The sequence below is a fragment of the Delphinus delphis genome, chromosome 9, assembly GCF_949987515.2.
Source record: "Delphinus delphis chromosome 9, mDelDel1.2, whole genome shotgun sequence".
In the NCBI taxonomy this organism is placed as follows: Eukaryota; Metazoa; Chordata; class Mammalia; order Artiodactyla; family Delphinidae; genus Delphinus; species Delphinus delphis.
Window position 1 is genome coordinate 10,998,300 of NC_082691.1, and position 279,565 is coordinate 11,277,864.

Consider the following 279,565-nt stretch of genomic DNA (forward strand, 5'->3'; position numbering starts at 1 on the left):
CCGCTCCGGACATAACAGGTGTGTGACACATCCCCTTCCTCAGTCACATGGCAGCCTCTCCAGAGCCCCCCCGCCCGTTCCCCCATTCCAGGGGCCATGCTCAGTGGGCAGGACCTGGTGAGCATTTCTTCATAAGCATTTCTTGAATGAGTGAAGAATGTGCAAAGGGCTCAGCAGTGGAATTACCAAGCGAACTGCAAACTCCCAGGGCAGAAAAAATCTGCCAGGAGGGAGAGGCACCATCTCTCAACAGTTTGCCTCCAAAGTGTGCGGGAGGGAGAAGAGTCAGGAGTAGTCTATGTGCCAGTGTGTCCAGGAGGTGGCAGCTGCCTTACAAAGACCTGACCACCCAGAACACAGTCTGGGGAACAGACCCAAACCCCCCTCCGTTCTGCTCCCCAGACGGCCAGCTGGCAGCAGGCTCAGCCCAGGTTGGACGACTTGTTTCCGTGAATAAAGAATGGTGTGTGGACTCGCAATCGTCAGTCCTCGGTAAGCGCTCTCTCCCTCTTCATCAGAGGGCAGGCTCCAGAGCAGAGCTCCTGCCCTCGACAGTGGCGCACACGTGGGACTGGTCCCCCCTGGTCTGGGAGTCGGGTGGTTGCAGCCTGGCCGCTGCTGGGCATACCTTTCCTGGACACCAGGTTGGCACGCTCTCTCTCAGCTCCCTGATGCCCCCGTGGGCGTGGTTAGGAATCCCGAGGCCCCTCCTTCAGGTCCCTGTCACAACATCAGGGGCAAGGAAAAATTCATATATTCTGTAGTCTCAGACTCAGCTCACCCCTCAGCCAGTCCACACGAGCATGGTTTTATCTGGTCTATTCTGTCTTACGTCCTTGGTTTTATTCTTTACAACTGAAGGTTGGGTCACCGGCTTCCCTTCAGAGGGAAGAAAGGACCGTCGGGTGCCAGCTGGGGGTCCTAGATCCTCCCCTTTTAACCCGGAGCCCTCAGCTGGACGCCACTCTGCTGTCCTAGCCCCACTCTGCAGGCTCGGGCACCTGCTGCTGCTGGCGTGGGGAGGGCGGGGCTGGGGTCACGCACTGCAGCCCACCCTGGGAGAATCTGGGGACTGACTTGGACTTGGTGGTGCGGAGAGGGGCCAGCCTGGTAGAACAAGCGTCACGCCAGCTGTGGACAGAGAGCCAGTGGGCCTGACGCGGCCATCCTCCTGCAGGGCAGGCCCGAGCCTGTCCCCTGGAGATGGAGGCCGTCGCGAGAGAGGTGCCTGGACCCCAGAGTGAGTCAGGGCTTCTCCAGGGAGCTCGAGCCAGGCCTTCTACCACCTCTGTCCTGGTTCCTCCTGGGAGGGATCCTAGGCTTTTTGGCCAGCGCTGGATGGGGCATTAGGGACATTTTGGTTCAAACCCCCACTGTGCAGTGGTCACAGAGGAAGTGTCACCCCCGAGGCGTGAGCTGGGCCCCCGCTCCTGCCCACATTCCCAGCGTCACCCCGGAGATGGCCTGGCCCTGGCTGATGCTCTGCAGGTGGATGATGGAAGGAGGGGGGAAGGCCCCCAGCATTCGCCTACTGAAACCCTATCAGCCCAGACGTTGCAGAGGAGGACCCTGAGGGGTGGCTAACTCTGGACGGGACCACTGGAGGTCACGGTGAAGCAATGGCGCCGCAGGGGTTTGGGGGAGGTCCCTCCTGCAGGGATGGGGAGCCTGCTCCTTGAGGGGCCGCGTAATTGGGAAGCTGCCCAGGTTATGACCTTGCAGGGACTGGGGTCAGGAGCATCGTGTTACGGTTAGGGTTAGAGCAGTGTCCCCTGGTGGGCCTGGACTTGGGAAGATCACCGAGCTGCAGCACGGGAAGTCAGAGGCCCCAAAGATGGTGTGCCTGGCCCACACAGCGTCTCACAGGGGGTTTGGGGTTAACAAGAGGCCAGGGAAGGGCTGCAGAGCGGGGGCTTCAGGTGGGGAAGCTGCCAGCAGCCTCAGTGACCACCTGTCAGGGCTGGGCCGGTGCAGAGGGCGCAGGGGCAGGAGACCACGGGCCAGGGTGCAGGGTGCCGGCAGAGGGTGGAGGATAGCAAAGGGAAGTGGAAGCAGGGGCAGGAAGGAGGGGAGAGGACGTGCCCTGCTGGGCCCCGTACATCCTGTGTGTCCTCAAGGTGAACAGCCCCATCGGTGTCTGGGAGGGCAAAGCATCAACGCGGGCCACCCCTAGTCTCCCAGGTGCAAGGTTTGTGCCAACTCCTCGGGGGAGCCCTTAACCCTTGGTCAAGGGGGAGGCAGGCGGTGTTTCTGGAGCATTCCGTCGCAGTGTGTTGGACTGGACAGCATCAGGACATCCTGGGTGCCCCCTCGGACTGTGGATCAGCGCCTCCCAGCGCCAGTCACAAGATGGCGCACCCTGTGTTTACGCTGGATGGAGACAGCACGGCCTCTGGAACCCCCGGCTTCCTGGCTTAGTGACCCATATAAAGCACAGAGATCTGGGGCGGGCGGGCAGGCCAGGTGGAGCCCACAGCACGCCCACATACCCCAGGGCCTGGGGCCAGGGATGGGGGAGTGGGCGTCCAAGGAGTCCAGGTCTTGAAGGCCAGGGTCATGCCTTGGATTTCACCCCAAATTCCTGAGGATTCGAGCAGGGAGAAGCTTCTGATGTGTGCTGAAGAGGAGCAGGCTTGGGGAAGGGGAGTGGGGTGGGGGTGGGTGGCGGCCAGGCCCCTTAGAGCCCCCATCAGCTTCTGCGTCCTATCTGCTTCCCTTTCTCCCTCCTTTACTACCCCCCCTCCCAGTCCTCCCTCCTTATTTCCCCGCCTGACCCAGCTGGTCCCAGCTCACCTCGCATGGTCCCAGGATCCTGGCCCACGACCTGCTCCACTAGGAAACTTGAAACCCTGTGCTGGCGGAAGGTGCAGGCCCGGGCCCAGGTGTGCAGGGTGACAGGTCCTGAAAAGGCACCTGTTGACCCCTCCAGGGGCGTCGTAACCCCATGGATCCCCCTAGCCTGCCCCCTCTCACCCCCACCTCCATGGCTGGAGGTGCACCTGTGAGTCTCCCCAACCTTGCCTCAGGCTGGAGGCCACCACTGGGAGGTGGAGGGTGCCTGGCTCCTCGTGCCTCAGTTTCCTCAGCTGCAGAATGACCCATGCTTGCGAAGGGCCTTTGGTGCCTGCAGCTCCTCTGGGGTACCACCCCATGGCAGGTCAGCAGTGGGGCAGGGGAGGAGCACCGCCTGCCAGCCCCGGCCTCCTAGAGCCGGGCCTCCTGCCCACCCTGCACCTGCAGATCCTCCCGCTTCTCCTGGCCTTGGCTGGCCCCTCACGATTGCCTCCAGAGACCCCGACAGAGGTCACCACCCTGCCCTCCTTCAAGGAGCCCCAGCTCTGGGGGGACAGTCCCTGGCCAGGCCCCCTCGGCTCCCCTCTTAACTCTTCCATTTTTCTCCCCACCCCTCCCCACTCTGCTCCCCTCCCCCCCTTCCTCCATCCCACTCCCCCACCTCCAATTTTCTCTCCTCTCTCCCCTCTGCTTTCATCTCCCCTGTTCCCATCCCTCTTTCCCTCCTCCCTCTGTTCTCCTCCCCACTTCCTCAGGCCTCCCTCCCTCTCCTGACCTCAAGGTGGGAAGGTGACCTGGTCGCCAGGGCAGCCAGGAGGTCCACATCCTTCAACATGTTTGTTGTGGTAAATACGCATAACACAGAATTTACCATCTTAACGATTCTGAAGCGGCGTTGGGTGCATTCACCTTGGTGTGCAATCGTCACCACCGTCCGTGTCCAGAACTTTTTCATCTTCCCAGAGTGAAACTTCATACCCGTTAAAATATTTTTCAAGGACTTCCCTGGTGTTCTAGTGGTTAAGACTCCGTGCTTCCACTGCAGGGGGCGCGGGTTCAGTCCCTGGTTGGGGAACTAAGATCCTGGATGCTAAGATCCCCGATGCTGCATGGCGTGGCCAAAAAAAAAAAATTTTTTTTTTTTAACTCATTGCTGGTATTGGAAATGAGATTTTACAGAAGTCTCAGTTTCCAGGCTCTCCTGAAAGCTTGGGAGCCCAGGCAGATGGGATCCGGGCAATGGCTGTAGCAGGTGGGCAGTCAGATACTGCAACCCCAGCACTCTGCACTGCCCACCACGGACTCCCTCTGCATCCAGACATTGGAAGTGGGGGGCAGAAGAGTTTGTGTCAGAGTGCTGTAATGATGGAAGGACTTGACCAGCAATTGCAGGTCGGGGGGACCGTGGGCCAAGGAATGCAGGTTGGGTCTGCGAGCTGGAAAAGGCAAGGAAGAGGATTCTCTCCCAGAGCCTCCACAAAGATACAGCCCTGCCAACATTGATTCTCGCCCCACGAGACCCATCTGGGGCTTCTGACTCCCAGGACTCTGAGAAAGTAACTGTGTTTTTTTAAGCTACTGAATTTGTGGTAATTTGTTAAAGCAGAAGTAGGAAATTAATACAGGCACTGCCAATATTTTGTACTTTAACCAGTTTAATAGGTGGGTGCTGGTATCTTGTGATTTAATTCGCATTTTTCGGCTGGCTAACTATGGTAGACATCTTTTCGTGTGCCTTTTGCCATCTATATATCTTTGGTGAAATGTCTGTCAAGTGTGTTGCTCATTTCCTAATTGGATTGATTGTTTTAATGTTAAGGTTTAAGTTTTTAAAATGTATTCTAGGTAAAAGTCCTTTGTTTGATACGTGATTTGCAAATATTTTCTCCCAGTCTGTGATTAATCTTTTTATCCTTTTAGCATAGACTTCCCAAGAGCAAAAGTTTTTAATGTTGATGAGGTTCAATTTATTAAAAAATTTTTTATGAATCATGCTTTTGGTATCAAGTCTAAAAAATCTTAATGTAGTCCTAGATCTCAAGGATTTTCTATTTTTTTCTAGAAGTTTTATAGTTTATGTTTTACATTTAAGTCCATGATCCATTTTGAGTTAGTTTTTGTATGCAGTGTGAGGTATAGGCTGAGATTCTTATTTTTACCCCCTGGTGGCTCCAGCACCATTTATTGAAAGGGCTATCATTCCTCCACTGAATTGCTTTTGCTCCTTCATCAAAAATTAATTGGACATATTTCAGTGGATCTATTCTGGGTTCTCAGTTCTATTCCATTGAGTTATGTGTCTACCCCTCCGTCAATACCACACTGTCTTGAGTTCTGTAGCTATATGGTCAGCTTTGACATTGTGAATCTTTTTCTCTTTTATACTTGTTTTGGTTATTCTAGGATCTTTCCCTTTTCATACAAATTTTAGAATAAGCCTGTCTAGACTACAAAAAATCTCATTCGGATTTTGGTAAGAATTGCACTAAACCTGTAAATCAATTTAAGAAGAATTGACATCTTTACTGTGCTAAATCTTCCAATCCATGAATGTGGTATGTCTCTCCAAGTATTTACATCGTTGATCTCTCCATCAGCATTTTGTAATTTTCTTCATATAGATTCTGCATGTGTTTTATTAGATTTGTACCTAAGTATTTTTTAAAACATCTTTATTTTAGAGTATAATTGCTTTACAATGGTGTGTTCGTTTCTGCTGTATAACAAAGTGAATCAGCTATATGTATACATATATCCCCATATCCCCTCCCTCCTGCGTCTCCCTCCCACCCTCCCTATCCCACCTCTCTAGGTGGTCACAAAGCACCGAGCTGATCTCCCAGTGCTATGCAGCTGCTTCCCACTAGCTATTTTACATTTGGTAGTGTATATATGTCAATGACATATGTACTTAAACACTTTGTATTCTTTGGGTCCATTGTAAATGGTATTGCATCTTTTATTTTCCTTTCCTCTTATTCATTTTCAGTATATAGAAATGAAATTGGCTTTTTTTTTTAACATCTTTACTGGAGTATAATTGCTTTACAATGTTGTGTTAGTTTCTGCTGTATAGCAAAGTGAATCAGCTATATGTATACATATATCCCCATATTCCCTCCCTCTTGTGTCTCCCTCCCACCCTCCCTATCCCACCCCCTCTAGGTGGTCACAAAGCACTGAGCTGATCTCCCTGTGCTATGCGGCTGCTTCCCACTAGCTATCTGTTTTACATTCGGTAGTGTATATATTCCATGCCACTCTCTCACTTCATCCCAGCTTACTCTTCCCCCTCCCTGTGTCCTCAAGTCCATTCTCTATGTCTACGTCTTTATTCCTGTCCTGCTCCTAGGTTTTTCAGAACCATTTTTTTTTTTTTAGATTCCATATATATGTGTTAGCATATGGTATTTGTTTTTCTCTACAACTCAATTTCTTTAATGGTTATGGGACTATTCAGGTTATTATTTCATCTTGTCTGAGTTTTGGTAGTTTGTAATTTTTGAGAAATTGGTCCATTTCTTCTAAGTTGTCAAATTTATGTGTATAAAAGTGTTCATAGCATCCTCTCATGATCCTTTTAATGGTTGTAGGATCTGTTATGATATCCTCTGTTTCATTTTCAATATTGGTAATGTGTGTCTTTTCTCTTTTTATCTTGTCAATCTTAGTAGAGTTTTATTAATTTTATTGATTTTTTTTTAAGAATCAGCTTTTTACTTCATTTATTTTCTCTGTAGTCTTTGTGTTTTTTATTTTGTTTATTTCTGCTCTTATCCTTTGTATTTTCTTCCCCTTCCTTTGGGTTTATTTTTCTCTTCTTTTTACTGGTTTCTTGAGGTAGGAGCTTAGGTAATTAATTTGCAGTTTTTCCTCTTTCCCAATGTACGCATAATGCTATAAATTTCCCTCTCAGCACTGCTTTAGCTGCATCCAACAACTGTTTTTTAAATTCAGTTTTCTATCTCTTACTTTTCTTTGAGACTTCCTCTTTCAGATATGTTGTTAAAATTTCCAAGCAAGTTTTGTAGAGTTTCCTACAAACTCTTGTCTTTCTACTGATTTCTACTTTAAATCCATTATTGTCAGAGGACATACTCTGTGTGATTCAATTCCTTTAAGTTTGTTAAAGTTTGTTTTATGACCCAGGATATGGTCTATCTTGGTGGGTGTCAGTGGGCACTTGAAAAGAATGTGTATTCTGCTGTTGTTGGGTGTAGAGTGTGTTCTGTAAGTATTAATTCCTGTTGGTTGATGGTGTTGTTCACTTCTTATATCCTTGTCCGTTTGGTAGTTTTATCAATTGCTGAGAGTCCTCCACTTTTTTTTTTTTTTTCCAGCTGTGCCATGTGGCTTGTGGGATCCTAGTTCCCCGACCAGGGATTGAATGTGTGCCCTTGGCAGTGAAAGTGTAGAGTCCTAACCACTGGACTGCCAGGAAATTCCCTGAGAGTCCCCAACTTTAATTCTGGATTTTTCAATTTCTCCTTTCAGCTCTACCAGTTTTGCTTCATGCATTTTGAAGCTCTGTTGTTTGATACATACACACTTAAGATTGCTATACCTATTTGGTAGATCTTTTTATCATTAGGTAAAGTCCATCTCTGTCCCTAGTAATTTTCTATGCTCTGAATACTGTTTTATCTCAACTTAATATAGCCACTCCTGCTATATTAATATAAATCATAAAAATAATAAAAAGTATATGTTTTGATTAATGTTTACATGGTATACTTTTCCCATCCATTTATTTTCATTCTATTTTGAACTGAGTTCCTTGTAGACAGAATGTAGTTGGGGCATGTTTTTTGTATCCATTCTACCAATCTCTGTCTCTTAATTGGTGTAGCTAGACCATATATAGTTAATTATTGGTATGTTAGGCTTTTATTTGTTATTTAAATTTTCTGTTTTTTCCCTTTGTTTCTCATTCCTCTGTTTCTTTTTCCTTGGCTTTCTTTGGATTTCTTGAACCTTTTTAAATAATTCCACTCTGATTTATTTGTAACATTTTTTAGTATATTGCCTTGCATACTTTTATTTAGTGATTGCACTAGGTATTTCCATATACATATATAACTGATCACAGTCCATTGGTGTTGACATTTTATCACTTTGAGTTGAGTGTAGACACTTTTGTTAATGTCTCTTTATCCTTCCAAATTTTAAAATACAACTGTCTTCAGTATTTCCTCTACGTTGAGGAACCACATTAGATGGTATTAGGATTTTTGCTTTAGCCATAAAATGTGATTAAAGAAATTATGAAGTGAAGTAGTCTATTGTGTTCATCTTTATTTACTTTTTGGCCACACCACGTGGCTTGTAGGATCTTAGTTCCCTGACCAGGGATCTAACCTGGCCCCTGGCAGTGGAAGCACAGAGTCCTAACCAGTGGACCACCAGGGAATTCCCTGTTTATCTTTATATTTGTCCTTCCATTGTTCTTTTCTTGAAGAAGTTTCCAGCCCTCTTTTGTTATTATTTTCTATTTGGAGAGCTTCCTTTAGCCATTCTTTAAAGATAAGTCTGATAGCAACAAATTCTCTTAGTTTTTCTTCATCTAGGAATATCTTTATTTCCCCTGCCTTCCTAAAGGATAATTTCACTGGATTTTGCAATTGACTATTCTTTTCTTTCTGCACTTGAAAAATGTTGTGCCACTCACCTCTGACCACCAGGGTTTCAGGTGAGAAATCTGCTATCATTTGAATGGTATTCCTCTATTATAAATATATTGTTTCTGTCTGGCTATTATTAAGATTTTCTTCTTTGCTTTTAGCTTTCAGAAGTTTAATCATGATGTGTCTTGGTGTGGGTCTCTTTAGGTTTTTCCTATTTAGGGTTTTCTCAGCTTCTTGAATCTGTACATTTATGTCTTTTGTAAGAATTGGGATTTTTTAAAAGACCTTATTTAATTACTTTTTCACTCCCTCATTCTTTCTCCCTGCCTTCTGAGATGATATGAATGATATGATATGAATGTTGGATCTTGTGTCGTTGTCCCATAGATCTGTGAGGCTCTGTTCATTTTATTTTTCAGTCTGTTTTCCTCCTGTTGTTCAGAATGAGTAAATTCTATTGATCTTTCTTCAAGTTTACTGATTCTATATCCTCTGTCATCTCCAGTCTACTAGAGAGTTCATCCAGCAAAGTTTTTAATTTGGTTAGTATATTTTTCAGTTCTATCATTTTTTTGTTTTTTAATAAGTTTATTTATTTTATTTGTTTATTTCTGCTTCGTTGCCACGTGTGGGCTTTCTCTAGTTGCGGTGAATGGGGGCTACTCTTCATTGCAGTGCATGGGCTTCTCATTGTGGTGGCTTCTCTTGCTGCAGAGCATGGGCTCTAGGTGCGCGTCCTTCAGTATTTGTGGTGCCTGGGCTCAGGAGTTGTGGCACGTGGGCTCTAGAGCGCAGGCTCAGTAGTTGTGGTGCATGGGCTTAGTTGCTCCGCGACATGTGGGATCTTCCTGGACCAGGGCTCGAACCCGTGTCCCCTGCATTAGCAGGCGGATTCTTAACCACTCCACCACCAGGGAAGTCACCTATACTTTTTACTTTATAGAAAATATTTATTTTTAAAACATTTATTTTATTTAAATTAAAAAAAATTTCTCCAACCCCTAACCCCACCTCTGGCAACCAACAATCTGTTCTCTGTATCTATGAGCTTTTTTTTTTTTTAAAAAACTTTCCACTTATAAGAGACATTATATGGTATTTGTCTTCCTCTGTCTGACTTATTTCACTTAGCATAATGCCCTTGAGGTCCATCCATGTTGTCACAAATGGCAAGATGTCATTCGTTTTTATGGCTGAATAAAACTGTATGTGTATGGCTGTATGTGTATACCACAATTTCTTTATCCATTCATCCAGCAGTGGGTATTTAGGTTGTTTCCATGTCTTGGCTACTGTAAATAATGCTGCAATGAATATGAGGGAACATATATCTTTTTGAGTTAGTGTTTTCATTTTCTTTGGATAAATACCTAGAAGTGGAATTGCTGGATCGTATGGTACTTCTATTTTTAATTTTTTGAGAAGTTTTCATACTGTTTTCAATAGTAGCTGTACCAATTTACATTCCTACCAACAGTGCACAGGAGTTCCCCTTTCTCCACATTCTTGCCAACACTTGTGTTTCTCCTCTTTTTGATAGTAGCCTTTCTAACGGGTGTGAGGTGATAGCTCATTATGGTTTTGATATACATTTCCCTGCTGATTAGTGATGTTGAGCACCTTTTCATGTACCTATTGGCCATCTGTATGTCTTCTTTGAAAAATGTCTATTCAGATCTGCCCATTTTTAAATTGAATTTTTAAATTTTTATTGTTTATTTATTTTTTATTGCTGTTGAGTTGTATGAGTTCTATATGTATTTTGGTTATTAACCCCTTATCAGACATTTGACTAGCAGATATTTTCTGCCATTCAGTAGGTTGCCTTTTCATTTTGTTGGTGGCTTCCTTTGCTTTGCAGAAGCTTTTTAGTTTGATGTAGTCCTGGTTCCAGTTCCAGACTGTGACTTAGGAAGATCCTAAACTCCCCTCCTCCCACAGAAATGCTGACTCTACAACTATATATGGAACAATTTCCCCTTAGAGAAACCTAAGGGCTGGCTGAGTGATAACTGTACTCAGCAAATGAGAAGAAAACCACATCGAAGTGGGTAGGAGCGGCTGGGAAGGAATTCAAAATCTGGAGCTTCTCTCTGATGAGAGGTGCCCACATCAGGCATCCCAACTTTTAAGACATGCACTTGAAAGACGAGCCCCTAAAACATTTAACTTTGAAGACCAATGGGACTCACACCCCTAGACCCACAAGACTGTAACGATATGAGTGGAGACTCTTATAAAGGGCTGGTGCACTTGGACCCACACACTCTAGGGTCCAGCTCACAGGCAGCCGATCACACCCAGACTTAGAGTGAAGAAGGCTCGTCTGCTTATATTAAAGCACTGGCCTGCGAGGCAGGCATCTAATTTAACACACACCTCTAAGAGCCTGCTAGAACACGTTCTGGGGATGGAGACTGGTGGTGCTTTGTGCTTTCCCTTTGCCATGCTCCAGAGCACCAGTATCTCCTGGAAGGGAACTTCTACACACATCTGATTTTTGTGGCTGCTGCCGAGGGGATGCCTCTTGATCACTTGGCTCTGGAGGTCAGAAGAGCTTGCATTCCTCGTCCCATAGGACTGTAATAACTGGCGTCACCCAGAAAGGAGCTCATACCCTTGTCTGGTGCCCTGATTTTTGTGACTGCTTCCAGGGGACACATCTATTGATACATTGCCTGGCCTTGGTGGCCAGTGGGGCGTACACTCGTGGGTCTCACAGGACTGTAAGCAATGGAGAAAGAGTTCTTAAACAGCCATCCTCAGGTACAGCAAGAAGTAACAGACCCAGGAGCTTTGTCTTTCTATGAAGAAGACCTGTTGGCTAATCATCATGACTGAGGCCTGAGGGGCAGGCTTCTAATTAGGTATGCATTTAGGGGCTAATTATAATCTTTTCTAGAGATCTCGGAGGGTGGATGTTATCTTTCTGCTTATCCTCTGCCATGCTACAGAGTGCCATGTCTTCTGGAGGGTATCTTTACCTGCATTAGTGCTCTGTTATTTTTGTGTGGTGCCCATTTTTCGGTGGCGGCCACCCAGGAAACACCCCTTGATCACCTGGTTCTGAGGACCAGGAGGGCTTGCATTCCTGAGTCGCACAGCACTGTGGCAATTGGAGAGATGGTCCTTGGCAGGCTGCCACCCCCGAGGCACAGTGGACTGAGGCATACCCTCCAGTCTTTCTGTGAAGAAGCCTTCTTTGCTTATCTTAGAGCATCAGCTTGAGGGACAGACTTCAGGTTTGGCCCACAGTTAGTGGCTTATAGAGCCACTCTCAAGGCGTGTAGGCTGTTGACACCATCTTGGCACTCTCCACCTGCCTTGCTCCAGCTCACTGGTATCACCAAGAAAAGAGCTATGCTCATCAGGAGCCCTGATTTTTGTAACTGTGGCCCAGGGGATAACTCCAGATCACCTGGCTCTGGTGGCTAGCAGGGCTTACGCTTACAGTTCCACAGGACTGTGTGTATTTGCATACTTTAAAAGCTGCTGCCTGAAGGTCAGACTTCCAGTCAGCATGAGCATGAATCTAGGTACTGAGATCCTCTTCTTTGGGACATTGACAGGTCTTGGCACATTCTTAACTACTGGGAGCTATTAAAAATAGAATAGGCTGTTTGGACAAGTACAAAATTTGAGGGAAAATCAAGAGTTGGGGCAGGGTTGAACAAGTTTTATCTTCTAGACAAGGTTACTCCTTCAAGACTGGGAGAGGTGGTTGTTTCATCTACTGAATAGAAAGCTACACAAAGTCAAACAAAATGAAGAAACAGAGGAATAGTTTCCAAATGAAAGAACAAAATAAAAACCCCAGAAAAAAACTTCAGTGAAATAATTAAATGATATTTAATTATTTACCTGATAAATAATTTTCCTGGTAAAGAGTTCAAAGTAATTGTCATAAAGATGCTCACTGAACTAGAGAGAAGAATGGATAGACACAGTGAGAACTTCAACAAAGAGATGGAAAATATAAGGAAGTACCAAATAGAAGTAACAGAGCTGAAGAATACAATAACTGAACTGAAAAATACACCAGAGGGTTCAACAGCAGACTAGATGAAGCAGAAAAAATAATCCGTCAACTTGAGGACAGGGCAGTGGAACTCACCCAATTACAGCAGGAAAAAGGAAAAAGAATGAAAAGAGTGAAGGTAGCTTGAGGGAATTATGGGATAACACCAAATGGACTAACATTTGCATTATAGGAGTCCCAGAAGTTGAAGAGAGAGAGAAAGGGGCAGAAATCTTATTGGAAGAAGTAATGATGAAAACTTCCTTAACTTGGGTAAGGAAACAAACATCTGGAGCCAGGAAGCCAAAGAGTACCAAAAGAGAGGAATCCAAAGAGACCCACACCAAGCACACTATAATTAAAGTGTCAAAAGTTAAAGACGAGAGAATTTTAAAAGCAGCAAGAGAAAAACAACTTGTTGCATACAAGGGAACCCCCATAAAACCATCATCAGATTTTTTTTCTTAGCATACACTTTGCAGGCCAGAAGGGAGTGGCATGATATATTCAAAGTGATGAAAGAAAAAAAAACTTCCTACCAGAAATACTGTACCCAGCAAAGTTACCATTCAGAATTGAAGGAGAGATAAAAGAGTTTTATGGACAAGCAAAGCTAAAGGGATTTATCACCACTAAACTACCCTTACAAGAAATGTTAAAGAACCTTCTTTAAGCTGAAAGAAAGGCTGCTAAGTAGTAACAAGGGCACATATGAAAGTATAAATCTCATTTGTAAAGGTAAATATACAGTAAAGGTAGTGGTTTGATTACTTATAAAGCTAGTGTGATGATTAAAAGACAAAAGTGGTAATAACGAGTATAGTAATTAGCTAAGGGATACATAAGATAAATATATGTAAAATGTGACATCAAAACCATTAAGCAGTGGGAGGAGAGGAGTAAAAATGTTGAGTTTTAGAATGGGCTCAAACATAAGTTGTTATCAACTTAAAGTAGACTGTTATATTTACAAGTTGTTATATGTAAGCCTCATATAACCAGAAAGCAAAAACCTACAGTAAATATACAAAAGATAAAGAGAGAGGAATATAAGCATACCACAAAAGAAATCAAGTCACAGAGGAAGAGAAAGAAGAAGAAGGAGGAAAAGAAGAGGAAGGAGAAGAAAGGAAGAGAGAGGAACTGTAAAAATAACCAGAAAACAACTAACAAACTGGCAGTAAGCATATTCCTATCAATAATTACCCTAAATGTAAGTGGGCTAAATTCTTCAATCAAAAGATTTAGAGTGGGGCTTCCCTGGTGGCGCAGTGGTTGAGAGTCCGCCTGCTGATGCAGGGGACACGGGTTCGTGCCCCGGTCCGGGAGGGTCCCACATGCCGTGGAGCGGCTGGGCCCATGAGCCATGGCCACTGAGCCTGCACGTCCAGAGCCTGTGCTACGCAAGGGGGGAGGCCACGGCAGTGAGGGGCCCGCGTACCGCAAAAAAAAAAAAAAAAGATTTAGAGTGGCTGAATGGATTAAAAAAACAAGACCCATCTATAGGCTACCTACAAGAGACTCACTTTAAATGTAAGGACACACAGACTGAAAGTGAAGAGATGAAAAAAGATATCCCATGCAAATGGAAACCAAAGGAAAGCTGGAATAGCTATACTTATATCAGACAAAACAGACAATAAAAGACTGTAATGAGAGATAAAGAAGGGTGTTACATAATGATAAAGGGGTCAGTCCAACAAGGGGCTATAACATTTATGTATGCACTGAATGTGGAAGCACCTAAATATGTAAAGTAAATATTAACAGGCCTAAAGGGGGGAATAGACAGCAACACAATAGTTGTAGGGGACTTTAATACCCCACTTACATCCAGACAGAAAATCAATAAAGAAACATTGGTCTCAAACAACATGTTAGAGCAGATGGACTTAACAGATATTTATAGAACAATCCATCCAAAAGCAACAGAATACACATTCTTCTTAGGTGCATGTGGAACATTTTACAAGATAGCTTGTATGTTAGACTGCAAAGAAAGACTTAATAGATTTAAGAGAATTGAAATCATATAAGCATCTTTTCTGACCACAGTGGTATGAAACTAGAAATTAATTACACGAAGAAAACTGGAAAATTCATAAATATGTGGAGATTAAACAACATGCTACTGAACAACCAATGGGTTGAAGAAGAAATCAAAAAATACCTTGAGACAAATGGAAACAAAAATGTAACATACCAAAATTGATGGGATGCCGTAAAAACAGTTCTAAGAGGGAAGTGTTTTTTTTAAAGTACATTTAATTAAACAAATATTTATTAAGCACCTACTTTGTGCCAGGCACTGTGTTATGCACCCTCACTGCATGCTGTCCACACAGCATGGTAATCTCAGAAATTAAAACCAAGAAAAGGAAAGTTGTCACAACCCTACAAACTGGGGGCGGGTGGAAGCAGGCAGAGTGCATATAGGCGATTCCCGTGCCAGAAAACACACCCACCAGAAACTTGTTTTCTTTCTCGGGACAAGTTTCTGCTAAGTGGTTGTTTTAAAGCATGTCTGTATATACTGAGAGGGAAGTTGCTGTCACCACACCCCCATACGCTGAGGCTTGATGGACATTCGAATACTATGAATGCTACTCAAAAACAGGAGGTGGAAAGGGTATTTATATTTGGATTAGAAAATACTCTTCCAGTTCATATGGTTGCAACAGCCCTTAAGAAAGATATAAACATCCCTGCCCTGACTGCATAAACGTTTAAGGTAGACCTAGTTCTGGATTCCTGAGTCAGAATTGTCCAGTTGTCTGCAAACTTGCAAGGCCAGAGAAGCGAGGGGAGATTTCTGTTCTGGAGAGGAGAGAGTGGACGGCATCCCTGGTTTGGAAACAGCCAACCTGCACCTGCATTTACAGAAGCAACGCGAATGGGAGGACATCCTAGTGCTACTCTGTCTCACGCACACACTGGGGACTCAGAAATGGTCCTAGTGGTTGGCGCCCAGCATGGAGAGGCCCCTGCGGAAGTTGTGCAGGTCGTCAGTCTTCCCATCCAGCACCTCCAAGAAGCTCTTCAGCTCCACCTTCAGGTGGCGCTGTCGGTACTTACTCTTCTCAATGTCCGTCTTCAGAGAACACACGTTGTCTTCTAGGTTCTGACTGTCTGCTGCCTCTAGTTTCTCAGCGATGTATTCACACTCTGACCTGAGTTGTGGAATGATTTCACTTTGTTTTTGGAGGTCTTTCAACTTCGTCTCCTTTTCTCAGAGTTCTGATTCCAGCTCCTCAACTCTTCTCTTCAACTGGATAGTCTTCTCGTTCTCTCTGTTTATCTCACTGCATTGCTCTTCCAGCTCATCAAATCTTGTTCCAGAGCTGGTCGTTCTCATCGTGGCAGAGGGAGAACTGCCTCTTCCACTGCTCCACGCTGGCTGCTGAGTCCTGTAGTGCCGTGGTCAGCTGGGTGTTGCTAGGAGGGAAGTTTATAGCAATAGATGTCTATCTCAAGAAACAAAAAAAAGTCTCGAACAACCTAACTTTATACCTCAAGGAACAAGAAAAACAAGAACAAAGTTGAAAGTTTGTAGAAGGAAGGAAATAACAAAGATTAGAGTAGAAGTAAGTGAAATAGAGACTAAAGAGGCAATAGAAAAGATCGATGAAACTAAGATCTGGTTCTTTGAAAAGATAAAATTGACAAACCTTTAGCTAGACTTACCAAGATAAGCAGAATACATAAAATAAATAAATAAAATCAGAAATGAAAGAGGAATGAACAATTATACACCAAAAAATTGGACAACCTAGAAAAAATGGATAAATTCCTAGCAACGTACAACCTACCAAGACTTACTCATGATGAAATAGAAAATTTTAACAGACTGATTACTAGTAAGGAGATTGAATCCATAATCAAAAATCTCCTAACAAACAAAAGTCCAGAACCAGATGGCTTCACTGGTGAATTCTACCAAACATTCAAAGAAGAATTGATACCAGTCCTCTTCAAACTCTTCCAAAAAACAGAAGAGGATCGAACTCTCCCAAACTCATCTTATGAGGCTAGCAATATCCTGATACCAGAACCAGCTAGGGATGCCACAAGAAAAGAAAATTCCAGGCCAATATCCTTGATGAACATAGATGCAAAAATTCTTAACAAAATATTAACAAATTGAATTCAACAATCCATTAAAATGATCATATACCATGGTCCAGTGGGGTTTATTCCAGGGATGCAAAGGTGGTTCAACAGCTGCAAATCAGTCAATGTAATACATTAACAAAAGGAAGGATAAAAACCATATGATCATCTCAATAGATTCAGAAAAAGCATTTAACAAGATTCAACATCCATTTCTGATAAAAACTCAACAACTGTAGGTACAATTTTTACTTTGTAGAAAATATTTTTCTTTATAGAGAAATTTTTTATAAAAAAACATAAAACTTCTTTGCTGAGACTTTCCATTTCTTCATGTTTTTCAAGAAAGTTTGTAATTGCTTATTGAAGCATTTTTATGATGGCTGCTCTAAAATTCTTGCCCCATACTTCCAACTGCCAGTTGAGCTTGGCATTGCCCTCGGTTGTCTTTTCTCATTCAAATTGTGGTTTTCCTTGTTCTTGGTACGACGAAGGATTTTCAACTGTATCCTGGATATTTTGGTTATTATGTTATGAGTCTTAATCTTATTTAACTCCTCTATTTTTGCAGGAAGTCACCCTTTTCAGGTTTAATGTATACTTTCAGGCCTACTTTTATGGGCTAGGGTTCCAAGGTTTAGTTTTTGGAGTTCTTGCATGGCAGCGAGGTCGGCGTGCTTCCACTGGGCCTGGGGCTCTGCATGGCACTGGCTGGAGGTGGAGAGACTCAGGGCTCCATGACGCTTTCTCCCTTAGGTGTCTGGTGGGGGAGCCCACAGCACCAGCTCTGTTGGGCCTCCCCTCTCCCATCCTTGGGCCCGAGGGCAGCCTTTCCTGTTGTCTGCCTGTTTTGTCGATGCCTAGTGGCGATTCAGATTGCAGGCCCCTGCGCCAGCCCTGATGTGGGAGATAAAAAGCAATGCCGGGACATACAACATGTTCTCAAGTCCCGTGGCCCCAGGCTGCCTGACTTCTTTCCAGCTTTCAGGATCCTTTAATGAGTGTCTGCTGGATTATGTCCAGGGAGGAGGAACTGGAAAAGGGAGTCCACGCCATCCATCCTGTTCTGGAACTGGAAGTCCATTTCCAGGAGGTTTTCCCATCACGATATTTTCTCTCTAAAACAAGGAGCCATGATGGCTCCTAGATGACAGCTTGGCAGATGGCAACCCACACAAATGGCACTGGGGCTTGAGGCTGCCGGAAGGTTCCCATCATTGTGAGGGGAGGAGAGAAGGCAGGCAGAGAGGAGCTGGGAGAGGGGTGCGAGGAAGTGGTCCAGAGCATCGTGCAGCTACCCAGCCTGCTGTGACCCCGGCCCCACAGACACCCCCCCACCCCCGCGTCTGCTGGGGCACGAAGCACAGCACAGTGTGGAAAGTGCAAATGATCTGGGATGGGGGGACAGAGGGATGAGGAAAAGGAAGAGGGAGACAGTGAGTGAGGACAGGAAGACAGGCTGCTTAGGGAGCCTCAGCGTCCATCCAGAGTCTCCTCACGGACCTGGGGGCTGACATTGCTCGCGGGAGGCTCTCGCGATCCCCGTCCCCACCCCCCGGGCTCAGGGACCCCTGCAAGCAAGAAGGGAAGGCAGAGCCGGGCCTGGGGCCAGGAGGAGCGTGTGGGGACGTGGGGTCCCCAGGTGGCGCAGGAGGAGGCCACTTTTCTCAGCCGTTCCAGTCCCAGAGATAAAAATACCAGTTTGCAAAATCAGCTGCTAATCTTGTTGCTAGGTAGAGTTCAACCCCAGAATTGCCATTTTGTGCTAAGTTTGGCTGAACAGCTTTTCCTGGGAATTAGACTCAGACACAGGCCCAGGGCTTAGAGGGGGCACAAGGAGACGGGTGCTTTGCTCATAGCCTTGCGAGGGGACAGACCAACAGACAGGGTGTGTGTCACACCCAGACTGTGGAGGGACAGTGGCCCCGTGGAGGAGTCCCCACTCCACGGGGAGCCTGTGTGGAGGCAGCACACGGGGCTGGGGGCTCCCAACGGGGAGGGGCTGGGGGCAGGGGATACTGCAGTGAGCACACTTGGGCACCTTGGGGGCGGGGTTCCTGAGGTGCAGCCTAGAACCCAGCCCCTCCAGCTGAGGACCCGGGGACCGGAAGCCCTAGGGGACTGTGAGCCCTGGAGGGGCAGGGGAGAGGGTTAGGAGCCAGGTGGAGGGGATGAGGCTGAGGTGCTCTGCACAGAAAGGCCTGGAAGATACATGGCCACAGCAAAAGGAGGCATCTTAATGACTGTAATTAAAATGCCAAGGCGGGTCTGCAGCGGCCAGGTGGTTGCTGAATCCTGCTGAAGAGCTGCAAGTGCCTGAGACCAGGGGCCGCAGGCCAGCCAGGCCTCTAGGGCCTCTGAGCCAGGAGGTGGAGGGCCATGCCCTCCTGGGAGCTTACGCTCTGGTCCTTCTCCTTCCTGGCCTCATGGACCTCACGGGGACAATTGTAGGACCCTCTCCCCAGGCTGCTTTGTTCGTCTGTTGGTTTGCTGGTTTTGGCTACATTGCGTGACCTGGCCCCCAGCAGGGAAAGCGCTGAGTCCTAGCCACTGGACCCCAGGGAGCTGCCTTCCCCAGCCTGCATTCGCACCCAGCTGCATTCTGCTTCCTCTGGGCCCCTGCTCTGCTGGGAGGCACGAAGTCAGAGACGGCTCAGGGCCCCTGGGGCCTGGTGGGGAACCCGAGCTTCCCGGGCAGAGGCCCACTGGGGGCCACACAGCAGCGGCACCAACCAGACTGGCTCCCGCCCTCTGCTCCCAGCCTAGAGCCTGGGTCATACGGAGGGGGCCGGGGGTGGCCCAGGGACCCATACACAGTCTGTCAGGCACAGTCCTCACCCCGTGTCTGCCGCCTTCTCCTTTCTGGACCCGTTGTCAACAGCCTCTGCCTAGGAAGGCCACTAAGGTTGCCTCTCCAGGGCCCCTGGGAGGATGCTGACACCCGTGCCCCTCCAAGTGCAGGAAGGGCTCCCTAAAATGTGACATTGCAGAGGAGAAAGAATCCTGGGCTTGGGCCACGTGTTTGATTTAGAACACAGCCCTGGCAGTGCAAGAGTCTGGCCGGCAGCCACTGGAGGCCACGGGAGGGCAGCATGTTTTCTCTCCTAGAAGCAGGAGGCGGGGCTGCCAGGCCTGTCCCCCTCCTAAGGGGCAACCAGCTGTTCTTTTTGTTTGTTTGTTTTAATAACAGCTTTATTGAGATATAATTCACATAGCATAAAATTCACCCTTTTAAAGTGTACGATTCAGTGGTTGTTAATGTATTCACAGAGTTATGCAACAATCACCACTGTCTAAATGTAGACTATTTTCATCACCCCAGAGAGAAACCTCCTACCCATTAGCAGTCACTACTAATCCCACCCCCCCATCCCCAGGCCTAATCACCCACTAATCTGTCTGTATGAATTTGCCTGTTTCATAGGATGAAGTTGGACCCCTACCTCACACCATACACAAAAATTAACTCAAAATGGATTAACAACCCAAATATAAGAGTTAAAAGCATAACACTCTTGGAAGAAAAAACATAAATCTTCAGAACTTTGGATTTTGTATTGGCTTCTTAAATATTACACCAAAAGCACCACCAACCAAAGAAAATTAGATAAAGTGGACTTCATTAAAATTAAAGTTTTTTTTTGTTTTGTTTTGTTTTTTTGCGGTACGTGGGCCTCTCACTGTTGTGGCCTCTCCCATTGTGGAGCACAGGCTCCGGATGCGCAGGCTCAGTGGCCATGGCTCATGGGCCTAGCGCTCCGCAGCACGTGGGATCTTCCCGGACTGGGGTACGAACCCGTGTCCCCTGCATTGGCAGGCAGGCTCTCAACCACTGCGCCACCAGGGAAGCCTGAAAATAAGGTTTTAATATCCAGAATGTAGAAAGAACTCCTACAACTCAACAACAAAAAGACAAATCAACTAAAATATGGGCAAAGGACTTCAATAGACATTTCTTCAAAATAAATATACAAATAATTAATAAACAGATGAAAAGATCCTCCATGTCAATACTCAATAGGGAAGTGCAAAAACTACAATGAGATACACTTCACCCATACTAGGATGGTTATAATGTTTTTTAGAAAGGCAAATAACAAGTGTTGGTGAGCATGTGGAGAAATTAGAACACTTGCATATTCCTGGTGGGAACGTAAAATGGTGCAGGTTCTGTAGAAAACAATTTGGTGGCTCCTTAGAAACTTAAACATAGGATTGCCATATGACCAAGCAATTCCACTCCTAGATATATGCCCAAATGAATTGAAAACAGGGACTCAAACAGATACTTGTGCACCATTGTTCACTGCAGCATTCCTCACAATAGCCAAAAGGTGGAAAGAACAGAAATGTCCATCCACTGATGATTGGATAAACAAAATATAGTATATCCGTACAACGAAATAGAAATGAATGAATTTCTGATATAGCAGTTCACCCTTATCCATGGCTTCACTTTCCAAGGTTTCAGTTACCCATGGTCAACTGTGATCCAAAAATACTAAATGGAAAAATTTTAGACAATTCGTAAGTCTTAAATTTCTGCCATTCTGTGTAGTGTGATGAAATCTTGTGCCATTCTGCCCGAGATCCCCAATCACTGACATTGTCTGCTCCTGACATTCAACCACTGACATCATCATGGCTCGATGTTCCAGGATCACTCCAGTCAGATGATCCTCCTTCTCACATATGGTCAGAAGGTCAATAGTAGCCTGATGCTACATCACACACACAATGCCTACTTTGTTCACCTCATTTCATCTCAGCATGTAGGCATTTTCTTATGTCACATCATCACAAGAAGAAGAAGAGTTACTACAGTACGATAAAATATTTTGAGAGACCACAGTGACATAATTTTTATTACAGTATACTGTTATAATTATTTTATTTTATTATTGTTGTCATTCTCTTATTGTGCCTAATTTATAAATTAAACTTGATCATGGGTATGTCTGTATAGGAAAAAACACAATATACATAGTGTTCAGTACTATCTACAGTTTCGGGCATCCACTGGGGGGCTTGGAATGTTTCCCCTGTGGATAAGGAGGGACTACTGTACATGCCACACCATGAATGAAACTTGAAAACGCTATGCTATGGGAAGTAAGCCAGATGAAAAAAATGGCAAATTGTGTATGATTCCATTTATCTGAAATATCTAGAATAGGCAAATTCATAGAGCTAGAAAGTAGATTAGAGGTTACCAGCAGCTGGATGGTGGTGGGATGGGGAGTTACTGGTTAATGGCTACAGAGTTTCTGTTTGGAGTGATGAAAAAGTTTGGAAAGCGATAGTAGTGATGGTTGCACAACATTGTGAATGTACTTAAATATCACTGAACTGTACACTTAAAAATGGTTGAAGTAACTTTTATATTACATATATATTATAATAAAAACAACTTAAATTTTTTTCTATGTATTTCGGTTCCAGGGGATAGACAGATTGCCTGGACAAGTTAGTTTGCCTCTCTAAGCCTCAGTTTCCTCATCTGTAAAATGGGACTGGACATAATACCTATCCTATGAGGTTGCTGTAAAAATCGAATGACATAACACATGTAAGTACATAGCACCAAGTTTGGCACGTGATAAGGGCTCCTTAGGGGGCAGCGGTCATCATTAGTTTGTGTGTGTGTGTGCGCGCGAGAGAGACAGAGACAGAGAGAGAGAGAGAGAGAGAGAGAGAAACCTGTTCAGTTTCCAGTTTGATGCCATCCCTTCCTCGAGTTACTACTTCCAGCTGTGGTGGAGGACTTGGCTGGACCACTGCCTTCACTGAGAACAAGTAGAAAATCCAGATGAAAAAATTGGTTTGAAGGCATCAGACAGCTGCAGACAACCATGAATTGAGGAGCCAAGTTTCCAAAGAAAAGAGAATTGGAGAGATGTGAGCTCGTATTCTGCACACCACTTACATCTCCAGGTGTGAACCAGTTCTTGGCTTAGAGTGGCTAGGAATCTGAGCATGGGGCTACTACCTGAGAGGCAGGGAAGCCAGCAGAGTTCTCAGCAAGTTCCTGGAGAAGCAGAGAAAATTTTAATTATAGTGCTGACAAAATAGCCAGCACTCAAGAGGCTGGAAGCCCCAAACTCACATGTTGCCCCTGAAGCATTTGCCTATATATTTAATGCACATGATGAGAGACTAAGAAGCTAAGAGTGGAATTTTCAACAATCTAATGGTTATGAAGAGACAAAAATTGGAATTTAGGATCTGGGTTGGGGCCTGGGGAGGGCTCCACCCTAGGAATGGCCATGAACCAAAGATAGAAGGAGGCCTAAAGACTGAAATCCTGCTTCCTGTTACTTTGGATTAAGATAGTCTGCCCACACTCTAGCTGCCTCCAGAGGATAAGATGAACACTCTATGGAGAAAGGTAAAAGAACCCAGAACCTCAATCAATTGTCATGGACTGTGTCCAACATTCAATTATAAATTATAGACATACCAAGGAAACCTCAGATGACTCAGATCTTGGGGTTATCAGACAGACTTTAAAATAACTTTTTAATATTTTAAAGAAAATAGATGATTAGATGAAGAATTTCACTAGAGGAAAAATAAATAAATAAATAAATATACATTTTAGAGCTGAAAACACAATAATTGATATTTACAGTACAATCCGTGTGTTTATGATAGGACACGAGAGAACAGAGGATTAATGAAAGTTGACTGATAGGATTAGTAGAAGATAGGACAGTAGAAAATATCAAGGCTGATGCACAAAGATGGAAAATACAGAAAATAATGCAAGAGATACATGGAACCTGTTGAAAAGTTCTAAAATGTGTACACTGGAGTCCTAGAAAGAGAAAGATATTGGAGCAGAAGAAATATTAGTGGACATAATGGCTGATAATTAAAAAAAATAAATGAATGCTATCAGTCCACAGATTCAAGATACTCAATGAACCCCCAAGCAGGATAAATACAATGATAATCTTAAAAGGAACCAGAGTAAAAATAAATAACCATAAAGTAACTTCAAAGGAGTAACAATCAGACATAGCAGAGTTTTCAACACAAATGAATAATCAGAAGGCATTAAATAACATTTTTAAGTGCTGGAAAAAATAACTACCAGCCTAGAATACTATAGAATTTGATAGGAAAAATATTCTTCAAAAGTGAGGGTGAAATGAAGACACTTGAGGAAAAATAAAAAACTTAAAAATGAGAGTCTTCATTGGCAGATTATCTACACTTAAAAAAAAAAAAGTACAGGGAGTTCTTTGGGCAAAAAGATAATCCCAGATAGAAAGATGGAAACTGAGGAGGGAATAAAGAGTAATGGATGGAAAGGGTAAATCTAAATGAATAGTGACTCTATAAAACAACAACAATAAGGCCTTCTGAGGTTCAAAATGTACATAAACCCATGGGAGTACAAGTTAACAATTCTGATAGTACTATAATAAGCAAATAGATGGTGGATGGTGGTAAAAAAGGAAAGAGAAAAAATTTTAAATAGAAATAAGTATACCTTGAGCCCTTTGTTTGTGCTGTGCCAAAGACAAAAAGGGGAAACACAATGTAGCTCTTCCCATATGATTGCATTCTGCTATGTTTTTTTGCTTTTGTATTTGATCTTCCCTTTCTGCATTTAGTATTCCCTACTCAACCTACTGAGTTAATTTGTACTCCTCTAAAAAAGGAAGGAAGGAAGGAAGGAAGAAAAGAAAGAAAGAGAAAGAAAGAAAGAAAGAAAGAGAAAGGAAGGAAGGAAGGAGAAAGAAAAAAAGAAAGAGAAAAAGAAAGAAAGGAAGAAAGAATAAGAAAGAAAGAAAGAAAGAAAGAAAAGAAAAAGAAACCTATTCTCTACCCCAAAGCTTGGCTCTTATCATGGAAAGCCAGGCTTTCAATAATATTGCTTCAGCTAAAGTTTATAAATTAATTCAGGTAGTAATGTATTTCTTGGTTCTCCACTATAATTACCTTTTCCATGAAGCAGTGACTATCACTGAATAAATGAGAGAAGGACCCAGGCAACAAAAATTTTAGGGAAAGAAAAGGACTATGTAAATATGTAAAAATAAAATGCATGACAATAAAAACAAAAGAACTAGGAAGGTTGGAAATGGAAATAGAGAGTTTTAAGGTCTGGGAAGAGGTTAAAAAAAAGAGTGCTAATTTATGGTAGACCCTAATACCCTAATAAGTAAAGGATGCATATTGTCATCAGGGGTAACCACGAAAAGAATAATAAAGGCATGTAAATAGTAAATAGTAAAATAATAGTAAAGGAATGCTTACAACACAGGGAATATAGTCAATGTATATAATAACTATAAATGAAGTATAACCTTTAATAAGCGTGAATCACTATGTTGTACACCTGAAACCTAAATAATACTGTACATCAACTATACCTTGATACATTTTTTTTTAAAGTAAAGGGATGCGTAATTAACAGGCTAATAGATGGGAGACTGGAATAATAAAAAAAAAATCAAAAAAAAAAAAGAGGCAAGAAAGGAGAGGATTGAAAGAATATAAAACAGGTGGGATAAATAGAAAACAAGGATTCACATAGTAGGTATAAACTCAAATATATCAGGAAGTACATTAAAGGTAAAGGGACTAATTACTCCAAGATAAATACTAAGACAGACTGGATCAAAACAAATTAAACTGGTAACTGCCTGATCGGGTGCCGCCTAGACTCGGAAAGGGCCGCAGAGAGAAGTCTGACGTGGCCTCCAGCCCCTGGGAAATCAGAATCCAGCTGGAAATGGAGCTCCTGGTGAAACAGGAGCTGGAGGACTTGTACCAGCAGCATCATCACTCACTGCAAAGCTACAGTAATTACCCAGGGTGGCCTTAGTCAAGGATAGACAAATAGACCAGTGGGGGCTTCCCTGGTGGCGCAGTGGTTGAGAATCTGCCTGCTAATGCAGGGGACACGGGTTCAAGCCCTGGTCTGGGAGGATCCCGCATGCCGCGGAGCAACTAGGCCCGTGAGCCACAACTACTGAGCCTGCGCGTCTGGAGCCTGTGCTCCACAACAAGAAAGGCTGCAATAGTGAGAGGCCTGTGCACCGCGATGAAGAGTGGCCCCCGCTTGCCACAACTAGGGAAAGCCCTCGCACAGAAACGAAGACCCAACACAGCAAAATAAATTAATTAATTAATAAACTCCTACCCCCAACATCTTCTTAAAAAAAAAAAAATAGACCAATGGAACTGAACTGAGTCCAGAAACAGGCCCACACATGTATGACAACATTAACACTTGCTTATAAATTGGGGGAAGAAGAGTCTTTTCCAGAATTACTGCTGGGTGAATTGAATGCACGTATGGAAAAAAATTACACACACACACACACACATGACACACGTGCACATGCACATACACCCTCTTAATTCATAAGGATTGTAGAACTAATTCAGAGGGAGAAACGATAAAGTTGTAGGAAAAAGACATAGGAGAATATCTTTATGACCTTGGGGGTACGCAATAACTTCTTAAATAGGATATAAAAAGCATAATGCCATGGAGGAAAAAATTGATACATTTAATCATACTGAAATTAAGAACTTACATTTATCAAAAGATACTATTAATAATGTGCGAGAAGGTGAAAAGCCGAGCCACAGAGTGGCAAAAGATATTTCCAATGCATATATCTGACAAAGGATTCTGATCCAGAATATTCAAGAATTTCTACAAATCAATAAGAAAAAGACAAGCAACCAATAGAAAAATTGGGGAAAACCTGAACTGCACTTCACAAAAAGGGATATCCAAATGGCCCAAAAACATATGAGAAGGTGCTCACCCTCAGGTTATCAGGGAAATGAAAGTTAAGATCACAGTGTCACACGCACCCACCTGAACGGCCCCAAATCTTACAACACCAGTTCTTACTAGCTAGACTGTAGAGCAGCCAAAATTCGTATATTGTGTTGGTGGGAATGTAACTTGGTACAACCACTGTGGGAAGAATTGGCAGTGTCCATTAAAGGTGAGCATACTCATCCCCAATGACCCAGAAATTCACTCCTAGGTATTTGCCAAAAGAAATGCACACACTTTCACCGAGACATGAGCAAGGATGTTCATAGCAGCATAATGGATGCAGGAACAGTGGTATAGTTGCATGGTTGGAGATAGTGTGGCAATGAAAATGTTTCTAGTCCTAGACACAGAAACATGTTTGGACATCACATGGTATTGAGGGGGAAAACCTGGACACAAATGAGAAAATGCTTCACAGCTCCAATTGTTGAAACCTCACAAACAGTCCATACTAATTTGTGTTGGCAAAGGTTGCTATAGCGGCTGTCACAGTGGGGGTGGGGTCGTAACTGGGAGAGGATAGGAAGCATGCAGCCATTGTTTTGTTTCCTAACCTGGGTGCTGGGTGAAGGTGGAAGTTTTTTGTGGGTACATACTTGTGATTTGTGCACTTTTCTGTATATATGTGATACCTCAAAAAAAATAATTATTTAAAATAATTATCTTTCTTGAACTTTGACCCATTCTGTTGCCGTCTCTTCCTCCTTTTTGCCCCAATGAAGATGCTTCTTATTTAAATGTTTTTTAAAAATAATCTCGAATTTACAGAAAAGTTGCAAAATAGTACAAAGAGCACCTATATGCTCTTCAACCAAATGCCCCAATTGTTAACACTTCACTGCATTTGCCTTATAAATCTGTTTCTCTATGTATTTTTTCTGACTCATGTGATAATAAGCCATAGGTATGATTCTTCATTATCCCTCCATGCCCCTGTGCAAAACAAGAGTCCTCTCCTACATCAACCCAGTACAACTGTTGAAATCAGGAAATTATTCTTGCTCCAATATCACCATCTAATCCCATGCAAATGTTGCCTGTGGCCTTAATAATGTCCTTTATAGGCTCAGCATTCAGCCCAGGACCCCGAGTTGCATTTAGCTGTTGTGTGTGTTCAGTTTCTTTCTGCCTAGAGCAGTTCTCCAGTCTTTCCTTCCTTTTGGGCCTTGAAATTTTTGGAGAGTTCAGGTCTGCTGCTTTGTAGAATGTCTCGTTTGTTTTACTTCCCCTGTGTTCCTCATAAATGATGCAGAGGTAATGCTGCAATGTCGATTTGTTCCACTCTGGTGATGCTCACTTCTGTTGTGTGGGTAAGATCGTGTCTGCCAGGTTTCTCCACCTGTGCTCTTCATTCCTTCCTGTAGATCTGAGTTTCCACCTGGTGTCATTTACCTTAACTGTAGTGTGTGTTTTCTGTCAGTGGACTCTCTTAGTTTTGTTTATGTGAATTTATTTCAACCTTTTTTTTTTTAAGGACATTTTTACTGGGTAAGAATTTGGGGGGCTGATAGCTTTTTTCTTACAGCACTTTGATGATGTCATTTCATTGTTGTCTGGCTTCCATTGTTTCTGGTGAGAAGTCTGTTATAATTCTTATAATCGTTCCCATGTAAGCAACGTGTCTTTTTTCTCTGGCTGCTTTCAGAATTCTCTTTGGTTTTCAGAACTTTGTCTGTCTGAGTGTGGTTCTTATTATATTTATCCTGATTGGGGTTTGTTGAGATTATTCGATATGTAAATTGATGTTTTTCATCAAATTTGGGAAGTTTTTGATCATTGTGCTTTCATTCATTCTGCCTCAATTTCACACTCTTTCCTTTGAGACTCCAATTATACGTGTGTGGGATCATTTTATATTGTTCCACAAGTCTCTGAGGCACTATTCATTTTCCTTCAGCCTTTTTACTCTCTAATCTTCAGATTAGATCATTTCCATTGATCTATCTGTATATACATTTTCCACTTGGGGACTGAAATTTCCAATCCATTCACTGATTAAGACCATATCTTTCTTTAATTCTTTGAACACAGTTATAATAGCTGCCTTAAAGTCTCTAAGTTCAACATCTGGGTCATTTTGTGTCCAGTTTTTCAGCTTTTGTAGATTGCTTTTTTCTTTCCTGGGGATCATATTTCCTTTTCCTTTGTATACATAGTGATTATTTTTTAATTGACTATGGACATTATGACTAATATGTTGTAAAACTCAACATTCTGTTAATTTCCTCTGAAGAATTTTGACTCCTGCTTTGTAGGCAGTTCAGTCACTGGCTGATGACCTTGGTTTTGTGCTTTGTTGTTGCAGATCCTGGAAAATCTGAGGTGTTTCCCAAGGCCCTCTAATTTAGCATGACCCGATCCTGCCCAGCCTATATGCACAGACTGGCTCTTGGCCAAGGACTTGCAGGTACGCACGTGGAGTTCTGGGGACCTGCACACAGCTCCCTCGTCTCCGGCATCCTGTCCCACATACTCCCACTGCTTCTCTGCCCAATCTGATCTTTACCTCAGCAGGTCCATGTGACCTCTGTGCCACAGAGCTGAGTGATTGTAAGTTGTCCTTCTCTCAGGGATTCAAGTCTGGCCTGTCTGTCACCTATGGCCTGAAAACAGTTGTCTCATACATTTCATCCAGTTTTATGGTTATCTCTGGTGGAAAGGTTATTCTGGTCCCAGCTTATCCACAATGTCTAGGCATGGAAGTCACAAGTAAGCTTTCTGATGGAGAAGGTGGCACTTATCTCCACCCGCTGCCCCCACACCCTCCTTGAGACATTGTGCCCCAGCCACTGGACCCACCACCAGTGTTCTCTGCCTGGACACTTCTCAACTCTGGCTTCCAGGACTCTTTCCTCTCCTAGTTCTCTCACCCTCAGCTTTCTCCATCTGATCTCTTTGATCAACCCTTCCTCAGACCGTCTGCTCAATGCAGGCTTCCCCCGGAGACCCATAATTGGCCTTTTACTCTCTTCCTGGCGACGTTCACTATGGCTCCCACCCTCCTCCTTCTGATGATTCCCTGGTCTGTACCTTCAGTTTCCATCTTTGCTCTGACCTGCAGGTCCATCTTCACCTGATGCTGCAGGTGGTGGTGCCAGGAGGCCCTGAGTGGAACTTAATGCCTTTACCCCAAAGCTGCTCCTCTCTCGTGTCTTCCCCCAACCCTGCCCCCTCAGAAGGAGTGGTCATGCAGCCCTGCCCCCACCCCCAGCCCTACTCATTTCTCCCTTGCAATGGCCACCAAGTCCTGATTCCAAATGGGTACCTTCTAGACCCCTGCCAATAATGGTAGCTATTATTAATATTGTTAACATTAACACCATGAAGAAGGTGAGATGTGCAGTTTCCACGGTGTGGCCCCTAGCAGCTTCTCTTGGGAGTTGAGAGAAAGGGGAAGCTGTGGAGGGTTCAGGAGACCCTGGGTCCTAGGATAGGACCAGAATCAACATGGCCCCCTGCAGAACCCTGGGCAGAAAGCCCTGGGCACCAGCCACTTTGATAGAGACTCAGCCAGGTAGGAGCAAGGGAGCTGTGGTGGTGTGAGGGGCAACCTGCCTGGGGACCGGCCGCAGTCGGGGCTGCTCTGGAGCCTGTGCACACTGACTGCTGTGAGGGTCCAGGCCCACCAGCCAGCCTGCCGAGACCCCAGCTGAGGTCCTGCCCTCCAGCTGTATGGAGAGGGTTTCTGTAGTCACCTTCCTGAAGGAGAAGGAGCCTCCTCCTCTTGTGACTGTCCTATATGAGAGCCCGCAAACCCTAGTGGCCTGCCAGGCTTGGGGGGATGCCGTGCAGGAGGGTCAGGGACCGGGGAAAGGGGCAGGAGGGCTGTGTCCATGGTGTGAAGCTTCTGACCCACCAGGAAGGCCAGGTGCAGGCAGCAGCTGGTGGAGGCCAAGGCACCCTGGGCTGGGGCCTGGGCAGGAGTGAGCCCACTACACTCTGCCGGCCTCCCGGCAGAGTCCACCCGCCCCGTCTTCCACCCACTGTCCTCAGGACCCCTGGGTAGAGGGAGCCCAGAAACCTGGGAGACCCCCATGTGATGACTGCCAGAGCAGGAGACCCTGCACACGGGGTGGGGGGCACCTCAGAAGAGGGCCGGGGGGCGAGTCCTGGCAGGATGAGGGAACGTGGCCCTCTGGGGAGAGTTTAAAGTGTTACCTCCCCTCCGCTACCCGAGACCCACGTTTCCGGGGTGTGCGAGGAGGCAGCATGCTCAGAGGTAGGCGTTGCTTCCCTGGGGCTAAGGCCTGTGATCTTAAAGTTCTATTTCCATCATTTGGACCCTTTCCGGGTGGCGCTGCACGACCGGCTGGATCACTTGCCCCTACGCCTTGGGAGGGCTGGGGTGCCCCCAACCCTTACCGCTGTTGGCCCTACAGCTCAGAGCCCAGTGTCCTCATTCGCAAAGAGGTGACCACGTGCCCGCATACGGAGGGCCACGGCTACACTAGCACTTGAGTCACCCTGGCTGTTGGCCGCCTGGCCGTGGCCTGACACCTCTGAGGGAGCGCATGCCTGCAGTGCCCCATAATTACGGTGGCTGTGTGCAAACTGCATTATATTTGGCTCCCCCCACGCACGAGGCTCTTGTCTCCACGGAGCTCTCCCTCCCCACGTGTCACGTGGCCCGGCATCTCCATCCCCTCCTCCGCGTATCTGCCAGGCCAGTCCCAGCGGGGGGTGATTTGGGTTGCTTCCAGTTTTCTGGGTTATAAATAGCACTGCTATGCATGTCTTTATTACAAATCCTTCTTTCCTCCCAAACCCTGAATAACCGGTGCCCTGCGAGCGCATCCTTCCAAACCCTCCTTGCTTCCCGGCGCGTCCCACCTGCGCCACGTAGACCCTCACTATGGACGGTCGCCTGGCAAGTGGACAAAAAGGCACCAGGGGCAGGAATGCAGCCCCTTCCAGGTTCATGGGCATAAACAAACCAAACAAAAACTAAAGGAAGGAGCACCCAGTATTTCCTGATGTTTTAGTCCTTTAAATTTAGAACAAGCTCCTCGTGCACCTGGGCAGAGGCTGTCAGGTGCCCTGGGCCCTGGTCATTTCCTGGTCAGGGCTGTTGGGTTTGTTTACTTACCTTTTTGTTTTCATATTCTCATTGACTTTTAAAAATAGTACAAATATAATAAGTGAAAACATTCTTATTGTGCAAAGTTCACCGTAGTTTTTGCATTTCTTCTATGGTATTTTACTTTTGAGTCTCTATGAGTCATTTGTATTTTCGTAGAAAATTTTCCATTTCAACTACGTTTTTCCAATTTATTGGTGAAGTTCTGTGCATAGTGTTCTTTTGTAACCTTTATCTCTTTATTTCATTTTTGTCCCCCATTTTAACCTTTTTGGACTTATTTTTGTTATTGACCAGACATCAAAAATTTGTCTATTTTACTATGAAAAATGTTTTCAAAGATCCAGCTTTGGGTATTACTGGTTAGTTTTACTACTGGTTGTTTTTTATTTCACTAGTTTCTGTTTGGCATTATCAAACTCCTCCCTTTACCTTTCTTGAGGTTGTCATTCTTTTCCAGTGTCTTCGGCTGTAAATCTTAGTTTATTCTCAATCTCGCTTGTTTTCTAGTAAGTCAAGTTGGCTTATCTCCCCTGAACACTGCTTGGCTGCATCTCACAGCGTGTGAGGCATGGTGGTCACTTGTGTCCGTTTATAAGTTTCATTTTTGTAGTTTCTGTAGTTTCTAATTTAAATTTCCTGCTGAGTGGATGTAATTGTCTTCCTGTAGTTATTTATTTTTAATGTTATTGCACTGTTGTCACTGATTCCTGCTTTTGTAGAATTTTTTGAGACCCTCCTTTGTCTGCTACTTGGCCAATCGCTGGGACTGTTCCATGTGACTAGAAGAACATGGTTCTCCACACGTGATACCAACATTTTGTGTAATTTTATGGTGACCAAAGAGGAAAGTGGGGAGAGATAAATTAGGAGTTTGGGATTAACATAAACACCCTATTGTATATATAACAGATAACCAACAAGGACCTATACTGTATAGCACAGAGAACTATGCTCAATATTTTGTAATAAGCTATAAGGGAAAAAAATCTGAAAAAATACATACATACATATACATAATATATATCTCTGTGTGTGTGTGTATATATATATATATATATATATATATATAAATCATTTTGCTGTACACCTGAAACTAACACAATATTGTAAATCAACTATACTTCAATAAAAATAATCAATCAATACTATTATAAAGCTAAAAAAATTTTAGGGGTAATTTACATACATAATGACATGTCACGCATATAAATTACATTCACATAAAAATGCACTGATTTTAAGTGTTCAGTTTGCTACATTTTTGACAATGTATACACTTGTGTAATCACAAAGAAATACAGACCAGTTCTACCACCCCAGGGACTTCCCTCGGGCTGCTGGGAGTCAATCCCCACATTGCCTGAGCAGTGCAGCTGCTTTTCTGATTTTTATAACCATGGATTAGTTCTAGAATTTTGTAGAAATTGTGTCCTGCAGTATGTGTTCTTTGTGTCTGGCTTCTTTTGTTCAACTTTAGTTCCAAGAGATTCACCCATGTTGTCAAGTGTATCCGTAGTTGTTCTTATTTACATACACTGATTTGTTTACCCTGCCCTCCCGTGTGTGGACATTTACGTTGCTTCCAGTTTCAGCTACTATGAATAGAGCTGCTATAAACATTGCTGTACAAATTCCTTTTGTTTTCTTTTGACATACAATTTTTTCCTTTTGCGTAAATACCTACGAGTGGAATTAGTGGGTCATAGGGAAGGTATTTGTTTAGCTTTGTAAGAAACCGCCAAGCAGTTCTCCAAAGTGGCTGTCTCTAATTTCTGCACATTTTCGTTTATAGTGCTTTGCGTCTGTTAACAACAGTAAATCCTAACAGCTATTAGGTGTCAGCTCCTGTCACAAAGCAGAGACTCCCAACTGGGATCAGAATTAGATCCCCGAGCTGGTGTGTACTCAAGCCCTTGCTCTTTCTGTAGCAGTGGGCTCTGCAGACATTGGCTCCTTAGGACTGACACCTGGAGAACTGGTGGGCTGTGCTCACGGGTAAGGTGGCAGAGACCACCGCTTGTCCCCCCTCCAAGATGCCTTCTCCCCTCTTCTTCAGTGACGGATCCCCACATTTTAGCTGGGTCAAGACCTTTTCCCCAGCATCCTTTGCAGCTAAGTGAAGTCATGTGATAGATTCTGGCCAACGGGTCATCATGGGGAGGGTCATGTGGCCAAAGCTGACAAGGGCACTCTGTCCATCCTCCCTTTTGCTATCTGGCCACTAGGAACACGGATTTGATGGTTGGGTCTCCATGTTGGGGTCCCGGGAAGAGGACCTGCCCCTAGTGGTGGAGCAGAGCTGTAGGCAGCTGGGTCCCTGAAGGCTACATGGAGCCGAGCAGCCATGACCGTGACCACCAGGGGTGCCACCTCTGGGTGCCTGGGGAGAAGGGAACAAACGTCTGTTTCCAGGCAGCCCCTAGCTGTTGTACCCAGGTTCTCTGTATTAGTGCTGGGGATCCCAGGCCTGCAGCCACTTCAGCATACCCTTCAAGCATGTGGGGGGAGGGCAAGCAGGTGAGCACAGGAGGGACCCGAGTGCAGGGTCTCCTGACTCACGTCAGGAGGCAGTTTCCACATGACAAGTCCCTAGTGTCCATGGCGAGGGAAATACGAGCTGGGCATGGCTCCCTGGCCCCTCCTGGCCATGTGGGACCCTGGTGTCATGCTGCCTGCCCCGCCGGCCTGAGCAGCCCTGGTTGATGGAGACGCCTGTGTGAGCATGTGGGAGGGAGCGTCGCCTCAGCAGGGGTCCCTGCACCCTGAGTGTGAATCTCCCAGACAGACCGTGCTGTCTACCTTGTGCTTGGATGTCTGGAGAGAAAGGAGGAGGCCTGGAGGGTTTGCGCCCTCATGTCCGTGGGCTGAGCCCTTGGAAAGGCCAGGGGACGCTGCCCATGTCCTACGGTTAGCTTTATTACTCTGTCTGTTAGTCATTCAGGTGGCTTAGACTCCCTTGGAGGACTCAGGTACCAAGCAGAATATGCAGATGAACAAATGGCAGATGTGGTGGTGCCTTTGCAGGCACTCTCTCCTCCGTCCTCTTCATTCCTTAAACACACCAGCTGGTTCTGGCCACAGGGCCGTTGCACAGCTGTTTTTTTCTGCCTGAGATGCCCTTTCCCCCTATACTAGTGTCTCTCTGCCATTCAGATCTCAGCTTAAATGATGTCACCTCCTCAGAGAGGACTTTCCTGGACACCCACTCTGAAGTTGTCACCCTGTCACCCTCTTTGCTTTAAATCTGTGTAGAGCAAATATCACTACCCAATGTTTTCTTGTTTGTTCCTTGTTGGTATTGGGTGTAAGCCCTGTGAAGGTGGCAACCTTGCCCATCTTGTTCCCTGGTGTGACACAGTGCCTGGGCAGAGCTGGACACAGTCGGCACACACTCACTTCATGCACAAGGCCAGTAGTCACCCTTGAGCAGAGTGTAGTGATTAAAGGCACCAACTATAAAGTCAGGCGACTTTGGAAGCTAGTACTGATTTTTGCCATAGATTAGCTGTGTGATCTGAGCCCAGTTACAGGTCTGTGCCTTGGTTTCCTCATTTGTAAAAGGAGGCTAATGATAGTCCCTATCTTGCAAGGTTGCTATAAGTTTATATGAAGTGGTGGGTGTTGGACCTTTAGAAGAGTTTCCATAGTGTAGTGGGTACATTGTAACTTGTAGCTATGGCCTTCATCATCATCATCACCACCACCATCACCACCACCATCGCCAAATCACCACCACCATCACCACCGTCATTACTACCATCACTATCATCACCATCATCACCACCACCATCAATCACTATCATTACCATCACCACCATCATTACCACCATCACCACCACCATTGCCGTAATCACCACCACCATCACCACCATCACTACCATCACCATCATCACCATCATTACCACCACAATTACCACCATCACCACCATGATCACCATCATCACCACCACCATCATCACCATCATCAATCACTAACATTACCACCACCATCACCACCATCATTACCATCACCACCATCATTACCACCACCATCACCATCACCAGTCACTATCATTACCACCACCATCACCACCATCACCATCATTACCACAATTACCACCATCATCACCATCATTACTGCCATCACCACCATCACCATCATTACCATCACCACCACCACCATCACCACCATCATTCATCATCACTACTATTGCCTCCATCACCATCACCACCATCCTCACCATCACCAACATCACCACCATCATTGTCACCATCTCCACCATCACTGCTGCTATCACCATCCCCACAACTATCATCATCATCATCACCATCACCGTCATCACCATCCCCACCACTACTACCATCATCTCCCCACATGCCTGCCATAGTGTCCTGCATGGACTGCCATGTCAGGGCCAGGTGATTGGAGATTGATGAACCCCTGCTCTGGGGTACGGCAGCCTGCTCTTCCAGGCAGATGGCTAGGACTGGGAGAGGTGGTGGCAGTGACATCCCTCCCATGACAGCAACCCCTGGAGGCAAGGGGCATAGGGGAGGCCATGGCTTTCCTGCGAGAATGAGCCCCATGTGCAGCACTTTTGGCTCTGCAGATGTGATGCTTGCTGCCATGGTGACCGTCCTAACAATAACCTCCCAGAACTGATATTCCCCACATCCATCCCAGCTGCCACCTGGGAGAGAGAGCCCTCCTCACTGACGAAAACCAGCTAGAAAGGATAAGGTGGGAGGTGGACATGACGTGGAGGTGCGGGTAGAAGAGGGCCCTTCCTGCAAGAGGGGTGAGAGGCCAAAGCCAGATGAGAGGGCTTCTGGGGTCTGGAACTCCAGAAAGCATCATGGCTGGTAGCCCTTCTCCCTTCCAGCTTTTCCACTGTTCTGGGGAGGAACCCTCTGGGTCTGGAGGTGGGGAGTGGGTTGTCCTGTGAGTGGAGTTGAGGGGTTGGGCTGTATAGGCAGGGACCCTCTGGGTCCCTTTGGTAGCTCAGTCATTCCTCACTGTGGTGCCCTGATCACCCTGCCCTCCCTGCTCTCCTCAGGGTCACTCGGTGTCATGCCTTTAATGTTCCAGCCCAGAGGAGGGGCTGCCCTGTTGACCTCAGGAGCTAACAGGAGTAGAAGGGCGGCCTCAGATCACGCCCTTTTAGTGACCCTGACCTCACGTAAACTTGATCCTGGGCAGTCTCCCCACCCGGGGGAAGGGACCTCAAAACAGACACCCAGAGTGCTGTGTCCTTGCCCAGGCCTGTAGGACGCCGTGCATGTGTGTGAGTGTGCATTGAGTGTATATATGTGTGTGTATGTGAGAGTGTATGTTTGAGTGTGTGTGCATATGTGTATGGTATATGAGTGTATGTGAGTGTGGGTTGTGTATGTGTGTGTATTGTGTGAGTGTGTATGTGTGTGAGCGTGTATTTGTGTTTGTATGTGTGTGTGTGAAAATAAAAGAGAAAAGAGGCTTAATGGGGCAGTAAGGTTTGAGTCCCAGCCACTTCTTGGCTGTGTGACATTGGGCAAGTTGTTTCACCTCTCTGTCTCTCTGCTGTCCCCCCTACTAATGTGGGGATCATAATACTATATGTCTCCTAGGACTGAGAATTAAATGAGATAATACATGTAGAATGCATATAAGCAAATCAGTGTCTGCTGTCATGGTGATTTTAATGCCACTTGATCATTGCGTGGCCTCACACTGGAAGGAGCACGTGTGACGCTGTCAGCGCACAGGGTCTGCTTGTAGCCTGGACAGAGCCTGGTTTACTGAGGGGTGCAAATTTGTTTTGTTTGCTTGCCAATTGTATTCTACTGTGTGGGACTGTCTCCTTCTCCTGCCGCTGCAGATGGCCCAGCATGTGTGGGGAGAGGCTCCTGTGGGGCAGAACACAACTGTAAGAGCAAGCCTCTGTTGGTGGGTGAGGGGCCTCCAGTGCTCCCCTGGCTGCCCCAGGAGAGGTGGGCGCCTGCCCACGAGGAGGCACCTGTGGTGCTCTGGTTCCAGCACTGAGCCCTGAAGGTGGTCTCCCCCTCTGCCCGGCCCTGCAGAGGTCAAGGCCACATCCTCCACAGGGCCCCCTCTGCCCCCAGTCCGGGTCCGGCCTTTACCCCAAGTGTTCCTTGGCCTCCAGCTGTCTCTTGGGTGCAGGCTGGGTCTGCAGAACCACCCAGTACAGGGACTGGTCACCACCTGGTCTACTCACCTGCCTGACAGCCGTGTGCCAAAGGCATCCTGGTCGGGGGGGGCCCTGGGTCCATCCCCACTGCCCACTCCTGCCTTGGAATCCCTGCATTAGATCTGTTATCCAGGAAATATTTATTGTGGCTTCTGGGACCAGCCCCGGGCTGGCCACCAAGGTGAGCGAGATGAGCAGGACAGGCCCAGACCCTCTGCCTGGGGAGCCCACGGTGCAGCAAGTGGTTCCTGTCAGGGCCTGCTGAACCGCCCAAATCCGGAGCTGGCTGCTAGAAACTGCATTTCCCCAGGGCCTCCGCAGGACGGACCCGGCCCTTTCCCCTCTGAGGAGCATGGGGCTGCTGAACCAGTGGGTTGTCTTCACTGGATCTGAAGCCCCGGCTCTGGATGGCAGCCTAGGTGTGGCCCTGGGAGGGGCTCTTCTGTGGGGCATGGGGTCAGCCCAGCCTCGCCTGCCCCTCCCCCCCGCTCGCCCCTCCTCCTCTCCTGGGCCACTTTCAAGATGGACCCGCTTCTTCCAGGCCCGAGCTGGAAGCAGGCAAGTGGACCAGGCCTGGGATAGGGAAAATGTGTGCCCCTACCTGGGCAGGGGGGCTGAGAGCTCTCAGGACCCCAAGATGCAGACGGAGCAGCCACTGTTTCCCTGATTCGACACTCTGCCTGAACTGGCAATGTCTGTTCCTGGGACCTCTGTTCCAGACACCCCAGTGTCCAGTGCTAGGAGGAGGGAGGGAGGGAGGGAGGGAGGGGCTCGGACCATGGGGGAGGGAGTAGCCTTCACCCTTTCATCTCCCACTCCCAGTGTCCCCAGGGTGCAGGCCTGGTCTGGGAGGCTCCTGGGCAGCTCTGCCAGGGGTCTGCACTGTGCGGTGTAGAGTGGTGGAGACCCGGTCAGGAGGGGTCCTGTAGCATCTCCTCCTGGGGGTGTGAGGAATGAGTCTGTGGAGGGAGGACTCCCCCCTCCCCCATGTGCACCTGAGGCCCCTCCTGAGGTCCAGGTCAAGGCTGGCCTTCAGGGGAGAGAGGGGGGCTGGGTTCACTGTGTGCAGTGTGTGTGTGTGTGTGTGTGTGTGTGTGTGTGCAGTGTATGTGTGTGTGTGTGTGTGTGTGTCTCGTGCAGGGAGTCGCCAGGAGGCAGCGGAGAAGCAGGCTCAGGGAGCCAGCGGTTCCCTGTGTGCTTCGCCCCAGGCGCATGGCCGCGGGTGCTGGTGCCAGCGCAGCATGTGCAGGGCCAGGGCGCGAGTGCGAATTCTGGGAGCAGGAGTGGGTGCGAGAGCGTGTGCAGGGCGCGGGCGCTGCTGTAGGTGCAGGGCTCAGGTGCGTGTGCGGGTGCGAGTGTAGGGCGCGATTGCGGGCGCGGGGAGCGTGCAGGGGGCGGCGGGCGGGGCGGGCGCGGCGGCGGCAGTGACAGCGTCGCCCGCGCTCCCCGCGCGTAGGTGTGCGGCGCGCTCCTGTCGGGCACGGAGCGCGCAGATCTCGCGTGCGCTCGCCGCCCGGCGCAGCCCAGCCCGGCCCCCGCTCGGCGCCGCGAGCCGAGGTGTCGCCCGCGCCCGCTCCCGTGTCGCCGCCGTGCCCGCGAGCGGGAGCCGGAGTCGCCGCCGCCCGAGCGCAGCAGAGCGCACGCCAAGCCCGTCCGTCGCCGCCATGGCCACCACGGTGACTTGCACCCGCTTCACCGACGAGTACCAGCTCTACGAGGATATTGGCAAGTAAGAGCCGCGGCGCGTGCGGGCTGGGCCGGGGACCCCGGAGGGCGCCGCGCTCCGAGGGCCGGGACCCTGGAGACCCAGATCCTCTGCGCCGCCGGCTCCGGGTGCACTGCGGCCCCGCGCGACCCCGGCTCCTCCCGGCTCCGAGCCCGGAGCGCACGGTCCCGCGCGGCCCCGACCCCCGGGCCCCCGGGGCCCAGCCGCCGGACCTCGGCGCGCGCGGCCCTGCCGGGCCCTGTCCAGCGCGACCGCCCGGCCGGAGGCCCCGGCTCGAGGCGCGGGGCTCGGTGCAGCGGGGGCGGCAGCAGGTGTCCCCGGAGCGCCCGGCAGACGTGACGCATTTGGCGGCCGGAGGTCGGAGAGGAGCGGCGCGCGGGGGCGGCCGCGGGGCCTGGAGCGCGGGGGAGGGGGCGGACCTAGCCGAGAGGGTCGTTCCCGGCGCGAGCCGCGCTGTCCCCACCCCCAACAAGCGGCTGGGCGCGGGGGCGGCGGGACTTGCTCTGCGCCTGCTTCTCCGCGTGGCTCCATCCGCGCGGGGGGTGCCAGCTGCGCTCCGCGCCGCGTGGGAACAGCCTCTGCTGTGGGTGCCCAGGGGAATCGGGGTTCTGGAGGATTTTCCCCCAGATCCTTCTGGAAAGAGGAGTCTGGAGTGCTGGGGGCTGAGGTCAGGGAGCTTGGATCAGGTCACCGGGGTGAAGATGAGGGGGTGAGGTGGGAGCCTGATGAGCTTCAGGGTCATGGAGGCAGGTGGGGGCTGGATTCTGGAGAGTTGTTTGCGGGGAGGTGATGGGAGGGACTTTGAAAGCTCGTTTCAGGTAGGGCCTCACCGGGGAACAGGTGGCTCCTGGGCTTTGCTCGCCAGCAGGAGCCGTGTAGGGCCCTAGACCTGCCTCTGCCTCCGGGCTCTACCCCGAAGCGGGTCGGCGGCTCCTCTCTGGACTGCGGGTCTCCACTCTGTGCATCAGGGTGGCTGCACCTGGCATCTCCACGTCTGGCTCCAGAACTCCTGAAGCCCTGGCTCCAGCCCGGCGCGGCCAGAGCCCCGTCCTCCTCCAGCCCACCCCGTGGAAGGGGCGCTGGCGAGGTTTCCTCTTACTCATCCAGCGGCAGATCTTTTTTTTTCCTTTTATTAAGAAACGTCTGTGGTGATACCTTGTGTTGGCGAGGGAAGCTGATCACTGATAATTGTGGGCGCGAGCTGGGAGGAGTGCGGGGGGTGTGAATTCCCCAAGCCTCCCTGCACGTGGGGGACGATGCCAGTTAGGCCTGGGGGGTGCTGAGGGAGTGGGGTGGAGTGGAGAAAACCCGCGGCAGGGTGCGGGCAAGGCTGGGCCCTGGGGACCCCAAAATTCCCTTCCCTCAGGTAGGGGCTGGTTGAGTGCCTGTCCCCAAGGCAGGGGGACCTGGAGAGCAGAGAAGGGATCCAGCACACAAACTGTGTGCATCCCGGAGGCCCTGAGGAAGCTTCCGGGGCATGTCTGGGAGCAGGCCTGTGAGGACAGGGCGACAGGCTGGTGGTCCTCAGGTGGGAGCAGGTGGTTGTCCGAGGCAGAGGGCGGCAGTGGGGGGAAGGTTACCCCATTCTAGGGGACCTTCTTGTCGTTTCTCTGCTTGTACCCAGGCCCTCCCACGAGGCACCCCCGGGCCCTTTGGCAGAAATGCCTCTTCCCGTTCACCCCGTCTCCTCAACCTGAAGCTGGCTCTGCTGACCTCTCCTTCACTTTTCTGTGAATCTCCCTGGGCCAGCGGCCCTGTAGGGTGGTCAGACCAACCTCGGGCCTCTGGTTGCAGCAGCAGCGACTGGGTATTCTCATCGCTGCCGTCCACACCCACACTGGGGGATGGAGGTCCTTGGGGCTGCCCTCGGGGAGGCCGGGAGGGGTGGCGGACCCTGCAGTGGAGGCCAGGCTCCTCGGGAAGGGAGCTGGGGGCCTGGGGTGGGAGTGGGTGAGGAAGCCTAGCTGTCTAGGGGGCCCAGGGGCCTGGGAGAGGAGGGGAAGACACCCCACCAGCTGGGCCAGCCCAGCACCCCTTGGCGGGGCCCCCAGGCACCAGGCCCAGTGCGGGATGCCCAGGGGCCTGTCACAGCCCTGCTGGAGCGTCCCGGGGCGGGGAGGAGGCTGGGCCAGTGCAGGGTGAGCTGCAGCGGGGCAGGTGGTCAGGAGGGAGGGTCGGGCACTGAGGCCAGCATCTCCGCCCGGGGCTGGGGTCCTCAGTGGCCATGTCGGTGGTTGTTGACAGTGCCTGGCCGGCCTGAGGCACAGTTGGTGTTGCTTCCCGGCCCAGGTGGATGCGTCCAAGTTTATTTAAAGCTGCAGCCCCTGGCACCAGTCAAGCAACACTAAACTCCCTGCCTGGGAAGGGCCGGGCCACAGGCCCACAGCTGCTCTCATGATGCGGTCACCAGCCTCACCCTTCCCTGCCCTGTCCCCTTCTCCACCTGTCCCACCCTCGCCACTGCTGCCTCTGCGCGGGATCGTTCCCTGGGGACCCGGGCATTGGGTCCGAGGGCCAGGAGAAGCTCATTTCTGGGGCTCTGCCCTTCCTTGCCCGGCCAGGGCAGGGCTCCCTGACACCAGCCTGGAGGCCTAAGTCCTGGGTCAAGAGTCACCTTGAGCCCTGGACAGTCACAGGTCAGGGCGATGAAGCCCTCGGCCCAACACGGACCGGCCAGCAATATGGCTTAAAATGTTTCCATATTGGATAGATTTTTTTAAATGGAAAAAATCTTCCAGGGGTAATAAAACAAACACTTGTGTCTCTTCTACCCGGAATTGGAAACTGTTCCCCTTTGTCATTTTGGCTTTAAGTCCTTTATTTTAAATTGTAAGAAATAAAGCATTACAAAGAAATGTTAAGTAACCATTCTCCAAACCGACTGTCATGCATTTGGAATTTATCCTGCCAGACTCTTTTTACTTCATTTACGCACAGATAGAAGGATCGCCAACTAATATATAGGATTCTTTGGTGTTTTTTCTTTAAACTTTACATAAAAAATTGGGAACGTGCTTCTTCACTCAGCTTAGGCCTCTGGGCATCTGTGCATGGGGACACATTCTGACCTTTTGCTGCTGCTTGTGTGTAGTGACCGTAGTATCTGTAGTACGTCACGCTCCCTTCCTCATGGCAGTCTCGGTGTTCCCAGAGTTTCTCTCTTCCACTCCTGCAGCGGGTTTGCTGGCGCGCAGGTGTGAGGGTTTCTCTAGGGTTTGTCCCCCCTGGTGGGGTTGCCAGCAGGGGTCCGGGTGTTCTCTGTGGCCGCCCTGGGCCCACTCCCTCCGGCCCCCTCCCCGGGCTCGGTGCCAACCTGATTTGTCGGGCTGTTTGTTGGGTAGGAAGCAGTCTTGCATTTTGTGTTCAGGCTCCCGAAGCTTCCACTTTGGATATAATTCAGGCGTTCATGGACCCCTCCCCTTGGGGGAAGGTTGTAACAACCCCTAAGGGGCGCATCACTTCCAACATTTGATTTTATTTGATTCGAGTTGCCGGGGAATACCTCCTCCCCTCTCCCCCCATTTTATAGGCATAGAACTGCAGCTCAGGGTGGGTGGGCAACTTGCCCTGGCAGCCGGGAAGGCCCCCACCTCCAGCCCAGGGCACCCCTGTCCCTCCCAGCTTCCCCCGAAGCTCAGCTAGGCCCCGAGCTGACCTTGGTATGTCCTTGGTTCCATCCAGCGTGCCCCAGTCGGGGGACAGCAGGTCCTGTCCCGGGCTGTGACCCCTCGCCGGGAGGATAGCCATCGGCTTTCTCGGCGTCCTCTCAACTAGCAAGCGGCCTGCTAAGTAGTTAATAGATAAACTCAGGAAATTCAGAGCAAATCAACTGTGAGCCTCCTGAGCTCCGAAGCCTGGTTGCCAGGAAAGACAGGACTCAGGTGGGGGAGGAATCACCGTGTTTGCTTTCTCCGCTCTCGGGCACACTGGGTGCTTCCTGCCCCAGGGCCTTTGCCAGCGCTGTTCCCTCCTCCTCCGATGGCCACACAGGTCATCCCCCTGGCGGCTCAGCGAGGTCCCCGTGCCCTCTTCCCGCCTCCTGCCCCACTCAACCTCTCCCCACTTCTGTCTTCCCCTGTCACTTGGCACCATCTGACACCAAGGTGTGGGGCAGGTCCTGCCCACAGTGGGGTCTCCTGCATGTGCGAGGAAGGGGTGAGTGAACCCGGTGGCCTCTGTCTCCTAGGCTGGCCCCCAGCGCTGGAGTCTGGGTGCCTAATGTAGGGTATTTAGAGAAGAAGTCGCACATGTTGAGGCTGCTGTGAGATGCACATGAAGGTGAGGCTAGTTTAGTTACTATTGAACGGTATTTTTATACCATAACCTACTTTGCTGAGAGCTAAGAATATATCTTGCGCTTGCGACTTGCACTCTTTCTCTGCTGGTAACAGTTAAATGGTGCTTATTACATTAAGCTGCTTGATCTGTGAAATAGGTACCGTGATCACTCCCAGTTTGCAGAAGAGGTGCCTGAAGCTCAGAGAAGCTCCACACGGGGCCAGGGTTTGAATCCAGGCAGTTGACTCTGGAATCCATCTTCTGCTTCTCTCAGAAGCTCATGACCCTACCCCATTCTGTGTTTTTAAAATACTGTTATTCCACTGGCCGACTCATGGCCCGCTTGTGGTCTCCTCTGACCCTGGGCTCCTCAGGGCCTCACCTGTCCTTAACAGGCTGCTCACCAAGCCTTCTTTGTGCTTTTCCAGCGCAAAGGCACTGCCCTACGGTTCCTTTTTGTAAAAACGTCATTTCCTTTGGTCGTCCCTCTGTGACAACCAACACGGCCCCCATTTGAGGCCGGCAAGGCTTAAAATTTTATTTTATTGATTAAACAGGCAACAAGGATAGTATCTTATAAAGAAAAACCAATACATAAGTATGTGCAGGAAATGTGACTCTTCCACACTCAAGTTTCCTCATCCCCCAGAGGAACCTGGCCTGTCTATTTTAATGTCAGTATAAGGATCTATGTGTGTGTATATAGACGCAGGTATGTATACTCACACATATGTATGGTTTTAAAAACACGGATGCAGTCGCCATATATGTGATTCTTCAATTCGTTTGCCTCTAACACTTTTTCATGATGATCCCTCCATGTCAGGGGGACTTTTCTTACAGTTAAGTGCCTGCCAGTTCTCTTAGAAGCAGAGATGGGTGTATAGGTGGTGGCCATATTTTTAAAACCAAAAACGGGTCCCCCTTCTCTGACAAGCACGACAGAGGGAAGAGAGGATGCTGTGTTTGAAATTGGGGCTCCCAGGGTTATCAGGAATGCATGATCGTAGTGGATGAAGGAACACTTTTGTTCTTGGTGGGGCCTGGGTGTGGGACACAGGGGTCTTGTTCAAAAAGAAGCCAAGAACGTATTCCTCTCCTTTTTTTAAAAAAAAATTGGGGGGATCCCCCAAGAGCCTAGGGGAGAGAGACGCCATGTCGGATTTTCTTTCTTCTACTTAAAATGAAATTCTAGCAGAGATGGTTCCCTTAGAGAGCCCATACTGAGCTGCCTGGAATTTACCAAATGCTTTAATAAGAAAGACCAAGGGGGAAAATAAAAGGAAAAAAAAAGAAAAAGAAAGACCAAGGGGAGGTGACATGAACGGCGTCTGCTCCTTGGAAACATTTTGTCCCTCCCACTGCTCTCTGTGGCCACCTGGTCCAAGGCAAGAGATGTGGCCTTTCTGGAGATTTCAAATATATTTTTGACATGTTTAATTCCCCCTCTCTCCCTCCCCTCAAAATGGAATCTGATTTGGTTATTTTTAAAGCATCTTTCACAGCTGCAAGTCACTTTGTTAGTGTAGAAACGTAAAAATGCATTATGTATAACTTGGTTTTCCAAAAATTATCATATTGGCATGTTACATAGAAATGTATATTTTATTCATATAAGGATCTGAATCTATTTAAAATCTGTTTAAAATGAAAACATCCTCGTGGTGCTCCTAGGTGCCTAACTTTCTGGTGGCCTTTATCTCCTAGGTTAGAGGGTCACCAGCTCGTTCAGTGGCCGCAGTTCCTGGTGGACATAGTTCTTTTTGCATTGACATAATGATCCTAAAATAACTGAAGTTATGATTCTTTGTTAAGCCAGATACAAGCATTTGTTGAATTCTGGAACAGATTGGCAATAGCCGGGCATAGATTTAAGAACATTTTTTTGGAGGACACATAACCCACGCTGTTCTACGGGCCTAATTTGAGAACTACCACCTTTCCCCACTTTATGAGCAGCCGGTGGGCACTGGGGGGAAGAGATGCTGTGACTGTTACCATGAAACGGGAAGAGTGTCCTGTCCTCGGATGTAACAGGACGCCATGGCGTCGGGCACATCCAAGTTGGTGCCCGTTTGCAGCAAGGAGCGGGGGGCAGCCCCTGCCTTCCTGTCACTCAGCCCATGCTGAATTCCAGGGCTTAGAACCATGCCCAGCGCACAGTAGGTGCCCAACAGAGTGGCTTCATGTCACCCTCTAAAAGATGGGAGCCTTGTAGGTGGCTGGGGGCAGAAGGTGCTGGTGGTCTCGGAGGTCCTCGGAGATGCCCGGCCTGAGTGGCCATCTGTCTTGTCACCTGATGAAGGGTGGCATGACTTAGGTGCTGGCCACGGAGCTTGATGCCAAAGGGTTTGCAGCGTTCTGCCCGTCTCTTAATAAAGTTCTTCACGTGGCTTTTGATCTTGTACATTGAGGTGCAGCCTGATTTTCAAAGCCGTTGGTTCAATCCAGGCCGTCTGTTAAGGGCTTTCTGGGTGAAGAACTCCGGTCTAGGAGCTGCACCTGCTGAAGAAGGCGATCAGGGCGGTGGATCCCAGCCCCCGGCTACACCTGGCAGACCCCACCTCAGACCAGCTGTATCAGACACGAGGAGGACACTGGTGATCCAGTGGGCAGCGCGGACACAGATCCTGCAGGGGCCTCTGTGCCCCAGGCCAGGCCCCCATGCCTGCTCCCTCTCTGGGCTCTGTGAGAGCCTCACCTGACCACATGTTTGGAATTTGCCTTCCTTTTTCTGAACACTCCACAAAATTACCCCCGACCCTATCCAAGTCACCTGGAGCAGGCCTGTCCAGAAGAAACAAAACTTGAGCCACAGATGTCAGGCACAAGTGCAATTCAGACTTTTCTTGTACTTACAAAAAAACTAAACAAAGAAACGGGTGAAAAGAACTTTAATAGTATATGTATTTAAGTCAGTTTATCCAAAATATTATTTCAGCATGTAATCAATACAAAAATAATTGTTCAGCTATTTTATATTTTAAGAAGTGTTATGTTTTTGAAATCTGTTGTGTGTTTTACACATACGGCACATCTCAGTGTGGACCAGCCATGTTTCAGGTTCTTAGGGCTGCACGTAGGCAGTGGTTTCTGTATTGGACAGCGCACAACTAGAGTTTCAAGGTCATTTCTATTATTATTATTACCATTTGCAACTTTTCTGGTTTCTTTTGCTCTTCACACATTCAGCAAGTCTGCCTGCACACTGGTCATTTGCCAGGCATTTTCTAGGTGCTTAGGAAACAGTTAGTGAACAAAATCGAGGGTGCCTACCCTCATGGAGCTTATACTGGTGGGAGAGGCAGGTAATAAACATTAAACAAATTATACGATCAGGTTCTTAGGTGATTAGTACTTCTGCTCTGGGAATAATTAAGGAAACTCACAAGTGCCAGTTAAGAAGGTTGTAGTTATGAAAAGGGTGGTCAGGCCCAGGAAAAGGAGAGAAGCCTCAAATTGCTAAAATCAGGAATAAAAGGGGACATTACAACTAATCTTATAGAAATAAAAGACAATAAGGGAATTCTATGAACAATTGTGTGCCAAGTTAGAGATAACCTAGGTGAAACAGACCAATTCTTAGAAAGACACAAACAACTGAAATTGACTCAAGAAGAAATAGAAAATCTGAATAGACTTATAACAACTAAAGAGATGAATTAATAAATTAAAAGTTTTTAAATGTCCTACAAAGAAAAGTCCGTCAGGCCCAGATAACTTCACTGGTAAAGTCTATCAGACATTTAAAGAAGAATTAATACCAGTCCTTCAAAAACTTTTCCAAACAATAGAAGAGGAGGGAATTCCCAGCTCATTCTGTGAAGCCAAGAACTACCCTGATACCAAAACCAGACAAAGACATCTGAAGAAAACTACAGACCGGTATTCCTTATGAATATAGATGTAACATCCTCAACAGAATACTAGCAAAACAAAACTAGCAGCACGTAAAAAGGGGTCATTATGAGCAGGTAAGATTTATCCCAGGAATAAAAAGTTGTTTCAAGACACAAAATTCAATCAACGTGATACGCCGTATTAACAGAATAAACAAAGAAACTATATGATCATTTCAATAGATGCAGGCAAAGCATTTGACAAAATCTAGTACTCTTTGCTGCTAGAAACACTCAACAGACTAGGATTAGAAAGGAACTTCCTCAACTTGATAAAGTGCCTCTATGGAAACCCCACAGCTAACATATTTAATGGTGAAAAACTGAACGCTTTCTCCCTAAGACCAGGAGCAATCAAGTGTGTCAGCTCTGTCCACTTCTATTCAACGTTATACAGGAGGTTCTAGCCAGGACACTTAGGCAAGAAAAAGAAATAAAAGGCACCCAGATAGGAGAGGAATAGGTAAAACTACCTCCATTTACAGATATCATGATCTTGTATAGAAAATGTCCTAAGGAATCCCTGTAAAAGCTGTTAGAACTGAAAAATGAATTTAGCAGAATTGCAAGATACAAGATCAAAATACAAACATCCATTATATTTCATTATACTAGCAATGCTCAATCCCAAAATAAAGTTAGGAAATGCAATTTCATACAGTAGTCTAAAAGAATAAAATACATGGTAAGAAATTAACAAAAGGTAATACAAGAGTTGAATGTTGAAAGCTACAAACTACTGTTGAAAAAAATGAAAGAAGATCTAGATAAATGGAAAGACATTTTATGTTCATGGATCTTAAGACTTAATATTGTTAAAATGGCAGTACACTCCAAGTTGATCTACAAGTTCAGTGTAATACCTATCAAAATTTCAGCTGCTATCATTTATTTATTTATTTAGGCCGCACCAGGTCTTAGTTGTGGCATGTGGGGTCTTTTAGTTGCAGCATGCGGGCATTTAGTTCCTTGACCAGGGATCAGACCTGGGCCCCCTGCATTGGGAGTGTGGAGTCTTACCGACTGGACTACCAGGGAAGTCCCTCAGCTGCCTTTCAAAAAAATAAATAAAAATAAAATTCATATGGAAATGCAAGGGACCCAGAAGAGCCAGACGGTCTTGAAAAAGAACAAAGTTGGAGGACTCAGACTTCCCAATTTCAAAACTAACTCTACAGCTACAGCAGTCAAGACAGAGTGGGTATTGTCCGGCATAAAGGTGGGCATAGTGTGGCAAGAGGATAAACACATAGATCAATGGAATAGGATTGAGAGTCTAGAATAAACCCATACATCAGTGGTCTGTTGATTTTTTTTGAAAAGGATGGCAAGACAATTCAATGGGGAAAGAATAAGGGGCCGTTCAACCAGTGGACAATTGCGTATCCGCCTGCAAAAGAATGAAGTTGGAACCCTACCTAACACCAGATACAAAAGTAGATATACTAGTGAACAGTAAGCACACAAGATGCTCAACATCATTATCTCAAAATGGGTCATAGACCTAATTCTAGGAGCTAAAACCATAGAATTCTTAGAAGAAAACTTAGGAGTCTATCTTTGTGACCTTGGGTTTGGCAATGGTTTCTTAGGCACAACACCATAAAGCACAAGCAACACAAGAAAAGTAAATACATTGGACTTAATTAACATTAAAAAACTTTTGTGCTTTAATGGACACCATCGGGAAGGTGAAAAGACAACCCACGGAATGGGAGAAAATATTTGCAAAGCATATATCTGATAAGGCACTTACATTTAGAATATTTTAAGAACTCACTACCTAACAGTAAAAAGACAAATGGCCCAATTAAAAAATGGGCAAAGGACCTGAAGAGACATTTCTCCAATAAAGATATGCTAATGGACGATAAGCACATGAAAGGATGCTCAACATCTTTGGAAAATGCAAATCAAAATCGCAATGACATCCCACCTCACTTCCACTCGAAAGGGTAGAATCAAAAAGACAGACAATGCCAAGGGTTGGTGAGGATGCAGAGTTGGAACCCTCATGTACTGCTGGTGGGAATGTAAAATGGTGCAGCTGTTACGGAAAACAATTTGACAGTTCCTCAAAATGTTCCCTTCCTAGGTATGTACCCAAGGGATATGGAAACAAATATCCAAAGAAGACATACAGATGGCCAATAGGCACATGAAAAGATGCTCAACGTTGCTAATTATTAGAGAAACGCAAACCAAAACTACAATGAGGTATCACCTCACACCGGTCAGAATGGCCATCATCAAAAAGTCTATAAACAATAAATGCTGGAGGGGGCGTGAAGAAAAGGGAACCCTCCTACACTGTTGGTGGGAATGTAAATGGATACAGACACTATGGAGAACAGTATGGAGGTTCCTTAAAAAACTACAAATAGAGCTACCGCATGATCCAGCAATACCACTCCAGGGCACATACCCGGAAAAGATGAAAACTCTAATTTGAAAAGATACATGCACCCCAATGTTCATAGCAGCATTTACAATAGCCAAGACATGGAAGCAACCTAAATGTCCATCAACAGATGAATGGATAAAGAAGATGTGGCACATATATACAATGGAATACTACTCAGCCATAAGAAGGAATGAAATAAGGCCATTTGCAGCAACACGTGTGGACCTAGAGATTGTCATACTGAGTGAAGTCAGTAAGACAGAGAAAGACAAATATATGATATTACGTATGTGGAATCTTAAAAAAGGATACAAATGAACTTATTTATAAAACACAAAGAAAATTAACAGACACAGAAAACAAACTTATGGTTACCTAAGGAGAAAGGAGTGGGGGAGGGATATATTAGGAGTTTGGGATTGACAGATACACAACACTATATATAAAATAGGTAAACAACAGGGACCTACTGTATAGCATAGGGAACTATATTCAGTATCTTGTGAAAAAAACCCATATATCCACACAGAAACTTGTTCATAGCAGCCTTATCCACAGTAGCCAAAAGGCAGAAACAACCGAAATGTCCATCAACTGATGAACGGATAAAGAAAGTGTGTTATATCCACACACTGGAGTACTATTCGTGCATAAAAAGAAATGGAGTACATTATGGCTTGTGGTGCCTGAGGGCAGGGTCCAAAGCGCCGAGGCCAAGCCGCAGTGAGCCATCCCCCGTGTTCCTTAGCCCCAGCCTTCGCTCCGTCTCACACCAGGGCACCTGTCACTGTGCCCAGAAGCCGCTGAGAGCCACCTGGGAGCCGGAGGCTGGAGACTGGCGTGGGACAGACAGCAGGGGGTGAGAGGTCGGGAGGGGACACCCACAAACCTCTCCTGTCGCTTCCCCAAGTTCTGGTGTTCCATTTACCATGGTCTGGACTGGCTTTGGGTCCAGAGTGGTCTCAGAGTGGACACAAGGCCATGGCGGGACACAAGAGGCCGCATCCCCACCCTGTCCCCCAACCCGGATCGTGCTCCTGGCCCTGACTGGGGGAGGGGTTTGTGCCAGCATGGGTGCTGGAGGGTGAGGCCCCTCTTGGAGCAGGAGTGGTGAGTCCCAGCGGGTGTGGTGATGGGCGTGCCTGGCAGGAGGGGACAGGCTATCAGCGCGACTGGCAGTGACGGGAAGGGCTGGAGTGGGGATGGAAGCCAAACCCCAAACCCTGGGCTCCGTGATTCTGGGACGTCTGGTCTCCTCCTTCCCGGGCCCGCACGCCTCCATCACCGCCTCGGCTGGGTGCTCGCCCTTCTTTCTCCCTTCCTCCCTTCACCTCTCCTTACCTCCGCTTCTCCTTAGGCCCCTTCCCCAGGCTCCCGTGTCTCCCACTCCTTCTGTCCCCTGGGGCACCCTCCAGGCTGGGCTGTGACCCCCCCTCTGGCCTCGTCCCCAGCTCTCTGGCCGAGGCAGATCCAGGAACCCGTGAGCGCCTAGGAGCAGGGCCTGGCCGGGAACCCAGCAGACAAGTGCCACACGGGGTGAGGGTCCTCCAGCCCCTCGTGAAGACCGGTGTCGGGGAGGACACCGCCGTAACGCCTCAAACTCGCGGTCCCACTTCTGGGGACCAGTAGGTGCCTTGGCTTCTGAGCTCTGCCCCTGGCGTTGCCCCACATGCCGGGGATCCACTTGCTTCTGTCCTGAGTGAGCCCCTTGGGACTGTCCCATCCAAGACTCCTGGGCCAGAGCCTGGGCGCTGAAGCCAGGGCTCTGGTGTCCCCGTCGTTCCAGTATGGGGTGGGCCCTGGCGTCTCCTCATCTGTGCTGTTTCCTTCCTCGAGGGTCTGTGGCCCTCAAGTCTGGGGGGGGGCCTCGGAGCAGCAGTGAGACTTCTGGGGTGCAGACCGTGGTCCCTGAAAGGCGGTGCTTTTCGCGGTTCCTCTGCAGGCCTGAGCGTGGGCGCGTTCGTATTCTTCCATTTTTATTTTCTGATCCGTGAACAAATGCTCATCTTGACCACTTGCCTGCGGGGCAGGCTGCCGAGGACGGCCTGTCCTGGGGCAGGTTAACCTCTCTCTTCCACTTCAAGCTCAGACTTTTCTTTCCTTCCTCCTTCAGCTGCGCCCGGGCTCTTCCTGGTGTGGTGACCGACGGGCCTTCTCCTCATTGGGCTGGCGGGACCCTGTGGAGCAGAGGCTGGGGGGCTGGCTTGGTCCCTCTGTTCCCCGTCTCCTCTCCTTTCTCCCCTCACTTAAAGGATGCTTAGGGGTCTCTCCTGATGCCGTCCTGGGGACGCCTTCTCCTACCTCCCCATCCTCAGGCTCCTCCGCGCTGAAATGCAGGTGATTCCTCCCTGTGGATTGAGCTGTCGTCTGAGCTCCAGTCCTCTCTGCTTTCCCACGACCTGTGTCCCTCCGCCCCGAGGGACAGTTGGTGCTGGCACTGGGTGGGGGGCCGGGGCTCGGCTTTGCTGGGGACTTCTGTGCTGTCACCTCTCAGGGTGCGTGGGGTCTTCAGCCTCGGTCCCCACTGGGGCGCAGTCTGCGTGGACTGCAGAGTGGCGACCCTGCCTGTGCCTGGGCCCTGACTGGGCCCATCACAGCTGCTCGTCCCTTTCAGTTCATGGCTTTCTGTCTGGGATTCTTATGCTTTTTTCTCCTCTAAATTTTTCTTGTTCGTCAGCAGAGGTTAAGGTTTGATTTGTCATGGGGTTCCAAAGGCGCTCTTTTTAAAAACCTGATTTTAAAGTCAGCATGACAAGTTACCAATTTCTTCCATTTTTTCTTAATGATTTCTTAGAGATACGGCTGCCTATCCTGCCAGGAGATTTTTTTTTGTGGTAAAACATATATAACATAAAACTTACCGTCTTAACCATTATAAAGTGCGCAGTTCAGTGGCATTAAGTACATTCACGTTGTTGTGTTATTATCACCACCATCATGCATCTCCAGAATGTTTTCATCCTGCAAAACTGAAACTCTGTCCCCATTAAATGCTAACTCCCCATCCCCTCCCCCCAGCCCCTGGCACCTACCATCCTACCTTCTGTCTCTGAATTTGACTACTCTGAGTACCTCATGTAAGTGGAAGCATACGACAGTTGTCCCTTTGTGTCTGGCTTATTTCACTGAGCATAATGTCCTCAAGTTTTATCCATATTGTAGCATGTGTCAGAATTCCCTTCTTTATTAAGGCTGAATAATAGTTGATGGTATGGGTGGACCACATTTTGCTTATCCCATTCACCTGTCGATGGACTTTGGCTCTCGTGGTTATTTTCTTTATTTTTAAAATTTTCTTTATTGTTTTGTTAAAGACTTTTTTGGCGTCGACGATTTTTAAAGTCTTTATTGAATTTGTTACAGTATCGCTCCTGTTTTATGTTTTGTTTTTTTTGGCCGCGAGGCATGTGGGATCTTAGCTCCCCGACCAGGGATCGAACCCGCACCCCCTACATTGGAAGGCGAAGTCTTAACCACTGGACCGCCAGGGAAGTCCCTCTTGTGGCTGTTTTAAAGAACAGAATACATGGTCTCCTCCTGCTGGCCACGACTTCTCAACACTGGGCTGTGTGGCCTTGGGCCACCATGTAACCTCTCTGGTTTCAGTTTCCCCCTCTATAAACCAGGAGGGTTGGTCAAATGACTTTGCGGGGTCCCTCATGTCTCCACGAATTGGCTCTGTGGAAACCCCACTTCCTTCCTCTGAGACTCGCCACAAAGCTCACCTGTCAGATGCTTGGGTGTCCACAGGCCCATCACACAGGTGTTTGCATTCCTGGAGAATAAAACTTAAGAGGGATGAAGTCGAATTGACCTGAAACGCAAAACAAAAACAAACCCCTAGAGCTTTAATGGATACACACCTCGTAGGAAAAAAGAATCAAAAGGCCAGGAAGCCCATTGTTCTAAGCTCCAGATCCCCTCGGGTCGGGGCCACTGTGGGTAGATCGCCGCCCACGTGCCCTGCCTCCTGCCAGGGCCGCGGAACCTTCCATTCGGTGTCCCTCCTCCCCGTCTGTCTACTCCTGCTTGTCCTCTGTGAGCTGCGCGGCCTCAGCAGTAATTTCAGGCCCCCGGGGGGTTGACTCAGTTCTGTCCCTGTCGGTGACTGCCTGGCACTGTGACGAGGGGGACGGATGTGGCTTTGAAGAGCTGCCTTTGAAGGTCGCTCTGCGGGCCCCTCGCTCACAGACCCGGGCTGGGAGGACAGTCCCCGGCCGCTGCGGTTGGGTGTGCATCCCGCTGTCCGTTAACCCGAATCGGCCCTCAGGTCCATCCACGGTCGCACTGGGAGGGCAGCCACTGGGCTGCTTTCCGGAGCGCACTGGCCCTTCCAGCTGTGCTGCGTGTGTCCCAGATGTGGAGACTGGAGCTGGGCTCCGTCCCCATCCAGGGTGGTCCCTGAGTGTGAAGGTGGCAGATGGGGGTGCAGCTGGGGCGGGCCCTGGGCTCAGGTTCTGGGGGGCCATATTAAGAGCACGGTGACCTGGAAGGGATGTCAGTGTCCCCAGATCAGGACAGTCAGCCTGAGCCCAAGGTAGGCGAGTGGGCTGACCTGGACCCCAGCACCCGGCCCAGCTCAGCAAGTGTGAGCTGCTCCTTGCCGGAACCTCCTGTACCAGTTCCTTCGGTGCCTCTGCTGGACCTCCCTGGGCCCTTCTGGCCTGGCCGTCAGTGGCGGGCAGCTGACCATGGACCGATGCCCGGGGGAGGGGGCGCATGTGTCCTTGGCCTGTGGCCTTGGGGGGTTCTCTCTGACACTCCCAACTGCAGTTTTCCTTTTGGAACAGAAATCTCAGGGTTCACATGCACGACTTCTCAACAGCGCCCCCCAGCACCCCTGTGGAGAGGCATCAGGTCTCTGCGTCTCTGGGGTGAGGTGGGCGGGCAGGCAGCTCCCAGAATCCCCCAGCTGAGCACCTCTATCACCACACAGTTCTGTCATCTTTATAATCGAGGTGAATTCACTTCCTTCCCATAACATGTTCATGCTTGTGAAAATATCAAAGTGTTTGCAGACATTTGTTGGTGAAATGGCTTGGTGCTCTCTAAGTGTCAGTAGAAGGGAGGCCCATGATGTGACACCCCGGCTTTGTCCGTGGCTGGAGCAAGGATGGTTGTGGGTATCCAGGACGGTCCAGGGCCCTCTCTCTGAGCTGGCTCTTCACGATGGAAAACAGAGGAAAAGTCAATAACGGTTCCGGCATCCTCTGTGGTCCCTGGTCTCTGATAATTCAGGGTGAGTTGATTTTTGCCTGGTGGACACTCGAGGGGGACGTGCATGCACCCCAGGCAGGGCATGGGGCCGGGGGCAAGAGATTCAGGACGAGGGCCCCAAGTGAGGTGCCACCTGCACACAGGGTAGTGGGAACCCTGGGCCCCTCCAGGCCTGGTTGGACCTTCCTGTCCAACCCAACGTCATCCCCGGCCCCCAGATCATTGCCAGCTTCCCTTGACAAGCTGGAATCCCGTGCTGTTAGGATTCTGGGGGCAAGCAGGTGCAGATACAAGCGCTGCCCTTGAAGGCTCCAAGTTCATCTTAGGGGGCAAACAAAAACGTGCCTTGTTCCCTCTCTCCCGAGCATGTAACACACAGGGCCACAGGGGCTACAGGTGGCGAAGGGGTGGGGGTTGCCTTCACATATAAAGAGCTTCTACAGGTCAATAAGAAAAGAGCCAAAATTCCAACTGAAATACGGGTGAAGGGTGTAAGCAGGCAGTTCACAGAAAACGAAATGGAAGTTCTTTCAACCCGTGAAAACATGAAGAATAGAAATTAAACCAGAGCCAGTGCTCGCTTGTTCCTGAGTTCACCTCGGGCTTCAGGTACGAGACGGTTCTTCCAGGTGGCCCATGGGCTGGTGAGGCTGCCTCGATCAGTCTCCGGGCTCAGCTCTCCTGAAGTGGATGAACAGAGGCCCTGGGTGTTGTGAGTGGGCCTGGGATGGGCTGAGGCCCCACAGCGTAGGCAGGAGAGGAATTCCAGAGATCCTCCAGTCCAGGCTGAGCTGTCCAGCTGCGGGAGGCCCTGCTCACCCCCCTCCCCCCTCCTCCTCCGGTTGTCCTCCCAGCGAGTGCCCCGCCCCAGGGGCCAAGCAGGGCCAGAGCGTTTCTGTTAGCTGCCCCCCAGCCTCTGCAGAGGCCACTGCAGGCCGCACCGCCGGCTCTGACCTGCAGGCGTGCCCCGGCCTGGTGGGAGGAAGGGGCACCGGGCACTGAGGGGTCCAGGGTGGTGCTGGGGCTTTCCTGCCCTCCTGTCCCACCTCTGTCCTAATTTTGGCCTTTGCTTAATGCAAACCCAGTACTCGGGTCATCTCCATGGCTTCTGGGGGGGCGGGCAGGGCCCAGTGTAGTTGCTACTGAAGAGTGTACTGGAGAGAAAGGTGGAGAAGGAGAGAAGACAGACACCTACACGGAATGGGGGAGGGAGGGGTGGGCGAGAGTGAGGGGCACACAGACGTGAGCCTGGCCCCACGAGAAGCCCAGGAATGGCGTGCCCATGGAGGCTGCACGCGACAGGCTGGATTTGAGGCGGGTCCTCAGCGGACACCAGCTCTTGCCCAGGGGCCTCTCTCTTGTCCCCTGGGACAGCCTGCAGCACCCGCCCCCAGCAAGCCTCTGGCCTGGCCAGGATCTCATCCACCCCACCCCTTCCTCCACACTCCACCCCATGCACAGAGGGGGAAGGGAGTGGTGGCATTCCCCGTTGTAGTCCCCTTTCTAGAGGCGCCTGATAGATGTTAACACCTGGGCTGGTGGGTGGCAGGGACCCTGATCCATAGTGCTTGCCCATCCCTGTGGTGTAAATACCCCCATCATGTCTAACGTCAAGCTACCAGCATGACGTCAACCACAACGTTTGGTTTTCTGTAGCCAGTAAGAGGCAGCCTGTGAGCCAGAACCGGAAGGAGCCCTGGCAGCTGAGCCCCTGCTCTCCGTGCTGGGATGGCGCTGCTAGACTTCTGCTCAGCTCAGGTTCCCAGACTCAGCGGCTCCTGCCCCGCCCCCACTGGAATATTCCATCTATTCCCACCCAGCCCCCTACTCTTTCTGAGCCAACAGAGGGCACCTGATAGGCGAATGTGCAGGAAGGGTGCGGAGGGGTGTCTGCGTTTAGGTCTTGCCTGTGCCACCCACAGTGCCGTGAGCAAGGCATTGGGTGCCCTCACCCTTCCCATCTTCCACAGGGGTCCTGAGAGCCCAGGGGCAGACACTTTGGAAGCTGTAGAGGGTGGTCCCGGGTGCTATCAGGTCTGGAGAGTCTGTGACACCCCCAGCACCCTCCTCACCCTGTGCACGTCCTCGGTCGCGCTGGGGTGTCAAGGTTTCAGTGTGACTCAGATATACCGGAATTTTCCTTATGCTTTTCTTTCTTTCTTTTGGCTGCGTCGGCTCTTAGTTGCGGCACGCAGGATCTTTTGTTGTCGTGGGCTTCTCTCTAGTTGTGGCTCGCGGGCTCTAGAGTGCGCGGGCTCAATAGTTGTGGTGCGCGGGCTTACTTGCCCCGCAGCATGTGGGATCTTAGTTCCCCTGACCACCTGCGTCCCCTGCATTGGAAGGCGGATTCTTAACCACTGGACCACCAGAGAAGTCCCTTCTTATGCTTTTCTGCATGTGGTTAAAAAAATGCCCCAACTCCCACCCCTGTCATAAAAAGATACTTTGTTTTCTCTTTATACTTAAAAAAAAAACCTGATGGACTTTATTTTTTAGGGCAGTTTTATGTTTACAGAAATATTGGATGGAAAGTAGAGAGTTTCCATATTTACCTCACAGCCAGGCCCCAGTTCCCTTTCCTGTAACCATCTCACTTGCGTTCAGACGTGATACACTTGTCACACTTGATGACCAATATTCCTACATTAATATTAACTGAAGCCCATAGTTTGCATAGGGTTCACTCTGTGTTGCACAGTTCTATAGGATTGACAAAGGTATAATGTCATGCATCCATCATTACAGTATTTCAGATCCTCTGTGCTCCTCTATTCATCCCCTCCCATCCTCCAGAGCCCCAGACAACCACTTTTCACTGTCTCTATAATTTTGCCTTTTCCAGAATGTCATGGAGTTGTGAATCATACAGTGTGTAGCCTTTTCAGATTGGCTTCTTTCACTTAGTACCATGCATTTAAGTTTCCTTCCTGTCTTTTTGTGACTTGATAGCTCATTTCTTTTTAGTGCTGAATAATATTCCCTTGTCTGGAGGTTCCGCAGCTTAATTATCCATTCAGTCTACTGAAGGATGTCTTGGTTGCTTTTAAGTTCTGGCGATTATGAATACACCTACTATAACCATTTGTGTGCAAGCTTTTGTATGGACATAAGTTTTCAACTCCGTTGGGTAAATACCAAGGAGCACGATGGCTGGATCACATGATAACAGTATGTTTAGTTTTGTTAGGAACTGCCAAGCTGTCTTCCAGAGCAGCTGCCCCATTGTGCATTCCCACCAGCAACGAGTGAGAGTTCCCGTTGCTCCACAGCCTCACCAGCATGTGGTGGTGTCTGTGTTCTGGATTTTGTCCGTTCTAATAGGTTTGCGGTGGTATCTCGTTGTTTTAATTTGGATTTGATGACATATGATAAGGAGCATCTTGTCATATGATTATTTGCCATCTGTATACCTTCCGTGGTGAGGTGTCTGTTAAGGTCTTTGGCCTATTTTTTTTTTTTTTTTTTGCGGTACGCGGGCCTCTCCCTGTTGTGGCCTCTCCCGTTGCGGAGCACAGGCCCCGGATGCGCAGGCTCAGCAGCCACGGCCCACGGGCCCAGCCGCTCCGCAGCATGTGGGATCTTCCCGGACCAGGGCACGAACCCGTGTCCCCTGCATCGGCAGGCGGACTCTCAACCACTGCACCACCAGGGAAGCCCGGTCTTTGGCCTATTTTTAATCAGGTTGTTTGGTTGTGCTTTTTATTATTGTTGCTTTTTTTTTTTTTTTTTTGTGGTACGCGGGCCTCTCACTGCTGTGGCCTCTCCCGTTGCGGAGCACAGGCTCCGGACGCGCAGGCTCAGCGGCCATGGCTCACGGGCCCAGCCGCTCCGCGGCATGTGGGATCTTCCCGGACCGGGGCACGAACCCCTGTCCCCTGCATTGGCAGGCAGACTCTCAACCACTGCGCCACCAGGGAAGCCCCAATTGTTGCATTTTAAGAGTTCTTTGTATATTTTGGCTACAAGTCCTTAATCAGATATGTGTTTTGCAAATATTTTCTCCCATCTGTGGCCTGTCTTCTCATTTGCTTACCCCATCTTTCACAGAGCAGAAGTTTTTTATTCTAATGAAGCCCAGCTTATCAATTCTTTCTTTCATGGATCATATTTTTGGTGTTGTATCTGAAAAAGTCATTGCCAAACCCAAGGTCACCTAAATTTTCTCCTGTGATACCTTCTGGGACTTTCATAGTTTTGCATCTTACATTTAGGTCTATGATCCATTCTGAGTTAATTTTTGTGAAAGGTGTAAGGTCTGTGTCTAGATTCATTTTTTGGCATCTGAATGTCCAGTAGTTCCAATACTGTCTTAGACTGTTCAGGCTGCTATAGCCAAAATACCGTAAACTGGGTGACTTATACACAACAAAGATTTGTTTCTCACAGTTCTAGGAACTTCAAATCCAAGATCATGGCTCTGGCAGATTCAGGGTCTGGTGAGACCTGCTTCCTAGACGGTCATCTTTCCCCTGTGTCCTCACATGGCAGAAGGGCTGGAAAGATTTATCTGGGGTCTTTTTTATAAAGCATTAGTCTTGTTAATGAGGGCTCTGCTCTCATGACCTAATCACCTCCCAAAGGCCTCACCTCTTAATTCTGTCCAGTTGGGGTTAGGATTTCAACATATGAATTTGGTGGTCGGGGCCTGGGGGTGGGCATGGACACAAACGTTCAGTCCATAGCAAGCACCATTTTTTGAAAAGACAATCTTTTCTTCCTTGAATTGCCTTTATTCCTTTGTCAAAAATTGGTTGACTGGGCTTCCCTGGTGGCGCAGTGGTTGAGAGTCCACCTGCCGGTGCAGGGGACGCGGGTTTGTGCCCTGGTCCGGGAAGATCCCACATGCCGCAGAGCGGCTGGGCCTGTGAGCCATGGCCGCTGAGCCTGCGTGTCTGGAGCCTGTGCTCCGCAACGGGAGAGGCCACAGCAGTGAGAGGCCCGTGTACCACACACACACAAAAAAAATTGGTTGACTATTTGTGTGGGCCTATTTCTGGGCTTTCTATTCTCTTCCATTGATCTATTATCTATTCTTTTACCAAACCACACTGTCTTGATTACCGTAGCTTTATAGTCTTGAAGTCGGGTAGTGTCAATCCTCTAACTTTGTTCTTCTCAACAATATTGTGTTGGCCATTATGGGTCTTTTGCTTCTCTATCTGCTACATTTGATCTTAGCCAAAAAGCCGAGAAGCAATTTTTGCCTCTCCGTATAAACTTTAGAATCAGTTGGTCTATAGCCGTAAAATATCTTGCTGGGATTCTGATTAGGATTACATTGAATGTATAGATCAACTTGGAAAGAACAGATATTGTGACAATTTCGAGTCTTCCTATTCACGCATGGGATATCTCTCCGTTTATTTAGTTCTTCTTTGATTTCATTCATCAGTACAGACCTTGTACATATTTTGTTGATTTATACCTAAGTGTTTCATCTTTTGGTGCTAATGTAAATAGTATTGTGTTTTTACTTTCAAATTCCACTCGCTCATTGCTGATATATAGAAAAGAAATTGACTTTTGTATATTAATCTTGTATCCTTCAACCTTGCTATAATCATTTATTAGTTCTAGGATTTCTTTGGTCAATTCTTTGGGGATTTTCTACATAGATAATCATATCATCTGGGAAGAAAGACAGTTTTATATTTTCCTTTCCAGTCTGTATACCTTTTATTTCCTTTTCTTGCCTTACTGCATTAGCTGAGACTTCCAGTATGATGTTGAAAAAGAGTGGTGAGAAGGGACATTCTTGCCTTGTTTCTGAACTTAGAGGAAAAGCACCTACTTTCTCACCAAAAATATGATGTTAGTTGTAGGTTTTTTGTAAATGCTTGCTGCGGACTGAATTGTGTGCCCCCCAAATTCATAGGTTGAAGCCCTAACCCCCCCCCCATGTGACTGTATTTAGAGATTGGTTATTTAGGAGGTAATTAAGGTTAAAAGAGGTCATAATGGTGGGGCTCTGATCTGATAGGATTAGCGTCCTTATAGGAAGAGACACCAGACACTTTGCTCTTTCTCCATACGTACCCACTGAGGAAAGGCCAGGTTAGCACACAGCAAGATGGTGGCCACCTACAAGTCAAGAGAAGAGAGCTCACATAAGAAACCAAATCCTGCCGGACCTTGATCTTGGACTTCCAACCTCCAGAACTATGAGAAAATAAATAAATTTCTCTTGTTTAAGCCACCTGGTCTATAATATTTTGTTATCAGCCTGAGTTGACTAATACAATGTTCTTTATCAAGTTGAGAAAGTTCCCCTCTATTCCTAGTTTGCTGAGAGTTTTTTTTTTTTTTTTTTTTGCGGTACGCGGGCCTCTCACTGTTGTGGCCTCTCCTGTTGCGGAGCACAGGCTCTGGACGCGCAGGCTCAGCGGCCATGGCTCACGGGCCCAGCTGCTCCGCGGCATGTGGGATCTTCCCGGACCGGGGTGCGAACCCGCGTCCCCTGCATCAGCAGGCGTACTCTCAACCACTGCGCCACCAGGGAAGCCCTGAGAGTTTTTATTATGAATGGGTGTTGGATTTTGTCAGATGCTTTTTCTGCATCTATTAATATGATCATGTGATTTTCTTTTTAAGCCAGTTGATGTGATGCATTACATTAATTGGTTTTCAAATGTTGAACCAGCCAGGCTTGCACAACTGGGATAAATCCTACTTGGTCATGATGTATAATTCTATTTATACATTAGTGGATTCAATTTGCTAATATTTTGTTGAGGGTTTTTGCATCTATGTTTGTGAGAAATATTGATCTGTAGTTTTCTTGTAATGTTATTATTGATTCAACTTCTTTAATAGATATAGGTCTATTCAAATTGTCTATTTCTTTTATTTTTTTTTACTGTTTAAAATTGAGGTATAGTTAATCTCCAATATTATATTAGTTCTAGGTGTACAATATAGTGATTCAAAATTTTTACAGATTATAGTCCATTTAAAGTTCTTATAAAATATTGGCTGTTTTCCCTGAATTCCCTGTGCTGTACAGTATATCCTTGTAACTTATCCATTTTGTAAACAGTAGTTTGTTATCCCCTACCCTTATCTTGCCCCTCCCCCTTCCTTCTCCCCACTGGTAACCACTAGCTTGTTCTCTATATCTGTGAATCTGTGTTTTGTTATATTCATTTGTTTGTTTTAATTTTTAGATTCCACACATAAATGATATAATACAGTATTTGTTGTTCTGGTCTATTTCTTGTGAGAGTTTTGGCTAATTGTGTCTTTCAAGGAATGGGTCCATTTCATCTAGGTTTCATCAAGTTTGTGGACATAGAGTTGTTCACAGTATTTCTTTATTATCCTTTTAATTTCCAAGGGATCAGTAGTGATGGCCCCTCTTTCATTTCTGACGTCTGTGTCTTCTCTCTTGTTATCTTAGCCTGGCTGAAGGCTTGTCAACTTTATGAATCTTTTCAAAGAACAGCTTTTGGTTTCATTGATTTTTCTCTGCTGATTTCCTGTTTTCAGTGTCATTTATTTCTGCTCTGACTTTTATTATGTCTTTTCTTCTGCTTACTTTGAATTTAATTTGCTCTTCTTATTTCTAGTCGCCTAAGGTGGAAACGTAGATTATTGATTTTAAATCTTCTTTCCTAATATATGCAATCAATGGTATAATTTTTTTCTAAGCACTTTTTTTATACTGCATTCCACAATTTTGATAAGTTTTATTTTCATTTTCACTTTGTTAAAATGTTTAAAATTTTCTTTCGAGATTTCTTCTTCTTTTTTTATTTTACTGTGTAATTTATTCCATAGTTTTTATTTTTAAATGTTTGTAAAATATTACACGTAGACGATTTTCCATTTAAAAAATAATGTGGGGCTTCCCTGGTGGCGCAGTGGTTGAGAGTCTGCCTGTCAATGCAGGCGACACGGGTTCGCGCCCCGGTCCGGGAAGATCTCACATGCCGCGGAGCGGCTGGGTCCATGAGCCATGGCTGCTGAGCCTGCGGGTCCGGAGCCTGTGCTCTGCAAAGGGAGAGGCCACAACAGGGAGAGGCCCGCGTACCGCAAAAAAAAAAAAAAAAAAAAAGTGAAACACCCCTGCACCTAAAAACCCAGGACAAGAAGGTAAACTTGGGCTTCCCTGGTGGCGCAGTGGTTGAGAGTCCGCCTGCCAATGCAGGGGACATGGGTTCATGTCCCGGTCCGGGAAGATCCCACCTGCCGCAGAGCGGCTGAGCCTGCGTGTCCAGAGCCTGTGCTCCGCAACGGGAGAGGCCACAACAGTGACAGGCCCGCGTACCGCAAAAAAAAAAAAAAAGAAGTAAAAAAAAAAAAAAAGGTAAACTTGACCCACTGACCTTTTCCCTGATTCATATCCTCTATCATTAGCCTCCTTACCCAAGAGGTGATGCTGTTGAGATTTCTTCTTTGACTCTTGTGTTATTTGGAAGTCTGTTGTTTAATCCCCATGTATTTTGGGGTTTTCCAGCCATCTCTTTGTTTTTCATTTCCAATTTAATTCCATTGTGACCTGAGAGCATACTTTGTATTATTTCTTTTCTTATAAATTCGTTAAGAGTGTTTTATGGCCCAGAATGTGCTCTATCTTAGTGAAAGTTCATGTGAGCTTGAGAAGAATATGTGTTCTGCTGTTGTTGGATGAAGTTGTCTCTAGATGTTAATTACATCCAGTTGATAGATGGTGCTTTTCAGTTCAGCTGTGTCCTTCCCAAATTTCTGCCTGCTGGGTCTGTGCATTTCTGATAGAGGGGTGCTGGAGTTTCCAAGTGTACTAGTGGATTCACCTACTTTTCCTTACAGGTCTTTCAGTTTTGCCTCATATAGTTTGTCCTGCTGCTGCTGGGGGTATACATGCTAAGGGTTATGTCTTAGAGAAATGACCACCTTATCATGATGGGAAATCTCTCTTTGTCCCTGGTAACTTTCCGTACTCAAGTCTGCTCTGTCTGAGATCAATATGGTATATCTTTCTCCATCCTTTGACTTTTTTTCGTTGTGGTAAAATATACATAACATAAAATTTACCATTTTAACGATTGTTAAATGTAGAGTTTAGTCCCGTCAAGTATATTCACAGTGTTGTGTAACCGTCACCACTACCCATTTTCAGAACTTTTTCATCACCCCAAACAATAACTCTGTACCCACTCAGTAATCCCATTGAGTCCCGCTTCCTTCAGATCCCACTGTGTCCCCTGGGCTGGTGCCCACCCTCTTGTTCCTGTTGGCTTTGCTGCCTTGAGCCCTCCAGGAAGCTTCTCAAGGATGTCTGTACCCGGTGGAATGGGGACTCAGGGGACCCCGCTATGGCGGGGAGGGGTGGTGGATCTGGGCGGTACTGAGAGTGACCGTGTGAGGTATGAGGCCCGAGAGGTTTAAGAGCAACACGGTGTCATGGACAAGCGTCAGAGTCGGGCTGTTCTCATCTGTGTAGGACTCACAGACTTGACATGACTGTATAAAGTAACAATGATGACATGAGTGCATGAGAAATGTGAAAGGATTCCCCTTTGTGGTCATTTATATCTAAATCTCATTAGGATGTAGGGTGCATTTTGTCATAAGCCTTACGTGGTCAGGACATGGCTCCCCAGTCTGCTCACGGAGCGTTCCGTCTGCTCTCAGCACTGTCAGAAATGTAAGAAAACGTTCTCTCTGAGTTGACGTTCCTGGCTCTTCCAGATGAAGCCCTGCTCCCCGGGGTGTCTGGGAGGAGGGCAGTGGGGGAACCTTGATGCCCGCATGGGTGGGGAGGGGGCTTCCGATGGGAGGAGCGGCTGCCATGGCCTGGGTGCCCTGTTCCAAGGGGCAGGCAGGGAGAAGAGGGGGCCACGCTGGGGTTTTCTCCATCTGGGATGCACCCACAGACTCCATGGGCAGCGCTGCTGTTCTTGTGTTTGGGTGGGTGTCCTCAGATGGCATTTCTGTCCCACCCAGGCCATTTGTTTCTTTGTTGAGGGTTGCATTCGGTGTTGAGCCCTTAGACTAGAACCCCTCCCTGTCCCCCGCTCTTGGACCAATTGAGACTTCTTTGGGTAAAGATTTCTCTGGACTTGAGGACATGGCGGGGGGAAGGGTAAGCTGGGACGTAGTGAGAGAGTGGCATGGACATATATACACTACCAAATGTGAAATAGATAGCTAGTGGGAAGCAGCCGCATAGCACAGGGAGATCAGCTCGGTGCTCTGTGACCACCTAGAGGGGTGGGACAGGGAGGGTGGGAGGGAGACGCAAGAAGGAGGAGATATGGGGATATATATATATGTAGAGCTGATTCGCTTTGTTATACAACAGAAACTAACACACTATTGTAAAGCAATTATACTCCAATAAAGCTGTCAAAAAAAAAAAAAAGTGAAACAGTGAAGACCAAAAAAAAAAAAAAAAAATTTCTCTGGCCCAAGAAGTTAGGGAAAGGCTGTACCTCATACTCACTGGTTGGAAATTCACAGTACAGATGACCACGTTAAAGGCCCTGGGAAGTCCTGCAGCAAGAAAGGAAGGAAAGAAGGAGGGAAGGAAGGAAGGAAGGAAAACAGTTTAACTTACTGGTTTCTAAACCTTTTTGCCCACAGAACCCTTTTCGTACCTAACATCTGGGAACATCCTGTGGAGCTAATATGTGATGATGGTCATTTGGGAAATGTTTGACTGGTACACGCAGTGGCAGATTCCATAAGGCAGAGTTGGGGGCCAGCATGTGCTATGGGTTGAATTGGGTCTCCTCCAAATTCAGATGTGGGCTCCTAACCCCCGTACCTCAGAATGCGACCTCATCTGGAAATAAGGTTGTCATAGACGTAATTAGTTAAGCTGAGGTGGAGGGTGGGCCCTCATCCAGTAGGACTGTGTCCTTATGAAAAGGGGAAACTTGGGCAGAGACACACAGGGAGGATGCCATGTGAACATGAAGGCAGAGATGGGGGTGATGCTTCTACAAGCCACGGAGGCCCAGGGATCACCAGCAAAACCCCAGAAGCTGGAGAGAGGCCTGGGACAGTGTCTCCCTCACAGCCTCAGAAGGAACCGACCCCGCCAACATGTTGGTCTTGGACTTCCGGCCTCCAGAACTGTGGGACGATCTCTGTTGTTTCAGCTGCCCAGCCCATGTACTGTGTTGTGGTGGCCCCAGTACCCTAGCACAGCATGGATGACTTAAGACTTGCATTTCTGGCCCAGGCTCAGAGGTCGGGGCCAGGGAGCTGCCAGGATTCCAAGGAAGGACCTTGGAAAGCCCAGGGTCGGACTTTGGGGAAGTGGCAAGAGGTGGCGTTTTCATCGCTGGCGTGGGTTGTAAATCACCCAGCGACTGTGCCTTTGGAAATAAACCCTACAGAAATAACCGAGATGTTTACGGCAGGCATTTACAAGCAGGGAAATTGGAAACACCCCAAATGCCTGCCAATCAAGGAAGCACTCGGCTACCCATGGAAGGAACGTTCTCTATGGTGAAGATGACAAGTATATGCGATCTAGGTCAGAGAGTGGGAATTGCGTGATGTTAAATATATAAATTGTGATGTTAAATATAAAAGCAGGAACTCACGCGCTGATAAAAGGCATGCCAGGATGCTGCAGAGACCACAGGGATTACATGTTGTCCAGTGTCGGTCTCTAGTGTGTCTACTTCAGGCCCTGTCCTGGAACCCAGGACGTTCTGGGTCCTGGGCAGGAGTGGGACACGGTCCCCCGAGCTCTGTGTGCCGTCCTGTTGGTGGATGCTGGGCAACCCTCATGGGCCTGCGCTCTGGACGTCGCTCTTGTGCTGGGACCCCGTGCTCCTGCCCAGCATGGCACGCGCTTGCCCAGATCCCCTCGGAGCCAGCACACTCTCCTCACCGGCTCTGACCCCGAGGCCGGGGAGCCTGGGGAGGGTCCCATACCCTCCTGGTGTCCCTGGACGGCGTCCACCAGTGAAGCGGTATGTAGCTGCCGGATCGTGCCGTGGAAGAGTCGTTCACAGGGTGGGGAAGTAGTGAGAGGGAAAAGCAGAACAGAAACAGCAAGAGTCTCCTGAGTGTTGAAGAGGAAAGCCTTCCTGTGGTGCAGACCTCACTGGAGACACATCAGAACATCATGGGACATCGTGGGACGCCAGACAACGGGTTACGGAGATGGAGGCGGCTTCGACTCGCTCTATTGAAACCACTTGTTTACTCCATTTTCTGCTGCGAGCAGGGATTCTGTTTTCAAAATTGTTATTATAAGCAGGAAAAAACCCCCACAACAACCTCATGTAGAAGTTCCTATTTTCTACCAAATTGCTTAGGTCCAGATTAAAAATATAAAGGGACCTCCCCCGTCATTTTAATCAAAGGTAGAAAAAAAAATTTTTGCTAACACACACATAAGCAGCAGCTTGATGTAGTTTAAATCCACAAATCCAAGCAAGCAAGGGCCTGGCGTGGTGAGTGAGCGTGTCTGCTGGGCTGTCCTCCCCGCTACCCGCTCTCCCCGCCCCCGAGTGCTGGCCCAGACCCTCCTCAGCCAGACTTGGGGCGGCCCAGACCGGGCAGAATGGACGTACCCGGCCTCAGGCTGGTTCAGGTCATCCATGTGTTAATTAACGCGGTAAATAAAACCGTTGGACCAGCCAAGTGCCTCTGCTGCCTGTTAAGCCTATTCCAGAAAGCTCTTCTTGTGTGGATCTGCCTGGGGAGTCGGGGGCCAGGAGGGCTGTTTTCACTGAGCGGGCACCCCTGCGCTCACCCTGTGTGGGAGCCTTTACAAAGCAGATAAACAAGGCTTTGGTCCTTTCCTTTCCCTCGGGACTCCTGGCTGCTTTGGGCTGTGAAAGTTAAGAAGGCCGTGGACGGGTCGGAGCGTGGGCCCTTGTCTCTGGTTGGCTGTCAGGATTCCTGCTTCCCGAGCACCTGAGTTAGCAGAGTATGGATGGGATGTCCCGGGTTGTTGGGCCACCGGGTGTGTCTGCCGCCGGGCTGTGCAAACAGCTCGCAGCCCTGGTGGCAGGCAGGCAGGTGCCTGCGAGGCCGGGACTGGGTGGAGAGAGCCGGAGTCGGGTGCAGGGTGGAGCCAGGGATGGGGGCGGTGGAGACAGGAGCCGCCACGTCCCTGGAATGTCTACTGGGAGGGATGCAGTGGAAGCGCGGAGCGGCCGCTGAGCAGCACAAGTAGGGGCTCCCCGGGCTGCAAGGTTCTGACGCCCGCTCCGTGCCGGGACCTCTGCACGTGCTGCCTGTGACCGTCATGAGGAAGCCCTGCAGCCCCAGGCCCCGGACGCAGGGTCCCGAGAGCAGCATCCGTGGTCAGCGCTTCTGTGTCCCTGCCGTGGGGACAGGGCAAGACCGGACCCTCCCGCCCCAGCAGCCTCTCCCACCAACACCAGCTCGGCTCAGCGGGCAGCGGGCAGAGGGCAGGCGGGGCAGCTGGGCTCGGCCAACAGAGCAGGGAGCGGACAGGTCCCCAAAGCAGGCGTAGTGGGGGCCTCCATGGGGGCTGCAAGTAATCAGTGTCAGGGGCAAGTTCCAGGTGGCAGCGGGCAGGCGGTCACGGGGGCAGCTCAGAGGCATGGCCACAGGTTGGACGGGGAGCAAAGAGAGAGTAAAGGGGATGGGGAGCCGCTGGCTGGCTCACTGCGTCTGCCTGGTGTGCAGGGGCCAGTCACCCCCTTCGCTGGCGAGAGACTGACCCTCGGGTGCCACCGTGGGTCCACGCGGCCACAGCAGTGCTGGGCGCCCACCTGCAGCAAACCAGACCCCAGGCAGCTCTGGCGTTAACGTCCCCCTCTCTCTGGCCGGCCTCTCTGGTGTTGTGGTCCCACAGCAGACAGGAGAGCACTTTCTGATCCACCAGCTGGCAAGGACTGAAAGAGTGTTTTCTTCCTTTCATTAGCTTTACCTGATTTTTAAAAGCCCCATGACATGCTTGGTGCCCGGGAGCCTCCTCCTCTGAGCACGTTATTCAGATCACTTGAAACCCAAGCGCAGCAGTACGTGCCACACCGGGCATTGTGTGGCGACCTCGAGGTTCAGGGGGTCCCCCCACCAGGCGCACCCTCTTCCCAGGCAACTTCACCCGCACCCAGACCTTCACCCTCACCCTCCCTGACCTTCACCCTCACCCAGACCCCCACCTTCCTGGCTTCTCCCCCACAAGCTGTGGCTGGGTGACCTTGCTGACCCTGCAGCCGGCCACCACCCGCCACGCCGTTCGTGGACGGTCGGAGTGTCAGGCAGCGCAGGCAGGTCCCACCCGGATGCAGTCCACTGTCCGCCCTGTCTGTGTGTGCTTCTGCATCTTCATCTCAGCCTATCTGTGGGTACGGTGGGGAGCCTCCTGCTTCGATCAGGGGCTCCGTGACCTCCGCTCCACAGGAGACATCCCCCCACCTACACTCATCCAGGGAAGCCTCGGGAGGTGACCCTCTCCTGCTGGCCTGCGGTCCAGAGTCTGCCCCATCCCGGGCTCTCCCTGTCCTTCTAGAAGGCTGCCCATTCTTGTCCCGCTGGCCTGACACATGCTGAGGTCCAGCATCTCCACTCTCCACAGTCGACCTGTGGTGCTCTTACTCTCTTATCACAGTCTGGACACTGGGCCTGACCCCAGCATCCCGATTGCATGTGGAGAGCCACAGCGTAGGGCCAGAACTGGACAGATGAGTAATTATAATGAAGTGGGCAAAGTGAGCCGAGACACGTGCAGCATCGGCGTCCGGAGGAGACCAGGCTGACTTCCTGTGGGTGCTGGGAAAGACTTCCGAGAGGAGGTACTGAATTGAGTCTTGAAGGATGCAAAGGAGTTTGCCTGGGGGCAGCGGGGATGCGCTTAGGATGCAGACCCGGGCCCTTCGTCCGTGGTGTTGTCTCAGTGACTGTAAGTTTCTGGGAGGCAGATGCTGTGAGCACTGAGGGAGGGTGGTTGCTGGCCTCACTGTTGTCTGTGATGTTCAAGGTGTCGGGGCCCCCAGCCCATGGCCCGCACGGCACTGGCGCTTCTGGGGGGCTTCCTTGTGATGGGCCTCGACTAACTAGCAGAGCGACCAGGAAGGGGGCGGATGCCTGGGGTGGGGGTGGGAGGAGACTGGGGGATGGTGGTGACTGGGAGGCTGGCTTCAAGGATGGAAGAGGGGAGCTGAGGGGCTGCCCGAGGGGCGGTGGTCATCGGGGGCAGAGCCTCTTCCCTGCACTCTCCCTCTGGGTAGTTAAGTCACCGAGAGCCCTCTAAGTCGTGAGCTTCCGCAGGCGCCTGGCCAAGCTTTCCTGGCGACTTCCACGTGTCTTCAGCTGGGAGACTGAGCTCTGAGGGCTCCCCAGGGGCCCGGCACAGCCTCACCCCAGGCCGGCCCAGGTTCCCCCTTATAGCTGACAGGCATTGGAGTGCAGGTGCCCCGTGGCAGACCAGGGAGGGGTGGCCAGGCCCGGGGGTCGGGCAGCTGTTTCTAGAACTTCTCTTCAGGCCGGGCAGCAGGGGCAGGAGAAGCCCTACACCAGAGGGGCCTCCAGAGGTGCCCTCCCCCGCACCCGGCAGGCAGGACTCCAGGAGAGGAAGGCTTGTGTCCAGGAGCAGGTCCTGTGCCAGCCTGAGTGCAGCCTGTGAGCACCATTATTGAGCGCTTGCTGGATGCCGGGAGCTGTGCCTGCCGCCTTCCTGGTTTCCTCCAGCGTCTGGCTCCTGCCCGCTTGGCACTGCCCTCATCACCAACCCAGAGCCTTCTACGGAGGAGAGAGCAGGGTCTGAGCTGGAAGATGTGGGGCAGTGGGGCAGCCTGTCCAGGATCGTCCATCTGGCTGCCGGCTCTCGTTCACTTTATTTATGCGCATCCTGCCGTGCGCCAGGGAGGATTCCCGGCTCCCTGTCACTTAGTCCCGTACTTACCCTGGCTGGGCAGCAGCCGGTGGACAGGCTGCGTGGGTCCCTTCCCCCTCCAGGGATGAGCTCACCCTAGGGCCCCTTGGTGCCTCGCCTGGCGCCCACCATGCTGAAAGCAGCCCTCTGGCTGTTGGGAACTTCCAGCATCGTGGGGTCGGATTCTGGCATAGGAAGCTCTGTCCCAAGGAGGCTTGTGAGCCAGTGCTTGGTTGTCCGTGCGCTTTGGGGGCCAGAACGTGAAGGGTGGCGGCTCAGCCCTGTACGTGTGATACCCTCCGCCCTCCTGGGCAGGAAGCGGATTCGAAGACCAGGGATGGGCTGGGCTGGTGAGGGTGAGGCCAACGCAGCCTCGGGCGGCCCTCGCAGTGGCTCTGTGAGCCTTTCCCGCTCCTTAGATGGATGGGGAAACTGAGGCTCAGAGGGTGCAACCCGGTGCAGAGCAGGCCTTGAACCCAGACCTGCTCGAAGCCTGTGGCCTTTCCCCCTCACCACGCTCTCTCCCAAGCTAGTCTCACCGGTCAAAAAAAAAAAAATCCTTTCTTTATGTTATTTTTCTTAAAATAATAATAAAAAAAGAATATTTTGAGAATGTAACCCATGCACGTAGTGAGAAAATCACACAGGACAGAGAATGTAGAGTGAATTTTGTGCCCCCCGGCTCCCCGTCCCGCAGAGGCAGCCGCTGCCCAGTTCCCTGGCTGACTTTGGAAAAGCAAAGCTACGGCTCTGAGCACAGCTAGCGATCGTAAAGACCCGGGTCGTTAAGAAAATGTTCAAATAGATTTAGCGTAATATTTATTTATTTTCCAAGGAAGTGAATAGTCTGTCTTAATGACGTTTTGATCTCAAACAGGATTAGAGCGAAAAAGCGTTCCCTGTTTAAGACACTGCTTTCCTGGGGCCCAGAGTCCGGGTTTGGGCAGCTGGTGGGCTTCTCAGGCTGCGTGGGCAGCAGGGCTCCGGGGTGGGGTTATGACGGGGGTCAGGGGGAGGCTGTGTTCCGATGGAGGCTGTGCCTGCAGGGCCTCTGGGGAGGGGAGGCGGGGGAGGGGCCTGCGGTCAGGGGTGTCCCCAGCCCCCCGGCCCCACGTGCTCAGCCACCTGTGGCCTTTGTGCCCACCTCTCCCTGGCGGCCTCCAGTCTGGACCCTTCCCAAGACATTTCCCGTTCCGGCTGTGTCTCATACGTGCTGGGTCTAATGTTCTTCGAAGATGATCTCAAATCAAATTAAACCGACGGTGGTGACAAGTTGAATACCGCGGAGGGCCTTCTGACGGGCCCCAGGCTCCCTCCGGCCTGTGCCCCACGCCTGCCCTGGACCCACACGGGCCTGTTCTCTGGCCTCTGGCTTGCCGTGCCGCCTCCTGCAAAACTTCCTCCTCTCAAGGGTCACTGTTTCGGGGCCACGTGCAGGACGTCTTGATGGCCTTGGCAGTGGTCACCCACTCTCCTGGGTTCCCTTCTCTTGGCTCTCCAGGCTGGTCCCCTCTCCTCTCAGGAGCACTAATGCTGTGGGCGTGTACACGTCTCCTCTGCTATGGGCCTCTGCAGCCTCTGCTGTAACTTGGGGCAGTGTTGGTGGAGGATCCGGGGGAGGGGGCCCTGGCCTCCAGCTTTGCAGCTTAATTATGCGATGCTTCTCCCTCCCTCCAGAACCTTCACAGAGTCCCCGCAGGCTGCACCAATCTATTCCGCTGTCTGGAGCTGGGCCAGGGTTCATTGCTCTGGGAGGACTCACTGGGTCTCACGTCCTGGGCATAGAGTGAGGGAGGATGCTCGCTTAGAGGCCCTCGGTCCAGCTGGCCCATGAGGATGCCCAGGCGGGGTGTCTCGCAGGAGCTGGGTGTGCCAGTCGGCTGGGCTCTGCCAGCTGCCGGGAAAGGGGCCCCTGCCGGGCTGGCACTGGGCGGGGTGGGCTGGGAGTCGTTTTGGGGGAGGGGCGCCCCTTCCTCGCACAGAGGCTGGGCCTTATGACCGGGTGCTGGGTGTTCACCAGGGGATTAATCGGCTCCCTGCCTCTATTTCCCATTTCTCCCCCAGGGGGGCTTTCTCTGTGGTCCGACGCTGTGTCAAGCTCTGCACCGGCCATGAGTATGCAGCGAAGATCATCAACACCAAGAAGCTATCCGCCAGAGGTAGGGAATGGCTGTGCTGGCTGGCGAGGGCCGGGGGCCGGGGCTGGAGCCTGTCCTGAGGGATCGGGCTCGGCCCGTGGCTCACGGGGGCACAGTTGGAGCGGGGGCAGTGGGACGTGAACGGTGCCCGTGACCGAGTGGGGCCGGGAGAGGCACCCGCACACCCTCACATCTGGAATTGCACTCTTGCTCTGGTTTGGAGGCTCGTGGAGCCCCTGCCTCACCTCCCCAGGGCTGGACGGGGAGAGGCGTGCGGCCAGGTGGCTGAAGTGCTCAGGTAAGGTCGTCTGCCCACGAACTGTGGGCCAGAGGGGGCCTCGGGGACCTGAAGACTTTGGGTGACAGGGCAGTGCTTGAGGGGCGGCACAAACGGCGCGTTTCCTAACTCAGCCCCCGCCGGTCTTCCGGACGCAGGGATGCACGTGGGGACTCATCTGCCTATGCTGGGGAGGGCTCGGGGTCTGCAGGGGTGGGCTTGGTGCTGGCCCCGGGCGTGTGGCCTCACCCCATCCAGCACTGTCGAGAGCCCTTGCTGGGGGACGGCCCGTTCTGGGCAGACGGACAGACCCCTGCCCTCGGGGGATCCAGTGGAGTTCCACGTGGCGGGGATGAGGCGGGACGTCGGGGCAGGGGATGACATGGGGCGACAAGGCCAAGGCGGAGGTGCCGCCCTGAGCAGGTGATGTCAGAGCACAGAACCGAGGGGACAGGGGGCCGGGAGCCAGGCAGGGGGTCTGGTGGGGCCTCCAGCGTGGGTGTGGAGGCATGGGCCGTCCCAGTGAGGTAGCAGCACCACTGCCGCCCCCTGTGCTGTGGGGAGCCCACGGATCTCCAGCCCCAGGGTCAGACAGGAGGGGCTGGGTGACCCCTTTGGCAGAGGGAGCTAAGCCCCTGGCCTGACGGTCTCCCACCTCCAGGCACACACATGACCCCACTTAACACCCAGACACAAATCTGAGCCAACAGAGAGGCTCCTTCTCCACAGAGAGGCCCTGACTGTAGGCAGTCCTGGCCCGAGTCCCTCCCCGAGGCGGGTGCTGAGAACGCCTCCGTCTGTAGGGTCTGCAGTTTCCAGCCCGGCGGCCTGTGTGGGCAGGCGGCTGAGCCCGCTGTGCGGTTCGCTGAGCTGCGTGTAGGTGTTGTTTGGGCGCCTGCTGCGTCCCAGGCCTTCAGGGTTGAGTGTTTCCAGGGGCGGGCGCTGCTGTCCCAGCCTGGCCAAGGGGCTGGTTGTGCTCGGGTGATGAGGATGACACAGGGCCCCGCAGAGACAGGAGTCTGCGAGCCAGACAGCCCTGGGGTGTTCGTGTCGGGAAAGCTCAGATCCCGCAGCTAAACTGCGATCGTAATCATAATGCACAAGCTAATATTTACCGAGCGTTTGCTGTGTGCGTGGTGCCGCCAGATGCAGGGCAGCTTCCGTGTTTACTGACACTGGGTGTGCGGCAGTGGTGAGCCACCAGTGTCAGATGTTTTCGGGGGGATGTGTCCGCACAGTGTGTCCGTGGAGTTTCTAAAGCAGGAGGAACATTCCGCTTCATTCCATAGGCTTGTGCCAGGCCACAGGAGGAGAGAGAGCCCACCTTCAGAGGTCCCATGGACTCATGAGGGACACCCTCACTCATCCACCAGCTTTACCTAGCCTCTCCCAGTCAGTGCCCAGCACTGAGGATGGGGTGATGAGCAAACAGACCCAAACAAGCCACTACAGCCCCATTCGAGGGGTGGGAGCACAGGGGACAGAACAGGGAGGTTGGATGGGTCTTGAAGGATGAATAGGAGTTTGTGGAACTCAGGCAGAAAACCACCTGTGTATGTTTCCGTGGAATCACGCAGCTCCTTTCAAGGAACCTCATGCTCCCCTGTTTATATCCTCAAAGTGTTCTATAAATCGGGAGGATCAAAAGCAGTGGAAGGGCTTCCCTGGTGGCGCAGTGGTTGAGAGTCCGCCTGCCGATGCAGGGGACACGGGTTCGTGCCCCGGTCCGGGAAGATCCCACGTGCTGCAGAGCGGCTGGGCCCGTGAGCCATGGCCGCTGAGCCTGCGCGTCCGGAGCCTGTGCTCCACAACGGGAGAGGCCGCAACAGTGAGAGGCCCTTGTACCGCAAAAAAAAAAAAAAAGCAGTGGAAGTCTGAAATTCCTTTCGTGCTCCACAATTACAACCTGCTCTTTCTTCCACCCCTGCAGTAGCAGGCCTGCTGCCCACTTCCTGAGAGCCAGCCTGCTTTCCATTGAGTCCCGGAGGCTGGGCCCCCGGAGACCCCTGCTAAGGGCACCGCTGTGGAGCTGTGCAGACCTGGGGCTCCGTCAGCCCTGCGCCTGGCCTCAGTCTCCTTCCTGGCTGGGCGTAGCCTGGGTTGGATGGTGGCAGGCAGCGCCGCCAGCCCGGACTGGTCTGGAATCGAAGCAGCCAGCCCTTGTCTGTTGTCACCTTCCCTCGGGACCACTTTCCGGGCCAGGGAAGCCAGGACACCCCCTGCTTTGCCTCTACTCTTGGGCCCCTGCATTGCCCAGGTCTGTGGAGGTCTTGGACATTTGTTCCCCCCGTTTACCTCGTCATTATGGAAAATTTCAAACATCCCCAAATATAGAAAAAATGATAGAAGGAGCCCCCAGCTTTGACACAACAGTTTCCAGCTCCCAGGCAATTTAGTTTTCATCTCTAACCCTCCCCATCTCCCACCCCTGCCCATGTATCTTGCAGCAGATCCCAGGCCGGCCACCATTTCACCCATAGTGTTCAGCATGTTTCTGTAACGGAAAAGGATTCGAGAAACAACTGACACCTCCCTGTGCAGGGACCCAGGGATCTTCTGACCCTCTCCAGCCCCTTTCGGGGCTTTCCGAGCTGAGTGGGCAGCAGAAGGGGTGAGGGGAGAGGGTCTTGGGCCCCCGACCCTCATCTTTACGCTGAGTGTGGACCAGCAATGGGGCAGCCAGGCTGCTGGGTTTGGTCTCGTCGCCGCACGGCCCTGACCACCTTACTGTATGACCCTGGCCATGTTACTTAGCCACCCTGTACCTTAGTTTCCCCAGCCATAAAATTGGGATAAATCTGATATCTACCTCAGAGGGGCATTGTGAGGGTGAGAGAAGGACTAAGGTGCTTGGAAGGAGCTGGCTGAGTGTGGTGCTGCCAGGGCACCTGCTGCCTTCTTCCCCCTTTCTTGCCAGACTATCCTGCCCAGCCTGCAGGCTCCAGGACTCCTCCTCCAGGAAGCCTCCCTGGGCCCTCACATCCAGCTTGGAACCCCCCAGGTCCCGAAGCAGTCACCTTAGACATTTCTTCATTGATCACTTGCTCCTTGAGGGCAAATGCAGTGGGTTCGTCTCTGGGCCTTCCCAGCTCCCGGCCCAGAGCCTGGGAAAACACACGTAGGAACATCCCACCCTCTCCTTACCAGCCTTTGGGGGCTGGCTCCATAAAACCCAAAGTTCTCACCTGGCCTGACACTCAGCCTTTGGCTCTGTCTTCTCCTTACCTCCCAGCAGCTCTGCTCAGGCACTTGGTCTTTTCTGGTTCTGTACACCCCAGGGCCTTTGCACCTGCCTTCTCTCTGGAAATGCTTTTCCTAAACTTTGTATCTGCTTAACTCCTGTTGATGACACTTCCTCAGAGGGGTTTCCCCTGAGCGTCCAGTGGGAATCTGGGACCTAAGCACCCTGTTTTTATTTTTTGGCTGTCTCTCCCACGAGACTGCCAGGACCTCATCTGTTTCATTCACCACTGTGTCTTCCACACCCTGCTCAGGCCCTGACAGGTGCTGAGCTCTCCATGTTTTTGAATGAATGAATGAATGTTTTGAGTGAGTGGATTTTTTTTTTTTTTTTTTTTTTTTTTTGTGGTATGCGGACCTTTCACTGTTGTGGCCTCTCCCGTTGCGGAGCACAGGCTCCGGACGTGCAGGCTCAGCGGCCACGGCTCACGGGCCCAGCCGCTCTGTGGCATGTGGGATCTTCCCGGACCGGGGCACGAACCCACATCCCCTGCATTGGCAGGCGGACTCTAAACCACTGCGCCACCAGGGAAGCCCGAGTGAATGGATTTTGAAAGAGCAGATGTGTAGTCTGTGCTGGAGTGAGGTTAGTCTCCCAGGTGTGAAGTTGGGATAGGGACTGGGTGGAGTGAGGTCTAGAAGAGGGTTTGCTGCAGGGTGGGGTTTGCAGGGGAGGCCCCTGGTCCCTGAGCGCCTGAGCATTTGGGAGGTCCAAGTTCAGGAGAAGTTCCATGGTGAAGACTGAGGGTGGTGGGGAAGCAGGGAGGGGAGGCCTGGAGCCCACTGCTCCTCCCTGAATCCTGGTGACCACCATGCAGCCTGCACCTGTGTTCTGCAGGGTCCAACATGCTCCCAGCAGAGGGTCCTGATGCCAGACCGGTCCCCTTCCCACAAAGGCCATTTCAGAGATGCTTGCCCCACCTGTTGTCCTGGAAGGCGCGAGTGGAGGGGAGCGGCCCATGGGTGGGGAGGAGGACGCCAGGCAAGCGCCCTAGAAAGAGGGAGAGTGGGGAAGTGGAGACTGGACCCAGAGGCCAGAGGGGAGGCCCCACTTGTGCCGGCTTCATATTCAGTGCAGTGTGGAGCGGGCTCACTCAGCACTGCAGGGAGGGTGTCCACTCCTGGGCTGAGGAGACAGGCTTAGTCCTTCAAGGCTTCCAGGGATAAGGAGAGCAGCAGGAGGACGACGCTGGTGCTGGACACACAAACACTGTCCCACCCGGTAGCTGGCAGTCCTTGAGGCCACGAGGACACTGCAGGTTATACCCAGCTTGGGCCCAAGGCAGGAGGAGTTAGATTTTTTTAATTTAATAATTAAATAGAGGACTGTGAGGCATTCAGAGGCTGTGAATGTACTGAATAATGGGAGATTATTAAACTGTTAACAAAAGCAGTCAGAGGAAAATTAATTGACGGGGTGGGGGGATAAGGAGAGCATGGGCCCATGAGGCTTACAAAGGTTTCCTGTTGCTCCTGCGTCCCCTCCCCCTCCCCCTCCCCTCGCTCACTGCCAGCACTAAGGGGCTGGTCTGTTGGCCTTTGGAGGGAGCACCATGGACTGAGCTCCATTAGTACTTACTGGCCCCCAGTGTCCAGGGAGCAGGTGTCCCAGAAATGACCCCGGCCTGCAGCTGAACTCGGGGGAAGGACCCTGCACAGGAACGAGGGCTTAGGCGTTTATTGTGTCCTGACCCTCAGCAGCAGTTTTCACGAGGTCGGTGGTGGGCGCCCCATTCCACAGACGAGGAAACTGAGTCCCACAGAAGCAGAGACGTGCTCAGGATCCCACAGCCGTAATGAGCAGAGCCTGGGACACGGGCGGCTCTAGATTTCACCCAGCTGCGGAGGACCCAGGGTGGATCAGGTGTGGGGCTGACCTCACAGGTGGGGGGCTGACCTCACGGGTGGGGGACTGATTTCAAAGGTGGGGGGCTGACCTCACAGGTGGGAGGCTGACCTCACAGGTAGGGGCCTGATCTCACAGGTGGGGGTCTGATTTCAAAGGTGGGGGGCTGACCTCACAGGCATGGGGCTGATCTCACAGGTGGGGGGCTGATCTCAAAGGTGGGAGGCTGACCTCACAGGTGGGGGGCTGACCTCACAGGTAGGGGCCTGATCTCACAGGTGGGAGTCTGATTTCAAAGGTGGGGGGCTGACCTCACAGGTGGGAGGCTGACCTCACAGGTAGGGGCCTGATCTCACAGGTGGGGGTCTGATTTCAAAGGTGGGGGGCTGACCTCACAGGCATGGGGCTGATCTCAAAGGTGGGAGGCTGACCTCACAGGTGGGGGGCTGACCTCACAGGTGGGGAGCTGACCTCACAGGTGGTGCTGACCTCACAGGTGGGAGGCTGATTGCATAGGTGGGGCTCACGGCCCGGGTGAGGGAGTCACCGCACAGGTGAGGGACTCAGTGCACAGGTGAGACAGGCCACAGACGTTGAGATCTGGGGCTCACTTCTGAGCCTCCTCCCGCCCCCAGGCTGATGCCCAGTTTACCCCCAGCTACCTTCACCTGGGGCCACCCCCTCCGCAGGGCCTGTGTGGCCCCTTCTGCCTTGGGGGGCACCCCTGCCGGAGCTGTGACAGGGCGGAGCTGTCTGGCCCCTAGGGGCTCTGGGGCTGAGCCTGCACCCCGGCCAAACCTGCCCGGAAGCCTTCGCCCAGCAGGAACCGGGGGCTTTCCTGCTGCAGCCGGCGCTGCCGCTTTGCTGTCGGCCCCCCGCGACCCACAAACGGGAAGACGACCGAGTCAGAGGATAACGGGCGCGGGGGAATCCGCGGAACTGGGTTACCGGAGGACGCGGCGCCGCATTGCAGGGTCGGCTGAGCATGCGCCGCGGGCGCTGGGCTCCCCTCCCCTCCCCTCCCCTCCCCTCCCCCCTCCCCCCTCGGGCACCCCTCCCCAGCCTGGGCACCCCTCCCGCCTATTCCGCGGCCCCGCCCCTGCCCCTCCCTGGCAGCTCCTAGCGTCCCAGGGGCGGAGTCAGGGCCTCACCGTATAATGTCCCAATTTCAGATAAACAATATTTTTTTAGAATAAGTATGTCCCAAACCCCCAGCCAGCTTTTGATCGACCCTGCTCTCGAATCGGGGCTCCAGGGGACCCTGGGTAGTGGGAGGGGTCTTCCTAGGGACCCGGAAGGTGGGTGGAGTAGGAGGGTCCCTTCCTTGGCCCCAGGCTCAGTCTTTAACTGGACAGACCCATCCCTCCCGGGTTCTGTTGCCAGGACTTGGGTTTTTGCGGAGTTGGGGGTGCCCATCTGCAGGTGGGGAGGGAGGAAGAGGGAAAGTTGGGGGCCCCTGTGGGCGGGGGGGACCCTCCCCCAGTCCCATGCCAGGGAGAGGATGGGGGAGCAATGAGGGAACCGGCTGCGGTGGCCAGATTTAGAAGTAATTTGAATTTCAGATAGGCTGTGAAAAATCTTTGAAGACAAATACGTCCCAAACTGCACGGGACATACTTGTATTAGAAAATTATTTATCTGAACTTGGGACATATGTATATGAAAAAAAACTTGTTGCTTACCTGAAATTCAGATTTAACTGGTCATTTTGTGTTTTATCAGGCAATGCCAAACAGAGTTGTTGAGAGAAGAGGTCTTTGCCGTTAATTCATTATTCAAACAGGCTAAGTCAGAACTTCCCCAAACTGGAGTGAAGGCAGGAGAGGAGAAGAAAGGGGGGGTGGAGGCCAGGCTGTGTGGGCAGGGGTCCTGGTGGACACCCCCTCCGTGTGCTTGGTGGCCTCACCTGTGAGGAGGAGAATGTGGCAGCTCCGTGGCCCTGTTCCCTGGTTCTGGGGTGTGTCTGTTTCTGAGGCATGGCTGCCTCTGTGAACCCTGAGTCCCAGGGGCTGGGGGGGCCTGATAGCGATGCTCTGTGAACTCAGGCCACAGCGGTGCCCACCCCATTGAGCTGTAGAGGGTCAAGAGAGGGTGGGGAGGTGGCAGCGCCTAAAAGGGGGACTGGTTCAGGGTTACTGGGAGGAAATCTCCACGAACTCCTGGGCCCCTGTGGGGTTGTTTTATCAGCCATTCCTGTCATTCCCCAAATCTGGGGGGGTCCTTACCGGCAGCCCTGTGCACCCCACATGCACCAAGGGCCCCCCTGGAGGTGAGCGTAGGGTCAGAGGGGCAGCCACAGGCTTGAGGACCCGCCGTCTTGGTCAGCACGGCAGCCCCCGGCTCCCAGCAGGCTGGCTCTCTGTCTCCGCACAGCCTGTCTCCCAGCTCCGGGGGCGGGGGGGGGCGGGGCGCAGGGGCCTCTTGGTCTCCCTCCCTGAGCCCAAGGCTGTGCTTTGCGCACAGTAAGTCCCTAATGAACATGATGAAGGGGTAGGGGGAGCAGAGCGCTTCCAACTCAAGAACTGAGCTGGAGGAGGGGGTCTGTTGGGAGGTGGTGGTCTGGGCCACCAGTAACTACAGATGGAAGGAGGAGGCTGGTGGGAGGGAGGCGTCCCAGAGGCCTTGCTGAGTCTGAGTAGGACCCTGACAGAATAAGCCCTGCACCCTCTGGGGGCCATGCCCTAGCCTGGAAAGCACGCCGTGCTGTGGCAGTGTCACGGGTGCTATCTTGGGGTGGGCTGTGATGAGACCCCAGCCCCGGCATAGGACGTACTGCACTGGGGCTGGGGAAGGAAGCAGGAAAGGAGGAGGCCACTGGTGGGCTCCTGCTGTCACCATGCCCTACTGTACTGGAGGGTGCTACTGTCCCATTTTACAGTTGACAAAACTGAGGACTCGAGAGGTAGTCATTTTTATTCACATCACCTCCTTTTTGCCTATTAGTCAGCGTGGGAGCCCGCCCTAGGGTCGTGGGCATGACCAAACACAGGATGGGGACCCCAGACAGCTGAGATGGACAGCAGTCTGTGTCACACAGGCTCAGAGCCCGGGGAGGACACTGCACGTCACGCAGGCCACTTCGGGTGCACTTGGGGCAGAATGAGCAGGTGACCAGAGAGTGGGGTGCCCCTGGCTGCCCCAGGGGAATGTGGTTGCTTGTTTGAATAATTCCTTGCTGGCAGGGGACCGAGGCCACCAGTTGGGGATGGGTCTGCTCTGCTCCTGGTCTGCCTGGGAGGAGGGCCGCTTGGCTGGGTGAGCGGGCTGGGGAAGCCTACAGCTAGGCCATTCGGGCCCTCCCGGTTTCACCAGACATCAGGGCAGCACATCACACGGGGCCTCAGTGCCAGGCCTTACATCATGAAATGCCACGTCTGTTTCAGAGCTGAGCTGTGCCCCGTGTTGGGTGATGACGGCTCTGAGCCTGAAGAGGGCGAATCTGTTCCCATGGAGGAGCAGCTGAAGGGCCACGGGGACCGCAGAGGGAGGGCTCTGGGGACCACGTGGCCAGCTAACAGCTCAGAGGCCTCAGCGCTGCGGTGTGGGGAGCGGCAGGTCGCTGGCCCAGCTCCCATACACCTGGCAGCTTGTCCTTGCCCCTCGAGGGCCCTTTCTTTGTCCCAACGAGGCAGTGGCAGCTGCAGGACCCACACAGGTGCCCTCCCTGGGCTGTGTGGCTGCCAGGTGACGCTGGTGTCATCATGGCTGGTTGCGTGCTGCCTTTTAAAAAGAAAACACACACAGGAAACTATGGGAGCTGCTCTTTTCATAATCATGGCTTTGCCAGTGCCCGCCAGGGCCTGAAGCGTGACTAGGCCTTCCTGGGGACCCCAGTGCTGGATGCAGAGCAGGATGGGATGCCCCCAGGGCCCTAGATGCTCCCTGGGTGAGGAGGCTGGGGTCAAGCATGTTAGCCCGTTGAAGGCTTGAGAAGCCCCAGGAGAAAGACCATAGGATGGCTGAGGTCTCCACGCCAGCCCCCCTGGCTGGTGGCCCAGCTCCGATGCCCCACCCCACAGCCTTCCTGTGCCGCATCCTACAACTGAAAGTTGGAGGTGATGTTAATAACAGCCCTATGTCGCGGGGAGCCCTGGAGAGCCGAAGAGCAGACAGCAGAGGCTAATCCGAGGCCACCCGCAGACGCTCTCGTGCTCTGGAGCAGAGGAGCGACCAGGGTCCCGGGGCAACGCTCCCCTGTGACCTTCTTCCAGCTCCGGAACCAGCTTGTACCCCTTGACGGTGACCGGATGGTCAGACCCCGCTGCAGGACCCTGCGCTGCCCCTGGGGTCGCTCCCACATGTGCCAGCCCCCGAGCCCTGTCAGGAGGCGAGAGCCCCCGAGGCCCTGGCTTGGGGACGTCCTTCCCGAAAGCCTTGTCTTCTCCTGCAGTCTGTCCCTGCTGCACCCAGAAAGGGGCTGAAGCTGAGGCGGGAGCCTCCAGGGTCAGCAGGTGCCGGTGCTTACACTTGAACTGGCCTCTGTCTGCCCTGGTCCACCCACCCCCGGGCCTGCTTATCCCCTTCCTGGGACCCTGAGGGCAGGACTGTAGGTGGGAGGGCGAGGTGCACAGGCTGGAGGGTGCCGTGGGCGCTGCTGTGGACCCCGCTGGCTGCTGTGAATGTCCAGGATGTCCTATCAGAGTCTGACTCAGCAGCTTGGAACCACAAGAGCTTCCGGCCCGTGTTCCCGCGCTCTGTTCCCCTGGAGCCTGACAGCTTTGGGACACGTTGAGTGAAGGAGTTGATGCTGGGCAGTGATTACCGTGAGCCCGCATGAAGTGGGATGTGGATATCCGTGAGCGTCTGAAGAGTCTAGAAAGCTCTCTGTGCCATCCGATGGCGTAGGTGGTGGAGACGGGTGGGAAGGAGAGGAGGGAACCCCGGATGACGCATCCCGGGGCCCAGTGACGCGGGTCACCTGGGGACAATGGGTCCTTGCCCTTGTCCAATGCAGCCGCGGACCCCCACCTCCCTTTGGAAGAATAGAAGCCCCTGGAGAGGAGACAACTGCTGGGGTCCTGAGTGTCGTGTTGGACGGAGGCTGGAGGAGGGAAGCGAGAACAGCAGCGAGGATGACAGGCCAGGTGCCCAGCTCTGTGGGCAGGCAGCGGGGAGGGGCCAGCAGCTGGGGTTTCCTCTCTTCCATGACCTATCCCTGGGAACACCCCCCAACCCTTTTCACACATGGGAAACAGACTCAGAGAACAAGACTTGGTCCCGTTCAGGGCCCTGTGTCCCGTGTCCCAGTGGCCACCCGAGCCCGGCCCATAGGCGAGCCTGCCACACCCCAGCTTGACGACGTTTGTTTGGGTTCACTGCTGGGTTAGCCTGGAAGGAACAGGAGCCTGGGCAGCCCCCGACCCTGTGGAGCCAACAGCTGGACAGCCAGGATGGGACGTGGGAGCTGCCCCTAGCCCTGCAGGCTACGGCTGTCCTCGGACCTCCTGAGGTAGGCAACGTGGGCATCTGACCTCCCCCCCCGGGGAGGGGAGGCACTGTCTCTGGCTGGCGCAGGATGCCTGGCCTTTGGTCACACCCACCCGGGTGAGGACAGGCGAGGCAGCCAAGGGCAGGGGCTGCTGCCTGGACTCCCCGCAGCTGCCGTCCTCCAGCCACACCCGCACCCCCATGCTGCGTGTTCAGGAAGGTGATTCTGTAGACATGTCACCCTCTGGGGCCTGGCCACACGCACACTCCCACAGCCCGCAGCCTGTCCACCCCTTCGCCGTGGGCATCCTTCTCCCCTGGGGCCTTGGCCACAAGGGGTGGGCGTCTATGCTTCAGTGCAGAAGTGGATGGTGAACCCGGGGCGGGGGCCTGACCCCAACCTGAAGCTCAGATCCCTGCTGACTGGTGTCCAGGAGCTGCTGAGTTTGGCGGAGTGTCCTGGGCAGCAGCCACGGTGGCCCACGATCTCCAGCCGGTTCCCTGACGTGTCCCAGCCTCCCATGTCCCAGGCCAGGACCCCAGCAGAGCCCTCTGCCATCCCCTCGTCCCCAGCTCTCCCTGGCCAGGTCATCCTCCAGCCAGGGTGGGCAGGGGGGGGAAATGCAGAAGCCCGCAGAGACCCTTGTGCAGGTGGGGTGTCCCCAGTGAACAGCCCGCCCGGCCCCAGGGCCTAGGGGGGTCCAGTAGGCATCGGGGAGGAGAGAGCATTCCTGAACCCCTCCACGTGCCAGGTGGTGTGGGCTTTCCACGCGGGGTTTCATGTTCGGTCCAGCCTGACCTGTCCTTACTCCTGACTTCCCGGGACGTGGCCGCACTTGTCCTAGGCCGAGCCCCGGGGAGAGCGTGGCAGCCCCTCCTCACGGCTGGGCCTCCTGTCTTCCCCCCACCGCCCCGTCCTTCCTCTGCCCGTGCCCGGCGCCTCGCGGGTGTCCTTCTGCCGGTGACGGCACTGCTGCCGCTCGTGGCAGCTGGCGAGGGGCCAGGCACCCACCCACGTCCCTCCGTTGCCCTTCTCCTGACTCCTCTCACCCTCCAACCGCCCCGCTCTGCTGTGAGTCACCCACAGCCAGGGAGCAGGTGGCGGCTGGGAAGGCGGCCGTCACTGGGGGGCTGTGAGGGAGGCCACCAGCCTCGGGGGCTCTGAGCTCCTCTGGGTGCCTGTTTCTCGACCCTGCGGTGCGCCCCACCCTGCAGGGTGCAGCAGGGCCCACGGACATCCTCTCCCACCTCCAAGGGTGGCATCTCCCGCCCTGCCCTCAGCTGCTACCTCTTCATTCTTGACTCAGCTCCGGCTGCCCCCACCTGGGGGTCCCTGCCTGGGAGGACTCGCCCTGTTGATGAGTTAGTTTGTGGCGGGGAAGAACCGGTTTGAGTCTCTCTGCCATTCCACGGGGAGTTATTGAAGTCAAAGTTAACGCTTAGAGTGGGTGGACAGCGCCCCCCTGTGGTCACGTGTGGCAGCGCCTGTCTCTTCCTGTCCCTTGGGGTCCCCTGACCCATCCCCTTCGCAGCGGTGGGTGCCAGCCAGGGCACAGTGACAACCCCAAGCGGGCCCCTCCCCGCCTCCTGGGGGCTCCTGGGGTCTGGGAGCTGCCATCCTGTGTGGGGTGTGCACCCAGCGTGAGGCGTGCAGGGCTGCACGGGGCCACCTCCTTTCCCGGGTCACCCGGCGCCACACCTCGGGGACCCCCAGAGTGCAGGGTGGGCCTGCACAGAGATCAAGGCAGAATCACCCAGAAGCTTCCAGGTCCCGCGTTGCTGGGGCACGGGCCACAGAGCTGAGGGTCTGGAGCCTCAGGGGCTGCGACAGGAGCTCAGGCGGGTGACAGCTGGTGATGGCAGGTCCAGTGTCGCTGGTGTCTTTGAGTAAAGTGCTTTTTGTTTTGTTTGATAAGCGCTTTTATAGAGTATAAGTGAATGCCGTGTTTTATCGATGGGGTGTTTCTCTGCTAGGAGAAATAAGTAGCTTGTTTCTGCCTCTGCCGGCCCCCTCGCGGGAGCAAGTGTAAGTGTCGCGTGCACGTCAGGTTGCCCCAGACGCAAGACGGTCGCTTTTTGGCTACAGGCCCACAGGCATTTAGGCTGGTCTCCATGTGGGGTGTGGATCTGTCAGGCACCCGAGCATTTAAGAGATGGCTGAACTCAGGGGTTCCCTAGAGCTTCACATCAGAGGGGGTGTGAGAACCGAGTCTGTGCCCGCATGAATGGCACGCTCCTCCAAAGCCCCACTCCGGCGCCCCACCCTTGAGTCTCCTTCAGGCAGCACCAGCCCCCGCACCCCGACTCCGCTGTCCTCAGGGATCACAACACTGCTGCACCTGCTCCTTGGGACCCAGGACCAGTGTCCCATGGGTCCCCGGGACACAGTCAGTGCTGGCCTTGGGTCTGTGGCGGGGAGGAGGGCGGAGAGGTCTCGCCTTGACAGGGTGGGGTTCTGGAGGCTGGCGGGGAGCTTAGCTTGTGCCCTCATTCCCTGGCTCCCCATTTTTCCATGTCCTATTTCAGAGGTCGCCCTCAGACCCCAGAGACAGGGCACGTGAGGGGTGATGCAGGGACCGACCCTGGAAAGGGGGCCCAACGCCCTCTGGGGACAGGATGCACGGGGGTGTCAGTGGGGTGGGTGGGTTCTCGGGGCTCACTCGTCCTTGCGTTCAAAACTGCACAGGTGTGGCTCACGTTCCGAGACACGTCCCAATGTTCCGTAACAAAACGCCAGCCGACGTGGTAGCAGGGCCACGAGCAACAGGTGCCTGGGCCTCAGGGCAGCTCCGGGCACCCGGACCCTCAGGGCACCAGGCCACAGCCCTGGGAGGGCCCTTTCGAGCCTCTTGGCACCGTGGCCTCCACAGCTCTGGCAGGTGCCTGGTTGACCCCTCCTGGGGTCACCCGCTGCCTGCCCATCACTGCGGTGGGCAGGGCAGGGTCTGGCTGCGCAGGAGGACTCTTGGGACCTCCCTCAGGAGGGGGTACTGGGCTGGGGTACCCGGGGTGCTGATGGGTCCTGGGTGGGATGGGCAGCCTTTTGACTGCCTTCTCTCCACGGGCCTGCTTGGTGGTCACTGCCGTGGTCTTCTGAGTCCAGGCAGGTCCCTGGGGCCAGGGCCCCGGAAAGGAGGGAGGCTGGCAGGGATGAGTAGGTGCGGCAGTTCTGAGAGGTCACAGGGCTTGCCCGGGGTTGCTGGCCGGTCCCACGTCCTGCTGTCCGCTGGGGGACGGCGGTGGGGTGGAGGTGTCCTCCCAGGTTCCCACTGGTGGTTTAGAGCCAAGACACACTTCCTGCCAACCAGACTGGGTTAAATTAAACCCACCATGTCTATGGTGGGTTTTACGATGTTCATTTGGACATTCAGAAATGATGCCTCAACTTTGTAGAAAGAAAATCATAGGATGCAGGCAGAGTTAGGATGCTGGATTCTTCCTCACATGGCCACTTGTTGGGCCCGTGATGGGCCTCCTGGGCCGGAGAGGGACAGCCTCCTCCTCCAGCCCCTTCTTGTGGCTTCTGGTTCCCATCTGAGATCATGGAATATCAGCTTAGATTTTTAATTCCAGGGCAAATGTTACCATAGTGGGTTTTATGGCACACCCTCATCATATTTAACTAGTGGCTTTGTGCTCCCTGGAGACAGGATCAAACTTCTAAAAAAACCCAATATTTTTCCCTATGATAAAAGTAACACAAGATTGTTGTCCAAGTTGGGGAAAAAATATAAAGAATAAAAATTACCCGTAATTCTGCCACCCAGAGTGAAGCAATTACTATCTTGATGTGATGTACACACTTGGACTCCTACCAGCTCGGACCACGTGTTGTGATGCAGAGTTTCAGAGCTGCTCTCTGGCTGAGTGCTGCTGGGCCCAATATGGAAAGGGGACAGCCGGGAGTGTCAGTGACCTGCGTGGCCGTGGGGTGGACACCAGCACCTGGGCTGGGCAGCCTGGTGTCTCTTCTTTTTTTTTTTTTTTTAACATCTTTATTGGAGTAGAATTGCTTTACAATGGTGTGTTAGTTTCTGCTTTATAACAAAGCGAATCAGCTATACGTATACATATATCCCCATATCCCCTCCCTATCCTACCCCTCTAGGTGGTCACAAAGCACAGAGCTGATCTCCCTGTGCCGTGCGGCAGCTTCCCACTAGCTAGCTATTTCACATTTGGTAGTGTGTATATGTCCGTGCCACTCTCTCACTTTGTCCCAGCTTCTCCTTCCCCCTCCCCGTGTCCTCAAGTCCATTCTCTACATCTGCATCTTTATTCCTGTCCTGCCCCTAGGTTCATCGGAAACTTTTTTTTTTTTAGTATGTGTTATACTAAAATATATATATGTGTTAGCTTACGGTATTTATTTTTCTCTTTCTGACTTACTTCACTCTGTATGACAGACTCTAGGTCCATCCACCTCACTACAAATAGTTCAATTTCGTTTCTTTTTATGGCTGAGTAATGGTGTCTCTTCTCGACCCCAAACAAATAATTTATCCCCCCGAACATGCCTCGGAGTAGGTCCGGATTTTTTGGATGAGGCTCTCTGACCTTGGTGACAAGATTCAGTAAAAACATATAGTTGTTTGTTATCTGCTTTCCAAAGATGGAGTCCCACATGGATTTTTCTCCCGCTTTTTATCTATGACTGCAGTCAGGCAGTTTTTCCACAGAAAACTACCCCTGCTCCCACCGCCTCATAGCCTCCTGTCTCTCTCTGACCTCAGCCTTCCTCTGGCCCCATCTGCATGAGGGTAAGCTGCTCAGGTGCCGTCCGCATCAGGAGGAATCTGCTGTGACATTATGGGGACAGGAACAAAATTGGAACGTAGACTGTGGGTTAGATTGAGTATCGTATCTGCACTGGATTTAGTGAGTGGGGTAACTGCCCTGAGATTATGTAAGAGACCGTCCTTGTTCTTATGAAACACACCGAGTGTTACCTGGTAGAAGGACACCGAATGCGGGGCTTACTTTCACATGCTTCAGAGGAGCTAAGTGTATGTATAGGAAGGACAGAGATACAGAAGTGCGGTCCAATAGTACTTTGTACTATTCTTGCAACTTTAAGTTTGAAAAATGTTCAGAATGATAAGTGTAAAAAGAAACACTGTGAAAGAACAAAGCAACCCACAAACCCACAACCGTGCACATCCAGCCCTTGTAATTCCACCCTGCGGGCGAGCAGTGGTCCTGGATGTTGCGAGAACCATTCCCCTGCTCTTCTCTAGAGTGGGCCTCACATCTGTGGAAAGCCATCCGCCCCCCACCTGGTTATGCTGACTGTTGCCTGTTTTGGAGCTTCATACAGATGGAAAAGTGAAAGCCACCCCGCTTGTGTTCTTTTGCGGCCACTTTCCACTTATCCCTCCTAATGGTGACTCTTGGGCTGCATCTCGCCTGCTGATGCTGTAGCTGCCCCGCCCACCCTCCCACCCCCCCGCCCCCCGCAGGATGGGCCACAAGAGTGCTTGCTGCGTTGGATGTGGAGGTGAAGGTGTGAGGGAGGGAGCAAGGGAGGGTGCGAGGGTCTGTCCCGAACGCCCGGCCCCTGCCCTGCGGTTCTGCCAGAGCCCTCCCAGGGCCAAGGGGCCTGGCAAGACAGATGGGAGCCGGATGGGCAGCTCAGGGAGGTGTTACCATCTCCGGGAGGCTTGAGTGCTCATCCTGAGAGGAGGGAGAGCCAGCTGGATGCCCCAGGTGTTCCCAGAGAGATTCCTGTCTGCAGGCATGACTTTCCCGTTCAGGAGAGGCACATGTGTGTTTCCAGGTATGTCCGTGTTCAGGACTGTCCTGATTCTCCCAGCCTCTGTCACATGGCCCAGGGAGAGCTGACCACACACTAGCCAGCGGGCTCCCTTCCTGCAGGAGGACCTGTTGGTGGCTGGGTCCTTTCCCCCCAGGCAGAGGCAGGGATGGGCTGGCAGGTCTGAGGAGCCCTGCCGAGTGGCTTTACTGCTTCTGAGGACATTCTGTAATTAGCACATTGTGTCCCGCTAGTGAGGGCTGTCAGGCGTTCCCTGGTGAATCAGGCGGTCCTGTGGTCTTGTCTGGTGTATTAATGTCCTCCCCAGGCCCCTGTAGTGAAGGGCTCAGTGCAAGCAGTGGCGGGGTGGGGGGGTCCCAGGCCCCGAGCACCCCCTCCCCAGTCACTTTCCGCCCTGGAGCAGCTGCCATCCTGAATCCCCACCTTTCTTCACTGTCCGGCCACCCGTGTGCCCGGTGCCGTGCGTGTCGGCCTCCATGTGAACGACGCGCGGTTTGGGTCCTCCTCCGTGAGTGGCTTTTTCCACTTGGCCTCACGTTGGGAGGTTGGGGTGATGTGCACACGTTGATGGGTATATTCTGTTGTGTGATTTATTTCTGCCTTCTCCTCTCAGTGGAAATGTGTTTTTTTTAGTTTTTTACTGTGACAATCTCCATCAGCTTTTAAAATCCTCCTGGCACCTCTGTTTGAAAGATAAAATTTCTGGCTGATAAGTTGCTTGGTCCTTGTGGGGGGGTGGCCTCTGGAACTGAGGTCCTGTGCCTCTTGGGGATGGGTGCAGGGACACAGGGCTGGAGGGGGGAAGGGACCAGCAACAGTCTTACCCGGGGTGACTTCTCTCTGAGGCTTTGACTCTCCTTCCTGCTGACGTTGCAATGAACACCAGGGCCCGTCAAAATTCAGGCCTGTGTTTTGTAGGTTTGTGCGTAGGGGTGGGGGTCAGGTCGAGCATCCTTTGCCCAGATGTCCAGCCAGAGGCCGGCCCAGGCCCATGCTGACCCGCAGCGCTGGTTGGACGCCCCCAGCGGGCCGACAGCCCTGCTCTGCCAGCCCCTCAGCCGCTTCTGAAGAGCAAATTAGGCCTCAGCAGAAAGCTCTGCAGAGTCTGGAATTAGGACAAATTAGTGAAGATTGAATTGGTGCTGTCCGTTCTGTTGCTGAGAGATGGCATTTTCTCTTCCTGAATCACCTGGGGAAACTTTTGGCCCCGAGTGAGCACCGCTCCCATCTCCCATGGGCCTCTCACCCCAGGCACTGGGCAGCCTCTTCCAGCTCAACACTGCCAGCCAGGGATCGGGATGGGGGTGGGGGGCACAACGTGACGTGTCCCCTGGGCAGGCAGCGGTCACCCGGGTGGGCACTGAGGGAGGTGGTGGCTAGGTCCTCCTGGCCGTGAGTCTCGTGGTTGGCAGTCTGTCCAGCATGCAGTCGAGGGGCACAGGGTGTCACTGGCTGCAGGGCCACAAGGTGATACCGTGTCCCTTTTTGTCCCCAGATCACCAGAAGCTGGAGAGAGAGGCTCGAATCTGCCGTCTTCTGAAGCATTCCAACATCGGTGAGTAGCCCTCGGGGTAGGGGTCCCAGCTCTCCCATACAGCCAGCAGGAGGACCCCAAAGGCGTCCGTCCCTTTCCTTCTCCATTGAAGTATCCCACCCTCAGGCCCCTGGAAACATCTCCTCCTGACCCGGAGGGATTCCTGCAGGAACTTTGGGGCAACCCTCTGGGGGAGGTCAAGGCTGGACTCCTCCTGGACGGGTCCCTGCCCACCACTCTGTAAGTCTGATCCATGATTCTGGTGAAAACACACAGGGGCCTCACGTTCCATGGCTTCAGAAAAGCCACAAGACGACCTGATACAGAGAAAAAAGTTTGGAAACCGAAGACCACATGAGGCACAGCCCCAGCCTGAGGTCTGAGGCCTGAGGCCTGAGGCCTGAGGTCTGAGGTCTGATTCTGGAGAACCTCTGCCGTCCCCCCAGCCCGGGGCCCCTGGAACTGCCATCTGGGGCGGGGATCAGCTGCCCCTTGGGGGCACGTGGAGCCCCAGGAGCCCAGGTCTTGGCCTCAGGGAGTGTGGGTGCCCTGCCCACGGTAGGCCCCTTCCTTCTGAAACCCCAGACTGAGTAGGGACTCAGTCCAGACACAAGCGTAGGAGCTGCTGGGACCCCAGACCCCGGAAGCTGGTGCAGATCTCCCGGGGCCTGTCAGCCTCCGCCTGCCCGCCTCAGCCGTGAGCGGCCCCTGTCCGCGCGGCACAGCTGCCTGTCCTTCTGCACCTCTGGTCCCTTTAGGGACTCCTGAGGAACCCAGGACCCAGCCCTTGACCACACCGGGAAGCAGCCGGGTGGCACGGGGGGAGGGCGGGCCCACGTTCTCAGAGGCACCCAGGGAGCTCATCAGGGAGGATTCCTGGGCACTCTTGCCCGTGCGCTGACTCAGTTGTGCTGGGATGGCGCCCAGGACTCTGTCTAAAAGGGACGCCAGGCTGTGCTCAGCAGTCATGTCTGTGCCACTCCCAGGGCAGGGCCTCGGCCGCGGGGCCAGGAGGGCCGCAGTGGGGCTTGGGGTCCTCGGAGCTGGTTGTGGGAGCTGCTGCCTCCCTGGCTGTGGCCCCTCCAGGCCGCTGGCTCTTCTGCAGCTGGCCCAGCCCGGGCGCAAAGCAGATCTCCCGTTTCTGGGGGGGTCCCTTGGTGTCGGCCCCAGGGCTGCTGCCGCCCCTTGTGCCTGGGCCCACGGACTCTCAAGGCTGAGACTGTTGGAACCACGGTGCACAGATTCCCGACCTGCCCCCGGGAAAGCCTGGCTCGGAGGCCTAGAGAGGGCCCAGGAATCGGAATCTGAGCCAGCCTGATGGGTGATTCTGAGGTGGGAGTCCACAGGGACCCCAGCCCCCTCTTCACTGGGCTGGGGTTCGTTTGGCAAAAGGGCTGTTGCCCCTCTGCCCGTCCAGGTCCAGGCGCCCGAGGACCCTCTCTCTTGGTGCTCCTGGCTGGTGCCACCGCACCGCCAGCTCTACCCACACCCCTTCCCATGCCAGCTCCCTCCCCTGTGTCCGCTGAGCGCCCATCAAGTGTGGGTCCCCCATTCTGAGTGATTTTCAGGAATCCTCTTACTAGAGAGAAGACCCAGGTGTTCTTGGGTTGGTGTTCGGGGCCAATTCTTCAACAAGAAGCCCCCCTGCCCTGCCTGCATACCCCGTGTGGCTCTGGGTACGTTCCGAGTGGTCCCTGGAGTCCGCCTAGGGGGCTTATTCTAGAACACAGGGGAGGCAGAGCTGAGATTGTGGGGTTCAGCTGAACATTCTCTGTAGACTCAGGAGGGGCTCTCTGAGGAGTGAGTAGTGGGGGAGACTTTTGGGGGAGGTGAGGGGAGCCCCTTGCTCCGTGGCCTGTGTCTACCCAGCCCCATCTCTGAACAGAAGTGTTCCCAGCCCCTCACCCCCGGGAGAGGAAGCAGGACCACGTTCAGTTAGAGGCGGGGTAGGGGCTCTGGGAGGGGCTCCCCTTCCTGTCCTGGCTCACTCAGGAAGCATTTGTGCTTAGGGCGTGGGCAGGGGAGGAGCTTCAGTTTGCCCATCTGGAAAGTGGAGATGCTGCTACCTTACTCACAGGGACCCCCCTGAGAGGACCCGAGAGGGTTCCCCTGGCGAGCTGGGCGTGAGCTGTGAAAGCCCTCCTTTCCGAGGCAGTGTGCTGAGGTTCAGAGCTCAGAGATCTGGACTCGGGCCCCACCTTTCCCCTCAAAAGCCACAGCAGCCACTGAACTGCTTTGAGGCACAGTCTCCTTGTTTGTGGACTAGGCGTGTTTCACAAGTGTGTCAGCCGTCCAGGCTTGGCAACTAAGTACCCCAAACGCAACCAACAAGCGTTGATTCTCTCTGTTTCTGTGGATTCAAGAGCAGTTCAGCTGGGTGATTGCGGCGGCCACCTAATTTGTGGGATCGGTGCAAAATGAAAATGTGGGGACTTTTTTCAAAAATTATTATGAATTTCAAAACAGCAACAGCAGGGCAGGGCCCTCTTGAGCCTGGGGCCTGGGGCAGCTACACAGGTGGCTTGGCCATAAGCTGGCCCTGCCCAGGGCTCCAGAGACAGAGACAGAGACAGACAGAAAGAAAAAGAGAGACAGAGAGAGGCCGAGACAGAGATTGAGACAGACAGACAGAGACAGACAGACAGACAGAGATGGAGAGGGAAGGAGAACAAGGAGCACAGTGCCTTTTCTTCCCCAAATTGTGGTAAAACATACGTAACAATATTTATCAGTTTAACTGTTTTTAAGTGTACAGTTCAGTGGTATTAAGTACATTCACAATGTTGTGTAACCATCGCCCTCATCTGTACTCAAAACTTTTTCATCACCCCCAGGGGAAACTCTGCATTCATTAAACACTACCCCGCCCCCACTGCTCCCAGCACCTGGCACCCACCATTCTACTTTCTGTCTCTATGAATTTGACACCCTGGGAACCTCATCGATGTGGGGACCATACAGCATTTGTCTTTTGGGAACGGGCTTATTTCACTGAGCCTAATGTCCTCAAGGGTCATCCGTGTTGTAGCAGGTGTCAGAATTTCCTTCCTTTTTAAGGCTGAATAATATTCCACTGTATGTGTATTCCACATTGTGTTTATCTCTTCATCCATCAATGGAACTTGGCCTGTTAGCTATCGTGACTAATGCCGCCATGAACATGGGTGTCCAAGTCTCTGCTTTCAGTCCTTTGCGGGTATACCTCGCAGTGGATTCTTGGACCATATGGCGGTTCTGTGTTTAATTTTTGAAGTTATGATCCAGTCTGGGAGGGGTCAGGCTGTCACCCTGCCTTATTCTGTTTGTTTGGTGGAGGAGCCAAGCTCCCCTCTTAAAGGAGGCCCAGCAGAGGGTGTGAGTGCTTCTCCCCATCAGCACGACGGCAGTGGGGGCTGCTGGTTGGGCTGTAGCATTAGGAGCTGGTACCCGGAGTCAGGCCCCCGGGTAGAAGTTCCCCTCCCAGGGGCTTTAGTTTCTGTTCAGAGACCAGGGGACACCTGGGCAGAGGAGACAGGTGTGGGCCGGCCTTGGCAGTGTGGGCCCGTCCCGGGAAGCAGGCCCGGGCGTCTGGGGACGGGCATGACCCGCAAGGGCCCTGCTGTGGGCCATGCCCTCCACAGACACGTCTGCGCTGTACTCGACTGTCCATGAGGTTGGCTCCCTCCACCCGGGGCCTCAGGAATCCCCTCGTCAGCGCATGTTTACGGACACCTACCCCGTGCCAACGGGAGACTCGGCCGAGGGCAAGGCTACCTCCACCCTCACCTCACTGGTGGGCTGTAGCCACCTCACGAGGTTGCTGCTCAGCACGTGAGGGTGTCCCAGACTTCCCACGCTGCCCCCAGGGACTGTGGGTGACAGAGATTAAGCAGTGCCCGTGGCAGGCAGAATCTTCCACAGCCTTGTTAGAATGGGTCCCATCGGGCAGTGAGCAGAGCCCGTCAGCCTTGACTCAGAAGGCAGCCCCCAGCCGACCTCCAGCCTCCCTTCAGCCTCCCTCAGCCTCCCTCAGCCTCCTTCCAGCCTCCCCTCAGCCTCCCTCAGCCTCTCTCCAGCCTTCCCTCAGCCTCCTTCCAGTCTCCCCTCAGCCTCCTTCCAGCCTCCCTCAGCCTCTCTCCAGCCTCCCCTCAGCCTCCCTCAGCCTCCTTCCAGCCTCCCCTCAGCCTCCCTCAGCCTACTTCCAGCCTCCCCTCAGCCTCCCTCAGCCTCCTTCCAGCCTCCTTCCAGGCTCCCCTCAGCCTCCCTCAGCCTCCTTCCAGCCTCCCTCAGCCTCTCTCCAGCCTCCCCTCAGCCTCCCTCAGCCTCCCCTCAGCCTCCCTCAGCCTCCTTCCAGCCTCCCCTCAGCCTCCCTTTAGCCTCTCTCTGGCTTCCCCCCAGCTTCCCCTTAGTCCCCCGTCAGCCTCCTCTCTGCACGCTGACCCTTTCTCTCCTGGGCCCGGCTCATTGGTGGCAAATTCCCAGCTCCTGGTTTCTGGGGCTGGAACTGCCTTCCCTTGCAGGATGGTCCAGCCAGGAGCTGGGCGGGTGGGCACCACGGGGGACAATGGCCCTGCAAGGACTTCCTGCTGAGATGAGGAGGCCAGTGCAGGAGGGGAAGGTGAAAGGTTTCCAGTCTCCAAACGCTCAGGGCCCATGCTGTCACTCCTCAGCTCTTCCTTCCCAAAGCCCATCATATGATAGGTCGCAGGGCCCTGCCCTCCCTCACAGCACAAGGGACCAGGGAGGGGTTCAGGGACAGCTTTGGAAGGGCAGAAGGACCCCCCACCGAGAGGCCCCTGGCCTGGGACTCGGGGTCCTGTCCCTGGAGGAGCTGCGGCCCCAGCAGCAGGAGGCGCATCCTTGGGCTCCCCCGACCCCCTCGTCCCCGTGACCCAGTGCTCCCAGGCCAGACTCTTTCAGGTATTACTGGGACTTCATCTGCCGCCTCTGTATGCCACCCGCAGTGTTATTTACTTACTGTTATTTAAGTAAAATAGATTCTATGACAATTCCTTTCCTGACTTAGTACTGCCTGTGAAATCACGGGTCTGATGTGCTAGGTAGGTTTTCTTCTAAACCATTAAAGTAACGCATAACTATTTTTTAAATGTTAAAACTGTTTAACTAAAAAAAGTGTCTATGCCCACGTGGCCTTGACTCCCATGCAGAACCCCCAGTGTCTCCCAGGGCGAGGCCCAGGGCCCTGCCAGCAGGACCTGGGAACCTGAGCCCCTCTCACCTGCTCGGGGGGCGGGGTGGCCTCCACCAGGAGGAAGGCCCAGCAGCACCCCAGACTTATGGACCCCTGAGGCTCCCCTGGGGAAGGGGGATTCCTCTGCATGGGAGGAGAGAAAGGCCCCACGGTGGGGGGGGGGGTTCCTCTGGGTCGCTGTCTGCAGGGCTGGCGGGGTGGTGGAGGGTGGACCTCTCCCCTCCATGCCGCCCCTCCACCCCAGGCCTTTCTTTGCTTGGAGTTCCAGGGGAGGCTGCTCGGAGGGGCCGATGTGCTGGGCCCCCCGCAGAAAGGAGTCAGCAGGGGGAGGGCTTTTGGTCCCTCAGGGATTTTGCAAGAGGGGCCTCGAGGAGGTCGCAGTGAGCCGGGGGTCTGCTGTGTGTTAGGGAGTTGCAGACCCGCCCGGATGGAGTCGGGGTCCGGGCGCACCTGGGTGGGGTGAGGCTGGACGCCGGGCCCTTGAGCAGAGATCACAGTGAGCGATGGGAGGGGGGGATGGTGAGAGAAGCAGATGTGTGAGCCGAGGCGCCCCTGGAGCCACCCATGCCCCTTCTCCTTGGCGACCAGATGCCCTGACTGCTTGCGTCAGGGGCCTGCCCCCCGGGCGCCAGGCCGTGGCCAAGGTCACATTGGGGTTCCTGGTGTGAGGACGCTGCTGGCGGGGCCCTTGGGAAGCCCGGAGTTGGGAGAGGGGGGATGCTGGCCGCGAAGCTGGGAGCTAGGGCAGCTTCGAGGGCGTGAGTGAGGGGCTGTGGGCCCCGGGAGAAGCTCTGCTCTTCACCCTTTTGGTGCTGGTGGCCCCATCCCTCGTGGTGGTGGGGAGTGAGGCCTAAGGAGCTGAGGGGCGGAGCGGGCCGAGGCTGGCGGAGCAGCAGCTCGGTGGGGGCTCCGAGCCCCCGTCCACACTACTGCTTTGGCCTTGTGTGAGCTGTGTGACCCTCAGCCAGTAACTTACCCTCTCTGTGCACCTGTAACTTCTCGGGATGAGCACACTGCGGGCTCCTGACACAGGAGGCAGGATCCGTCACGTGGGGGGCAGTGTCCAAATGAGCCGTTCCTAGAAATACCTGCTGTTGAGTGCCGGGCGCGTCTTCACCTCGAGGAAAAGGAGGCACCGGGCTTGTGTTCTTTGTGCTGACATCCACTTCGCTGTTCACTCATTCATTCATTCCCTCATTCATTCATTCATCAACTCCTAACCAGCACGGCTCTGGCCGGGCCCTTGTTCCAGGCTCAGGGAGTGAAGAAAACGCACTAAAGCAGAGAGCGCGTGCGTGGCCTGGCACCATCCTACCGACCATGCCGCTTCTGGAATGGGAGCTCAGGGTCTGACCTTTGGAAGTGATGCCGCACGGGGCCCTGGGCAGGTGGTCCTCCGCCCGGGGGTCCCTGCCTCCTCAGCCTGGCCCGAGAGGCTGGCAATGGCGCCCTCCGCACTCCTCTCCCATGAAGCCCCTGGACGGCTCCTTTCCAGACCTGGTGGTGTGGGCCTTCGTCCCTGCACCGCTAGCCCTATCCCTGCTGCGTCTGGGAGCAGGGGACCCGGCGGGGGCTGAGAAGGGTCAGGGTCTCCCTCCGGCAGAGGAAAGGAAAGGCAAGACCACACCCCTGAGGCCCTTGGATACTGGCCTGGGGCCGGCCGGCCTGCAGGGCCCACGCTCACCCCTCGGGCTCTGCCTGCAGCATCCCCCGGGCCCTGCCCAGCCCGGGCTGTGGGAAGCCCCAGGCCTCGGCCCTCCTCCTTGGAGCGCTTGTGCTACTGGCCATGGGACTGGACGGGTCGGAGGCAGGCTGGGAGGCGTGGGTAGGCCCCGGGCTGCTTCCCACGCTCACAGCCTCTCCCATCCCCACAGTGCGTCTCCACGACAGCATCTCTGAGGAAGGCTTCCACTACCTGGTCTTCGATCTGTAAGTGCCGGAGCCTAGGGACTTGTGCTCTCATCTGCTCCCAGCATTGGGCCGGGCTGGGACCCTTGGTCTCCCCAGCCCCTGCGGGCAGTCCTCCGCCTCCCGGGTAGCCTCGCCCCCAGCCGCGTGGGCCAGCCTCCCTCGGCTCTGCTCTTAGCCTGTTGGCTTTGCGCTGGCTGGCGCACGGAGTCCCAGGGGGATGGGGCTGCCCGGCTGGTCCCCTCCCCCACACAGAAGGGCCTCCTGGAGGCTGGGGCGGAGGGGAGGGAGGGAGGGGAGGACCCCCGGAGGAACGGGCCCTCGGTCTTCCTTCCCCTTCCTTCCCCTGGCTGGGGCCCACCGGCTGGCGTGAGCATTTGCGTGTGTGCATGTGTGTGCAAGAGTGCCTCTGGGTTTATGATTGCGTGGATGCATTTGTGTATGTTGATGAATGGGCACGTGTGTGTGTGATTTGTGGGGGCGTGTACGTGTGTACACATGTGCACGTGATTTGTGGAAGGGTGTGCACAAGAGTGCCTGTGTGTTATGAGTGCATGTGTGCGTGTGTGTTTATGAGTGTGCACGTGTGTTTCAGTGTGTGCACGTATGTGTGATTACACGAACACGTGTGTGGTTTGTGTGTGTGTGAGAACATGTGTATGAGTTGGGGTGTGGACATGCACATGTGTGTGTGCATGTCCATGGGTGCATGTGTGCACACATGTGGCTTGTGGGTGTGCATGTGCACCCACATGTGCGTGTCTGTGTACACGCGCATGTGGTTTATGGGGTGTGCGCATGCATGTGTGTACACATGTACACGTGACTTGTGGGAGTGGATACACATGGGTATGTTGTGCATGTGTGTGCACGCATGCATGCGTGTGTGGCGCTAAGTGAGAGCGTCTGGGGCCTCTGCTGCCGCTCACTTCCTGCTGGATTTAGAAGCGGTGATCTCATCCCCTCACTTCCCGACAGCTCCGGCTGAGTGCTGCTATATTTAGCTGTCCGTGAGTCAGCACAGCTCGGGACCCTGGGGTGGGCAGGGGCTGTAGCTTTGGGGTGGCTCTGTGTGGCCTCCACGAAGCCCAGCCTGGGGTCTGTGGCCATGGGGGCAGGGCGTGTCTCCATGGGAGAGCTTCCCATCTCTCTCAAACGACAGATGCCTCGGCCGTGGGGGCGTGGAGGCCTGAACCCCTGGCCCACGCGGGGTCCTTTGGCCAGGAGAGGCCTGCAGGGGCTGGGCCACCTCTCGGTCCCCCTGTGTCCCACAAGACACCACTTCAAGTCTCCAGCCGGGTGACCAGGGCCGACCTGTGACACAGCTGCCGCTGCTGGGCGGAGGCTGTGCCCTGAAACGTCTGTCGCCTGGCCCCTGTGGAGGTGGCAAGCTTGCTGTCACCCCCGTGGGCCCCCAGACCCACCCAGTTCCACCAGCCTCTTTTCCAGGAAATACAGAGGCCCCCGGGCTGGAGGGTGGCCATGTACGGGCCCCTGGTGGCCGACAGGTGGGTGGGTATGTGTGATTCAGGAGTGGACAAGATGGGAGAGAATGGTGTGCGCGTGCGTGTGTGTGTACGTGTGTGCACACTCGTGCATGTGAGTGCGTGCACGTGTGTGAGAGGGTCTTGAATCTGCTGCTCCACACAACAGGCAGGTGTGGGGAGAGGCTCTGAGCAGAGCTGGAGAGAGGAAACTGGCTGGTGTTTTTGGAGAGGGTGACGAGGAGGGGGGACCTGGGCCTCGCACATCCTCCCCCCAAACCTCTGTGGCCCCCAGGCCTGTTGAAACTCCCACTCTGCAGCATCCAGGACAGCCCTAGGCCTCAGGCAGCTGTTTGGGGGGGCAGGGAAGGCCTGCGCGGGGGGCTGCTGAGGGAGGGGTAGGACTGGAGGCGTGGAGATGCCCCCCACCCTGCGCACAGCCCTCCTGTGCCACTCTGCATCCCCTCTGCCACTCTGTAGCCCCAGAATTGGGGAGACGTTTCTGGCCTGGGTTGGCCTCACCTTCAGGAAGCCCCAGGCCCTTTGGCAGTTTGGGGGCTCTGTGGATTTGGAGATTGACAGGTTTCCCCACTCCCCATGCCTCAGAATGTCACTCGGCTTTGGGGACCAGGCCTGGGAACAGAGGAGAGGGCTCTCCCAGGGGCTGTGGCTGCAGCCCAGAACTAGCCATGCTGTCTGGCTGGAGCCTGAGGAAAGGGAGAGCACTGGCCTCCAGACCAGGCCCTTCCCGGCCAGCTCGAGACGCCAGCCCCCTGCAGCCAACTGCCTGACCTACAGCTCTGGACCACAAGGCCCCAGATGCACAGACTGAAGCCTCCTGTGGATGCGAGGACCCAGAGGGCCTGTCCCCGGCCCCAGGTGGAGCCTCCTGCGGGGGCTCCCTGTGCCCCTGCTACAGCCCCGAGCAATACCTGTGGCCTTTCCACCTCCGCCCTATGCTTGGACTCAGGGTCTGCAGAGCCTGACCTGTGAGCTGTGTGTGCAGAGAGAGAGGCAGTGAGTCCCACTCCCTTGGGCTGGACGTAGAACCTCATCCTCCCGCTTCACACACACACGTGTGCACACAGACGCATGAGGCTCTGCTCCCTCGGGCGGTCACCTGCTCTGAGCCTGAACCTCCGCGGGTGGCAGAGGGGGACCCTAAAAGCTCCCCCAAGTCCCAGACTCGTTGGGAGCCTGACAGGATCTGAGGGCCAGCATCTAGCCTCGAGTGGGAGCACGCCAACACCCAGTGCATCCTCGTTTTTGTGTTTCTCTAACACTAAGAGGGAGCCCACCCACGCCGGGGCCAGTGTCCAGCAGGGCCCATGCCCGTGGTCGCTGAGTGCTGGGCACAAAATGGAGCCAACCCAAGCCCCAACTTCGAGAACTAATGGGAACTGAGATGCAAATGGAGAGATCACAGTGCATGAGGCCAGCGCAGCTGCAGGTGGAGAGAGGGTGTGGCTGCGGAGGGAGTGTCCCTCGGTGTCCCCACAGGACACAGGAGGGAGACTCTGGACCACACAGGGGTACAAAAGCCCTAGATGGAGACTTCCGGTGGACTCAGGGCTTGCCCGGTGGAGTGAAGGGCTTGGGCGGACCCAGGGGTGGCTCCTCCCTGCTCCCCGTGCATCCATCCCTCAGCCCTGCTTTTCACCTTGCTGTCCACGCCCACATTTCCCAGCCCAGGGGATCTAGTCATTCTGGCAAGCGACACATGGCAAGAGAGTGTGTGGACAGAGGTCCCACTCTCCTTCTGGAAGTGGGGCTTTGAACACGTCGTGCCCTCGCCCACCAGCGAGGCCAGCTCCAGGCACCGTCTCTTCTGCCGCTGTGCCCTGTGTGTGGGCCGCATCCCTGGCCTCGGGGGGTTTGACAAGGGAGAACCGGAATTAGTCACAGGGCCTGGGTAACAGTGAAGAGGCCTGGCTCAGACTCCGGGGCTGCCTGAGCGCAAACTCTGGGAAAGTCCCTGAGATCATCGAGACTCAGTTTTCTGAGCTTAAGAGTGCCAGTGTCATGGAGGGGGCGTGAAGGCTAAAATGTGAAGTACCGCCCTATGTGAGTAAGCGTTCGGTAAGCTGTCAGTCCCGGGTGACGCTGGAGAAGGGGCGGAGGCGGTGGTGGTGAGGACGGTGGGACTGATGGCTGTGGAGGTGAAGACGGCGGTGCTGCCGGCGGTGGTGACGAGCAGGTGGCGATGGAGGTGACAGGGCGACCTCTGTGTGCTTTTCCCACAGGGTCACTGGTGGGGAGCTCTTTGAGGACATCGTGGCGAGAGAGTACTACAGTGAGGCAGACGCCAGGTGGGTGCAGAGCCCTCACACCATCCTGGCCCCTCTTCTCCTGCCCGGCCTTCCCTCTCTAAGCCTGGCTCCTGCCCCTCTGGCCCACATCTGCTCTCGTGAACGTTGTCCCTGACATGGCCCAGGCCGACGGTCCACTGGGCAGAAGTGTCAGGCGGCCCGCCTGGCGGACGCCTGCCCCGTCTCCCCTGGGGTGGGTGGGAACTGGCCCACAGAGGGGCTCTCCTTGGGGTAGCTGGTGGGGGGAGAGCAGACAGAGCATGGCGGTGGGCATCCTCCTGCCCTTCCCTTGGACTTGGTCAGCCCTCATGGTGGTCGAAGGGGACCGACCTTCTCAGAGATACCATCTGCAGTGCAGCTGCTGGGAGATAGCAGGGCCCTTCCCCCCAGAAGGGCAGGCCCCCCGTGACCTGCTCTGGCCCGTGCTGTGGGCCAGATGCCACCCCGAGCCGTGACAGGTGTGTCACTCCTGACAGCGCATCTCAGCTTGGAGATGGCTGCGGGCCACCAATCCCGGCCTGCCCAGCCCGGCCCGCCCAGCTCCCAAGGACACACGCGTTTAAAAGAAAAAGAAAAGAGGCCGACAGTGGCCCTCTCTAGGCGGCGGAGTTACGGATGCTTTTAAATTTTTTAATCTTCTTCGTCTATTTTAAAATTTTTCTTTAACGAATATGTATTCCTTTTCTAATCAAGAAAATGAACGTTATTTTAACAAGTAGCTTTTTGTGACTTGCTTCTGCACCCCCAGGCAACCTTGCCCGTCGGTGACAGCCTGGGTCCCCGTGAGAATATGTGAGTGGGTCCCTGGTGTCACCCGGGCACCCACAGAGCTGGGCGGCAGGAGGCTGGGGGCCTGGCGGGCGCTGGCGTGGGGTGCTGGAGCCGGGGTGAGCTGGGGTGTCAGGGCACTGGCTGCTTTTCTGAGGCTCCTTGAGGAAGGGCTTTCATTTTGCACAGCAGCCTGGGAGCGACCCGTTCCCTCCGAGAGCAGGAAGACTCCATTTTTATTTCCTACTTACAAGAAAAGTAGAACAGAGGCACCTCCTGCTGCTCTGGGATGCTTGGGCGAGAATGTCCCAAGTATGCGTGCCTGCCTGCTGGGTGGAGCCAGAGCCCCAGACCCGGGGTCCTGACATCTGTCAGGGCAGGACAGGAGAGGAGGTCCCCAGCGGCTGCCCCCAGGTCGGGCCCCAGGGCCCGCAGCCAGGGCAGCGCTGGGGCCAGGAGGGCTGCCTTCCAGCGGTACCGGGGCGCCTCGGGGGGCGCTTGCCTTCACCGTCCTCGTCCCACCCCCACCTGGAGCGTCCTGCCAGGGCTCCTCGGTTCTCAGCACCCACCGCTGGGCACGGCCCAGGGCCTGGCAGCCTCCTGCGCTCTGTGGTTGGTGGTCTCGCTGGAGGGGGACGTGGCCCACAGCAGAGCCCCCAGTGCCCGCCTCTTCCCCATATGCCCGACGGCCACACTCCCTCCCCTGCCACGTCCCCCACGCATGCCCCGTCCCTCCAACACCTGTGTCCTCGGAGCTCCTCCCTTGCCCACTCTCACCTGCCTCCAACCTCGTCTTCTCCGATGACCGCCTCTGCCCCCGCCCCCGCTCCCCAATTCTGCAGCTCCCTCCTGCCTGCCCGGATGGCTGGCATCCTGACCTTCCTGCCTGGGCCTCCCCTATGGAGGCTTTCCTGGCGTTTGGGGCCCCACCCACAAATGCCTAGTTTCCTCTCACAGACTCCACCTTGCTCATAGCCAGGCTACCAGGGGGGCGAGAGGGAGCGAGGGACACTCTCGGGGATCCCTTCCAGCTGGCCTCACTCGTTAAACCCGCACCACAGGCTGCCCCTTTTCCCAGGAGTCCTGGACCCTGGAAGTGTGCTTTTGACCTTTGTGTCGGTGCTTAGCCTTCGGACAGGACGGCCTGAGAGTGACGTGGATGCCCACGTGGGTGGGTCTCCCACGGGCATCGTCAGGAACTGTGGCAGATGGGGTGAACGCTTTCTCCCGCCCTGAGAGGGTATTCCCCCAGGACCCCCAGTGAAAGGGGCCTGGGCTCTGCTGAGGCTGGAGCCCTAGACGCCCAGCCGTGGTGGTGGGCACCTTCCCGGCCAGCGTGCAGGCCTGGCCCCCACCAAATGCGTCAGCCACCCTTCTGGTGGCCTGCCCGGGGCCGTGCTGCTCAAAGCTGAGCGAGTGATGAATTTCCAACGTGGCACGTCTCTAGAGGAAGAGGAAGCAGGGCAGGAGTTGCTTTTCTGAACCTTTTTCTAAGCGAGAAGGCTGGAGATTCCTCTGAGGAAGAAGTGGGATCTTTATTTTGGAGTTTGTGGGGAAAAGGAGGGGTCTTTTTCAAACCTGGGAAAGCAAAAAGTTCAAAATATTTAGAGCCCACTTTTAAAAACCCTGAAAAGCAATATGGCTCATGAGGGATGCTTATGGGGGCCCGTGAGAAGGCTGGCTGTCCCAGGGAGGGGGCGAGGGGGGAGGGGAGGAGGGGGGAGGGGCACATCTGAGGTGACAGCAGAGCCCAGAACCATGAGAATAACGTCCAGGACCGGCCAGCGTCTGGAATGCCGCTTGGGAACAATTCTGACCACAAAAGTGACTTTCTGAGTTGTTCAGAATATGAAAAAAAGGCCCCACGAGGAAGACGGTACGATGTAAATGGCAGGCAGAAGGGAGGCAGGACCTCATGACTGGCCAGGCGGCCTCATGTCCTCCAAGGCCGTGGTCTCAGCCGGGAGACCAGGGCGAGAGCAGGGTGATGAGAGCCCCGGGAGCGGCCCCCCAGAGGTCCCTGGAGGGTGGGCTAGCTGGAATGGGCCGCTCTCCAGGCAGGTGGTGTCCACCTGCAGGCCGCAGAGGCCACTGCCACGTCGGTCCCAGAGATGCTGTGAAGAGTAGGCCCGGGAGACAGGCGAGCAGCGTTGCCGCACTGGCTGTGGGGAGGGGGTGAGCAGACCTGCACCGTTTTCTCTTGGGGAACGTGGTTTGCTTGACCAGCTCATTTGTGAGTACTGGGGGCTAAGCCAGCACATCTCTCCATCAGGGCGGCCACGAAGCGACCTGAGCAGGGCCTGCGGGCTGGGTGGACAGGGGCTGCATCAGAGCTGTAGGGCTGGATTTCAGCCAACGGGCTGAGTTCTGTGATGCTCGGGGAGACATGCTGGCTCAGCAGGAGCAGTCACCCCATCTCTGGCGCTGGTTTGGGGCCCTGCATCCCCAAGAGGAGACGCGGGGGAGGGCACAGGGCACAGCCCACCCCCATCTGAGCCGACGTATCAATCGGTGCTGCGGCCGATGGATCCCTGGGTCCGAGCGACGTTTGGGGAACACATTCCTACAAGGCTGGGCCTGAGGACACAATCGAGAGGAAAGAACCGACATGTCCCTGTGGTCGTGGAGGCCACAGTCCGGAGCAGAGACGGACGCTGCCCAGACGCCCACACAGAGCGCAGGGCCACCGCGTGACTGCAGTGTGGACGACGGGGGTGCCTCACGCTCGCTCGACACGGAGGAGAGTGCAGAGAGCATCCTGGGGTTGAGAGCGGGGCAAGCTCACGAGGGTGGAGGAAGAAGAGGGGCTCGACCCGAAGCTGAAGACTCGCAGGGCTCTCGGCAGGCCTGAGCTTGGGGCCGGACCGTTCCAGGGCTTTCGGGGAGTGGCCAGGGGCCCAGGAGATGCCGGCCCGTGGGCTGCGAGGGCTGCTGATGCGCTGGTGGGAGGAGCGGGGTACCACGGGGATGGCAGGGCACACGGCACACGGCTGGGACGGGTGTCCCCCGGGGCAGAACCAGGGTCCGGCTGCAGCGGCACAGGCGGGGGCTGGTCTGCCCCAGGGTCCCCGAGGCCCTGTATGGGGTCGGGTGCTGCAGCGTGTGGGTGATCCAGGGACTCGAGGCTGAGCTCCGGGAGGATGCATTGGTGCCCCCAGCATGCCTCCCCAGGGCTCTGGGTTTGCCAGGGAGCCGCAGATTCCCGGGGACTGGGAAAGCCAGAGTCCGCTGCCCAGGGCCCTGGCTCAGTGGCCTCAGCTACAAGTGCTGGGCCTTTATCTGGCCTCTGTCTCCACCCAGCAGCCTGTCCTGACCTCAAAAGAGCTTCCCCGACCTCATGGCTGAGCTCTGCCCATGAGGAGGGAAGCCCCTGAGTGGGTCAGCCTGGGCGACAGGAGGGGTGCTGAGCCCGTGTCTGCAGTCACGGGAGGGCTGGTGGTGGCTGGGTGTGGAGCTGGGGATGCAAGGATGGGCGTGAGGACCACAAAGGATTGTTCCTGGCAGATGAGGACGTTGTGGGAGGGGCAGGAGTGGGGAGGGAGGCACTGGGAGCAGGTCGGGCAGGAGAGCTCAGGGCGTGGGGCGGGGATGGGCTTTCCAGCCCCTAGAGGCACCTAAGGGCAGGGGGTGCTGGGGGACTGTCGCCCACAGGTTTGGGCCCGGCTCCTCTTGACCCCTGCAAACCTCAGGAATCCATCATCAGGATTCTGAGGTCTAGGTTTCCGCAGCAGGGAACTCAGGTTTACTTTTCTATGCAGCAGGTGGGCTCCAGATGTGGCCATAGGTATTTGAGGAAGAGGCCTGGTCCCCTGTCCCTTCTCTGAGTTTGCTGTTAGGAAAACGAAGCCCACCCCTCCAGCTGACCTTCAGTCACCCCACAGGGTCCAGCCATGGCAGGAAGGGTCCTGAGGGAGTCTGCCTGTGCATCCCTCGTCCCCACCCAGAGGGGCTGTGGCTGAGACCCCAGGGGGTGAGCTCCAGGGAGCCTGTGGCCCTCCTGTCCCCCGTGGCTGGTAACGCTGCAGGGCTGCTATGGGAGCCCAGGGTCTGTGCCTGGCTTTGGGGACAGCTGGAAACTTTCCAGTCCCCTGGGGCCACCTGGGGGAGGCAGGCTCAGGCCACAGGGGCTGGGGGCATCTAGGTCTGATGTTCAGGGCACGTTGCTGAAGCACCGGTGTTGGAGGCGCCTGAGGAGAGCTGGGTCTCTCCCTCCAGCCAGTAATACCCTGGAGGGCTCGGGACTTCTCCCGGCTCTGGAAGGAAGCCCCTGGCTTGGGGCCCTGGGCCGTGCCAGGCTGCCTCTTCGCCAGGAGCGCATCCGGGACCCCAGGGCTGCTAAGGAGCTGAGCTGTCTAGCACGGCAGCCAGCAGCCAGCGTGGATGTTCAAGTTTATTCAAATGAAATGACTCCTGCCCTAGCACATGAGTGACTGGAGGCTGCAGCATTAGCGCTGCCCCAGAACAGAGGGGGGCCCTAGTGGCCAGGGCGTCACCCCACACTGCGGCACCCCACTCTCGCCCTCTCACCTCTGCCCTTTCCTGCCCGGGTTCCCCCATCTCCAGCCTGCCTTGCAGGGTGTGGGCTCAGGCCGGGCCTCCCTCCTGCAGGGCGCCCAGCTCAGGTCCAGGCTTGGCCAGCATGAGCCTGGGGAGGAGGGCCCTGGGGCCAGGCGTGTCTCCTCTGAGCAGCACTTCCAAGGGCCTGGCCCGAGGGGAAGGCAGGGTGGGGGGCGCAGGGGGCCTGGCTGGGCCTTGTGCTGACCTTTGGGGGTGAGGAAGGCTCCTCAGAGGTCCCCTCCTGGCCAGTGTCTCCTCTCCCATGTGGCAGGCCGCACCTTGATTCCCTGCTTCCCCGCGGCCCCCTGCCAGGCTGGGGACCCCCCCCAGTGCCACACAGCACCCTGCTCCTGCGCCCCCGCCCACTCTTCGGGGGCCACCCGCACTAACGCGCCTGCTGTTTGCTTCAGTCACTGCATCCAGCAGATCCTGGAGGCGGTTCTCCATTGCCACCAAATGGGGGTCGTCCACAGGGACCTCAAGGTGAGTCCCCCACCGCGCTCTGTGCCAGGTGTTTGTTGTCTGTAACTGCATGTTGCGTTTACCAGGAGGCTCTGGGCTGGGGCAGTGCAAGCGCCAGGAGACACTGTGTGTGTGGGACGTGTGCACGTGCGTGTGTGTCTGCGTGTGAAAGTGCATGCATGTGAGAGTGTGTGTGCGTGTGCATCAGCACGTGTATGAGCACCTGTGTGTGTGCATGTGTGTTTGTGTTGGAAGGTACGTGCATGCGAGAATGTGGGTCTGTGTGCACACGTGTATGTGTGTGTGCCTGTGTGGGCACAGGTGTATATGTGCTCACATGCACACGTGTGTATACGTGTGTGCACATGCATGTGCGTTCCTGCACGTGTGAGAGAGTATGTGCATGTGTGCACATCTGTGTGCGTGGTGTCTGTGTGTGTGCACACATGCGTGTATTTGCACACGTCCCTCCCAACACCTCTAGGCTCCGGGGCTGAGAGGGGACAGTTGTCAAAAATCAGCCTATTAACACGTGTCCACTCGGGGTCTCGCTTTCTGGGCTCCGGTTGAGATTCGGACCTGGCAGGTGGGACACCTGGCAGGTGATGTGCGTGCAGGTGGGGCTGATGCCTCGGGAGCAGGGGCTGAGGGACCAGCCTGGATGGTCTCTGCAAACTTCCAGCCCTTTCTTCTAGTAGCTCTTGGCTCAGCTCTGGGCAAAGTGACCATAGAGCATTTAAAGCAAGGTTTGTCACCCACAGGGCTCAGTGCGGTGGGAGGGTCTTCAGGAGGACTACACCCCATCCTCCTGCCTCCCTCCCTCCTTTCCCCCTCCCTCCTCCTCCGCCCTCCTCCTCCTCTCAATTTCTCCTCCTTTCTTTGATTTTAGCTTTCTTCAAGTCTGGGTTTGGGTCAGTTTCTTCTGTTGGGGGGTGGGGGGACCCCTGGGCCTGTCATCCCTGCTAAGAGACCTGCTGGTGGCGTTTGAGACCAACTTTCCCATGCGTGCTCGGGCTGAACGGGGTCACGCCCTTCCTCGGGCCACCGAGGGGTGTGTGTCTGTGAGCTAATCTTTGTGGGGCTGCTCTTGGAATGTTGTCCTGCCAGGAGCAGGCCCAGGACCCTCTCCTGTGCCCTTCACGTTCCCGCTCTCTCTCTGCATGTGCCGTGTGGTCCCCTGTCCTTTCACATGCCCACCCAGGCCCGCCGTGTCTGCCTGTCCTGTGGGTCCCCCTCTGTCGCTGTGTCTTGTCTGAATCGGCCTCATTGGGGGCCTCAAGGAGGAGGGGCCGCAGGGGAGTGGGCGCGCATCCCCCCTTGACTGTGGACCCCGTGATGCATAAGTAACTTAGAGGCCAAAGCAGGCAAATGGAGATGGATGCTCCCCCCAGGCCAGGTGTGCCCTGGGGGCAAACAGAATCCTTGCCCAAAAGAGGAAAAGGGGGCAGGAGTCTGCCAGGTGTCGGGGGAGCAGACTGCCCCTCCTCCTCTAGAGAGGCCTCCACCATCATGACTGAGACAGCCCCCCAGAAGCGGTGCTGTGGTGGGTGTCCTCTCAGCCAAGGTGTGGAGGGTGGAGAGAGTGGAGGGGGCTGATGCCATCCCAGGGTGCTGCGAGGGAGCCAGGGTGGAGCCCGGGGCCAGGGCACCACTGCTCGGACCCAGCTGGCTCCCCTGCCTCTCGCCCCGCCCGGCCCCGACCCTTCTTGTCCAGCTCTTCCCAGGGACCAAGTTCACTTAGCTCCTTCTTCCTGGGGAGGAGAGCTGGTTTGTTTCCTCGGGGTGGGGGTATCTGAGCTGTAGAAGTCAGGTCAAGCCCCCAGCTGCAGTCCCTGACCCCTACGATTTCAGACTTCTTTTTTAAATTTAATTTTAAAAAATTGAAATATAGTTGATTTACAATGTTGTGTTTATTTCAGACTTCTTGATGTGGAGTGTGTGGAGAGGTTGGGGTCCCCTTGCCCCACGCACATTTGCAAAATCAAGGTGTTCAGAGGCGGGCTTCCCTGGTGGTCCAGTGGTTAAGATTCCGTGCTTCTAATGCAGGGGGCGCGGGTTCGATCCCTGGTCGGGGAAGTTCCACATGGCGTGCGCTGTGGCCAAAAGAGTTGATGGGACATGCATTAAGAAATAAACTTTAAAAAAGGAAGAAAAGGGGAGTATTAAAAACAAGAAAGACCAATAATCCGAAAAAAAAAAAAAAAAAAAGATGTTCAGAGGCCTCCAGGCCGTGCTGGGCAGACAGGGCTGAGTGTCCCCAGCGCACATCACCTGCAGGGACAGCACCTCGTCCAGCCAGCTGTGTGTGGGCCTGGAAGAACTGGTTTCTGCCGGGTGGGACTGGCATACTTCATCTCTTCCACGTGTGTCGTCCTAACACCCCAGGTGTACAAGCGGGGTTAACTCAGTTCGGTTCGTGGTGTTTGTCTTTCTTGGTAGCACCAAAGTGGCAGCGTGGTCTCAGCGGGCCTTCCCGTCGGGAGGGTGGCCTGGCGAGGGAGCCGAGGGCCCAGAGAGGCATGAGGAAGTCCAGCGGCTTTGAGCTCTGAGCGCTGGCCGCTGGGAGGTGGTGAGGCTGGTGGGATAGGCTGGGATGGGAGGGGCCCAGCGCACAGGGCCCAGCACACAGGGACCCCCTCGGGCCTTCGGGGCCAAGTGTCCCCAATCAGGGGGCAGCAGCCTCGGCGCTCCAGTGGGACAGGGATGAATGTCCTTCCAGCTTGAGCAAGGGCGCTGCTGCCCGACTCAGGGAGGTCTGCATGGGACCTTTCCCACCTGCGGTCGAGGCAGGCCCCCTCCAGCCAGCATGGGGCCGGTGGGACTTGGTGGACAGATGTCCTGCACTGCCAGGCTCTCGGGGCCCTCGGTTGTTCCTTCTTGCCCTTTGAGGGCTGCCATCCTGCCAGCAGCACCTGAGCGCTCCGGCAGGCAGTTGTCTGTGCAGCCAGCCGTGGTGAAGGGAGGGAAGCCCCTCTGCCGGTGGACGTCCCGGGCCCCTGCACAGCCTGCCAGGGCCTGTAGGCTGCGCTCAGTTTTTGGTCCCAGCGCCCTGAGTTCACAAGCTTGCGCTTTGAAAGCCAGCTTCCCTCAGCTCTGGGGCGCCTGTCCCTGCCCCCCGGGGGTGCGGGGCAGGGACAGACTGCGGGGTGCAGGCCCGGCGGGGCCCAGAGCTCTGGGATACGCCCAAGCCAAGGGTGTCAGCTGCGCTGGGGGGACACCCACGTGGTGACAGGTCAGGCCTGTGTGCCCCTGTCTGCAAAGCACTATTTTGTCCCCCTCCCTCCCGTGACACCCCCGGGTGTAAACCACACGCTCTCGGGCTGGTCGCCTTCCCCGCAGCCCGAGAACCTGCTCCTGGCCAGCAAGTGCAAAGGGGCCGCAGTGAAGCTGGCGGACTTCGGCCTGGCTATCGAGGTGCAGGGGGACCAGCAGGCCTGGTTTGGTGAGTAGCCGGCTGGCCGACCGGGGGCCAGGCTGGGGGCGTCAGCTGCCCCCGGGGCCCCTCACACGGCCCTTTCCCCTCCCGCTAGGGTTCGCTGGCACGCCAGGCTACCTGTCCCCAGAGGTGCTGCGCAAGGAGGCGTACGGCAAGCCGGTGGACATCTGGGCGTGCGGTGAGGCTGGTGTGCGGGGCGGGGTAGGGCCGCAGGGCCACTGTGAGGGACCCGCCGCTGGGCTGACTCACAGGGCTACCCCCCGCTAGGAGCGCCCTCTCCACCCAGACTGGAGTCGCTAATGCGATCCTGGCGGTTGCTGAGAAGCCCACCGCCCCAGCACCTGCCCCGCGCTCTGCAGAGCGGTCTGGAGGAGGAGCGGCAGGAGCCCAGGTGGTGGATGGATGCTGGAGGGCTGGAGACCGTGCACACCACCCTGGCGGGGCCTGTCCTCTGCGCGGCGGAGGGGGCCGACCTCGGGCCTCTCCTGTGAAGTAGGATGAGGGTAGAGCAGAGGTGAAGGAGATGTATATGCCATTCCGCCGTCAGGGTCTCCAAACAGTGACACTTGCTGACGCTGGCTGCGGGGGCCGGGGGGGGGGGTCCCACTGGACCTTGAGGGTCCCAGTGTTCTCATGGGGCTTGCTGGCTTCGGGCAGTGACCCCCACCCTAGCTGATGCTGAGAAACTGGCTGAGGGTCCCCTAGCTGTCAGGCGGCAGAGCTGGGCATATGACCCCCACGCCGGGGGTCACACAGCTGACCCCACGCAGCAGCGCCCCACTGGCTTGTGGCCGCGCTGTGGGCTCTGTGGGCTGGGGCTGAGCCGCTGGGCGCAGGCGGTGAGGGCGGCAGTGCGAGGCCCTGCGCTTGCGGTTCCCCGCAGGGGTGATCCTGTACATCTTGCTGGTGGGCTACCCACCCTTCTGGGACGAGGACCAGCACAAGCTGTACCAGCAGATCAAGGCCGGGGCCTACGACGTGAGTGCCGGGACCCCCCCGACCCTCCCCATCTGGGGGAGGCAGAGGCAGGGAGCGGGGTGACGCCGCCCGTGTCCAGATGAGGCCCCCCCCGGAGAATTCCGTCTTCTGCCTGGGAAGGGGGCTTTAGGCTCCCTTGTGCGTGGTTTCCCTTCGTAGTTCCCATCCCCGGAGTGGGACACGGTCACTCCTGAAGCCAAAAACCTCATCAACCAGATGTTGACCATCAACCCTGCCAAGCGCATCACGGCGCACGAGGCGCTGAAGCACCCATGGGTCTGCGTAAGTCGCCCCAGCCTCGGACCACCCCCCGGCGCGTTGACCCTGGCGCGCTCTCCTCGCATCCGGTGGGTCCCCTGGTTTCCCGGGGGCTGCGTGGCCTGTGGCTTTGAGGCTGGTGGGTTTAAAGACCTTAGTCCCTGGGAGACTAAGGAGCTCTGTGGGAAGAGGAGGCCCAGTCCAGGGCGTGAGGGGATAGAGTAGTGAGGTGGGTGAGGGACAGGTAGGGGGGCGGACGGGCCATGAGGGGTGACGGGCTGGGGGGTTAGGCAAGCAGCGGGAACAGGTGGCCTCTGGCTGCAGTGGGCGGCCGGCAGCTCTTGGCACAAGGGCCCTGGGGGTGCTGCTGCCCTGAGCCTTGCTCCGAGCCCCCTCTTTAGAGCCCCGCCTTGGGGACAGAGCTGATGCCCCTCAGGGCTCCTTGCAGCGGGTGACCCCCTCCTCCCTCCCCCCTCCCCACAGCAACGCTCCACTGTGGCCTCCATGATGCACAGGCAGGAGACCGTGGAGTGCCTGAAAAAGTTCAATGCCCGGCGGAAGCTCAAGGTGAGATGCCGACCCCAGTGAGGGCCAGGGTGCCACGCCAGGCACACGTGCTCACCCACCCAGAGGGGCCGAGGGCCCTGCCCTGGGAGCAGCTGGAGGGGCTCGGGCAGGCCTGTGGGGGTCCCAGTCACCTAGGATGGGCTGCTCGTCAGTGCCGTCCCAGACTAGCCCCCCCATGGCAACAACACCAGAGGTGCCCAGACGTGAGCCTGGCCCCCAGGTGCACAGCTGGTCCCTCCTCAGCCGCCCACGCCGCCCATGAGGCATTCCTGGGGCTCCCTGGGGGGAAAGGCGCCCTGTGGTCGGTCATACTTTCTGAGCGGGAGAAGGCTGAGAAGCTTCTGACCTGGGGCAGGTTTGGTCAGGAGATCAGCTGAGCTCTGCTGCTTGCGTGGGCAGGGGGAGGGCGGGAGGGAGGGTGGAGGGCCCTGGGCAGGGAGGCCGTTGGGAGCCAGGCCCGCCCTCCCGACAGGCTGCTCTGTGCTGAGAGTGAGTGTCCAGGCCTGGCGGCTGGCGTGCACGTGCCTGTCAGGGAGAGGAGGTGGCGTGGGGAGAGGCAGACCCCCAGCTGCAGCCCCGGGGGGTCTTGACACCTTTAAGAGCTGGGCTCAGTGGGCAGTTTAGGACCTGGGGTGCGTCCCTGTTTTAATGCTGGACGTGGGTGGCATGTCTGGGTGCAGCTGCCTCTCTGCGAGGCCGTGACTCGAGGTGCGGGCGGGGGTCTCCGCCTGGCCTCAGCCGTGTGTCTCTCCCCAGGGCGCGATCCTCACCACCATGCTGGCCACGCGGAATTTCTCAGGTGAGTAGAGCCTTCTCCAGGAGGAGCAGGCCTACGGCGGGAAGGCTGGGGAACGACCCGCCACCAGCTGCCTGCCGTGTCCTCACCCCACTGTCCCCTCCTCTGCTGCTGGCCCGGCCCGACCTTCGGTCCTCTGAGACCCTCGGGCCACAGAGGAGGCCTGGGCTACGGCCGGGCCCCGCGAGGGCCCGTCCCTGAGTGTTGGGTCTGTGTCTGAGCTGCCCGCCGGCCGGGCCGCAGCTCCGTGTGTCTGTGCAGGCGTTGGTCGGCACCTCTGTGGCCTCGTTGTTGTCCTGAATCCTCTGAGCACCCGTTCTGTGTGTGGGTTGGGGGGCGGCTAGAGGAGGCTCCGATGCTCTGGCTGGCGGCCGCCCACCCGGGCGCCGAGGGTGGGCAGGGCTGGGGGTGTGCGGCCGCTCTGGGGGGCTGTCGGCGCCCCTGAGGCCATGGGCCCAGGCAGGCCCAGCGGGGACAGTGTCACCCGAGGAGGGCCGCTGCCCCCGGCGCTCCTGTGGCTTGTCTGTGGCCCGCGATGCTGGTGCGGGTGCGTCTGTGGTCCGTCCTCGTTGTCCGTTTGCATCAGCACGCGCCCCATCCTGTTACTTTTGCTGTGGTGCTGTGCTGCCGGGCGGGGGGGCATGCCGTCACACCAGTACTAACAGGACGTGTCCTGTCCGCACGCCCAGCCCGGCACCCGGAAGGCCCCGCTGGGGTTTTCCAAGGAGAAAGGAGGCAAACGCTTTTCCGGTGTCCGTCGGTCTCCATCTTGTTTTCACGCTCCTGTGAAGGGATTCTGGAACCATCTGTCACCTAAACTTTGACTCTAATCTTCTTCTGCTTCCTTTGTCTCTTCTCTTCCCTCACCTCGCCCACCCCTCGTCTGTGTCCGCCCCTCCCCTCGTCTCTAACCCGGTGCTAACAGTGGGCAGACAGACCACCGCTCCAGCCACAATGTCCACCGCGGCCTCCGGCACCACCATGGGGCTGGTGGAACAAGGTAGATGTCCCGCCTGTCGGCATGCAGGTCCCTTCGCTGCACGCAGCCGCCGGCTGGGCCTTGAGAGCCTCCCCAGAGGCCCCGGGAGCCCCTGCTCCCGCCGTGGACACGCCCACAGAGCCCCCGTGGGCAGGGAGGCAGCCCCAACTGTCCCAGCGGCCTCAGACCCCACCTATTTCAGGAGGGGCCAGGCTAGCTGACCCCTGAGCCGAGTTGCCCTCCATGCCCTTGACCGAATTCCCCAGTCCTGGTTCCTGAGTCTGGGGGTCAGGAGACCCCTCTGGTCAGAGCCCTTTGCTGTCTCAGTCTCACGCCCCGCTTGTCCATCATGACCCCCGCTCAGAATGACCTTGACACCAACCCCAGGAAGCCTCGGGGCTGCTGCTGGGAGTTTAAATCCCGAGTGGGGGCCCTGGGGAGAAGGGCGTGGGCAGAGACCCTGCCCCGTGAGAGCCCACTGGCCACCCTGGCCACCCCCGACCTGTCCCGCACACGCGCCCAGGGCTCTGCCCTGTGCTTCCAGCCGCTCGCACGGAGCCGGTGGTCTGTGCTGGGTCCCAAACACGCACGTCTGCCCCGTGAGCCCCAAGACGGGGCCCTCGGCCACCCAGAGAATGACTCTGAAGGCCTCCTCTTGGTTTCTTTCTACGAGGCCCCCATTACCTCGTCCCCACCCTGTGAGGGGAGAGGCTCATTCTGCTAACCTGTGCCCCAGTCTGTGAGGGGCAGACCTCCCAGAAGGCCCATGCCAGCTCCCACTCATCCAGCCGTGACCTTGGCCGCATCACATGAGGCTAGTGGACCCCAAGACTTCCTAGTGGGCCCATGGCCCCAGCCTGAGCTGAGGGTGGCACAAGTGTAGGGCGGGCAGAGCCAGCTGCAGCTGAGGGGCCTAGAAGAAGCCCGGCATTTCCTGCCGGTGCCGTGAGTGTCGGCCGGGACAGGGCAGACGCCCAGCCCCTCCCAGGCCCAGGCCCTTTCTTTTTTCTTTTTTTATTTTGGTGGGGGTTACGCGGGGCTCTCACTGCTGTGGCCTCTCCCGTTGCGGAGCACAGGCTCCAGACGTGCAGGCTCAGCGGCCATGGCTCACGGGCCCAGCCGCTCCGCGGCATGTGGGATCCTCCCAGACCGGGGCACGAACCCGTGTCCCCTGCATCGGCAGGCGGACTCCCAGCCACTGCGCCACCAGGGAAGCCCCCGGGCCCTTTCTTTACTGCACATCCAGCCCAGCTCTTACCCCGTGACCCCACAGGGTGTGCAGGCCCGCCTGCCCACCCAGAGGACCCTGGCTGCTGCCTCCTGGGGCTTTCAGGGCAGGGCTGTCCTCAGCAGGAGGGCCTGTGCTCCTCCCGTGAGCCCAGTGACGGGTCCAGCAGGCAGGCCCCCGGGGTCGTCCTGAGTCAGCTTCATTTTCTGGGCCTTTCCGGAGCACCTGAGAGGGAGGGAGGGGCAGTGGGATACGGGACAGTGAGACTAGGGGCTCCTGGTGAAGCCGGGGGTGGGGCAGCGGTGAGCGAGGCAGGCGCCTCTGAGCCGCTATCTGCCCGGGGCTCCCACCTGCAATGCCCGCTGCCTGCAAGGGGATGTGGAGCGTCCGTGCATGAGGCCGCGAGCATGTGCGGCTCTGCCCCCGGCGCCCAGGGCTGCTCTGTCCTGGGGGTGGTCCGTGCATGTGGACAGAGCCCAGCATGGCTGTCCCTGAGTGATGAGCTAGGGGACGAGGTAAAGGCTGGGCCCTGTGGGTTGAGCCCCCATCCCCGCTAGGTCAGCCCACCTCAGCCAGTGCGTTGGACCCAGCAGACACGGCAAGCAGGGGGCTCAGTCCCAAGGCCATTGCTTCTCTGTGGATGACGGCCTCTGGGGTGACGTAGTGCCCTCGGCCAGCGGAAGACCGGGTGTCTTTGTAGATCTCTTGCAGTTCATCAAGGCGGCCTGGTCAGTCCCACTTGGCCTTCACCAAGAGGAGACTCAGGCAAACTGCTGGGGTGGCAATGATGGCCTGGCCCCAAGGACCCGGGCCGGGGTGGGGCAGAGGGTCTCTGCTTGTCTCTGGGGGTCTAGGGTGCCTGGTTGGTCCACCTTGGCTCCTGCTGTGTAGTAATGAATTCGACTTGAATTCGACTTGAGGAAACACAAAGGAAACTCCCTATGCCTTTGACCGCTAGTGTAGACAGGAGTCAACAGGATTCTGGAATTATTCTCAGCCAGAGATGTGAATTTCCAGGAAACGCGGCGGCCAGGAGCTGAGCTCAGGAAGACGGCAGCTGAGTGTCCAGACACCCTGTACCCAGACACGCAGGTGTAGGTTACAGGGGTTCGCAAGGAGCAGTGTTTGGGAATCGATTACAAGGACAGGTGTCTGCTGCAGGGCATCCTGGAGCCTGGGCCGTGGTGGCGGACTGAGTCACCTGAGGGGTGGCTTGTTAGGGAGGGGAACTGGTACCGTCCCGTGTAGCACGGTCTGGAATGTGGGTTTTGATAGAATCAGGGACTGAAGGGAACCCTCTTAAGACCCAGGACTGTCCCAGGGGCCCCCCTTTCCTGCCCAAGGGGAAGACCAGGCAGAGCTGACTCTGCCCCCACCAGGGCACTGGGCTGGCCCTGACCGGACTTCTCAGACCAGCACTGGCGTGCACTGGCCCTAACTCAGCTGGCCGGGAATGCCGCTGGCCAAGGCTGTGTGGCACTGGGAGATGACTCTCCCCAGACTGCCCACCTTAAATTGGGGGGGCGGGGGTCAGCTTGCTCGTCTGCTCAGCTCTCACGACGAGTGCCTTCAAGATGGGCTGGACCCCACTTTCCTCCAGCTGTGTCCAGCCAGCTGGTCGGCCAGCATAGACAGGGTCCCCGGGCTCTGTGACCACAGCACGACCCCCACTTCTGGGTCAGTAGGGAGGCTAGGGCCATGCTGGTCAGGAGTGAGGCTGCAGGCCCTGGAGGCCTGGGAGTTCCCATGTCTGCAGGACTCGATTGTTCCTCCGTGGTGAGTTACAGGCATGCGGACGTAGCTGCCACCTGGGAGGTTTTCACAGTCCCCGCAGTGGGAAGTCGGTTGTGGCCCTGAGCAGGCGGCATTTCTGGTCCTGGATGCCTGCGGAGGCCGGCCTCACCAGGTGAGGCCTCGCCCTTGCGAGGATGAACTGGGGGACGAGGAAAGGGACGACCTGTGGTCCCGTCACTCGCTGGGGTACTGTGGTGCTTCTCACGGGGTGAAGCCCACTGGGCGACAGGGTTGGGCCAGGAGTCAGGTTTCTCGTTAAACTTTGGCCCGTGGATCCTGGGAGGGAAACTTGAGGGAATTGATGGGTCCGTTGGGGAGGAAGGCTGGGAACTGAGGCTGCGCCCAGTGTAGCAGGTCTCCGATAACCCCGCGGGGCCCTCTGGCTGGGGGCAGCCACCTGTGTGCCAAAGCAAAGCCCGGAGGGCGGCGATGGCCACCTGGACAGGGTAAGGCGATCAGCAGGGGGTGGCCCAGCGGCCTGGTCGCTGCACTGGGGACCTTGACCAGTGGTTCTCGAACTGAAGCAGGATCCCCCAGAGCAGATGAACAGTTAAACTGATGCCGAGCCCACCCCCGAGTTTCTGCCTCAGGAGGTCTGGGGCAGCCCAGGCAATGAGATGCTGACGTTGCTGGCGGGGGCGGGGGTGGGGTCCAGGGGGACCGCACTTTGAGAATCGCTGCATCTCTCTGGGTCTTTCTGATGTGCCGGCCGAGTCAACGGCCTCCAGGGGTGTTTCCAGCAGGAAAGGTCCCCCCCGCACAGGCCTGCTGGGGGCCACCCTCCTCCCTCTGGGCAGGCGGCCTCCCCTTCAGGGCTGGCCAGCCAGAGCTTTTGGAGCCGGTGGTGGGGACTGTACCACCTTCCTTCCAAGGCGAGGGACCCCACCCTCTGGCATCCGACTCCAGGGCTGCTTCTCTAACCCGCACCGGCTGTCCTGGGGCACTGCTTGGTGTGAGCGTGGGCAGGGCGGGTGAGGCAGGAGCCGCTGAGCCCTGGGCTGCAGACTTGCACTCCCTGCCTGAACGTCCACAAACCTTGTTTTCTCTCTCTTCTTTCTTCCTCACTCCCTCTCCTCCCCTTCTCACCTTTCCTTTTCCGTAAGGTAAGCTGACTTCCTTTGTTTTCTTTTTTTTTTTTTTCGAGTTCTGTAATTAAAACTAACCTCTGCAGAGGGTGCAGATGCTGGGGGGCTAAGGGCCTGTGGGGTGTGGCAGGTCAGGGCCCCTGAAGCTGGCTCACAGAGAGGCAGAGGCAGAGCTGCCCCCGACCTCCTCCCCGGGGGTACGGGGAAGGCTGGGATGAGACGGGCCGTCTGCTGGGCCTGGGCTTCTGAGGGGTGGTGGGAACCTGGGATGCAGGTGGCTCTTCGGACCCTCCCCCAGGTGTGTCATCCTGTTGATGTCACTCAGAGCTTAAGGTCCTTGGTGGGTGGGCACAGAGGCCCGAGTTGGCCCAGTCAGTGCTGCCAGAGCAAGGCCGAGCGGTGGCCCCAAGGCTCGGGCTGCGGGGTGGTTTAAGAGGGAGAGTGAGGCTGCCCCCCGGGGCTCTGAGCTGAGAGGCGCGGCCTGAGGCCTGGCCGTGGGACCAGAGCTCCGAGTCCTGTCTGCCAGGGGAGGGGGGCCAGGAGGCTGAGAGCAGGCACCTGGGGTTGGGGCAAGCCCCTCCCTTTGTGGGTGGCCAGCGGCAGCCCACCCACCCCTGCCTGAGGACATGGGGGTGCCTACCACTCCAACCTGCTGTCCTGCCCTGTGTTCCCATCTCGGGTGAGGGGCAGAGCCCTGCCTTCCTTTTCGGGGAACCTGCATGCTGCCCTCCCGGAAGCCGCTGGTCACAGGTGGGAGGAGAAACCTTGGTGTCCTCCCAGGTCATGGCGGATGGCCGGGGGAAAGGCCCTGTCCCGGGGACGAGGGTCCTCGGGCAGCGCTGGCCAGGCCTTCCCCAGGGCGGCCCTGCTCGGCACAGGGCACAGGCCCGCTCTGTCCCCAGCTGGGCGCAGAAGCTACCTCTGCCTTGGGACCTTGGGTCGCCTGCTCGCTCAATCTTGGGGAGCCCAGGCTCCTCGCAGGCCCCCGAGGCTGCCTCACGCCGAGGGGGTGGGCTGTCCTGGGACCCGGGCCCCTCACTCATCACGTCTGTTTCCTCCAATGCAGCAGCCAAGAGTTTACTCAACAAGAAAGCAGATGGAGTCAAGGTGAGGCGCTGGCTTGGCCCTGGGGGGTCTGGGCCCCCCGCCCCCATCTCGAGCCTACAGCTTTGCCCAATCCCTGAAGCTCCCTCTGGGCCTCCTCCCCTCCCAAGGAAGGGGCATGACCCCCTCATTCTCTCCCTAATGGCTTCTCTTCCTCTCTCTGCAGCCCCAGACGAATAGCACCAAAAACAGTGCAGCTGCCACCAGCCCCAAGGGGACGCTTCCTCCAGCTGCCCTGGTACTGAACCCCTCGTCCCCCGCTTCTCGGCCCTCCTGTACCCCGGCTGTGTGCTAGCCACCTGTCGGGAGGCCTGGGGTAAAGCTGGGGTGTGTGCCAGCCTGTCTCTGACAGATGACACTTAGCCCTTCCAGCCCCACCGCCGCTCGGGTGTGGGAGTGAGGGTGGACTCCAGTTCAGGCCGTGCCGGAGAGCCGCTCTGGGTGCAGCGGACAGGCCCCTGCTGACTTGTGGGTCAGCAGTGAGAGCCCGTCAGGGAGCCGGTGAGGCTGAGAGCCAGGATCCAGGGCACCAACCTTGCTCGGCCTCTCTGCTCGCAACGGGCTGAACCCCCGTTGATGGGCCCAGGCAGGCTCTGCAGGGAGAGTGGCCCGGGGGTCGGGGGTGAGGACAGGTTAGGCAGTGGGGACTCCCCTGCCAACCCCTCTCCTGGGTGCTGCAGGGGTGTGCTGTCTGGGAGGTGGGAGCCTTTGGTTTCTCCCCGGGAAGAATGGGTGGGCCTGACCTTAGCTTCAGAGCCCGGTGATCTGGAGGGAGTCAGAGACCCCTCGGTGGTTTCCCTGGTGATGGCCCAGCAGCAGCTGTCGGGTCTAGGGCAGCAGCAGCCATGGCATTTCCCATCAGAGTCTGTGTCCTGCAGGCCCCGAGGCAGGTGTGGGGAGGTACACTTCTATGGCTGTGCGGGCCTGTGGCTGCCTGGAGGGTTCAGGGGGCTCCTGCTGGGGAGGGCTGGGCAGACGTGAGGTCAGACGGACCCGCCAGCACCAGCCCTCACCTGGAGGGTCCTGTCCAGGGGATGGAGCTGGTGGTGCAGGGTTGTGGCCAGCGGGTACCGGCCCTCCTGCCCAGTATGCTGTGCGCCTGTGGTGTCTCGTGTAGAGCAGGCCATCCCGAGAGGCTGGGGTTTGCTGGTCCACAGGTTCTGAGTTTGCTGAAAGCATACTTGGTGTCCCCGCGGGCCCCAGGCCGTGCTTCTGGGTGTGAGCCCTGGACCGCCCGTGGAGAGGCTGGGTTTGCCGAATGGCCATCCAGCGAGTGGGAGGGCGGCCTTGGTCCAGGAGGGGAGGGTCCCACGTGCCGGCCTCGCAGCCAGCCCCGTCTCGGACCCCATCCATCCCATGTGCCACCCCACCCCCATGACATCTTCAAACTGTGCCCCGCCCATGCCGAGGCAGAGGGCCCGGCTGCAAAGAGAGGAGGCGGCGCGCCCGAGGCAGGGCACCCAGCGTGTGGCTTCTCGCCACCGCCCTCAGGCGCACGCTCTCCATCGCCCTCCCGTCGCAGGCGCCGGCGAGGTCCCGGCAGGTCTGCTTGTTCCATCTACATCGTCCCAGGTTTCTCTCCAGCTGCTCTGCTCCCCGCTGGCCATCTGCCGCCCTGCTGAGCTGCCACCCTCTCCTCTCCTCTCCTCTCCTCTGGGGGGCCTCCACTCTCCTCCTCTTCTCACTTCCCTCTTTCCTTCCTCTGTGCTTCCTTCTTCTGTAGGAACCTCAAACCACCGTCATTCATAACCCAGTGGACGGGATCAAGGTACTGCGCGTTCCTCACCGCCCTCTTGCGAGTGTCTGCTCAGGCAGTAGGCAGACCCCCTGGCCCTGGGGAAGCTCTGGGATGTTGACCCCGGGGAAGCATTTGTGCCAAGACAACTGTGCAGGGACCCCTCCCAAGGCAGGACAGAGCCCCCCAGGTCCGCGGGCTGCTCCCTTTTGGGGAAAGGCCCCAGGTGCGGCCCTTTTTGGAGGCATGGTTGTACCAAGTCCACGGTGGACACAGGAGCCTGGGCTTCCTCATGTCCTGAGCAGGGTCCACTTCTCAGACCCTCTCCATCCTGCCTTGGTGATGGCCAGGTCCAGCCTAGCCAGGAGCAGCTGAATGCAGGGCCCATTTCAGAGGCTCAGGGCGCCAGGAAGAGCCTGGGTGTCCTCCGTGATGCGCGGCCAGGGCTGCGTGCTCCGGGGGAGAAGGGCCGGCGTGGGCTGCCCGGCGTGCCCCCGAGTGTGGGGCGGGTGAGAGGGGAGCAGCACAGACTCCCCGACCTCACCCGTTGCTCGTCGCCTCTGCCCGCTGCGCCCGGTGCTGCCCGCTGAGCTGCCCCCTCCTCCTGCCCCTCCTCTCTGCTCTGGCATCAGCTCCCATCCCATCGGCATCTTCACCCCGGGGCCAGGGAAGGGGCTGGCTCTCTGGGGTGGGGGGAGGGATGGGTGGGCGGCCACGCTGTGTTTCCAGAAGCGGACTTCCACCTGGGCCTGGGATCCTCAAAGGGTCCCCACACACCCCAGCCATGGGCCAGGACCAGGGGGCCTTGGGCAACTGGCTGTGGGCCGGCCCCCAGGCTCAAGGTGCTAGGAAGAGCCCGGGTGTCCTCTGTGACTCGGGGCCAGGGATGGGTGTTCCTAGGACGCTGTGTCTTGAGTGAGGCTTCTGGGGCTGTGGTGTGAGCCCTGATCCTACAACCTGTAGACACCCGCATTCCTGGGCCAGGGCCCAAAGCAGTGTGTTCTGTGAGGGGGCTGGAGGGGGCGGGGGGGTCCCTTGGGGACCCTGTTAAGATGTTCCTTCTGAGGAGCAGGCAGGCCTTCTGGGGACCCGGTGACAGGTGGCTGGCACCTGGTTTTATATCTGAAGGGCAGTAAGCCAGGAGTGAGGTAGGAGGTGCTGGGGCCCCCTCTCTGCCCTTAAGGCCACCCGAGAGGTAAGGCCAGGCCTGGCTGGACGGTCTGGGCCTGGGGAGGAGGTGTGGTCGCTGCTGCAGTCTGTCTGGGCCAGGCCAGGGCTCCGGAGCAGCTACTGGAAGCTTCTGCCTTGTCTGCCAAAATGCACGGGCTCTGGGTGATTTTCTGCTCCACTCGGAATCTTGGAATTCCAAAAAGCTTGTTTTCCTCTCCTGCGGATGAGTCATCTGAGCACACGGAGTCTTTCCACTGGGTGTGCCTTGTGGGGAGAAGGGGAAGTTGGGGTCCTCAGCTGTTGGGGACATGGCGGCCCAGCCTGGGGACAGGTGACCCCTGGGGCTGGTGTGAAGCTCCAGCGCTGCCTGTGGGTTTCTGGGGTTCAGGCCACGTCCTGACCCGTTGTCTCCCCGTGTCTCCCCAGGAGTCGTCTGACAGCACCCACACCACCATAGAGGACGAAGACACAAAAGGTACCCCAGCTCCCCGCCTGCGGGGGCAGCGGGGCGGGCCACTGGTGGGTGGGGAGCTGGGATGGAGAAAGGCCGAGGCCTGTGGTGCGGGCGTGTGCCCAAGGGCTGACCCTGCTCAGGGCTGCAGTCCCACCTGAGCCTGGGTACAGACCGGCGCCGGGCAGTCTCCGGAATAGCATCCAAGCAGAGCCTGACAGGCCCGGGCTCCCTGAGCAGCGAGGAAGCCGCTGCCCTGGCTGGGCCGGTTCTCTGCACAGGCCCCCAGATTGCTCTGGGGGCTGTGCGCCCAGCTCCCACGGTTGAATTTGCTGTTTCTTCTCTCAAAGGTCCTTAAACCTGTGCCTGCCCGTCTGGCAGTCGATTCGGGGACGGGCAGCAAGGGGCGTTTCCTGGGCTTGTTGTGGGATTGGGGGGTGGGCTGCAGAGACTCGAGCTCCCACCCACTCTCAGGGCTCCCAGGCCGAGCTGGGCCGTGCTCCGTCTGTGCCCCACAAGGGCCCCAGGGTGCCGGGCGCCGTGTGCTCACCCAGGGCCCCCTCTTCCACCCTCGGCTTCCTCAGCTGCCCCCAGGGAGGGGATCTGGTCCCCCCTCCACTCAGACCAGGCCGCCCGTCCCCACGTGGAGGGCCCGCCTGACCCTCTTGGCCACGCGCTTGTAGTTGAGCGCTGGGTGCCCTCAGGGCTGCCCCTGGGCTGGACAGTGGCCACTCAGCCAGTTTAGGGGGGATGCAGTGACCCTGTCCTGAGTACCCTCCCTGCCCCAGAGTGGAAGCGAGCATAAGGCTTTGGCCTCTGGATGCAGGGAGGGTGGGCGTTCACGTGTTTTCTCCAGACTGCAGGCCCCGAACCATCAGCATGGAGCATGGAGGTCTGCAGACCTCTCCCAGGCCCTGTCCTGTGGTTCTGTCCCTGCCTCAGCAGGCTGGGGGCCTGAGGCAGCCCGAGCCTGCAGGAGCACAGGGGAGCGGGCCAGCCTGGCCAGCCTCGTCCCAACCCCTTGTCTGGCTGGGGGAGGGTGGGCAGATGCCCGAGGGGCCTCGCGGGGCAGGGCAGGGCAGGCAGATGCCCGAGGGGCCCCGGGAGCCTCTCACCTCAGCTGTGTCATCCGTCAGATGCGGAGAAGCCTCGGTGGGCCCAGGCCTGGCCTCTGCTGGCCTTGGCACACAACCTTCCCACCTGGAGGCCGGCCTTCGAAGGCCCCGTGTCCAGCCCTGCACGTGGTCCTGTGTCTGCCTCACATACCTGCTGTGATCGCACAGCCCTGGGCGCGCGGGGGTGATGGTGCTCCAGGAGCCCTGGACCCCACCGCGTGGTTCTCCAGCTTAGCCCCTCTCCTTCTCCTGCACTCCCCCTCCTCTCCTGCGTGTCCTCACCTGCGTGTTCACATTTCGTCTGTCCGCTCAGCCCCCAGGGTCCCTGACATCTTGAGCTCCGTGAGGAGGGGCTCGGGGACCCCAGAAGGCGAGGGCCCCCCGCCCTGCCCGCCTCCGGCTCCCATAAGCCCCCTGCCCACCCCATGTAAGTAGCCGGGCCCCTGCTGCTGTGGGGGTCTCCCTGAAGGGCCTGCAGCTCCTCTGAGGGGGCACTTGAGAGCCAAGGGCTGGCCGAGCTTGGGCACCAGCTTGCCCCCGACAGCCCCCCTCTGAGGCTCCCCAGGGCCTCTGCCCCTCAAGCCCCCCTCCGTGCGGGCCTTCCCCACTGGCCTGGGGGCCACCCGGTCCACCATTCTGCTCGGATGTCAGGGCCAGGGCTCCTTGATGCTGAGACAGGCCCCAGGGCGGCAGAGAGCAGGGGCCCTGCTTCCTCTCCCCCAGCCTCGCCCGGCAGCCTCCTCATATGTCTGCCTCCTGTCCACCCAGCCCCCAGAATCTGTGACATCCTGAGCTCCGTGAGGAGGGGCTCGGGGACCCCGGAAGCCGAGGGCCCCCCGCCCACCCCATGTAAGTAGTGCCCCAGGCCTGCTGCTTCTGCTGCCCAGCGGCTCCTGCGTCCTGCCGTGCACGGCCTCAGCTGCTCCCAGGCCGGGCTGCCGAGGCCTGGCTAACTGTGTGGCCTGGCTGGCCGTCGGGGGGCACACGCGCTAACTACCCCCCAGCCCGGTTCCCCGACCCTCACCTCCCACACTGCTCCCCGCACTGCTGTCCGGGGCCCCGGGCCTCTCCCCCAGAGGGTCTCCCAGGCCCAGGGCAGCCGGCAGGGCCCCTCTGAGGCCGCCCACCCATGTGCCCTGCCCCTCGGGCCCTGGGCCGTGCCCTTGCCAGTCACGCTGACTCCGTGTGGGCCCCGGGGAGCCTCGGGGAGCCCAGGCACAAGGAGCTGTTATAGAAATCCTCTCAACCACAGGCCTGGGGGTTTAAGGGGAGAAGAAAGGGCCCGGCCTCCCTGCAGAACTGGGTTCTCCACAGAGGGGCCGGATGTTCTGCTCATCCTTCACTCACTCACCCCTTCCTCACCTGTCGGGCGCTGACCGAGGGCCTGTCCTGCACTGGGCTGTCTCCTCTGTCCCTTCCTGGGCCAGGCTGCCCTTCAATGGAGGGCACCCTCCGCCCGCAGCAGCTTTCCACGTCCCCCCACCGACCTGGTCAGACAGGTGCAGCTGGCTGAACGTTCCTGAAGCTTCCCCCTGTGCCCCACACCCCTCTCTGTCACGCTCCACTGCCACGTCCCTTCTCCACCCCTCTGTCCCCCTCCATCCCCCATGCCCCCCCTCTGTCCCCCTCCATCCCCCATGTCCCCCCTCTGTCCCCCTCCATCCCCCATGTCCCCTCGTGACCCCCCCGTCCCCCCACTCTCTGGCTTTGGCTCACCAGCTCATAGGTTTTGTCTTCTGTGTGTTTCCCGCCTGCCTCGTGTTTCTCGTGTTCACGTCTCGTCTGTTCCGCCCCAGCCCTCAGGATCTCTGACATCCTGAACACGGTGAGGAGGGGTTCGGGGACCCCAGAAGCCCAGGGCCCCCCACCCTGCCCTCCTCCGGCTCTCCCAGGCTCCCCACCCACCCTGTGTAAGTAGCACCTTGAGTGGCCCTGCTGGCTGCTCCTGGGGGCTCACAGGGGTGTGGAGACCCCTGGCTGCGGTGCGCCGCCCCCTGGCTCTGGGAAGGGGCCGGCTTGGGGGTAGGGGGACGTGGGGTGCAGGGAATTCCACACGGAGCTGCCGTTTGGCTAAAGACATGCACGTGTGCGAAGAGAACCAGGAAGCAGTTTCCCGTGATCTAGAGCCACACGCTCCCAGGGTCTGCAGTCTGCGGGTTTCTTCCGCAGCGAGGATGGGACGGCGCCGGCCGGATGGTGCCTGGGGTTACGCCCCCGCCGGTGATGCTAGGGGTGGGGGCCCGGCCGGGCAGGCGCTGGGCTGGGCCACCTCCCCAGGGAGGGAGGAGCCGCCGCAGCCCGTCTGCCGCCCGCCCGCCAGTATCGCTTACAGGGATGGATGACACCCCAGGGCGGCAGCCATCCCCACCTCCGGGGAGACACCGGGCTCTCAGAGGAGAGGCTGCGGGGCCGGGGGCCGGGCATGGCGGGGGAGAGGCTGGGTGAGTGCCGGGCCGGGAGGGTGCTGACCCCCGCCCACCTGCTGTGGGCCAGCCCCAGGGGCCTGGCCGAGAGGAGGGAGGGGGGAGGGAGGCCCTGGGAGCAGCCGTGCCGCAGGCACGGAGGCCTGAATACTGTGGCCTGAATCCGGGCTTGCCTGAGGGGCGTGGAGGCGAGTGTCCGAGGTGAGGGACAGGGTCTTGCAGGCGGGCGCACAGCGGAGCCTGTGGGAGGGGGCCGATCCCCGTCCCCATTTGTGCGGCGTCCTATCCGAGTCTAGAGGCCACCACGTCCCCATCTCTGGGATCCTTGCAGCCCCTCCTTTCACAGATGAGAACGATGAGGGGAGGAGATGCGGAGGGTTGTGCCCAAGGGGGCCACCTGCAGTGTGACCTCGGCCCGGGGCTGCGACCCACCCTAGGAACGTGCCCGGGCCAGGTGGGGACCTCTGAGGACAGGGCATGCCACGGGTGCTGAGCACCCCAGGCTGACCTGGGGGGCCCACGGCACTGGCTTGCCCCTTTAGGGGTCTGTCCTGAGCTTGACTCCGGGAGGTGTGGCCACAGAAGGTGCTGTGACCAGCACTGGATGGAGGGTGGCCGGGCCTGCAGGGTGCAGGGGAGGGGAAGATGCAAAGCCCTGGGGGGCACCAGGGGCACCGAGGGCGGGGGGGCCCCATCAGTCTCCCTCAGGGAGAGGGGTCTCGTGCTGGGATGTGCACCCTCCTCTCACCCGGAGTTCCCAGCATCCCAGCTCCATAGGCCTGTGTGAGGGTCCTCGGGTGAAGGAACGTGGGTGGGGCCGGCCCGGAGAAGGGACTTCTGAGGGGCCATTGTGGGGTGAGTTATGGCGCTCAGTGGGCTGAGTGCCAGAGCCGGGGTGCCCCCTCTCCAGCTCTGGGACCAGGGTTCGGCCCCTCACGGCACCGAGGCCCGGGCTGCAGAGGGCCATCCCTGGGCTGGGTTGTGGGTACCCTCCTTTCCCGGGAACGTCCCCGCCAGCTGTCTCAGTGTGGAAATGGGGTCGGTGCCCACTGGCCGGGGCCGTGTTCTCCACGATCAGGGATTACGCACAATCCAGGCTGATCCTGTGCAGCTGCCTCCCTGGGGTGGCTGGGGGCATCCTGGCACCCCTGCAGCTGCCGAGGGACAGGCCTTGGGGTCAGCCTGGGGTCACTGGGGTACCCCCGGACCCTTTGCCGGTGGCCGGGCCTCCCTGGCCTGTTAGCTCACCCCAGGAGAGCCGGAGGGGACATGGGGGCTGCACTTCAAGCCAGACCTCAGCTCCGTCCCTGGAGTTGTCTGGTGGGGGGGGCTTGTCCTCAATAACAAGCCTCACCCCCGCCCCCAGGAGTCCCTTCGCGCAGCATGCCACTGGGGGGGAGGAAGGATTGCTCCGCAGCGTGGGGTTAGACGTGGGCGGCAGCCCCTCCGAGGGTCAGGAGCGTCCAGCCCACTCCTGGGCTGTGACTGGGCTCGTGTGGCCTCAGCTTTCCCATCTGCAGAATGGACGTGGTGGCTGTTTCCTAAACTTCAGACTTTGCAATGTGTGCTGCGACCCTAGGTTTCTATTTACTTAATTCTTTCTCTTTACACTGACTCCATTTTTAATTACGCTTTGTTTAAAAATGCTCAATATTACTTCATTAAGTGGAAGATTCAGCTCGCCACAGTGCAGTAGGGTGACTGTAAAATCAGAGTGCACGGGAAACAAAACAGAAAAGGTCACTCAATTCCAGCTGCAAGGCTGTTGGCTAAGGGCTCACATGGGGCGGGGGCGGCTCACGATGTTTGTGAAGAAGGGGGGTTGACAAGTGTCGGGGTGTCGGGGTGTGTAGACATCCCCTTGGCGAGATCAGCAGGATGGCCTGGAGCTGACAGAGTAAATCGCAGGTGGGAGGTGGGGGCTCCTGAGCAGGGGCTGGACCTGGTGCCACAGGCGGGAGGCGGCGAGGTCCCGGGTGACAGACCGCCCTGGGCAGGGACGGAAGTGGCAGGGGCTGGGTGTTGCCCCCCCTCTGGGCGGGGTCTGGTGGGGGAGCTAGGCTGCACTGGGGGGAGATCAGAGCCTGAAGCTCGAGGCCACCTCCGCAGAGGTGACAGGTGAACTGGGGATGGGGGTGGATGAGGTCCCAGAGGAGAGAGGGTTGCCCAGAATTACGAAACGCCCAGGCAGAAGGTGGAGAGGTGGGCAGGCTGCGGGGGAAGCCCTGAGAGGGGAGACGAAGTGTGCTGGGATGGGCGAGGGAGGGCGCGGTGTGTGGGTAGAGGTGTGGAATACCCAGAGGGTGAGGACAGAGGCCGGCCTGCACGTGCTGTGCTGGGACCGAGCTCTGCAGGTGGACGTGGGGCATCAGGACAGCTGGGCCCACAGCCCGCCTCCTGGAGGCCAGCTTCCAGGGCTGACCAGACAAGGTGGGGCTCGGGTTCTGCAGAGACAGCCTTAAGCCCAAACCCTGCTGTAGTCCAGACATGGAGTTCGGCGGCAGAAGCGCCGCCGGGTCCAGAGAGAGCATCTCTTTTATATAGCGGAAGCCCACGCGTGCTTGCGGGTTGGTGTGCGCGCACACACACACACACACACACACGCATGCCCACATGCCCACTCTCTCACCTGCGCACGTGTGCACGAAGGTGCACACACACATACACATATGCTCATGCATGCGCTCAACCATGACACCCTTGGGTGTCATGGAGCTCACCCTGCAGCTACTGTCCAGAGCTGGTGCGACACGACCCAGGCTCCCAGCTCAGACACGGGCACGCCTGGGCTCGCACGCAGCAGGCAGCATCTTCTACCATGGACTCTGTCCGCTTCCTAGCTGGGTGCCTGGGAAAGTGAGCGCCCAGACAGCCGAAGGTGCTGATGGGAGGGCCGTGGGCACATGCTTCAAAATGCTAACTGCACCTTTTTGGAGCTGGCAACCCGCGCTCTGGGAATGTAGCCTGCAGATCAACTCACGTGTGTCCTGGTCCCGGCTGCTCTGCCAGCTGAAGACTGGAGACCTACAGATGCCCATCACTAGGCCTGGTTGAGTGGGGATGCCCATCCCACAGGAGTGGCCGTGCAGAGTCTGTGGTCCCGATGTGCTGCTGGGAGCAGGGGGGACACCAGTACCCATGCTGGGAGTGCGCAGACATGCGCAGCTGGTGTGGCCGTGACCGGGGAGGGAACTGGGGGACAGAGCTCCTGGGGTCGTGCTTTCGGTGGCCTTCTTGGGTCTGAGTTTTATCACTGGCATGTTATCACTGCTTTAAGAGATCACCACGTGTGGATGCGTCTGTGCCTGTGTGCACACTCGTGTGTATTTCCTGTGTGCCTTTGGGTGTTTCTGTATCTGCACAGAAGTGGTTAAGCACCTCAGGACGGTACTTCTCTGGGGAGGGTGAGCGAACAACAAGATTCAGGGGAACACAGGCATCTGCATCTTTATCTGGAAGGTTTTATTTCTTGAAAAGAAATCTAAAGCAAATATGAAAATGGTTCAGATTTGAATCAGCAGGCTGTGGGCTATATTATTCTTTCTGCTTCTTCCATGTGTTTAAAATGTTTTGCCTGAAAATAAATGGTAGTTAAAGAGATAAAGGAGCCCCCAGGCGCGCACCCGGGGGACTGGGTCTGTCCAGGACCAGAGGTCAAGTGGGCAGGAACCCGGAGAAAGCTGCTGGCGCAGGGCCTCAGGTGGAGGGTGCAGGATGGAAAGGTGATGCCAGAGGACTGGTCTGGGGTCCCAGGACCGCAGACAGGTGGAGGCTGGAGGAGATGGAAGGCCAGGCGGCAGCCTGCGGCCTAGACAGCTGCCTCCCGAAGAAGGCCTATGAGAGCAATGTCCGTGGTGGGGGGCGGGCAGGAGCTGGGAAGGCTGGTCACAGTGTTGCAGCTGCGGAGGGCCCAGGGGATACAGCCGGAAGGACTGGGGCGTGGCAGGCTTGGCTTCCCCTTCCTGCCTCTTCCAGACCTTTTGTACTCTGGATGGAGTATTTCCGTCGTTCAGGGATGTTGTATTTAAGACAAATAAGACAGAGGCTTGTTGGACTTGGAAATGGGGACCCCGTTGGTGTCCCTGAAGGGAGCAGTCTAAGCCGGGCAGCCTCGGGGTCCCTCCTGGAGGGGGAGGGGGAGGGGGCGGGGGGTGCTCTGCGCGGGACCCCCCCCGGGGCTGCAGGGGGGTGGCTCACGGGTCACTGGGCGGCTGTCCCCCACAGCGCGGAAGCAGGAGATCATCAAGATCACGGAGCAGCTCATCGAGGCCGTCAACAACGGTGACTTTGAGGCCTATGCGTGAGTCAGGGCTCCTGGGCCCATCCTGGGGCTGCGGGGTGGGAGGGGGGTGGACGGACGGGGCGGGTTCTGAGGGGCCCCTCCTCACCTGGGTCTGCCCCCCAGGAAAATCTGCGACCCAGGCCTGACCTCCTTTGAGCCCGAAGCCCTGGGCAACCTGGTTGAAGGGATGGACTTCCACAGATTCTACTTCGAGAACTGTGAGTGCGGGGCGGCGGCAGGAAGAGGGCGGCACCCCCGGGGAGCCCGCGGGCCCCCAGCCGGGCGCGCAGGGAAGCCCTGTCCCGTCCTCGTCCTGCCGGAGGGGGAGGGGTGGCCGGGCCGGCGCTCGTAGGGGGCTGGGCCGGCGGCGCGGTGCCAAGCCCCTGCCCCGCCCACAGTACTCGCCAAGAACAGCAAGCCGATCCACACGACGATCCTGAACCCGCACGTGCACGTCATCGGCGAGGACGCCGCGTGCATCGCCTACATCCGCCTCACGCAGTACATCGACGGGCAGGGCCGGCCCCGCACCAGCCAGTCCGAGGAGACCCGCGTGTGGCACCGCCGAGACGGCAAGTGGCAGAACGTGCACTTCCACTGCTCGGGGGCGCCCGTGGCCCCGCTGCAGTGAAGGTGAGCGCCCTGGGGGGAGGAGAGCGCCGCCCGGGCGGGGCTGCGGAGAGCGTGGGGAGGCCAGCGTGGTGTTAGGGGGGCAGGGGCGCCGGGTCAGGGCCTCCAGGCTCCTCGCCGGGCGGCCTCGCAGGCGCCCACCTTGCAGACGCCAAACCCGTGTCAGACGGAGAGCGGCCGCCGGACGCTGACCTGCCCGCCCTCGGTCCGCCCCGTTTCAGAGCTGCCGCGGCTGGTTTCACGGGACAGACTCGGTGTTTGGAGCCCAGCTGCCCTCGGGCGCACGGCCTGCCTGTCGCATGTTTGTGTCTGCCTCGTTCCTCCCCTGGTGCCTGTGTCTGCAGAAAACCAAGACCAGATGTGATTTCTTTTTAAAAACAAGACGACAACCGCACACACAAAATTGATGTCGGATGAAATGGAAAAAAAACGAAACAAGGGAAAAAGCTGTAAAAAGCCCTGGCGTTTGTGGGGCTTCGAACCTTCTGGCCGCTCCCCGCCTAAGCTCCACGTGTCCGTCTGCTCCTGGCCTCCTCCGGGGACCGGCCGGGGCAGTGAACTTGTCCGCAGGGGCCTGCCACCCAAGGAACGGTGTTTGCTAGGTGGCGCCCACCCCCACGCGTCTGCATCCTCCCTGCCGCGCATGGCTCCTTGTCAGGAGTGTCAGGTGTCGTCTGGGGAGGGGCTGGGGGGGCTGAGCATGGCTGTCCTCCCTCCTGCTTCCCTTCCCTCCTGTCCTCCCCGGGGAGGCGCAGGTGCGAGCTCCCGGTGTCCCTGGCATGGGTGAGCAGTGCAGAGGCTGGGCCAGCCCCTCTGGGAGGATGCGGAGCCCTCGGAGAAGGCCCGGCGGGCCCAGGGCTCCAGCTCTGGCCCCGTTGGGGCCAGGGAGGTGCACTGGGTCGGGCAGGAGGTGTAGGGGGGTCACCCCTTACTTTCAGACCTCATGCCTGGCAAGAGACATGCCGAGAGGATGCTGCTGGCTGCGGCCCAGTGTGCAGGGGACCCCGGGGCTGGCCTCCCTTCTGTTCAGGCACCTCTCCCTCTTTGCCCCCTCCCCCCTCCCCCCGTGTGGGTGTGGGGCAGGAAGGAGAGAGGGGTCAGAGGCGGGTGGGTGCCTTTGGCTCCCAGGCCGAGGCAGAGTCCAGGCAGGTGTTTGCTGAAGGAAGCTGCGCTTTCGGAGTCTGGGCCCAGGGCAGCAGGGAGCGGAGGGCCGCACGGGGCTGCGTGTGACAGGGACCCCCGGGGTTGGGAGAAGGCGGGCTGGGCTCACCTGGGGTCCCCCTGCGTGCTGGCGGGCACTGTGGCGAGCCTCCGGGATGGGCCACGTGGCCAGGGGGTGGCAGAGAGAGTCAAGGGCCGTCGTCTGGGTGTGCGAGCGGGTCTGAGCTGGCCCGCTGGGCTGTGGTTGGGGGGGTGCAGGGGCCGTGATCGCAGAGGTGCAGGACCCCCTGCCCCAGTACCTGCCCTCTTCCACTCATGTTGTTTTCAACACGGATTTTCTTTATCTTCCCCCCCAATCAAGCCAAGGGAGGGGCCTGGAGTGGGGAACAGGACACAGGATGCTGGTCTCCAAGGGGACTGTCCATCGACAGACACTCAGAGTGGACGCTCGCCTGCCCGTCCGCGGCTGTGCTCAGGACAGCTGTCCCCACCCACGGACGCGGGGTAAACACCTGCCAGGCTCCCTGGGCCTCGGGCAGCGGCAGGGCCCGCCGTGGACAGCGTGTGGCCCGGCCAACCTCGCCTCCTTGGGCCTCCTCCCCTCCTCTACCCCTTCTCTCCACGGAGCTGCCTGTCTGGGATAATTTGGGGTTTTTTTTCTGGGGGATAGTTCTTTTGCATGACCCCTCATGAGCAAGCCACACCCGCTCTTCTAGCTAGATGTCCGCGGTGTGGCAGCGTCGGCCAGCCCGCCCTGCAGAGGGTCGGCTGCCTGCGGTGCTGGCCGGCCTTTCCTCTTCTCTCTTTTTGCTGAGTTTCATTGTCTTTTCTTTCTGAGCCTTGTAAGTGTACAAAATTATTATTTTGTTCTGTCTCGGGAAACTGCAAATAAAAGGAAAACAGGACAAACTGCTTCAAGTGCATCCGCGTGCTCTATGCTGGGACCCTGCTGACCCCTCACCTCACGGCAGGTCCCTTCTCCACCATGTGCGCCCCGGGCTGGCCAGGCTGCAGAAACCTTAGGCCAGACGTTCCCGAGCCCGTCTCGGTGGATGGCACGCCCAGGTGGGGCCCCTCCGTGCCGCTGCAGGTCAAGCTCTGCCAGCTATCCCCACCCCAACCTCTGGTTCCCCTGAGGCCCTGGACAGACCCCTGAGTCCCCACGCCCCCAACCTCTCCCGTCACCCTAGTGGCCTCTGAAGATGAGGCTGGGAGAGTGGATCTATGTGGGAAGAGCCACAGGACCAAGGCCTGCTGCCCTGTCCAATCTCTCCCTCCACCCATCCGTTCTTCGTGCACGTTGATTAGAACACGCGGTGCCCAAGGCCAGCCCCCGCTGCTCCTGTGGGCCCTCACACTGATTTGTGTAGACAGCATGTAGGTGTCACACAGGCCAGCGTGGATGTCAGACACCGACGTCAGGAGCAGAAGAGCAGTGGCTGCTGAGATGCAGAGGACAGAGCGGGCGATGACAACGGGGGCCCGGAGAGACTCTGCGAGGAGCCCCGAACAGCAAGAGCCCAGCAGAGACCAGGGGGACAGAGGGATGCCAGGTACGGAGGCTCCCAGATGGTCCCAGACTGAGGAGAGGGCGGGAGGGAGCGAGGGCCCAGGGTCGGCACAGCCAGGTGGTCCCCACCAGGCCTTCCCTCTGCAGCTTAGCCCCAGCATGGAGGGACGTGTCACCTGGCTGCCCATGGCACCCCTACAGCAGGGGACACAAAAGCCTGCTGGGCCTCCCTCGGGAACACTCACCCTCGGCCTGTGTGGCTGAGTGAGCGCTGGCCATGTGGCTGCTGGCCTTTCTGATCACCTGACCACAGAGCCGCATGGCAGCCCGGCCCCGCGGCTGTCTGACCACGTGGCCACATGACCACACCGCTGCATGGTCGCCTGGCCCTCCGGACATCTGCCCTCGTGGCCGCACATACTCAGGCCCCGCCGGGCGAGGGCTTCTGGGGCCTGCCTGTGCTCTGCTGTCCCTCCCGCAGACCTCTTGGCCCACCTCGCTCCCAGGCAGACCCTGGGCAGCCCTGCTGGTACCTCAGAGGCACCCTCCTGTGGAGATGGGCAGCCTCACCTCCACGCCTGGTCCCCAGGCCCTGCTGCCAGTCTGTACCTTACGCCTCGAGCTTACTCAGCACAGAAATACAGGCTTCAAGACAATCTGATACACCAAACGCGCCCACCCAGGGGGGTCCAAGTGACTTCTGACGAGACAGCTGCCGCTTCGGGCCAGCTCAGTCCTGTCCACTGGGACAGAACAGGCCTCCTCCTCCAGCCTCGGCATCTGGTTGCAGGCACCTTCAGATGGGCCAGGAGGCCCTCGATGCCAGCTTGTCGGCCCCGTGGCCGATACCCGGCAGGGGCTCTCAGGTGTGCAGGCAGGAGGGAGGGCTGCACGGGGAGCACCTCGGAGGATCCGAGAGCAGGGCACAGAGAATCTAGGACAGAGCCCGCGAGTGGAGTCTGTCCCCGCCGCCGCAGTATCTAGGGCTCCACTCACCTATCAGCTGTAATCCGAGGAGGCTTTCCAGGCCAGGCCTCCCTCTGGGCACCCGCCACCGCCTCCCCCCACCCCCCATCCCCCCCACTGCAGATTCTGAACCCTGAGGTGTGCCAGGACTCCGAAACCCAGAGCAGGGCCGGCAGGATGGGCAGAGGGAGGTCAGTGAGAGGGCCTTTCACTTGTCATTTTAAAAAGCACGTGCTTTGGGCATAGCTCCCTGCACCATGGGTAAAAACCCTGCCCTGGCGGGTCCTCTGGGCACGAAAAGCCGGGAATGCCCACGCTGCTCCCTATTGCGATGGTCAGAAGTAAGGCTGAAAACAGGCCCCAGGCCAGCGAAGAGACGGACTGAGAAGTGTTTGCAGACCGTCTGATGGCCAGCTGCCGAGGATGTCCCCTAAACGAGGATAAGAGTCCCAGGCCTGCAAGGATGCCTGGAGCACAGGGAGCTCCCACACCCCAGCAAAGACAGCACGCGCTGGAGGGGTTCCCATCTGCGTGGCCCCGGCCCTGTGGCTGTGCGGCAGCCTCCCAGGCGTAGTGAGGACCAGGTCACAGGGTTCAGAGCAGGGCTTCTCTCTGCCCTGCGGCTCCGTCACCCACTTCCTGCTAGAAAAGTCTGAGGGGAGATGACCGCTTGGGCCTGGTGGGGAGGGGAGCGGGGGTGGGGGGTTAAGGGAGATGCTGTCTCCCCCCACAGGAACTGCCCCAGGAGACGGGGGACCCCACGCTCTGCAGGCACACGGCGCGGAGGGGCAGGGCTCCCGCGGAAAGGGGTCCCTGGGGCTCCAACAAAGCACAGGACTATTTTGGAATTTCAAAAGTCAACTTTATCCAGATAGGAACCTTTCAGACAGAACACAGAGAGAAAAAGGTAGGCGGCACTTATTAAAATACACTTTGCCAAACGATTTAACATTAGAATACAAGAGGAGCTGGGGAAATGCCGGATGCGGGGTCTCGGCCAGCCCCACCCCCAGTTCCTCCCCAGTATCCTCCGAAGTGGGAGGAGAGTCAGACAAAGCTCAAATCATTCCTAAGGGGAGCTCACGGCCACCTCAGGCGCCAGCGAGCAGGCTGGGTCTGCGCCTTTCAGGGGCATCCGCGGCAGCAGGACTCACACGGGCAGGCTGCTTTTAGAGAAAAAGGGCAGCTGGCAGGTGAATCTCTTCGGGTGGGGTCCTCAGAAGCCACGCGGATCCCACCTTCTGGCCCAAGCAAGGGAACTCGCGGCCGCTGGCACTGCCCGTCAGGGCAGTGGGACCTCCCAGTTAGGGCAAGAACAGAGTGCGCAGGGATGGACACCCAGGGACGAGACCACACTGGTTGACACCACCCCAGCACGGGCTTCCGCGGAGACTGAGCCCCGCAGGGGCATCCCGAGCTTGTGTCCTCAAGAAGCGCAGCAGGGCCCCAGGAGGCAGTCTGGAACATGGCAGTAGGGCCCGAGGGACCAGAGAGGCTGAGAAGGGCCCAGAGCCCCCCGGGCCACTGCCTGGGCTGCTCTGCGTGTCTGTTTCCAGGGTTGGGCCTCAGAGCCGTGGGCCTCGTGCTGCTGGGGGCGGCTGGGGTGGGGGGGGAGGGTGCGGGCTCAGCGGTGCTTCTGCAGGGGGCTGGGCTGGAGTGTGGAAGGCTCAGGCCGTAAGTGGGGTGCTGGGAGCCCCCGGGCTGGCTGGCACCTTCTCTTGGTGCCTGGTAGTGGTGGCCACAGTAAAGGTCACTTGCTAAGACGTGTGTTAAGTCCCAGGTGATTGTCAGGACAGTCTTGTCACCAGAAAGGCAAGTGAAACCTGTTCATGAGAGCCTACAGCACACCCTGCTATGATCCAGATGTTCAAAGCCAGACCGCAAGTCCGGGCAGGCGCCCCTCCCGAACTTCCAAGGCATCTCTTTGGAGCTCGCTGGACGGGCACTGCAGAAAGTCAACCTCAGCAGGAGCGCAAACAAGGTCTCAGAACTTGTGAAGCCCAGTGGCTGTCTCCTCCCGACATGGACACGCTGGCCCGAGCCCCCATCGGCGCCCCCCACGCCCACTGCGCCCGCAGTGGCTGTCTGTCTGTCCCACCCCAGCCCTGTAGTCAGGGCACCCCACTCACTGGACTGTTAACACAGCTAGCGTACAGATAAAACCCAAAGGTGTACTGACGATCAACAAAGAGCCAGCTCTGACCCCGCCGTGGGCCTTGCACACGTCCTTCCCAGGGGGTTAGAAACGAGCCCTGCAGCATCTACAGGAGTCACTGAGCTTTATGGTTTCATTCGGCCCCAAAATACACGTTTAGGGGGCCTCAAATTACTAGACATGTGAATCTGAACGTTCCCCACCCCCAGGTCCCTTCCACCCTTCGGTTCCTCCCACGAGCTCCAAAGCCAAAGTTGAGTCTGTCCCACTCGGGTCGTTCCACGGTGGGTCTGCTCCCTGGGGGCTGCAGTTCCGATGTGAGTGACGGTGGCGTTCCAGCGCAGGGGCCTCTGCCGGCCGCTGTCACATGATCGCACAGCACGAGTTTTGCTTCCGGGCCTGGAAAGAGACAAAGAAGAGCTGAAGAGGTGGACCTCGGCACACGTAGCACTGGGGGCTCCGTGGGGGTTGGGCGGCTTTACCGGGGGCTCCGGGAATCGCAAGGAGAGAGAGAGAGAACCGGCCTGTCCGCGACGCCTGGAGCGAAGCTGTCCAGGAGCAGTTCATACCCCTGAAGTTATTTTGTCCGCCTTCCGTTAACGCTATCAGTAAGGAAGTAAACTTCCTGTTGTCAAGCCAAGTACAAAGAACAGGAACGTTAAGTCGGGTTGGCTGAGTCTCTTCCTCTGCTCCGGCCCCATCTCCCCGTAAAGCTGTCTTAACCCACAGGGGTGCTTCTTACTGAGGATGTCCTCAGAGAACAGAGAGGTTCACACTTCGTTTGTGGGGCCTCCGTTACCTTCCCTCTCACCTCCTGTTCGCAGATGCCCCCTAGCCCCACTGGCATCGCCCTCCAAGGCACACGTGAGAGCAAACGTGTGTGTGGATGGACCAAGTAAACGCAGCGCCCCGCTGTTCAAACTGAAATCCTTTGGCTGAAGGGAAGCTAACTAGGAACATAAGGAACTCTCTGGAAGGCGGCGCACTGCTGCTTCTCGGCAGGCAGCAGGGATGCGGGGCCCACCCTTCCGGCCTGGGGAGGGGGGAGCCTGGAGGCAGGGCGGGGCAAGGCCCCAGCTCACCTAGGCTCCCACAGCGCCCCAGTGAACCTGCCGCTACTGACCGGCCACGTTACTGAACGTTCCAAGGAAGACTTGTTTAGTGGTGAGCACTGCTCTGGGGAAGGGGTGCTCGGGAGCCGGGCCGCACTCACCGTTTTATAGAAGGCTTTAGACTGTATTCCCAGCACTTCGGATTTGGACACCAGGTCATCTAGCTTCTCGCCTCGCTCTAACAAAGACTCCATGGTGTTGTGCTGGACAAGAAGAAAAACAGAAAAGAACACTTTGCTCTGTTCACAAAGTGAGTAGACGCCAGCCCCCTCGAGAAGCTCAGTCACAAGAAAGCACTTCCTTTGGGCCCCTCCGCCATATCTGGGCCACTGCATCAAGACACAGTGTCCCAGACCTGTGGAGGAAACAGGACCTAGTGACCTTCCTGGAGAACCTAGAAGGTTCTAACTGGGACATAAAGCACTTCCCCCAAATCCTCCACAGCACAGGCTCAGCCAGCCACACTCCAGGAGGGATCACCTACGCCTGTATTTATACACACACATTCCTACTGCACAGAACGCTTCCTGTTCCCCCAGGGGAACTGTGTCTAAATCGCATTACTGTCAATTCTGCGAGAGCACTTCTGCACTTAGGCAGTACAGACAGACCCTTTCTGAACGGGTGAAGGGATGGAGGCCCTCAGAAGAGCCCCCAGCCCCACTGCCAGGACCATCAGGAAGTGGCCGACTCACTCCCACCCCAGACGGCAATTGCTAGGGCAGCCGCAAGGCCCTCAGAGGCCTCTTCAGAACAAGTGGCACGAACCTAGCTTTGCACATGTGAAACGGCACAGAATGAGGAGTGAGCAAAAATGTCCTTTATCTCTACACACAGCCGAGCAACTCAGATTTCCACCATAAAAAGTTAACTGGCTCAAGACATGAATGGGATAAAAGGTAGCATAACCAGTAATCCAGATTTTATCACTGCAGCCAGAATGGGCTGGGTGTCCAGGACCCATCTGCTCTGTGCAGTGGAGAGAGAAGGAAAGACGGGGAGCATGTGTCCCCCGGCTCTGTGGTGCTCACGTGCGCAGGTTCTGAAGCAGAAGGCAGAGACAGGGCTCGGTTAGGAAACATGCAGAAACATGTCACAAAAGACAGAGAAGTGCCTGAAAACTGTCACATCTAACTTTCATTCCAAAGCCCCCAAACATTATCCAAAGCATGGTTTAGAAGACCTAGGCTTGGAGCCCCTGGGATGCTCTTTATAGAACACAGCCTGCTGGGTCCTGCCCCAGACCTGTGCATGAAAGCTGAGCCAGCGTTGGTAGGAGTTTTATATTTGGGGTAGGATTTGTCTGGCCACCTTTTCTGGGTTTTATTTTAATTTTCGGGGGGCTGTGCTGCGCAGCTTGTGGGATCTTAGTTTCCTGACCAGGGATCGAACCTGTGTCCCCGCAGTGGAAGCGCGGAGCCCTAACCACTGGACGGCCAGGGAAGTCCCCTTTCCTGGGTTTTATATCCATCTACTTAGGTGTCCATTACTTGCCGGGCGCGGGCTAAGCCCTCGCCCTAAGCCGAAGCCGGGCGTTGTTCTGTGAGCAGGCGCGTAAAGCTCAGGATAAGCTCCCAGTCCTGGGAGCTCGCACACGGGTCAGGATTCACATAAACGTGCAATGACAATGCAGCGACATTCGGAAAGGGCCTGTACAGCCTCCGAGTACCCTGGTGGCCTGAGTGCAGGGCGCCCGTGCAGGAGGCAGACAGGAAAGGGAGGGAGGGCCCGGGATGCGGGACCATGTCAGGGAGCCTGCACTTTATCCTGGAGCTGACTTGGGAGCTGCCAAGGACTTCAGGCAGAAGAGTGACAGATCAACAGCTACTGTGTAGTGGACAGAAGACGGGAGGGAGGCAGGAAGCCAGGGGACCAGTCAGAGGCAGAGGCCCCAAGAATCAAAGCCAGTGCTGATTGAGGGCCAAAGGTAGCTCAGAGTTTTAAGAAAATGTTGAAGCAATTACAAACCAGGATATTTCAGCTAAAAATGCAGGGTTCCCACTCTTCTAAAACAGGCCTGATTCTGACAACGCCGGGCCTGCATTTAGTCAGAGCGGGTGAGCCTCAGTCTGTGCCGAGGCCCAGACCCTGAAAGGGAGGCGCCTGCTGGGCAGTGGCTCAAGCTAAGACAGGCACTGCAGAGGCAGGACCACAGAACTCAGATCCCCCGAACCCAGTAACTACCCAGACAGGGAGCGCGGACGGGAATATGCTGGGTCCCTCAAACAACGGGTGCCGTTAACCAAGACGGGGCGCGGGAGGGATCCTGCTAGGGTTGTCTGAGTGAGTCTGGCTTTGAGGCCTCTGATGCACGGGGACAGGTGGGCAAACACCACTTTCAGAAAAGTGCTTCGACTACAACTAAAGCAAGTGTCGGCCGCGCGGGCTTGACTACCGGCAAATCTTTCTGCCCCTCAGTTTGGGGACTTGCTCTCCTACTTACTTACCAGGATGATTTTGGTCTCATCTAGTTCAGCCTGCACTTTAGTCATGGGGTCAGCTTCTCGGGGGTTCTAGGAAAGACCCAAAAATAAAAACCATGTCAGGACTGGAGTGGCCACCTGGAAAACGGGGCTCAAAACCAAGTGAGCTGGACACACTTTCAGAAGTTAAAAACCACAGGCTGTTTAACCACATGATAGAGAAGCAAAAGCTTGCCTAGGAGCTCGGGTTCCAGGTCTTAATGTGGGTCCCTGCGTTTTTCAAAAGGACATCAACATCCACATCACCCAGAGCCACAGCCACCAGGGCCACCGGCTCTTCTGTTCCACACAGCTTTGGCACAGTCTTTACACCCTACCTGGTATCTACTGAGGTGACCGTCCAGGCCTGCGTACTGGATGGTATCGGGGGATCCAACTGGCCAGTCTATCCTGTCGACCTGCTTGGAGAATTCGTCCAGTACCTGCAGGACAGAGGAGCTCAGCAACACGCCCTCCCTTCTGCTGTGCTCATCCGAAAGAGAGGACCCAGGGAGGAGGGTAGAGGAGGATGGCTAATGGCAAGGGGAAAATCTAAGCTCAAGTTCCTCCTTCCTCAGTATTCTGGGAATTAAAAACCGAGGATGCCTAGCCTCATATGAACCTCATCAGGTGAATGACATAAGTATTAGAATTTCAAACTACAGATTTCCACTTTTATCAGGTTACGAATTTCCAGAACAAAGGATATTGGCCCTCTAATTTTCCAAAACAATTCTTCAGAAAGGTAATTAGGTCCCTTGAGTTTAAGCAGCCACCAGATTTCATGTGCTTATAAGTGTATGACTGTTTTGGGGGATGTGAGGCCAGGGCCTTTGAGGAGTTTATCATTAGCACCACACAAACACACTGAAGAACGTGGCGGCGCTAGCCCCACACGGGGCAAGAAGCTGCTGTAACTGCACGATGGGCCAGCAGGGGGACTCCTGCAGCAGAGGCACAGAGGTGGGGAGGGGCCCAGTGTGTGCCCTACGAGCCTGTCGGAGCAGAAGAGGGGAGGAGGGGACGTGGGTCACGGGGCAGAGCACGCATTTCTTTCTTCAGAAAGAAATGAAAGTCATGACTTGAGGGCAGAGGCAGGAAGAGAGCCAGCAAGAGGAGTGACGGGGGCAAAAGCACAGCCAGAGCTGACGCGAGGGCCCCCTCCCGGAAGGAGAGTTGCTGTGACTCTGTGGCCAACAAGAAGAGTCAAGGCAGCACCAGGGACACTAGTAGGGTGAGAAGCAGAAATCGGCAGGGGCAGGGGGTACGGTGGGGTGGGACGGACGGGACTGGGAAGGCTCCCAGACTCTCTCTTGGTTTAGGGTGAGGAGAAAAGCTGAGAACAGGTTGATTTTGGACACACTATTTCGCCCCTTCCGCCTTGGGCCCTGTCGTCACTCCCGGCCCCAGTCCACACTCGTCTGTCCAAGTACAGTCCAGCCGAGCTGCAGACACACCTTCTCCAGCAAGGTAAACGCCACCCGGGATGGGTATTCACTGTCAGCAATGACCACTCCCGCCAGACTGTCGTTTCTCACGTAGACATGGCACAGATATTCTAGGGAGACAAGAGGCCAGACACACAGAGGGTGATGTGAGGGCTTTAGACTTTCTCACCACCAAAACCAGTCAGAGTGTTACAGTGCTGGGCTCCTGCCTCCTGGGCCAACGAAGCGGCTCTAAGTGAGGTTTATGGTCAGGCCCTGCACATAGGACAGCGCGTGTAGTTCTGACGGCAGCGCGGCCCAACACCTGCTGCAGGGTGAGTGAATGCCCCAAGGCCCAGCGTGCAAAGCCAGGGTCTAAAGGAGCACCAGTGGTGCAGAAACATCCCAGGCAACAGGGCCCCAGGTGCATGTCCAAGTCACGTCCTTGAGCTCTAGGTCAGGCTCGCCTGTATCTTGGGAAGCTGCAGCCCTCTGGGGCTCTGCTGTGCTCTGCTCCCAAGCTGATGGAACCTTGGCCAAGCCAAGCAGCCTCCACTTTCTTAGAAATCACCTGTCAGGGCCTCAGCCTTCCTCATTACAGCAACCTAGCCTGCTCCACTCTGTTGGTGGGCCTTGGCGGGGACGGGGCAGGATGGGAGGAAGAGACAAAGCCCATCCAGAAAAAAATTAGCCACAGCTGGCTGGGGTCTCAAGCATGTGCTGAAGTCATCAAATTATCAAAAGGTACAGTCTATACAAGGGCTTCTGCAAAACAGTCACAACTCCTGAAATTAATTTTTGTCACTAAAAGGATTCAGAGATGACACAGCTCACCAAATGCCTCTAAAATAAATGTCTAAAAATTTTTAAAGGAAACCTGAATCATGAAAAAGAAAAAACTAAGGTCAAGAGGAAAAAATAATGAGTTTCCAGATTCCTGGGCAAAAATCTAAGCAGCACAGAATACAGTATTACCTCCACAGGGCTGGGTGGACGTCCTTTCCTGAGATGTCTACAACTCCAGAGGGGAAAGAGGACACAGCAGGAAGGCCACTTACTGCTCCGAGAGGCAGACCCCAATCTTAAGCGAGTCCAAGCTTTTGGGGGTGATTTTAACCAGGCAACTTCGACACCAACAGTGGGCATAGAATTTTGCGTAACAGGAAAACGAGGAGGAGGGAAGAGAGCAGCTAGCAGAGGAGTGGGGTCCTGGTAGCCCACTTCATCACGCGGCAACCACTCCTGCTGATCGAGCTCCGAGCTGCCTGAGGTGGGGCAGCCAGGCCAGCACACACTCACAAGGTAGCAGGTCCTCTTACCTTGTTCCTTGACAGAAGCTCTGCTGCCTTTCGAGGAGCGCTCCACAATCAGCTGACTTGTGAAGGTCATGAATTCCTGAACGCTAAGAAACACAACACATATTATCTGTTCCTGTCACCTTGTCCCCAACACAGTGGAAAGGGACCTCTGAGCGTATACACTAAGGAGACACTGCTTCTTGGTTTCATTCCTTTCCCTCCCAACCTTAGGACGAAATAATAAACACCCTGTCAATGATCACAAATACAGGTAATTAGAAATCACCAAGACCATTCAAACCACATCTGCTTGCTACCTAGCTCGCTCAAACAAACCACTTCCAGACTTCCAGGGAACTTTCTACAGGTTATACTTAATTTAACATTTTGGTCAGTGTATGATTTGGGGCACAGCGGAGAAGCAAAAGCCAGCTCCTGTTTTCAAGGCTCCACTGACGTCTGAGAAGCGGGGACAAGTAAAATGTGTGACAGAATAACGTAAGTGGCAACAACTGTTCGGCGGATGCACAGTCAGTTATGGCAGCTGCCACTGGCTGAACCCGGCAATGCGACATGTCCGCAGCGACTGCTGGCTCTGGCAGAGAACGAGGCCTCCGGTCTGCTGGGGCAAATCCACCCTATGAGCCCGGGGCACTCTGGAAGGAAGGCAGGGCAAGAGCTCAGACAAGACAAGGAAACGGAAAATGGCTCGCACAGAGGCTGAGAGGGAGGAGGCGGCTCACGGGCCCCACTGAGAGATGTGGCCAGAAAGGAAGGGTCCCAGGTGATGACGGTCCAGCTGGAGGAAGCGAAGTTAACAAGAAGCCTCTGACTGGGAATGCCATGTAAAGGGCCATCAGCACAGGGCCGTGACTTGGGGAATCCACAGTTAGCCCCAGCAGATGTGGATACTTCTGAAACCGCACGGAGAGCCACACAGACGACTGAGGACTCGGGAGGGGACTTCCCTGGCTGGGATCCCAGCTCCACCACTTATGAGACGTATGACCTCCGGGGCAAGGTACTTACTGCACCAGGCTTCATCTACAAATCGAGATTTACTGCGATGATTAGATGAGCACTTAGCACGATGTCTGACGCACAGTATTACTTGTTATTATTATTTTGAGAGGGTGATAGGATCAAGATGATCCCTTAGAGAAAACTCTGAAAATAAGGAAGTCCTTGCAGTAAAGCTAAAAAGAGACAGAGCTTAGAGCAGGACTATAATTAGACAAATGAAGAACTGCATTCATTGTGAGAGTCTGCCTACAAGGGCCAGAAAAGCTGGAAAACCCTTCGAAGGGTTGAGGCTTGGGCTCTGATAATCCTGAGACAGGCAGGATGGAAGAGAAGAGGACTTATGAGAAAAACAGTGAGCTCGGCTGGACTACGTGTTGTTTTAAGAGGCACTGGTAGAGCTGTCCCTACAGTATCGCAGTTGTGTTAATCATCTGAAACTGGTCTGAGTATCGCAAACCAGTGAGGTGAAAGTCCTACAGTGAAATCTCTGAGAATCTTCAGTATACGTGCGGAGGGGAAAAAGAAAAAGTGAAAGAATCAGAATTAGCCAAGTTAGCTCCCAAAGTTCGATCACAGAAAAGAAGGGACACAGAACAGAGACTAGAGGTCATGATAAAGAAAGCTACCAAGTGCCAAGAAGGACCCAGAAAGAAGCAGAAAGTTTCGACAAAATAACAAGAGGAATTGTCTGAGATCCTGCCAGTAAGCCACTCTCATTAAGAACAAAACAGCCGCACTGAAGCAGCGAAAACAGAATCCAGACTGCAGATTCCCCCAGACCCGGAGTCTGGATGACCACAGACCCAGACTCTGTAGGGTCCTTCTCCTTTTGTGCCTGAGTCACCCCCATCCCTCCCACGAACAGGCTGGAAGTGTCTGTGGTAATTCTAACACACACCTGATTGCATTAAAGTGCCTCACGAACGTTCAAAAGCTTGTAAGCGCTACAAATCCCACGCTTCCTTCCAAATCTTCACCGTAGAACCCTTCTGTACCACTAACGCCCAACCATAAAGAGCGTACGATTTGCGTTGGGGTCCTGGCTGGTTTGCCATCCATCTCTTGGGACCTCAGTGACTTCACCCATAAAATACGACAGTATACCAATATCTCTCATACGGAATTGCTGGAAAGCCCCACCAGATAATACAAACGTGGCTCTTAAGGAGTGGCACGTAAACTTCCTAGGTCAGCATCACTAAGTGGGTGTTGCTGGTTTAAAATATAGATCGCTGGGCCTCCACTGGACGTGAACCTGGGGAATCTGCACTTTTTCAAAGCCCCCTAATAATTTTTATACGACAGAAATTTGGAAAAACCCTGATTACAGCATTACGTTCTACGATGGGATAAGGCTTTTTGCGATCGAAAAAAACATGAATCTTCAGAGGCACAGTCCGCAGGCCGAGGAAGAGGCCACCGCCGGCTCCACTGCGGGAGGCCGAGCCACGGCCCTTCCCCGATTCCGGGGCCGTCTCCAACCCCGACCCCGGGCCTCCCCGCCCGGGCGCCGCCCGCCTGGGCCCGCCTACCTGGACCTCTGGAAGAAGCTGAAGGAGGACACGTCGTACGCGGCTTTGAGGAGCACCGCCTTGGCATCGCCTTTGTACAGGACGCTGAGGCTGTACAGCCTCATGGCGCCGCGCCCTCGGGCCGGCTACCCGCCTGGCCGCGGGATCGGCTCGCAGGGAGCAGCTCGGCACCGCCCCTCGAGACCACCACAGGTTGCTGACGGGTCGGCCGCCGGCTTCCTCCGCCTGGCTCTGGGTCCACTTCCGGCTCCGATCAGAGGCCGCCGCCCGAGGCCTACCGAAGGGTTTTCGTGCCCCGGATGCAGAAAGGAGCAGCCGGAAGCACGGGCGAGGGGGCGGGGCAGAGTGCTGCGCGTGCGCATGAGGTCGGTCCCCGCCCTTCGGGCTTTCGTAGGCCGGCCGGCTCGCTGCTCGTAAGTCTTTAGCCTTCCCTCGCTGTCCTTCTCTCTGTGAGGGCCTGTCCTTTTCTCCCTGGCCGTCCTGAGTTCTCCCAGGGGCCCTTCGCTTCCTCCCGGTCCGTTCTGAGCCCTGTAGGGTCGCCTGTGTCCCCCGGCGCTGTCCTCCCTCCGAACGGTGAGACCCAGAGTCCCACCCACACGCTAGGGCTTTGTAAACCCCACACAAGGGACTTTGATTTATGGGCGAACTGCTGTCCCTGGAAAGTGTTTTGTGAATCATATCTCCTTTCTGAGTGAAGAAAGGCAGGGACCTGCCGGGAGGTGAAGGCATGCCTCTCATTTTCAGATGATTGAGTCCTCTCTTGCCATTCCCACGCCTTCCTCCTGCCTGCCTGGGAGCAAGTCCCTGGTCACACAGGTCCCTTCAGCACAAGCCCGCAGGGGTGAGGGCTCCTGGGCCTGCCCACCACCTGGGAAACCAGATGTCTAACCACTGATTTGGGAGCCAAACTGCTGACCTCACAGAGTAGCAGAGCCACTTCACCTCAAAAGGGGCAGAAATTCATCTCCAAACTGAGGGAGCAGCTTGGCTTACTGTGACTTGGAAAAACTTACTTTGCTTGAGATGTTGGAATAATGCTTTTTAAATGGATCGGGATGAATGAGGCTCAGTTCCCTAAGGGTAGTACATCTTTCATGCTTCTTGTTTGTTAAATGGTATGTTATCCGAAAGCATCTTGCAGGCCAGAGGTGAAAGAACCTTGGTGTTTGGAAGTTGGCAGAAGGGTTACACAACTATCATGCTAGAAGCTAGAAGCAGCCAGATCTGAAATGATGGGAAAGAGATGGTAATATTTGAAAAACCAACGGCATCACTCTAAACATTACCCTAAATCAGGGTGTCTCAACCTTGTCACTGTTGATATTTCGGATTGGATAATTCTTTGTTGTTGGCGGCTGTCCGTGCATTGCAGGCAACATCTCAGGCCTTTTACCCACTAGATGTTGGTGACACCCCACCGGCCATTTGGCAACCAAAAATGTCTCTGGGGCTTCCTTGGTGGCGCAGTGGTTGAGAGTCCGCCTGCCGATACAGGGGACACGGGTTCGTGCCCCGGTCCGGGAAGATCCCACATGCTGCGGAGCGGCTGGGCCCGTGAGCCATGGCCGCTGAGCCTGCGCGTGCGGAACCTGTGCTCCTCAACGGGAGAGGCCGCGGCAGTGAGAGGCCTGCGTACTGAAAAAAAAAAAAAAAAAAAAGTCTCTGGTGGGACTTCCTTGGCTGTGCAGTGGTTAAGACTCTGAGCTTCCACTGCAGGGGGCACGGGTTTGATCCCTGGTCGGGAACTAAGATCCTGCATCCGTGTGGCCAAAAATAAACAAACAGACAAATAAATAAAATGTCTCTGGACATTGCCAAATGGACCCTGGGGAACAGTGGCTTAGAGAACCATTGCTCTAAATATTCCTGTGGCTGAAGGAAGTTTCCACCACCTGCTTTCACTCAGTACCTTCCTCACCGACCCTCTTCCCTGGCTATTTCCAAGTGCAGAGGGTGAACAGAGCTTTCCCACATCCCCTCCATGCTGGTACTAAACGTTAAGAACAGACTTTGGCCAACGCCAGGCCAGTGTCACGGGATGGTGGAGAGCTGTGCAGCCCCATCCTGACTGCGCTGACATGGTTGACCTATAGGGGGCGGGTGAGAGCCATTTTTGAAGACAGTTCTCAAAGTCCCTTTTCCTTTGCCACTAAAAGTCGTACAAAAGGAGGAATCAGGAGGACAGTGTTGGGTTGGAATAGATTTAAATGTATTCACGTGACACGTAATAGTAATTGTCTTGAAGTTTCCCTTACACCAAGCACTTTCCATATGCGTCCTCATTTAATCCTCACAAAAACAGAGGAAAATATTATTACCACCTTACAGACATGGAAACTGAGATTCAGGTTAAGGAAATTGCTCCTAAGAGGCACACGTCAACACCAAAACACGTAACAAACTTTCACAGCTCTAGCAGCGCTCTCCCTCCTCTCTGGCCTTGCTTGTCCTCCATCACCCCAGAAAGCCTCGCTTGGCCTATGTGGTTACCAGCTCCCCAAGCTCATCCATCTTACTGAATAGCAAGACCCACCTTCCACTCCAACACCCCAGCTGTCACCCAGCTTGGATTCAGTCCCAGCACTTCTACAAACCACAAAACCACAGAAGTGAACAAACCATTAACTCCTCTGAGTCTCTTTCTCTCTTTCATCTGTAAAACTGGACAAATACCCTTTCCATAAGCATGTTACTGGGAATGATAAGACATTATGTTCCAAGCTCTAGTCATAGTAGCTGTTTAACAACTAACAACAATGATGATTACGTGTATTGTTACCGTTCATGACAAAAAGGAGGAGAGGTCATGGTGGGTTACAGGTGTCCTGCAGGCTGTGGGAAGTGGAGATTTGATGGTAGGCTGAAATCTGAGGAAGGTCTATAGATTGCAGATTAGTATTGTATCTGTTTTAATTTCTTGATTTGCTCATGGTGTTGTGGTTATGTAAGTGAATTCTTTGTTTTTAGGAAATACACACAAGTACTCGGGTAAAAGGACAGCCTGTCTGAAACATGCTCTTAAAGGGTTCAGATCTATGATACATATGGACGGTAAAGCAAATACGGTAAATTTAAAGAGTCAGGATGAAGGGTATCCAGGAGTTTCACTGTACCATTCTTGCAGCTGTCCTGTAAGTCTGCAATTATGGGGATAGAAAAGATTGTAGGGCAGGGCGCTGACGTCATGCATGCAGCATCCACACTTGTGGGGATGGCATATTTCTCTGGAGTCCTGGCCCCCCTCATTTGCTGGGCCCTGCAGACAGAACTGGAACAAGGCTGCCCATGACAAATGGCTGAGGCTCTCTAAGTTCGCCCCCACTGGGCAAGGCAGGCAGCCACCCACCTTCGAGGCTTTGCTCAGCTCTCGGAAGGCACTCAATTTAGCTGCACAGTGGAACCCTCTAGGGAGCTAGATAAAAGCTGGCTGAGGGGCATACTCCAGGAGGCCCAGCCCAGGGGGGAAACCAGCCATTCAGTGGCCTCGGTCCCCATACCACCTTGTCCGGCCAGTCAAGGCCAGGGCAGTAGGGCTGTTTTCACTCTAAGCCTAACACCAGCCTCCACAGCCTTCCCAGGAAAGGGGCCACCAATGTGGTCAGGCCTCCAAAGGAGTTGAGAGCACGTCACTATTGTTTTTTTATAAAAGTATAAAAGCTTTTTCTCTGGTCACTTCTTTGGATTTTCATTCTCTCGTGAAGGCGCCTCTGTACAGGTAAAAATTTAAATAAAACCTGTATGCCTTTCTCCTGTTAATGTCAGTTTAGTTCCTAGGCCCAGCTGGAGAGCCAAAGAGGGCAGAGGAGAATTATTTCTCCCCTACACCTTCTTAGTAGTTCACCAAGTCTAAGGAGCATGGACTTGATGCCATCAACTGGGGTCTACTAGCAGACCCAGCCCCCAGGAAGGCTGCTGACTACCACCACTGCTTACCCACGTGTCCTGTGCTCCCACTCGGTTCTCCAGGCCACAGGGAAGACAGGCACAGACATGGCTCTGCCACCAGCAGAGAGGGAACAGAAGATGACAGAGCAGGAGAGGACCGGGTATACTATAAGGTTTACCTGGAGGCAGTGGGCAGGAAGAGATCACAGCCAAGGAAGACAGGAGGCAGCTGGGAGCTCCCTGAAATAGAGGGACAGGCACCCTCAGAACTGCCTCTCCTGCAGGGGCTTCCCAGGAGCTGTATTTGTACCACCAGGCACCCCTCCCCTGCTCCGGATCTAGGGATGGATGTGTAGCCCACTCTGGATACATGGTCACTTAGGCAGGTGACTTGACCTGAGGCGCCCTTACTCCTGTGGTGCTGCCCTGCACAGAAAGTGGGAGAAAGTCTGCAGAATAGGAAGGGGGGAAGGGGGGCAAGCAGAGGACCTGGGAAAGAGGCAGAGCCGGCCACCATGAAAGAGGAGTCTGGGCCTCACAGCAGCCTGGTCCCCAGGACCTCTGAGAGCAGAAAGCAAGGACGGGAGTCATCATAAAGGAAAAGTCACGACTAAGAATCTGAAAGTGCAAGCGATAGAGCCCCCTCCCCAGCCCCCTCCATCCCCACAATCCCCGTTTCCACATGGGTGCCAGGAAGTCTGAGCCAATCAACACAATCCCATCCCTATTGCCTCAGAGATTGGTCTACAGATGGGCACCTGACCCACGTCTCAGCCAATCAATGCAGACCTTCTCCCCCCACCAGCAGCGTAGGCCGTCCAATTAGAGCAAAGCCCAGGACTTCGTGTTTGACACTTGGGAGAAGCAATGGGATTTGCCCAGGTTAAAAAGGTCAGCGAACCCCAAACAGTATTGGTACAAACTTCTGCTTGAACATAGAAAATGAAATACATATGTTTATATGAGCTTCACTAGAATGACACAAAGAGGGCAGGAGGAGAATGGCAAAAAGTGAGAGGCTAACCAGGGTGGGCAGGTTTAAATTGGGGAGAGGCAGGGTGATGGGGGCTTAGCAGAGTGAGGGCCTGAAGCACAAGGTCCCGGAGCTGCAGGGGCGGGTGGGGGCGGGCGGGGAGGAAGCAAGGGGAGCCCTGAAGATGCTCCTCCTTCCTGCACCACAGATACTTCCCCCAGGAATGTACTATCCTCTGCCTCACCCTAGGGAGGAAGACGCAGGACTTTCCTGTGGAGACTTGAATGTTCAGCGATTCTGCCACTTTGAGGCCCCCGTGAAATCACCTGTTGTTCCAAGTAGTCCCTGTTGGGTAAATGTCTCCTGTGAGGTCACTCCCAAGGCTCTGACCTGTGTGCAGTGTGGCTGCCCTTGGATCAGGTGACATTCTAGTCATCTGTGGCCAGGGAGGCCGCAGGGCTATGCAGCAGGGCCTGGGACTTCTGCATGAGGACTGCCTTGGCCCCTGTCCTTGGGGGATGGTGAGCCTTTGCAGCCCAATCCTTCAACATCCCCAGTCTCAGTGAACTCATTTGAAAGTGGTAAAAATAATACCACCCCTGCCTACTGCCCCAAGACTGTCTGATCAAATGACAGAATGAATACAAAAGTACTTTGTGAATCATAAACGTTTCAATCAGTATAATTATAATGACAATTTCTCCTCCATATAAATATATTTTCTTTCTTTAGGAATAAATCTAATAAGAAATATATACGATCTATAAGAGAAAAATAATGAAGCTCACCTGAAGGGCATAAAAGAAGACTTCAACAAACAGGGCAACTGGCTACATTTCTGAATGAGAAGACTTGGCATTATAAAGATGTCTGTTCTCTAAAATGGATCCCCAAATCCACAAATTCAATGCCTTTCCAATGAAATTATCAACAGCATTATTTTAGTGAAATGGGAAGAGTAGATTCTAAGATTTATATGAAAGATAAAAGCCTTATGGTAAAGAAAATTTTGTAGGAAAATAAAAGGAAGGGATCCCTTCCCACCAGATATCAAAAAACTGAAAAGTGCCAACTGAAAGAATGTGGTATCTACAGGAACGGACAGAGAGACATCCAGCTCATAGACAGAGCTGAGGGCCAAGGCAGGCAGAGTACCAAGAGCCACTTTTACATTTAGACAGTCTGTTGCTGACACAGGCAGCAAAATGAAAAGGAAGAGAGAGAGAGAAAGAAAGAGAAGAAAGAGAAAAGGAAGGAAGGAAGGAAAGAAAGAAAAAAAGTACCCAAATGTGCCACTTCCCATCTTTGTCCCATGCACCAGAAAGGATGACACCCAACCAAAGAGAGCTGGATGCCTGCGCCTCAAGTCACCCCAAGGCATCACCTCTGGCTGGGAGCCCATTCTAGATGGCAGCTACACCCTGGGGGCAGGGACAGAAAACCTCGTATCTCGGAACCAGAGATGAGGGGAAACCCTCCTGATGCCTCCTGGGCAGATGTGGAAGAGAGTGGGCGGTGGCCTCAGAGCAGCTCCTCACAAGTCCAACCTCAGTTCCTGGAGTATCACAAAGTGTTCTGACAGGCTCAGATTAGCTGTGGTCCCAGACTTGGCCTGGTGGCCTTTGAGGACACCTGCAAGGTGACCAGAGCAGAGCCGTTCCCTCACAACAGAGAAATACAACAATGGAGCATAAACTGTGGTGCAGTTATCAATACAAATCAGTGGGGAAAAGGTAGCCAACAAATGTTAGACTCCTACCTCATACTATACACAAGCAAATTCCAGAGGGGCTGAAGTGCTGAACATTTTTTAAATATTGGAAAAATATTACAAGGAAATGTAGGAGAACATTTTTCTAATTTTGGATGGGAAATGCTTTTCTTTTTTAAAAAAAATATTTTTAAAATTTATTTTTGGCTGCATTGGGTCTTAGTTGCTGCGCATGGGCTTTCTCTAGTTGCAGCGAGTGGGGGCTACTCTTCATTGGCAGTGCGTGGGCTTCTCATTGCGGTGACTTCTCTTGTTGTGGAGCACGGGCTCTAGGCACGCGGCCTTCAGTAGTTGTGGCGTGCAGGCTCAGTAGTTGTGGTGCACGGGCTTAGTTGCTCCGCAGCCTGTGGGATCCTCCAGGACTAGGGCTCGAACCCGTGTCCCCTGCATTGGCAGGCAGGCTCCCAACCACTGTGCCACCAGGGAAGCCCCCAGAAATGCTTTTCTTAACAAGACACGAGCTTCAAAAAAAGAAAGAAAGCCAAATTCATAAAAAAGAAATACTTCTGTGTGTTAAAAGACACCATTGATCAAGCCATATGTTTAGCAATAGGTAATACAGCATATTCAACAAGAAAAGGATTAATAGATATTATGGATGGAATATAAAAATAGTTTATACAAATTGAAAAGTAGAAGACAATTCAATAACAAAACAGTTAAGTAATATAAACAAATCATCCTTAGAAAAAGGAATACAAATAACTATAAACATATGAAAAGGTGTCCAGCACTTTGCAATTCAAATGATAATGAGACGACAGATAAGCAAAAGTTATAAAGATTCATCATCTCAAGGACTGGCCAGCATGGAGTCAAACTCCTAATGATGCTGGAAGGATTAATTGGTGAAGCCATTTGAAGGGGCCAATGTAGTCCTGTCTGCACAATCATAAAATGTGCCCAGCATTGGACCTAGCAATTCAGCCTCTAGGAAGCATCCAGAAGAAACACATGCACGTGTTGACCCTGGTAAAAGGCCAAGATTTATAACAGGGGAAAACGGAAACTGCCCAGATGACCATCAATACGAAATTGGTTTAAAAATATTTCAGCGTACCCATTTGGAGAGATCTCACCGGCCACTCCTTCCCTCTCCCTCTGCTGGATCCCAGCAGAGCTCATGTTTCCAGATGGTAGTCAGGGAAGGCAGTGACCAAAGCTTGAGGGTGGCCTGGGCACGTGTGGCAATGCCACTGGCTAAGCCACCTGCTCCCTCTCCTCTGGTTCCCAGACTCAAGGGGGCCTCTCCTCCTTAGGACATGAATTTGGAAGACCCTGTGACCCTGCCCTGGGAACTGGACAGGTGGCAAAGTCTGCGGTGATAAGGTGATTGGGCTGTCGCTATGGTGATGGGGATGGAGGCCTTTTGCCATCAGCCCCAGTTTTCTGCATGGCAGCTCTAATGACAGGATGGTCAGCCCTGCAGAGGCTGGAGGGTGTGAGCGCAGAGGCCTGTTCCTGGTTGCCATGGCAGCGTGGGCCCTCGCAGGAGCGCAGAAAGCCCTGGCAGGAGAATTCCCCACTCCATACCTGGTCAGAGCAGGAAGTGTTGGGCCGTGACTGAGCCTCAGGGAAGCAGGTTGGGGTGTGAGAAAAGAACAGTCGCCCACAGCTTAATTACTCAAAAGCTGTCCCCCAGCCACAGGAGGAAAGAAGACGTTTTCTGCTGAGTCTGTCTAGAGGACACCACGCCGTCACAGCTCAGCACAGCCCGGAGAGAAAGCTGACCAGTGCTGACCAGCTCTGGAGCCCGGCAATGGCCCTGCCCCGATGATACCTGGCCTGACAAGGCCTCAGTGGGGAAGGGTCCCGACTAGGACCCAGAAGAGAAGGCTGGCAGGCTTGCTGGAGAACAATGAAAAGGAGGAAACTCTGTGATTGAACCTCAAGCCAGAAGCCAGCCAGAAGGTGGACCATATTCTACCAGACACTCGGGCCGGCCGTGACCCTTGGTTGGGAGAAGCCTGGGGATATTTCTGCCTTGGAAGCCCATTGGGGAACACTGAGGGGTTCCAGCTCCCCCAGGCGGGCTGCGGTACAAATGCTGGATGACAGAGCCAGGATGGAGATCGCCAAGAAGGAAAAGGTAGCTCTCTGCTGCATTTGGTTTTCTAGAAGTGCTTCTTACACGTTCCTGTATTCAGTGGTTTGTTTAACTTGACCAAGTGTTTGTGCCTCAATATCTGATTGTATGTGCAGGTGCTTTAGGGACGACCTGCTGGGAGTGAATTATGAGGCATTGACTTTGGTAATGCTTTTATTTTATTTTTGTTTTTTAACATCTTTATTGGAGTATAATTGCTTTACAATGGTGTGTTAGTTTCTGCTTTATAACAAAGTGAATCAGTTATACATATACATATGTCCCCATATCTCTTCCCTCTTGCGTCTCCCTCCCTCCCATCCTCCCTATCCCACCCCTCTAGGTGGTCACAAAGCACTGAGCTGATCTCCCTGTGCTATGCGGCTGCTTCCCACTAGCTATCTATTTTACGTTTGGTAGTGTATGTATGTCCATGCCACTCCCTCACTTTGTCACAGCTTACCCTTCCCCCTCCTCGTATCCTCGAGTCCATTCTCTAGTAGGTCTGCGTCCTTATTCCCATCTTGCCCCTAGGTTCTTCACGACCATTTTTTTTTCTTTAGATTCCATATATATGTGTTAGCATACGGTATTTGTTTTTCTCTTTCTGACTTCACTCTGTATGACAGACTCTAGGTCCATCCACCTCACTACAAATAACTCAATTTCGTTTCTTTTTATGGCTGAGTAATATTCCATTGTATATATGTGCCACATCTTCTTTATCCATTCATCTATTGATGGACGTTTAGGTTGCTTCCATGTCCTGGCTATTGTAAATAGTGCTGCAATGAACATTTTGGTACATGACTCTTTTTGAATTATGGTTTTCTCAGGGTATATGCCCAGTAGTGGGATTGCTGGGTCATATGGTAGTTCTATTTGTAGTTTTTTAAGGAACCTCCATACTGTTCTCCATAGTGGCTGTACCAATTCACATTCCCACCAGCAGTGCAAGAGGGTTCCCTTTTCTCCACACCCTCTCCAGCATTTATTGTTTCTAGATTTTTTGATGATGGCCATTCTGACTGGTATGAGATGATATCTCACTGTAGTTTTGATTTGCATTTCTCTAATGATTAATGATGTTGAGCATCCTTTCATGTGTTTGTTGGCAATCTGTATATCTTCTTTGGAGAAATGTCTATTTAGGTCTTCTGCCCATTTTTGGATTGGGTTGTTTGTTTTTTTGTTATTGAGCTGCATGAGCTGCTTGTAAATTTTGGAGATTAATCCTTTGTCAGTTGCTTCATTTGCAAATATTTTCTCCTATTCTGAGGGTTGTCTTTTCGTCTTGTTTATGGTTTCCTTTGCTGTGTAAAAGCCTTTAAGTTTCATTAGGTCCCATTTGTTTATTTTGTTTTTATTTCCATTTCTCTAGGAGGTGGGTCAAAAAGGATCTTGCTGTGATTTATGTCATAGAGTGTTCTGCCTATGTTTTCCTCTAAGAGTTTTATAGTGTCTGGCCTTACATTTAGGTTTTAATCCATTTTGAGTTTATTTCTGTGTATGGTGTTAAGGAGTGTTCTAATTTCATTCTTTTACATGTAGCTGTCCAGTTGAGACAGTGACTTCATTGGGCAAACCAGGTCCTCTCCCTACTGCTCCAGACTCCGGCCCTGTGACCTGGAAGTCACAGGCTGCCAGGAGGCCCGGGAGGTGACCTCTGTTGGGAAGAGGGTCCGGGGAGTTTAGAGCCCCAGCTGGGGGGCTTGGGGCCTGGGATCTTGGTGGCAGAACCAACTGCCCAGCCATGAGGCAAGACTCAACAGACATCACGAAAGGTCTCAGATGCCTGCGCTTCCCTGCAGGAATCTTTTCCTAAGAAGCCTCAGGGCTGTTGCTCCTGGTGAGGAGTTGAGAGCAGTTACTTTTTCCAAAGCAAAGAAAAATCCAGACGTCTTCTGAGCCAGCCCTGTGCGCGAGCGGAGCCAGGGCTGGTGACAGGGCAGAAGGAAGAGCCTGCCTGCTCCCCCAAGCCAGGCGGGGCGGGGGAGACGGAGGAGAGGGCCCATATCCAGTCCCTTTGGCATGGTTTCCTCCTCACATGTCTTTTCTTCTCCTTCTTCTGTGAAATGACAAGGTCAGCATAAACACTGGGCTCGTTCTGCTCCTGGCAGAGCTAATGATGTTGGGAGAAAAACAACCAGCCTGGGTCGGGGTGCCCGCAGCTGCAGGCAGCAGGAAGCCCACGTCTGCTGGTTCCTGGGCCGATGACCGGAGTTTGGATGAGAAATCCTACGCAAAGGGGCCGTGGAGGCCAGCTGGGGAGAAGGGAGGCGGGGTATTTGGCACAAGCAGAGAGCTAGCGTGGCGACAGTGAGAGGTGGGGCCTGTGGCTCGCCGTGGGGAGCTGGTGTGGGGAGGCCACCACGTCAGACTGGGGCTGGCCCACGCCCCCTTCTCGTTTGTCCCAGGGACACAATGCTCCACGCGGTAAACCGTTTCTGTTCCACACATGCGGTGTGCCGGCCCCCGTTCAGGAGCCAGGCTGGTTCCAGATCGCTGGTGGGGGACGGAGGGGTGTTTCACTGACAGCCTTGTCAGGGCAGAGAGGAGAGGGAGGCACTGCCTCTGGCACGTGCCTTAGGGGGTACCAAAAACATCAGTCATCAAGATAAATAATATTCTAATTCAAATTCTAAAGAATCAAAATCCATGCGAAAAATTACGATGAGCAAAATGCCAAATTTCTAAAGAAAGAGGGCCTGAGTATTACTGATTTTTTTCGCTTGTCTTAGGCCTGTGCCGGCTGCCCTTAGAGTGCCAGCTAGCAAGGTGCCAGGGCCAGACAACGGAGGCGTGGGGCTGTGACGTCCACACCCCTCCCGTCTGTCCTAGCTGCCCAGAGGACCCACCTCTTGTCTGGGGGCTGGGGGAGCGGGGTGGGGGTGCTTCAGCTTGGTTTCAGGGCCGTCCTAAGGATCTGAGGTTTCGCTGCCAGGCCCACCCAGGTCCAGCCCTGCATCCCTGGGAAGTGATACACCCACCCCAAGCCAGCGTGTAGCCTGGAGTGGTCGGCTGGGGCTGTATCCACGCAGGCTCCCAGGAGGAGAGCGTTCAGGTTGCTTTGGAGGGAACTGCAGTGCTGCTGGTTTTGCTCGTTCTTTTCTAATTTATGTATTTATTTATTTATTTTTGGCTGTGTTGGGTCTTCGCTGCTGCGTGCGGGCTTTCTCTAGTTGTAGCGAGCCAGGGGCCACTCTTCGATGCGGTGCGCAGGCTGCTCATTGCAATGGCTTCTCTTTGTTGCAGAGCACGGGCTCTAGGCACACGGGCTTCAGTAGTTGTGGCTCGCAGGCTCTAGAGTGCAGGCTCAGTAGTTGTGGCACAGGGGCTTAGTTGTTCCGTGGCATGTGGGATCTTCCCGGACTGGGGCTCAAACCCCTGTCCCCTGCATTGACAGGCGGATGCTTAACCACTGTGCCACCAGGGAAGTCCTGGTTTTGCCGTTTCTGTTTCTCTGGTTCATCTTGCCTCTGTACCTGTCGGATCACCTGTGGTCATCCCCCTATAATCTGCAAGAGTGTGTGGCCTCAGTACCGTTTTCAGTGTCTTCCCTGGGGGGATGGCAGCTTCTTACGTGGTTTTTCTAGAGCTCCTTGGGGGCAGGCCCGCTCCTACTGATGCTGCTTCTTCTCCCCTCCAGCCTGCGGCTGTGGAACTCCACCACAGAGTCATTCCCTTGGCATGGAGCTCTCTCTTTTTTTCCCCATAGTTTTATCATCTGTAAATGGGTTAAAAATATCATCTTTTTCCTTAAAAAATTGTTTTTAATGAAGTATAGTTAATTTTCAATGTTTCAGGTATACAGCAAGGTGATTCAGATACATATATCCTTTTTTAGATTCTTTTCCATTATCGGTTATTACAACGTAAGAAATATAGTTCCCTGTGCTATACAGTAGGTGCTTGTTGTTTATCTGTTTTATATATAGCAGTGTGTATCTGTTAATCCCAAATTCCTAATTTATCCCTCCTTCCCTTTTCCCCTTTGGTAACCGTAAGTTTGTTTTTTATGCCTGTGAGTCTATTTCTGTTTTATAAATAAGTTCATTTGTACCATTTTTTTGGATTCCACATATAAGTGATATCATAAGATATTTGTCTTTCTCTATCTGACTTATTTCACTTAGTATGATAATCTCTAGGTCCATCCATGTTGCTGCAAATGGCATTATTTCATTCTTTTTTGTGGCTGAGTAATATTCCAGTGTATATGTGTACCATGTCTTCTTTATCTGGTCATCTGTCAGTGGACATTTAGGTTGCTATGGAGTTCTATCTCTTGATGGCCACAACTTCTAGGAGACCTGAAATTGGGTCCTGGGAGCCACCTTGGAAGTTCCTGGTCTATTCTTCCCCCTCCCTCATCTGTGCCCTTCTGCTGGTGGGCAGGAGCGATGGGGGCTCTAGAGCCGGTACAGTTTGCCTTATGTGGTGGGTTTAGGGAGCACTTTTCAGGAGGAAAGCTGGGAAGGTAACACTCCAGGTGTCTTAGTCTGCCCAGCTGCCATCTGGGTGACTTAACCAGCAGACACTGCTTCCTCACAGTTCTGGACACTGGAAGTCTGAGATCAGGGTGACATCATGGTCAGATTCTGGGGAGGGCTCCCTTCCTGGCTTGCAGATGGCTGCCTTCCTGCTGTGTCTTCACATAGTTGCAGGGGGGGAAGGAGAGCACTCTGATCTCTTCCTCTTGTGGGGGCTCTACCCTCATGCCCTCATCTAACCCTAGTCACTTCCCAAAGGCCCCACCTCCTGACACCATACACTGGGGGTTAGGGCTTCGACATATGAATTTGGGGGGACACAATTCAGTCTATAGCATGAGGGGTGGGGGTGAGAGCCATAGGGGGCACTGACCTCCCTCCATTCAGCCCCCCTCAGCTGCCCTGGGCACTTCGCTGCTGAAGGAGAAGGCTCAGAGATGGGGTGAGTCTGCATCACTTGGCAGGCATGCGCATCCAGGTTCCCTGGCAGGACTTGTCCCAGCGGATCTGGGGCCCCAGCAGGAGAGATGCCCTGCCCCCCAAGCCCCTTGGAGACCTTGCTACTGCCAGATGCTCAGGAGGACGCGAAGCTCCAGGTGGGCCCCAAGCAGGTGTTCTGGGAAAGGGGCCTATGCAGGGAGGAGCAGATGGCTCCGCTGAGCAGAGCGGTGATAAGACCCTGAGTGTGGGGGGAACCAGGCTCCCCGTGGCTGGTGTGGATTCAGCAGCAGGGGCTGGGGCTGTGCCTGCCTGCCGTGGGCCCCTCTCGGCCAGGAGCCTCTGGCTCTGAGCAGTGTGAGACATTGTCCCTGTGGTCCCGTGACGGGGCTGGGCTGGGAGGCCGTGGAGCAGAGACTGCCCCAGGAGAGCTGAGCAAGCTGCCTGCGTCCCAGGCCTCAGGGTCCAGGCGCCTCAGGAAGAGCATTAAAATCCCCAGCATGACTGTGCTCTGGAGAGGCGTCATCGTCGGGCTTCTCGGGTCAGGAGCAGGCCAAGGGGACCCGGCAGTGAGACGCAGTGCAGACCCAGCCAGGCCCACGCCTGCTCCTGCAGCAGCAGCACCGGAGGGTGGGAGCGGGGGAGAGGCACAGAGTGCTCTCGGCCGCCTCCCCCATTTCTGCCGAGCTGCCCTGAAGCCACCTGAGGCAAGCAACGTGAGAGCTGCATTCAAGGGCGGCCCTCCAGAGAAGGTTCTGGGGCCCCCACTGTGGGCTGTGCTGCAGCCTTTGGGGACAGCCCAGGCGTGTTCCGCATGTGTCCCCATCCCGGCGACAGCGGGGCAGGCCTAGCCTGGCCCAGCCCCTCCACCTTCACCTCACTTCCCGTCTCATGGGTGGGCGCTGATCCTCAGGAGGACGCGGCTCTTCCTCTGTCTCTCTCTCTTTCTCTGTCTCTCTCCTTCTCCTGTCTCTCTGTCTCTGTCTCTGCGTCTCTCTGTGTGTGTCTCTATCTCCCTATCTCTCTCTCTTTGTCTATTTCTGCCTCTTTTTCTTTCCCTCTTTCTGTGTCTCTCTAGGTCTGTCTCTCTGTCTCTTCATCTGTGTGTGTGTGTCTCGCTGTCACTGTGTCTCTCTCTGTGTGTCTCGCTGCTTCTCTGTGTCTCTGTCCCTCTCTCTGTCTCAGGCTGGGTGCACATTGGGAAGAGGCCCCCTCATCCCCCCCAGGCCTGCTGCCTCCCACATCAGTCCCTCAGGGCTGGGTCTGCCCCCTGCCCAGTTTCCTCCCAGACTGGAGTCCCCTCGGGCCCCTCCTCTGCACCCCTCCTCTGCTCAGCACAGGGCTCCCTGCTGAGCCCACGTCCTCCTCTTCCAGGCCACTTCCCTCCTCAGCCTCCAGGGGCCTCCCAGGAAGCTTCTTGGCGTCCACCAAGGCCCCTGGTCGTCTGACCACCACCATCTCCTCTCTTGCGCCATGTATTCTATTCCTTTATTTCTGAAAGAGCAGCCGTTTCCTGGTGACCAGTTTGTGTACAGGCCATCGAGCTGTTTAGAGAAGCCAGCTTTATGGGACGAAGTTCCAGCAAGTACATGTGCCTGATGAGGGTCCATTTCTGTTTGTTTACTTCTGCTCCAAGGAATCCCTCGCTAAAACCACTTGCGTTTCAGATACAGTTGTGGTGCCGGCTCCTGCCTCCCCTTTCTCAGTGAAGTTGAAAGCCAGTTGTCAAGTTTCATAAAAAGCACCATGGGGGTTTTGACTTGGGGAGAGATGAACCTTCCACCCCAGAACATGGACCACTTCCCCCTGATTCAGATGGTCTTTTTTTGGTCTTTTTTGCTTTTCGGACATGTGTTCACATTTTCTCTCTTTGGGTCTTGGACTCTCCTCTCCACGAGACTTGGGCTTCTGGCCCAGGCCTCTCCCTGGCCCCTGAGAAAGCCAGTCTGGCTCATCCTCCGGCCATTGACACCAGAAGGTCCCGTCCTGAGGGCTGGGGCGGGCCAGGGTGCTTGGACTCTGAGCCTCCCACATGCTCCCCGCAGGGCAGCTCCCGGACGCCAAGCTGGGTGCTGGGGGTCCCACCAGCTGCTGGAACCAGTGGGAATTGCCTGGTGCTGACAGCCCAGCCATGTTCTAGACCGAAGGGAGGTGATTGGGAGGGGCACTGGGGGGAGCGGGGCTGCAGAGGCCATGAAGGCCAGAGTGTGTACCCAGAACACGAGTGGTCCTGCGGGGTAAGGGGGACAAAGGGTCAGGTGTGCGGGCAGACCATGCCAGAGAACCCACCCTTCCGGGTGGGCGGCCGGCTGCCCCTGGGCCCCGATGCCTCAGGGCCCGCTGCTGCCCTGCTCTCGATCACTGCCCCCTTCCCATCCCTGCACTTGCTCTTCACATGTCTCGCTCAATCCATATCTGCTCTTCCCCCCTCGGCTGCCCCCCACCAGGCTGCACCTGCCCAGCTGGCGGCAGCGGGCAGGTCTTCCAAGTCTCCCCCACTGGTGCTGGACCCAAGCAGGAGTCTCACCGAGGGGAAGAGCCCCAGCGATGGGCCCTTGCTGCCAAGTCCCCACCGGCCAGGTCTGCCCACTGCTCAACCACTGGCTGTTCTTGGCGATGGTTCTCGGAGGCTGCCCTGCCCCTAATTTCACAGAGGAGGGCTTTGCAGGCAGAGAAGCCCCGTGAGTTGCTGAAGTCTCACAGGGTGAGTGATGGAGACCTGGGTTCAGTGAGAGCATGTGTTCTTAGGCAGTGACTTCATGAGCCCAGAGGTGGCCCCTGCAGAGGGCAGAGCCTGCATGGGCTCTGGAGCCAGCTCCCTCGAGGCCTGGTGAGATCTGCGTGGCTCTGGGCCTCACCCGCCTGGTCTGCAAAATGGGGCAATAGCAGCGTGTGCCGCCTAGGCTGGGTGTGGAGACTTTTGTGAGGTGTAGCTGGAGGTCGATCAGATGGGGACGCAGGGACCAGGAGCTTCTGAGAGGCCCTAGGGCTCTGGCCACCACTGCTCACTGCTCCGGGGTTGATAGTGCCTACACTGTCTCCTTTGCTTCCGCCCCTCTAAGGTGTCCTAGCATAGTGTGCTTGCGGAAGCACATTTAGGACCATGGCCTTATGTTCCGTGAATGTCTGTAGATGCCTGCTGACCTTCCAACACACCCCTGCCACACACAGCTCAGCAGGACCCTGGGTGTTGAGTGGTGAGCCAGCTCGGCACAGGCTGTGGTCCTCCACGCTGGGTACCCTGGGCTTGCCCATCCCTCGGCCCACTGTGCCGGCCACCCTGCCCAGGCAGGAGACCTGTTTGATCTCGGAGAGACGGCAGTGAGTGGTGGCTTGAAGCAAGATCTAGTTCCCTGCCCAGGAATTGAACCTGGGCAGCCTGGATCAAAACCAGGCATCCTAGCTGCTAGACCACCAGGAGCTAGAGGCTAGAAACAAAATTCCCCTGGCCCTTGCCCCCAGTGAAAACTGCATTTCTCAAGGAGGCAAAAACTGTAAAAACGGGTACAAGTTGACTATTAGAGACACAGTACAACAAGTGGGAGAGCACACAGAGAAACCGTTTGTTTAGTTAAGACAGAAGTAAGGCAGAGATGCACACCCGGTGAGCAAGGGTGTGGGCGTCCTCCCTAATGAGGAGGAGAGCGGTAAAGAAGCGGTTAAAGCATTCATATAGGGCAGTTCTTCCGGGTCTTTGTTTACCTTTGGCCAATTACCTGGTTTCTTTTTCCACACCTGTCCTGCCCTAGGACCTCCCCAACGTGTGTGCGCAACTTTCTTTCATGATGGGTTCCAGCCCAGAGGCCTATGGGGGGGCCTTGGCATCACATATTATGGGGTAGCGCCCCCTCCATTTTGACCCCCAAGGAGCCTTTCTGCGCATGTGTAGTGTCTCCCTTGCCCCAAGAATGGGAAATATGTGACCTCTTGATCCTTCACTCAAACAGGGTTTAGTCCCTCTCTGCTCCTGCCAGGACCGTTATCTTAAAGTGTCTTCAGGAGACAAAGCCTGGCTGTTTACCTTGTTTCTGTCGTTATTTCTATTTTGAAGTGCAAACAGGAGGCTGGTTGTAAATGTCTGACCTGAAGCCCATCTTCTTCTCACCCCAAGCAATGTGAACAGGAGGCCAAGTTGTAAATGCCTAGCCTGGAGCCCGTCTGTCTTGTCCCTCACAGGGCATCAGCAACAGACCTGGGTGGAGTGCTTCCGGCCTGTAAGGACCCAGCAGATCCATCCTTGGCCCCCAGGGGAGGTGAGGGGCGGGGAGGAGATAAAGACCCTCCCTCGTTAGCACTCCCCAGAGAGCAGAACTGGTCTGGGCACCCAGAAGGGAAGGAGGCCAGCTCCACCTCCAAGGACTGCCCTCTGCTCCCAGCCTGTGCCTGGCTGGGCTGCAGGCTCAACCTCACTCTTCCCCTTTCCAGCAGGGTGGCCTTCGGCGACTTTGAAATCCCTCCAGACCTCAGTTTCCCCTCCTGTACAGTGCCCCCCTGGGCTGCTGTATGGGTGTGAGCCCCTGAGTGTGCACCTCTTGCAGGCATGAGCAGGGTGGGGCCCTCATGCTAGGTAACTGAGCCCCGACCTTTCCAGAACAACACTTCCACCGTGAGTAGAAGTGCAGAGAAGTCCCACAAGTAGACAGATGGAAGGAGGAACGCGATGCATCCCCTTCCAGAAGATACAGAGTCCTCACCCTGCGTCCTCCATCCCTCCGATCTCTGCTTCCGTCATTGTCATTACATCTTCTTCTCTGACCTTCCTGCCTCCCCCTTCCCTCTTCTAAGGATGCTTATGATGTCATTGGGCCCACGGGATAATCCCGGACCATCTCCCTATCTCAGGGTTCTTAACAGCTGCCATGCCCCTTTTGCCGTGTAAGGCCACATTTCACAGACTCCAGGGACTAGGAATTCTTAAGGGGGTGGCTTTGCCTCCCTGCCCCCACCCCCAGCTCAGTGACGGGCACAGCCCTGCCTGCCTGCCTCACCCTTTGGCTCACTGGCTTTGAGGACTTATTCTTTGCAGCTGTAGATATCCGCCCCCTACACCCGCCCCCGACTGCACACACGCTTTTAATCAGATTCTGACACTTTTAGGACTCCCCTGGTGGTCCACTGATTAAGATTCTGCGCTTCCACGCAGCAGGCACAGGTTCGATCCCTGGTCAGGGAACTAAGATCCCGCATGCCGTGGGGCACAGCCAAAAAAAAGAAAAATTCGGACACTTTTAATCAAAATCTTATAAAGCAGACCACACAGAGCTATTCCCGCTCCTGGGCAGCCCTGAGGAGGGCAAAAGAGGAGGCTGCCCAAGCCCAGACCCGTGCAAGGTCACAGCCTGCATTTTCCCTACGTTCAGGAATTGGTACCAGTCTCCTGCGTGGCCCAGTGGAGGGCAGGAGAGGCCAGGCTAGGGGAGGGCCTGGGGGCCCATAAACAGCAGAAGGAAGGGACTGAGAACCACGGCAAGTGGCTCCTGGACATCTTAGGGAGTTTGGGATGAGGTGCACGGCACGCCCTTCCTTTTCAATCTTTTCCAGGTGGGTTGGCCAGGAAGGCCAGCAAGAAGGGATGCTGCACAGGGGCCTGTGGGGGAAGCCAGCCCAGATGGGATGTGCCCATGAGGGTTTCGAGGCAGGAAGAACACTCAGGACAGGACACGTTGGGTCATGAGGCCCTGCAGCACAGGAGAAAACCACTTTCCTAGGGGAGGGGCAAGGACTTGACGCTTCTGGTCCGTGAGGATGAAGGGACAGCACCGCCAGGAAGAGCCAGGGGTCCCCCGCCTTTCCCCTTGTCCACGGCCAAGTGCTCTGCTTGTGTCTGATGGGTGACCCTCAGTCAGCCTTCCCTCCAATGCAGGCACATACCCCTGCACATCACTGTCCGGGGGAAACGCAGCGTTTTCTAGTAGGCACGTTACAAAAGTAAAAAGAAGTAGAGAGATTAATTTTCATAATGCTTTATTTAACCCACTACAAACAGAATATTATTGGGACTTCGCTGGCGGTCCAGTGGTTAGGACTCTGTACTTCCACTGCTGAGGGCCCAGGTTCCATCCCTGGTTGGGGAACTAAGATCCTGCAAGCTGCGCAGCACGGCCAAGAAAAAAAACAAAAGCAATATTATCATTGAAATGTGTAATTACATAAAAACTGTCAATGAAATATTTCACACGCTATGGTTCATATTGCTTTCCAAAGCCATGTGTATTTTCCACGTACAGCATCTCCCAGTGTGGACTTGCCACGTTTCAAGTGCCCAAGAGCCACATGTAGCCAGTGGCTACCGCCCTCAATAGCACAGGTCACAGCCACTCTGACAGGTGGTCACCCAGGGAATCGTCAGGAATCCCTGGCCATAAGCAACGCAAACTCAGTGGAACCAGAGGAAGCAAAGAGGGGCTGGACTGGCCTGATGGGACCGAGCTCCATGTGCTGAGGGTAGGACAGCTCTGGGGAGCAGGACCTGAGACTCAAAGGCAGCCAAGGCCCCTCTGTCCACCTCTGTCTGGGGCTGGCGTCACTCTCCCCACCTGACGATGGAGCTCCAGGCTCACAGCCTTACAGCCTTATAACCAGAGGGAAAGGAGGGCTCTTCCCTGTGAGTTGCCGCTAGACACGATTCCCAGGAAGGACTCCTCGGGGCTCTGTTGGGACCACGAGCCCACTGGAGAGCCACAGGGTGCGCGCAATCTGACCGGCCCAGCCCGAGGCACTAGCTGCCTGAGATACTAGAATCAGCCGCCTTCAGGAGTCAGGGGGCTGGTGTAGGGATGCAGGACAAGGGTCCTGTTCTGGGCACACCCGGCCTGACCCCCGTCCATGCCTGTCCTAACAGCAGCGTGGCCCCCGCGCAGCCCAGCTCCACTCACCAAGACGCTCACAGGCCTGCTCTGGGCTCTTGTCTTGCATAGCCCGTCCTTGCTGTGTGCCCCTTGGCCAGCTGGCCCCAGCAGCCCTTCCGCCCTACCATCCTCGCCCCCACGCCTGGCTCCGCTGGCCGTCCCACTCCAGGTCCTCAGCTTGCAAGCCCACTTTTCCCACTGCTTCCTGAGTGAGCCATCTGAGCCCAATTCCAGGTGTGCCTTCCCTGCACAGAACCTCCCGTGGCCTCAGCGCAGAGCCAGACCCTCATGGGGCGGCCCAGATTTTAGCCTCAAGGCCTGAAATCTGCAGCCACACTCCAGCCACCCCAGACCCAGTGCCCTTCACTGTACCCAGTCGAGCTCCTTGGCCTTGGCTGTTGTCCTCTGCCTGCCTGGCTACCGGCACAAGGAGCATGGGTGAGCAGGTCGCAATTATAGCTTTAAATTTAGCGGGACTCTTCTTGTACCTCTGCTGGAAGCAGCCCTCCCTTGAGAACCAGGACGTCTAGGCCCACAAAACCTAAGGTGGTGGGTACAGAAAGAACAAGTTCCCCAGATGGGTCAGGGGGAGTGATGAAGAGCCTTTGGTTCCCAGACCCATGTATTTTACCTTCTAGGGACACAGCATCACCCAGTGGCCATTAAAGAGGACATTGCACCCTGGAGGTCACCTGCCCCTTCTATAGGGGAGCATCTTCAAGCTGACAGCTCAGTTGTACCTTCAGGAGGCTGTGTGACCACTGTATAAGGGGGGCAGCTTCTAGGTGGGAGGACTAGTGGATCCCGTGGACCATGTGCTGTCTGCCAAGCCTCCTTTGCCATGAAGGGGCCCTTCGTCTGCGATCGTGTTGTGGAGGATCTCATATCAGTAGATCAGACATTCTGTGGTTCCTCGGTTGGTGGAACAGGCTGAAACACTGAATGTAGGAAAGGCAGATGCGTGCCTGGAATATCAGATGAACTGTTGCCCCTTCCAGAGAGGGAAGGGCCCAGGGTAGTCAACCTGTCACCGAGTCGTGGCTGGTTGGTCTCCTGGAGGAACAGTGTCACACCAGGGGTTTAGGGTCGGTCTCTGATATTGGCAGGTCACACATTTGACAGCAGCAAAAGCTAGATCAGTCTTGGCAAAAGGGAGCCTATGCTTCCACCTCCGCCACCACTGTTATTGGTTTGTGAGGGCATCGTGTAAACACTGAGCTGACGTAAGGAGCTGCTGGTCAGTCCTCCACGTGCTTATTTAGTGCCTCTTCTCTAGCAGATGGTTTCTCACAGGCAGTAACTCCCATGCACCTGGATTTATCTATACGCCTCCTCCCCACACCTCTCCTGTCCCCAGTCCTCTTAATCTCTCTCCTTCCAGCTAAGCTATTCACCCCTGTCCATGGTCTCTGCGTACCTTGACCTTTGGGCCACTTCTCTCTCCTCACAAAGTGAGTCACTGGGTGCCCGGCCCCACACTCTGCCTCTTGAGAGGATTTCCCCTCACCGCTGTCTTCTGGGGCCACCCCTGAGTGGGACTGCGGTGCAGCAGAAGTCCACTCCCAGCTTGTACCAACCCAGCTTGGCCAAGCTGACCTGTCCGTGGACCAAGCGTGGGTGGGTTTTTGCCCTCCTCCACAGCCAGGCAAAGGGAAGGCCATCTGTGAGCTGAGAGAGGGGCACGGGGGCATCGGTGCAGGAGTGGTAGGTGACAGGTGGGTCTGGGCCAGCTGTTCCTGCAGCTGGACCTGCTTGAGCCTGGTTGCAGATGCCCCACTTCATCTTATGATGGATGGCTGCGGGGCCTGCCCGATCTGATGACTTAGCAGCTCTGACAGCATTCAGCTCATGACGGGCAGTCCTGGCCACGTGGTCACTCGATGTCCCATGGTCAGATGCTCTGTCTCTACCTATGCCCGGTGACAGGCCAGGAGCTGCCTTTCAAGTGGTGTTTGGTTCTCTGCTGCAGTTGGCAGGACCTTGGTGCAGAGCCCGGGTTCTGGTCTGTGACCCTCCTCTGGGGGTTTATCACACTTCACACAGTGTAACACCTCAAGTATCAGGGCTGCCGCGTCACATGGCCTCAGAGTCAGGGCTGATTGTGGCCGACTAGCTGCAGAGCCCTTTCTTTCTCTGTCTCCGCTTAAACTGTCAGCCTTCTGTTTTATCCAGTAAATAGGCTGGAACAGTATTGCCAAGGGCAGAATATGCTGCTTCCAAAATCTGAAGGGGCCTGTCAAGCACTGTGCACCTTTCTTAGCGATAAGAGAAGAAGGCACATCATTTGTTGCTCACTTGAAAGCAGTTGTCCTTGGCATGTCCAGACCACTGGGCCCCTCACATGTCACTGATGTGGCAGGCCCCTGAGTCTTTTCCTGGTGTACCTCGCCAGGACATCCATGGTACTTGCCCCTTTTGCTCGGTGGGTCCAACTAGCATGGTGTCATCAATATGGTGAGTCAATATAATGTTCTGTGGTCTGTGTAGACCAGATGGTTTAGGTGTCTTGGGACTGTACTGTGACAGAGGGCAGGAGAATTCACATCATTTGGAGCAAGACTGTGACTGAATACTGTTATCCATCTCATGTGGGCGCAAACTGCTTCTGCTCTTCCTTCCTGAAGGGAATTGTAAAACAATGAATGCCTTCGCTTGGGCTGCCATAACAAAATACCATAGCTTCAGTATGGGTGGTGGCTTCAATAGCAGACATTGATTTCTCGCAGTGCTGGAGGCTGGAAGTCTGAGATTAGGGTACCAGCAGGGTTGGGTTCTGGTGAGAGCCCTCTTCCTGGCTTGCAAATATCCACCTTCTCACTGTGTCCTCACATGATGGAGAGAGCTCGAGCTGCCGTCTCTTCCTCTTCTTGTAAGGACACTAATATCATCATGGTGGCCCCACCCTCATGACCTCATCTAAACCTAATTACCTCCCAAAGGCCCCACCTCTAAAAACCATCACAGTGGAGGTTAGGGCTTTAACATATGAACTTTGGGGGTACTTTCAGTCCAGAACAATAAATTTGCCAGACTAATAGCTGCCTACTATGTACCTACTATAAACTGTGTTAATCTGTTTTAGAAGAGATACTATATCCAGCACTTCAGCTGCAATTGTATAACTGAATGTGTGGTAGTCAGTCCACTGCCATCCATTCTGATCCATTCAGTTTTCAGGGATCAGACTGGAGAATTTAATGATCATATGATGTGACCCACACCCTGCACCCTTTGAGTCATCAAGAATGGCAATCATTTCTGCCGTTTCCCCAGGATTTGACACTTTTCTTTTGGCTCGTGTGTGTGTGTGTGTGTGTGTGTGTGTGTGTGGCAATTTCAAGGGCTTGCACTTGGCCTTTCCTATTACAAATGTTCTTGTTCTATGGATCAAGGAACCACTGTGAGGGCTCTTCCAATAGCTAAGTAAATCCATTCCAATTATATGTTCAGGATCCAGGGAAGTGGCCACTGAGTGAATCCATGGAACTAGTAGATCCCACATAAGGCAGACCAGGGCGAGAACCCTATTTATCCCCTCACCCCAGTATGCCCCTGTGCTAACAGGGGAGCCATGATAATACATTGGGACCCTAGATATCCATGTCAATTGCCATGAAATAGCCATTGAAGTATCTGAATATTATGTGTATTCAGGCAAATAGCCACATATCCCTATTATATATACTTGCCGTGGTGTTTCGGGGTCCTTCCTTCCTCATGGAGACTCAGTCCCTCTTTCAATCAATGGGTTCTGGACCTGAGAACAGGGTCGGGTTTGGAAACTATGCCTTTCCATCTTAACTTTCCACTGGGGTGGCTGACCTCAGCCTTCTGCTCACCCTTTCTTGGCCCGAAGGATACAACACTCTATCAGCTTTCTCCTTAGATCCCTGTAGGCCAACCCCCTCTGGTTGCCAGTCTTGCTGCTCAGTATGGTAATTATTCCTGCTTTGCTTCTGGTCTCTGCCATTAAGGGATCTGGCATCCCCACTGCTACTAAGGAGTGTAATTCTGAAACAACGTCTCCTCCCATCAGCTCTGGTCTACAGAGGACAGCCCCCTCTGAGCCTTTCTGTTGATGTCCCCTCATCAGCATGTCCCCTACAGCCTTGGAAAACAGAGTATCCCTCTACTTTTCCAAGGAGTATGGCCACCTTGTGGGTTTTCCAGTCTTACAGAGCAGATCAACATTATTATACCCATTTCTCTTATCCTTTTGATCACTTCCTCCACGGTCTGCCATATAAACTCAAGAACCTCTGCCTCCTTTATTTATTTATTTTTAAACTTTTTTTAAAAAATTTTATTTATTTTTGGCTGTGTTGGATCTTTGTTGCTACGCGCGGGCTCTCTCTAGTTTCAGGGAGCGGGGGCTACTTTTCGTGGGGCTGCGCGGGCTTCTCATTGTGGTGCCTTCTCTTGTTGCGGAGCATGGGTTCTAGGCACGGGGGCTTCAGTAGTTGTGGCTCGTGGGCTCAGTAATTGTGGCTCACAGGCTCAGTAGTTGTGGTGCATGGGGCTTAGTTGCTCTGCGATATGTGGGATCTTCCTGGACCAGGGCTCAAACCCACATCCCCTGCATTGGCAGGCGGATTCTTAACCACTGCGCCACCAGGGAAGCCCTATGCCTCCTTTTTTTAAATTGAAACATAGTTGATTTACAATGTTGTGTTAATCTCTGCTGTACAGCAGAGTGATCCAGTTATACATATATATATATTTTTAAATATTCTTTTCCATTGTGGATAATCATAGAATATTGAATATAGTTCCCTATGCTATATAGTAAGACTCTACCTCCTTTAATGTGGGTCATTGCTTTTTTAAAGCTTTGAGAGCCACCCCAGCAATGTAATGGAACCCTCTCTTGGGACTCTTGCCAGGGTGTTAAATCCTACATCACCGGTGAATGCTCCCTTGTCAGCAAAGTTACCCTTCTCCTTAGAGTCTACCTGCCTTGGTCCAGCACGTGCAGGTCAAGTCTCCCACTTCCGGCCAGAACATGTTAGCCAGAGCCTGCAGAAACCTCAGCGTATCATTCTTTTCCTCCCTCAGCAGGTCCAAGCCTTCCCCAACTGGCCATTTTGAGATTTGACATTAGTGCATATGGCCAGGGGGAGAGGCAGAGGCAGGTCCTGAGAAGGACATACATCGTCTCTTTGAGACTTCTGCGTTGTTGTCAAGGGAGACAAGGCCTCCTTCTCAAAACAAGGCTACTCTGTAAGCCCAGAGCAGAGGCTGCATGGGAATCTGGGAATTCAAAATTCTCAAGCTCATCTACACATACCCGGAAAGCCAATCACCTGCCTCTCTTTCCAACTCCTCCTTCAGTGATGCCGTGTTGGCAGCTTGAAATTGGCCATGGAGGGAGGGCTTACACCATGAAAATCAGAAAATGCTACCAGGAGCTTCCCTGGTGGCGCAGTGGTTAAGAATCCACCTGCTAATGCAGGGGACACAGGCTTGAGTCCTGGTCTGGGAAGATCCCACATGCCACAGAACAACTAAGCCCGCGAGCCACAACTACTGAGCCCACATGCCACAACTACTGAAGCCTGCATGCCTAGAGTCCACGCTCTGCAACTGCAACAAGAGAAGCCACTGCAATGAGAAGCCCGCACGCTGCTACGAAGAGTAGCCCCTGCTTGCCGCAACTAGAGAAAGCCGGCGCTCAGCAACGAAGACCCAATGCATCCAAAAATAAATAAATTAAATAAGTAAATTAAAAAAAAAAAAGAAAATGCTACCAACCACGTCCTCCATCATCCCTGAGAGCCACTTGTTAACCATTGGCCAGCACACCACTGCCCACACTCCTCCCTCACGGGGCAAGCTTGCCCTCTCTGAAGTTCAAATACTGCTCCCTTACAATTAAGTCCTGCATCTGGTCTCCAGCTCTGTTGGCCTTTGGGTGCAGGAGACAAATACTGCCCAGGAGACCCTCCTCCTCTCCCACTTTGCTTTAAATCAAGAGATCCGAGCCTGGCATTTTCTCTTTCCAGTGCATTGTGACACTTATCAACAGCCACTCAGTTGCACAGTACTTAGGCTGACGTCCCCCCCCAGAGCCCTCAGCGCCAGACATCACACGGGCGGTGCCTTCCCTTCCATCAGCGCTCTGCCCCCACCATGGGAATCAGTGGAAGTCTGCCACCAGTACTGCTTCTGCCACCAGTGACGCTCCTCTCCTCTCGTCAATCCCGCTGCAAACAATCCACTTCCAGAGCCCCACCTCATTTCTAAGACCAGCCTGGCACCAACTTAGGGCTTAGGAGGAGGGTCCCAGAAGGTGTGCGACGAGGCTTCCGGTACCGGTCACTTGTGAGAGAGTGTGCTCAGGTGAGGCCAGGTGCATGGGTGTTGGGGTAAGACAGGGTTGGAGGCAGATTCAGATTCAGCAGAAGTCAATCCCCAGTCTGATCTCACGGGGAGCTCTGGAGCATGAATGGCGTCGTGAGTCATCCCTCCTGAGGCCGGTCAGGGTCTGCGCTCCTGTACTGGGCAGTCATTGGCTGGGGGTCCCAGTGGGAGGGCCAGGGCTGCCAGATTCAGCAAATAAAAATTCAGAATGCCCAGTTACATTTGAATTTCAGATAAACAACAAATAAATTTTTAATATATGTTCCCAATATTGCGTGACACACTGTATTTTCTCTGCCAATCCCGGAGGCACATAACCTTCCAGGTATTTATGGGTGGGGTGACTTCATAGACTGAAGACAAGTCTTAGGAGAAGGGTCCAGCTGTGAGCTGCTGGCAGCCAATTGGAGCAGCTGGGGAGCAGGTGCAGTGCCCAGCAAAGGGAATCGTGGCAGGTACCAACACCACCTATAACGTGATAGGTTATGTGCCGTGAGCAGGACCACTGTGTACTCCATACAAATACAGCCACCGCTGAGTTCTTTAAGAGTTCAATGATTAGGTAGTTGATGTTTTGAATGCTTTATAGTATGCAAAAATTGTTGGTGGATTGCTGTATATAAAGAGAGCTTTAGTGATATTTGGAGAATGAGATGGAGTGTTTGGATGGGCATCATTTATTTTTCATTTAAAACAAGGAATGTAGGCTCTTGCTCTTGGAAATTAGTTCACCAACATGTTTTCAGAGTGGCTGCAAAGTCATGAGTGTAGTTCAGCCACCTGGGGAATCCATGTGGGGAGAAGCGACAGACCTAGATTGACCAGTGGCACCATTAGCCATGGAGTAAGTCAGAGGGTAGAACAGGGCGTTTCCCTCCATCCTTTCAGACACAGCCCCAACTCTGTCTGCAGGTGGTGGGGCCGGAGCGACGGGGGGAGCATGTAGCAGAGCCCCGCATGCCGTTGTCACATGGCCACTGCCAGAACCACAGCCTCCGGGAGGTGGCCCAGAAGGGTCAGGGGATCAGGTTCCAGGGAGGCTGGGGGGCCTCTGTTCAATTCCTCCACTCAGGTCTTTTCCCCTGGAGAGCCAGTTGTTAACCATTTTCCGGCAGAGCGCTGGTTTCCATCACCTCGAAGGGAGTAAAGTCCAGCTTCTGCCTCACCTCCTGGGGGCTTTCCTGAGCCACCCTGTTGAGGGTAATTACCTATGGGTGTCCCACTGTCCCTTGCTTCCCCCTCTCTAGGCTTTCTCACATGCAGCAGAGCTGAATGACTTGTTAGTCCCCACTGTGGCAGTTCGGGTCCAGTAGGCTGTACCAGATACCCAACTATCACTGAGTTCTCTGATAGGGCTCATAATCTCACACAATAAACAGGCCAGAAGTGGTTCTCAGCCCAATACAGTGACACCCTGATGTCAGGCTCTGGGTCAGCTGTGCTGGCTGTTTTCACCTCCCCCTCATGGCTGCAAGGTGCAGCCACAGCACAAGGGATACCAACAGACCTAGTGAGGCTCCAAATGCAAGAGGGGTGGGCCTTCTGCTGCCACATTTCCCCAGGTGCCTCCCTCCTGGCAGCTCCAGAAGGGGTGGGCTTTAGGCCAGATGGGGCCATCCCCCAGTGCTGGGCATGTCGCCACCTGATCCCCAAACAAAACGGAGGGTCCATGAGCAAGAAAGAAGGGGAACCAGTGGTGGGGGGGCAAGAAACAGTGTCTGCCCTCACCCCTAGGAGCAGGCATGAATCACATGTCTGAGGTCAGGTAGGTAGCAAGTGTCCACCAGCTCCCATCTCCTGCTCCAAGTGCCACGAGGGAGCTGGAACGATGACTTCCAGGGTCCTGGCTCCTCGGGGTGGAGAGACCCTGCTGCAGAAGGAGGCTTGAGGAAGGCAGCAGCTCTCTGCACGGGCGCCTGTGTCTTTCCACCTCTAATGTGGTTCCCTGACTCTCTTCAACTTCAACTGCTACTCTTCTTTTTTAAATGACGATATAAAATGCATACAGTAAAATTCACCTTTTTAAGTATACAGTCTGATGAGTTTTGTCAAATGTGTACAGTTATGTAACTACCATCACTGTCGAGATACGGAATCTTCCCATCACCCAACAGATTCCCTCCATCCCGCCTCTTTTTCTTTTTAATAAATTTTTATTGGAGTACAGCTGCTTTACTATGTTGTGTTAGTTTCTGCTGTACAGCAAAGTGAATCAGCTACGCGTATACATAGATCCCCTCTTTTTTGGATTTGCTTCCCATTTAGGTCACCAAAGAGCACTGAGTAGAGTTCCCTGTGCTGTACAGTAAGTTCTCATTAGTTATCTATTTTATACATAGTAGTGCATATATGTCAATCCCAATCTCCCAGTTCATCCCACCCTCCCTTCCCCCATTGGTATCCCTACATTTGTTCTCTAAGCCTGTGTCTCTATTTATGCTTTGCAAGTAAGTTCATCAGTACCATTTTTCTAGATTCCACATATAAGCGTTAATATATGATATTTGTTTTTCTCTTTCTGACTTACTTCACTGTGTATGACAGTCTCTAGGTCCATCCACATCTCTGCAAATGGCACAATTTCGTTCCTTTTTATAGCTGAGTAATATTCCATCGTATATATGTACGGCATCTTCTTTATCCATTCATCTGTCGATGGACATTTAGGTTGCTTCCATGTCTTGGCTATTGTAAATAGTGCTGCAGTGCAGTGAACATTGGGGTGCATGTGTCTTTTTGAATTATGGTTTCCTCCAGGTATATGCCCAGGAGTGGGATTGCTGGATCATACGGTAGCTCTGTTCTGAGTTTTTTAAGGAACTCCATACTGTTCTCCATAGTGGCTGTATCAATTTACATTCCCACCAACAGTGCAGGAGGGTTCCCTGTTCTCTACACCCTCTCTAGCATTTATTGTTTGTAGATTTTTTGATGGTGGCTGTGCATCCAGCCTCTTGGTGTCAATCACCGCCTCCACTCCCAGACCCTGGAAACCACTGGTCTGTTTTCTGTCCCTTTGGTTTTGCCTTTTCTATATAAGTGGGATCATTGAGAATACAGTGTTTTGTGTCTGTCTTCTTTGACTTTGCATCATGCTGTGCACATATCAGCAGTCTGCCAGTCCTTCTTACCTCTCCACAGCTGAGCCGTGGTCCACTGCAGGGATGTGCTATGTGTCCATTTATTCATTCACTAGCTAATAGGCATTTGGGGGGTTTCCAGGTTTGGCTACAATGAATGAAGCTGCTGTGAATATTCAATTATGAGCTTTTGTGTAGACTTGCGTCTTCATTTGGTGGGATAAATATCTAGGAGTGATGCCAGGTGGTGTCAGGTGGCAAGTGGATGTTTAACCTTGGAAGAAACCACCAAACTCTTTTCCAAAGTGGGCTGTACCATTTTCATTCCTAATATTTGAGGGCTCCAGTAACTTCACGTCCTCCCCAACACTTGCTTTTGGCCATCTTTTAACTTCTATTCGTGCCGGTGGGTATACAGTGGCAGAGCATTGTGGTGTTAATTGGCATTTCACTGGTTGACTAATGAGGTACATATTTTCATATGCTTATTGGGCATTCTTTGTGAGGTTTTAAAAATTGGGTTATTGGACTTCCTTGGTGGTCCAGTGGTTAAGACTTCGACTTCCAATGCAGGGGGTGGGAGTTCGATCCCTGGTCGGGGAGCTAAGATCCCACATGCCTTGGGGCCAAATAACCAAAACATAAAACAGAAGCAATATTGTAACAAATTCAATACAGACTTAAAAAAAATGGTCCACATCAAAAAATGTTAAAAAAAAATGGGTTATTGTCTTCTTATTGAGTTGTAAGAGTTCTTTATATGTTCTGGACACAAGGCATTTTATCAGACATGGTTTTGCCAAAGCGGTGAGAGTAAAGCTACAGGGATCCTATTAGGAACGTGGAAACATGTTTCTATGAACAGGGTTCACAGCCTTCTGCTCCCACTGCTGAACCCTTGGGCAACAGCCCTCACCCATCGCTGCAGTCTTCCTGTGATGACACCCCAAGCTCGTCTGGGGCTGGATAGCTCAGTGACTAAGAGTCATTGAGACAGAATGCCTGAGTTTGAACCTCATATTTGCAGGGTGATAAGGATAAGTAACTTACCTTTCTGTGTCTTGATGACTGTACCTGGCACAGCACATAAACAGCCATTATTGTTGTTGTTGTTTGTTGTTGTTATTTTCCCAGCCCCATCCATCCCACCTCTGCCACCGCATCTCCCTTCCCCCTGTCCCCCTGCTGTCATAAACCATCCGGCCTTCCACTGTCTGCAGGACACAGTTGAACACACAGCCCCAACTTTTGGGCCCCTCACATACTGTCCCTGCCTGCCAATTAAGTCTTATCTACTTATCATGTCATTAAATAAGCATTTATTAAGACTTGTTATGGACCAGGCCTTGCACTGGACATTTCCATAGCCATATGAAAATAGCAGCAGCAACCACAAACAAACAAAAAACCTAGCAGGACCTGGTATTCTTGTTAAGGGAAGTTCTTTGACACCTATTAACATTTCTTCTATTTTTCTCCATCTGGTCAGGTTTTTCTTATCTTCCTGAGTCAATTTTGATAATTCATATTATTTGGAAAATCATCCCTTTTCTCTAGATTTTAAAAATTTATTGAAGCAAGTCTTACACATAACTTTCATAAGACATCTGAAGCTCCTCTTTATCTGTGGTTATGTCTCTTTCTTATCCCTGAAGTTATTTATTGGTGTCTTCTTTTATCCTTGATTAGATGACCAAGTGTTTGCTATTTTATTGGTCTTTTTAAAGATCTGGGTTTGGGATTTCTTAATCAAGTTTACTATTGTTTTTGTTTGCATGCTTTCTGTACAATTTGTTTCTGCTTTTATCATTACTGATTCCTTTATTCTTAGGTTTACTTTATCTTCTCTGTGTTGGGGATTTTAAGATCTTGAGAGGAATGCTTTGCTCATTGATTTTCCATTTATTTTTTTGTGAGTGCCTTTAAGGGCATGAATGTTCCTTGGAGTATTGCTTTGGCTATTACCCATACTTTTTTTTTTTGGCTGCACTGGGTCTTCATTGTTGGGTCTTAGTTGCTGCACGCGGGCTTTCTGTAGTTGCGGCGAGAGCAGGCTACTTTTCGTTGCAGTGCACGGGCTTCTCATTGCGGTGGCTTCTCTTGTTACGGAGCACAGCCTCTAGGCGTGCGGTCTTCAGTAGCTGTGGCATGCAGGCTTGCGGGCTCTAGAGTGCAGGCTCAGTAGGTGTGGCACACGGGCTTAGTTGCTCCGTGGCATGTGGGATCTTCCCGGACCAGGGCTCAAACCTGTGTCCCCTGCATTGGCAGGCAGATTCTCAACCACTGCACCACCAGGGAAGTCCCTACGCATACTTTTTATTTTCGGTATACTCATGGTTATGCATTTCAAAGGGATCTGTAACCCAACTCGGATTACCTGTTTAGCCCAAATGCCATTTGCAACAATCTGATTTCCTGGGTGTGCCCTCTGTGCATGTTGTTTCAAACCACTGTAAGTATCGGTGTTTCTCCAAATGCCTCTGACTTTGTCCTTTTGGCCCCTCTATCTGGAATGTTCTTCTCTGCTGGCCGCTTCCCACTCATGCATTAAGGGCAGCAGGAAGCAGTACTGAGAAATCCTATTCTCCAGAAAACCCCATCAGTCTCCTCCATGTTCCCCCAAGACTCTGTAGCTCTGCCAGTATCAGTCTGTACTTGTTATTTGCTTGTTCCTTCTGCTAGATTGTAAGCTCCTTGAGAACTAAAACCTAGTCATTTTCAAACCTCATACTAAGCACAAATTAGGTGCTTAATAATGTTAAATAAATGAGTGATTCAGTCCCCTCCCAAGCTCTATTTTTGCTCATTGGTGCTATCATTCTGAGTATTAATTAGGGCAAGCTTAATTGCTGTAACCAACACCAAAACAGGAAATGGGTCTACAGAGCAGAATTGTATTTCTGGCTCATATGATAGTCAATGCAAGTGTGAGCTGGCTGAGAGGTTGTCCTCTACATGGTAATCTAGGAATCCAGGCATCTTACATTTCTTGTCTCCACTGCCTCCTAAAGCTTCCTCATCATCAGTGTGATGAAGCCCGCAGAAAGGTAAGAAAGAATCTAGAAAAGCCACTCTGTTTGAAAGCCTGGACCAGGAAATGGTAGGCTCACGCAGGGTGGTACATCTCAGAGCAAGAGAGGCTGAGAATACAGAGTGGCTAGCCAGCCATGCACGTGGAGTTGTTATCACAGCGGGCAAAGAGGACATGGATTTTGGCCCACAGCTGGTAATCTCTACCACAGTCCACGGGTACCCTTCTTCTTACACTTAGAATTCACATTCATCCCTCCCCAAAGGTGATGAGCCAAGATCCCACACAGTCCTCGTATCCAGGGGGAGATGCAGGCATCTCCACCAGGTGCAAGTAATGCTGAGCACGGTCCCATCGTCTGGGAAGGAAAGATGAGTCACCATCCATCCTTCCTCCCTCCCTCCAGGACCAGGGGAGTGGGCAGAGTGTCCACAATCCAAATTCCTATTGGGAAAGGGGAAGAATGGAAAACAAAGAAGTGACATCCATAGTGATGATGAAATCTCACCAGGCAGGGACTGGGAAGACCTTGCCCTGGTGGGGACATGTTCCTCCCTAGGACTCCAGTTCTGCCCTCTGGGGGAGACTCTGCAGCCCCAGGGCCCACCCTTTGGGAGATTCTTCTTTGACCACTATCCTCTATGATGTAATACCCTTTCACAGCCTACTTCTTTCTGATAAAGTTTGGGGGCCCAAGGATTATCTTGTGGCTTAAGCAATCAAAAGCTTTTTCAGGGCTTCCCTGGTGGCGCAGTGGTTGAGAGGCCGCCTGCCGATGCAGGGGACACGGGTTTGTGTCCCGGTCCGGGAAGATCCCACGTGCCATGGAGCGGCTGGGCCCGTGAGCCATGGCCGCTGAGCCTGTGTGTCCGGAGCCTGTGCTTCACAATGGGAGAGGCCACAACAGTGAGAGGCCGGCGTACTGCAAAAAAAAAAAAGCTTTTTCAGGCCAAGTTCATGGGGGGGTTAGCAATACAATTCCTCAAAAACTTAGGGCATCGCATCTATTTGCTAATAGACAAATGGTGGCAGTAACTACAACCAAAATCTCTCTCCTCGACATGGTTTTTATATTGTCTTTCTTCTTAGTCCCTATTCCCCTCTTAGTGGCATCCAAAACAACAGCTCACAGTGAGAATTAGTCTTTGCCACAGGTCTGAGACCTGTTGTTTACAGAAATGACTGAACGGGGCTTCTCAAAACCTTCTTCAGGCTTATGTCCAGTTGGGGCAATCCAGAAGTAGATTTCCCTCACCCTATTCATAAGTCATATCACATCCATATAGTGTGCAGGGCACCTGCTGGTAAACATTGTTGAAAGAATGAACGAAGGTGCAAGGGTGATTGAGTGGTGATTCCATTTGGGGCAGTAAAAAACTTGCTTTTACCATAAAAATAAACAGCTTGTTAGTATTCTCTCTTTTATTATTGTGGCAAAACATGTAAAACATTAAATTAGCCATTTTAACCACTTTTGAAGTGTACAGTTCAGTGGCATTAATTACGTTCACAATATTGTGCAACTATCATCACTTTTTCCAAAACCTTTTCATCATCCCAGGCAGAAAACTCAGTAACTCCCCATTCCTCCCTACCATTCCCTAGGTAGCAACTATCCTACTTTCTGTCTCTATGAATTTGCCTATTTTGATTTTTTTTTTTTTTTTTTTTTTTTTGCGGTACGCAGGCCTCTCACTGTCGTGGCCTCTCCTGTTGCGGAGCACAAGCTCCGGACGCGCAGGCTCAGCGGCCACGGCTCACGGGCCCAGCCACTCCGCGGCATGTGGGATCCTCCCAGACCGGGGCATGAACCCGTGTCCCCTGCATCGGCAGGCGGACTCTCAACCACTGCACCACCAGGGAAGCCCCTATTTTGATATTTTATGTAAACAGAATCATACAATATTGATCATTTTGTGTCTGGCTTATTTCACTTAGCATAATGTTTTCAACATCCATCCATGTTGTAGTGTGTCAGAACTTCATTCCTTTTTATGGCTGAATAATATCCCAGTATATTTAATAATACTTTTCTTTCATCCATTCATCTGTTAATGGAAAGTTAGATTGTTCCTACCTTTTGGCCACTGTGAATAATGCTACTATGAAGATTAGCATACAAGTATATTTTTTAGTCCCTATTTTTAATGCTTTGGGGAATATACTTTAAATACTTTAGGAAATTGTTAAGCCATTATTTCTTCAAATGCTTTTTCTGCCTCCTTCCATCTCTTTTCTCCTCGTGGAACTCCTACAGTACTTACGTTGGAATGCTTTATGGTGTCCCACAGGTCTCTCGGGTTCTGCTTATTTTACTTCATTCTTTTTTCTGCTAGGCAGATTGGATAAGTTCAACTGCCGCATCTTCTTGTTCACTGACTCTTTCTTCTGCCCGCTCAAAACAGCCCTCTAGCATTTTCTTTTTTGTTGTTTTTCATTTTAGCTATTGTACTTTTCAGCTCCAGAGTTTCTATTTGGTTCCTTTCTATAATTTAAATTCTAGGGAATTGTCATTCCCTGTTTTTTCATACATTGTTCTTCTAATTTCCTTTAGTTCTTTTCCTTTAGCTCATTGAGCATGTTTAACTTAAGTTTTTTGACTGGTAATTCCAATTGATTTAATGTGTTTGACTAGTAAATTCCAGTGTTCAGGTTTTCTCAGGGATAGTTTCTATTGATTTTTTTTCCTGTGAATGAGCCGTATTTTCCTGTTTCTTTGGATGCTTTCTAATTTTTTGTTGAGTACTATATTGTGGTAACTCTGGAAGTCAGATTCTCCCCCTCTGTAAAGATTGGTTTTGTTGCTTGTTGAGGACTGCAGTTGTTCATTTGTATAGTGACTTATCCAAACTTTTTTTTTTTTCAAAATCCGTATTTCCTGTTGTATATGTTCACTGAAGTTTCTGTTCTGATTTCTCTGCAGTCAGCCTGTGACCTGACAGAGAAATCCTTAAATGTCTGGATCCAAAAAACAAAACAATACAAAAAAAATTAAACTGTTATGTATGTCTCTTTAACTCTTCTGCTAAATGCCACCAGGGAGGCTGCTGCAGCCTGAGGAGGATGAAACAAAGGCAAGCTCTGTACTGAGCCCTCAGGGAACCACCAGAATAACCAAAATGCACAGCCCAAGGTCCTGACTGCCCAAGGAACACGGGTGCCATTCCCATGGCCATGGTGGGGAATGGGGCTGGTAGCTGGTTTGTGTCCACTACTCACTTACAAACCATCAGCAAACTCTCCTTTCATCAAGCACTCCCCTGGTTGCTATAAGTGTCCAATCAGGTTTATTTTGATCATTTTTTTCTAGTGTAGTGTTTGTTTTGGTGGAGGGACTCATCTCTGGAACTTCCTACTCCACCATTTTCTGTGACGGCATCCTCTTTCCAGACAATAAGCTTCATTGGTTTACTGTGGGAGTGGCATCCAAGAGGCTGTGCCACGTGTCTGCCTCCTCAGAACACCAAAATAATCAGCAGGCATGGGGGTGGGGCTTTGGATTAGGACCTGCTAGAGATCTAGAGCTTTGGACGGCCTGTATTCTAAACTCTGACCCAGGGGCTAAAGCATCCTTTGGTAGTAAAAATAGCTACAAATTATTGAACAACTTGTATTGCCAAGAGTCTTATCTACATTATCCCATTGAATCTCCTCAGTAGCCCTGTGAGGTAGGTAAGTCGTTACCTCCACTTTACTGATGAGGAAGCTGAGGCCCAGAAACTAAGGGACTTGCCCAAGTCCTACGGCCAGTGAACTGCAGTTTTCCGACTCAGGCTGGTGACCTCGTGTTCCTGTGTCACCCCAGCGTTATCCTGCCTTCCTTGTAGGGGTCCTGGATGATCCCACAGCCTGCCTCCCCCTCCCCAACCAATGTGCCGGACACTCCCTGTTCCTCACCCACCCTCTTCCCCTACCCCTCCCATGGCCACAGCCTTTAGGTGTCCCCCTGAAACCTGGCCCCAGGCCTCCAGGCCCACCTGCTGTCAGAGGCTGCACCATGCCATGCAGACCCTGGCAGCTGCTGCTGTCCCAGCCCCACCAGCTGACGCTCCAGCATGGAAGCAGCTCCAGAGGCTGTTTCCGGACCCTCAGCATGTGCTTGGCCCTGAAGGAGCCCTCCCCCTCTAGTCAGGAAGACTAATCTTCCAGTACACCTGGAGTCAGGCTGGGCTGTAGGCAAATCCTGGCCAAGTCACTAATGGCTGTGGTATCTTGGAACTCCCTTAACTCCCACGGGCCTCAGTTTCCCCACATTTAAAATGACTGCCCTGGGCTTTCAGGCCAGTTGTGATCCACATAAGCATCTAGCACAGCAGCCAGCACGTGGAAGCCCCTGGGTACTCACCAGCTGTGGTTATCATGACCCCAGCCCACTCTGCTGTCTCTTGTTTCCTCTCCCCGTTGCCTGTATCCCTGACATGGCCACATTGCCTGACACCCTCTCACCACCAGGCCCCTGGCCTGCCCTTACACAAGGGCACAGCGAGTCTCCAGTCAACCCTGCTGTAGGCAAACACGTGCAACGCCATGCTGACCTCCAGGCCCCATTGCTTCAGGTCAGGGAGTGCCCACACTGTTGCCCAGCTGGTGCCGAGGGCCATCAGGCCATTGGGGAGGGGCTGGCATCTCCAGATCCCAGCCCCGCTTTCTTTCCCACTGGAATATGGGGGCCGGCAATTTGACACATTTAACTCTGAGCCCGCATCCTTCAGAGTCTGGGCATCAGAGCCTCTGTGCAAAAATAGCAGATAAGGCCCAAACTTTTTATTTTTCAACCTGATTTTAAAACAGTACTCCATTAATACACATTCATTGCAGAAAAACTTAGGACATACAGATAAGCAAAGAGGAAAATTAAGTCACTCATATTTCCATTATCAAGATGACTACTATTACCATTTTTCTGTATTTCCTCCCATGTGTATATTAGATATAATATACATATACATGACAAAAATGAATCATGCTATATTTTATAACTGTTTTTTCTATTTGTCTTCTATTGCTATGTAAAAAACTACCTCGAAATTTAGCGGCTTGAAAAAACAAACCTTTATTATCTCACACTGTCTCTGTGGGTCAGGAGTCCAGGAGTGGCTCAGCTAGGGTGCTCTGGCTTGGTGTCTCTCCTGAGGTTTTAGTCAAAATGTTGTCTGGGATGGCATCACCTGAAGGCTCGATGGTTGCATCTGCTCCCAAGGTGGCTCGCTCACCTGCCTGGCAAGTTGGAGATGCCCATTGTCAGGAGGTCTCAGTTTTTCTCAGTGGACCTCCCAATACAACCTGAGTGTCCTCATGATCTGGTGCTGGCTTCCCCCAGAGTAAAGAATCCAATAGAGAGAAAAGCAGAAGCCTCAGTGTCTTTGATGGGCTAGCCTCACAAGTCACGCTCCGTCATTTCTGCAATAGCTTATTAGTAACATAGGCCAGACCTATTCAGCATGGGTGGAGCCTACCCGGGGGGTTGAATGCAAGACATGGGGCTCATTGGAGGCCCTTTTGGAGGGTAGCCACCACATTCTCTTTAAACAGGATGTCATGAACATCTTTCCATGCCAATAGAGGCCGATCAATCTTACCATTTTAAATGACTGTATATAAATGTAGCATAATTTATTTAGACAATTTCCTAAGGTTGGGTGTGAGGATTATGTCCCATTTTTGGATCCTAGAAAGAGTAACCTGGAATATCCATCTCCGAATTTGTCAGATTATTTCCTAGAGATAAATTACAAAGAAAATTAAATCATGCCTGTCAGTCAGCTCCTTGAGCAACCGAGAGATGAGGGTACCAACTGGGACATAGAGAAAAGTCCCTCTGGTCCTGCTCTCAGATGCCCCACATCTCTCTCTCCCTATTAAGTCGGGAGCTCACTATCTGCTGAGACATACTAGCCCATAGTTGTGCAGTTCTGGTTTTTTTGGGGGGGGGAAGTCTAAGCAGAAACCACATTCATTCAACCTCCTCAGGACAACCCTTGAGATATTGAAGACTCTAATTATGTCCTGGGCATCCCTCTGGAGCCATTGTCTCTGAGGCCCTCCCTCTCCTGGCCCCTCTTCTCTGGACAGGTCTATCCCTTGCTGCAGGGATCCTTGACCCCAGCCCAGTGTTGACCCTCTGGGGTCACTCCCTCACCTAAACAGGAAGCGGTGAGACAGGGCACACCTCTTGTGGTGGGAGCACAGGAGAGGTGGCATGTTGCACGAGAGTCTGGCTCCGGAGGATTAACTAGTATGGGGAAGTGGGGCTGTTGGACGCCTTCCTTCCTGCCCTCACAGGTGCTGGGGAATGCAAGGAGGCAGCCCCAGGAAAGGGCTCTGGTGAGGGGTGCTTGCTGGTCAAAGTGCAAGCCAGAGAGGACACTGGAAGTCCAACAAACAAGAAAGGGCCCCACTGATCTCTGCCCAGCCCTGTCCTCTCCCACTTCCCAGAGGAGAGCTGGAGGATTTTGATCGTCTTCTCAGGTGCTATGTGCCTGGACCAAGAGAAGAGCAGCTGCTTCTTGGCCTGGCTGCTCCAGAAGGCCCCCAACTCCAAACCCAGGGGTGAGCCCTGCCCACCCTGTGCAAACAACGGCTCAGAGCCAGGGGCTGGGGGGACAGTGATCTGTCACATGTGGGTTTGGTGAAGCCCTTGGGGCTCTATTTTGGGAAGGGGATCAGTCATGTCAGGGGCTTCCTCAGGGATGACCACACTGGCCATTGGCGGGAGAGCCTGGCATCCTGTCAGGCTACCGCTCCGCAACCCCGCCCACTCCTGAGCTCTTGCTGGTTTCAGCAGGGCTCAGCAGCTTCTTGCAGGTCCAGGCAGGACGGGTTCACTCCCGGGCAGGGAGCTGGGAGTGGGGAAGGGGGTGGCTCTCAGAGCGAGCTCTGGCCTGGATTTTGCAGACCCAAAACCCAAGGATGACCTTCCCGGCCTTTTGAGGCAGGTTTTGACGATTTACAATTGAAGACCCCTGATGAAAACAAGCATTTTCTACTTGGTGGGGGCAGATGGCCCTGGGTGGGGGTGGGGCCAGTCATCAGGGTGGTGCCCACCCCGCCTCCATCTGCTCCCCCTCACTTCCCCACCCCTCCCCTCCCCACCCCTCCCCTCCCCACCCCTCCCCTCCCCTCCCCACCCCACCTCCTGGCCCCACCTACCACCATCCCTCACCCCCACCCTCCAGTCCCGCCTCTGCCCAGGGCCTGAGCCTGGCTCTCAATGACCCGACCGAGGTCTTTCGTGCAACCCCCGCCCCCCTTAACCAATCCTGCCAACCGATCCTGACTGGCCACACGGCAGGACTCTGAGGGCTTAGGAGAGGAGCGGCCCAGGAGGTCCCTGCCCTCTGCAGCCCTGCTTCACGAGGAGCCTGCCTTGCTCAGGGCCTCAGGCCTGGCCTCCCAGCCACCAGCCTGTCTCCCCTCCCAAGTACAGGACAGGCCCCAGGTGAAAATTAGCCAGAGATCCCCGTGGTCCAAGAGCAAGCCCAGACCCTTCGACCTGCATGGGGCCAGCCCCTCAGCAGCCCCGCCCTGTCTGCCCGGCTCTGCAACGTGCTTTCCTGACCTGAGCAGCGTGATGACTGCCGCCCTGGCACATCCAAGGACTGGAGCGCATATAGAACGGTTCTGCTCCCTCCGCAGAAACTCTGGGCGACGAATCCCCACCCCGGTGGGCTGAAGGCATGGGGCACCACCCCACAGCCCTCCCCTCGTGGCCCTTATCACCCCTCACTCCAGGCAGGCCTCGTCTGCCCTTTTGGCCTGGTCTGACCCGGTGGCGGTAGGCTGAGTATTTCAACAGCCAGCTGCTGAATGCTCTCTGCAGAAGCCCTGGGCGGCCTGCGCGGGCAACTCCCCGGCTAGGCGGCTCACACCTGCACGGGCGGGCCTCAGACTCCCGGCCTGCAGCCCAGCCTGCGCCTCCGCAGACAGGAGTGTCTCTACCTCCCCGCAAACCTACCTTTTGGCGCCTCAGAGAGTTGGCGATGGAGGCCACAAGGAGCTGGGTCCAGACAGCTTTGAATCTGGTAAGGGTCACCCCAAAGCCAGGGCAAGTGGTCCCCAGGGCCACGGCTGGGGCAGGTTCTTCCTGTGTGGGTAGGGCAAGTGGTTTGGTAGAGTGGAGGTTAGGGGGAGCTCTGGACCCCTTGGAAGGAGGCGCAGAGGTGCGGAGGCTAAGAGGCAGCTGGTCCCTCCCGATACCCACTGTCCAGCCTCTCCAGGAGGGGTCTCCAGGGACGGCCTCTTCTAGGGGACTTGTTCCTGGGGCTGACAGTGCTAGGCTGTCCCCTGTGCTCTGGCCTCACTATTCAACTGCTACTTGGCATCCATCTCCCCTTGGCTAACAGACAAGCCAACGTGCCTGCAGAGACCAGGCGGATTTCCCCAGCCCAACCCACCCCTTCTCAGTCTGCAGAACGTCCCCTCGTAGCGCTCAGCCATCAGTATGAAGACAGTCCTTAAGGACACGGGTCTGGACAAGGCCACAGGCTGTACAGGTTGGAAGCAAAGTGGGAGGGGCCAAGCTGGTTGGGCAGGGATGACGGGGGCTGGTGGGGCTCGGCTGGGGACACCTGCCCCATTTATGCCACAGTCAGTGTTTTGGGACCCTGCCCCAAGGGCTCTGGAAAGATGGCAGGACATCCTGTGGGGCTTGTATTTGACAGATGAGGAGACAGGGAAAGGTCTGAGAGGGCTTCCCACACCTGCACAGCAGTGGACGGGCCCCAGAGGGCCAAGGCATGGGGCCCCTGGGCAAACGCTGGGTGCCCTGTGGGCTCCAGAACCCATCCCAGTGTCCTGGAGGGCAGTATGAGCCCTGCGTGGGTCCAGCTGCAGCCATGGGATGGCTGTGTACACACAGTGGGTGACCCTGGGCCAGTTGCCGCATACTCCTGGGGAAGTGTGTCCCCAACCCGCCAGCTTCAGACTCTCCTGGAGAATCCCAGGAGAGCCAGGATGGGAGGACCCCGGAGAGCCAGAGGGCACTGGGCAGTCTGGCTCTTCTCCTGCGAAGCCCCGGGCCAGGGCACCAGAAGCCGGAGTCCTGGGGGGCTGTGGCACTGTCAGATGGTGGCAATGGCCCTGCCTGGAGAGTAAGAGAGTTGCTCAGGGAGGAGACCCCCTCCCACCATGTTTGGGTGCAGCCGTGAGCCCTGATGCTGTGTCCTGTGACCTCCTGGTGAGCAGGCAGGGGTGCAGCTATGGGGGCAGGGCTGGGGGGACAGGCTCTGTCTGTGCTTTGTTCTTCTGTGACCTGGGGGGGACAGGTGGCTTCTTGGGGTTCCTAGGCTGCTCGGCAAGACCTTTAAGCCAGCTTGCACGGACACCCAGCCTGCGCTCAGGGAAGGGCTGGGCAGCCCAGCGGGGTAGGGAGGGGAGGAGGGCTCAGAGCCAGCACCTGGGTTCAAAGCCAGCTCCGAGCATCTAGATCTGTGGCCTTGGAAAGGAAGTGGAGATGATAAAATGCTTGGGTTCCAGGGGGATTAAGCGTAAGGGAGAACTGGGGATGCCCCAAGCGGGGCCTGGTGCACAGTGCCTGCTTCTGGGGATGTTTCCACGGGGTCTGTGAGGCAGGCCTCTGCCCCGTGACTTGAACCCAACTGGCGTCCGCCTAGACACGCAGCCTTGGGGGTAAGGTCGGAGTGCCTCCTCTCAGGGTTGCAGGCTAACTGTGGTGTCTGCAGGCCCCAATGCACCCGAGAAAGGGGCTCACACCCACCATGGAGGATGCGCCCCACGGCCCCAGGGAGGGTTTCTGGAGGCCCGTGTGAGCCTGTGGCCGCCTGGAGTGTTGGACTGCAGCCATGGAACCTTCCAGCACCCTTCCCAAACTCTGCCCACATGGGCCTGGACACAGAGGGTGAAGGCATTGGGTCACAACCCCTCATGAGTCCAGGCTCGAGGCCACTGGCTGGGCTGCCATGACGGAGAGGGAGGGGATGGAGCCCAGCAGGGCCTGCGGGCTGGACCTCTGCAGGGTCAGCATCGCTTTTGTTAAGAGCCGTGATGTCTTACAGTTCTGTTTTGGGAGAGATGCCGGGCAGCCTCTTGAGGACTTCTGACAGCGGCCCTTGCGTGCGTGGCTTTGGGTGCTGGCCTCACTCTGTGCTGGCTGCAAGTGGCTGCATCTAGAAGATGAGCGGATGCCAGCCCCGCCCCCGAGCTGTGTCAAGGATGAGAGAAAGGCAGCTTGTGTAGTGCACTCACCTCAGAGCCTGGCGTATTGCAAGGATTCAGCAAATGTTAATGTTACTGTTCCTTCCTGGCGCCTTTTACTTGAAAGTGTGTGAAAGAAACAGAGACGAGGCCAGGCTGTAGGCATGGCCTCTGAGGACAGCCTGGATCGTTTCACAGAGCGTGAGGGCCTCTCCGGGGGTATGTCCTGCCAGGACGGCCTTGGGGTGGGCTGCACCCTCACCCCATCTGGGGCTGTAGCTCACCCCAGAGCTGCAGAATGGCTTAGCAAATACTGGTGTTTGACTCTGTGTGTCTTGTCGTAGACTTTATCAGCCCCATCCCTTTGTGACCTTCCCTGGGTTTAAATTCTAAGTGTGAGGTTTTGGTAAGAGAATTCGCTCCTAAGTAAGGATCTGTATGCATTAGGAGTGCTTTGGGCTGCAGGAAACTAAAGACCTGACTGACTGTGGCCTTAAGTGATTAGTATCTATTCCCACAACCGGCACTTGGAGGTGGGTGGGTCCAGGGTTGGCTCAGCACATCAGTGATGTCATCAGGGCTGGGCTCACTCTGTCTCTCTTCTCTGCCATCTATAATATGCTAACAACCTTTTCTCTTCAGCCTTGTCTCCTCGTGGTTCAGGATAGCTGCTGCAGTGCCGGTCAACACACCCTCATACAGCTATGTTCACAAAGTTAGAGGCGCACTGACCTTCCCAGAAGGCCCCCCTCCTGCTAAAATCAGGCTTCCCTTCACCTGACACTGGCCAGAACTGGGCCACATGCCCATCTCTAAACCAAGTCACCAGCAAAAGGGGATAAGATAGCTGGGCTTGGCTTAGCTCAGTCACGGGCTATCCCCTGGGCCTAGGAAGGGGCTGTCTTCCTTTGACGTGATAGCTCCCCAGGCCCCCAACAAAATGTGGGCTCTAAAAACTGAGGAAGAAGGGGCAAGCAGCCGTGTTGTCTCCTGATTGGAATTCAGAGCATCCCCACCCCCCGAGCTTACATGGAAAACTACCAGCGAGAGAGTAGGAGTTTTTTGAAGAGTGGACCCACGGCTTTTATTCGAGCAGCCTCCCTTTCCTTGTTTGTCCAAATATGTAGGGAATCAAAGTGGTCTTCTCTCCATGAACACGTGCTGTTGTGCAAAGGGGAAAGGGCAGCCACACCACGGTCCACACGCAAGGTCAGAGCAGGGTCCCTGCTTCCGGGGGACTAGTGGGCATGGGCACGGTGTTTAAGCCCAATGTCATGCCACCATGAAGGGATGAGCAAGCGGGAGGAGAACCCAACGCAGGCCGTCCACACTCATGGGAATGGCGGAATTGAATCTGAGCTTTGTGTACCAGCCTCCCTCCTGTCAATGTATAGGGACCTCTCCTCCCTCTGAGGGCCTCAGCGCCTTCCAGGCTATGGACTGCCATGCTTTAGTCCACCAGACACCTCTAACTAACTTTCACCTCTAAGTAGTGTGTCTTGACCATCACTTACGGACATGTGTACGCACTGGCCCACTAACTCCCTTAGCATAGATTCCTAGAGGTATAATGATCGGATCTTTTAGACAGTAACGCCAGCTGCCCATCGCCCTCCAGGCGGGCTCCTCCAGCCCCTGTCTCACTCACTCTCCTGGTTAGCGCCTCCCTCCTCCCCTGGCCTGGATCAGGGGTACAAAGGGAGGTGCCATGTCTGCCCTCTGCCCCTCACCCCCCAACACGCCCCAAGCTGCATTTGTTTGGAAGCTGGCGTTGGAACTGTGCTGTCTTAATTTTTCAACTGGTTGTAACTGCGGTAGTTTGAAATGATGGGCCATCCTGGACCCAGGGTCAGGGGGCAAAAGGAGACCGTCGGTGTGTGTGGGAAACACACACTCTGTGGTCCCCCTTCCCCGTACTGCACAGCCCCTCGTCCGCCCAGCTGTTCCCCATCTCCCTCCCTGTGCAGGTGGAACAGATCCTGGCGGAGTTCCAGCTGCAGGACGAGGACTTGAAGAAGGTGATGAGGCGGATGCAGAAGGAGATGGACCGAGGCCTGAGGCTGGAGACACACAAGGAGGCCAGTGTGAAAATGCTGCCCACCTACGTGCGCTCTACCCCGGAAGGCTCAGGTACCGCGGTCCAGGGTGGGGCAGGGATGGGACTCACATGGGAACCATCAGGTCCTCATCCAGAGGCAGCTCTCCCCTGGCCCCAGCAGGGAGAAGTGCCCCAGGCCCTTCCTAACAGCCCTGACTGTCCCCAGCAGCCCCGAGTCAGCTCCCCAAAATGCTGTGCCCCAGACACCAGCCAGGTCTCACCCTCTGCACCGCTGGCCCAGCCCTGGGGCCTTCAGGCTCACTCTGGCCTCAGGAAACTGGCTCTCTTCATCTCACAATGAGAAACTGGTTTCCCGCAGTCATCTGGGGGACTCCCAGCCCAATCCTGAGTCTGGGCCATTTTCCTAGGTCTTCAGGTGGGCCCTGGGCTGGGGGCAGCTTCAACCCAAGACAAGGGATTCCTGCTGCCTTCCCCAGTTCACCTTTGCCCTTTCCACAGTTTATCCTGGGGTCCCCCAGATGTCTGGCATCGGAGGCCCCTCGTCCAGCTCTTCTGATCCCCCCACCATGCCTTCCCCTCCTCCTCTCCCAGTTTGGGGGCTCCTGCCCGGCGGTGCCCATGAGACTGATGTGCTTCTCTCTGTGGCTGCAGAAGTCGGGGATTTCCTCTCCCTGGACCTGGGCGGCACCAACTTCAGGGTGATGCTTGTGAAGGTGGGGGAAGGGGAGGAGGGACAGTGGAGTGTGAAAACCAAGCACCAGATGTACTCCATCCCCGAGGACGCCATGACGGGCACTGCTGAGATGGTGAGCAGCTCGGGCTAGGGCTTGTGGGACCAGGGACCTCGGTCAGGACCACCCAGGATCTCAGAGCATGGCTAGTCCTGGTGGGAGGGCCCACCTGTCTACCAGGGGCGGGCAGAGCTGTGGGCCCAGCCTCAGGGGACCCTGCTGCAGGAGGAGGAGGGAGCTGAGAGGCTTAGGTGGACGGCCACTGGGTGTGGCCCCAGAAGGTCGCACCCCTGCCCAATTTCCCAGAAGGATCTGGAACAAGGCAGGGCAGCCAAGAGAGCACGCTGGTCCAACAGGCTCGCAGCCCATCGTTCTATCTCCACCCCACGTGTCGCCCTCACCCTCCACTAGCATGGATGCCAAGTGGCATGACTGCAATGCTAATATCTGACCACGGGGAGGACTCGGGAAGGACCACAGAAGTAGGATGAGCCCTGGGCGGAGGTGGGGAGCAGCCAGAGCCAATCCCCGCGAGGGGCAGGGCTTCAAGGTAGGAGGCCAGCGGCCGCCTTGTCCTTGCCGCAGCCCCACATGCCGTGGGTCTGGGCGTGGAGCAACGCTGGTGCCACCAGGGAGCTCGGTCAATCAGCAGGGCACTCTGTAATGCCCAGCTCTGTGGATAGGCCTTTGTGAATGGGGTGGCAGCTGGTCCTCGCAGGCCCAGGGCTGGGGTGGCCAGAACACTTGGAGGCAACAAAGAACACTCTATGCTGGAGTCAGAAATCGTAGTTATCGCCAGGGATGTGCCTCTGTCCAAAGCCTGAGACTGGACTCCACCGGGTCCAGCCGGGAGGGCCAGGCTAACAGAGCACAGCTGGGCTAGGGACCAACCCCGTCGTCCTGGCATTGCCCTGTCCCGAGGGCTGCTGTCAGCGGGACTGTGGCATGGGGCGGGGCTCAGGGCCTGAGTCCCGACAAGCAGTGCGGAGGCCACGCTCTCCTGGGGCCCTGTGGCTCAGCACGGACTGAGGAGCGCCTCGGCAGGAGGCTCGCCCCTGCCGCTGATGGCCTCCTCGGTGTGCGTCCCGCAGCTCTTTGACTACATCTCTGAGTGCATCTCCGACTTCCTGGACAAGCATCAGATGAAGCACAAGAAGCTACCCTTGGGCTTCACCTTCTCCTTTCCTGTGAGGCACGAAGACATCGACAAGGTGGGACCACGTGTAGAGTGAGTGGGTGGGGGGAGGTGGACGGATGGACGGACAGACACCCCGGAGAAAGGCACCCATGAACTCTGCCCTGTGCTGCCTTCAAATGCAGCTCCCATTGTTGGGAAAGAGCCTTCGATTCAAACTGGCTCCATCACTTACCTCTCGTGAGACTCTGGGAAATGATCGTATTAGCTGATTCTTACTATTTGCCTCCCACAACCTTATGAGGCGTGCGTATCTCCCCCATTACAGGTTAGGAAACTGAGGTGTAGCAACTTGCCCATGGTGGGAAGTGGCGGTGCTGCGGCTCAAACTCAGGCAAACAGGCTCCAGCACACCTGTGTGTCACCTCTATGCTGTACCGCTGCCTGTGGCAGAGGTGGCAATGTGCCGGGGCTGAGGGTCTACCCTGCCTTCCAGCTGGCAAGTTAGGCTGTCACAGTTACACGCACACACATACGTACATGTAAATTACACACACACACACACACCACACACCAGTTATACATGCTCACATAGACATGTGTAAATTATACATATATATGCACATAAATTATACATGTGAATTGTACACATAAATGTATGCACTGCACATATTTAAATTATACACATGCATGCACTCATGTCGATTATACGTACATATAAACACATAAATTGTACATGCATATTTTTATGCATACATAAATTATACATACATATATATATAGACCAGTTATGTATTCATATATAGCTACACATGCCAATCATATGTACATATATACATGTAAATTATACATATCAAGTATACATGCATATAAACGTGCATATTTTATAAACATGCATATTTACACGTCAAGTATACATGCATGCATATATGCGCATGTCAGTCATGCATATATACACATTCACAGGTCAACGATACATACACACCCACACGCATTGATTATACATACATATATACATGTGTGTGTAAATTATCCAAACATACGCACAGTTATACATAACACACAGGACCTCTGGGTCAGAGAGAAAGCCAGGTCAGTACTCCTGGCAGAAGCAGTAGCAGGAGCGACGTCTCATATTGCTTTTCCAAGCCCCAGTCCCTGCTGGGCACTGAGGGCCAGTTGGGACCTTCACACGCAGAGGGTGCACACAGGAGAGGAACCCCGATCTTCTACTGGCTGCACCCCTCTGGACCTCATCCTCACTCTGGGATGATGACCCTGGGCTTAACTACACAAGCATTCTTAAATTGGCTGGGACTCAGCCCTGCAGAAATAGGAGATATTGGTAGAAAATTACCTCCAACACTTCTTGAACTTATACGGCTGCTTTGAGCCTCAGTTTCCTCAGCTTTAAAGTGGGTGCACAGGGACTTCCCTGGTGGTCCAGTGGCTAAGACTCTGTGCTCCCAATGCAGGGGGCCCGGGTTCAATCCCTGGTCAGGGAACTAGATCCCACATGCCACAACTAAGAGTTCGCATGCCGCAACTAAGGATCCCGCATGCCGCAACGAAGATTCCACGTGCTGCAACCAAGACCTGGTGCAGCCGGATAAATAAATAAAAATGAATAAATTAATTTAAAAGAAAAGTTAATTATAAAGTGGGTACACATCCCTGTGGTCCAAGTTAGCTCCCGTCCCTTCACGCCTGCCCCCAGCATCCAGCAGCCACCGAGGCCCCCCTCTCCCCCCAGGGCATCCTTCTCAACTGGACCAAGGGCTTCAAGGCCTCAGGAGCAGAAGGGAACAACATCGTGGGGCTCCTGCGAGATGCCATCAAACGGAGAGGGGTGAGTAGCATCTGCAGCTGCCCCTACCCTGGGCCCCCTCCCCCTCCCCTCCTGCGGGGAAGCCAGGGAGGGCTTTCTGGGCATCCCCCCAGGAAGTGGACTCTGCCTTCTGCACCTGGCTGGACTGGCCTGGAGCAGGCTGAGAACCCCCCCAGCCCCATCACCACTGCCTCTATGCCTCTTGGCAGGACTTTGAGATGGACGTGGTGGCGATGGTGAACGACACTGTGGCCACGATGATCTCCTGCTACTATGAAGACCGCCGGTGTGAGGTTGGCATGATTGTGGGTAAGGATGCGCCCCCTGCCTGACCCAGGGGCCTTGGCCACCACCAAAGACGGGGCCGAGGCTTCCCGTCTTCAGCAGGCTGCACACGGCCTCTGCACCAGTCATGGACCCCAGAGGTGCTGGAGCCCAGAGTCCTAGGGAGCAGCAGGGGTGTCCCGGAAGACAGTACACCAGTGTACATTGGTATTGGGTGTACCAATAAACAGGTGCTGTTTATTGGTAGGAAGCATTTCAACACTCACAAGTCACTGCCTCAGATGGGGTACCAGCTCACGTCCACCTGGCCCATCAGGATTTAATTAAATCACCTTATCTGGTAAGTTGACCGACCTGGACAGATTTGTCCAAGTGGAAGAGGATAAACCAGAGTGGTGTCATCCCTCCCTGGACAGTCTTACCACACCCCGGGGCAGCCATCTGCCCTGCCCGAAGTGGAGGCAGGTACCAGGAAAGGAGGCAGCACTGGCCCCAGTGGCCCTTTCCCACCAACCAAGGGCCTTTCCCAGAAGTTCCCAAGGCCTTACAATGAGTGTTTACTGAGGAGTGTTTACTGGACACACAGGCGAGTGGGTATTTCCCTGGTTCCCAGAAAGTCAGCATTAAATGTGTTTGCTTCCATGGCCTCTTCAGGGCCAGCCCTGAGGGTTTCTGTGTTCTTAGGACCCATCTCCAATTGCATGCACATGTCCTAAGGGAACAGCGACCTGCTCTCTGCCTCTCCTCTAGTTTCTCACATCTCCTCCTTTCATTCTCACCTTTTGGATGGGAAGTTCTTTTTTTTTTTTTTTAACATCTTTATTGGAGTATAATTGCTTTACAATGGTGTGTTTCTGCTTTATAACAAAGTGAATCAGCTATACATATACATATATCCCCATATTCCCTCCCTCTTGCATCTCCCTCCCACCCTCCCCATCCCACACCTCTAGGAGGTCACAAAGCACCCGAGCTGATCTCCCTGTGCTATGTGGCTGCTTCCCACTAGCTAGCTATTTTACATTTGGTAGTGTATATATGTCCATGCCTCTCTCTCACTTCGTCCCAGCTTACCCTTCCCCCTCCCCATATCCTCGAGTCCATTCTCTAGTAAGTCTGTCTTTACTCCCATCTTGCCCCTAGGTTCTTCATGACCTATTTTTTTCCCTTAGATTCCATATATGTGTGTTAGCATATGGTATTTGTTTTTCTCTTTCTGACTTACTTCACTCTGTATGACAGACTCTAGGTCCATCCACCTCACTACAAATAACTCAATTTCGTTTCTTTTTATGGCTGAGTAATATTCCATTGTATATATGTGCCACATCTTCTTTATCCATTCATCTGTTGATGGACGTTTAGGTTGCTTCCATGTCCTGGCTATTGTAAATAGTGCCGCAATGAACACTGTGGTACATGACTCTTTTTGAATTATGGTTTTCTCAGGGTATATGCCCAGTAGTGGGATTGCTGGGTCATATGGTCATTCTATTTTTAGTTTTTTAAGGAACCTCCATACTGTTCTCCATAGTGGCTGTATCAATTTACATTCCCATCAACAGTGCAGGAGTGTTCCCTTTTCTCCACACCCTCTCCAGCATTTATTGTTTGTAGATTTTTTGATGATGGCCATTCTAACTGGTGTGAGATGATATCTCACTGTAGTTTTGATTTGCATTTCTCTAATGATTAGTGATGTTGGGCATCCTTTCATGTGTTTGTTGGCAGTCTGTATATCTTCTTTGGAGAAATGTCTATTTAGGTCTTCTGCCTATTTTTGGATTGGGTTGTTTGTTTTTTTGATATTGAGCTGCATGAGCTGCTTGTATATTTTAGAGATTAATCCTTTGTCAGTTGCTTCGTTTGCAAATATTTTCTCCCATTCTGAGGTTTGTCTTTTCGTCTTGTTTATGGTTTCCTTTGCTGTGCAAAAGCTTTGAAGTTTCATTAGGTCCCATTTGTTTATTTTGTTTTTATTTCCATTTCTCTAGGAGGTGGGTCAAAAAGGATCTTGCAGTGATTTATGTCAGAGTGTTCTGCCTGTTTTCCTCTAAGAGTTTGATAGGAAAGTTCTTTAAGTCCACACCTAAACAGGAGCTCCAGGGGCCCTGGCAGTGCTCCCCTGGCTCTCTCCGGTTCCCCAAGACACCACCACCTGGGCTCTACAGCCGCTTGCCTCGGGCTCGCCCCATCTGGAGCAGAGATGGCAGAGTGGCGCGTGGTTGCATCTGCCCTGATGTGCTTAGAAACATGTTTATGATAATCACCAAGCACTAAACATTGGGAGAAACCATATCAAAGTCTGGATTTCTGTTTTTTCCCCACAAAAACTTGGAATGCCTGGCATCACTGGGCCTGAATTCCAGGCAGCTCCACTGCTGGTGTGAGGTTAGCATGACTGAGTTGCTGTCCCTGATGGCTTGAGGGCTGTGCAGTCACGTTCAGATTGAAGCTCTGCTGTCACCATTTTGAAACTCTCAGTTTATGAACAAAGGACCCCATGTTTTCACTTTGCATGGGACCCTGCAAATTACAAATTCCTTAGCCAGGCCTGCCTGCAATGGCCCGTGTGCTGCTCCCAAGGGCCCACGCTGTGACATACTCACCTCTGGGTGCCCGCCTCCTCCCCACAACAGAGCCTGGTACAGAGGAGCTCAAACACATGCTTAGAAAGTGCCAGAACACAAGGGTGGTGCATAGATAAGACAAAATCATAACATCCCATACCCATCTCTAATTGGCAAAGCACTCTGACACATGTTCTTTCCCTCATTTCTCTCAACTACCTAGGTAATAGGAGTAGGTGTTACCAACCCCTCTTGGGGAAGAGGAACTGCCCAGGGAGTTGGGCTTATCTACCTGAGGTCACACAGCAAACCCAGGTCTTCCAGCTCTTGGGAGAGCTGGTTTCCTTTGCTCCAGGGGATGTAGGAAGTGCTGGGGGTGGAGGGCTCAAGGAAGCTGGGAAGACAGGACCACACGGGGCTTCCTGCCGGGGGGATGCACCCAGCAGAGCAGGCATCCCAGGAAGCGCAGCGCCAGGTGCGGCCTGACGCTGCCGCCTCTTGCAGGCACGGGCTGCAACGCCTGCTACATGGAGGAGATGCAGAACGTGGAGCTGGTGGAAGGGGACGAGGGCCGCATGTGTGTCAACACCGAGTGGGGTGCCTTCGGGGACTCGGGCGAGCTGGACGAGTTCCTGCTGGAGTACGACCGTGTGGTGGACGAGAACTCCCTGAACCCCGGCCAGCAGCTGTAAGGACCGCCCCTCCCCCTCCCCACACGACGGCCCCGCCCCGCTCTGGCGGCAGATGGGGCCAGCCCGCAGATAATGGGCTTGTTTTTAAACAGCTCTGGGGAAAAGCAAACTGACAATCCCTTCGTAAGCTGGCTCTTCTCTTCCTTCAGCTCGTATGCGTGTGCCCCTCTGTAAACCGGGAACAGTGAGAGATGCCAAGGATTAGTCTTTAAAAAGAGGGTCTGTGGGGACTTCCCTTGCGGCCCAGTGGTTAAGACTCTGCCCTTCTACTGCAGGGGGCGTGGGTTCCATCCCTGGTCGTATCCCACATGCCGCGCAGTGTGGCCAAACTAAGACTCCAAAAAAAAAAAAAGAGGGTCTGTGGATAGATGAGCAGGAACCTCCCCGCTTCCGACAGGTGACCCCTGGCACAGGAAGGCTCTGAGACGCCCCCCAGCAACGTTAACTGGGTTTAGCCCAGAGTTCCCCAAAGTACAGCTCTGAACACGTTCACAGAATGAATCATAGTATTTGGGGGTGTGCTGCGGGTTGGCGGACAGCTAGAGAGCCAGCCCTCACAGAGCCTGTCCTGAGTCAGGGCTCTCCTTTATCAGCCGCCTACTGCGGCGCGCCAGGCACGTGCTAATGCTTTCATGAGCTTCCTCTCGGGCTCTCATAAACCTCTACTAGGTCGGTAGTATTCAATGTGCTACAAGATGAAAATACGGAGGTTTACAGACTCTAGCGCCACCGGGCCAACTCCGTGGATTCCAGGAGCGCAGGGACCTAGGAGCCCTAGCAAGTGAGCAGAGGCCCGCCCAAGGCTGGTCACTAGCCGCTCTAAGCCTGAGCTCCCCCAACTGACACTGGGTGATGAGAACAGCACTCGTTCCACAGCTGTGGGAAAACCCAAGTGGGCTCAGCGCAGGGTCCTCCCTGAGGATGGCCTCAGAGGGACTGAACCGAGGCCCCACAGTAGAGCGTTCTCCCAAGGCCCCAAAGCCCCTGTTGATAAATGTGGGAACGGGCATGAACCCGGTTTTGCCAAGGCGGGGGGTGGTCACAGCGTCCCACATGGCCTCCTCGTGGCCGTGACTGGGGGTGGTGGCTGGCCTCTGCCTGCTGGTGGGGACCTCCCTCCTGGGGGTGACCCGGCTGCTCTCTGTCCAGGTACGAGAAGCTCATCGGCGGCAAGTACATGGGCGAGCTGGTGCGGCTCGTGCTGCTGAAGCTTGTGGACGAGAACCTGCTCTTCCACGGGGAGGCCTCAGAGAAGCTGCGCACGCGCGGCGCCTTTGAGACACGCTTCGTGTCGCAGGTGGAGAGGTGCGCGGGCGCGCGGGGTCGAAGGGTGGGGTACACGGGTGGCGTGCGCGGGGTGGGTCCTGGACCCAGACCCACGGGGCGTGGGGGCGGGGCCCGGGCGGGGCTCAGAGCGCAGGGGCGGGGCCCTGGTGAGGTCAGTGGGCAGGAGCCCAGGACCTGGTAAGGCTCCGGGGTGGGGCAACCGGGGCAGTAGTAGCCTTCAGCCCCCAGGGGAACCCGGCGTCGGGCAGCTGACGGAGACCAGGCATCCTCTCTGTGCTTCCCACCCGCTGTGGACCTCGTCTCACTTCATCCACGCAAGAGCCCCGAGGCGCGGCAGTGTCACCCACGTTAGGGCGGAAACCCTGGGTTTAGAGAGAGGAGTAATGACCAGATTACCGCTGGTCCCTGGTGGAGTCAGACCCGCTCCGCTCGGAAACCTGAGCCCCAAAAGCGCTTTGCCTGGGAGAGGTGGCCAGGGGGAGGAGAAGAAGCCGCCGCTGTGGGGATTGGGCTGGTCCGGGACCAAGTGACCCTCCCGCGACGCCCTCCTGTCCCCGCCCCGCAGTGACTCGGGCGACCGCAAGCAGATCTACAACATCCTGAGCACGCTGGGGCTGAGGCCATCGGCCACCGACTGCGACATCGTGCGCCGCGCCTGCGAGAGCGTGTCCACCCGCGCCGCGCGCATGTGCGCCGCGGGGCTGGCGGGCGTCATCAACCGCATGCGCGAGAGCCGCAGCGAGGACGTGATGCGCATCACCGTGGGCGTGGACGGCTCAGTGTACAAGCTGCACCCCAGGTGGGCCCGCTTAGCCGTCTGCACCTCCCCGCCGGGTCCAGCCTCCCTCTTGTGAATTCGCCTCGTAAGGGCAGAGCCCGGGCATCGGTCTCCATCTATGATATGCAGACCGAAACGGGTGCTCTCCGAGGTCCCAAGGATTCTTAATCTCCTCGCTCCCCTAAGCCCACAGACTCAGGGGGAGGTTCCCCTTGGCTTACCCCCTGCCCTGTCTTAAGCGCGTTAACTAACCGCAGCCCCGCTTGCCCCCTGCTCAGCTTCAAGGAGCGCTTCCACGCCAGCGTGCGCAGGCTGACGCCCAGCTGTGAAATCACCTTCATTGAGTCGGAGGAGGGCAGCGGCCGGGGTGCGGCATTGATCTCCGCGGTGGCCTGTAAGAAGGCCTGCATGCTGGGCCAGTGAGAATAAAGGCTGCAAGGCAAGGAGGAGGCTGTGGCCGCTTCTAGACCTGGGCTCCAGGGGACACACTTCCTACAGGTGCCCCCAACCTGGTCCAGTCAAGAGGCTTCTCCTTGTAAGGACCTTGGATGCCTCCCATCCCCGCTGTCACCCCAGGAGATGGGGAAAGCTTCTCTGGGGATGCGGTGAGGCCCTGAGCAGGCCTCTTCTCTCAGGGTCAGTTGGTAGGATAGCCCTAGGGCCCTGACTGGGTTGGGGGCTGAGATGAACAGGAATGGAGAACCCCCAAAGTACCTCACCTTTCTTGCTGCAATCAGGGGCCCAGAAGGGAGTTATTAACTCAGGATTTTGTTGCATTTCTGCACTGCTTGCCTCTTGGAGCTTTCAGCCTGGCTCAGCCCTTGCTCTGGGAAGGGGGTGCCCTCTGGACTCTACCATGGCCTGGCTTCCCTGGGAACCCAGCCCACATAGGGAGGCAGCCCTCATGACCTGGCCAGACCTAGACCTGGGCTCCACAGGGGGCCCCGAGGAGCTGCAGATCACCCAGGCCTGGGAAATGGAAGGGACCAGCTCCATGTTGGAGGCTGTGGGTACCCCGAGGCCTGGAGATGGCAGCCTTTTCCCTCCCATCCTGCCATCCCTGAGTGGTTTCTGGTTCTGGGATGGACCCTCACAGGAGGTACAAGAGACAGAGTCCCCAAAGCCCCTGCCCAGAGGGGCCCAGGAAGAGGAGGAGTCCCCCTACCCACAGACAGGCCTGGGAGCATCTCCAGGATCGAGTCCTCAGCTCCCACGGCGCTGGGCACTCAGAAACCCCAGCAGCACTCAGCACACCCCCAAGGGACAACCCAGGCCTCTTTCTTCTCACCAGACCTCCATGTACCACACCAACCTCTCCATGCCCAACCTGGGACTGTGTGGGTTTTTTTAATTAAAAGTTTAGAACATGACCTTGTCCACCATTCTTTGATCTCTGTGTATAAGACTGTGGGACAGTAAACATATAGACGTGGTCACATGTACACAGACACTCTGCAGGCCTAGGCGTGTTTTGGAGTTTGCCATCCTCTCCACAGAGCTATGCCAGGGATTGTGAAGAGTGACAGACCAGGCCTTAGGAACAGGAATGGGGTGGTGTGGCGGGGTGTGGTCAGAGGTCCTGGACTTGCCCAGGCCTCTGCCCACCAGCCTGTGGGATGCGGGGTGTGGTTCTGAGGTCTCCGAGAGCTCCAAGGGAGTGTCAGGGAAGGAGTGGGGCTGCTCTGGGAAGGGGCACGGCTGGTTCTTGGGACTGGTTCTGCTGCAGGTCGGTCTCAACAGGGGATCCCTTGGAGCCACTTGGGTTGTGACAGTGACTGCAGTGGGAGGCCAGGATTACAAGAAGTCACATGATTTCTGCGGTCCTTCCAATTTGGTCCTGAATGAAATGCCTACTTCAAGTTAGCCAAGCCTAGGGCCTAAGACCAGTTACTTATGAACACATATTCGTAAGATTTTAACATGCACGCACTTTTTTTTCAGGTTTTTGGATGTTATCATCTTTTTTTAATTTAACTTTTATTTTATATTGGACTATAGTTGATTTACAACGTTGTGTTAGTTTCAGGTGTACAGCAAAGTGATTCAGTTATACATATATCCATTCTTTTTCAGATTCTTTTCCCATATAGGTTATTAGAGTATTGAGTAGAGTTCCTTGTGCCATACAGTAGGTCCTTGTTGATTATCTATTTTGTATATAGTAGGGTGTATTCCACTCACTTTTCAATGAGAGAAACTATCCAGCAAATCTGGAATGACTGTGTTGTTTTATTCAGAACTTAACTCCAATTGTGATTTTGAGTTTCACATCCTCCTTGGGATGCTCTCTCGTTTCCTGGTATGCCTCATGTGGAATTTAGTTCTCTCGAGTCTAAATTATGCATCAGAAGTTTGTGTGAGCATCTGATGACTTCATTATCAGTAGTAATGTACTCGTGTTCCACCATTCAGCTGCAGTATTTGATCTCATTTTACCATAAATTATTTCCTAGCTGTCCTTTATGTTATGGTTTAGGGCATTGTATTGTTTTTTTTTGTTTTTTTTTTTACAATTCTCCATGGAAGTAGCTTGTATAGCCTATGAATTTCATTTCAGGAGAGTAAAGGAGGTGTTATAAAATACTTACTTGCTATACAAAAGGGACATTGGGGCTGATGGATGAGAACCCTTCTCTCCCAGCTGGCCTCCCCGCATTCCTCACCCCAGTGGGCCGTCTCCTGTACCCGGTTCAGGGAGCAGCCAGCAGGCCACTCCTGCTCTGGGCGGTCCCCAGCCCCCCAGCCCCTGTCTGCCCCGGGCCTGCAAGGAGCCTCGAGGCTGCTGCTCTGGCACAGCGGACGGAGCCTGGGCCCCTCACTCTGCGGTTGAGCCCCGCAAGAAGGGCTCGTGACCCACTTTCATGGGGATCCCAGGGGAGGCTTGGGGTCCAGGCAGTGCTCCATGCTCCAAAAGCATCACGTGGAGGCTCTGTTTGGGGTCACAGGCAGCTCAGGGCTGGCTTCTGCCCCTTGGTCAGAGGGGCCAGAGGCCAGGGCCAAGCATCTTCAGCAAAACCTCTGGGAATCCCCAGGGGTCTCAGGCCAGAGACCATCCTCAGAACCACCAACTGCCCTCCCAAGCCCAGTGGGGGCCCCGGGCCAGCCCCCGCACCACTGCTGTCCTCTTGGCCTGAGTGGGTTCTGGGCTGGAACTGCAGGAAGGACAGTCAGGTGGGGTTACAGGGGCCCCTCGTTCAGCATGAGAGTGGTGAGAGTTGCGACTCTGCTCTCAGGAGGCGTTTCACCCGGTGCTGTCAGGGTGGGTAGACACCCGGATGTCACAAGGCGGGGGGGCCTGAAGGTCGCCAGGAACGTGGCTGGAATCTGCTCGGGGGCCCTGTCCTCCCCCAGCCCAGGCAGAGGCTGCCAAGTTTGGGCCTATCCTCTCCTCCTGTCCTTATTTGGTGCGCTCCAGGTGATAAGGCTGAGACATAAAGGGGGCTGTGGGCCCCTCGCAGCAACCAGGCTGCTGCAGAGAGAGACGATGGTGAGTGCCAGGTGGGGGGGACTCAAGGCCAGCGGCCCCCCAGGTGCTGTCCTTTGGGCTGGGGGAGCGAAGCCAGTGACTTCTGTGCTTGTGTTGGGCCCGGAGAGACGGTCTCCAGGGACAGGAAGAGGACCCTGACCCGGGCTCTCCCGGGAATGCTCTGGGGAGGTCCGTGGCAGGGAGTCCTCGGGGAGCTGGGGAGAGGACCCCTCCGCTCCCACTGTGTTGCAGGCCAGCAGGAAGGCGGGGACCCGGGGCAAGGCTGCGGCCACCAAGCAGGCCCAGCGAGGCTCTTCCAACGTCTTTTCCATGTTTGAGCAAGCCCAGATCCAGGAGTTCAAGGAAGTAAGTGCCCTACCCCCAACAACCTGGGACCCATCCGGACACCCTGCCCCCAGCACACCCCTCTTCTCTGTAGGTCAGTGGTCCTGGCCCCTGTCTTTGCTCCTCCCACCACCCAGGATGCCCCTACCTCCCGCCTCCCCCGGGTGGGGACTGCTCCCACCTGCAGACTATAGCCTGCACCTCACAGGCCTTCAGCTGCATCGACCAGAATCGTGACGGCATCATCTGCAAGTCGGACCTTCGAGAGACCTACTCGCAGCTAGGTGAGGGCATCCACCTCCCGCCCGGCCCGGCCCTGCTGGCACCAGGGTCCCGGCTCAGAGCTGCTGGGCTGGGGGGAGCCCGCTGAGAGGGGACAGGCAGGCTCTCAACAGGCAGCAACCCGGCCTGTATTCTTCTCCCGGCTCACCCTCCCGCCTCCTCTCACACCCCTCCCCCATCACACCCCCTCCCCCATCACACTTTCCTTCCACTTCACCTCCCCCACCCACAGCTGCCTCTCACTCTCTACCCTGGGAAGGAGGGAGGGGCAGCCCAGGCCCTACTCGGGGACACTCAAGGTCCCTGTGTCCATTTCACGTCCCGCCCCACCAGGGAAGGTGAATGTCCCAGAAGAGGAGCTGGATGCCATGCTGCAGGAAGGGAAGGGGCCCATCAACTTCACTGTCTTCCTCACACTCTTTGGAGAGAAGCTCAACGGTGAGCCTGGGGCGGCTCTGGATCCCCCTGGCCAGGCAGCGAGCTTGAACCCCACCTGGACCCTGCCTGGACCCGGCCTGAATCCCACCCAGACCCCTTCCATACCGTACCTGGCCCTCGCCCGCCCAGAGGTTGTAGGGGCCACCTCTGCATTCCAGACCCATGAGCACTGATCACCCCAAGTCTCGGGGTTGGGAAATATGCCTTCAGATTCCAGTCCCAAATCCCCAATCCTAGTCTCCCTGCCAGGCTCGCCCATCTCAGAAGGACAGCCGCTCCTGGCGCCTCTGAGCCCCGAGGGGCGCTTTCTGTCGGAACACCCTCTTGCTTCTCTGGGCCTGGAGGACTCCCCCTGCACCCTGGGTTCCTCCTGGGTGGGACCGGGAGGATGGCAGTGTGGCTGCTTACCTAACCCCCTCGGCCTCCCAGGGACAGACCCGGAGGAAGCCATCCTGAGCGCCTTCCGCCTGTTTGACCCCAGTGGCAAGGGCGTGGTAAACAGGGACGAGTAAGTGGGAGCAGCAGGGCGAGTGCCGGGGGCACCATGTTGGATGGAAGCAGGGAGGGCGGAGGGTCGCCTTGTGAGGGTGGCCACCTGGACTTTGGGGCCCGCTCTGCTTTTGGGGGGTGGCCACCTGGGCCAGGGGAGCCCCCATTTTCCCCTCCCGGATCGGCCGCCCCTGCAAGGCCCTCCCCACTGCTCCCCACCTCCTCCAGGTTCAAGCAGCTTCTCCTGACCCAGGCGGACAAGTTCTCTCTGGCCGAGGTGAAGATTCCGGCTCCTTCGACACCCCTCCAGGCCCCTTCGCAGGGCCCCCAGCCCGCAGGGCCCTGGGGAGGTCTCGGTGACCCACTGCCCTCGTGGGCGTAGGGCCCAGCTTTCCGGGGAGGTGCCACCTCTCTTGGGATCTGGAGGGTGAAGGACATGGAATCAGAAAAGGAGGAGGGTGCAGGCTGGGCGAGCTGTGTGTGCAGAGGCCCAGGCGGGAGAGTGCGGTGCACCTCGGGATCTGGAAGAGGTTTCCTACACTGGGGAGGGGGAGGGGAGGGGAGGGGGCCGGGCCCGTGGCCAGGGTGGGCCCTGAGACCCACGGCACCCTTCGCTCCTGCCCCAGCCTCCGGGTGAAAACGCTAAGGGGCAGCGTACCGCCCCAGGGGCGGGGCGAAGGGTCTCAGGCCTCCCTCGGGTCACGGGCACCGGCCCCCAGGACGCCCTGGCTGGGCGGCGTCTCACCAGTGCCTCCCCAGGTGGAGCAGATGTTCGCCCTGACGCCTATGGACCTGGCCGGGAACATCGACTACAAGTCCCTGTGCTACATCATCACGCATGGGGACGAGAAGGAAGAGTGAGCCCGAGGCGCTCGCGGCTGGGACTCAGGGCCGGCCTGCGGGGGCACCTCAATAAACGCTGTTTCCGAATTAGACCCACAGTGGTGGCCTGTCTGTGACAGACGGGGTGGGGCTCCACAGGGACTGCTGTAAGAACCAGCCCGGCCCTCACCGGCCCCCTCCGTTCACCCCACACCGTCCCGTGACATATGAACCGGGATGTGCCCGGCTTACAGATGAGGACGCCGAGGCCTGCGAGGGTGCCCAGGGCCACTCCTCTAGGAGAGGAAACCCAGAGCTTTATGCCCGTCTCCACCAGGCCCGGATCGAGCCACGCGACGGGCCTCTGCTCAGCGAACATCTGCCAATGGCCCAAGGACTCTGCCCTCCTGGGACCCCATCTCTGCACACGGGCTCAGGTGGGCGTCTCTGCACGCGCGTGTGGTGTGCTGGGCCCCGTGTGAAAGGCACCGAGGGACCCATCTGAAAACACAACAGGTGAGGTGCCTTGTCACCAAAGGAGGGGCTGGAGTACACGCAGACTTCCAAAGGAAATCCTCCGGAATTGGCCTCATGCCTCGGAGGTGAAAGGATCAGGCTGCCAGAGAGAGGGAATGGGTGTCTCTGGAGGGCATTGCTCGTGTCCCCACCTCACCTACAGAAACCAGGAGCTGGGGGGCACCCAGCCTCATCCTGGGAATGGGAGGGGGAGCAGGGCAACCTCCAGAGCACCCACGGCAGGGAGGGGGAGGAAGAGGCAGTGGGGAGAGAGACAGCTTGAACCTGGGCAAGACCCAGAACACAGGAAGTCCTTCTCTGGACAGGAACCAGCAACGCTGAGTAAGAGCTCTCTGCCTCCCCCGCCCCCCCCCACCCGCTCCCTCCAGGCCCTGCTGCAATCCCCCAGCTGGGGAGGCGGGAGGAGGTGAGGGAGAAAGGAGGAACTGACCACATTCCCTCCAGAAGGCAAGCAAGAGGAAAGGCATTTCACCCGACGGGTGTTCAGTTTGGATGTTTACCTGGGACTTGGCAATTTTAATTACTACATTGCGAATTGAGATTTAAAGTTATCATGGCCTTTCTATTATTTATTCGTGATCACAAACGTCATGGCACTGCCTGAGTCTTCATCCAGAGAGCAGGCAGCCTCCCCGACTCTGCCCCCTACCCCCGCCACAGCATGCTTGCCGGGAAGATGGGTGAACAGGATCAAGCAGGTGTTGGGAATTCCCTGGCGGTCCAGTGTTTAGGACTTGGTGCTTTCACTGCTGGGGCCCGGGTTCAGTCCTGGTCAGGGGACTGAGATCCTGCAAGCCTCACAGCACTCGCGTGCACGCGCGCACACGCACACACACACACACACACACAGCAAAAACAAAAGTCAAGCATCAAGCAGGTGTTATGATTCTAGCTCATGAGTTCTGCTTGTTCAACAAACTGATTTCAAGAAGTAAGGGATGGGGCTTCCCTGGGGGGACAGTGGTTAGGAATCCACCTGCCAATGCAGGGGACACGGGTTCGAGCCCTGGTCCAGGAAGATCCCACATGCCACGGAGCAACTAAGCCCGTGCGCCACAACTACTGAGCCTGAGTGCCACAGCTACTGAAGCCCACACAGCTAGAGCTCATGTTCCACAACAAGAGAGGCCACCACAATGAGAAGCCTGCACGCTACAAGGGAGAGTAGCCCTTGCTCGCCGCAACTCGAGAAAGCCTGGTGCAGCAACAAAGACCCAATGCAGTCAAAAATAAATAAATAAAATAAAATAAACCATGATAGCTGTAGAAAAATGACTGATAAAAAGCTCCAAATATTAAAAAAATAAAGTTCAAAAATTAATTAATTAAAAAAAAGAAGTAAGGGATGATTTTATAATTCAAGCCTCTTCAAGGAAAAGTTGTGAAAGACTCTGAAACAGACCAAAAAGATCATGGGTGTGTGAACAAAGAACAAAAAGCGTCGTTCACCACCCAGTTCTACAAGTCACAGCCCACTGCGGTCGCCCACCATCCGGATGGAAGACAGGAGGAAGCATTCTGTGCTTTGGATAACCGGCCCCTAGATAGTTAGATGCATATCTCAGGAAGGATTCCAATAACCCCAGATTCCTGCATCTTCCCATACATTGAAAAGTACTAGAATCATTAACTTGATTTGTGACTAGGAGTCACACATCCTTTGTCCTTTGTGACTAGGAGTAATCTTTTACCAAGACGTATGCTTGACTACATGTATCTCCTAGCCAAAAAAATCGTATGTAAACTGGCTTCTCGCCTTCCTCTTCAGAGCAGTTCCAAGGAGCTCGCGGAGCAGCTGTCTCTCAGGCTACTGTCCTCAGTAAGACCCGCAGGAGGGCCTTGAGCCAGGGCCGACCCGCTATGCTGCTGAGTCCCTTGGGCTTTGAGTGGTGCAAGCAGAGATGGCTGCAAAGGCAAATGCAAATTAAAAATGAGAAAAAGTTAATACTCGCTGATGCAAAGAAAGTAAACACTCTCCTCCCCTTCCTTAGAGCATTTCCTTTAGAAAACTTGTAAGTTCTTTCCCTTCTTTTTGTGTGTGTGTGTATGTGTGTAAATCTGTTTAAAAGCTAAATCAGCCTCTTGCCAGTTTGACAACGCTGGACCGTCTCCCAAGAACCTGGGGGCATCTCTCTGGAGAGAGGTTGCACCCGCCTCGCCCAGATGCCCTGTGTGGTAGGAGCCTGATTTCCATGGCCCAGCTTGCAAGCCTGCTTCCAGTTGTAAAGAGACGAGAAGTTTGCTCTTCCACCAGATAAAGGCAGTTAGCAAACGCAGGTGGCCCCCTCAGTCCCAGTGGGGCAGGGCGGGGTGGGCGGTGGGTGAGCTGTGTGACAGACAGTGCTGCCAGGCCTCTCACTCAGGACTGGTTTCTGTTTCTCTTGAGGATGAGGACAGATGGGTTGAACTGGCATGAAAGGGGCGAGACTACTTCCTGCTCTGCCATCTCTGTGATGAGCAGAGTCCTGGCTTCGTGCTTATTCAGTAACGCATCTGTCTTCTTTCTTGTGACTTTGGTGGAGAGGTTTTCTGGGTTGGCAGGAGAATGTTCTTTGAATTATCACCCCAGCTTCGCCTGAAGCTCCATCCCACCGGAGCCTCAGCCTCGCTGGAGCGGGTGGGGAGTGGGGGATGGGAGGGTGGGGACAGAGTGGCCTCACCGGGCTGGCCAGGTGTGCAGCGCATGGTCAGGGTGGATCCAGGCCCCTGTTCGCTGTATTTTCTAATTTTATCCTGAGACTGTGCAGCCCCCAGCCCGGGCCCCAGTCCCTGCCCTGCCTCCACCCCATCTCAGAGGCAGGGCTCACATTCTTTCTTTAGCCATTTTGACACCACTGATAAAGTTAGAGACAGCCTCTTTTATCAGTTCTGCCCTGGCATGAGAAATCTGCGTCTGCTTCTCCAGAAGATGTGGCCTGTCCGGAGAATTAGCCGAGAGGGTCTGATAGCTGTCACTCTCCCCATAGCCCACCTCGCCCACCCTCTGGTCCAGGCCCTCTCCCAGCAGGCTGAGAGGTCCAGTCCCCCAGTTTGGGTGACTGAGTTGATCCGAGAGATCTCAGTGTTGGTGCTTTGCTCTGATTTCACTGCAGCAACGATGCAGTTACACTGGAGAGACTGGTAAATAATAGGTCTACATACACTTGCCTCTTTGCAGTGAGCCTTCTAGACTCTTCTGGCCTGAAAGGCCAGGAATGTGGAGATGCAGAGGGAGGCACCGTGCTCGGGGAGGGCTTCTCCGCGGCAAAGGAGCAGGCCTGGGAGTCAGGGGGCCACACTCATCGTGTAGGTGAGTGACCTTGAACGACCCCTGCTCCCTCTCTGGGACTCGGTTTCCTCATCTGTGAAGGAGAGGCAGGGCTGGATGTGAACAGCACCTGATGCTTGTTGAGCACTCCTGCACCAGGCACTGTGGAGTTACCTTCCAGGGCCACACGTGGCAGACTCCTCATTGCCAGCCTCTAGCCCCAGAGTAAAGTCTACACTTCTCAGCCTCCTTGCCAATAGGTGTGACCCAGTGGATATCAGTTTTGCCCTTAAGAGACAGATGTGTGCCCTTCTTTACCTCCCCTCCTGGCATACGACCCCCAGGGCTGTTGTGGGGGGGGGGGCGTGAGCTGGACCCAGCTGGGTCCCTGACACTTGGGGGCACCCCACGACAGCTAGACCTCCTGTCCACAAGAAGAGAAATAAAATTCTATGTAATCGGGCTTCCCTGGTGGCACAGTGGTTAAGAGTCCGCCTGCCAATGCAGGGGACACGGGTTCGATCCCTGGTCCCGGAAGGTCCCACATGCCGCGGAGCAACTAAGCCCGTGCGCCACAACTACTGAGCCTCTGCTCTAGAGCCCGCGAGCCAAAACTACTGAGCATACGTGCCATCACTACTGAAGCCCATGCGCCTAGAGCCCGTGCTCTGCAACAAGAGAAGCCACCACAATGAGAAGCCCGCGCACCGCAACGAAGAGTAGCCCCCGCTCGCCACAACTAGAGAAAGCCCACGCGCAGCAACGAAGACCCAACACAGCCAAAAATAAATAAATAAATTTATAAAAAAAGAAAAAAACACTTCTATGTGATCGAAGCCCTATTATTTGGAGTTTTTTTATACTTATAGCAGAACCTAGTCCTAACCAACACAGTATGGCCATTATCCCCACCTCAGCGGCAGGGAAACTGAGGCACCCCGTGGTTAAGCAAACTTTTCAGAGCCACACACAGCCCGGAGGTGGCACAGCCAAGTTTGAATCTGCTGTCGATCTTTGTGCGGACTGATCCCAGAGCAGAGCATGTGGCACTAAGGCTATAAGTTTGGGTCTTCCTCTCCAGGACAACAAACTGGCCACAGGTGGCCCCAGAGAGCCCATGGACGGGCTGAGTCCTCACACGTGGAGGCCCCCCACACACACCCAGGGGCTGAAAATGAAAACATGTGAATTATTGATATATACCTCTTTGCAGCACTCACCCACACCCTGCCAGCCTCTTCTGAGATCAGCCCAGAGTAAGCCCCCTGTGACAGACACTAGTTTTAGTTCCGGACCACCGGGCATATCCACAGGACGGGGGCCACTGCAGCACTTGATTTTGTTTTTCTGATTCAATGTGCAGCTGGAGGAACGTGCAGATGTCTTGGGGGTGGGCTGGTACCCCAGACAGTTAATGGGTGCTGTCTGCACAGGTGACCTGACAGTTTCCTAGCAGCAAGGAGGGGGGATGGGAGGTGGTGAGGGCCTTAAAAGGGTGGCAAGCTGGAGGAGTTGTCATCTGTCTTGAGGTGACAGAGCCCCTGCGAGCCACAGCTCGTCTGCATACCACAGTGGGGCAATCACACCATAGTCAAGGCTTTCTGTGTGTCAAGTTCATGCAGAGCTGCTCCATGAGGAGGCCAAGTCTGTTTCTCCACCCTGGAACCTGGGCTGGCCCATGGCTTGGTGGCCTCAAGCAGCCTGTGGTTCTGTCCTCACTTCCTTGGAACGGGAGGTCATTGTGCAAGGCAGAGCCCAGAATAAAGGTCACGTGAGAGAGAGCCCTGGCCCTCAGCCATCCCACCCAAGGCTGGACTTGGAACCGAGACTGTTGGACCCCTAGCTGCTGTCAAATGGCCATGTCCAACCTCAGGCAGGAAGAGACAACGAGCTGTCGGGGCACCCACTGCACCACAAGAAATAGGAAATTGTTGCTTTAAGTCAGTAAGACTTGGGATGGTTTGTTTTGCTGTCATAGATAAGAGGAGGAGGAAATAATGTCAAGGAGAAGGAAATTTTCCCCTCTCCCCTCGTGAGTTCTTGTGGCTGGACCAATAATAAAGTTGAACAAGACCAGTTAACAGGAGACAAAGAAACACATTTTAATTCCTGCACATGGAGGTCTCATGGGAATGGGACCTAAGAAGCCACCAAAGCAGGCAGCTTTTATACTTTTTAGACAAAGAAACCAATTTGGGAGGAGTTGACGGCATGAAGAAACTGAGATTTTGAGGGCTTAATTGGGGAAGAATCTAAACAGAATTTGGGTTTGGGGTTGTAAATTTAAAAAGTCACAAGGTGTGTTCATACGGGCTTCTCGCCCCAATTTCCCGTCTCTAGCAATAAGGGTGTCCTCCCCCCTCCAGGCGTAGGGAGCCCTTTCGCAAGAGAGGTGATTTCCTGCTTTCAGGGAGACAGAAAGGAGGCTTAGGGTGTCCCTCCTGCATTGGTCATTTCTTAAGTAACTTTAATTCAAAATAATCAATATGCCATTGTGGCCTATTATGGGATGGCCCACCCTGAGTCCCAACAGTAGCACTGCCAAAACTTTAAGAACGATGAACTGACAATTGAGATTCTTTCCTTCATTTTGACCTTTGGTTACAGGAAACAAGGCCCGCTCCAACTGGCTCACGGCTCACTGGTACCCCAGGCACCCATGGTTTTTGGTTAGAGACTTACTGAGACCAGCTCCTCTGATGGAGGACACAGGGCATGGAGATGCTGAGAGTGCAGGCTGGAGGGAGCTGAGCCAGAAGGTGCTGGAACAGCTCTGGTGGTCATCAGGGCTGTGCCCGCCCCCTCACAGGTCCCACATGTGGCCTTCTGGCCTCCTTGGGCTTCAGGCCCCAGCACAAGGTACCACCTCCCTAGGAAGCCATCTCCTGACATAGGTCTGGGCCATGCTCCACTTAGGGCTTGTCCAGACCACCCTTAGGTCAGCCCAGCTTCCCGGCTTCAGCAACACAAGCTTAGAGACGTGCGTCATCCCATCCCTAGCACCAAGCCTGGCCCGTAGCAGGTGCTCGGGGAATGTCTCGCGAATGATTATAGCGATATTACGAATGTCCCGACTCCTGGAGCCTGAGACCGGGAAGCTTTGTAGGTTCTGTGGGTCCGTGGGGTCTGCGGTTTCTCTCCAGCAGGCCTTCGGCCACAGGAGACAGCACAGAGGAAAGGGGCAGGAGCTGTGGCTGCGGGGAAAAGGGGGAGCTCTTCTCCCACTGTCCCCTCCAGCTCTGCCGCCCGCTGCCCTGCTGTGCCCGTCTGCGCTACCCCAGGGGTCTGGAACAGCCTCTGACCTCCACCTGCCAACTCGCCTTGGCCCTGCCCCCGCCCACAGGATGCTCTGCTGACGCACACAGCCACCCAGCTCCAAAATAGAGCCTTACCATCCCTGCCTGCCCCGTTCTGCCGTCAGCAACACCTCTACCATCCTCCCCCGACCCGCTCCTTAACTCTCACCCCTACAAGGGTGAGAGTTTGTCCTCCTCCCACCCCTACAAGGCTGCCCTCCCCAGCACCTCCCCAGGTGCCCTGGTCAGCCCAGCTCCAGCCTGATTGTCCTGCCCCCTCTGACTCCCGCTGCTGGCCTGACCTGACCCCCGACACCCTCCCTGCGAATGTCCACAGCTTTCTGCTTCCATAGTGCAAGGAGTTGCCTTGCAGTGGACAGGGGTCATTTTCCCAGCTCAGTGCCTGTCCGCTTTCTAATAGCACTGATTCCCATGGGGAATTACTTCTCTCAGAACGTGTGTGGCTCTGATGGGGGTAGTTCCTGGTAACCAACCCTACAGAGGCGAGGGGCTCAGACCTCATCTACACAGGGGGCAGCAGGCACTTGGGCCAGCCAGCTGGACCACCTTACCCAGACTGTTTCATGAGTGAGTAATCTTAGGGCAGAGGGAACCCTGGGGGCTGGCATCAGATCAGAGAACTCCAGACAGGAGATGACTGCTGTGCTCCCAGCTTCACGGCCCTCCTGTGCTTTCCATCTGTTCCCAAACCCAGTCCTCCAACCTCCCACCAATGCTGTGTCTCCCTTATACTGATATCCAACTAATCAACTACCTTTGTTTTGTTTTTTTTTTAATTTTATTTATTTTTTTATTTGGCTGGGTGGGTCTTTGTTGCTGCGCGCGGGCTTCCTCTAGTTGTGGCGAGCGGAGGCTACTCTTAGTTCCAGTGCACAGGTTTCTCACTTGTAGTGGCTTCTCTTGTTGCAGAGCACGGGCTCTAGGTGCACGGGCTTCAGTAGTTGTAGCATGCGGGCTCAGTAGTTGTGGCTTGTGGGCTCTAGAGGGCAGGCTCAGTAGTTGTGGCGCACGGGCTTAGTTGCCCCGCGGCACCCTCCCGGACCGGGGCATGAACCCACGTCCCCCACACCGGCAGGCGGACCCCCAACCACTGCGCCACCAGGGAAGCCCGAACTCTTGTGTATTCTTAGTGGGAATGTAAAATGGTACAGCTGCTGTGGAAAACAGAATGATGGTTCCTCAAAAAATTAAACATAGAAATACCATTTAATCCAGCAATTCTATTTCTGGGTATATGGCAAAAAGAATTGAAAGCAGGGCCTCAAACAGATATTTGTACACCCACGTTCTCAGCAGCATGGTTCACAATAGCCAAAAGATGAAAACAACCCAAATCGGTATCCATCAATGGATGAATAAACAAAACGTGTTCTATACATACACTGAATTATTGTTTGTCCATAAAAAGGGATGAAATTCTGATACATTCTGCAACATGGATGTACATTGAAGATATTTTAATGGAAATAAGCCAGATACAAAAGGACAGATATTGTATAATTCCATTTATATGCGATACCTAGAATAGGCAAATTCACAGAGACATAGATTAGAGGTTACCAGGGGCTAGGGTAGGGGGAATGGAGAGTTATCGTTTAGTGGATACACAGATTCAGTTGGGGATCATGAAAAACATCTGGAGATGGACAGTGGTGATGGTTGCACAGCAATGTGAATATACTTAATACCAATGAACTGTACACTTTATAATGGTTAAAACGGTCAATCTTATGTTATATATATTTTACCACAATAAAAAAAATTTTTTTTAATGAAACCACATTAGTGAGCATCATTGAAGGCCCTCTCCCTGTAATGCCATTCCACCCAGCCCTTGTTTTCAATGGAAACTAGTACTTATTTGAGGGACCCAATCCCAAAGACACCACTTCAGCCTTTTGGGACCCCTCTGCTCTTTTATATACCTACATACTTCATTTAAGAACATGTTTGGGGCTTCCCTGGTGGTGCAGTGGTTGAGAATCTGCCTGCCAATGCAGGGGACACGGGTTCGAGCCCTGGTCTGGGAAGATCCCACATGCCACGGAGCAACTGGGCCCGTGAGCCACAGCTGCTGAGCCTGTGCGTCTGGAGCCTGTGCTCCGCAACAAGAGAGGCCGCGATAGTGAGAGGCCCGCGCACCGCGATGAAGAGTGGCCCCCGCTAGCCGCAACTAGAGAAAGCCCTCGTACAGAAATGAAGACCCAACACAGCCAAAAATAAATAAATAACTTTATAAAAATAAAAAAAAAAGAACATGTTTGGGCGACTTCCCTGGTGGTCCAGTGGTCAGGACTCTGTGCTTCCAATGCAGGGGGTGTGGGTTTGATCCCTGATTGGGGAATTAGGATCCCGCATGCCACACAGTGCTGCCAAAGAACAAACAAACAAACAAACAAAACATGTTTCATTTCATGTTCAGAAAATCCAAAGTGGGGAAAACAAATTAGGGGTTCCTTTTCTAAAATAAAATAAGAAGTTAGCAATTGCTGGTCCTGGTTCAGTAGCTAAGTGGTATCCGGGCTGGCACCTTTGCCGGACACTACCAGGCACTGTATTCACTACAGAAAGAACGGAGAAAGGCAGTAGTAGGCTGTGCCCCTCCTTCTTATCACAAAACCAGATTTCTCAGAAACCCAACCTTCTACCACCCGCCCCCATCCCTGCCAGACTTCCCCTACATCTCTGCCAGATCTGATCTCATCATCACCCTTGGCTGCCAGGGAGGCTGGGAAAATCAACACTTAAGCCTTTCCATCCTTGCAGACAGCCAGGGCAAGAGAGTTAGGGAAGGATGTTCCGCCCATGGAAGCACACCCACTTGTCCGCAGCCCCCCCTTTCCCAGCCACCATCATTCCTACTATGACTGTTGCCTCCGGGTCTGTGCTACACCCCCACACCTGCCCCAACTGTGTGCCTGACATAGGCCTGCCAGTAGCCGACCTCAGTGGAGAGGCTGCCCAGCTTCATGTCTGAGCAGAAGTATCAATTCCAGCCCCCGGCTCCCTGGCTGTGTGACCCTGTGCAACTATGAATCTTTCTGTAAAACGGAGATCATAGCACCTGCCTCACAGGGCTATGGTAAGACTCAATAAGATAAATGCTCTTGAGACATTTAGCACATTACATGCCCCGCCCCACCCCCACCCCCGAAAAGTGCTCATCTATTCATTCAACAAATACAGGCTGAACTGGGAGTTTCCATGAGTCAGGCACTGTGGTAAGTGAACTAGACTAGCTTTCCGCACATCCTCTGAGGGCAGACTTATCCAATCCAGTCTAATTGGATGTTTGACAAATGTCTGAACGGCAGGGACAAAAGTGAAGTAATGGGTAATTAGATGGGCAGTCCAGCTGACCTGCATATGCAGAGAGCCAGCACACATACAATGGCAGGGCTGAGTCACACTGCCTCAGAGTGAATCCTAGTTGTTACTCACTAGCCGTGTGACCTCTCAGTGCCTCAGTTTCCTCCTCTTCAAAGGGTTATTGGAGGATTAGCTGAATTTGTATGTGTCAAGAATTTAGAACAGTGTCAGGTCCATAGCAAGGGCTTTTATGTGTTATCCATAACTATTATCTACTTTGTTGCGGAGACAAGACTGGGACTTGAGAAACAGATGCAGAGTGAACCAGCAGAACAGCATGTGCTAAAGAGACTGAATCCCGGCGCTGGTGGCAGTGGAGAGGAAGCGTCATGGGGAAGGGCCACTGGGGCTCGCTTAGGAATTCCAAGCGATGTGGATTGGTGGAGATGTGGAAAAGAGCCCGCACGAAGTGCGGGACGGCACGAGAATTCCTTGGTGGGTAGGAGGAGTGTGGATGACGAGAGGCGGTGAGGACAACAGAGACCAGGAAGTGTTGGGTGGAGGCTGGCAGGGCTGTTGGCCCCGTGCGGAAGGCCTCAGCCAGCCAGTCCGCTTCCCTGACCCTAACTCTAAGTCCTCCCCCACTGTTCTGGAACCCAGTGCCCGGCCCTGTCCTCGGACTTGCGGCAGAGTAATCGCTCCCCTTAGGCGGTGCAACAATCGTCCTCAGCCCTCCCACCGTCCACCGCAGAAGCGGGGACCCAGCGGTGTCCTGGGGTGGCGCAAGGGGCGCCAACTCTAGGGAAGGCGCAGTGACCTCAGGGTCAGGCCTCCGGGAAGGGCCGGGTCGGGGCGTCACGGCGCACACGAGTGCACACCGGTCCCTAAGCTGCAACCCCGCCCCGCGTTTCCCTTGGAATCGGGGGCGTGATCCCGCGCACGCGCAGAGCTCAGGGGCGGGGCGCGCGTCAATGGACGGGGCGGGCGCGGCTGTGGGCGAGCCCTGGGTGGGGGGGGGGTGATTAGCATGGTGGAGCGCGCTGTCATTGGCGGGATGCAGCATGGGCGGGGCGAGGCTCGCGGAGTGGCGGGAGGAGGTGCGCGGCGGCGGGCGGTCCCCGCGATGATGAGCATGGTGGAGCACGCGGTGATTGGCGAGATGCCTCTGTGGGCGGGGCAAGGCGCGCGGATTGGCGGGAGATGGCGCGCGGCTGTGGGCGGGGCCGCGGCGTGCGGCGAGGTGAGTGGGGTCTCGCTTCCCCAGGCCGCGTGGATGCTTGGGGGGGCTGGCTCTTTGGGGGGGCTGGCTCTTTGGGTGTCCTCGCGTGGGGGCGAGTTAACAGGCATCTCGCGAGGGAGGTCTGAGCAGGCTCTGTGCTGTACTCCCCCAGACGGCCCCAGGTTGCGGGCCGGGGCCGTGGCCTGGGGATTCAGGCCGCGAGACTCCTTCGAGACTGCGGCCAGAGCGCTGCCGCCGCTCTACACTTTGGGGTAGATAGTTGATTCAGATACCGTCCCAGCCCAGAGCTGTTCTGTAGGGCAGAATTCAAGCCACCTAATAGCTGTGCTAAAAAGGCGGGAGGAAGAAATCGGTTTTAGTGCCACGTCTTTTTTAACCCATTCCATGCAAACTATTATCATCCCTGTACGCATGTAAAGAAATGACTGAGCTGCTCCACGCACTGATCTTGGAACCTGCTGTGGATCTGACGCCTACAGTACGTCTCAGTGGGGCTCCGGGCTGCTTCTGGAAAGTGGGCTCAGGTGCTGATGCCTCTGCTCTCCTGGAGCTTTTATTCTAGTCAGAGGAGGCAGACAATAAACTTAAAATGTATTGTCTGTTGGAAGATAAATGCCATGGAAAACAATAAACATTGGAGGAGCAGAAGTGCCAGGGGAGGGTTGCAGGTGGAGAAGGTGAGGTTTGAGCAGACCTGAGGGACCTGAGGGAGAAGAGCAGGCCTCCTGGTGGGGGGACAGGAGGGCAGGACCAGTGGGGCAGATCTCATAGGCCACTGTAGGGACTTGGGGTTTTATTCCGTGAAATGGGGAACCTTTGGAGGGTTCCGAGCAGAGAAGTGACTGATTTATGTTTTGTTTTATTTATATTTTTAATCATAGGCTAATTATTTTATGGTAGGCTTGTGTAATAATAAGGCTGGCCTCATGCCTTGAGATGGGGCAGGTGCCAGGGAGCTGGATGGAGGCAGATGAGAAATTCCATTTGGGACATGGAATTTGAGACCTTGATCATTGTCTAGGTTGAGGTGTGGAGCAGGCAGTGGACACTTGAGATGGGTTTGGAGAGCGCCAGTGGGAGAAGCATTTCCTAGCTTTCCTCATCTCCCTTTTTGCAGGTTACAGGGGACACTGGTATCCAACCTAGTCGAGTTCCAGGTGCTGTTCTGGCCGGAGTCTGGTGTGCACTACAAGTCTCCCCCACCCTCAGGGCCCTGTGGGTGCGGCGGAGCCACACTAGGGACGCGGCTGCCGCGGAGGTTGCAGGGATTGCAGGACTGCGTTTGTGTCCTTTCAGGGACCGCCTCCTCCCTGTCCCGGTCACAGCGGTCTGGACACGTCAAGCACGGACATGTTTTCTGAGCAGGCTGCCCAGAGGGCCCACACTCTGCTGTCCCCACCATCAGCCAGCAACGCTACCTTTGCCCGGGTGCCCGTGGTGAATTACACCAACTCCTCGCAGCCCTTCCGGCTGGGGGAGCGCAACTTTAGCCGGCAGTATGCCCACATTTATGCCACCCGCCTCATCCAGATGAGGCCCTTCCTGGTGAGCCGGGCCCAGCAGCGCTGGGGTAAGTAATGAGTTTGGGGAAGTGCTTCTGGGTTTGTTGGGCACGGATCTCCAGACCCTTGGGGTCGTCTGTCTTTCCTAATCAAGTGGCCTGGGCAGTGCAGGCCTTTTTCTTTTTTTTCCCCATTTCTTCCTTGGTGATCTTTCCTGCTTTTAAGTTATTCTTGATGAAGTAGGACCCCCACGACCTTCAACTTTTGGGTGATGCCCCATCACCTCATTGTTACTATTTATAAGAGTGGCTTTCTGGGACTTCCCTGGTGGTCCAGTGGTTCAGACTCCTCGCTTCCAATGCAGGGGTCATGGGTTCGATCCCTGGTTGGGGAACTGCTATCCCACATGCCTCGTGGTGCAGCCAAAAAAAAAAAAAAAAATTACGAAAAAAAAAGGGTAGCTTTCCACGTAGTTTTCATTTCATGTGTTATGTCTTTAAACTGAAATTTTGTGGGTGAGACCGTGTCTTATTCATTTTTATTGCGCCCCCCACCCCCACCCCGCCGCCCAGCACCAGGCTTGCTGGGTTTCAGCCCAGGTTGCACATTGGAACCACTGGGAAAGCTTTGGCGAGCACTGGCTCCCAGGCCTGTCCCATCCCACCAGGTCAGCTGGATTGACTCCGGTTTTATTATACGCAGCCAGGAGAACACTTGACCCGATCTCCTAGCTACATCCTCATGTTAGAGATGTTTTCTGTTTTCCTTACTGCAGGCAAAAGTGTTATTCACCTTTTCTCTGCCAGGGTCTCCTTCCTCTGGTTCCCAATGCCTTTCTCTCACTTTCCTTGAAGTCCTCGAGGACACCCTCCTCGAGCCTAAGGTCAATGTCATCTTTTAGATTCTTTACAGCAGCATCTGCTGTGGTACCAGGTTTCTCTTCTTTGTTTTTAATTAATTTTTATTGGAGTCTAGTTGCTTTACAATGTTGTGTGAGTTTCTACCGCACAGCAAAGTGAATCAGTTACACGTATATACATATCCCCGCCAGGTTTCTCTTCTAACAAAGCTGCCCAGTGACAGAAAGCAGCCATTTTATTCTGTTCACAGAGTGGGGCCCATGATGAATGGGGCCTTGGCTGGGTGACTGACAGTAGGCAGCATCGTTCACTCCCCACGTGGCTTCTCTGCGTGGCCAGGCTTCCTCCCCAGAGCTCAGTCCATCTCAGAATTCACCTCTCTCCACTCACAAGTTTCCTGAACACCTCAAGCCCTTTCTTACCTTTGGCTCTCCCTGCGCCTGGCACGCTCTGTCCCCGGCACACTCTGTCCCCAGGCTTCCTTCACAACCTCAGCTGAAACATCCTGTGCTTCGAGAGGCCGCCTGGGCCAGCAGGGCCTTCTCCGTTCGCAGCACTTGTCCCAGCGGCAGATCCCGCCTTTCCTGCTCTTGCCTCTCCGTCTGCGCCGGAAGCTCAGTGAGGGCAAGGATGGGCCTTCGGGTTCACTCTCGGTGCTGGCGCCTGGCCTGGCGCCCACACTCCGCCCGGATGGACAGATGTCCCGCCCTCAGCACAGGGCTGTGTGGTTCTACCTGGTGCTCAGACATGCACACTGGATCTCAGCTGGGTAGCCTTGGGCGTGTTCCTTAATCTCTCTGTGCCTCAGTTTCCTCAGCCAGGTGGTGGGGTAATAATATCTCCACTGGCGTGTTGTCGGAGGTGGAAGAATTCCAAGCGCAGGGCTTGGCACGGCCACCTGGGGCTGAGTGAGGGCTCGGTGGACATTGTGGCTTTGGCATCTGTTGTCTCTCGTGGCGTCTGGCATTTCTATCCAGTGCCGGCGCCCTCCTTATCTTATTTTGAAGCACTCCCCCTCGCTCCCCAGGGCGTGGACCTGTGGGATGTTCTTGGTTATTCCGGGGCAGGAGGGATACGTGCTGGAGTCACCGGGCTAAGGAACGGGCTGGTCCCAAGTCCACATTATCCCATCCCCTCCTGTTAGCGTTTTCTCCAGGCTTGGGGTCTGTACTAACAAACCCTCAGGCCTTCTGGGACGTGGTTCCTCCCTCCTGCCCACCCGAGTGACCCCTGCATACCACCCCTCTCCCACGCCCGTCTTCCTGCCCGTCCCTAACGCTTCCTGTGTGCTGTTCTCTGGGATCCCAGGCCCTCTGGTGACTCCACAGGGAGCAGAATGGGGCGGGTGGGGATATGAAGTTTGGATTTGGGGTATCTCTGTTTTCAGATGACGAGGCATTTGTGGGGCGGATGAAAGAATCCAAACTCTCAAAAGAGACTGTAATATTGTTAGGGCAGGGCTGTGTTGAGACTTGGCATACCTCCTTCTAAGGATCAGCGTTATAATTTAGGTATAAGTGAAGAAACTCTGCATTAGCTTCCCGTGGCCGTTGTAATAAACAACAGAGCCGCAAACTGAGTGCCTTCAAACAACGGAAGTCCATTCTCTCCCAGTTCTGGAGGCCAGGGCTCCAAGATGCAGGTGTAGGCAGGGCCGCGTTCCCGCCAGTCCTTCCTTGCCTCTTCCAGCTTCTGGTGGCTGCCCCGGCACTGCTGGGCCCGCGGCTGCCTCCCTCCCGTCTCTGCCCCATCTTCACGTCGCCTTCTCTGCATGTCTGCCTCTCTTGTGAGAACGCTTGGCATACAGAGCGCAGGCACATTCAGAGTCCCTCTGTCCCCCTGGGGCCAAGCGATCCTTTAGGTCTAAGGGGTCCTTGCATTTGACGTTCTCTCCCTCCTCGTGGAGGCCAGGGCCCCAGGGCCGCGGTGCTCCGTGGCCGTGAGGGGGTGGAGGGGGCTCGTCTCTGAGCTCAGAGCCTCATGCCGCAGGCAATGGAGTCCTGATTAAGAAGCTGTGTGAGCTGCAGCCTGGGGAGAAATGCTGTGTGGTAGGGACCCTCTTCAAGGCCATGCTGCTGCAGCCGTCCATCCTGCGGGAGGTCAGCGAAGAGGTGAGGACCCCACGGGCTGCCCCCAGAATACTTCCCTGGGGGCACTGATGGGACCACCTGCCTTGCATCCTGGGAATCAGGGCTGGGCCTCTGCCCATGGGGGAGGGGGCTGCAGGGCCATCTCACTGACGTGGCACCGGAGCCAGAGTGGGCTCTGGCCCCATGACCACTCCCATCTTTGAATTCCAGCACAACCTGCTCCCCCAGCCTCCTCGGAGCAAATACATCCACGCAGACGATGAACTGATCTTGGAAGATGAATTGCAGCGTATCAAACTGGCGGGTGCCATCGACGTGGCAAAGCTGGTCACAGGTGGGGAGGGGGGAGGGGGTGGCCCGCACCTCTGGGTGCTGGCGAACACCTGCATTATTCTTGCAGCCATGGGTTTGGGTTCAGGTGGTGGGTGAGACCCAGGTAGGGGTCAGTTCTTCCCACCTCCGCCCGGAGGCACTTGACTCCAGGAAGCAGATGCCCAGTCCTGAGTCCTCAGTGAGAACTCACCAGCAGAGGAGAGCTGCTGGTTTTGTCATCTGGGTGCCTGGAAGGGGGTGGTAGCCCCTCGGGCCCCCCCCCCCCCCGGGCCTGACCCTGCTGCTCCCCAGGGACGGTCCTGGCTGTGCTGGGCTCTGCAGGAGACGATGGGAAGTTCCTGGTGGAGGACCACTGCTTTGCAGGGCTTGCTCCCCAGAAGCCCACACGCCCCCTCGACACGGCCAGGTGAGGAGCAGGGGCCCGGGTCCGGTCAGTGGTCCGGGGGAGTCACATTCGCTGGCCCCTGCTCCCCTGTGATGGTGACAGAGCCCCACAAGGAGCTCCACGCAGCCCTCCCAGCACCCACGAAGACCCCGACTTCTTCCGGCAGGTTTGTGCTGCTGGTGTCCGGCCTGGGCCTGGGTGGAGGCGGGGGCGAGAGCCTGCTGGGCACCCAGCTGCTGGTGGACGTGGTGACGGGGCAGCTTGGGGATGAAGGGGAGCAGTGCAGCGCCGCCCACGTCTCCCGGGTCATCCTCGCTGGGAACCTCTTGAGCCACAACACCCAGAGCAGAGACTCCATCAATAAGGTACGGCACCCACCTGCCTGCGTTCAAGCCCTCCTTCCCCGCGGAGCGTCGGGCACGGGGTCTCGCAGGCCTGGTGACCCAGGAATCTCCTGTCCTCAGGCCCTGCTTTCTGAGGGCGGTGGCGGGGGCCGGAGGCCCGGCAGTCTTACTGTCCCCCTGTGGGTGGGGCTTTGCTCTGCTCTCAGCCCTCCTGGCGGGGGCTCTGGGTATGGCTTTGATGTAAGCCTCCCTTGGGGGCTGATCGCCTGTGTATGGGCTTCTCCCCCCAGGCCAAGTACTTAACCAAGAAAACCCAGGCAGCCAGCGTGGAGGCTGTCAAGATGCTGGACGAGATCCTCCTGCAGCTGAGCGTGAGTGAGCTGGGGGCAGGCCACTGCTCGGGATCGGGGTCTCTGGCACTGCAGTTGGGCACTGGAGGTGGGCTGGGGAAGGTGGACTCCAGTGGGGTGCGTATGGAGGGAGCTGGGCCCTGCGAGCTCCCCTGCCCCTGTGCCCTCCAGGCTTCCGTGCCCGTGGATGTGATGCCAGGCGAATTTGACCCAACAAACTACACGCTCCCCCAGCAGCCCCTGCACCCCTGCATGTTCCCACTGGCCACTGCCTACTCCACGCTCCAGCTGGTCACCAACCCCTACCAGGCCACCATCGACGGAGTCAGGTAGCCCCACTCCAGGCTGACCCCTGGCCTTCTGCCTCGGTGGCACCAGGAGGGGAGGGTTGGGCCCAGGGCTGTGGAGGGCCCACCTGGAGTCGGGCTCGGGACTCCCTGTGAGGGTGCCAGGTGAGCTCTGGGCCGGCAGCCGTGGGAGGAGTGCAGACGGTGGCCCCCCAGGGTGGGGTCAGCCGAGCCCTGCCTTGCAGATTCCTGGGGACGTCGGGACAGAACGTGAGTGACATCTTCCGGTACAGCAGCATGGAGGACCACTTGGAGATCCTGGAGTGGACCCTGCAAGTCCGTCACGTCAGCCCTACAGCCCCTGACACCCTAGGTACTGGGACTCAGACACGTGGTGTGGAGCAAAGGGCCGGGGAAGGCCAAAGGGGCTCCTGTCATGCTCGGAGGGTTCCCAGCCTGGATTTGCACCCACCAGCCTAGCCGTGACCTGTCTAAGGAAAAGCCCCAAAGCTTGGTTTGTCTTGGGAGCTACTGTGGAATCTTACGTCTGTTCGTGGCCAAGGCCCTGCTTAGGGCTGAAGGCCATGGGAGCACAGTGGGAGCTAGGGCCGGTCAGGGCACTGCACCCTGGCCCGGTGCCCACCCAGAAGGGCGAAGGCGGCAGCGGTAGAGCATACTGCCCTGCCTCTGGGGCCACGCAGCAGTGTGTGGAGATGTTTTTGTTGTGGCAGCTGCCACAGGGTCACGTGTGTGAGATGGCACTCCGCATCCTACACGGGACAGCCCTACCCGAGATGTGTAGGTGTCTCCGCGCTGCGGCTGAGAAGCCCCACTCTCAGCTGTGGGTCCTCCTTCTCCAGGTTGTTACCCTTTCTACAACACCGACCCGTTCATCTTTCTGGAGTGCCCTCACGTCTATTTTTGTGGCAACACCCTCAGCTTTGGCTCCAAAATCATCCGAGGTAAGTTTTGTCTTCTGGGGGGTCCCAGGCCTGGGCTGACGCGGGTGACACGCTCTCAGCTGGGGCCAAGGCTCACAGAGAAAGCCTGTGTTGGAGTGTCCAGGCGCCCATGGGTGGACAGCCCAGGCTCTGCAGGGACTGAAACTGTCCCCACCAGAGCTCATTCTGGTCAGTGTGGCTTTAGCCTTGGACCTTTATGGGGTCCTTGGCCCTTTTCGTTTCTGGTCTCAAGGAGCTTCTGTGGTCCACGCTCCCATGGTGCTGATGGGGGGCTCCTGTTCACTTCTGGTGACTTCCCTTTGAGACGGGCCTCACCCAGAACCTAAGGCGCGCCCCCACGTGGCTTCTTTGCAGGCCCCGAGGACCAGACAGTGTTGCTGGTGGCTGTTCCGGACTTTAGCACCACACAGACCGCCTGTCTGGTGAACCTGCGCAGCCTGGCATGCCAGCCCATCAGCTTCTCAGGCTTTGGGGCGGAGGAGGAGGACCTGGGAGGCCTGGATCTGGGCCCCTGACTCACAAAGGCGGCCTTGTCCGGAGAGGCCCCCGCTATTCCTTCCCTGTGGCGTCAGCACCACGGCAGCTTTGCCTTTGTAAATAAAGCCTGAGTGTTTACTGGTGTTGAGCTGGGCAGACCCGGTGGCGGGCCAGGGCACTCCTGTGGAGGGAGCCTCCCTCCTCCTCCCCTCTCCCAGCTGGTCAGGATGGCAAGCGGTCAGTGACACATCTGCCGTGAGCTTGGTTTATTGGTGTGGCCGGAGCAGATGGTGGAGAAGTCTGCCCCCACCACCCCCCCGCACCCGGGCTCGCTCAAGCTGCCCCAGCCCGGCCCTGCAGCAGAGCGGCCGGTGGAGCAGACGCCTGACACAGACCCTGGCTCCTAGGTCTCCATCACTTCATGCCCCCTCCTGGCAGGGCCCACACCGGGGGTCTTTCCGTTTGCTGATGGCCGCTGAGCGGGCCAGGGCAGTGTGACTACTGGTGCAAGCTCGCGCGTTGGCAGACCTGTTCTCAGAAGTCCCCGAAGTTCACTGTGTAGGTCTCAACTGTGGTGAAGGGGATCTCCTGGCCCGTGACCATCTTTCTCTCCTCCTCCTCACCCTCCTCGGGCGCCAGCTCTGTCCCAAACTCCGTCACCACCTCCGTGTAGGTCTCGGTCTCTGACTCCTCCCAGCCAGCTGTGGTCTCGGGTGGAAAGTGCCAGGGACCCAGGGTAGAACTTGGGGCGGGGGAGGGGGCAAGGGAGGGGGTGGGGAGCAGTGTCGGGGGGGTGGGGGGCGACGTGGGGACGGTGGCCGGGCTGGCGGTGGCGTTCAGGCGCCGGAGCCGCATCTGTTCGCGCATGCGCAGCCGGTACTGCAGGCGGCGGCGTTGCATGCGCCGCTGCTGGGGGGTCATGGGGCGCGACGGGTCGATGTGCGGGATGGGCCGGTTCCCGTTCATGGCCATGATCTCCCGGATGCGCTTCCAGTTGGAGCGAGCCAAGATGAAGTTGCACTGGGTGGCCCCGATGTCGTAATCCACGTTGCAGGTCTTGGAGCTCGGGGTGTAGCCCTCTGCGTGGGCCGTCACGCGGTACTCCCCCGGGTTCAGGATGCGCCAGTAATCGCCGCCACTTGCTGCAGAGGGAGGACGGGTTCGGCTGCCTAGGAGTACCCCCTCCCAGGCCCCAGTCCTCCTGTCCGAGATCCCCCTAGCCCTCCCTCTGGGGGGCTCCAGAGGAGCAGGGACGTGCTAGGCAGGCCAGGCTTGCCTTGCCAACGGCACGTACAGATTTGGTGCCCCCCACCTCGGGAGGCAGAGCGGCGTAGAGGTATGAACTTGTGTACCTGTCTTCACTCCGTGGTTAATGCCGCTCACGGAGATGGTGGCGTTGGCGATAGGGATGCCCTGCTCGTCCGTCACAACCCCCTTGATGCCGCGGTGAACCTGCAGGGGAGGCAGGGCGGGTGTCCACATGGAGAGCCCACTGGGTCTGTTGCTGCCCTGTCCCATGCACGCGGTCCCCTCGCCCTTCACCACCCTCTCCCCAAATGCTGCCCCACTCCTCCACCTGCACGCCCTCCCCGGCAGCCCGCACACCTGCTCCATGAAGGTGAGCAGAGCTTCCTTGTTGTTCTCCCACTCTCGGGGCAGCTCACTCTCGTGAGGGAACTTGTCGCAGCCCAGGTAGATGGAGAGTTCCAGGCAGTTGGTGTGCAGGTAACTGAAGTCGTTGATAGCTGGGCAGGGCAGACACAGAGCCGCAGTCACCCCTGCCCACACCAGATGCCCCACCGCAGACCCTCCCAGGCTGACTCACTCCCAGAGCGGGGTTTCCACTTGGCCCCGTTGACGATGCCCATGCCGCCAGTGTAGTCCTGCGCTTGGCACCCTCCCCGGTAGGGCTCGGTCATGGTGAGGTGGGTAGAGGCGAAGGAGATGGAAAGCCAGCGGAAGATGGCGTGGTCTGGGGTCTCTTGGGCCTCAGATGCTTCTTCTTCGTCCTCTCCCCGGGCAGCTGCCATGGCTGCGGCCAGCAGCTGCTCCTGGCTGGGCGTGCGGGCCATGTCATAGGGGTAGGACACGAGCCGCTCGCCGCCGTTCAGGTTCGCTCCCAGCACGAAGGGGTTCTTCTCCATCCAGGCAATGATGGCCCGGACCTCCGTGGACACCTAGGGTGGCCAGTATGTGAGGTGTGGGCTACAGCCTCCGTCACCCTCCATGTAGACCCCATACTGGTACTCATGCCCCCTCAGTCCCTCCAAGGCCCTGCAGTCTCAGCACCCGGGCTGGGTAACCCACAGCCCACCCCCAAGTCCGGAGCTCCAGGACCCCAGGGTCCAGGCTGCTCCCACAGGCCCTGCTGGGCCTCACCGTGGCATCTGGAGACAGGTAGTGTTCAGGGATGGGCAGGTTATTGTTGGGGACCCGGTAGGGAACCCATTTCCTCTCCTCAGCTCCCCAGAGCACTGAGTTGAGATCCGGGAAGTCCTCATAGATGTCAAAGCCCTCCTCGGTCCACAGTCCCAGCGCCCAGTTCCCAAACTCTGAGCCCTGGGGGAGCAGGTGGGGGTAAGCATCAGCAGCCCACCCACAGCCCTGCCCCACCCTGGCCCTGCCTTACCCCCTTCCCTCTACCCACCGTCTGCGCTGCCACCTCGTAGCCGTCAGGATTCAGCGAGGGCACGAGGTGGATGCGCGTGTCCTGCACCAGGCTGCGCACGCGCGGGTTTCCGTCTCGGTACTCGCGGCACAGGTACTGCATTAGTAGCAGCAGCAGCTCTCGGCCTAGCACCTCGTTGCCATGGATACCAGCTGTGTAGCGGAACTCAGGCTCCCCTGTAAGGGCAGGAGCCTCAGCAACCAAGCAGCCTCCTGAGGCCTGAGGCCCAGGGGATCTGAGGAAGGACCCAAACCGGCCTCATCCCCAGAGGGGTGAGGGTGGCTGAGGACTGTAGGGCCCAGCAAGGGGCTCCAAAGATAGGGGGGAGGTGGTGAGCTGGAAACATCAACGGCGCAGACCCAGCTACAGTGCCAGGGCCTTGCCTCTATAATCTGTTGGGCGTGGGGAGGGCCAGGCCTCCAGGGGGCTGTCGGGGCCCTCACCCAACTCGTGATCCCCGGGGTTGTCCGAGATCTCCATGGCGTAGATCTTGAGCCCACGCGAGCTCTTCCCTAGGCTGTATGTGCGGGTGATAGTGGGGCACTGCTCGTTCACCACCTTCATCAACTGGGTGCCAGAGAAGACACAGAGTTACGCAGCCCACCTACTCCCGCCACCCCCAGCCCACCCGCAGTGACCACATCTCTCCCACGGCCTGGGTCTGCTCTATGGGGAGGCTCCCCTGTTAGCCCTGAGCCCAGTCCGTGGCCTCAGGACAAGCACCCCAACCTGGCGCATGTCCTTATAGCTGTGGTGCCGGAAGTCCAGGTCGTCGGTGGTCAACACCTCGTTCTGTGCATAGTAGTTGTGGACAGCTGCAGAGGGTGGGCAGACAGGGCCTTGAGCTGGCCACCTGCCAGCCCACCGCGGGTTGCCCCAGCTTCCCATCCATGCCCCTGCCAGCCCCCTGCACTCACGGGACATGGGGCACCCCAGCACCTCCAGGCGCATGCATAGGCTGCCGTTCCAGGTGAGTGGGTAGATGCGGATGAAACGGGCCACCACTGGCTCCGGGAGCTCGCTGAGCACAGGTGTGTCCTTGTCCACGTTCCCACGGAAGGTCTGGGAAGAGGCAGGCCTCAGAGCAGCCCCCAACCCCAGCCGAGAGCCCACCTGCGGTTCAGACGAGGGGCGTATAGAGCCGAGGGCTCAGGTGCCCACCATTTCCTCGTAGCCGTTGGTGTACATCACCCATGTCTGGCTGTCATTGCTGAAGCCCACGAAGAAGGAGGTCACGAAGTCGTCACTGGGGAGCGGATGGTGGTCAGGGTAAGGCTTCTCTCCCCGCCCCAGGTTCAGGCCCTCAGGCGGCCTGAGCCCCCTCTTCTGGGCCCAAGAACCTAAGAGCTAGCAGGTGTGTGGTGTTGGCCCGGATGTCGGGAGAGGCTGCCATGCCCGCTGCGTGGCCGTGGGCGACTGGTTTGCTTATCTCGACCCAGGGAACCGACCGGCCATAACCGAGGAGTGGCGGTGAGGTGGGGCGGGGGAGGGCCCTGGAAGGCCCACTGGAAAGTTCTGAACGGGACTCAGAGCTGTGCCTGGAGCCACCTGCCCCCACCAAGTGCCTGTGAGCCTGGTGGACTTACTGGATGCTGGAGTCGCGGCCCTGGGTGATGACGCCCGTGAACTTGGTGGTCCTTCTGGTGTCCACCTCGATCCACTGGGTCTGAGAGTCGTCCTCGGCACACCACGCCCCGTCGTAGTAGTCGTCCTCAGTGTCGCCGGCCTGTCGGGGACAAGCAGGGGGGCTGAGCAGGCAGGGAACCCCTACCCAGCTGGGAGATGGGCCCATCCCGACACCCACCTGCATGTTGAGCCGGCCACGCTGTGCCCCTAGGCCGTGGCGCAGCATGGAGGAGGACCGGATCTGGTTGTCCTCGATGCGGTGCGACTCCATCCCGATGGGGGGGCACTCTGGGGACACGGCACCCCAGGCTGGTGGCCCCCTGGCTCCGTCCCTCCCTCCACCGAACCCAGAACGGAGGAGCCCAGCACCCACTTCCCCTCACATCAGGGGGCGCCAGTGAGGGCAGCTGTGCTCCAGCCTGTGCTTCCCCACCCTGAGCCTCAGCTTCCCCCTCTGGAGAATGGGCTGATGACACCAGGCTCCAGGGGACCATGGGGCTCACATGAAATCACAGGGACAGCCACCCCAGGGCCTGGCTGGTCCCAGGCATTGTCTGCGTCGGGGCCATCTGCGCACCTGCCTTGTGCCCCGAGCTCTGTCCCCTGGGGTCAGGCCCAGGACAGAGACACTCCAGGGCCTCTCCCTTTCGCGTTGCAGGACTTTAAGAGTAGGAAGGGGCTCTGGAGGCCTGGAGTGCCAACAGGAAGTCCGGGTTTGGGACCAATGTGTGGCCTTAGGTGGGTCACGTGCCCCATCACCGTCACCCTGCGGCCATGGCACGGCCCCAGCGCCGTCACACCCGCCCTACAGCCTCCATACATGCCCATGGCAGCCCCGGCGCTCGTAGCTATGCTGCAGCCCTCACAGCCCCCCCCAGCCCCCCGCACCTATCCCGCTCCCCCCGAGACCCCCAGCGCCTCACTCACTGAGTTGCTCTGCTGGAGCCCACTCCTCCAGCTCACCCTTCCGGGGCCCTGGGGACAACAAAGGGAGGAGGTGGTGCTGAGGGTCCCAGAGCAGCCGGGGGTCTGGCGGACCTCTCACGGGGACCCAGGTTGTGTGGGCCCAGCCCCCAGCCCCCAGAGACACACCTTTGTGGTCCTTGCCCTTCTCCACAGTCCATTTGTCATGCGTGTCCTCCTCCTTGGGCCTGCCGCCCTCCTTTTTGGGTTTCTCTGAAGGGTGGAAGCGGGGAGGGGCCTGTCGGCTTAGCCCCAGGCTAAGGGGGGCTTCAGGGGGCAGGTGGGGTGGGGGTCAGGCCTGCACGGGGGGCTGGGGGCAGCCTGGGTCCACTCACTCAGGCCCTCCTTCTCTTCATCTGTTTCCAGGCCAGGGTCAGGCTTCTGGGGCCTGGGAGGCCGGAAGTAATAGTCCACTGTGGGGAGGGAGAGCCCTGATGAGATGGCCCACCACGAGCCGGGGCTCCTAGGTTCACAGGAGCCCAGTGGGCCGGACTGGGCACGCGGTGCACAAGGTGAGGAGGTGAGATCAGGGTGGGCCTTAAAGAGTCCAGATGGGCTGAGACGAGGAGGGAGGGTCCTCCTGGAGGGGGAGGCTGCTTGGGCACAGGTGGGGTGAGCGAGACCCCGAGGAAGTCACCAGCCTGGCGCCCCCGCAGGGCGTGGCCCGGAGAAAGGTGGGGAAAGGCTGGGCAGGGAGTGGGGCACGGACATCGGACATGCCCCGAAGGACGACTGGCACCTGTGGCAGGAAGGGGGGTCTGGAGGGCTGAGCTGGGGCCAAGGGGTTGATGGGGACCGAGGCCAGGAGGAGGGGAATGGGGTCCAAAGGGGCCGGGAGCAGGAGGGAGCGGAAGGCGGCATGGGAGTCCCGAGGGACAAGGGGCGAGGTGGCCAGGATCGGAGCTCGGAGGGCCCGAGAGTGAAGCCCACTGGGGCTCAGGGCGATGGGGGGAAGAGCGAAGTTGGGAGCCAGGAAGACCCAGCCTGAGGGAGGAGATCAGGGGAGGGCGGCCAGGCCGGAGAGGGTGGCCAGGTAACTCCCACCAAGCTGGAGGCACAGGCAGCCCGACCTTGGGATGCAGAGGGCAGGGGCCCTAGGCACTCACTGTCGTCGTAGTTGGGGATCACGTAGCCGTCCCCATAGTTGGGTGGCAGCGGCTTCAGAGGCGGCTCTGTGGAGGTGGGAGGCAGGGTTGAGCCGGAGCCCCCTCGCCTGGCACCCCGCCCCCCAAGTCTGCCCGCATCCTACCTATCCTCTCCTCCGGGGCCTCGAACCCCGGCCCAGGAGGCTCAGCCTTCTCCTCGGGGCGCTCGGGCCAGAGCCTTTCCGGCCTTCTCCTGCTGGGGGGCGGCCTGGGCTGCTTCTGGCGCCGGATGTACTCAACTGGGGGAGAGGGGGGCGCTCGGAGCTGGGGCCAAGGCCAGGGAGGGTGGGGCCTCCGGGGGCCGGGGGTGGGATCCAGGCGGGGAGGCGGGGCCGGCGGGGCCTGGGTTGGGGGGCAGGGTCCTACTCACAGTCTTCGTAGTCCTCCCGCTCTATCTGGTCGTTGTAGTCCAGCGTGGGCTGCTCTGTCTCCTCCTCCGGCTCTGAGAGAGAGCGCTTGTGGCCGCCTCATCGAAGGCACTCCCCGACGCCGCCACCCCGGCCCACCCCGGGGACCCAGCAAGCCAGGGCGGTTGGTGCCCTGAGGCCAGGTGGCTGGCGCCCACTCACCAGGCTGGCGCTCCACGTCGGTCTCTCCTGCTGGGCCCTGCCAGGGATCTGGGAGGGGCCCGTCTGCAACACAAAGCCCAGGAGCAGGTGGATGGGAGGCCTGCCCTGACCACTGGCTGCACCGTGAGCCTCCACGAGACCCGGGCCCTGCCGACACCCCCTGAACAGCTCACTCCCGGGAGGCCCGGGCTGCTCTAGCCCTAAGCACCCTGCTGGCATTTCCAGGGGGCCAGAGAGCTGGACGGCTTTCTGGGGAGCCCAGGCCCTGCTGTCTGGGAGGACCTGCCGCAAAGCTGCCCCCGCAGGCGGGCACCCTCCAGGCTCAGAGCCCAGTGACGCTGTGGGCAGGTGGCTCTGGATGGGGCCCAGGGGACGGATCCCAGGACGGTGGAGAGCAAGCCCCCCACCACGAGGCTGCCAAGTACTTCCTCCCCAGGGGAGGAGCGGCACCGAGGGAGGGACAACAGTGAGGCCGCAGCGCCCACCCGGACTGGGGGCTCTGAGGGTCTGCGAGAGGCAGGGCCTCAGGGACCCGCCCTCAGCCCCCTCCCCCTGCAGCGCAGCAGGTCAGAGCCCCACAGTCTCAGAAGAGCCAGCACACACCTCCCTCCTGGGGCAGCTCCTCGAGGCCGGGGCTGACGACTGGGGGCAGTGGCCACTTCGGGCTTTCGGAGGGGGTTGGGATGGGGGCCTTCTTCCCAGCCAGAGGCCTCTTGTTGGCCTTGGGTGGCTTCTCCTTGGGCTTCTTGGTGGCCTTGGGTGGCTTTTCCTTGGGCTTCTTGGTGGCCTTGGGTGGCTTCTCCTTGGGCTTCTTGGTGGCCTTGGGTGGCTTCTCCTTGGGCTTCTTGGGAGGCCTGGAGGGCACCTCCGGGGGCTGCTTGGTCGCCTTGGGGCCTTTGTCCTTCTTTCCTTTCTTCCCTTTGTCTTTGGCTTTTCCTGGAGGTGCTGTTCAAGATGCAGACTCAGGTAAAATCAATGAAGAACCCCCTCTATGCCCCATGTGCCCCCCCACCCCCGGGAGGGTGCCTACAACCTGGGCAGAGGGGCTGCTGTTAGCCCTGCATTTCCCAGATGGGGGAAACTGAGAGGTGAAGCCACTTGCAGTCATGGCAGAGCTGGGACTGGCTTTCTGTCACCACCACACCTTGGCCTGGGTAGCTCAGCTTCCCAGGGGGTAGGCCCTCGTCCTCCCATCTCCCAAAACCTCCAGAGGAGCACCTCACAATCCCCTCTTTCACCGTACAGCCCCTTGGCCAGTCAGGGCCCACTATTCTGTGCTGGGCACAGAAGGGGCAGAGAGGTGACTAAGCCATCCAGGCCTGGGGAGACTGCCCAGTCTAAAGGGGGAGGCAGTCTCCTCCCTGCCAACTGCCACACAAAGTAAAGGGCATGGGCCCGGGGCCTCTCTGAAGCTAGAAAAGCTTCAAAGAAGAGCGACACTCATGGGCTATCCCCTATCCAGGGGTAAGGAGTCTGGGGTGGGTTGGAAGCCATAACCATAGGGGGTCCTGAGGCCACACAGAGGACAGCTAGGATAGGTGGGCACTGCAGCTGCTCGCCCATCTCGGAGTCTGGGGGAGGGAGGAAGCAGGGGCAGGGCCTAGGGCTGCCTATAGGAATCCTCCAGGCCCCTGAGCAAATGCTGTTGAAAATGTAATGGAGGAGTGGGGGCCACATGACCGAAATACTGGAAAATCTACAAAACGCAGACAGTCAGGAGAAACAGAGCTGCCACAGCAGCGTGCAAGAGGCCGGGACAGCAATCTCGACCGGAATGGCGGGGGAGGCCGCGATGGGTCCCAGGGAGGAGCCAGGAAAGATCTAGAGCGGGATGAAGGGGAGGAGCTGCTGACCTCAGGAATGATGGACGGTGCCCTGGAGTCTCCTGGGAGAGAGATCAGCAAGACCCCTGCCCACCCTCCGGAAGGTCACAGTAAACAGCTAAGATTTATTGACAGCTGATTATATAAGAGGCACTAGGCTACATGCTTTGGCGATGCATCACCTCGTTTAATTTTCACAATAACCCAGGACTACTGCCCAGTGCCTCTGGGAGCCTTGTGGAGACGAGGGTCTTCTGCAAGGCCCTCCCCCGGCTCTGTGCTCCTGGAGTAGGAGGCCAGGCAGCACAGGTAAAAGGCTGGTGTCCCAGGCTGGGACTCTGGCAGTGGTGTGGGCACGGCCAGCGTGTGCCACAAGCACACTGAGTGGCCCCATCAGGACGGCAGGGCCGTTCCCGTTCAAACTGACCTGGGCAGGGGGCAGCAAAGTCCCCAGTTAGTTCATGTCTAGTCCCTCTGGGGGTTTGGGGCTGTGCATGACGGATTGGGAGGACCCAGTTCCACTGGGCAGTGGACCTGCTGGATGCATCTCCAAACCCAAAGGGCTCCAAGCCAGCACTGACCTCTGCCTGGCACAATGTCCCGCCAGATATCTGGGCTCTCTTGTGCCTTACAGAGCCATTCCTCACGCTGGGCAGACTGGACCTCGGCCAGACACCACCGAGGCCCGCCATTCAAGCCTGAGGTGCAGGTCTCCCCGAGGCCCCCCATCACACCGAGGGCCACCCCTACCCGGTGCTCTTACCCTCTTCGGCCACCCCCGGACGCGCCCCCGGCTTGCCCCCTGTCTGGGCTTTGCGGACGGGAAGGGTGGGTTCAGGGGGTGGTGGGGCCTCCACGTCGTCCTCCCGGGGCTCGGACTCCAGCTCCGACAGGAAGCCCTCGAGGAACTCCTCGATCTCGTCGTCGGTCAGCACAGTCTGCGGGCGCCCCCCGGGGCACAGTGCCAGCAGCGCCAGGAGGCAGCCGAGCAGGGGCGCCCCGCGCAGGACCGCCATGGTCGCGGCCCGCACGGGGGGCGGGGGGGGGGGGCCTCCGGGGAGGGGCGGGCGGGGGCTCCGGGGAGGGGCGTGGGGGGGGGCTCCGGGGTGGGCAGGGGACTCCGGGGTGGGGCGCTGAGGGCTCCGGGACGGGCAGTGGCTTAGGGGTCGGTGTGGGCTCAGGGATGGTCTGGGGGTTCCGAGGCGGTGGCGGCGGCTGGGAGCTCAGGTCCCGCGTGGCGCGCTCCCGCGCGGACCGCCTTCTCCAAAGCGCCAGAGGCGGCCGGGGCGGGGGTGCTGGGGCTTCCGGAGCCGGCTCCCCCCACCCCCGGGGAAGGAGGAGGAAGGGGAGGAGGAGCCGGGCGTGGACGGAGGGGCTGCGGGGGGAGCCGAGCAGTCCCGGCGCCGCGCGCGCTTGGCACTTCCCGGAGTGGGAACTGCGGGCTGTGTCCCGGGCCGGGGCCCGCGCCTTGGAAGAAAGGCCGCAGGGAGGGAGCGTCGGAGGGGACGCGAGGTCCAGAGGGTGCGGATCGGAGCGCTCCGACGCCCCTGCCCCGCGCCGTCTGCGACACCGCCCCCAAGCCGGATGGGAACTGGAGGCGAGATGCCCCAGAACCGGCTGGAGGTGAGCGGGACCCCTGATGGCAGAGCCAAGCCACGAACTCAGGCCTCGAGGACCCTCCCCATCTCGGGACCCGCAGCAGTGTCCCCACCTATCCTTTCCTCCCTCTGGAGCCTTGGCCTGGCAGCTCTGCCAGCTGTCACCAGCCTTCATTCAGACATCCAGCTAACCTCCCAGGTCCGTGAGAGCCGGGCCCTGTGCTGGTCCCCCTGGGAGGGACCGCACTTTGGGAATTCACCCTCTAGTGAGGGGGACAGGTGCAAAACCGCCCTCAAGGCAGGCTAACTGCTCTACTGGAGGTAGGAGCCCCCATGTAAGATTGCCCCTCCCCTCCCAAGGGACTGACATACTAGGTCAAGTTTGGAGGGAGGGTCAGAGATGGAGCAGGGAGAGACGGACGAGATGCCTTTCAAGTTGTATTAAACTGTGTGTGTCATTCATAGGCATGGGCTGTCAGGGGTGTGGAGGGACTCAGCACTCACACAGCAATTTCCATACAAGCTCAGGGGGTTCTTGCCCTCCCCTGCACTCCCAGCAACAGAGGGAGGGATCCCAGATGAAGAGCCCGGCACGGAGGTGGGAGGCAGCCAGCTGGCTTATGTGGCCCCATTCTAGCAGATGGTACAGCCTCAGGTGAAGCCAGGTCAGATCAAGGGAATATTTTAGGGGCGGTGCGTGTGAGCCCAGCTCCGTGTGGAAGATGTAGGGGCCACAAAGGCATAGGAGATCAGACACTACCCCTGAGGACATGGGCCAGCTGGCAAGAGAGGATGGGTACCTTCAACCCAACAAACCTGGGTGCTGGGACCTACCACGGGAACAGTTCACTCACCACCCGAATAGGAGCCACAGATGTTTACGGTCGGTTCCCTCCCCTATGGTTTCTTTTACTATCTCCCCGCAAAGAACATTTCTTCACCTCTAGGGATACACTGCTTTCCGAACAGCTGAGATCCCAACCAGGACAAACAGACGTTCCTCTCCTTCCTCTTACCAGAACCCAGTTTTTTAAAACTGTGTTTGCCATAGCTCCAGCTACCATATGGACCAGACGCAGCAGGGGCATGTAGATTGGGTAGTCAGAGAATCCCAGGATCGATTAGTAATGTCTGCCATGGGTGTTGGCTTAGGGAGTTATGCCATGTGTACCTGGTGTTTCCGTAAGTCTCTCCCCAGGGGCAGGTGTTGGCTGGCCCCAAATGGGCATGACACCTAAGGCCAGAGCTCCCAGAACGTTCCTCCTTGATGGGATGAGGAAGCAAGAAAAAGCACATCTGGAGCCCATGGGCCAAGTTTAGCAGCAGTCAGCCCTGAGCCAACGTTGTCTGAGGGTTTGGCCCAGTTGGGAAAACCCAGGAGAGCCTGAGATGATGAACAGGCAGCAGCCAGGGAGCGTCGTGCGAGCTGCTGGCTCAGCCCGGGACTGGGGGCAGGACCCAGGGGGCTCTCCCTTCTCTCACCACTTTCTTTCAAGGCCCTTCATTCGCTGCTCACTGGTTTGTACTTAGAAAGGCAGTGGGACTATGTCAAGAGCTGGTCCCTACAGGCAAATCCCAGCTCCGCCCTCCTGGCCATCTGATCACAGCAAGTAACCTCACCGCTCTCCGTGGCCTCACTGCCGCTGACCAAACAGGGACTTTGCACGTGCTGTGCCGAGCGCAATTTCAGCACTCGCGACCCAGCAGCTTCCAGTTCTTGTCAGTTCCCTTAGGAGACCAAGACCCACCTGGGCTCTCGGAGGACGCCACCCCCACCCCCCCAGTTGGGCCTCCTTGTCCCTGTGCTGTCCTCGCCCTGCCGTGTGTACCCAGGCTGGTCCTGGCAGCAGTAGGATGAAGAAAGCTCTTACCCATAAATGTCCTCTGCGAGCCTCTGAATCATCGCTCTCGAAACTTTTGTCTTGGAATTTGTTCTGTTGCCCCCAGTTGAGTGTGTCAAATAGGGAGGCCCAAGGCTGGGGGTGGGGGGTGGTGGCGGCTGTCGAACGTCACTTCCCTGGGAACAGCTCCCGAGTTCAGCTGGCTCACACGTGGATCAGATTTGGGCTCAACATCCTCTGCCAGGGAAAATAGAAGCCCTCAGAAAATTAGAAAGAAATAGCAAGAGGCTTCTGCTCAGTCACAGTGAGTCACCAACAGAAACATGAACAGAGGCCTGTGGGGAGCTGGGCTCTGGGGTGGGGTGGGCAGCGAGTTGGGGGCCCCCCGCCCCCTCCCACCCAAGAGTCTGGGCAGGTGGAGGGGGGCAGTGCTTCCCCCGGTGGGCAGGGCTGGGACTCCACTTAGCTTTAAGACCTGCACTCAGGAAATCCCGCAGACCTAGGCCCATCAGGACCTGTCATCTAAACCAAACTCCCCAAGGGCAACAGCCCAGGCCGGGAAGAGGCAGGCCAAGAGGCGGGAAGCTTGCGGCCTCCTGTGGCTGCCTTTCACCCTTCTGGGATCCAGGCCCCCTGCCAGCGGGTGGGGTGTCTGTACCCATGTCCAAGGGCTCTCCTGAGCTAGTCTGGGAGTCCGCTGGACGTCCTGGGTCCCCTCACCTCCAGCTACCTAAGAGAAGGCTGGGCCTTTCCCTCCTACGAAGCAAGGCCTACCCTAGGGGCTGCAGCAGGACTAGGCTCACAGGCAGAGACAAGGCGACATCTCACCCTGGTGGATCAACCCTTGCTGCTTCCAGAGCTGGGGAGCAGAGTTCTTGGGGGAGCCTGACATGGGCTGGGTATGTGTGTGTGTGTGTGTGTGTGTGGAGTTTTCCTGCAGCCTTGTGAGGGTCAGGCTGGCGGAGCCCACACATGCAAGGGTGGGGAGAGGAGGGGGCGGGGCCTGCACTCTCACTTCTGCCCAGGCTGGGGTCGGTCCAGTTTAGCTCATGGGCCAAGAGCTTACCTCTGAGGGCCATTGAGGAAGAACCATATGCCAGGAGGGCTGCCTGCCAGGGTGGGAGGTCCCCAGGAGAGACACCTGGCTGGGGGCCGAGGTGCCCGTGCTTGGGGTCAGCAGCAGGGGCATTGCAGAGGTCTGCAGAGACCCATCTGGGAGGAATGGTGCAGTGCAGAGGCCCTGTGGACTGCAGCGAAGGGCGGGGTGCGGGGGGCGATGGCGGTGGGGGAATGTGGACATGTAGGCAAAGCTGTCACATGGGGGCTTTGCCCCTGTCAGTAATGCCCTCAGCGGGGCGGGGGTGGGCGGGGAGCCAGAAGCTCCCACGTTGGGAAGGGGGTGAGCAGGTGGAACGGAAATGGAACCCACCCTCTTCCCACTATGGTGGGGTCAGTCCCCCAGGGATGAGAAATCGAAGCTTGGCTGTAGTCAGGCTTTGCCTTGTTAATGCTTTCCGATGCGACAGCTTCCTGCATGAAAAGAAGAACCCAGGATGGACCTGGAGCAGCAGGGAGAGGGGCTCTCCTGCTTCCTTCTGCCCATCCTAGAAGCCACACTTAAAACTATGACCTTGAATAACTCGGTTTTCTCAGGCTGTAAGTTGGGGTGGGGGGGAATGGCTCCATGACCACTAGCAGTGCCCCGCCCCTGTTAGGAAGGGTCTCCCATTCAGACAGGCCTGGTCTAGCAAGGTTAGCCTCTTGTCTTTGCAGATCAGACAGTTTGGATCTCGAGGCAACTCTGGCTGGAGCCTTGGGAGGCATGAGGGTCAGTCTCATCCCTGCGTGGGCCCCAGGTGACCTTGATCCGTTCCCCTCTCCCACCAGACCTCAGGGTGGGAACCCTGAGGTCACTACAAACCTAGTGACCACACCTCCGCACGAGATGGAGAGATGATGGAGTGGCCCCATCCGAGCACTCACTCTCCGCGTCCAGGGAATGAGGGGGTCCCCGGAGGAGGGTGCCCCGAACCGTGGGTGGCCTCTCTTCCCTAATGGGAAGAGCCATGCTCTGGGACTCTCAGGGAACTCATCCATTCTAAAGGTTTCAGCAGAGTCTCTGCACCCAGGGGCACCACACCTCAGCTTCCTGAGTGTCTGAAAAGATGCCCCCAGGCCGTCCTTCTAGGACTGCCAGCCATGTTGGCAGGAGACTGCCTCATCCCATGTCACTGTAGCCTGAGAGTCCATGATCTCATCACCCTCCACTTCCTAGCCCCCAGCCCGCCCCTATCCCGCCCCAGCATCAGCCCCCCTCACTCTGGGTCCCCAGCGATCTAAGCACGTGTCTGTGGGTGTGTGTCCCTGACTGCGGCTCATTTGTTCACTGGGCAGGTCTCCACGGAGCTTTCCACAAGGTCCAGACCTGAGCGTGGTCCAGAGGCCCAGCAATCATGGAGGTATCCTTCCTCTGAAGATGTTCAGGCCAGAGGGAACAGGATGTGAGTGGTTGGACCTCCAGAACAGAGGGCACAGGGGAGGGCATCGAACCCCGGGAAGTGGAGTCCTGCCCTGTGGGAGAAAGGGAAGGGGGATCCCGGCGGGGGAGACCCTGTCTCCCGGGCTCAGACTCCTCAAGTCAGTCGCCTGCATCTCAGGTCCCAGCACGTGGACAGTGGGCTGGGCAGTGATGGTGCTTTTAATGCTTGTAGAGTATATGCGCCATCTTGCCCCGTTTTCAAGTAAGGAAACTTGGGCCCAGGGAGAAGTGATGTGTCCAGGTCACAGCACGTCAGTGATGGCGTGTCTATGAGGCCAGACCGCATGCTCTTTTCCATCCGGTTTACACAGCATCCGGCATCGGCCCGCCAGGCCGCGAGGCTACCAGCCCCTCCTGCTGAGGCCCGAGTATCACCAGGAGCCACCCTGGTGCCTCAGCCTGGGCAGAGGTGGGAAACTCACCTGCCAAAAGGACCAGTGTGTCCCACTTCTAACTGCGGCCGTGGAACACTGGGGCTGGGAGCAGTAGCGGCAGAGCTCCTCCAAGGCTCCCGCGGCCTCCAAGGCAGCAGCTCAGACCCGGCCCAGCTGGCCCAAATGAGTGTGTGCGGTGAGGTGGGGGTCGGAGTTGTAACTGGAAGGCTCTGGAAGCCGGGCCTCAGGACAGCAGGCCCTGGGATCAGGCACCAGCCCTCCCAGTCTCCTGGAGTCCTGAGTTGGCCTCGAGGGACCAAGCGAGAAGGACCCAGGCCCATCCGGTCCCTCTGCCCCTCCCTTTCAGGGGAGGGCCCTGGAAACGCCCTCTTGTCTACAGTTTGGACAACACCGGGGGTAAGTCTGCCCGGACTCACCAGGAGGGTGGTTCCCAGAGCCATGGGACCTGGGGTCTCCCAGACAGTGTCTAGCTGTCCGCACAACTGGCAGAATGATTTTCTTGGTTTCCAACAACTTGAAAACCACATGTGATTTTCCATAGTCTGGTGCCCCCGCCCAGCTCCCCAGGCCTGGACTGCTGAGTGAGCAGAGTTCACCGGAATTCCTTCCACTCACCGCAGGACCCAGCCCCCGGGAGACTGGGGGGTCACTGCAGCCGCAGGGGGGCTGATGGGCTGAGGGGCGGGAGGCGGGCTTCCAGTGCCTGAGTAATTCTGCAGCCCGCAGACTGGGATGAGGACAAGGGCTGCGTGTGGCCGTGTCATGTGACAATCAGGCAGGGTTGTCCGGTTCCAAACAGGCTCTACTGGAAAAAAGTATGCTCACCATTCCTCCCACCTTCATCTAAATTGACTCCGATGGATCGAAGATGTAGATGTTGAAAGAGAAGCCATCAAAGTAGTAAAAGAAAACATAGAAATCTGTGCTTATAATCTTCGTGGGGGAAGTCTTTCTAAGCAGAAACTGTAGAAGGATGGAGAATTTTGGTTGCATAAAAGCACTAGCTTTCTGTTCAGAATATCCTGAAAATGAAATTAACAGGCAAACAGAACACTGGAAATAGGTCCACAAGCCCTAGGTCAGAAAGCGAACATTTTAGGAGCTGCCCGTGGCCTCAGAGCCTCTCTCCAAGCCTCAGTTTCTCTCCTCCTTAAAATGGGATAATACTGACAGTATCGCTCCTTGTGAAAAGGGCACAAAGTTTCACTGAGATAAATCTAGAAAGCTGTGCCTGAAAAATAGTAATTCTTTGAGAAAGGGAAAACATTCTTTACATTTTTAAAGCTAATTTGACCTTGTTTCCATTTTTAAAAGTGAGCCCCGAGATAGAGGCCAATTCACAAAAGAAGCGTAAGTGGGGACTTCCATAGTGGTCCAGTGGTTAAGACTCCACGCTTCCACTGCAGGGGGCACAGGTTCGATCCCGGATCGGGGAACTAAGATCCCGCATGCCACTAATAAACATATGCAAAAATGTTGGCCTCATGAAAAATTATGCAAATGCTAATTAAAATACACTGAGTAGTACTTTTCCAATATCAAATTCCCAAAGATTAAAATCCTCCTGGTGGGCTTCCCTGGTGACGCAGTGGTTAAGAATCTGCCTGTCAATGCAGGGGACGCGGGTTCGAGCCCTGGTCCGGGAAGATCCCACATGCCGTGGAGCAACTAAACTCATGTGCCACAACTACTGAGCCTGCGCTCTAGAATCCGCGAGCCACAGCTACTGAAGCCTGTGCAGCTAGAGCCCATGCTCCGCAACAAGAGAAGCGACTGCAATGAGAAGCCCGCGCACCGCAACGAAGAGTGGCCCCCGCTCACCGCAACTAGAGAAAGCTTGTGCGCAGCAATGAAGACCCAACACAGCCAAAAATAAAATAAATAAATTTATTTAAAAAAAAAACCCTCCTGGTGGAGGCGGTACCAGAAAATCACTGTCTGAGCACTGTCCTGCAGGACCATTTGGCTGCAGAGATCAGAAACCCCACTGTGATGAGTAATTTTGTGTGTCCCCTGACTGGGCTAAGGGATGCCCAGATCAACGGTGAAACATTATTTCTGGGTGTTTCCGTGAGGCTGTTTCCGAAAAAGAGTCACTGATCTGAATCAGTGGACTGAGAAAAGCAGATGGCCCTCCCCAGTGTGGGTAGCCCCAATCTCTGCTTGAGCTGGGACGTCCATTTCCTGCCCTCGGACATCAGCTCTCTCGGTTCTCAGGCCTTTGGGTTTGCACTGAGCTGCACGACTGGCTCCCCTGGGCCTCCAGCTTGCAGACGGCAGATGGCAGCCTCCATAACCATGTGAATCAATCCTTCCTAATAAGTCTCTCTCTATACGTGTACATGTATCCTGCGGCTTCTGTTTCTCTGGGGAACCCTGCCTGATACACTCTCTAAAGCAGCTGAGCCCTGACAGGCGATCCCACAGGTGCCTGGTAGGACAGAGGGCCACCACGTTCCCCTGCAGCCCAGCCTTCACTGTTCACCCAGACCCCTCCATACACCAGAACTTCAGCCTGGACTTCAGCTCGATGCATTTCCCAGAGGGGACTTGGAACTGGCAACTGGACTCCACCCTATACCTTATTCCAATCAGCTGCTGGAGGGGTCGGCCATGTGCCCAGGTATGGCTGCACCGGCCACCTCCCCTGGAGCCAGAAGAGGACCCGAGGCCTGGGTAGGCCCTGGGCTCATCTTCTCGGGAAACTGGACGCCAGCCTCATAAATGAGCATGTGCCCCAACATCTGCACCCCTCTGCCACTCCAAGGACAGATTTTCCCGTTCTGAAGTGCATTGTGACCTCAAGGTGGGTGAAGCATGTGACTCTGGAGGTGGCGAGCCTGGGATGTCCATCCTGTCCACAGGGACTTTGGAGAATGAGGTGCTGCATTAGGCCCTGAGAAGGCCTCCCCTGCCCCACCCCCCACCCCGCCCTCAGACTAATACAACACGTTCCTGATTTAGTGGGAGGAAATCCCACCGACAGGTGGGCACGTCCTGCCTCAGGGGACGTATTTGCTGTTCCTTCTGCCTGCAGTGTCCTTCCCAGCTTCTCACTGAAGCTTCCCCAGCTGCCCTTCATAAAACTTCAGCCCTCTCCTACATCTGCCAAAACAAACCATCCCACTCCCCTACTTTATTTCTGACATATTGACCCATTGGGCGATACTGATGGTGCTAATGGCTCCAGTTAAGTGGCCTCGCTGTGCCCATGCCCTTTGCCCTGTGCCTTGTAACCTTGTAGGCCCCTCCTACTCTGACTACAGGCTTGGCCATGTGATGGCTTTGGCCAGTTGGACAGGAACAAACTTGGTCCAAGGAGAGGCTTGAAAAAACACTTGAAGCATCCTCTCTCCCCTTCCCCACAACCTTCCAGAACGATGAGAGCACACCTGGGCTGTCCTGCTGGAGGACAAGACCACAGGGAACAAAGCTGAGACCATGCAAAACAGGCTGCCACAGCCAGTGGGACACAAGAGGGAGACCAGTGAGACCAGCCAAGCTGGGCTCAGATGGGCAGAGCTGCCCAGGCAGCTGGCAGGCAGGTGAGCAATAAATGTGATTGTCTTAATCTGCTGAGTTGGGTGGTTGGTTACTCAGCAATAGCTAACACTCATCTCAGATGTTTATCATCTGTCTCCCTACCAGCAGTGCCAGTGTCGCAAGACCAAGGGATCAGGGGCTGTGATATTTCCTACTACAGCTCTTTGGCCCACAGAGGCCCTGAGTAAATATCTGTTAAATGACTAAATACAGAATAAATACCGTAACAGAATCTTGTGAGACAGACAACAGTCCTGGAGCTAGTCAGAACTGAGTGGAGGGTGGTACTGACACTGGTGAAGAGAATGGCAGTGGGCGAGCACCAAGGGAGTCTCGATAACTGATGCAGGTCCTGTCTGTGAGCTTCAAGACAAAGACCAGGGCTTCCCTGGTGGCGCAGTGGTTGAGAGTCTGCCTGCCGATGCAGGGGACATGGGGTCGTGCCCCGGGAAGATCCCACATGCCGCGGAGCAGCTGGTCCCGTGAGCCATGGCCTCTGAGCCTGTGCGTCTGGAGCCTGTGCTCTGCAACGGGAGAGACCACAACAGTGAGAGGCCTGCGTACCGCAAAAAAAACCCCAAAAAACAACAAAGCAAACAAACAAACAAACAAAAGACAAAGACCAGCTCAGAGTCCCCTTCCTTTCATTTTGTTGCTCCTCCATCTCAGCATCTGGCTTCCATCTCATGATGCAAAACAGCTGCTTGAGATCCAGTCATCATTGCATCATCCCAGCCAGTAGAAAGGCATAGAAGGGCACCATCTCTTCCATTAAGAACTTCTTCCAGAAGCTCACACAAAGCTCCAAGTTCATTCCATTGGCCTTGGCCAGAACTCAGTCACAGCCATACCCAGCTGCAAAGGAAGCTGAGAAGTGGAGTCTTTTTTCTGACAGCCTTGTGCCGGCTAAGTGTGAGTTCTGTTATCAAAGAAGAATGAGATAAATACTGAGGAATAATTGACAGTCTTTTCTACAGCTGACATTATTTTCACTTGTGTGTCTGGTAAGATTACTAAGATCTTCAAAAGGTGTTAAAAAAAAAAAAACAACAACTAGCATCTGGTAGAGGAAGGTGTGAAAGCTGAAATCCCAGGGAAGATAAGAATAAGAAACACGTCGTGGTATTAGCCATTTTATAATCAGTTTGTGTGTAAGGTATTCACATTCTTGCATGTTTGTCTGCAGACCTGAGCCAGAAGCCCAGCCAGCAAAAACAAGACGTGCTGACCAGCTCTGTAGGAGGAAGGGGACCCCTAGCAGGTATGCATCCCCAGCTCCACAACCCCTGCCATTAGTGTGGAGTTGCAGAGCGCCCCCCAGGCCGCTGCCGCGCCCAGAGTTCTCAGTGTTGAAACCCATAGCTGCCGTCTCTATCCGGATCTTCCCCCTGAGAGCCAGGCTTCTCTAAGGAGTTGTTCACACTCATTTTTCCACTTGCTCAGTCCCAGGGAACTGTTCCTGCACCTGGCACTCTCACCAGGCCCCAGGGATCGCCCAGAGCCACCAGAGGCCCCGTCGTGACCTCCTTCCGGGCTGGCTCGCCGTCCTCCTCCCCTGCTTCCGTGGTGGCCTTTGCAGCACCAGTTCCCTCCCAGTACACACCACGCAGCCCTCACCCACCAAAGGCCCAGACCCCTGCCCACCTTTTAAATCATCCACTGATAGTTCTTTGCACAAACACCATCCCAAAGAGAGAAGGGGTCAGACTCCATGTCTAGAACCCCAAAGACCTGGATTCTGGGAGATCACCATCACATGGGCCTCCGAGGCCGGCCCTCAGGGTCTCCCACGGGGATGTATAAGCTCAGTCGAGCCAGCCGTGGGCCTCACAGGCTCACCTCGGGCTCGGGGTCATCTCCTAGCAAGAAGCACTTGCTGAGGGCAGTAAGAATAGGATACATGCATTTAGTGCCAGGAAGACTCGCCCAGCCAGAAAGTGTCCGTAGACTGGCTCCATGTGTGGGCATGGCCACCCCAAGTCCACACAGGGAGGACCCGTGCCCTGGGAGCTTTCTCTCCAGCAGAGGAGACAGATGCTCTGGGCCAGTGGGCTGGGGGACATGCAGGGACCCAACCCGGACTGGGGGACCAGCAGAGGCTTCTGGAGGAAAGAGTGAGGGGGATGAGCTGGGTGAGTCCCTGCAGGGAGGGGACGGTAACCCAGGAGCGGGGACTGGACATACGAAGACCCTGCTGTAGGGGAACTGCCGAGGGGATCTCAGGATGGGCACAGTGTGGGCAGGGGGCTGAGGGCAGCGTGAGGCCCGGGTAGGTCAGCAGACCCCTGGAAGCCAACTTGCACTTGGGTTCTGTGCTGTGGGCAGTGGGACTTCGTGCGGCCATGTGGAGATGGGGAGGGCAGAGGGGTCATGACGGGCAGGGATGCCAAGCGGGGGAAGATGCTGGGGCAGGACCCGCAAGACCTGGGCCCAGCGGATGACAGAGGAGCCAGCGAGGCTGCTGGTTGGGAACTGGTGGGTGGGAATCCAAGAAGGCCCACAGGAAAGTAGGTACAGGGAGAGGAGGGGTAGACCAGCATGGGGGGCCTGCCCTTCAGACAGCTGGTCACACGGTCCTGGAACCGGGACCGTGAACCTGGCTGTGTGGGAGTGACGGAGGGGTGAAGGGGAAGGGCAGATGCACCCAGGGAGTGCGTGGGGAGTGGGACAGCGACCTCACCCCTTCCAGGTTTGATGAAAGGATCAGATGTTATGTGATGGTGGCCACTTTGCCCTAACCCCTGCCCCTTGAGATGCCACATCCCCAAATGAGCCTGTGCTCCTCACGGGACTTGCAGGGCCTGCAGGTGGGCCCCGAGTGCCTGCGCCGGGGTGGGCACACGGCGGTCCTGCCGACCTTGCTGCTGGGTCTGAAACCCTGCCGGCTGTGAGCCATTGGAAACAGGGGTGGGGCCTGGGAAGTCTCAGGGTAACTCCCACCCCACCCCTGCACCCCTGCGGTCAGGAGCCCTGGGCTAAGCACCCCTACCGGGCCTCTCTGCTGCTGGTTCTAGGTCTATCTAAAACTCTTCTTGGGACTTCCCTGGTGGTCCAGTGGTTAGGACTCTGAGCTTCCACTGCAGGGGGCACGGGTTCTGTCCCTGGCTGGGGAACTAAGATCCCGTAAGCCACGTGGCACGGTCAAAAGAAAACTCTTCTTATTACAAATCTCTTTATTATGCAATTGGTGTGTGCTCATGGCAGGAAAATTAGAAAACACAAGTAGGCAAAATAACAAACTGATTATGATAAGTTTTTCTGAATTTCAAACTGTCTGATCCCCCAGAGAGAACAAGTAACAGTTTGTGACATAATCAGCCGGGAGTTTTGGAAGCACATTGACCAGGAATTCTGTGATGGAGCTAGGCTCCTCGGGTCACATCTGTGAAATGATAGAAAAAATATATATTAGTCTCTGCCCTCGGTTCCTGGCACAGAGCTCCTAAATCCCTTGGAATTTCCTAAGTGATAAGAACGTGAGGAGCATCTTTTGTTCTAATATTTGGTCTTTGAACCCACTCTCTGGCACAGAGCTCCTAAATCCCTTGGAATCTACTGGGTGGAAGGAGGATCTTTTGCTGCAATTCTGTGACTCTAAGTGGGTTCCTGGATGGCTTCTGGATCAGGGCTGGTCACCAGAAAGATCAAGCCATGATAAGGAGCTTGGAACTTTCAGCCCAGCTGGAGATGGAGTTAATGATCGATCGTGCCTGTGTGATGAAGCTGGCTATATAAAAGTCCCTAAAGATGGGGTTCAGAGAGCTCCTGGCTGGTGAATACATCCATATGATGGGGGGCTCACTCCAGCTCCACGGACACAGAAGCTCCTGTGCTCAGGGCCCTTCTGGACCTTGCCCTGTCTATTTCTTCATCTAGCGGTTCACTCATATCCTTCAATATCCTTTGTAATAAGCTGGTTATCTAGTAGGTAAACTGTTTTCCTGAGTCCCGTGAGCTGTTCTAACAAAATATCAAATTGGAGAAAGGGGCTCATGGGAACCCCAGCTTATGGCCAGTTGGTCAGAAGCACAGGTGACAACGTGGACTCAATGTTGGCATCTGAAGTGGAGGCGGGGCCAGGCGGGTCTGCACTCACTCTGGTCAGCGTCACAATTGGGTTGAACTTAGGACGCCCAGCTGGTGCTGGAGAATTGCTGGGTGTGGAAAACCCACACATCTAGTGTCAGAAGTGTCACGTGAGAATAAAGAAGAACACAGGGATGTTTTTCCAAGGCAGCACCCCAAGGCTGCTGTTCACCAGCTGTGCAAACTCCAGCAAGTCACTTGACCTCTCTGTGCCTCTCTCTCCTTCCCAGCAAGATGGGAACATGGATGTCATCCACTGACAGGAATGTCCTGGGCCTCAATGAGCTGACACGTGTAAAGTGCTTAGAACTGCTCCTGGCAGAGAGCGCTGCTCTCATTTTAAGTGCACATGCTTAAAAAAAACATTTTATTATTGAAATTTCAAACATATCCAGAAGTGGAGAGGTGATATGCCGAACTTTCCGCCTCTGTCATCAAAGTTCTCAACTCAAGGCCCATCTTGTTTCATCTGTGTCCCACCCTTTCCTCCGCCTCGACATGATTTTGAAGCAAATCCCAGACATCATATGATTTCACCAGGAAATATTTGACTGTGTACTTCTAAATGAAAGGACTCCCTCTGCTTGCCTCTCTCTCTCTCTCTCTCTCTCTCTCTCTCTCTCTCTCGCTCTCTCTCTCTCGCTCCACCATAACCTACGTAATGATAGATAACTCTCAACCACGTTTCTTTTTTCTTTTTAAATTAATTAATTAATTAATTTTTTGCTCCTTTGGCTCTTTGCTGCTGCGCGAGGGCTTTCTCTAGTTGCAGCGAGCGGGGGCTACTCTTCGTTGCGGTGCGTGGGCTTCTCATTGCGGTGGCTTCTCTTATTGGGGAGCATGGGCTCTAGGCGCACGGGCTTCAGTAGTTGTGGCACGTGGGCTCAGTAGTTGTGGCTTCCGGGCTCTACAGCGCAGGCTCAGTTGTTGTGGCGCACGGGCTTACTTGCTCCGCGGCATGTGGGATCTTCCCAGACGAGGGCTTGAAGCCACGTGCCCTGCATTGGCAGGTGGACTCTTAATCACGGCGCCACCAGGGAAGTCCCCCCCGCCCTGACTTTAGTTCTCTCCATGGCGCTTTGCCCTTCTCCCGTCCTCTCAGTTATCTGTGGCTGTGTGACAAAATGCCCTAAAGCTGATTTGTCTTACAGCAGCGGTGCTACATCATTCCTTACCATTCTGTGAGCCACTGCCTGGGGGAGGAGCCGGCTGACGCCACGTGCGGAGTCTGCTCACAGAATATGAGGAACGATCTAGCGCCGCTGCTTTAAGACGTCAGCCGGAAGCTGGTGTCCCGAGGGCTCCTGGTTCGCTGTTCACGTGGTTCCCAGCACCCACAGTGCAGCCTGAACTTCCTTCCGTGACAGTTGCCTTCCAAGAGGGCAGAAATGGAAGCTGCGTGCCCTCGTCAGGCTGAGCCCACGCATCCCACAATGTCGCTTCTGCTGCCTTCTGTCGGTCCAAGAAAGTTCCAGGGCCGGCCCCCTATTAAAAGGAGGGGATAGACCCCACCTCTTGCTGGGGAGAGCATCAGAGGCACGATTGGAGAAGGGTGTGCACGCCGAAGGGACTGGTTCGGCCATGCTCTCTGTGCCCCGTGGCACCACCCGGCACCGTGTGCATTCTCCTTATTTGTCTGTCTGTCTTGCCTCTACAAAAATGGAATGAAGGCAGGTCCTTCTGTGCGTCTTATATCTGTACCCCCTGCACTTAGGGCAACACAGTTTTGTTGAATCCGTGGTTGGGAGGCTGGCTCAGAAGTCAAACAGCCACTGTTTAAATCATAATTGTGCCTCTGTGTGCACTGTAAACTCGGAAAGAGTACTTTGGCTCTCGGCCTCAGTTCTTCTATCTGTAAAATGGGGGAAGTAATAGCAGTACCAATTCCATACAACTGGGGAGAGAATAAAGATGTAATAGAACAAATAATTAACACAATACATGGCCTATACCAAGCCCTCCATAAATGTCAGTAGTTGTACTGACTAGCATCCCCCCGGCCCCACTATACCCAGATTCCATCCTTTTCCATCTGCATGCGGCCCTGACCACGGACACCCTCCTGAGCTAACCACCCACCCCCCTTTCCTCCAGTGAAGGACAGACTCTGACCTTGACCTGCCCCATATCCTGGGGCAGGCTGCTGCCTCCCTATCTGGCCTCTCAATACCCTCCACCCCGTGGGCCACCGTCCATGACAACCTTGGGCATTGAGCCAAACTTTCCAGCCCAGGGCTCTCCTTGAAGCTGATAAGCTGGAACTCCCCACAGCCATATCTGTGTTTTATTTCAATAACAGTAGTAAATTGGAAAATACCTAAATGACATTGGGTCTGTTCACTCAAGAACGTAATAATGTCATATTCTGCCTTAATATCAATGGAATTACCTCTGGTGGAAAGGGTAGACAGTTGTGTCAATTTGTGACGGAGTTTGGTTCAGCAAACATCCCTCTTCTCGTAATTCTTCCAGACCACTTAGCCCTTCCCCTAGGGATTACCAACCATGCTGAGTCAGGGCTGGTTGGACAAATGAACGCTAAGAGCCTTCATTTTAAGGACACATCTATCTATTTTCCATCATTCTTAGGCCAAGTCCCCATGGTGGGAGGGAGTCAGGGATTCTTCTCTACCCCTTGGCCCAGTCTTCCCACTCCAGATCTTGTCCCAGGCCTCCAAGCCCCCCACCTCCTTCTTACACAGAGCCCATCTGTTTGTGTCCCCCCCTCCCCCAAATCCACATGTTGGAATCCTGATGCCCAAGGTGCTAGTGTTAGGAGGTGGGGCCTTCTGGAGATGATTAGGTCATGAGGATGGGGCTTTCGTAGCTGGGATTAGTGCCCTTATAAAAGAGGCACCATGTCTCACCCCCTCTGACATATGAGGATACAGTGAAAACTCTGCAGCTTGGTAGCGGGCCCTCACCAACACTGAATCTTCCAGCACCCTGATTCCACATGTCCAGCCTCCAGAACTGTGAGAAATTAATGTCTGTTTTTTTCAAGTCACCCAATCTGTGGTATTCATTATAGCTGCCTGACCAGACTTAGACACCATCCAACAAGCAAAGGGAACCCACGTTTTCCTTAAAAGACAGTATAGTTTCTCAAAAATAAAGCATCTCCTTTGGTCACATAACCTGGCAGGCCCATGGCAAGCCACAGTCCCTGGCATGAGCACATCTATTCCTATCAGAAACTATATCCTGCAGCTCTGACGGATTTTTGCAGAGATCCATGATGGGCCATGGAACCTGTCAGCAGAGTCCAGGGCTGAGCCTGGGTCGGAGGTGTGGACTCAGGGTAGTAGATTGAATGGTGCCCCCCCTGCCAAATTCATGCCCATGAGGAACCTCAGACTGTGACCACATTTGGAATAAGGGTCTTTGCAGATGTAATTAAGAATTTCATGATGAGGTCATCCTGAATTAAGGGTGAGTCTTAAATTCAATGACTGGTACCTTTATAAGAAAAGGTGGGGGAGCACTTCCCTGGTGGTCCAGTGGTTAAGACTCTGCGCTTCCACTGCAGGGGGCACGGGTTTGAACCTGGCTGGGGAACCAAGATCCCGCATGCCATGCAGCGTGGCCAGAAAGTAAAAATAAATTAAAAATTAAAAAAAAATATATATATATAAGAAAAGGGGAAGGGACAGAGGGAAGGCAGCCATTGGGTTGGGGATGGGGCAGAGATCAGAGGGATGCAGCCGCAAGCCCAGGAATGCCAGGAGCCACTAGGAGCTAGAGGAGGTGGGAAGGATCTTCCCCTAGAGCTTTCAGAGGGAACACGGCCTTGCTAACACCTTGATCTTAGAATTCCAGGCTTCAGAACTACAAGAATAAATTTCTGTTGTTTCAAGCCCCCAGTTTGTGGTAATTTGTTACAGCAGCACAGGACCAAATACACCAGGTACTATGAACTGAATTGTGTTCCCTCAGATTCATATGTTGCAGCCCTAACCCCCAGTGTGACTGTATTTGGAGAAAGGCCTTTTAGGAGTAATATGGTTAAATGACGTCACAGGGGTGTGGTCCTAATTTGTTACGACTGGTGGCCTTATAAGAAGAGGAAGAGATCTCTTTCTCTCCCTCTCCACGAGCGCACAAAGAGATCGTGTAGGCACACAGAGAGACGGTGGCCGTCTACAAGCCAAGAGAGAAGGCCTCAGAATGAAAGCTGCCTGCCAGCACCCTAATCCTGGATTTCCGGCCTCTAGAATAATAAGAAATGTTTCTTTTGTTTTGGCTGCCCTGTCTGTGGTATTTTGTTCTGTCAGCCTGGGCAGACTGATGCACCAGATAGCCCAAACCCACAGTGATGCAGTGGGTAGCTCAGGAAGGTCCAGGGAGTGGCACTAGAGGTCAGAACTTTGGGCCAGTGGTCCTCAGGAGCTCCAGTCTGACAGCATCAGCAGGCTGACCGCACACCCTCTGGAATGCAGCTGGCAAGTAACCCGCAGGAGACGGGAATCAGTGGGGGGTTGGGCCTCAGAGCCAGGCAGAGTCCCGGCCCCACAGGCCAAGGACAGGCGCCAACAGCACTGAAGCGGACTTCAAAGACGGTGCTCCATGGGGAGGTTTTATGAAGGTCACGAGGACTGAAAAATCACCCCCAGGGGCCTTTTCTGAACTGGAAGTGGGAACAGGAAATAGCTAGATGAGATTCATCTTGGAAAGATGCGAGCTCATACATCTGGGTAAAACTAATCCAAAACACAGCATGAGAAAGCACAGTGCAGAACACAAGGGAGGACTGCCACCCTCAGGGCTGCCGAGGGGGCCCAGCCAGGAGATCACCTGTGCAGCCTCTGACTTTTTTTGGGGGGGTGGTCTCAGCGTGGGCAGCAGGGAGCTGGGGACTTAGACATTTGGGAACCCCAAGCCAGGCTTATCGGAGATAGAGGGCTGAGGTCTCCGCTTCCCAGCTGGATGGACAGTGACCTGGTGGTCCAGGGAGGGGAGGAGAGGAGCACGCCAACCATCGATGCTGTGGCTTTGCCCACCTGTGCCCAGGCCTCCACTCAGTGGGCACTGAGGATCACCCCTCACAAAACTTCCCTGGGCCTGTGGAAATCCTCATTTTTGCAAGTTGCCCAGTATTTTAAGTATTCAGGTGCGATGGGTCATTAAAAGCTGCCTCTGGGGCTTCCCTGGTGGCGCAGTGGTTGGGAGTCCGCCTGCCGTTGCAGGGGACACGGGTTCGTGCCACGGTCCGGGAAGATCCCACATGCCGTGGGGCGGCTGGGCCCGTGAGCCATGGCCGCTGAGCCTGAGCGTCCGGAGCCTGTGCTCCGCAATGGGAGGGGCCGCAGCGGTGAGAGGCCTGTGTACCGCAAAAAAAAAAAAAAAAAAAAAAAAAAAAAAAGCTGCCTCTGCTGCCCCAAAAGAGAACCCAGGTGCCTGGGATGGAGACAGAGGCCATCAAGAAGAATGGAAATTGTTTCAGGGGATAGGCTGCTGCTCTCTGAGGAAAGGCAGAACCCACAGATGGGGAACACGGACTCCTTGCAGAGAGCCTGGGAGCTCCCCCTTCCCAGATGGCAGGAGGAGAAACGAGCACAGGAAATGAGAGAGGGGCCACATCCCAGGCCTCCCAGCCAGGGTGTGTGTCATGGGCCCAGGAGGGCAGGTCAGGAGCTGGAGTGGAGGCTGAGAGGAGGCCTGGGCTGAGGCACCAGCCTGTTTCAGCCCTGTGCCTGCAGGCAGGGAAGACTGAGGAGATCACATAGCATAACAAAGAGATTCCAAAGCGTAGTGTCTGAAAATATGAGAGACATACAGGAACACTCGATGTTGTCAAGATGTCAGCTTTCCCAACCTGGTCTAGGGATTCAACACAATACGAATCTTGGAAAAGGAATTGCTGGGTGAGATTTTTGTTTTCATTTTGTTGGCTATGGTTGCTAAATTGGCTTCCAAAAAGTCCCTCCTACAATCTGCCAGTTCCCTCATGTGTGATCAATTTTGTAAACATCCGATAATGCAATAAGTAAAGATACTCTCATTTAAGTTTGCCCTTCCCTGATTGGACGAGTCAGGGAATCTGTTATGTTTTTGAGTAGCATTTCCTCTGTAAATTGCCTACTGGTGTTCTTGCTTGTCGTCTTTTCCTTATTAATCCGTGGACAATTTCATAATTACAGGAATTAGATTTAAATTCAAAATGTGTCACACTCTTCCCCTGGTTTGCCTTTTTTATTATTATTATTATTTTTTAATTTATTTATGGCTGTGTTGGGACTTCGTTTCTGTGCGAGGGTTTTCTCTAGTTGCGGCGAGCAGGGGCCACTCTTCATCGCGGTGCGTGGGCCTCTCACTGTCGCGGCCTCTTTTGTTGCGGAGCACAGGCTCCAGACGCGCAGGCTCAGTAGCTGTGGCGCACGGGCTTAGTTGCTCCGCGGCATGTGGGATCTTCCCAGACCAGGGCTCGAACCCGTGTCCCCTGCATTGGCAGGCAGATTCTCAACCACTACGCCACCAGGGAAGCCCTGGTTTGCCTTTTAATGTTTAAATACATTTTAAATTTGTATGTCTTCAAGTTTATCATTCTTTTCCTTTAGTGTCTTCAGGTTTATTGTGATACTTTAGACCATAAAAACATTCATCGACTCCCCAGTACATTTTTTTTTCTTTTTTAGATTTTAACATTTGATCCATCTGGATTTTATTTTGGTGTTAAACAGTAAGGGAGGGATCCAACTTCCATTTTTCCAAATGGCCGGCCAGTCGTCCTTAACGCCATTCGATTGAGAAAGACTGAAAACCCTTTCCAGGGGTTTGAAGCGGTCGCTCCACCAGCACGCTCACTCGCGCATCTGCCCGGGCCCGCTATCCAGGAGCCCGGCGCCGCCAGGTTTCCGGTGCCCATCGGTCCAGCCCGACCCAGTCGGAGGGGGCGAATAGCAGGGGCGAACAGCAGGGGCTGGGGCGGATACTCCTATCCTGCTGAGAACGGATCCCTCTCCTACCCGCCAAGGACCCACCACTAACATCTCCCTCCCCCCACGCGCCGAGGACGGATCCCCGGATACCCCCACCTCGATCTCCCCTCTTAGCCTCCGAGGACGACTTCCCTAACCTCCGCCTCCTCCCTTCCAGCTTCTGCCCGCACCCCTTTTACCCGACCCCCCCTACCCTCCAACCCAGTCTCTCCTCCCAGGTGGTCCCAAGGATGGGACGAGTGTAATTTAAATAAAAGGCGTGTGCTCTGGCTGTATTTGCATAGAGGCGGGGCCTCTGGCGCTGAGAGGCCGGAACACCCAATCAGGTGGAACCCCGGGACCTCTACCTCGCTCCAAACGACCCTGGGGGCGAAATCCGCCCAGAGACTTAATTTGCATGGGGCGGGGCCTGCCTCCTTGAGTGGCCGGGCGCCACTTCCCCTTCCAGTCGGCTTCCGCCCGCTGGCTTCCTCCCGCTGGCTTCCGCCCGCTGGCTTCCGGCATCCGTGCGGCTTCCGCCCGCCTTCCGTCCGCCTTCCTTCCGTCTTCTGTCCAGCTTCTCTCTGCTTTCGCCGGGCGCCACCCGCGGCCAGGGGACGAATGCTACCAAAACGGCGGCGAGCGGGGGTCGGGACCCCGGACACCGCCCCTTCCTCCGCGGTACGCTTCCCTGGGGTCACTGTCTGCCTGGCTGAGCCACGCATGGGCCGCAACCGCCGGGCCTTCCTCACACGCCTGGCTCTCTCCAAGGGCTTCCGCGTCTTGGACGCCTACAGGTGCGCGGTCGTGGCGAAGCTCGCCGCCAGGCGAGGCCACCTTCCTAGGGCCGACCTTTCTGAGGGGCGCGGGGCGGGTCCGGCGCCCACGGCCTCGCCTCACCGGGGAACGTGGCACGCCCGTATAGGTATCACCATGCCGTCGCGCCCGGTGGGCCGGGAGATGCTGCTGAGTGGCGTGATGGCCTGAACACAGATGCCCGTGCTCGGAACTTTGCAGCTGATCAGCCACATTCACGTATGTTGTTTCCTTACTGCTGAGGATATTGAGATCTGAAACGACTCCCACGCAGCTGACCCCGGAGCGGAGGGGCACCTGAGGTGTTTGGATTCCAAGTTAGCCCTGGCATTTCATGGTCATATAGCCTTCCTGTCAATTTCCTCTTTTGTAAAAGGGTGTTAGCAGTTAGGGTCAGGAGTGTTTCTGTAGGACAAGGAGAGAATGTATGCCGGAGGCTTTATAAAGGGCCATGTGAGTGTAGCGGTGGTTAACAGTCCTTCCTTAGGTGGATTCATCTTGCCCTGTTAGCTAAACTGATTTCTCTCCTCAGGGCTGAGAAAGTGACTTGAGTGAGGCTCAAAGAGTAGAAGAAAACCAAACAAAAACAAAACCACTACAGAAGCAATGCTGAAAGTAAGGGAGGAGGGTTCCCATGGTTTTGAAGTTGAAAGAGCAAGTGAATCAGGGGCCAGTCCCCCTGAAGCTTAGTTAACCATTCCCAGGGGTGCAGCAGACCCACTCAGGAGAGGATGATGACCACAGCCTAGAATGTACTGGGCACTATCTAAGCCGTTTTGCTTATTAGCTCATTTAATCTTTACAGCAACCCTGCAAAGTAGATATGTTATTATCTCTGCTCTGTGGATGAGGCAGTCAAAGTACAGAGATAAGTGATGTGCCCAAGGGCACATAGCAAGTGTGTGGCAGAGCTGAGGTTCAAACCCAAGCAGTCTGTCTCCAGCACTTCGATGAAGACCCCCTCCTGGTCCTGGCCCCTGTACCCCTGGCCTCTCCTTCCTCTGGGGTTGGGGGGAGAGGGAGACAGACAAGTTAACACAGAAAAGGGTTGGTCTTTTCATCATAGCTAGAGCTGAGAACCACGCACAGCTCTGCGGATGCTGGAGTGGTGGAGATGTTTGTCTGCCAGGAGGAGGGGTTGGGAGGTTTTTCTGAAGAATGAATAGGTGGTCACCAGGCAGAGGGGATAGTAACAGCAAAGGCCTGGAGGCATGGAGTGCAGCAGGAAGAATGGCAGGTCTGGGAAAGGGCTCTGGGCCTCACTTCCTCTTCTTCCCTCCACCCAGCTCAGAGGTGACACACGTCATGATGGAGGGGATCTCAGCAGAGGAAGCCGTCTGCCAGCAGGAGCGCAGGACGGCGGCCCTTCACCCAGGATGCACCCGCCCAGTGCTCTTAGACGTAAGCTGGTTCACGGAGAGCATGGCGGCTGGGCAGCCAGTCCCTGTGGAGTGCCGGCACTGCCTGGAGGTGAGCTGGGTGAAGGATGAGGGTGGGGCCCCAGAGAAGGCCCCAGCGCAGGCCAGAGCTCAGCTGGGACAGGTGACACGGCAGCCGTGCCTCAGTGTCTTTCACATGAGGTGGGCGGTGAGGGCTCAGCCCGGACCACCAAGGGGCCCTGGGAAGCCAGGCCGTTCCCGCTTCTCCTCTCACCATTGGTGCAAACTCTCTTGAGATCCACTTATTTTTGGCATCTTTAGGCCTTTCTTGCTTACCAAGTGGAGAGACTGTGACCCCAAGTGGGGCCAGCAGGAGGCCGTCCTCGGGGTGCTGTGAGGTTCATGGCCTCTGCCCACCTCTGTGCTTCCTGGGTGAGCACAGCTGGGGGCTGCAGGTGTGGGCTCAGAGCAGGGCTGCCCGCATTCAAATCCTGACTCTGCCTGTGAGCCATGAGGCCTCGGTGTCCCCGTCTGTGAAGTGGGGGTGACAGGCACCCCAGCCCACTTGCCGGAGGGGGTTCTGGGAGGTGGGGCACATACAGCACGTGCGGTGGCAGCTGGTGCCACTGCTGCCGCTCTGGCCTCTGCAGGGCGACACCGCCTCTGCCCCGTGCCTCTGGCAGTTGTGTCCTCTGAGAGTCGGCCCCGTCTGTCCCGAGAGCCCTAGGTGACCACCCAGGAGAGGCAGGGCTCCGGGGGGCTTCCTTGGCCCCTGCCCCCCCTGCAGCCTCGAAGCAGCCTGTATATTGCCCTTCCCCAGGTGGCTGTGTGCGGGAAGGGGCCGCCACGCCCAGCATGGAGGCTGCCCTGTGCCTGCCAGCGGCCCACACCCCTCACGCACCACCACGCCGGCCTCTCGGTGAGCCCTGGGTCCCCTGCCTCCCTGGGATGGGGCCAGGCCCTCCCCTGTCCCAGCCTTGGAGGGACGGGTGGGGTGAGGTACCCCGCCATCCCTGCCCCTCCCCAAGGGCCCCTCCCTGCAGTAGGCTCTGGAGACACTAGCGGAGGCCGCGGGCTTCGCCGGCAGTGAGTGCCGCCAACTCTCCTTGTGCAGAGCAGCCTCAGCGCTCAAGGCCCTTCCCAGCCCAGTCACAGCCCTGAGCCAGCTGCGTGGCCTGGCCCACTTTGGAGAACGCTTGTGCAGGGTCGTCCAGGTCGGTGCTCCCCGCACTTAGCAGGGCGGGGTAGGGGGAGGTGAGGGGGCCTCAGGGCCTGGCAAGGGCAGGTGGCTTGGTGGCTCAGAGCCCAGCTGTGGCCGGCCACCCTCTTCACTCAGATTCCTCACGTGTGAATGGGGGCCACAGCACCTGCCCTAGGGGGACCGAAGGGGCTCAGCCAAGGGAGCTGCCGGGAGCCCGGCAGGCTGGTAGCTGGCTCCACTTGGACCAGCGCAGACTGTCCCGGATGGTGGAAGAGGACCCTTGAGCATGCGCACCTCTTTTTACAATGCGAAGTATTTGAGGACCCCAAATGTGAAGTTGTCCTTTTGTACACTTACCACTGAGCAAGTATATCACGATGGAAAAGATACTTTTGAATTCACTTAAGCTTTTTTTTTTTTGGCGGTACGCGGCCTCTCACTGTTGTGGCCTCTCCCGTTGCGGAGCACAGGTTCCGGACACGCAGGCTCAGCGGCCATGGCTCACGGGCCCAGCCGCTCCGCGGCATTGTGGGATCTTCCCGGACCGGGGCACGAACCCACGTCCCCTGCATCGGCAGGCGGACTCTCAACCACTGCGCCACCAGGGAAGCCCCACTTGAGCTTTTAAATGAAGTCTTGCTGAATTCACCTATGTTTTAAAAGCAGTTGTTTACGTATCCCAGGGCTTGCTATTTATCTGAGAGGTGGCCCACGTTCCCCGCCCTAGGGGCTTGGAGGCTCCCTGGGCACAGTCTTCATTTCCAAGTCCCCCGGGATCCTGCTCCCACAAAGCCCCCCTGCTGGGCCTTGGGCACCCAGGTCTCCTCTTGCCAGTCAGGCCTTGTCTTCTCCCACAGGAGCTGCTGGAACGCGGAGTGTGTGAGGAGGTGGAGAGAGTTCGGCTCTCGGAGAGGTACCAGGCCATGAAGGTACGCAGGGCAGCCCCCGGCAGGGGCACGGAGCTCCACGGTCCTCCCCCAGAGCCACAGCACATGGTTCATGCCATGTCAGGTGGAAAGTGGGGGCAGTGGGTCCCCCCCGGGGTCAGAGAAGGTCTCACTGAGGAACTGGCAGGTCAGCCGACACCCGATATACACGAGGCAGCCAGATGGAGGCGGACGAGAAGCTTGTTTTGAGCACAGGGAATTTTCTAGATCACTCGGCACCATGTGTTCTTATTTGACTATTGATGGCATATTCTCAAGAATATCACATGCTCTGGCATTTTACACAGAGCATACTGAACAAAACAGAACCTTTTTCCGGGTGCCACGGGGACCGTTAAATCTGTGGGGCTGCTCACCCTCGCAGTGTCTCCACCTTTGTGACCTCACGTACTCATTTTCTTGGTGGCGTCCTGCCTGTGTCCACGACGCACCTTCCCGCTGGTCCCGCCCATTTCTGGTCTGATAACGGAGCTGCCAGAGCTCTTGTGGATGCCTTGGTCGGGCTCCTTAGACACCCTGGTTTTGTGGCTGGAGGTTGTCAGATCAGCGACTGGTCGGGGGGGTGGGCTTCAAAAAGGGAGAGGAACCCTGTGTAAAGGACGGGGGGTGGGGGGCTCAGGGGTGTGGAGGCAACACAGGAATTAGTGGCTGGAGAAGCGCTGGGAGAGGGCACAGTCATCTGCTACCTCCCCCGGGGTACCCCTGAGTCCCAGAAGGCATCCAGGCCAGGAGAGAAGTACGTGAACAGTTAGAAGTTTACTGTTATAAACAGCATGATTAGGTTATTCTCAGCATCTTTCCTATCCAGTTCATGCTCTTGGTTCAGGGGATCTAGGGAAGGATGGCCAGCACAGTCCCAAAAGGGCAGGCTACAGCTGGTCTGCAGGAAGTGGGGCTCAGGGACACGAGTGCCACCCAGCTGTTCTTCCTCCCCTGGGCCTGCTCTTGTGTTTCAGAAGTCCCTGGGGAGGGGCTCTGAGTGGCTGGCCTAGGGCAAGTGCCCACCCCTGTCCAACGAGCTATAGTCAAGGAAGAAACAGGTGAGTTGCTAGCGCCCACCCTGGGTGTGGGATACCCGTGTGAGGGCAGCTGGCCACCCCACGAGAGGTCAGCTCCAGCAGCATAGTTAGTTTCCACTGGCCTGGACATCTCTGCTGACCCGTGGCCAGGCAGTGGCAATTGTCATGTTTGAACCTGGAACAGAGCCCCAGCCAGCCCTAACCTGTTCCTTCCAGATCCTGCTAAAACAACCCCCTGGCTATTAACTGCCCTTTTTGCTGCCTGTTAAAAGGCAGAGCCACAGTAATAAGTCCCAGCTGCTGTTGGGTGGGATGGTATGGTTTTCCCAGTGAATGTACGGACTGTCAGGTCGCCTACTTTGGTGATGTTGGAATCATAGGCTAGAACTGTACAAGTTCTGGGGAGAGACCCTGCTCGAGGAGGGGACCGAGGCCTGGGGAGGGAGCACGTGGGGTCTCTCCCTGCCGTCCCCTGTGAGGGTGGGCTGTGTAGGCCGGGCTCGGGGTTTGAGTCCTGCCTGTGCACTCGCTGTGTGGCCTTGAGCACGTTGCTTAAACTTGAAGAATGTGAGTGGGGATGCCACTTGCCCGGCCAGACGAAGACTTAATGAGGCCACTTGTGTAACGCTGCAGTGGTGCTGTCCTGGGACACGCCTTGCACGGATCAGTGTCGTCATCTGCATCTCGCTGTAAGAGTTTGCTCCTGACCAAGTGTGCTGTGCTCATCCTCAGAACAGCTCTTCACTCAGATCTTTGGGGTCGGGCTAAGGACCGCTGACCGGTGGTACCAGGAGGGGCTGCGGACGCTGGACGACCTCCGAGAGCAGCCCCAGAGCAGAGAGCAGGTGAGCCCTCTGGGAGCGCTGGGCCCTGGGCTTCCCCAAAGCACCTGTGCCTGAAAGCCTCCCACACCATGGAGCCCTTAGCTCTGACGCATGGCATATGCTCGTGGCTGCCTGTGTGGCAGGGAATGGGGTGAGTGTGAAGACGGGCATCTTTATTTGGTGGGCTTCCTGACCCAGTGGAGTCAGGACCCGGTGCAGCCCCTTCTCAGTGAGCGATAATGGTCAGAGTAGCTGCCGTGCCGTTCAGGACCTCCTGGTTAGACTTGGGCCTGGACCAGGCATGTACCCCTTACTCCTGATTCCGTAGAGGGGAGGGCATGTCAGAGCAGCCCGGGCCCTGGGCACACTTGCTTGTGTGCTGCTTGGCGCCTTGGCCCACTGGCTGATGGCGTGGGGACCTGTGCTCAGCGGGGAGAGGCTCAGTGAGGAGCCTGCTAGTGGGAGGTGGTGCCGAGCGGTGGAGAGACGTGAACTTGAGAGTTTGTCAGGCCTGGGTTTGAGTCCCATCTCTGCCGCTTTCTAGGTAGGAGACCGTGACCCTGAGTCTTGACTTCTCTGAGCCTGAATTACGTTCTCTGTAAAGCATGGGAATCCCGTGAGCTCCTTGGCGTGAGGCCAGCAGGTCGCAGGTGTTGAGCAGACTCTGTGTTCTCTCCGTGTGGCCTGGATCGGGGACCCTGCTGAAGGAGCCCCACAGCCCAGCACTCGTTGCCTCTTTGAACATCTTCCTGGGGGCTGGGGGAGGGGAGGCCAGCTGGGGGTCCTGGGAGAGTCTCCTGGCCGGTCAGCAGGACGTGAGACCACAGAGCCGTGCGTCCGGTGGAGCGTGATGGTGGCATCCGTCGGTTCCGTTCAGTGTTCTCTCCCCGCAGGAGAGGCCCGCAGCGCTTACTGAGCGCGCATCCTGCCCGGGGCCGTTTATTCCCTCACGTAAACCTCTCCTAACTGTGTGTGTGGAAGGCCCAGTGATCCCTCTGACAGGGGAGGAGGTGGACACAGGCTAGAGCGAGGTGTTGTTAAGCGGCAGAGCCATCTTCACATCTCTTTATCGCCTCCCGGCCCCGTTTCATGGATGGGAAAACCGAGGCGTTGAAAGGGATAGTCTGTATCTTGATTGTGTCAGCATCAGAATTCTGGTGTGACCTACAGTAGTTCTGCCAGATGTTACCGCTGTGGGGAACTGGGCAGAGGGCACAGGGGACCTCTGTTATTTCTTTCAACTGCATGTGAGCCTACAATTGTTTCAAAATAAGCGTTTGATATTTAAGGGAGAGGAGGGGCTAGTGGGAGACAGCTAGAGAGGGCCGGACTGGGCAGGTCAGGAGAGCTGTGCTGCCCACAGGACTCCAGCACCACCAGGACCTGAGCACCCGGATCCTGCGGTCAGATGTGGAGACCCTGCAGCAGGCGGTGGAGGCAGCCGTGGGGCAGGCCCTTCCTGGGGCCACGGTCGCGCTGACCGGCGGCTTCCGGAGGTCAGGGGGCTCCACACGCCCTCCGGCTCAGCTCCAGGCCCTTCCCAGTGAAGGCGTCTGAGGCGGGACCACTGAGGTGGGCCTTCCCTCACTGAAGGGATTCGGGAGAACACGGAGGCTGAGAGTCAGACTGGCCCCCTCAGGGCCACGACGTGGACTTCCTCATCACCCACCCCCAGGAGGGCCGGGAGGCAGGGCTGCTGCCCAGAGTGATGTGCTGCCTGAAGAAGTAGGTGAGGGGCTTCCTGCTCCCCCCGCTGACGGTCCTGCCAGGATCCTGGTTCCTGTCCCAGCCCCACATGGCGGTGCCCGGCCATGTCTGCTCTCCCCCAGGACCTTGTCCTGTACCGCCAGCACCAGCGCAGCCGGCAGGCAGATGACCCCACCCACCTGCACCGGCAGAGCCACACCATGGATGCCTTCGAGGGGACTTTCTGCATTTTCCACCTGCCACAACCCCCAGGGGATGCTGTAGGGGCGCCCAGAGGCCCTGCCCCACCCCGACCACCTGGTGGTCACCCCCATCAGCCAGTTCCCCTCTGCACTACTCGGCTGGACTGGCTCCAAGGTAGGGAGTGTGCTGCTGCGGCCACCCTGGGGTCTGGGGTTGGCGGCCCTGCTGATGCAGTCACTCTTCCCCAGCGTTTCGAGCGGGAGCTGCGCCGCTTCAGCTGGAAGGAGAGCCGGAAGGGCTCTGGCTGAACAGCCATGGTCTGTTTGATCTGGGGCAGGTGTGTTGCTGGGACGGGAGGCCTGGGTGGGGAAAACGGCTCTCTGCCCGGCCCACAGTCTGCGTCGGCCCCAGGGCCCTCCAACCTGGGACCCACAGGGCCCTCAAGAAGCACCCCACCGCGGGGCTGGGCTCTGCCTGCCCTTCCAGCCTCCTCCCCACACCTGCCTCCGGGAAGCTGCCGCGTGGTGGAGTGGCTCCCAGGCACTCGTGCTTGCACTCTGTTGCAGAAGACGTTTCTCCACGTGGCTTCAGAGGAAGACATTTTCAGACTCTTGGGCCTTGAGTACCTTCCCCTCCAGCCGAGAAATGCCTGATCCTATTAGCTGGCCCCCACTTCCACTCTCTGGAAATGGAGGGTGCCATGTGAGCCAGACGCTGTGGGTGTTCTGGTCCCTGAATGTTTCCAGGTGGAAGATGCACTGCTGCCCCAAGTCCTCACCCCTCCCAAGTGGGAGCCCTGTCTGTGTGGACCACCAGCCCCCCACATACACCCAGTTCAAGCTGTCATGAAATGAGCATGTGGAACAAACTAAGCTGTATTTTCTGAACGTGTTGCTGGTGTGGGTGACCGGGGAGCATGGGCATTGGTTCTGCCCAGAGGTCTGCTACGGGGTGCTGGTGAGGGTGGGGGATGTGGACCTAAGACAAATAGACTTCCAGTTATTTCTCCAACAAAAATGGGTTTATTCAGGATCAGCAGAGAATGGGTCTGCAGCCATGGCAAGCCATGTGCAAGTCCCCAGCAAAAATGGAAAGGAAAACGCTCTTACAGAGGGGAAAAGGAATTTGGGAAGGCTATAGTAAACAAGAGTCCATGGCTTTTCATTGGCCGAGTCCTCGTCAGGAACGAAGAGGAGATCTTTCTTTCTTTTGGGCTCTGCTACCATCACAGGGCATGAGCCCTCCCCCTTCTGGTCTCCCAACTCTTATTAATGTTTTTACACTTCCCCTTTCGATCAAGATGCATCTCTGAAAGCATCACTAATCTGAGTCAGGCTTTCCAGTTTCAGGGTCTTTCTGTTCCTCAATACAAGGAAGGACGTTTCCTGGGTGTAGTGTCCCACATCAGAGGGAAAGTGCACAGATTGGAGATCTATTGAGGTTATATTTAAGTAACAAGGAGGGGTAGGAGGGACAACTCTTAGGCACTTTTTATCTGACGTCCATGTCTTTTACCAAGATCCTAAACGGTAGAGATTATCTGAAGCCTTATGTAATCAAAGGTCTGGTGACAAAATTCCAACAGGCCTAGTCTGAATATCTTTGGAAAGCTGGCTCATCGGATGTCGTCTGCTTCAGTTCAGGGAAGTGTTTACTTTCAGGTCACCAGATGATTTGCAGGTCCAGACAGGGTTTGGTGCTTTCTTTAGGTGTGTCATGTGAATCCAAGGGTTGTATTCCTTGGAGTTTTGCAGCACAAGGGTTGGTTAGCAGTACCTGATAGCAGCCTTTCCAGCAAGGTTGAAGAGAGTCCTTCTGGAGGTGTCTTTTCCAATAGATGAAACCTGCAGGTTGCAGGGTGTGATGTTTAAGGTCTTCATCTCCCAAGAGTGCACTGTGAAAAGGTTGCTTACCAAAACATGGTTATTTTTAATAGAAGCAATTAGGCCTTTGCAGTATTGGAGTATCTCTCTTCTTATTGGTTGTGGGTCAAAAGAGGCAGGAGCCGGGCTTCCCTGGTGGCGCAGTGGTTGAGGGTCTGACTGCCGATGCAGGGGATGCGGGTTCGTGCCCGGGTCTGGGAGGATCCCGCATGCCGCGGAGCGGCTGGGCCTGTGAGCCATTGGCCGCTGGGCCTGCGCGTCCGGAGCCTGTGCTCCGCAACTGGGAGAGGCTACAGCAGTGAGAGGCCCGCGTACCGCAAAAAAAAAAAAAAAAAAAAGAGGCAGGAGCCAAGTGCACTGGGCATCCTGCGACTACCTCAAAGGGTATAAAAGTTCCAAAAGGGGTGGGTCTATGATTTAGAAGGACCAACAGCAATGCTTTTGACCAAGGTATTTGGAGGGCCTCTACACGTTTTGCCAGTTGAGTCTTAATAATGCTGTTAGTGTGTTTGACCAAACCAGAGGGTAGGGGGTGGTAAGTGCAGTGAAAGTGTAAAACTGGCCAAACAGCACAGACTTTTTGAAGCACCTGGCCAGTGAAATGGGTTCCTCTGTCATCATGAAGTTGAAGCGGAGTTCTCCAGGTAGGGATAATCTTTCCCAAGGCACTTGAGTCACAGAAGAGGTAGTAACCTATCTGCAAGGGCAAGCTCCAGTCCAGTGTGAAAACATACATACCATGACTAAAACATGCTTACATCCACGAAGTGGAGGAAATTGTATGAAATCCATTTGCCAGATCTCAAATGCTCCATCAGGCAATTTAAAACGTCCAGGAGCAGTACAGTCAGACTTCTCTGGGTTGTACTTCAGACAAGGGGAGCAATGAGTAGGTGCTTTCTGTGGCGTTGCTAGTGTTTCCCCACCAGTACTGACTCATGAAGGCTGTCATTTTGTTAGGCCAGTGGTTTAATGCATGTACAGTGGTGAGGAGTGGGTAGGACTGGGTTGTTACTTGGCCTGAACCAGAGCTTTCTCTTTTTTATCAAACCAACAGTCGTTGAATTCCCAATCTTTTCCCGAGGCCAGTTTTTGGGCTTCCCGAGCCAGGTTTTCAAGGTATCACTTGAGGAAATATCCCTTTGGACCATGACAGAAGTTTAGCTGCTGTGGTTCCTTTAAAGGCGGAATTCCTTGCAGAAATTTCGGCAAGGTGATTTACCTTAGCTTCCAGAGAGTCCAGTTTAGAATGCCCTGGAATCTTACTAATAACTCAAGGGTGGATAAAAGTGTTGCATCCAATAATTCCTGAACCCGGGGGCCATTTTAAATTTTATTTCTGCTGGAAATAGGGAAGCCACATTGCTTCCACAACATTCCAAAATCATGAGCTACTCCGAAAACGTATCTACTATCGATATAGATATTGGCAGTTCTGTCCTTGGCTAAAGTACAAGCCTGTGTGAGAGCGTATCATTCAGCCTGTTGGGCCAAAGTAGCTGTAGGTAAAGATGCTGCCTCAGCAACATCAAAAGAAGTTGCAGTAACATCCCCAGCACAACATCTGCCATTGTCCCCTTTTAAATAAGAACCATCAGTGAACGTGAGAAGTCAGTGTTACCGACTGAAATTTCCTAGACATCATTATGAGGAGTCAGGAGGTGGTCTGTCAGGGTTAAGCAAGGGTTAAGCAGTTGTGAGGGACTTCCTCAGTGACAGAGGAGAGAAGAGTAGCAGGGTTAAGGTTATTACAACGTAGAAGAGTTATGTGAAGAGCAGCTGACAAAAGGACTCCAAAGGAGGTGAGACGGCTGACTGAGAAATGTTGAGTGTGATGAGAGGGCTATTGCATGAGGTCCAGAAATGAGTAAAGGAGATCCCACAATGATTTTCTCAGCGGCCTTAACCACAAGGGCAGTGGCCGTGATGGCTCGAGGCGAGAAGGGTATTTCCGTGTTACAGGGTCCAGTTGCTGGCCATAATACCCTATGGGTCGACGGGGGTCTCCTTGCTTTTGGGTGAGTATCCCAAGGGCATTCCCTTCTTTTTCGTATACAAAAAGGGAATCTGATCATTGGGTTGCCTAAGGGCAGGTGGGTTCTTCAAACTCTCCTGTAAGTCCTTAAAATCTGTGTATCTGGTTCTTCCCATAAAATTGGATTGGAGTTGTGCTTCAGTAAAACAGAGGTTTGGCCATGAGAGAGAAATTTGGACCTCAATTTTGGCAATAACCAACTGGCCCAAGAAAACCTCACGGTGCTTAGTTTTGGGTTTAGAGAAACTTAGCACACCAGGAAGTCTGTCTGGAACTAAGTGTAGCCCTTGTTCTGATATCAGATGCCGTAAACAATGAACCTGGGTTTGGGGCAAACTGCCATTTATCCTCACTGCCGTATGTTCCTTTAAGGCTGAAATCGTTAGCAGGTGGATGATGACTTCCAGTGAGGAGGTTTGAGAAAGAGCGAAGAAGCAAATCATCCACATATTGAAGCAAAGTAGAACCTCTAGGGAACTTTGTATCGTCCAGATCAGCCTTCAGGAGTTAGGAGAAATAAGGACTCAGTAAAACCATGAGGTCTTACTGTCCAGGTGAATAGGTTTTCTTCTCAAGTGAAGGCAGAAAGTTATTCGCTAGGTTCAACCGGAATGTTACAGCATGCACTGCCTAAATCAAGTTACAGTAAAGAATTTACCTCCTATGGGAATGACTGTTAGGAACGTAGGAAAGGAGCAACAGGGTGTCAAGGGATAGCTATGTTGTTTATTACTTGGAGGTTCTGGACAAACCTACACCCTTGGCTTTTAGGTTTCCTCATCTGTAAAATGGGAGTATTACAAGGGCTAGTACAAGGACTAATGAGGCCCTCAACCTTGTAATCTTCAATTACGGGCTTTATGCCTGGGATGGCTTCTTTACTTATACATTGTCAATACTGGGAAGAGATTTTGAGAGATCTGTTTGAATCTCGATGGGAGATATGCTGTGAATTTTGCCAGTGTCAGTGGAGATTTTGCCCATAAAAAGGATGGTAGCCGATTCAATAGGGACAAATGATCTGTGTTTCCAGAATCAGCTCTAGTATCATCAGAGATGGAGCAAATGAAAGATATCAAAGAGTCGTTTAATTCACATTGTTGTTTACTCTGATGACTACTGTCAAATTCTGGAATTATTTCCCCCTTTTGGGAGAAAGAACTTCTGGCCTGATGCTTCTCTAAGAAGTCTCGGCATAATAAATGGATAGAGGTGGAGGAACTAAGAAGAAAAGTGTGTGTATCTCTCAGAGGGCCTAAACAGAGTGGAATAGGTTCAGAGACAGGAGCCTGTTGAGGTTCATTGGAGATCCCCACTATTTGAACTGTTCACTTTGAGGTAGGGGCTGCTTTATAGTAGTGGGGCTGAGCCTTGAGAGTGGCTCCAAGTGTCAATTAGGACTGAAGAGATTCACCCCCAATCTGGAGAAACGTTTCTCTAAGCCGGTTAAGAGGGAAGATTGAGAAGAGCTCCGTTGTTGAGAATTGGGAGGATGGTGGAAAAGCTGGTTAGGAGACTGAAGGTGCCTGAAGCACTTAGATTTGTACAGTCTCTTTTCCGAAGTCTAGGCTCTTTGCAACAATAGCAGAAAGTAGGGCCTAAACTAGGACCTATTTGACCTAAAACAAATAGGAGGGTTTTGGTTTCATTTAGGAGCCTTCATTTGCTGGAGTTGAAGATAAAGGAGTTTAGCTGTCTCCCTTTTAGGTGACTCCTCTAAGAAAGTGAGAGAACTGGTTTTCAAGATCAACTAAATCTGGAGTGGACACAGTTTTTCATTCCATCCTGTTCCTTTTTGCTAGAAGGGAAAGGTCCTGCTTCAGCCCACTAGTAAACATAGAGTTAAAAGCTGCCTGGGTAGAATTAACATCTGAAGGAAGATCAGAATTTTCTTTAAAAACAATCTGAAGTCAGTTGTTAATAGTCACGAACAGATTCATTAGATTACTGTGTGCAAGCCTGCATTTTGTTCCAATCAACAGGCTTTGGAAAAGCTGCAGGAATTGCCCCATGAAGTCGTCTAGCATTGCCTGAGCCTGATCATGTAAGTTAGCAGGGTGGTCTCCCGGTTGTAATTCTAAAGGCCTTTTAGGATTTTCCCAAGTAGCAGTTCTCATCCAATGCTGAGCCTGGCCTTCACCGACAAGCATGTGAACTAGCTGATGTAAGTCAGAGAAACCGGGTTGCTGAGTTTGAATGACTATATTAAATTCCTCAGCAAATCTGTGAGGATCTTCAGTCACTTTGGAAACATCTTTGACTGTGGCTCACAGTTCACCTTTAGTCCAGGGAGTATACGAAATTAAGGGTTTAAGTCTCTGGGTTCTTAGGAGGCTTAATTTTAAAGGGACAGGTTCTGATAAGTTCAGGGGAAAAGTGAGTGGGGAGAGGTTTAGAGAAAAAGGGAAGTTCAGTGAGAGAATTAGTATGGGGAACTGAGGAGCTAGAGCAGGTGTAGGTGGCCCAGAAGAGCAGGAAGTTGGCACTGGAGGCATGGCCTGAGCACAAGGGGCTGAGGGAGGGAGACAGGATGTTGCTGGAGGTGGAGCCCGGGACAAAGCAGCCAAGGAAGAAGAGCCTGAGGCTTTGGGAGCCCTTCTGTCTTTTTAATGATTTGTTTGCCTCAAAGTCTTATTTTGCAGAAAGTCAGTTTTAGGCTGCTGATAACATTTGGAAGCCTCAAAATACCAATCAAAATACGCATTCCATTCAGTTTTGGAAATTTTAGGGCTCTGATAGTCCAATTCCGTTTTAAGAAAAGTAAGCTCCCCATAATGGCCATCGATATTCTAGATTGCATTTGGTGAGGTGGGTCCATTTAGTTAGAAATTCTCATGAGGAAGGGCTACAGTTTTTAAACATGAAATCAGCTAGACGGACATCCCTGGTGGTCCAGTGGTTAAGATACCACACTTCCACTGCAGGGGGCATGGGTTCGATCCCTGGTTGGGGAGCTAAGATCCCTCAGGCTGCACTGCATGACCAAAAAATAACAACAAAAAAAAATCAGCCAGAGTCCCTGTAAGGTGGGGGGCGGGGACTGCCCTCAAAATATTTAGATAATTGGGATCCCATTTTTCAGCAGTTTTTCTCTAGAGTAAGAGGATAATTTTTAAAAAGTCTAAACATTTCAAGCAGCTTACAGCTTAAACAGCTTGCAGCCCAGACAGTTCAAATATCTCTAACAGCCTGCAGGCCTAATACCAGCCAGTTCTAAAGGAATAGGTTGGTCCTAGAGGAGCCAGGCCAAAGGCTTCTCAGCAGAGTTCCAACAGAACAGCCCCTATTCTAAAGGAATGGCCCGAAGGCTGAACTGGCACAGTTCTGATGAAATAGCCTCAGTTCCCAAAGGAATGGGCTGAAGCCTAGCCAGTTCCAGTTGGAACAGTCTGATTTCAAAATCAGATGTGTACTTGAGTACAGAACATGCCTTATCCAGAAAGGACAAGACCTTAAAATAGATCCCAGGTAAAGCCTGGAGAGCTTCAAAGAGGGCAGAGGCTCAGATCCAGGAGAAGTACCTTCAAACTCCAGGGTCAGTGAGAAAATCAGAGCAGCAATGGGCTCATGTGGGAACTGCACCTGTTTACTTACAAGCCCATCAGCGGTCTTCTCTGGATCCCTGTACAAGTCACCAAAATGTTGACCTAAAACAAATAGACTGCCAGTTATTTCTCTAGCAAAAGTGGGTTTATTTGGGATCAGCAGAGAATTGCAGTTCAGGGTCTGCAACCACGGTGAGCCACATGCAAGTCCCCACATGGCAAAGGAAGGAGGGGGAAAAGGAAGTTGGGAGGCTGTAATAAACAAAGAGTCCCTGTTTTTTAATTGGCTGAGTAGTTGCCAGGATTGAAAAGACTCTTTCTTCTTCCTGTAGGGCTCTGCTATTGTTGCAGGGTGTGGGAACTCCCTTTCTGATCTCCCAGCTCCATTTAATTGAGGTTTCTGTTTATTAATTTTTTACAGGGGCATCATAGCTCTGTGACCCGTGGCCAGAGGTCTCAGGCTTCTCCCCTGTAGAGCATGGACCTGAATGGGGCTTTGTTTCTGGGGTTGTTGTTATAGAGCCTGAGGTAGTGGGTGGCAAGTGCTTTGCACAGTGCCTGATTCAGCTTCTAGCCTCAGGGCCTCTGAGCTGAGAGGTGGAGGCAGGTCTCTTGCCTGCTCGGAATCTACCTCGGGCTAAAGGGTGTGCTGGGGCATCTGGAGAAAGGGCCCAAGGGTAGGGAGGTGGGAGGAAGAGAACTTTCAACGCTGACCCACCACCTCCTGCCTGGGTTAGGCCTGTATCTCCCAACCAGGCTTCCTGTCTCAACATTTGCTCCTTTAAGGTCTGTCCTCAAAAGTCTTAAAAACAGGTCACATGGTATCTTTTACTCCTTGCTCAAAGCCCTCCAGTGGATCCCCACCTCTCAGTAAAGCCAAAGTCCTCACAGTGGCCCCTGGGGGCCTCCACCTGTCTTATCTCCGGCACTACCCCTCTCTCAAGCCCCACTGCCCTGTGATGAGCAGGTGTGCTCCTGCCTCACTGCTTTCCTACTTGAACCGTCCTAGACACCCATGAGGCCAGTGGGTGTTTCATCCTCTCACTGAGGGGGGCCGGCCACGTGGTGGTCTTTCATCCTCAAATCCCCTGGCATGCTCCTTGCCATAGGGCCTTTGCCCTTGCTGTACTCTCCACCTGGAAGTGATCTTCCAACTCAAAAGTCTCTTTATCAGGTGAGAACTTCCTTGGCCAATCACCACATAAAAATTATATTTTTTAAATTAACATGCTGTAAACTTGACACTTTTGGTGTAAAGGTTTATGAGTTTTAACATTTAGACCCATTCACCTCCACCAAAATCAGGACAGACCCTCATCCTGTCCCACTGTGGTCATATGCTCTCCCACTCCAAGCCCACCCATTTGGTTTTTCTGTGTCTCTACAGTTTTGCCTTCTCCAGAATGTCATGTAAGTGGAACCTATTTGTAACCTTTTGAGACTGGCTTCTCTTACTCAACATGCCTTTGAGATTCATCTAAGTTCCTGCTATTCCTCTTTCTTTTTTTTTTTTTTTAAGAAGATGTTGGGGGTAGGAGTTTATTAATTATTTATTTTTGCTGTGTTGGGTCTTCGTTTCTGTGTGAGGGCTTTCTCTCGTTGTGGCAAGCGGGGGCCACTCTTCATCGCGGTGCACAGGCCTCTCACTATCGCGGCCTCTCTTGCTGCGGAGCACAAGCTCCAGACGTGCAGGCTCAGTAGTTGTGGCTCGCGGGTGGGCCTAGTTGCTCCGCGGCATGTGGGATCCTCCCAGACCAGGGCTTGAACCCGTGTCCCCTGCATTAGCAGGCAGATTCCCTGTGCCACCAGGGAAGCCCTATTCCTCTTTCTTGTTGCATAATATTCCATACCATGGATAGTCCACAGGTTACACATTCACCTGTTGAACATTTCAGTTGTTTCCAGGTTTTGGTGATTATGAATAGACCACCTGTAGACATGCATATGCAGGTTTTTGTGTGAACAGAGCTTTTCATTTCTCTTGGGTAAATAATAAGACATAGGATCACCAGGTTCGATGATAAGTGTATGTTTAACTTTATAAGAAAGTGCCAAATTGTTTTCCATAATGGCTGTATCATTTTGCACTAGTGAGGAGAGCCACACGTGTAAGTTAAACATGTACCAGTCGCCAGGTGCTCTGTATCCTTGCCAGCACTTAGTATTTTCAGTATTTAACTGCTCTAGTAGATATGTAACAGTAGCTCATTGTGGTTTTAATTTGCATTCCCCCAGTGTCTACAAATGTCAGCCATCTTTTCACTGGTTTATTTACTGTCTGTATATTCTCTCTGGTGCAGTGTCTGTTCAAATTTTTGCCCATTAAAAAAAAAATTGAATCGTTGGCTTTCTTACTGTTGAATTTTGAAAGTTCTTTCTGTATTCTGTACATAAGTCCTTTGTTAGTTATGTGATTCATAAATATTTTCTCCCAGTGTGTAGATTACCTTTTCATTCTCTTACCAGTGTATTTTTCAAAGCAGATGTTTTAATTTTTGCTAAGTCTGCTTTACCAGTTTACCAGTTTTTTTTTCTCAGCCATTCAAAATAGCTGTTATGAAGAAATTCAACAAGCTACAAGAAAACTCAGAAGACAGTTCAATGAACTCAAGAATAAAATTAATGAATAAAATTAATGAGGGCTTCCCTGGTGGTGCAGTGGTTGGGAGTCTACCTGCCGATGCAGGGGACGTGGGTTTGTGCCCCGGTCCGGGGGGATCCCGCATGCCGCAGAATGGCTGGGCCCGTGAACCATGGCCACTGAGCCTGCGCGTCCAGAGCCTGTGCTCTGCAACGGGAGAGGCCACAGCAGTGAGAGGCCCGTGTAATGCAAAAATAAATAAAATAAAATAAAAATATAATTAATGAAATTACTATGGAGATTGAAATTATAAAAAAGGACCAAACAAATTCTGAAGCTGAAGAATTCAGTGAATGAGAAATAAAGATCAGAGCTGAACTAAATGATATAGAGACCAGAAAAACAATAGAAAGGCTTAACAAAACTGAGAGCTGTTTTAAAAAAATAAAATAAAATTGACAAACTTTTAGCTAAACTATGAAAAAAAGACTCATAAAAAATTATAAGAGAAAGAACAGACATTATAATTGATACTGCAGAAAAAAATTGGATAAGAGATTACCATGAACAATAATTGACAACAAATAAGATAATCTGGAAGAAATTAATAAATTTCCTGCAACATTTACCAAACTGAATCAGGAAGAAATAGAAAATCAGACCAATAATGACAAAAGGAATTGAATCAGGAATCAACCTCTCAATATAGGAGGAGCAGACTCCCCAGGAGCTGACAGCTTCCCTGACAAATTCTATTTACTAAACATTTAAAGAATTGATACCAGGGACTTCCCTGATGGTGCAGTGCTTAAGAATCTGCCTGCCAATGCAGGGGACACAGGTTTGAGCCCTGGTCCAGGAAGATCCCACATGCCACAGAGCAACTAAGCCTGTGCTGTGCGCCACAACTACTGAGCCTGTGCTGTAGAGCCTGTGCTCCACAACAGAGAGAAGCCACCCCAATGAGAAGCCTGCGCACTGCAATGAAGAGTAGCCCCTGCTCACCACAACTAGAGAAAGCCCACGTACAGCAATGAAGACCCAATGCAGCCAAAAATAGAAATAAATAAAATTTATTTTAAAAAAAGAAAAAAGAATTGACACCAGTCCTCAAACTCTTCCAAGAGATTGTGAGGAAGGAAGACTTCCAAACTCATTCTGTGAGGCCAGCATTATCCTTATTCCAAAGCCATTTCGCACAACAAAAGAAAAGGAAACTATAGACCAAGAGATTAGAAGTGTTGGCGAGAATGTGGAGAAAAGGAAGCACTTGTACATGTGGTGGGAATATACATTGGTTCAGACACTGTGAAAAACAATATGGAAATTCCAGAAAAAATTTAAAAATAGATTTATCATATCCAGCTGTACCACTTCTGGGTGTATACCCCCTGAAAATGAAAGCAAGATATTGAAGAGATATATGCAATCCTATGTTTATTTATCACAATAGTAAAGCTATGGAAGCAATCTAAGTGCCTATAAATTGCTGAATGGATAAAGAAATTGAGATATACATTTATTTATTTATTTTACATTGGGCCATTTGCAACAACATGGATAAGCCTTGTTGCAAGTGAGATAAGTCAGAGAGAAATACAAATACTGCATGATATCACTTGTATGTGAATTCTAAAAACCAAACTCATAGAGTAAAATGATGGTTGCAAGGGGGATGGGATGGGATAGGACATACATTTAAGGGTACAAATTTGTGACAAGTAACAAAAAAGTCCTAGAGATTTAAGCAAGGTATAATGAATCTAAACAATAGAGAATAATCATCAACACTTTTACATCATCTTTTCTGAATACCATTTTTTAATTTTAAAAGTGTTTTTATTGGGGTATAATTGGCATGCAGCATTATATTAGTTTCAAGTGGACAGCATAGTTATTCGATATTTGTATACATTACAAAATGACTGCCATGTTAAGCCTTAGTTACCACACATCACCATACATAGTTACAACTTTTAAATATGTTTTATATATTTTGGACATTAACCCCATATCAGATATGATTTGCAAATATTTTCTTCAATTCAGTAGGTCACCTTTTCGTTTTTTGATGATTTCCTTTGCTGTGTAGAAGATAATCTGAAGTAGTCCCACTTGTATATTTTTGCTTTTGTTGCCTTTGCTTTTGGAGTCAGATCCAAAATTTCATGGCCAAGACTGATGTCAGGAAGCTTACCACCTATGTTTTCTTCAAAATTTTTTATGATTTCAGGTCTTGCACTCAACTCTTTAATCCATTTTGAGTTGATTTTTGTGTATGGTGTAAATTAGTGGTCTGGTTTCATTCTTTACGTGTGGCTATTCAGTTTTCCCAGCACCATTTATTGAAGACACTTTCCTTTCCCCATTGTATATTCCTGGCTTCTTTGTCATAAATTAATTGACCATATATGCATGGGTTTATTTCTGGGCTCTCTATTCTGTTCAATTGATCTATGTTTCTGTTTTTATGTGAGTACCATACTGTTTTGATTACTATAGCTTTGTAATATAGTTTGAAATCAGGGAGCGTGAGGCCTCCAGCTTTGTTCCTCTTTCTCAAAGTTGCTTTGGCTCTTCTGGATATTTTCATATATGGCCTTTATTATGTTGAGGTATGTTCCATCTATACTTACTTCATTGAGAGTTTATATAATAAATGGTTGTTGAATTTTGTCAAATGCTTTTTCTGCATCTATTGAGATGATGTTTTTTAAATCTTTCATTTTGTTAATTTGGTTAATACATTGATTGATTTGTGGATGTTGAAATATCCTTGCATGCCTGGAATAAATCCACTTGATCATGCTGTGTGATCCTTTTAATTGTTGAATTTGCCTTGCTAATATTTTGTTGAGGAATTCTGCATATATGTTTATCAGGGATATTGGCCTGTAAGTTTCTTTTCTTGTGGTGTCCTTGTTTGGTTTTGGTATCTGGGTACTGATGGTTTCATAAACTGAGTTTGGAAGTATTCCCTCCTCTTCAATTTTTGAAAACATTTGAGAAAGCATTTGGTATTAATTCTTCTTTGAATGTTTGTTAGAATTCACCAGTGAAGCTATCTGGTCCTGGACTTTTGTTTGCTGGGAAGTTTTTTATTTCTGATTCAATTCCCTTACTACTAATTAGTATATTCCGATTTTCTATTTATTCATGATTCAGTCCTAGAAGGTTGTATGTTTCTAGAAATTTCTCCATGTCTTCTAGGTTGTCCAATTTGTTGGCATATAATTGTTCATAGTAATCTCTTATAATCCCTTGTGTTTCTGTCATATCAATTATAATGTCTCCTCTTTAATTTCTGATTTTATTTATTTGAGCCCCTCCCCCTCTCTTTCTTGGTGAATCTAGTTAAAGGTTTGTCAATTTTGTTAATCTTTTCAAAGAACCAGCTCTTAGTTTCATTGATTTTTTTCTATCATCTTATTAGTCTTCATTTCATTTATCTCTGTATGATCTTTGTTATTTCCTTTCTTCTAATAACTTTGGGCTTTGTTTGTTCTTCTTTTTCTAGTTCCTTGTGGTATAAAGTTAGATTGTTTGAGGTTTTTCTTGTTTCTCAAGTTAGGCATGTATTGCTATGAACTTTCCTCGTAGAACTGCTTTTGCTGCATCCCATAAATTTTGGTATGTTGTAATTCCATTTTTATTTGTCTCAAAGTATTCTTTGAATTCTCTTTTGATTTCTTTGTTGAACCATTGGTTATTTGGTAGCATGTTGTTTAACCTCGTATATTTGTGAATTAGTTTTCTTCTTGTAATCAATTTCTAGTTTCATACCACTGTGGTCAAAAACAAATCTTGATATGATTTCAGTCTTCCTAAATTTATTAAGACTTGTTCTAATATATGATCTAATATATGATCTATCCTGGAGAATATTACATGTGCACCTGAGAAGAACATGCATTCTTCTGCTTTTGGATGGATTTTTTTCTATATATTTTTTATATATTTATTAAGTCCATCTGGCCTTATGTGTTTTTAAGGCTGGTGTTTTCTTCTGATTTTCTGTCTGGATGATCTATCCATTGATGTAAGTGGGGTATTAAAGTCCCCTAGTATTAGTGTATTGCTATCTATTTCTCCCTTTAGGTCTGGTAATATTTGCTTTAAAAGTTAAAGTGCTCCCATGTTGGGTGCATAAATATTTGCAAATGTTATATCCTCTTATTGTTATTGGCTCTTTTGTTATTATGTAATGACCTTCTTTGTTTCTTACTATAGTTTTTGTTTTAAAGTCTATTTTGTCTGATATAAGAATAGATGCCCCAGTTTTCTTTTGGTTTCCATTTACATGAAACAGCTTTTTCAGTTCCTTCACTTTCAGTCTGTGTGTGTCTGTACATCTGAAGTGAGTCTCTTGTAGGCAGCCTATAGGTAGTTTTTTTGTTTTTTAAATCTATTCAGCCACTCTCTGTCTTTTGATTGGAGGATTTAGTCTACTCACATTTAAAGTGATTATTGATAGATATGTACTTATTGTTATTTTGTTACTTGTTTTTAGACTGCTTTATAGTTTCTCTGTTTCTTTCACTTTCTCTTGCTCTCTTCCTTTGTAGTTTGATGACTTTCCGTAGTGGATACTTAGATTCCTTTCTCATTATATTTTGTGTATCTACTATTGGTTTTTGCATTGTGGTTACCATTAAGGTTACATGTAATAACTTATATTTATAACAATGTATTTTAGGTTGATAGCAACTTAAGTTCCAACATATTCTAAAACTTGACATTTTTACTACCCCACATTTTATATATATATATATTTTTTAAATTTATTTATTTATTCATTTATTTAATTTTTGGCTACATTGGGTCTTTGCTGCTGCACGCGGGCTTTCTCTAGTTGCAGTGAGCGAGGGCTACTCTTTGTTGCGGGGCACAGGCTTCTCATTGTGGTGGCCTCTCTCGTTGCGGAGCACAGGCTCTAGGCACGCGGGCTTCAGTAGTTGTGGCACATGGGCTTCAGTAGTTGTGGCTTGCGGGCTCTAGAGCACAGGCTCAGTAGTTGTGGCGCACGGGCTTAGTTGCTTCGCGGCATGTGGGATCTTCCCGGACCAGGGCTCGAACCCACGTCCCCTGCATTGGCAGGCGGATTCTTAACCACTGTGCCACCAGGGAAGCCCCACACATTTTATATTTTTGATGTCACATTTTACATCTTTTTATCTTGTGAATCCCTTAACTAATTATTGTAGCTACAGTTATTTTTAGTGCTTTTTTTGTTTTAACCTTAATACTAGCTTTATATGTGATTAAACCATCACCTTTACTGTATATCAGTGACATTTATACTTTACCAGTGAGATTTATACTTTCATATGTTTTCTTTGTTACTAATTATCTCCCCTTCTTTTCAGCTTAAAGAAGTCCCTTTAACAATCCTTGTAAGGCCAGTTTAGTGGTGATGAACTCTTTTTGCTTTTGTGTATGTGGAAGATCCTTTATCTCTTCTTCAATTTTGAATGACAATTTTGCCTGGGTAGAGTATTCTTGGTTGGAAGTTTTTATCTTTCAGCACTTTGACTATATCATGCCACTCCCTTCTGGCCTGCAATGTTTCTGCTGAAAAATCTGCTGATAGCCTTATGGTGGTTCCCTTGTATATATCAAGTTATTTTTCTCTTGCTGCTTTTAAGATTCTCTCT

General features: G+C 54.5%; 7 protein-coding genes and 1 pseudogene across 17 annotated transcripts; 5 read left to right on the top strand and 3 right to left on the bottom strand.

Annotated features, from left to right (window-relative positions):
- Positions 1–15,388: 15,388 nt before the first annotated feature.
- LOC132431380 (homer protein homolog 2 pseudogene) lies at positions 15,389–35,281 on the bottom strand (annotated as a pseudogene).
- Positions 35,282–39,120: 3,839 nt separating this feature from the next.
- On the top strand, positions 39,121–133,942 carry CAMK2B (calcium/calmodulin dependent protein kinase II beta). Of its 6 annotated transcripts, XR_009520584.1 has the most exons (22): positions 39,124–39,335; positions 72,988–73,082; positions 91,120–91,179; positions 98,224–98,278; positions 101,985–102,050; positions 107,786–107,858; positions 111,177–111,279; positions 111,368–111,451; positions 112,157–112,251; positions 112,411–112,533; positions 112,993–113,076; positions 113,833–113,875; positions 114,798–114,872; positions 120,028–120,065; positions 120,229–120,300; positions 121,786–121,830; positions 123,394–123,442; positions 131,181–131,256; positions 131,362–131,456; positions 131,637–131,871; positions 132,090–132,535; positions 133,391–133,942. XR_009520584.1 is itself a non-coding variant. In XM_060020179.1 (21 exons), exons 1-20 carry the CDS (start codon positions 39,271–39,273, stop codon positions 131,867–131,869), a joined length of 1,629 nt encoding a protein of 542 aa, XP_059876162.1. In that variant the 5' UTR covers positions 39,124–39,270; the 3' UTR covers positions 131,870–131,871; positions 132,090–133,942. The 6 variants fall into 6 exon arrangements, 5 of the variants coding, with proteins under 5 accessions (XP_059876166.1, XP_059876164.1, XP_059876165.1 ...); XM_060020179.1 differs by having other exon boundaries at positions 132,090–133,942; XM_060020180.1 differs by lacking the exon at positions 132,090–132,535.
- A 2,409-nt stretch (positions 133,943–136,351) lies between these two features.
- YKT6 (YKT6 v-SNARE homolog) lies at positions 136,352–146,799 on the bottom strand. The gene is made up of 7 exons (XM_060020184.1): positions 146,515–146,799; positions 143,981–144,063; positions 142,692–142,792; positions 141,573–141,677; positions 141,220–141,285; positions 138,874–138,975; positions 136,352–138,059 (listed from the first exon to the last, which is right to left on the bottom strand). The coding sequence occupies exons 1-7, from the start codon at positions 146,616–146,618 to the stop codon at positions 138,024–138,026; spliced, it is 597 nt and encodes a 198-aa protein (XP_059876167.1). The 5' UTR covers positions 146,619–146,799; the 3' UTR covers positions 136,352–138,023.
- Positions 146,800–146,892: 93 nt separating this feature from the next.
- GCK (glucokinase) lies at positions 146,893–202,366 on the top strand. 2 transcript variants are annotated; one of them, XM_060020186.1, is made up of 11 exons: positions 146,893–146,927; positions 152,105–155,232; positions 191,599–191,761; positions 192,189–192,496; positions 193,513–193,632; positions 195,310–195,405; positions 195,594–195,693; positions 198,744–198,927; positions 200,081–200,236; positions 200,784–201,017; positions 201,275–202,366. In XM_060020186.1, exons 2-11 carry the CDS (start codon positions 155,188–155,190, stop codon positions 201,417–201,419), a joined length of 1,551 nt encoding a protein of 516 aa, XP_059876169.1. In that variant the 5' UTR covers positions 146,893–146,927; positions 152,105–155,187; the 3' UTR covers positions 201,420–202,366. The 2 variants fall into 2 exon arrangements, with proteins under 2 accessions (XP_059876169.1, XP_059876168.1); XM_060020185.1 differs by lacking the exons at positions 146,893–146,927; positions 152,105–155,232 and adding an exon at positions 187,383–187,500 and having other exon boundaries at positions 195,274–195,405.
- Positions 202,367–204,440: 2,074 nt separating this feature from the next.
- On the top strand, positions 204,441–206,951 carry MYL7 (myosin light chain 7). Its single transcript, XM_060020188.1, has 7 exons — positions 204,441–204,483; positions 204,715–204,828; positions 205,016–205,091; positions 205,423–205,527; positions 205,957–206,035; positions 206,245–206,293; positions 206,776–206,951. Exons 1-7 carry the CDS (start codon positions 204,481–204,483, stop codon positions 206,875–206,877), a joined length of 528 nt encoding a protein of 175 aa, XP_059876171.1. The 5' UTR covers positions 204,441–204,480; the 3' UTR covers positions 206,878–206,951.
- An 11,486-nt stretch (positions 206,952–218,437) lies between these two features.
- Positions 218,438–226,244, top strand: POLD2 (DNA polymerase delta 2, accessory subunit). Of its 5 annotated transcripts, none has more exons than XM_060019832.1 (12): positions 218,549–218,739; positions 218,908–218,966; positions 219,785–220,058; positions 222,840–222,961; positions 223,151–223,274; positions 223,565–223,679; positions 223,825–224,023; positions 224,293–224,373; positions 224,524–224,681; positions 224,885–225,012; positions 225,500–225,601; positions 225,956–226,244. In XM_060019832.1, exons 2-12 carry the CDS (start codon positions 218,910–218,912, stop codon positions 226,114–226,116), a joined length of 1,521 nt encoding a protein of 506 aa, XP_059875815.1. In that variant the 5' UTR covers positions 218,549–218,739; positions 218,908–218,909; the 3' UTR covers positions 226,117–226,244. The 5 variants fall into 5 exon arrangements, with proteins under 5 accessions (XP_059875814.1, XP_059875818.1, XP_059875815.1 ...); XM_060019834.1 differs by lacking the exon at positions 218,549–218,739 and adding an exon at positions 219,606–219,667; XM_060019831.1 differs by lacking the exons at positions 218,549–218,739; positions 218,908–218,966 and adding an exon at positions 218,438–218,488.
- A 91-nt stretch (positions 226,245–226,335) lies between these two features.
- Positions 226,336–235,914, bottom strand: AEBP1 (AE binding protein 1). The gene is made up of 21 exons (XM_060020189.1): positions 235,636–235,914; positions 233,653–233,994; positions 233,050–233,112; positions 232,851–232,922; positions 232,585–232,719; positions 232,442–232,507; positions 231,671–231,748; positions 231,465–231,548; positions 231,300–231,347; positions 230,551–230,660; positions 230,333–230,472; positions 229,908–229,992; positions 229,664–229,808; positions 229,476–229,561; positions 229,190–229,313; positions 228,726–228,922; positions 228,458–228,637; positions 227,904–228,255; positions 227,684–227,823; positions 227,431–227,530; positions 226,336–227,220 (listed from the first exon to the last, which is right to left on the bottom strand). The coding sequence occupies exons 1-21, from the start codon at positions 235,886–235,888 to the stop codon at positions 226,613–226,615; spliced, it is 3,408 nt and encodes a 1,135-aa protein (XP_059876172.1). The 5' UTR covers positions 235,889–235,914; the 3' UTR covers positions 226,336–226,612.
- Positions 235,915–256,234: 20,320 nt separating this feature from the next.
- On the top strand, positions 256,235–264,615 carry POLM (DNA polymerase mu). Its single transcript, XM_060020190.2, is given in 13 exon segments — positions 256,235–256,588; positions 257,894–258,077; positions 258,807–258,905; positions 259,030–259,200; positions 260,045–260,116; positions 261,891–261,998; positions 263,316–263,510; positions 263,617–263,706; positions 263,807–263,973; positions 263,975–264,041; positions 264,116–264,154; positions 264,157–264,204; positions 264,434–264,615. Coding segments are annotated over 13 exon segments (1,503 nt in total). The 5' UTR covers positions 256,235–256,412; the 3' UTR covers positions 264,521–264,615.
- Positions 264,616–279,565: the final 14,950 nt, after the last annotated feature.

Bases quoted from the DNA above. Each gene is read 5' to 3' on its own strand.
- MYL7 (XM_060020188.1), top strand. The intron at 204,829-205,015 runs GTAAGTGCCCTA...TGCACCTCACAG, and splicing joins AGATCCAGGAGTTCAAGGAA to GCCTTCAGCTGCATCGACCA. The intron at 206,294-206,775 runs GTGAAGATTCCG...GTGCCTCCCCAG, and splicing joins ACAAGTTCTCTCTGGCCGAG to GTGGAGCAGATGTTCGCCCT.
- AEBP1 (XM_060020189.1), bottom strand. From the start codon at position 235,888: ATGGCGGTCCTGCGCGGGGCGCCCCTGCTCGGCTGCCTCCTGGCGCTG. The intron at 231,749-232,441 runs GTGAGTGCCTAG...CCCTCCCCACAG, and splicing joins GATCCCCAACTACGACGACA to TGGACTATTACTTCCGGCCT. The intron at 229,809-229,907 runs GTGGGCACCTGA...GCCTCTTCCCAG, and splicing joins CCAACGGCTACGAGGAAATG to ACCTTCCGTGGGAACGTGGA.
- CAMK2B (XM_060020179.1), top strand. From the start codon at position 39,271: ATGGCCACCACGGTGACTTGCACCCGCTTCACCGACGAGTACCAGCTC. The intron at 111,280-111,367 runs GTGAGTAGCCGG...CCCTCCCGCTAG, and splicing joins GGACCAGCAGGCCTGGTTTG to GGTTCGCTGGCACGCCAGGC. The intron at 120,066-120,228 runs GTGAGGCGCTGG...CTCTCTCTGCAG, and splicing joins AGAAAGCAGATGGAGTCAAG to CCCCAGACGAATAGCACCAA.
- YKT6 (XM_060020184.1), bottom strand. From the start codon at position 146,618: ATGAGGCTGTACAGCCTCAGCGTCCTGTACAAAGGCGATGCCAAGGCG. The intron at 142,793-143,980 runs GTAAGAGGACCT...TTGTCTCCCTAG, and splicing joins AGCTTCTGTCAAGGAACAAG to AATATCTGTGCCATGTCTAC. The intron at 141,286-141,572 runs GTAGGGTGTAAA...GGTCTTTCCTAG, and splicing joins GTCACCTCAGTAGATACCAG to AACCCCCGAGAAGCTGACCC.
- GCK (XM_060020185.1), top strand. From the start codon at position 187,459: ATGGAGGCCACAAGGAGCTGGGTCCAGACAGCTTTGAATCTG. The intron at 198,928-200,080 runs GTAAGGACCGCC...CTCTCTGTCCAG, and splicing joins CTGAACCCCGGCCAGCAGCT to GTACGAGAAGCTCATCGGCG. The intron at 200,237-200,783 runs GTGCGCGGGCGC...CCCGCCCCGCAG, and splicing joins TTCGTGTCGCAGGTGGAGAG to TGACTCGGGCGACCGCAAGC.
- POLD2 (XM_060019832.1), top strand. From the start codon at position 218,910: ATGACTGAGCTGCTCCACGCACTGATCTTGGAACCTGCTGTGGATCTG. The intron at 222,962-223,150 runs GTGAGGACCCCA...TTTGAATTCCAG, and splicing joins TGCGGGAGGTCAGCGAAGAG to CACAACCTGCTCCCCCAGCC. The intron at 225,602-225,955 runs GTAAGTTTTGTC...GCTTCTTTGCAG, and splicing joins TGGCTCCAAAATCATCCGAG to GCCCCGAGGACCAGACAGTG.